General features: G+C 38.3%; 9 protein-coding genes across 22 annotated transcripts; 3 read left to right on the top strand and 6 right to left on the bottom strand.

The window, feature by feature from the left end:
* Positions 1 to 56,412: 56,412 nt before the first annotated feature.
* MARVELD2 (MARVEL domain containing 2) lies at positions 56,413 to 79,554 on the bottom strand. The gene is made up of 7 exons (XM_003408083.4): positions 79,482 to 79,554; positions 73,698 to 74,861; positions 71,213 to 71,248; positions 62,191 to 62,339; positions 61,735 to 61,906; positions 59,824 to 59,874; positions 56,413 to 59,278 (listed from the first exon to the last, which is right to left on the bottom strand). The coding sequence occupies exons 2-7, from the start codon at positions 74,844 to 74,846 to the stop codon at positions 59,156 to 59,158; spliced, it is 1,680 nt and encodes a 559-aa protein (XP_003408131.2). The 5' UTR covers positions 74,847 to 74,861; positions 79,482 to 79,554; the 3' UTR covers positions 56,413 to 59,155.
* A 1,211-nt stretch (positions 79,555 to 80,765) lies between these two features.
* Positions 80,766 to 128,327, bottom strand: RAD17 (RAD17 checkpoint clamp loader component). 5 transcript variants are annotated; one of them, XM_064272866.1, is made up of 18 exons: positions 128,022 to 128,327; positions 127,123 to 127,219; positions 126,749 to 126,852; positions 125,148 to 125,408; positions 124,496 to 124,579; positions 115,464 to 115,620; positions 113,439 to 113,575; positions 111,351 to 111,403; positions 111,141 to 111,266; positions 110,977 to 111,046; positions 106,414 to 106,525; positions 104,324 to 104,509; positions 103,027 to 103,112; positions 102,759 to 102,905; positions 101,368 to 101,517; positions 100,069 to 100,189; positions 90,652 to 90,709; positions 80,767 to 81,558 (listed from the first exon to the last, which is right to left on the bottom strand). In XM_064272866.1, the coding sequence occupies exons 2-18, from the start codon at positions 127,130 to 127,132 to the stop codon at positions 81,294 to 81,296; spliced, it is 2,127 nt and encodes a 708-aa protein (XP_064128936.1). In that variant the 5' UTR covers positions 127,133 to 127,219; positions 128,022 to 128,327; the 3' UTR covers positions 80,767 to 81,293. The 5 variants fall into 5 exon arrangements, with proteins under 5 accessions (XP_064128942.1, XP_064128936.1, XP_023401294.1 ...); XM_023545526.2 differs by lacking the exon at positions 128,022 to 128,327 and having other exon boundaries at positions 127,123 to 128,014; XM_003407942.4 differs by lacking the exon at positions 127,123 to 127,219 and having other exon boundaries at positions 80,768 to 81,558; positions 128,022 to 128,326.
* A 58-nt stretch (positions 128,328 to 128,385) lies between these two features.
* AK6 (adenylate kinase 6) lies at positions 128,386 to 143,465 on the top strand. 2 transcript variants are annotated; one of them, XM_003408081.4, is made up of 5 exons: positions 128,386 to 128,508; positions 130,325 to 130,417; positions 137,884 to 137,942; positions 138,389 to 138,534; positions 143,163 to 143,465. In XM_003408081.4, exons 1-5 carry the CDS (start codon positions 128,481 to 128,483, stop codon positions 143,353 to 143,355), a joined length of 519 nt encoding a protein of 172 aa, XP_003408129.1. In that variant the 5' UTR covers positions 128,386 to 128,480; the 3' UTR covers positions 143,356 to 143,465. The 2 variants fall into 2 exon arrangements, with proteins under 2 accessions (XP_003408129.1, XP_010586499.1); XM_010588197.3 differs by lacking the exon at positions 128,386 to 128,508 and adding an exon at positions 128,894 to 129,051.
* Positions 130,325 to 132,243, top strand: TAF9 (TATA-box binding protein associated factor 9). The gene is made up of 2 exons (XM_010588196.3): positions 130,325 to 130,417; positions 131,201 to 132,243. Exon 2 carries the CDS (start codon positions 131,218 to 131,220, stop codon positions 132,013 to 132,015), a length of 798 nt encoding a protein of 265 aa, XP_010586498.1. The 5' UTR covers positions 130,325 to 130,417; positions 131,201 to 131,217; the 3' UTR covers positions 132,016 to 132,243.
* A 1,604-nt stretch (positions 143,466 to 145,069) lies between the features above and the next one.
* On the top strand, positions 145,070 to 186,844 carry CCDC125 (coiled-coil domain containing 125). 4 transcript variants are annotated; one of them, XM_010588193.3, is made up of 12 exons: positions 145,070 to 145,127; positions 156,852 to 157,201; positions 160,933 to 160,991; positions 161,765 to 161,851; positions 169,311 to 169,388; positions 170,086 to 170,171; positions 171,779 to 171,861; positions 173,180 to 173,298; positions 175,781 to 175,888; positions 177,113 to 177,287; positions 181,118 to 181,248; positions 182,247 to 186,844. In XM_010588193.3, exons 2-12 carry the CDS (start codon positions 156,892 to 156,894, stop codon positions 182,553 to 182,555), a joined length of 1,545 nt encoding a protein of 514 aa, XP_010586495.1. In that variant the 5' UTR covers positions 145,070 to 145,127; positions 156,852 to 156,891; the 3' UTR covers positions 182,556 to 186,844. The 4 variants fall into 4 exon arrangements, with proteins under 4 accessions (XP_010586495.1, XP_010586494.1, XP_064128869.1 ...); XM_010588192.3 differs by lacking the exon at positions 145,070 to 145,127 and adding an exon at positions 145,146 to 145,242; XM_064272799.1 differs by lacking the exons at positions 145,070 to 145,127; positions 175,781 to 175,888 and adding an exon at positions 145,146 to 145,242.
* On the bottom strand, positions 145,475 to 213,864 carry CDK7 (cyclin dependent kinase 7). Of its 3 annotated transcripts, none has more exons than XM_064272819.1 (12): positions 213,706 to 213,814; positions 213,327 to 213,386; positions 207,663 to 207,696; positions 203,769 to 203,836; positions 202,749 to 202,817; positions 201,911 to 202,021; positions 200,654 to 200,772; positions 197,764 to 197,863; positions 196,026 to 196,112; positions 189,839 to 189,988; positions 187,372 to 187,519; positions 145,477 to 145,906 (listed from the first exon to the last, which is right to left on the bottom strand). In XM_064272819.1, the coding sequence occupies exons 1-12, from the start codon at positions 213,769 to 213,771 to the stop codon at positions 145,737 to 145,739; spliced, it is 1,182 nt and encodes a 393-aa protein (XP_064128889.1). In that variant the 5' UTR covers positions 213,772 to 213,814; the 3' UTR covers positions 145,477 to 145,736. The 3 variants fall into 3 exon arrangements, with proteins under 3 accessions (XP_064128892.1, XP_064128889.1, XP_003408126.1); XM_003408078.4 differs by lacking the exon at positions 145,477 to 145,906 and adding an exon at positions 157,461 to 186,795; XM_064272822.1 differs by lacking the exon at positions 203,769 to 203,836 and having other exon boundaries at positions 145,475 to 145,906; positions 213,706 to 213,864.
* A 5,116-nt stretch (positions 213,865 to 218,980) lies between these two features.
* Positions 218,981 to 231,334, bottom strand: KGD4 (alpha-ketoglutarate dehydrogenase subunit 4). Its single transcript, XM_003408077.4, has 4 exons — positions 231,206 to 231,334; positions 224,606 to 224,669; positions 222,943 to 223,130; positions 218,981 to 219,074 (listed from the first exon to the last, which is right to left on the bottom strand). The coding sequence occupies exons 1-4, from the start codon at positions 231,242 to 231,244 to the stop codon at positions 219,057 to 219,059; spliced, it is 309 nt and encodes a 102-aa protein (XP_003408125.1). The 5' UTR covers positions 231,245 to 231,334; the 3' UTR covers positions 218,981 to 219,056.
* Positions 231,335 to 236,544: 5,210 nt separating this feature from the next.
* On the bottom strand, positions 236,545 to 260,532 carry CENPH (centromere protein H). 3 transcript variants are annotated; one of them, XM_023545521.2, is made up of 9 exons: positions 259,973 to 260,530; positions 257,355 to 257,410; positions 253,741 to 253,789; positions 253,299 to 253,373; positions 250,460 to 250,516; positions 242,867 to 242,930; positions 242,569 to 242,620; positions 240,163 to 240,326; positions 236,545 to 236,744 (listed from the first exon to the last, which is right to left on the bottom strand). In XM_023545521.2, the coding sequence occupies exons 1-9, from the start codon at positions 260,095 to 260,097 to the stop codon at positions 236,739 to 236,741; spliced, it is 648 nt and encodes a 215-aa protein (XP_023401289.1). In that variant the 5' UTR covers positions 260,098 to 260,530; the 3' UTR covers positions 236,545 to 236,738. The 3 variants fall into 3 exon arrangements, with proteins under 3 accessions (XP_023401289.1, XP_003408124.1, XP_023401288.1); XM_003408076.4 differs by lacking the exon at positions 236,545 to 236,744 and adding an exon at positions 236,751 to 236,995 and having other exon boundaries at positions 259,973 to 260,529; XM_023545520.2 differs by lacking the exons at positions 236,545 to 236,744; positions 253,299 to 253,373 and adding an exon at positions 236,751 to 236,995 and having other exon boundaries at positions 259,973 to 260,532.
* A 2,177-nt stretch (positions 260,533 to 262,709) lies between these two features.
* On the bottom strand, positions 262,710 to 272,458 carry CCNB1 (cyclin B1). Of its 2 annotated transcripts, XM_003408075.4 has the most exons (9): positions 272,297 to 272,455; positions 271,494 to 271,664; positions 271,257 to 271,403; positions 268,157 to 268,339; positions 264,851 to 265,009; positions 264,209 to 264,445; positions 263,701 to 263,841; positions 263,064 to 263,174; positions 262,710 to 262,881 (listed from the first exon to the last, which is right to left on the bottom strand). In XM_003408075.4, exons 1-9 carry the CDS (start codon positions 272,315 to 272,317, stop codon positions 262,774 to 262,776), a joined length of 1,278 nt encoding a protein of 425 aa, XP_003408123.2. In that variant the 5' UTR covers positions 272,318 to 272,455; the 3' UTR covers positions 262,710 to 262,773. The 2 variants fall into 2 exon arrangements, with proteins under 2 accessions (XP_003408123.2, XP_064128884.1); XM_064272814.1 differs by lacking the exon at positions 263,701 to 263,841 and having other exon boundaries at positions 272,297 to 272,458.
* Between the last annotated feature and the right edge of the window lie 7,245 nt (positions 272,459 to 279,703).

Here is a 279,703-nt window from a genome sequence, read left to right as displayed (position 1 = left end):
TGGTTTTTTGGTATTTAAAAGTAATTTGCAAATACATTTATACTTCAGCCCTAAATACATTCTCATACATAACAACCAAACCAAAAAAACTCATTGCCGTCAAGTTGATTCTGACTCATAGTGACCCTATAAGACACAGTAGAACTCCCCATAAGGTTTCCAAGGAGTACCTGATGGATTTGAACTGCCGACCCTTTAGTTACCAGCCCAACTCTTAATCACTACCCCACCAGGATTTCCGCATAAGCACCATACCATTACTATACCCAAGACAATTAATGTTAATCCAATAATCTTATTATGCAGGACATATTCACACTTCCTCTTTTATAGGTTTTTTTTTTTTAACAAAAGCTAATCAAGTATTATCCGTTCAAATTGGTTATCAAGTCTTTTTAGTCTTGAACAGTCATCCATTACATTTTTGTCTTTCATGATATAGCTATTTTTTTTTAAGTGAAAGTTTACAAATAAAATCAGTCTCTCACACAAAAACATATACACCTTGCTACATACTCCCAGTTGCTCTCCCCCTAATGAGAAAGCCCACTCCCTCCCTCCACTCTTTCTTTACACATCCATTTCACCAGCTTCTAACCCCCCACTCTTTCATCTCCTCTCCAGGCAGGAGATGCCAACATAGTCTCAAGTGTCCACCTGATCTATGAAGTTCACTCCTCACCAGCATCTCTCTCCAACCCATTGTCCAGTCCAATCCCTGTCCGAAGAGTTGGTTTTGGGAATGGTTCCTGTCCTGGGCCAACAGAAGGTGTGGGGGCCATGACCACCAGGGTCCTTCTAGTCTCAGTCAGACCACTACGTCTGGTCTTTTTATGAGAATTTGAGGTACTTTCCTGCTCCTTCAGGGGTTCTCTGTTGTGTTCCCTGTCAGGGCAGTCAACGGTTGTAGCTGGGCACCATCTAGTTCTTCTGGTCTCAGGCTGATGTAGTCTCTGGTTTATGTGGCCCTTTCTATCTCCTGGGTTCGTAATTACCTTGTGTCCTTGGTGTTCTTCATTCTCCATTCATCCAAGTGGATTGAGACCAATTGATGCACCTTAGATGGCCGCTTGCTAGCATTTAAGACCCCAGACGCCCCTCTCCAAAGTGGGATGCAGAATGTTTTCTTAATAGATTTTATTATGTCAAATGACTTAGATGTCCCCTGAAACCATGGTCCCCAAACCCCTGCCTGTGCTATGCTGGCCTTCGAAGCATTCACTTTATTCAGGAAACTTCTTTGCTTTTCGTTTAGTCCAGTTGTGGTGACCTCACCTGTATTGTGTGTTGTCTTTCCCATCACCTAAAGTAGTTCTTGTCTACTATCTAATTAGTAAATACCCTTTTCCCACCCTTCCTCTCTCCCCCACCATGACCATCAAAAAATATTTTCTTCTCTGTTTAAACTATTTGTCTAGGTCTTATAATAGTGGTCTCAAATAATATTTGTCCTTTTGCAACTGACTAATTTCACTCAGCATAATGCCTTCCAGATTCCTGCATGTTATGAAATATTTCACGGATTCATCACTGTTCTTTATCAATGCACAGTATTCCATTGTGTGAATGTACCATAATTCGTTTATCCATTCATCCGTTGATGGGCACCTTGGTTGCTTCCATCTTTTTGCTACTGTAAACAGTGCTGCAATAAACATGGGTGTGCATATATCTGTTCGTGTAAAGGCTCGTATTTCTCTAGGATATATTTCAAGGAGTGGGATTGCTGGATCGTATGGTAGTTCTATTTCTAGCTTTTTAAGGAAGTGCCAAATCGATTTCCAAAGTGGTTGTACCATTTGACGTTCCCACCAGCAGTGTATAAATGTTCCAATCTCTCCACAGCCTCTCCAACATTTATTATTTTGTGTTTTTTTAATTAATGCCAGCCTTGTTGGAGTGAGATGAAATCTCATTGTAGTTTTGATTTGAATTCTCTAATGGCTAATGATCATGAGCATTTTCTCATGTATCTGTTAGCTAACAAGCTACCTGAATGTCTTCTTTAGTAAAGTGTCTATTCATATATCTTTTGTCCATTTTTTAATTGGGTTATTTGTCTTTTTGTAGTTGAGTTTTTGCAGTATCATGTAGATTTTAGCGATCAGGTGCTCATCAGAAATATCACAGCTAAAAACTTTTTCCCAGTCTGTAGGTAATCTTTTTACTCTTTTGGTGAAGTCTTTCCATGAGCATAGGTGTTTGATTTTTAGGAGCTCCCAGTTATCTAGTTTCTCTTCTGCATTGTTAGTAATGTTTTTTATACCGTTTATGCCATGTATTAGAGCTCCTAACGTTGTCCCTATTTTTTCTTCCATGATCTTTATTGTTTTAGATTTTATATTAAGGCCTTTAACCCATTTTGAGCTCATTTTTGTGCATGAAGTGAGGTATGGGTCTTGTTTCATTTTTTTGCAGATAGATATCGAGTTATGCCAGCACCATTTGATAAAAAGACTGTCTTTTCCCCATTTAACTGTTTTGGGGCCTTTGTCAAATATTAACTCTTCGTATGTGGATAGATTTATGCCTGGATTCTCAATTCTGTTCCATTGGTCTAAGTATCTGTTGTTGTACCAGTACCAGGCTATTTTGACTACTGTGGTGCTATAATTGTTTCTAAAATCAGGTAGAGTAAGGCCTCCCACTTTGTTCTTCTTTTCAGTAATGCTTTACTTATCTGGGAAACCCTGGTGGTGTAGTGGTTAAGTGCTACGGCTGCTAACCAAAGGGTTGGCAGTTCGAATCTGCCAGGCGCTCCTTGGAAACTCTATGGGGCAGTTCTACTCTGTCCTATAGGGTCGCTGTGAGTTGGAATCCACTCGATGGCACTGGGTTTGGTTTTTCTGGGTTACTTATCTGGGGCCTCTTTCCCTTCCATATGAAGTTGGTGATTTGTTTCTCCATCTCATTAAAAAATGTTGTTGGAATTTGGATCGGAATTGCATTAAATCTATGAATCGCTTTTGGTAGAATAGACGTTTTTATAATGTTAAGTCTTCCTATCCATGAGCAAGGTATGTTTTTCCACTGATGTAGGTCTCTTTTGGTTTCTTGCAGAAGTGTACTGTAGTTTTCTTTGTATAAATCTTTTACATCTCTGGAGAGATTTGTTCCTAAGTATTTTGTCCTCTTCGATGTTCTTTTTATTGGTGTAGAGGAATCAAACCGATTTTTGTATGTTATCTTGTATCCCGATACTCTGCTGAACTCTTCTATTAGTTTCAGTAGTTTTCTGGAGGATTCTTTAGGGTTTTCTGTGTATAAGATCATGTCATCTGCAAGTAGAGATACTTTTACTGCTTCCTTGCCAATCTGGATGCCCTTTATTTCTTTATCTAGCCTAATTGCTCTGGCTAGGACCTTCAGCACAATGTTGAATAAGAGTGGTGATAAAGGGCATCCTTATCTGTTTCCCGATTTCAAGGGAAATGCTTTCAGGCTCTCTCCATTTAGGATGATGTTGGCTCTTTGCTTTGTATAAATGCCCTGTATTATGTGGAGGAATTTTCCTTCCATTCCTATTTTGCTGGGAGTTTTTTAGCATGAATGGGTGTCGAACTTTGTCAAATGCCTTTTCTGCATCAGCTGATAAAATCATGTGATTCTTGTCTTTTATTTATGTGGTGGATTACATTAATTGATTTTCTAATATTGAACCATCCCTGCATAGGGTAGAAAAACACCCTGCATACCTGGTATTAATCCCGTTTGGTCATGGTGAATTATTTTTATGATATGTTGTTGAATTCTATTGGCTAGAATTTTTGTTGCGGATTTTCGCATCTACATTCATGAGGGATATAGGTCTATAATTTTCTTTTCTTGTGGTGTCTTTACCTGGTTTTGGTATCAGGGATGTGGTGGCTTCACAGAATGAGTTTGGGAGTATTCCATCCTTTTCTATGCTCTGAAATACCTTTAGTAGTAGTGGTGTTAACTCTTCTCTGAAAGTTTGGTAGAACTGTGCAGTGAAGCCGTCCGGGCCAAGGCCTTGTTTTGTTGGGAGTTTTTTGATTACCTTTTCAATCTCTTCTTTTGTTATGGGTCTACTTAGTTGTTCTACCTCTGTTTGTGTTGGGTAGGTAGGTAGTGTGTTTCTAGGAATTCATCCGTTTCTTCTAGGTGTTCAAAGTTGTTAGAGTACAATTTTTCATAGTAATCTGATGTGATTCTTTTAATTTCAATTGGGTCTGTTGCAGTATCACCCATCTCATTTCTTATTTGGGTTATTTGCTTCCTCTCCTGTTTTTCTTTTGTCAGTTTGGCTAATGGTTTATCAATTTTGTTGATTTTTTCATAGAACCAGCTTTTGGTCTTGTAATTCTTTCAATTGTTTTTCTGTTTCCTATTTCATTTACTTCTGCCCTAATGTTTATTATTTGTTTTCTTCTGGTGGCTGAGGGTTTCTTTTATTGTTCTGTTTCTATTTGTTCAAGTTGTTGTAGGGATAATTCTTTGATTTGGGCCATTTCTTCTTTTTGTATGTGTGCATTTATTGATACAAATTGGCCTCTGAGCACTGCTTTTGCTGTGTCCCACAGGTTCTGATAGGAAGTGTTTTCATTCTCATTGGAGTCTATGAATTTCTTTATTCCATCCTTAATATCTTCTATAATCCAGTCTTTTTTGAGCAGGGTATTCTTCAGTTTCCAAGTGTTTGACTTCTTTTCCCTGCTTTTTCTGTTATTGGTTTCCACTTTTATGGCCTTATAGTCAGAGAAGATGCTTTGTAATATTTCAATGTTTTGGATTCTGCTAAGGCTTGCTTTATTACCTAATATGTGGTCTATTCTAGAGAATGTTCCATGTGCACTAGAAAAGAAAGTATACTTGGTTGCTTTTGGGTGGGATGTTCTGTGTATGTTTATGAGGTCAAGTTGGTTTATTGTGGCATTTAGATTGTCCGTGACTTTATTGAGCTTCTTTCTGGATGTCCTGTCCTTCACCAAAAGTGGTGCATTCAAGTCTCCTACTATTATTGTGGAGCTATCTATCTCACTTTTCAGCGCTGATAGAGTTGCAGCCCTGTCATTGGGTGCATAAATATTTAATATGGCTATATATTCCTGGTATATTGTCCCTTTAATCATTATATAGTGTCCTTCCTTATCCTTTATGATGGATTTAACTTTAAAGTCTATTTTGTCAGAAATTAATATTGCCACTCCTGCTCTTTTTTGATTGTTGTTTGCTTGATATATTTTTTTCCATCCTTTGAGTTTTAGTTTGTGTCTCTAAGTCTAAGGTGTGTCTCTTGTAGGCAGCAGGTAGACAGATCGTGTTTTTTAATCCATTCTGCCACTCTCTGTCTCTTTATTGGTGCATTTAGTTCATTTACATTCAGTGTAATTATGGATAGGTATGAATTTAGTGCTATCATTTTGGTGTCTTTTTTTGTGGGTTGTTGACAGTTTTGGGGTTTTTGGGGTTGACAGTTTCTTTTTCCAACTTAATTTTATGTGCTGAGTAGATTGTATATTGTCCTTTCCTCATATTCATTGTTGTCACTTTTGTTTCTGCTAAGTGTCTATTTTTTTCTTGTATTTTATTTGGAAGTGTAGAATAGTTTGTCTCCTTTGTGGTTACCTTATTATTTATACCTATTTTTCTAAATTTAAACCTAACTTTTATTTCTTTGTATCGCCTTATCTTCCTCTCCATATGGAAGAGCTATGACTACATTTCTTAGTCCCTCTTTATTGTTTTAATATTGTCTCCTTTTACATAATGACATTGCTGTGACCCTGTTTTGACCTTTTTTTTATCTTATTTTTTTGATTTCCCTGTCTGGGTTGACTTCTGGTTGCTCTGCCCAGTGTTCTAGTCTTGGGTTGATAACCTGATATTATTGATTTTCTAACCAAAGAACTCCTTTTAGTATTTCCTGTAGTTTTCGTTTGGTTTTTACGAATTCCCTAAACTTCTGTTTATCTGGAAATGTCCTAATTTCACCTTCATATTTGAGAGACAGTTTTGCTGGATATATGATTCTTGGCTGGCAATTTTTTCCTTCAGTTTTTTATATAAGTCATCCTATTGCCTTGCCTTCTTGCCTGCATGGTTTCTCCTGAGTAGTACAAGCTTATTCTTATTGGCTCTCCTTTGTAGGTGCCTTTTCATTTATCCCTAGCTGCTCTTAAAATTCTCTCTTTATCTTTGGTTTTGGCAAGTTTGATTATAATATGTCTTGGTGACTTTCTTTTAACGTCTACCTTATGTGGAGTTCAGTGAGCATCTTGGATAGATATCTTCTCATCTTTCACGATATCAGGAAAGTTTTCTGCCAACAAATCTTCAAAAATTCTCTCTGTATTTTCTGTTATCCCTTCCTGTTCTGGTACTCCAATCACTCGTAGGTTATTTCTTTTGATAGAGTCCCACATGATTCTTAAAGTTTCTTCATTTTTTTAAATTGATTTGTCTGATTTTTCTTCAAATGTATTAGTGCCAAGTGCTTTATCTTCAAGTTGAGAAATTCTGCCTTCCACTTGCTCAAAGCTGCTTCTCTGACTTTCTGTTGTCTACTTCTGTAATTTTGTTGTTAATCTTCTGAATTTCTGATTGCTGTCTGTGGATTTTTCCAGCTTATTAAATTTTTCATTATGTTCATGAATAATCTTTTTAATTTCTTCAGTTGCTATATCTGTGTGTTCCTTGGCTTGTTCTGCATATTGCTTCATTTCCTTCCTGATGTCTTTTGAAGGGTTCTTTACATTAATCTTTTGTATTCTGCCTCTGGTAATTCCAGGAAGGCACTTTCATCTAGAAGATCCCTGGATTCTTTATTTTAAGAGCTTGTTGAGGCGATCATGGTCTGTTTCTTTATGTGACTTGATATTGACTGTTGTCTCTGAGCCTTCTATAAGTTATTATTATTAGTTTATTTTATGTTTGCTCACTGTGTCGTAGCTTCTTGCTTTGTTTTGTTTTGATATGCCCAAATGGGTTGCTTGAGTGAGCTAGCTTGATTATTTTTGTCTTAGGAGCTCTGATGTCCTATCCCCAGATGGCTAGAGCTGTTATCAGGTTTATCAGTCTAGGAGTCCATTCACTTTTCTTGTATGAATTCAGGTCAGGTGTCCAGGTAGCTGATCATCAAGTGTGTAGTACAGGCTCTGTCCTATAGTCTTAGAGGGGCAGGGGTGATTGGTGTAGGTACCAGTATCTGGTTGCAGCAGGGTGTCACACTCCGAATAATGAAGGGGGCTGAGAATCATCCACCACATATCTCTGAGGAAAGTGTGTCCCTGTTCCCTAGAGCGTACAGGTGGGTGGGTTCTGCAGACAGACTGTGGGCACCCAGTGTTTTGGGTTGTAAGGACTGGGAGGTACCAGTTATCCTTGGACCCCTATCGTGGGTGGCTGGGTGACCTGAGTGGAGCCACCAATCCTTGGGCCCCTGATGTGGGTAGGTGAGTACCGTGTTTAATAGGCAAAGCACTGTCAAACATCAAACACCCACCTCTCCGCCACACAGATGAAAAGGTTTGAGTCTGCCAACAAGGGCTTCTTCTCCTGAAATAAGCTCACACAGGTCCGTGCAGAGGGGAGAGGTACTCAAAGTCCATGGACCATTTATCCCTGGACAGGAGCGGCTTCTGTCTTGAGTTCCCACGGTTAATGGAGCTGGCAAATTATCTTTTCCCCCAATCGCAAATTTATTTGTTCTCCAAGGCTGGGAGAATGGCTGTAGGTGCTCAACAGGGCCTATCTCAGGCCCAGGGAAGTCAGCCACTGAAGCCAGCTTTGGGGGTGGGTATGCGGTAAAATATATGCAAGTACTTAGCTTTTGCCGAGATCATTGTTCTTCTCTGGTTCTGGAGGTGTGAGTAGGCTGTGTGGCTGGCTGCTTCTCCCTATGGAAACTACAGCTGAACAGTAGTACCAGCCCGCTGCCGCTGCTCCTGGAATGGTGCCTGAGGGCTCCCCATGATTCAGGTCCTGTAACTCCTCTCCATTTCTGAACCGTCTCTTCCTCACCCTGCCCCTCAGTTTGTTTTCTAAGCTTGCCTTTGATGTTCAGGGCTCCTAGCTTGTCATAAATACACTCGTTTCACTTGTTTTTTGGTGTGTTTGTTTTAAAGAGGGCTCTCCAGAATCGTCTATCTATTCTGACATCTTGGCTCCACCTCCAATCTTGCCATTCTTTAAGAATATGGTCCAAACTAATCACCAATTTTATATGGAAAGGGAAGAGGCCCTGGATAAGTAAAGCATTACTGAAGAAGAAGAACAAAGTGGGAGGCCTCACACTACCTGATCTCAGAACCTACTATACAGCCACAGTAGTCAAAACAGCCTAGTACTGTTATAAGAACAGACACATAGATCAATGGAACAGAAGTGTGAACCCAGAAGCAAATCCAACCACCTATGGGCAGATGTTATTTGACAAACAAAGTCCATTAAATGGGGAAAAGACAGTCTGTTTAACAAATGGGGCTGGCATAGCTGGATGTCCATCTGTAAAAAAATGAAATAGGATCCATACCTGACACCATACACAAAAGCTAACTCAAAATGGACCAAAGGAATAAAATATAAAACCTAAAATGATAAAGATTATGGAAGAAGAAATAGGGACAAGGCTAGGGTAGGGATCCATTGGCAGCTAATGGAATAAATAGAATACAGATCATAACTAACAATGCACAAACACCCGAAGATAACCTTGATAACTGGGAGCTCCTAAAAATTCAATACTTATGTTCTAAAAAAAAAAAAAAAAATTTTTTTTTTTTTTTAATGTTCATCAAAAGACTATACCAAAAGACTAAAAAGAATATATACAGACTGGGAAAAATTTTTTGGCTACGACATATCAACACCTCAACAACAAAAAGACACATAATCCACTTAAAAAATGGGCAAAGGATATGAACAGATACTTCACCAAAAAGACATTCAGGCGGCTAACAGATACATGAAGAAATGCTGGCAACCATTAGCCATTAGAGAAATGCAAATCAAAACTACAATGAGATACCATTTTACCCCAACAACACTGGCACTAATAAATAATAATAATAAATATTGGCAAGGCTGTGGGGAGATTGGAACTCTAATGCATTGCTGGTGAGAATGTAAAATGTTACAACCACTATGGAAAATGATGTGGTGCCTCCTTAAAAAGCTAGAAATAGAAATACCACATGATCCTAGGAATATGTCCCCAAAAAATAAGAGCCATCACACAAGTAGACATATGCACAGTCATGTTCATTGCAGCATTATGCACAATAGCAAAAGGATGGAAACATCCTAAGTGCCTATTAATGGAAGAATGGATAAATAAATTATGGTACATACACACAATGGAACGCTATGAAACCATAAAGAACAGTGATGAATCTGGGAAACATCTCACAACATGGATGAATCTGGAGGGCATTATGCTGAGTGAAATAAGGAAATAAGTAAATCACAGAAGGACAAATATTGTATGAGACCACTATTATAAAAACTGAAGAAAAGGTTTACACACAGGAAAAAAATAATCTTTGATGGTTACAAGGGAGGGTAGGGGAAATCACTAATTAGCTAGTAGACAAGTACCATTTTTGGTGAAGGGAAAGACAACACAATATAGGGGAAGTCAGCACAACTGGATCAAAACAAAGGCATAGAAGTTTCCTAAACACATCCAAAGACTTTGAAGGACCAAGTTGCTGGGGACTATGGTCTCGGGAGACATCCAAGTCCACTGGCATAACATAGTTCATAAAGAAAATGGTGAGTGCCGTCTGGAGTCTTCAAAGTCTGTGAGTGGTCATCTAAGATACATCTATTGGTCCCATCCTATCCAGAGTAAAGGAAACTGAAGAAAACCAAATACTAAAGAAAAATATTAGCTTAAAGGACTAAAGGACCACATGAACCACTGCCTCCACCAGCCTGAGCCCAGAAGAACTAAATAGTGCTTGGCTACCACCAGTACCACCCCCCCACCCCCCCCGACCATTCTGAGAGGAATCGCAATAGAGGGTCCGAGACAGAGTGGGAGAAAAATTTAGAACAAAATCAAATTCACAAAAAAAGACCAGACTTACTGGTATGACAGAGACTGGAGGAACCTCCAAGACTATGTTCCTCCCAGACAACCTGCTAACTCTGAACTGAAACCACTCCCAAAGCCCACTTCAGCCAAAGATTAGACAGGCCTATAAAACAAACAGTGACACACATGAGGAATGTGCCTTTTAGTTTAATCAAGTATAAGAGACCAAATGGGCAACACTTGCCCAAAAGCAAAGACGAGAAGGCAGGAAGGGACAGGCAAACTGGACGAATGGACATGGCGGAACCCGGGGGAACCCCGGGTGGAAAGGGGAAGAGTCCCAACAACATTGCGAGGATTGCAACCAATGTCACAAAACAATTTGTGTATAAATTTTTGAATGAGTTACTAATGTGTGCTGTAAACTTTCACCTAAGGCACATTCAAAAAAAAAAAAAAAGAACATGGTCCAGTTTGGTTGAATGCCTCACCGTCTAGATTTGTCTGTTCTTCTTCCCTGCCCTCCTCCCCCCTTATTAGATTTAGAGGAAACATTTTGGCAAGAATACTGCATAGATGATGTTTTGGACTTCGTAATGTATTGTGTCTCAGGAGGCACGCGTTATCAAGTTATACTAAGATGAGAGATGCTGGGTTTGATTGCTTGGTTAAGGTGGTCTCCCCGACGATCTCTCTTTTCCTTTTGTAATTAATAAATATTCTGAGAGGTGATACTTTGATTCTGTGTGACTATCTTATTCCCTAACAGCCTTTCATCCAGTGAAAGCTCCATTGCTTATCCTTGCCTGATTCAATTATTAGTTGATTGTTGCATAATAGTTATTTTCTAGAACTATCAAATATTAGTATTAACCCAGAAAAAACCCAGTGCCGTCAAGTCGATTCCGACTCATAGCGACTCTATAGGACAGAGTAGAACTGCCCGGTAGAGTTTCCAAGGAGCAATATTAGTATTAGTACTATGTAATATCAAGAAAAAAAATGCAAATCAAAAAAAGAAGGTGGAAAATATTCTAAATCGTCAAAATATTGACTTTTAACGAGCAAAATTTCCTTCTAGTGAGACATTTTCTTTGTTTTGCCTTTAATGAGTCAACCAATTCCCTCATCTGCCATTGTGCCTTTTATTAATTAAGCACAATATAAATAGCTTGTTTATTTACCAAGTAGGATGGGTGATGTGGGAAGGAATCAAACCATACTTTTATATAACACTCTTCCCTCACATAGTCTAGGAAATGAGGCATAAACTCATAAAAATTAAAAAAAAAAACTAAAAAGGACAGACAAGAGCTGAATGAGTGGTAGAGGTAAAGGCGGAGCTGCTCCCCTGGCTGCCCCTGTGCTCCTCCCCCTCCTGTCTCTGTAACTTGCCCTTTGCCTACACTAAGTCCTGTACCTGGAATGCTCTTCTTCCACCTGTGTCTGCCGTCCATATCCTAAAATACTGCCAGTCTTTCAAGAGTGAGCTGAGATACCACCTCCAGTATTTAAAAACAAGAAAACAACTTTAATTTCTCTTCCCTAAGAAGTGCCTTCTGCCAATTCTGCATATACTCCAAAAACAATTTATCTCAATCTATTAAATGTCCGCTGTCAAAGGGTTTGTTTTTTTGTTTGTTCATTTGTTTTCTTGTCAAATCACTTTGTACTTTGATTAGGTAAGTGTATGTCGTTCCTCTTCTAGACTACACTCTCTGAGGGCTCCTTGTCCATCTCTGTTCCCCGTGGGCCCCTCCTTAGGGTACTCTGCCCTTCTATTACTTTGAGTAAGTGAGCAACGTTCGACGCCTCAATAAACTGTCCTTAAGCATGTTGGAGTTGAATTATGCTGGTAATAATCTTGATCAGAAATTCTGCCTTGGCCCTCTACGTTTATCTTTTCAAAACATGTTTCCTACAGTAGTGGGTTAACAAGGAAGTTTTCTTTACTCCCTCTCCGAGACAGAGGAAAAAAAAATAACAGGAAAACAACCCACAGAAAACAATGAAGATGAATATCAAATATTTGTTCCTTTCCATACAAAATGAGTTATGCACAATATTAGATCATCAAAATAGTACTTGAAAGAATTAAAGTTGCTTTGAGCTTTAAGAATTTCCAGTGTAGCAATTGGCTGTTTTAAATTTAAACCTGTTGTACATAGGGTCACTGTGAGTCAGCACCAACTCAACGGCACATAACAACAACGACGTTTTAAATGGAGTGAAATTAGAACACAGCCTTTTAATAGAAGCAAGTAGGTATTACTCCATATATTCACAGCTATCTTCTGGAAGCTGTGCTTATCATACTTGTGAGCCAGGAACCTGGCCAGATGCTGCACGCAAGTAAGTTGCTTCCTTAATTTGCCCCTGTAGACTTTGTAGGAAAAGAAATAGAAGATACTATTTATTGAGTGCCTTCTGTGTGCCACACACAGATGTTTTAGACAGTTATTTAACATTTTCAGTTAAATAGTATCTCCATTTCATAGATAAGGAAACTGAGTCTCATAGCTAAAGAAATTGAGTTTTACAGAAAGGAATAATGCTGGGATTGAAAAATTCATGTCTTTCTGACTCCAAAACTGATATCATCATAGGACTGTTTGTTTAGGTGCCTCCTATACCAATTTGACTCATACTCAGCGACCCTATAGGACAGAGTAGAACTGCCCCACAGAGTTTCCAAGGAGCGCCTGGTGGATTCGAACGGCGACCCTTTGGTTAGCAGCCATTGCACTTAACCATTACGCCACCACGGTTTCCGCTATGAGTTGGAATTGACTCAAGGGCACTGGGTTTGGTTTGGTTTATACCAATTTGTGCCTTCCTATATCCACACCACCTCCCACAATGCCTGGCACATGAATACCGCATTGAATACAACTGAACACCTCCCAGCATCCTCTGCCCTTTTCTTCTTACCTCGCCAAATCCAAATCTTATTCTTATATTTACCTTCCTTTTGTAGCTAGGTGCTTTAAGAGAGGCTGACCTCACCCTCAACTCCAGGGATGGGGCTGATTGGCTAAAGATAGTCCAAGCCCCTTTCTAGTGATTGGTTCGGGAACCCACACCTAAATCAATCAGCACATAGCATACCCCGGTGACTATTAGTTGTCCAGAGGAAGGCGAGAGAGGTAAGGCCAGTGAGGCTAACTGGTTGGGGGCAGGTTTTCATTTTCTAGCTGGACATGTTGTCCCAGTACTGCTGGCGGCCACCTTAAAACCACTTGGGAAACCAACGTAAGGATGGAGTCTACGCCTAGAGGAGGGAGGGCAGAGCCAAGAGGACTGAAGGAAACGAGCCTGAAGCTCACCCGACTTTGCCTTTATTATTTAAACACTTTCAGCTTGGTTTTCTGTTCCACTGAGTTGAATTCGTCTTAATTATACAGATGGTATAGGCATCTAGTAAGTGTTCACTGAATAATATTTATTTTGTGCCAGTTGTCAAAAGAAACTGAGTCAATGATAAATTTATCTATTTAAAAAAAATTTTTTTTTTAAATATACGTGAGGCTAAATGGGCAGAAGATTCGAGAATTGAGTACCACTAAACAGAGAGTGAAGAGTGGAAAGGTACTCTGAGTAGTATCAGCAGTGAAGCGACTGGCTTTTTATTGACAAAACTCAGGAGCGATAGAAGCTTACGTACAATTTGCTATTGAAGTGCTGTCAGGATTTCATTAGTCAAGGAAGGTGGAAGCACTATCAGAATCTCATTGGTCAAGGAAGGCGGCCTGATTTACAGGAAAGCTAGGCTTTAGTTTCGTGAAAGACAAGTATTATAGGGAGTTGTCCACTTGACCACAGATGCCAATTTTGATAACCACATAACTCCCTTTTAATTTCATTTAGCACAGGAATAAGGCTAGTCACTTTACATACACCTTAAAAACCAGTTGCCCCGGAGTTGATTCTGACTCATGGTGACTAGATGTGTTTCAGAGTGGAACTGTGCTCCATGGGGTTTTCAATGGCTGTGACCTGCCAGCCTTTTCTTTCTTTCGAGGTGTCTCTAGGTGGATATAAACTAACAACCTTTCAGTTAGTAGCTGAATAATTTACCCATTGTGCCACCCAGGGATTCCTTGCAAGGTGGGTGTTACCACCACTCCCATTTTATAGATAAGGAAACTAAACCTCATAAGGTTAAGTGGTTTTCTTAAGGTCACACAGCTAGTAAATATTGAATTTGGGAGTCAAAGATCTTTTAAATATGAGGCTTCCTTACCCACTATACTAATGAAGGGATAAAGATCTGTGACATTTTTGCTTAAGGGACAACTCACAAGAAAAAGTTATAAAGCAAGATTAATTTTCTCTGCCTTTTTCACTAAACAAATTTCCATAAATCTCATTGACATAGACCAGAACATCCGTGTGCAAGATAATCAAGCCACCCATGGTGATTCAATGAGGATACTATGCTGAGGTAACAAAAACACCACAGAGTTTTGTCATCTTAAAGCAGCAAGGGTTTATTTCTTGTTCCTGTTGTGTATCTAAAGAGATAGCTGAGGGTTCTGTTTCATAATTTTCTTACTCTGGTACTCTAGTATCAGAGCAGCCACCATTTCAGATGTTGCCAGACACTAAAGCAAAGGCATACAAAGTTCTGAAGGGTTTGCACCGGCAAAAGCTTTGACTTAGAAATGATATACTTCACTTCCATTCACAACATATTGCCAGAACTAGACATATGGCCCCACCCAGCCATAGAATTCCATGTGCCTGGAAGGGGAAGAAAACCAGAATCTCATCTGTGAGCAGCATTACTGAACTCACAATTGAGCATACAGATAGTAGAGTATGCCTGTATCCATGTTCATCCTTAAAATAAGTCATAATGATGTTAAATTTATAGTGTAATATATATAATGTAAAACTTAGAGCCGACAGATTTCATGGAGCCTCTTATTTTTTATTTTATTTATTGTGCTTTAAGTGATAGTTTACAAATCAGGTCAGTCTCATACAAAAACTTATACACGCCTTGCTGTGTAACCCTAGCTGCTCTCTCCTGAATGTAATAGCACTCTCCTCCTCTCCACCGTGTATTCCCCTTCAACCAGCTACTGTCCCCCTCTGCTTTCTCATCTCACCTCCAGGAAGGAGCTGCCCACATAGTCTCATGTGTGTACTTGAGCCAAGAAGCTCACTCCTCACCAGTATCATTTTCTGTCTTATAGTCCAGTCCCTGTCTGAAGAGTTGGCTTCGGGAATGGTTCCAGTCTTGGGCTAACAGAGGGTCCAGGGGCCATGACCTCTGGGGTCCCTCCAGTCTCAGTTAGACCATTAAGTCTGGTCTTTTTACGAGAATTCGAGGTCAGCATCCCACCGTTCTCCCGTTCCATCAGGGATTCTCTGTTGTGTTCCCTGTCAGGGCAGTCATCGGTGGTACCATGAAGCCCTTTAAAACACTTTACAAAGGTATTTTTACAAGCAGTATCTCAGTTTATCCTCACCACAACTCTGTGAAGTAGGTATAGTAGGTAGATGTTAATATTATCCTATTTTATGGAAGGCGACTGAGGCTCCTGGAGATTACCTGACTTGCCCAAGGTCACAAGTAATGGAGCTGAGACAGTTTGACTCTGTATCTCACTTTACTTCCAGTGCACTGACCAGCTGCCATCTAGTCAACCCCGACTCATGGCAACCCTAGGTCTGTCAGAGTAGAACTGTGTTCCACAGGGCTTTCAATGGCTGGTTTTTTTGGAAGAAGATCACCAGGCCTTTCTTCAGAGGCACCTCTGGGTGGACGAAAATTTCCAAAATTTTGGTTAGCAGTCAAGAATCTTAACTGTTTCCACAACCCAGGATCTCCTCCAGTGCACTACATTGCCTTTAAGGAACTACTTTCATGACAGAGTCTTAGCATATCAAAGTATTGTCAAACACACAGGCGAATATTAGCCTTAGAAACAAAACAGTATATGAGGTTTCCTTTGGCAGATTGCACAATTCAACAAGTCAATAGCCTAAATAGGGCTGACACCCAACCATTACATGTTGTTGTTGCTATTAGTTGACATGGAGTTGATTCCGACTCCTGGTGATCTGTTGTATAGATCTATATAATTAGGCTGAAAGCTAGAGGCAACCTACTAGTCACCCACTGTTATTTGACTGATTGGCTGACTTTCTAGGAACAAAACCATATCAAAGCTTCTAATAAGTAGTAAAAATCATGACCTAAGTGCCTCTTCCCTCTTTGCTTCCCCTTTGACATCAGTCCTGGCACCAGGAAAGAAGAAAAGAGGAAGACATTTAAGGGAACTGGACCAGAAGTTAGGAGACCCAGTTATGGACTCAGCTTTATCAAAACCAGCCATGTAACTATAAAATTTGGGTAGTAGTAATAGTAGTGTCAGAACCTGTCTAACATCAGGGGGAAGATGATTAGGATCAGCTCCAAGCTGATTCCCATGAGGTGGACGTCAGACGTACCTCCACTCTCCAAACTTTTTACCAGTTCTGGCACCAGCTGTCCCTTCCATGGCACTCTCTACTTCTCTTCTGGGTTTGATAATCCATTGCAATGGCCACAAAGAACTCACAGACCATACTTACAGTTAAGTGGTTTATTAAGGAAGCAACAGGGTACAATTCAGGGTCAGGTTCAGGAAGCATGCTGGCAAAGTCTGGAAGGCTCCCCCAAAGTGAAGAGTACATCCCACCTGCTTCAGTTCAAGACAGCTCTCTTAGCTCCTCTCAGCTGTGCAAGCAAGCAGGTCCTTCTCTCTGCGATGCATAACCCCTCTTGGCCATGTGGGTCTCCTCTCAGCTTCCTCAGGACAGGCTCCTCTTGCCCCTGCCATCTGTCACCACTTACTCTGTCACCTTCTGGGCTTGTCACTGTCTTAACTATTATAGCTCTTGACCTGTGTTACAGCTCTTTTAGGGGGTTTCTTGCCTCTGTTCTCTTTGCTTCTTCTCTCTTGCTTCTCCTTTCTGCTTCTTCCTGTTTCCTGTTTCAAAAACCTCTGTGGGGTTGGCTGCATATATACATAAACTCCTCATCAATTTCGAAGCATGGCCTTCCTACCAGGGCCACAAACTGACCAATCCCCTCTCAGAAGGCCACAGACACATCATTTGCACAGTAGGCTATAGTAATTTTATTTGCATAGTCTATAGTCACTTCATTTACATAGTATATTGATCAATCCCTGTGCAGTGCATACAATCATAGGGCTGCCTGCAGCCCAGGGCCTGACAAAAAGTATCAAACCAAGTTGCTTACAGTTTACCCAGGAAACATAACAAACCCTCTGGGGTAGAAAACTAGGGCAAAGGTTAACTCCTCAGGGCTTAGGGGATATACCTTTCAAGCTGTTTTTCCAAAGAACCAAGGCAAAAGGCCACATAAAGGAACTCACTTCACCACAGTAACTTTAAAGAAGTCATTTGATCTGTCTCTACCCGTGACAATTAAAATGATGTCTGCGAAAATGTTTTGGCCATATTAGTAGAACTCAAACATACCAACAATCAGGAAGATGGTGAAGGACCAGGCAATATTTCACCTGTTATACATAAGATTGCCATGAGTCAGAGCCAACTCAGTAGCAACTAACAACAGCCAAATCAAACTCATTGCCATCAAGTCAATTCCAACTCATAGTGACCCTATAGAACAGAGCAGACCTGCCCCATAGGGTTTCCAAGGCTGTAATCTTTACAGGAGCAGATGGCCATATCTTTCTCCAGTGGAGTGACTGGTGGGTTTGAACCACAGATCTTTCAGTTAGCAGCTGAGTGCTTAACCACTGCACCACCACGGCTTCTCTTAACAACAATAGAAACAGTAGTTAATGCATCCAATATTTAATACTAAGTTGTTTCCATGTACTTGGTCTTAGTGAGAAATACAAGAATAATTAAGGCATGGTCCATGCTGTGGAAATCTGTTGTTTTTTCATGTCTAGTTTCTATTAAGGGCATTCAGATTCTCCTTTAAGAACTTGTCTCTCCTTCATTGTGTGACGTCCTGATGGGATTGTCAGTCACAATGCTCTGCTCCCACCATAGTGGGTATGAGATCCAGGCTGGCTAATCAGACATGGTGATTGCTTCAAAAATGTACACATGACCCTACACTAATCCTGCCTCATTAACATAACGAAGACAACCCATTCCCAAGTGGGATTATATCCACAGGCATAGAGGTTAGGATTTACAGCACATATTTTGGGGGGACACAATTCAATCCATACAGTCAACAAATTCCCTTTTATGCATAAATTGGTTTGAGTTGAATTTCTGTCACTTGAAACCAAAGGAGTCCTGACTAAATATAGTCTCAAACCTCAAATAAAATTCATATCCTACAAACTGTATAACATTTACTTAATAATTAAAGAATAGGGGCCATTTAGGAGTTTCTAGGAAATGCAAACAGTCAAGCACTCGATTACTAGCTGAAAAGTTGACGGTTCTAACCCATCCAAAGGTAGCCCAGAAGACAGCCGTGGCAATTTGCTTCCAAAAGCTTATAGCTGTGAAAACCCTAGGGAGCAATTCTACTCTGCACACATGGGGTGACATGGGCTTGTCATGAGTCAGAGCAAACCCAATGGCAAGCAACAACAACAAAGGCCATTTAAGAAACATATCGGCAAATTTAAAAACATGCCAGCTAAGTTAAGTGATGCCCTCAGCACCCTGGAAGCTCCTAGCTGGAAGGCCACTCTCCTGTGAGCCTTCCTACTTCTGCCCCCAATAGTTGAGCTGGGTGGTTATCAACAGTTGTACTATACCCAAAACTGTTATTGCCACTTGTTATTGTATATTTATTATTTGATTAATTATTATATAAACTAAAAAAAATGTGATGGATCCCTGAAAGATGTTTTTTATAAAAAGTAATTTACTTGTTTTAGAAAGACTCAAAAATGTTGCTTTAAAAAGTGTGCCATTAAGTTAGATGTGGTAGTTGTTGTGTGCAGTCAATTCTGACTCATAGTGACCCTGTATGACAGAGTAGAACTGCTCGAGATAGGGTTTCCTAAACTGTATTCTTTACAGGAGCAAATTCCCAGGTTTTTTCTCCTGAAGAGCTGTTGTTGGGCTGGAACTGCAACCTTCTGATTAGCAGCTGAGCACTTAAAGACAACTCTAAAAGATTGGATGAAAAAAGTACAAAAATGCAGAAGGCTTCTTAGTTTCCTAGTACGTCTAAGTGCTTAACCATTGCACCACCAGGGCTCTGTTTCTGTGTCTATGCAGCTCCCTGTAACGCGGAAAAAACCAAACTCACTCCCTTTGAGTCGATTCCAACTCATAGCGACCCTATGGGACAGGGTAGAGCTGCCCCATAGGGTTTCCAAGGAGCAGCTGTGGATTTGACTGACAACCTTTTGGTTAGCAGCTGAATGCCTAACCACAGTACCACCAGGGCTTCCTTATAACGCAGAAGTGATTAGATTTAGGACACGCTCTTCACTGCAAGGCACACAACACCAAAAACAACCGCACTGATACAGCTTCATTAACATAGCAAAGAAAACCCTATTCTCAATTGGGATTGGGAGTGGGATTTCAACACATATTTTGATGGACACCGTTCAATTCATAACAGCTTCTGTACTCAGATTGCTTCCCAAGGACCTTTAATTTCTCACCTCACTTTAAAGAAACTGGAAATCACAGATGGTCATTATGAGTATAGCTTATGCAAAAAAATAAAAATAAATAAATGATGAGAAACTCTATACTCAAAGAAAAGCCCTTGCTCCTTCAAACTATTGGCAAATGCATGCATATTATATATTTTAAATTAAAACAGACTTTTTAAGGTACCTCTGCGTAACTTTTTGATCTTTAGCTTTAACCAGATTTTTTCAGTTGGCATTCAAATTCCTGATCTCCACTGTGTCAAGTAAGAGAACAAAGCTCTGTTGATTTCACACAGTCGTCTTATTGAGCAACAGCAGGTATGAACTTACCTAGGGATTGGAATATTCATTTTAGTTATTATGACTCCATGTAACCTACCTCAGAGATATTGTGGGTTTGGTTCCAGACCACCAAAATAAAGCGAATATTGCAATAAAGTGAGTCATACAAATTTTTTGATTTCCTAGTGCACATAAAAGTTATGCTTACACTATACTGTAGTCTATTAAGTGTGCAATAGCATTATATCTAAAAAAATGTACATACCTTAATTAAAAAATACTTCATTGCTAAAAAATGCTAACAATCATCTGAGCCTTCAGAAAGTTGTAGTCTTTTTGTTGGTGGAGGGTCTTGTCTCAAAGTTGATGGCTGCTGACTGATCAGGGTGGTGATTGCTGAAGGCTGGCACCATTTTTAAAACAGCATGTGCTCACAAACCTTCAATTTGTAAAAAATGCAATATCTGTGAAGCACAATAAAGCTAAACGCAATAAAACAAGGTATGCCTGTACTGAAAAAATTTAAATCATTTTCAAGGCAACAAAACCTCAAGATATGACTCACTAATAAATTAGGCAACAGAGTACACTTAATATGAAATATTTACCTTCATTTTTAATACCATTTTGACTCTAAGTTATATTGTTTTGAAGTTTATACATTTTTGTATTTCCATGGTTTAGCATAACACCTGGCACGAAAGAGGGGAATGTTTTAGAACATTTAAAGGAAATTAGGTGGGGCAGAGGAAAACCTGGTGGCCTACTGGTTAAGTGCTATGGCTGCTGACCAAAAGGTCAGTAGTTTGAATCCACCAGGCGCTTCTTGGAAACTCTATGGGGCAATTCTACTCTGTCCTATAGGATCACTATAAGTCAGAATCGACTCGATGGCAACGGGTATGGTATGGTGTATGGTATGGTGTGGGGTATGGTGTGGTATGGTGTGGTATGGTATGGTATGGTATAGATGGGGTAGAAGGGGCATTCTAGAAACAGGGTAGAGCTCGTATAAAAGTATGAGGCCTGACAATTACCTCACAAGAATGCCGTTGGGGATGGCTCCCTTGCTCCCGTTTCTGTAACTTAAATGGAGCACAGCAGCCTACCTAGAGTGCTTACAACTGGAGCTGATCGTTTTTTTAACAACATCTCCTGTACATGACAAAAATTTTTTTCTGTAATAATCAGTAGGGATCAGTATTTTCTTGATTCATTTTTACTTGTAAAATGACCAATTTAAAAGGAAAATATTTCAATTTTAAAGATATTATTCAAGTTCTGTAATATATTTGATATATTAAGTAACATTTGTATTTATCAAACAAAATGGAGATATTAGATCTCACACTTTGCGTTGCATTTATTGGCAAACAAAAACCTTCAAACAGCCACATAAATAACAGAATTAAAGTATCTTGTGTTGTTGTCTTTATAATTACTGTACTACCCTTGTTTATTTGGAATCTTTGTTGTTGTTGAGAATACACATAGCAAAACATACACTAATTCAATAATTTCTACATGTACAATTTAGTGACTTTGACTACATTCCTTGAGTTGTGCAACCAATCTCATCTTCCTTTTCTGATTGTTCCTACCTCGTTAACATAATCTACTGCCTCCTAAGATTGTCTTAGTCATCTAGTGCTGCTGTAACAGAAATACGACAAGTAGATGACTTCAACAAAGAGAAATTTATTTTCTCAGTCTAGTAGGCTAAAAGTTCAAATTCAGGGCTTCACCTCCAGGGGAAGACTTTCTTATTCTGCAGGCTCTGGAGGAAGGTCTTTCTCATCAATCTTCCCCTGGACTAGGACATTTTCAGTGGAGGAACCCCGAGTCTAAAGGACGCACTCTGCTCCCGGTGCTTCCTTCTTAATGGTATGAGGTCCCTACTCTCTGCTTACTTCCCTTTCCTTTTGTCTCTTGTAAGATAGAATGTGATGCAGGCCACATCCCAGGGAAACTCCCTTTACATTGGATCAAGGATGTGACCTGAGCAAAGGTGTTTTGTCCCACCCTAATTTTCTTTAACCACAGGCAGAGATTAAGATTTATAACACATAAGAAAATCACAATGGAGGACAACCACACAATACTGGAATCATGGCTTAAGTTGACACATAATTTGGGGGGACACAATTCAATCCATGACAGGTTCCTATCTAATCTTTCAAGTTGCTGTTGTCAATTTGATACCATATTGAAAAACAGAAACAAAAACCTGTTGCTGTCAAGTTGATTCTGACTCACAGTGACCCTACAGGACAGAGCAGAACTGCCCCCACAGGGTTTCCAAGGAGGGGATGGTGAATTCAAACTGCTGACCTTTTGGTTAGCAGCCAAACAGTTAACACTGGCGCCACTAGTATAAGTAGTTCTTAAAAGAGCATAACTTTAAAGCAGAGCTTTTTTAATCATTATGCTAAACGATTATTTAGCTTTAACAAGACTTCAGGAGCTATTTTTGGTTTAAGGTTTAAAGATTATCTCAGGGCAATAATTCAGGGGTTCATCCAACCTTCGTGGCTCCAGGAAGCCTGGAGTTCATGAGACTGTTAAATTCTGTTCTACATTTTCCCCTTTTTGATCAGGATTCTTCTATGGACTCTTTGATCAAAACGTTCGGTAATGGTCACCGGGCATGGGTTTCTGGTGGCACAGTGGTTAAAGAGCTTGGCTGCTAACCAAAAGGTTGGCAGTTCAAATCCACTAGTTGCTCCTTGGGAACCCTATGGCGCGGTTCTACTCTGTCCTACAGGGTCACTATGAATCGGAATCAACTTGACAGCAATGAGTTTTTTGGGGTAGTCAGGTACCATTCAGTTCTTCAGGTCTCATGGTAAAGGAGACAATTGTTTATGGAGGCAATTAGCCGCACATTCCATATCCTCCTTCTATTCTTGACTCTCCTTCTTTCTCTGTTGTTGCACCAGGTAAATAGAGACCAATTTTTGTGCCTTGGATGGCCACTTGGGAGCTTTGTAGATCCCAGACGCTACAAAATAAACTAGGAGGTAGAATAGAAGCACTAAACACATTATTAGGCCAGTCAGCTGGGATGTTCTGTGAAACCACAACCCTAAACCTCCAAACCAAGGAATGAAATACCATGAGTTGTCTGGTTGTACATAAGCAGCTTCAGCAGTTACTCTTTTTTTTTTGTCATTCTATTAAATATATCTATCACACAACATTTGCCAATTCAACTTTTTACAGGTGTACAACTTATTGATAGCAGTTACAACAATCGGCTGTGCAACTCTACCCTTAATCAGTGCGATTTTTCCATCACCATTAACCCCCCGCTTCCCCCTCCCTCCCACTGCTGGTAACCACTAATAAACTTTGGTCTCTATATATTGTCCTTTTCTCGTCTTTTTATATTAGTGAGGTCAACAATATTTGTCCTTTTGTGATTGGCTTAGTTAACTCAGCATAATACCTTCAAGCTCCATCCGTGCTGTAGCATGTATCGATACTTCATTTCTCCTACTGGCTGAGTGGTATTCCATTATACGTACTACATTTTGTTTATCCATTTGTGTGTTGATGGGCTTTTAGTTTGTTTCCACCTTTTGGCTATTGTGAATAATGCTGCCGTAAACATTGGTATACAAGTCTCTTTTTGGTTCTCTGCTTTCAAGTCTTTCATGTATATACCTATGAGTGGAATTTCTGGGTCATTTGGGTATGGTAGTTGTATCTTTAGTTTTTTGAGGAACCACCACACTGTTTTCCACAATGGTTGTACCATTTTGTATTCCCACCAGCAATGAATAAGGGTTCCAATAATTTACGCACCCCCTCCAATATTTGTTCTTTTTTTTTTTGTCCTAGCCATCTTAGTGGGAGTGAAATGGTATCTCATTTTGGTTTTGATTTGCACCTTTCTGATGGGTAATGACACTGAGCATATTTTTGTGTGTTTGGTGGCCATTTGAATATCCTCTTTGGTAAAATATCTATTCAAGTCCTTTGCCCCTTTTGTGAATGGGTTGTCTTTTTGTTGTTAAGTTGTTGAAGTTTTTTATACACTTCGATTATTAGATTCTTGTCAGCTATATAGTTTCTGAAGATGTTCTCCTAGTTGGTAGCTTGTCTTTTCACTTTTTTGGTTAAGTCTTTTGATGAACAAATGTTTTTAATTTTTATGAGGTCTCATTTATTTATTTTGTCTTTTGCTGTTTGTGCTTTTATTATATTGGAGAATACATTGTTGAAAGCTAGGCCTGACAGTGTTACCCCTGCTTGTCCTAAGAATTTCATGGTTTTAGTTTGCACATTTAGGTCCTTAATCCATTTTGAATTTGTTTTTGTGTTTGGTGTGAGATATGGATCCTGTTTCACTCTTTCGCATGAGGAAATCCAATTTTCCCAGCACCATTTATTGAAGAGACTCTTTTTTCCCCATTGAATGGACTTAGCACCCTTGTGAAAAATCAGTTGACTACGATGTGTGGGTTTATTTCTGAACTCTCAATTTATTCCACTGGTTTCTTGTTATACCAGTAGCAGTCTGTTTTGATTGATATAGCTGTATAAAAACCAAACCCAGTGCTGTCAAGTCGATTCTGACTCATAGCGACCCTATAGGACAGAGTAGAACTGCCCCATAGAGTTTCCAAGGAGCAGTTGGCAGCTTAGAACTGCCAACCCTTTGGTTAGCAGCTGTAGCGCTTAACCAAATGCCACCAGGGTTTCCGTATAGCTGTATAAAAAAAAATAGTATGTCTTAAAATCAGGAAGTGTGAGTCCTACTTTGTTCTTCTCTTTCAACATTGTTTTAACTATTTGGGGCCTCTTGCAATTCCATATAAAGTTCAGAATTTGTTTTACTATTTCTGTAAAGAAGGCTGTTGGAGTTTTGATTGTGATTGTGTTGAATCTATAGATTGCTTTGGGTAGTATTGACATTTTAACAATATTAAGTCTTCCAAACCATGAACATAAAACATCTTTCCATTCATTTAAGTCCTCTTTCATCTCTTCCAGCAGTGTTTTATAGTTTTCATTGTATAAGTCCTTCATGTCCCTGGTTAGATTTATTCCTAGGTATTTTATTCTGTTACATGCTATTGTAAATGGAATTGTTTCCCTAATTTCCCTTTCAGATTTTTCATAGCTGGTGTATAGAAACCTGTGATGGTTAAGATTGTGTGTCACCTTAGCTGGGCCATGATTCTCAGTGTTTTGGCAGTCATATAATGTTGTGATCACTTCCCTTCTGAAATATGATACGTGATCACCCGCACAATGGGATCTGCTGTGAGTGGTACCAGAGTGGGTGGAACTTATGGCAGCTCACTGCCCTCTCAGCCTTCATCTCTTCACCCTCCACCTCCTAGTCCTTTCTGCTCTCCTTGCCCAGGCTTTTGCTTTTTCTGGATCCTGCAGCTGACTCCTGTTCATCTGACATCTGGTTCTTGGGACTTGAGCTAGCAGCTTACCTGCAGCCTTGCCTGCTGATCTTGAGATTCATCAGTCTTCACAGCCTGTAAGCAACAGCCCTTCTCTCCGGCCTGCCAATCTTGGGTTCACCAGCCTCTGTGGCTACACGAATCAGGAGAAGCCTCCTTCCCGCCCCGTGGACTTGGGATGTTACAGCCTCTAAAAACTGTGTGAGCCGTTTTCTTGATATAAATTTCACTCTCTCTCTCTTTATATATATATGTATACACACAGACACACACACACAAACCCTGGTGGCATAGTGGTTAAGTGCTATGGCTGCTAACCAAAGGTTGGCAGTTCAAATCTGCCAGGCACTCCTTGGAAACTCTATGGGGCAGAGTTGGAATCGATTTGACGGCAGCAGGTATATATTTATGTTTTACTTCTCTAGAGAACCCAGCCTAAGAAAAAACCCAACTGACTTTTGTTTGGTGACCTTGTACCCTGCAACTTTGCTATATTCCTCTATTAGCTCTAGAAGTTTTTTTGTGGACTCTTTGGGATTTTCTACATATAGGATCATATTATCATCCACGAATAGAGATAATTTTACTTCTTTTTGAATCTGGATACCTTTTATTTCTTTTTTTTGTCTTATCGCTCTGGTTAGGGCTTCTAATACAATATTGAATAGAAATGGTGAGAGCAGGCACCCTTGTTTTATTCCCAATTTCAAGGGGAAATCTCTCAGTCTTTCTCCATTAAGTATATATTGGCTGTTGGCTTTTCATATATGCCCTGAATCATATTGAGCAATTTCCCTTCTATTTCAATTTTCTTGAGGGTTTTCATCAAGAAAGGGTGTTGGATTTTATCAAATGCTCTTTCTGCATCTATAGAGATGATCATGTGGTTCTTTTGTTTTATTGCTGTGGTATATTACATTGATTGATTTTCTAATGTTGCAGTCCCGAAATAAATCCCACTTGGTCATGGTGTATGACTCTTTTAATATGCTGTTGGCATTCTGTTTGCTAGTAGTTTGAGGATTTTTGCATCTATATTCATAAGAGATATTGGCCTATAGTTTTCTTCTTGTGGTATCTTTGTCTGGTTTGGGTACCAGAGTTATGTTTGCTTCATAGAATGTATTAGGGAGTATTCTTTCCTTCTCTATCTTTCACAAAAGCTTAAGTAGAATTGGTGTCAATTCTTCTTAAATATTTGGTAAAATTCTGTAATGAAGCCATCTGGTCCAGGATTTTTTTGTTGTTGTTGGAAGGTTTTTTTTTTTTTTTTTTTTTGTATCACTGATACAATCTCTTCGCTTGTTCTGGATCTGTTAAGACTTTCTATTTTCTCTTGGGTCAGTTTCTGTAGGTTGTGTGCTTCAAAGAATTTGTCCATTTCATCTAGGTTATCCAGTTTGTTGCCATACAGTTGTTCATAATATTCTGTCTTAATTCTCTTTATTCCCATTGGATCAGTTGTAACGTCCCCTTTCTTGTTTTATTTTTGTTATTTGCATCTTCTCTCTTCTTTTCTTGATCAGTCTAAACCCGTTGCTATTGAGTCAATGCCAACTTGTACTGACCCTATAGGACAGAGAAGAATTGCCTCATAGAGTTTCCAAGGTTGTCATCTTTTTGGAAACAGACTGCCACATCTTTCTCCTGCGGAGCAGCTGGTGGGTTTGAACCCCCAACCTTTTGGTTAGCAGCCAAGCACTTAACCTCTGCACCACCAAGGGTACTCTTTGTCAGTCTAGCTAAAGGCTTGTCAATTTTATTGATCTTTTCAAAGAGCCAGCTTCTGGTTTTATTGATTATTGCTTTTGATTTTATTTATTTCTGCTCTGATCTTTGTTATTTCCTTTCTTCTGGTGGGTTTAGGCTTGGTTTTCTGTTCTCTTCCTGGTTCCTGGAGTTGTTGAGTTAGGCTGTTAACTGGTGATCTTTTTTATGTAAGCATTTATTGCTGTAAGTTTCCCTCTGAGTACTCGCCTCTGCCGCATCCCGTAATTTTTGGTATGTTGTACTTTCATTTTCATTTGACTTTAAAAATTAGTGATTTCTCCTTTGACCTATTGGTAGTTTAATAGTATGTTTTTTAATTTCCATATGTTTTTGTATTTTCCAGGCTTTTTTTCTGTTGTTGATTTCTGGCTATACTCCCTTGTGGTCAGGGAAGATATTTTGTATGATTTCAATCTTTTTGCATTTAGCAAGACTTGCTTCCTGAACTAAGATGAGGTCTATCCTAGAGAATGATCCATGTGCCCTGGAGTAGAATGTATAATGTGATGTTTTGGGGTGGAGTGCTCTATATATGTCAATTAAATCTAGTTGGTTTATAGTGTCATTCAGGTCCTCTGTTTCCTTGCTGATCTTCTTTCATATTCTGTCCAATATTGATAGTAGTGTATTGAAGTTTCCAACTATTATTGTAGTTCTATCTTCCACTTCAGTTCTGTTAGTGCTTGTTGTATATATTTAGGTGCCCTGATGTTGGGTGCATATATATTTATGATGGTTAAATCTTCTTGGTTAATTGACGCTTTATTACTATAGAATGTCCATCTTTACTTTTTCTGACAGATTTTGTCTTAAAGTCTACTTTGTTTGATATTAAGATTGCCACCGCAGCTCTCTTTTGGTTATTATTTACATGGAATATTTTTCTCCGTCCTTTCACTTTAAACCTATTTGTGTCCTTGGCTTTAAGGTGTGTCTCTTATAAACAGAATATAGTTGGATCATGTTTTCTTTTATCCATTCTGTCCCTCTCTGCCTTTTGATTGGAGCATTTATTCCATTTACCTTTACTGTAATTTCTGATAAGAAGTGACTTACTTCTGCCATTTTTTAATTTGTTTTTTGTGTGTCTTAAACCTTCTTTGTCTTTATCCTTTAGTACTGCTTGCTTTTGTATTTTGTTAGTTTATTGTAGTGAGTCTTTTTTGTTCCCTTCTCCATTCCTTTTGTGTATGTTTTTATATAATTTCTTAGTGGTTACCATGGATATTATATTTAAGAGCTCGTAATTATAACATTCTAGGGTAAGTTAGTACCAACTTAACTTTAGTAACATACAAGAAATTCTATATCTATACCATTCCTTCCCCCCCTTTTGTTATCATTATGTCTTTATATTTCATATGCCCTGTAACAATTTTATCCTTGCCTTTTATATATTTGTTATTAAAAATCATAAAGGTTAAGACATTTAGAATTACTGAGCATGAATACCTTACTGCTAGCCTTTGTACTCGTCCGTGCATTTCCCTTTATTAAAAAAAAAAAAAAACCCATTGGTGTAGAGTGGATTCTGACACATAGCGACCCTATAGGATAGAGAACTGCCCCACAGGGTTTACCAAGGAGCACCTGGTGGATTCAAACTGCCAACCTTTTGGTTAGCAGCCATAGCTCTTAACCACTATGCCACCAGGGTTCTCTTCCCTTTGTTAGGAATCTTTCTTTTTATGTATAGCTTTGAATTAATTTCTAATGTCTTTTTTTTTGGGAATCTTCTATTTAAATGCAGACATATGTACATCACGGGGGTTGCAGAGGCTAACTTGCTCTCCCTCCCACAAGAAGTTCAGCTTCCTTTACAAACTTTTTCTTCAAAAGAACGCAAGTAGCTAAGTCCTGTCAGGTGGGGGTCAACTCTATAATTGAGAGCTCTTTGAATTAACTTCCGCATAAAATACTTTTTAAGGATTAATAAAAAATCAAACCTGTTGCCATCGAGTTGATTCTGACTCATAGCAAGCCTATAGAACAAAGTAGAACTGCCCCTTAGGATTTCCAAGGAGTGGCTGGTGGATTCAAACTGCCAACCGTTTGGTTAGCAGCCAAGCTCTTAACTACTGTGCCACTAGGGCTCCTTTTTAAGGATAAGTAATAAAAATGTGTTAATTTGAAGTTTACATATATATTATTAAAACTGCACAGTAACCACAGCCATTGTATAGAACAAACAGTTTATCCAGAGAGGAACATTTTATCACCGACCTTGTTTGGAGCTGCCAGTGTGTGGTGGTAATAAAATGCAGGCAGGCTTGATTCAGTTTATTTATGTCTTTAAATTCTCTACAGATCGTGCATGCCCTTATTATCTATCTGCAAAGTAAACAGCCTCTCACACCACTGAGATGAGCTGCAAGGTGGATCACATACTGGGATTTTAGATTTCATAGTGTGGGCAGGGAGAGGGAGCTTTTGAAGAAAGTTGCACAAACAAAACTTAGGAAAAAAGACCCCTTGAGACTATGGGCAGAATGGATTGGAAGAAATGGAGGCCTGTGATGATACACTGTTGCAATTGCTATTTTGTGCATCCTTCCAAAACCTTTCCTGACTGCCTAAATCCCTCAAGGGTTCTGAGTTCTGAGAAACCTCAAGTTTAGCTTGCCACCCCTGTTCAATCTGCACCTATGCAGTTTAGGGACTCACCTCCAAGCCAATCAAACTCACCTACTCCGAGCTCATTAACACTTCATTTTATAAAACCCAGCTTAGGGCTCAACTCCGATTTTAACTTTTCACCCAAAAATTTTCTGGCCATTTCAGCCCATTGTAGCCTCTTCAGAAATATCCCTCCCCAGAATTCTTAGCATTATTTGGGTGTGTCAATCCAGACATAAGATATGTAAGTGTGTTTAAGAAATGATAAAAATGATAAGGACTACATAAATTAGCAGTAACATGGTTCAAACTTCAAAAGGTAAAAAAAAGTAAATACCATCTCTTGAATTGTTGAACATAAATATTCCATTCCCAACTCAGTGGAAAATTCCTGAAGGGCCAGAAATGCTTTTCAGACGTCTCTGAATTCTAAAGAGCACTATACGTAGTAATACCAGTGCACATTTTAACTCTCGAACCCTGCCCTGGTCCTCACATTCTTTTAAGTTTGGCTGAAGACAGCTCTGCTTTTACTAAGAAAACCTAGGCCATGCTCATCTACCTCAAAGGCTCTCTGGAGCATCCACCCTCCTCTTACTCCTTCGCTCCCTCCCCTCTCCTGACACCAAAGCCCCTGGTCTCAAAATGTCAGAGGAAGGGCCTCCCTCCTCCCTCTCAGGGTTAGCTTTCCATTCTCCTTCAGTGATTCTCAGTGTGAAATTCCTGGTTCAAGCGCACCTCCCGCACCTCCGAGGGGCTGCCTACCAATCCAAAATTCTAAGTTCTTCCCTCCGATCCTATGGACAAACGCAGGAGTTCTTTCTTTTGTTATTTTCCAAGGAGTACCGTATTTTTATGCAAATAACATGCACTTTATGCAAAAAAAAAAAAAAAAATTTTTATGCCAGAATTGTTTTACTTAATTTCATCATTTCTGCGTGTTATGTATGTGGGCAGGTTATTTGTGAAAAAAAATACAATCAATTTTTATATACCACTAAAGGAGCCCTGGAAACCCCGGTGGCATAGTGGTTAGGTGCTGCTGCTGCTAACCAAAAAGTTGGCAGCTCGAATCCACCAAGCATTCCTTGGAAACTCTATGGGGCAGTTCTACTCTGCCCTAGAGGGTCTCCATGAGTCAGAATGACTAGACTGCAAAGGGTTTAAAGGAGCCCTGGTGCCACAGTGGTTAAGCAATCAGCTGCTAACTGAAAGGTCGGTGGTTCGAAACCAGCCATTCCACGGGAGAATGGTGTGGCAGTCTGCTTCCATAAAGCTTAACCCATTGCCACAGAGTCGATTCCAAATCGTAGCAACCCTGTGGGACAGAGTAGCACTGCCCCATAGGGTTTCCAAGGAGCAGCTGGCGGATTCGATCTGCCAACCGTTTGGTTAGCAGCTGTAGCTCTAAACCACTGTGCCACCAGGGCTCCTTCGTAAAGATTTAAAAAAAAAAGGACCAAACCTGTTGCCTTCCAGTCAATTCCCTATAGAGATTACCCATAAAGATATCAGCCTTGGAAATCCTATGGGGCACTTCTACCCTGTCCTTTAGGGTCACTATGAGTTGGAATTGACCCCACAGGAATGGGTTTGGTTTGGTTTTTGGTGAAGGACTAGTAGGAAGGATAGTGATAGTTCAGTGGTAGAATTCTTGCCTTCCATATGGGAGATTTGAGTTTGATTTCTGTCCAGTGCACCTCAAGTACAGCCACCACCTGTCTATTAGTGGAGGCTTGCATCTTGCTGTGATGTAGAACAGGTTTTAACAGAGCTTCCAGACTAAGATGGACTAGGAAGAAAGGACTGGCAATCTACTTCCGAAAATCGGCCAATGAAAATCCTATGGATCACAACATCAGCATTTTGTTCCATTGTGCATGGGTTCCCCATGAGTCGGGGACCTACTCGACAACAGCTAACAATAACAACAAAGAGAACAAATAACCTACGAGAATTATTAAGGGTAACCAACCTTTGCTGAAGCCCCAGTGGTGCAGTGGTTAAGAGCTTGGCTGCTAACCAAAAGGTAGGAGTTTAAATCCACCAGCCGCTCTTCTGGAAACCCTATGGGGCAGTTCTGCTTTGTCCTATAGGGTTGCTGACTGCAACGGGGTATACAGGTAACCTTTGCTACTCATAAACTAGAATATTAACATTTAACTCAAGTTTACACAGCATTGTATTGAGAAATCGAGTTGCCAACAACTTTGCAAAGCTCCCGCTAGGCACATATCTAAATAGTTAGAATTCCTTGATTTTTGGATAGAAGGCTTTATTATTGGTGCATTATTAATGTTGACTGAGGTTGGTCTTTACGATGGCTTAGTCTTTCCTTTTAAATGTCAATTATTGTTAGTTTAGCTTCATTATTATCCATTTTGTGTGGGCTGTTTAGCTAGCCATATAATTTTCGTCTTGCTTACTTTAGATACGTTATCAGAAGGGACAAATCCTGGAGAAGCACATCACGCTTGGTAAAGGGTCAGTGAAAAAGAGGAAGGCCCTCATTGAGATGAACTGACACGGTGGCTGCAACAGGGAGCTCAAACATAGCAACTATTGTGGTGCAGTGCAGGGCAGTGTTTCCTTGTGTTATAGATGGGGTCGCTACGAGTCGGAACCGACGTCAGGGCACCTAACCACAACAACAACGTAGTTTTCCTTATGTTTATTTGTATCAATAGGATTCTTAGACCATAATTTTCAGAAAACTAGACTTTTTTTGTATACTTTGATATGCTAATAGAACTATACTGTATCGCTGAAGTAAACGTTTTATAATTCCCCTAAATATGTGCTTTTTTTCACTAAGACACTTCCTTGGTTCTGTGCTTCTCCTGAATTTGTGCTATTTATTTTTTTTATATAACTTAGAACATAGAACCCAGGTCGGTATAATGAAATGACTATTGTAAAATGTGTAAGGCATCGTTCTACAATATAAAATGTAGGGATGCTTATATTCTTCTTTTATCAAGTAAATACCAAGTGATTATATATAATGTATCCAGCAACAACTCTACCTCAATTTGTTTATGTTAAGCATATTAACAATATCCCTGGTCCATATTGTGATATTATAATAACATATTGACAGCACAGGTATTGTTTTATTAAACACATATTGCTTAGAACTTTTACTTACTTTAAAAGTATTAATTAGAAAATATTTTAAATATACATAAAAGTGAAAAACATAATAGAGCAAAAAATTTACGTACCTACCTCTGAACAGATAGTAACATTTACCACATGTACTTCAGAACTCTTTGGAAACATTTACATGGTTAAAAATTCAAGAAGTTAAAAAAAGTAAATGCAACGTCTTCTTTCTCCTGTCCCTCTCCGGCGGCATCCAAGGTTACTAGTTACTTGAGCATTCTTCAGAGGCATTTTAAGCATATACAAGCTTATGTGTATAGTTTTTTTAACAAACAATAGCGTTCATACATACTGTTCTACCCCTTGCTTTGTTTTACTTACGTACACTGGAGATCATTCCAAATCAGTCTAAGTATTAAAAAGAACTGTTTTATTCCTTTCAATAGCTGCACGGTATGCCATTTTGAGGGGTTTATTGGGTTATTGATGAACATTTAGATTGATTGCAACATTTTGCTATAAAGAACAGTGCTGCAGTGAATAATTTTGTACCTAGTAACCTGTATATTTCACGTATCGGTAGGATAAATTTCTAGAAGGGAGAGTACTCATTCAAGGAGCATGCTATTTTATTTTTTTGTAAACTTTGTAATTTTGTATGTAATTTTCACAGTTACTGCCAAATTGTCCTCCGTAGAGGTAATGTATAGAAGTGACGGTTTTTCAAACTCATCAACAGCGCATTTTCCCATCTTTGCTGCTCAGGCAGGTGACAAAATGGTATTTTGGTATCATTTTAGTTTGCATTTTACTTGATATGAGTGAAGTTGAGCATCTTTTCATATGTTTAAGAGCCATTTGTATTCCTTTTCAGGGAACTGTCCCAATGCTTTGCCATTTTTCTATTGGGTTATGTATCTTTACTTGGTTGATTTATAGGGACTTTTTACATATTAATGAAATTGGCCCAGTGCACTGTGAGTACCAGCTTTTTTTCCCAGTTTATTATTTGTCTTTTTGTTTGTTTTGTGTGGGGGCAGGAAGCCATAGGGGGTTGTTTTGAAGACATTTTTATTTTAATATACTCAAATTTATTTCTGGATGTTAAGTCATCCTTAGAAATGGCTTCCCCATCCTGAGACTATAAAAATTTCTTCCATGGTTTCTTCTCTATGCTTATGGTTTCATTTTTATGTGTAAATTTTTGACCCATCTGAAATTTATTTTAGTGTAAGATGTGTGATAGGGACCCAAACAGTTTTTCGTTTTTCACCAGATTGCTAACCATTTTGTTAAATAACTTTTCCCCTTTAATTCTAAATTGATACACACCAAATTCTCATAAATACTGGGGTCTGTTTCTAGAATTTTATTGTTTCCATTGATCTGCCTCTTTACTTACCACATTTAAAAAATTATTAGTTTTGTAATGTTTTAATTTCTAGTTGATCTATACGTGGGTTTACACCTTTTTCTGTAATTTTCTGACTATTCTTGCTTGTTTAATTTTCCAAATAAACTTTAGAACCAAGTTTGTTTGTTTGTTTGTTCCAAAAAAGACTATGTTAGTATTTTTGTAGGGATTGGGTTAAATTTGAACCTAGAAAGAGTTTAGAGCTTTTCAATGGACTGTCCCCTGATCTTAGCACATTTGTTTTCTACTTGATGATGTAGACGGCTGGGTAAGCGGGTTGTAGGGACCTTCGTAACCTAGTCTGGGGAATTACACTGGAGACCTTTTCCAAGACTAAGTCCTGAGCTGGCCGGTAAGCCCACACTGGGTTCTATTCTTAGTAGCAAGGCCCTGGGCCTCACCTGCCTTTCCTTCATTTGTTAGACACTCTCACCCACTCAGAGCTGGAGAGCTCTCTGTCTCCATTCCCAAAGCTCTTTGCATCATGGGGACAGTCTATGCCCCAGCTTCTTCTCTTCCTTGTCCAGAAAACTAGTTCTGGCCCTCTAAAAGGTTTTGCTGTTACCATGCTTGAGGAAATGGCCAGAGAGATAAAACAAGATAAATTTATAGAGGTTACAGAGTCTTTAAAAATGACCTTTCCTGACCACCCAGTGTTAAGTAATGAGTCATCCAGTAGTCAGTCTCTTTGACATCATAAATATTGTCTGATATTTTCTTATGATTTATCTCCTTCTCTAGAATATAAGCTGCATAACCTCAGGGACCTTTTATGTTCACCGCTGTATCCTACAGATATGTCTGACTCATGGTAAAAATACTTTTCAGATGACGAATGAATAAAATTCTTACAGAATTCTACCCCATTTCCAACTCTGTGACCTTGGGCACGTTACATAGTGGTTCTGGGTCTCGGGTCTTCTCCTATAAAAGTGGGAAGAGGTGTGTGTGCTGAGAGAAGTGAAAAGTGGAGTGGTATGGGAGTGCCCTGGGTTGTTGTTAACTGCTGCGAGGTTGGCCCTGACTCATGGTTACCTCATGCACAACAGAATGAAACACCACCCAGTCCAGATGGGCGCTGGCTGCACGTGAGGTGCATTGGCTGGGAATCAAAGCCAGGTCTTCTGCATGGAAGGCACACATTCTAACACTAGATTACCGATGTTCTCTTGCACTATGGGGAACCGGCCTGGTTTGTTTGGTTAGTTTGTTTACGGGAAGGGTCAACCAGTCTGGAAGCCCTACTGGGTCCTCCACTACGGTTTGGTGATTTGCTTTATTCCCAGTACCCAGAGAAGTGCCTGACACACTAGATAGTAAGTTTGTTAAGTAAATGAATGGAAGGCCCCCTGAAGGCAAGTGTTTTGAGTGATATTTAGTAAGTTGTTGCTAGGTGCCCTGCCGTCAAATCAATTGTGACAGGAAACCTAGTGATTAATTGGAGGTGGAGGAGAGTCAGGGGTATGTACAGGTTTCTGACTGAGAGGAAACAGAAGGCTGTTTTTCTGTGTAAATGTTTTATTCATGTGGATGAGACTCCCCCGACCTGATCTGCCCTTTATAATCTGAAATCTTTTGACTCTTCCAAAGTCTAGAAACAAGCTTCTACAATAAATCTGATCCTCATCCCTTTTTTTTTTTTTTTAATAAATAGGGAGCAAGTTGCTTCTCTGAGACCTGCCCACCTTCCTCTTTCAGTATTCAGGTAGGATTAAAACAGAGTCATTTCCTGGCAAGGGGCATCTCAGAGTGGGCAGGGAAGAGAGAAGGTGAAGTCAGCTGTTATAAAGTTGCTGAAAATAAAGATTTAGTGAGAGAAGATAGAGAACGGTAGGTGAGTTGGTGGGTGTTATGATTGAATTGTATCCCCCCCCCAAAATATATGTGTTGTAAATCCTAACCTCTATGCCTGTGGTGGAGCCCTGGTGGTGCACTGGTTAAGTGTTTGCCTGCTAACCAAAAGGTTGGCAGTTTGAATCCACCAGCTGCTCCTTGGAAACTCTATGGGGCAGTTCTACTCTGTTCTATAGGGTCGCTGTGGGTTGGAATCTACTCCAGGGCAACAGGTTTTGTCGTTTGGTTTATGCCATGGTTAAATCCAATTCGGGAATGGGTTGTCTTTGCTATGTTAATGAGACAGGATTAGTGTAGGGTGTGCCTTGAGTCAATCTATCTTGAGATATAAAAGAGGTTAAACAAGCATGGTAGAAGCAGAGATGGGGGAAGAGAGATGCCAAACCACATGAAGATTGCCCAGGAGCAGAAGCTCAAAGAGACAAGGACCTTCCTCCAGAGCCAACAGAGAGAGAAATCCTTCTCCTAGAGGCTGCCACCCTGAATTTGAATTTCTAGCCTCCTCAACTGTGAGAAAATAAATTTATGTTTGTTATAGCCACCCATTAGTGGTATTTCTGTTATAGCAGTGCTAGATAACTAAAAGAGTAGGTCAGACCCTTAGAGATTGAGTCACAAAGCAGAGACACAGATTGTAGTCACCCTCCCCTGCTCCTGGATTAATAATAATAAACAAAATCCAGGACTATCCGGTTTTTCTGGTCTTGACCCCACGATTACTACGAGTAGTCACACCATATCCTCCCTGTTCCTTTGGGGACTGATCTCAGCCATCCACAGTTTTTAAAACTTGTGAAGAAAAGGAAGTAACACCCCTCTGGGTCTTTTAAACTGTAGGTCATACCCTCCAACCTCAGAAAAGTTGGTAAAATAACCAAATTTGATTTTTAAATGGAAACAAAAACAAACATTTTACAAACCTTTTTCCACATCTCAGTCTCCTAATATAGATAAATATAGATAATATTTATCCTCTGTCCTCTACCATTTTTGGATAAGGAAAAAACCACACCAATTTTCTCCCAATTAAATTGAACTAGGTAAAAATCATAAACTTTTTTTTTTTTTTTTTAGCATATGGTATAGTATCCTTTTTTAAAAGCTATTTTATAGATTGGAAACCCTGGTGGCATAGTAGTTAAGTGCTACAGCTGCTAACCAAAAGGTCGACAGTTCAAACCTACGAGGCGCTCCTTGGAAGCTCCATGGGGCAGTTCTACTCTGACCTATAGGGTCAGTATGAGTTGGAATCGACTCAACGGCAATGGGTGTGGTTTATTTTATAGATTATTAAAACCCAGAAATTTCAAAGGTATTTACTTATTCATATTATTTAATTAACTGCTCTTGGTAGAATTTTGGAAACCCTGGTGCCGTAGTGGTTAAAGCTGCGGCTGCTAACCAAAAGGTCGGCAGTTCGAATCCACCAGGCACTCCTTGGAAACCCAATAGGACGGTTCTACCCTGTACAATAGGGTTGCTATGAGTCGGAATCCACTCCACAGCAATGGGTTTTTTTTGGTTTGGGTAGAATTTTAAATAGGCTTTCCCTCCTCTTGGTTGGAATATATGTTGAATATAATGAAATGCTTTAATTAGATAAAAATAGTTTCCTATAAATTAGATATAAGCAATCTTTGTGTGGCTGTTTTGAAAGGGTCAATTTTTGTTAACATGGTGCTTCAGTTATCTGTAATATTCGTGGAACTATCACAAACCCGAAGTGCTTCTATCTTGTCATCAGTCTAAAGGCTTTAGACTCCACTGCAAACAAGGCAAAGGTTACAGTGTTGTAAATATTTAGATTGCCCCTTAAACGAACTTTGCTGGCTGCAATATTCCCATAAAACAGTGTCACTGAAGCCAGCTCTGGAGGCGAACTTAAGAAGCAGAATTGGGTAGTTTGTTTTAATTTTTAATACCCTGGCCCTAAGCAATTACCTCCAATACCTGCTTTCATACTCTCTTACTCAGTATTTATGTCTAAATTCCCATTCTCTCATGCTTGTACTCCTAATTTCATTCCCATGCCTAACAATATCTTCATCAAGTACAGACTTCATATTCTTCGGAATCTTCTGTCCTGGAGGATCCTGGAATGATCACTGGAGCATTCCCAACCCCACTACAAGCTAAAAACAACAGTGACACTTGTCCTTTCGATTTCCCACCCAGTTTATGGGAACCCGGACTCAGAGTAGACAGGCCCAGCAGCAGGCTTTGGTACTAGGTTTGCAGAATACACAGCTGCAGATGTGAAAGGAGTCTTGGTTTTTGTTGCTGAGATTTTTTTGTGTCTTATTGTCCTTCATAAATTTGGCAAGTCCAGCCAACAGTAGTATCTGTTGACCTAAGAAAACTTCACCATCATTAAGCTCCATGTCATGTTATTTTTGCTTCTGAAAATAATCTGTCTGAGATTATTTTCTGGAGTCTATTTTCTCAAGTTTTTTGATGACCAAAAAGATGGATGTAACCAAGTTCAAAACCAAATCAAAAGAAAAGAACTGGACAAGAACTATTAATCTTCTCTCAGGTGCCTTAATACATTTCAGATGTGATAGAGCCATTCCCAAATGCGGTTCCTGACACCAGGGCATGGCTGCATGAAGCCAGCTCAGTGTCAGGCCATTTAGTCTACCGAAGAGAGAAAGTGACATTACTTGGCCAATCAGAAAGACAGGAGAAAATTTGAAGCCCAGCTCACAACCTCGTTTTCTCAAGTGATATGAAAGCTCTAAGACCAGGGAACCACCAAGGAAAGGAGCAGGGAAGAGACACAGATATCTAGGTTATAACTGCCAGTTCTTTATACGTCTTGTTAAAACTAAAGATAATTTTTTTAAGTAACTTTTTTTCTCATTATAAGATAAATGCATATTTAATATAGAAAAATGGAAATTATGGGAAAACATAAAGAAGAAAATAAAAATAATACATAGTGTTACCAACCCAGAGTAACCAATCACTAACATTTTTGTGTATTTCCTTAAATTATTTTTTCTGCATTATGCACATAGAAAAGTATTTGTATTTCACCGGAAACACGATAAAATATTAAAAAATGTGTACATGTATACAAATGCAACATATAATTTTACATAGGTCATACTATATATTACTATGTTTCCTTCTTATTTCATCAAATATTATTTTCTGAGCATTTTACCAACTGACAACTTTCTTTAAAAGAACTTGATTTTTAATCACTGTATAATATTCCATCTTATAGATATACTATAAGTTATTTAAACTTTCCTCTTTTGTTGTCAGACCTTTTCGTTGTTTCTAGTGTATGTGTATTTGTATGTGTGCTATCACAAACAACACTATGATGAACATCCTTGTCTGTAAATCTTTGCCTATGAATTTATCCTTGAGATGAAACAGAAGGGAGATAGCCAGGTCAGAAGGTATCATCTTTTTATTTATTTATTATTTTTATTGTGCTTTAGGTGGAAGTTTACAGCTCAAGTTAATTTCTCATACAAAAATTTATATATATATTGTTATGTGACACTAATTGTAGTCCATATAATGTGACAGCACACTCCCCCTTTCCACCCCGGGTTTCCTGTGCCCATCCAACCAGCTTTTGTCCCTTCCTGCTTTCTCATTGTGCCTCCGGACATGAGCCGCTCGTTTGGTCTCGTGTATCTGCTTGAACTAAGAAGTATACTGTTCATGAGTATTATTTTATGCTTTGTAGTCCAGTTTAAATCTTTGTCTAAGATTAGACTTCGGGAATGGTTTTAGTTCTGGGTTAACAGAGCATCTGGGGGCCATGGCTACAGGGGTTCCTCCAGTCTTAGTCCGACCATTAAGTCTGGTCTTTTTATGTGAAGTTGAGTTCTGCTTCACAATTTTCTGCTGCTCCGTCAGGGGCTTTCTGTTGTGTTCCCTGTCAGAACGGTCATTGGTGGTAGCTGGGCACCATCTAGTTCTTCTGGTGGTATCACCTTTTTAAAGGATCACATTACGTTTTCACGTTTTGACAATGAACATTTGGGTAGTGTCTAGTTTCCTACTGGTGCTGTAACACGAATACATGTGGGTGGCTTTAAAGAACAGAAATTTATTTTCTCATAGTTCTGGATGTTAAAAATCCAAATCGGGGTCTCTTTTTGAAACTAAGAAGTGATTAGGTTTAGGCTACACCCTAAACTGGTTATGATTTCATTAACATAACAAAGAAAACCCGATTTACAAACAGGATTTCATCCACAGGTATAGGGATTAGGATTCCAACAGGTATTTTGGGTGGGGGAGGGACACAATTCCATCCATAACAGACAGTTTACCAACTTCTACTCCCAACATCTGTGAATTCACCCTCAAGCCAGGTGATTTCAACACTGAAGTAGCTTTGTTATTCAAGAGGATAATCTGTGGAATTAATCTGTTATTCAAATAATAACAATTAGCCAACCAATCAACACGAATTTTTTGAATATCAACAATATGTTCCACTCTGCTAAGGAGTGTGTAGGAGATAAATGATGTAAAAGACTTGATTCCTGCCCTCCTGAAGCTTACAGCTTAGCTGCTTATGCAAGCACCAGGCCAAGTTGTTCTTCCTGCAAGACCTTCGCTGGCCTCTGGGGGCACACTTCATCACTTCCCCTCCAGACCCCTGTGGTACTTGTACCATCTTCAGTGTGGAATCCCTCTCACTGTGTGGCAAATATACCTTTGCCTGCCTTCCCCCATGGGGTTGTGAGCTCCTCGCAGGTAAGGAACTGCTTTTACTTCTGGGTACGGTCGCCCTGCTAACCTTTCAGTTAGTAGCCTGGCACTTAACTGTTTGCATCACCCACGTGACCACCCCCCTGGTAAAAACCTTGAGCACTGAATCTTTAATGAGTTTCCCTGGTAGACAACATTTCACATGTATTGTCATAACTCGTAGCTGGGGGAATAAAGCGTGTCTTGTGTGACTGCACTGGCAGAGGGCTCTGGAAGCTTGTGCCAGATTTCCTCTGGACTTCGTCCCATGCACCTTTTCCCTTTGCTGATTGTACCTTTTTTTTTAGAATATTTTATTGTGTCTTCAGTTAAAGTTTACACAGCAAATTAAGTTCCTATTTAACAATTTCTACATAATTTGTTCAGTGACATTGGTTACATTTTTCATTGTGTCAACTTTTCCATTATTTCTGTTCTGGTTGTTCCATTTCCAGTAATTTATTTTCCTTGCCCCCCTTGCCCTCTCATCTTTGCTTCTGAGTAAATATTGACTGTTTGATATCATATAGATGATTTTTTAAATGAGCACAGTACTCATGGATGATATTGTTTATTTTATGAACCAATCTGTTATTTAGCTAAAAGGTGACTTCATGAAATAGTTTTATTCAAGGTTTAAAGAGTATCTGAAGGCACTAGTTTCAGGGAGTCTTCTGGTCTCAACTGGTCCAGTAAGTCTGGACTTTAATAATTTGAGTTCTGTTCCACATTTTTCTCGCATTCTATTGGGACCCATCTATTGCATTCCTGATCAGAATGGTCAGTTGTGGTAGCTGGGCACCATATAGTTCTTCTGGTCTCAGTGTAGATGAGATTGTGTTTCATGGAGACTGTTAGTCCTATGGACTAGTTTATTCTCTGAGTCTTTGGTTTCCTTCTTTCTCTTTTACTCTGGGCACTTAGAGACCAACAGTTGTTGTATCTTTGCTGATTGTGCTTTACATCCTTTTGCTGTGATAAATCATAACCATGAGTGCTATGAGTCCTTCTAGCAAATCACTGAACCTGGAACTTCAGCTTGGGGACCTGTGTGCATGTGCACATGCATAGTACTGTCCCAGGGGAGGGGGAGACTTACCCTTACCCACTGCCATCAAGCAATTCCAACTTATAGAGACCATATAGCGTAGAGTAGAACTGCACCGTAGGGTTCCAAGGCTGTAAATCTTTACGGAAGCATACTGACACATCCTTTTCCCACAGAGTGGTTGATAGGTTCAAACTGCTGGCCTGTTGATTAGCAGCCAAGCACATAACCACTGTGCCACCAGGGCTAGGGCAAAAAAACGCTGGAGGCAGGGTCCCCACCCTCTGGGAGTTTCGAATTAAGGGTGGTGGGCTTAAGGGAAAAGGAGAAAAAAATAATTGCTAATAATTCGTGAATGTTTGCTTCGTGTTAAAGTATGTTCCAAGTGATTTACATGTTTTAGCTCATTTAATCATCATAAAAACCTTAGAGGTAGGTGATATTATTCCCATTATACAGTAAGGAACTTGGAACACAGAGAGCTAAAGTAACTTGCCCGAGGTTACACAGCTGGTAAGTGACATTGCCAGAATTTGAACCCAGGCAGCCTAGTCCGAGAGGCAACACCCTTAACCACTCTACTCCACAGCTTCCAACAAAGTTAATGGGCATATGGTCCACCAATGATTTCTGTGAGAGTGAAAACATGGTTAAGTCTCAAGACTGTTGTATAGGCAAGGCATTCTGCTTTGTACACAGAAGTACTCAATTCGTGTTGAACTGACAGCACAAAATGGTGATAGGAAAACCAGGCAGGTGGCTATTCCAGCCTAGATGTCAGCTGGTGAGGACCTGAATGTTACAAAGAGGAGGAGGAATTTCTATAGTAGAACAATTCGGTACCAATTACTCCCTATGAAAACAGGGAAAACTCAAGGGACGACCTGTAGGGAAAGTACTACTAGGAAAGTGATGCGTGAAGATTACTTGCTGATACGTGGCATATTGACATCATACTCCTACAACGAATTACACTTTTGAAGTATATATGCAATCGCTCCATATTCTCTAATTTCACATCTTTAACCCAAGGATTTCAAAGAAAATCCTGGCTATCCCTACTAACTATATGAACACCAACGGTCTGTTTCCACCACACTGCTGCATCAGGTGTTGAGTCACATGGTAGGCACCTTCCAAATATTTGAGACACTAATTCTAAATAGCTTTGCTCCTCTGTTTAACTTGGGCTTGCCCTCCGGCAATAACAAACCCCAAAGTACTCATGAATATTTACAACACCTGCAGATTTACTAGTCACAAACAAGATTTAAAAAGGGAAGAGCTGGTGTTTTTCACAGTACTAACAACATTTTTCTCACCTGCCACACAACCTCCAGCCTCCTACCTATGCATGAGCAAAGAGAATTCAAAGGTAGGAACGTGACAATGTTAGAATACAAGCATTAAAAAAAAAAAAAAAAAAAAAACAGGTATAAATCATCTTCAGGTTCATTCGTTTGCGGACTTTGTTTTAGGTCCAGTCATAGGGGAAGAGAAAGGGGTGGTTCAAAGTCATATGCATATTCACACACACACCAGGCTTGGGTTTCAAATATGACTCGTGAAACCAACATTGTAAGATTGTTGTGTTGCCCCAGCTCTAATTTTGTAAATGTTCTCCAAAGATCACTGGAACACTCCAGGCAGTTCCCTATTTATGAAAACGTTTATATTGATTGTTTTAAATGGGAACATACTTGTATTTATTTTTATTGTGTTTAAGGTGAAAGTTTACAGCTCAGGTTAGTTTCTCATACAAAAATTTATATACACATTGTTATGTGACTCTACTTGTTATTCCTATCAGGTGACTGCACATTCCTCCGTTCTACCCCGGATTGGAACATACTTTTCTTAAAGTATATATATTTTTACATTGAGGTATAGCATATGTACAGCAAAGGGCACTGATTTTTGATGTTCAGCTCAATGAATTTTTACATATGTATCTACTGAGGTAACCAACACCCAGATCAAGGTATGGCCCCCAGAAGGCTCTCTCATGTCCCTTCCCAGTTAGTAACCATCTCCCAGAGATAACCCCTGTTTTGACTTCTATCACTGTAGATTAGATTTTTGGTTTTTTATAATTTTTTGTTGATATATAACGGACATATGATAAGGGTACAATATGTGCTAATCTCAAGGGCAGAGCTCCAAAAATGTTTGAATAGATATACAACCATGTAACCACCCTACAGAGAACTATGGTCCAAACCAAAGCCAAATCTGTTGCCATCAAGTTGATTCTGACTCATAGTGACCCTATAGGACAGAGTAGAACTGTCCCATGGAGTTTCTAAGGAGCGCCTGATGGATTTGAACTGCCGACCTTTTGGTTAGCAGCTGTAGCATTTAACCACTATGCCACCAGGATTTCTAGAACATGCTCGGTACCCCATAAGGCTCTTTATGCCCCTTCCCAGTTAATACTTGCCCTCCTGGTATAAATAATAAACCTTATTCTGACATATCACCATCATTCAGTATTGCATTTTCTGGACTTTATGTAAATAGAATGGTGTAGTATACACTCTTGTCTGCCTTCTTTTTTCAATATTATGTCATAATTTTGTGTGCAGCAATGGTTCATTCTTTTTTATTGTTCTGAGTATTCCATTATATGATTATACCACAATTTATTTCTCAATTCGACTACTCTGTTGATGGACATCTGGGCTATTTTCAGTTTAGAGCTATTATGAGTAAAGCTGCAATAAACAAATTTTTGTGCATGTCTTTTGGTGAACATTTGTGCTCACTTCTGTGAGGCATATATTTAGAGTAAAATTTCTGGATTAGAGTAGGCTAAGTTTAGCTTTAACAAGTGCTACTCAACTATTTTCTAAAGTAGTTGTGTGATTTTACATTCCCATCAGCAATACATGAGAGTTCCAGTTGCTCCAGATCCTTGGTAACACTTAGTATTGTCAGGGTATTTAATTTATCCATTCCGGTGTGTCATAGTATCTTATTGTGACTTTAATTTGCATTTTCCTGATAACTAATGACATTGAGCACCTTTTCATATGCTTATTGGAAATTTGGAAATCCTCTTTTATGATGTTCCTGTTCAAGTTTATTATTCCATTTTTAATTGTGTTCTCTGTCTTTTTCTTATTGATTCATATGATTTCTTATATGTTCTGAATAAAACCAAAAACCTAACCCATTGCCGCTGAGTCGATTCCGACTCATAGTGACCCTATAGGACAGAGTAGAACTGCCCCATAGAGTTTCCAAGGAATGCCTGGTGGATTTGAACTGCCGACCTTTTGGTTAGCAGCTGTAGCACTTAACCACTATGCTACCAGGTTTCCATGTTTTGAATACATGTCATTTATTTGATATATATATTACAAATATCATCCCTTAACTTAGTCTCTGACTTGCCTTTTCATTCTCTTAATGATGGCTTTTGAAGTTCTCTATTTAATGAAGTTCCAAGTAACCAATCTTTTTCTTTATGATTAGTGCTTTATATGTCATGTTCAATGATATCTTTGCCTACCCCAAGGTCATGAAAATATTTTTCTATATTTTCTTCTACAAGCTTTATTGTTTTACCTTTCACGTTTAGGTGTATAATCTATCTTGAATTAATTTCTGTATGTGGTGTGAGAGTTCATTTTTCTTCTAAATGGAGAGTCAATTGATCCAATATCATTATTGAAAAGACCATTCTTTTCCAGTAAAATGCACTGGTGCCTTTTCTGTACATTACCTGAGTGAATGTCCCCCACAGAGACTTTTGAATGATTGGCTAGGCTCAAAATCTGTAACTGACCATCCATCCATCCACCCATGCAGTGTGGATGCCTGGTATACGCCACACATTGTGCTAACCTCTGGGAACATTGATGAGCAAAGGGTGACCCCACCCCTCCCTCACCCAGAGAACAACAAGTTGGAGAGAGACAAAGTAATTGAATAACCAACAGTAAACATAAAATAAATATAAAATTCTAAGGGTCAGTAAAGAAAAAGCACATGGTGTTCTGAAAGCATGTTATAGGAGGATTTGAGTTGTTCTGGAGAAGCCAGAAAATTATTTTATTGCAATGCTTTTTGTAGAACCAAATCACCATTTCTGTATGACACTGTTTTCTGAATCTCAAACCCAGTGGTCAAGAACACATCTCCTATGTCTATGACATTAGTGAGGACCCCTCATCTCCTTTTTCTCAGCCCTGGAAGCTTAAAGGTTAAGTATATTCTGGAAATGGCTGTCATTTGTAGAGCTGGTCTATTCATAAGTAATCCCTGACTACACACACACACACATATTAGGACAACTATTATTCTCTAGGGGATATACACCATTTTTTGGTTGTCAGCATCCAAATCCCTTACTTTTGGGATATTCCTCAGCTGATGGGGAGTCTTTGTGGGAGGCCAACCTATCTATTGAAGCTAAAAAACCAGTTGCCGTTTAGTCGACTCCAACTCATGGCAGCCACGTGTGTCAGAGTAGAACTAGTCCATATGGTTTTCAGTGGCTGATTTTTTGGAAACTGATAGCCAGGCCTTGTTTCCGAGGTGCCTCTGGGTGGATTCAATCCTCCAACCTTTTGGTTTAGCAGCCTAGTTTGTTAATGGTTTGCACTACCCAGTGACTCAGTTTGAAGCTAAAAAGGCCCTTCCTATCTCAGCTCCATTGCAACCAGAGCATGGGCAAATGACCTAGGCCATCAACTCATTTCTAACTCTGAATCAGTAGGCGAGGATACAAAAAGCAGGGACAGTTCTGGTGGTGGGTGTCAAGCAAGATGAGATGGTGTTCTTTCTTGTTGCCCAAAAGTCATGGCAGCCTCCAGCACCCAGGGATGGTGGTGTGGGTGGTACTTTTGGGATACAGAGACACCAGGAGCAGGGCAGCTGTTCTCAGTGATCCATTTTTAGGTGTGATTTTGGACATCGTTCCTACTGCGTGACTCAAACTCAGTTCTGCCACCCTCCCAGCACTTAAGTAAGCTGTACAATGGATGTTAATAAATTCCTCTTTTCCTTAAATCATCCGGCTTTGGCTTCCAGAGCTTATAACTAAGAACCTTGACTGCTAAATCTTCCTACTAAAATTCTGCATAATGGATCATTGCAGATATTTTTTTAACTTGTGGCATAAAAAGGTGTTCTGCATAAAAAGAGCAACCCTTGCATGTCACTTACATTTCAAACTGTCTTAGTAAATGCCTGTTATGGGTCTAGCACCTTGCAATAACTTTAGTTCCTCTGGGGCATTTAATTGTTAGGGTTATTCATTAAACAAATTGCTTCATAGGGCAAACAGAATTAAATCTTTAAATACATACCAGGAGGAGGAGTCAATGATAAGCTCCTTATAACCAAAACCAAAGCCTTGCCCTCCAGTGGATTCAGACTTACAGGGACCCTTTAGAACAGAGTAGAAATGCCCCATAGGGTTTCCTAGGCTGTAACCTTTACAGGAGCAGACTGCCACAGCCTTCTCAGGTGAAGCAGCTGGTGGGTTCAAACAGCTGACCTATCGGTTAGCAGCTGACCATTTAACCACTTCACCACCAGTGCTCCTTAAGCTCCTTATAAGGGGGCTTCTCCCTATCTTCTTATAAAGAAGAAAGTAAGGTGCCAAATCTTTATCCAGATAAACTGGAAGTTGCCTGTCTTAGTAATTGCCTGTTATGGGTCTAACACCTTGTAATAACTTTATCTAGATAAATTGGAAATTGCCTTGTTCCCCGGCCTTCTCTCTTTATTCTCCTTCCACGTCGGCATATGAAGTTGTGGCTTCAGTCAAGTCAATCAGTTGATATGAAAAATATTATTTGAATGTGTCAAGTCCACTATGGAGCTAGTAGGCTGTACCAGTATATAAACCAATTGCTGTCAAGTTGATTCTGACTCATGGTGACCCTGTGTGTGTCAGAGTAGAACTTTGCTCCATGGGGTTTTCAATAGCTGATTTTTTTGGAAGTAGATTGCCAAGCCTTTCTTTTCAAGTGCCTCTGGGTGGACTTGAACCTCCAAACTTTCAGTTAGCAGCCAACCATATTAACCATTTGCATCACCCAGGGACTCTGTACCAGTATAAACAGACCACCAAAGAAATCTTAATTATGTAATATATTTATGCCATTCATTATTAATAATAAATTATATTTCTACTAATGAAAATTTCTTATTGGTAACATTACCAGAACAACAACAACAAAAAAAAACTAAACATAAGGACATAGATACCATGTTCATAGACCTCTACAGTTTACAATGTGATTTCAGGTAGTTTGATCTCATCTAATCCCATTGCTTAGAGAAGTTAAGTGACTTTTTTGAGGTCATGCGGCTTGAACCTAGACCTTGCTCCCACACCTTGCTCTTTTTACTACAATATGAAAATCCATCACTTTAAAACAATGATGAAATAACTGGATTTCATGAAAACAAAATAAACAGAATTGTAAAAACTCCAAATTCAATAAAATTATGTAATCTAGTTTTACCCAAGGAGAATACAAATTCAGCTTTGTTAATTTTTAATGAAAACTCAAAATAATGTACTATATTTCACTTTGTAAGTACCAAAATTTTTTTTATTTATATAATATGCTATATAAATGTATACATGAATAAGATGAGAATGGAAGGATGTGCCCCACAGTGCTATTGATGCTCTCTCGGGGGTGGGATTATGGGCAGTTTTCGTTGTGTGTGTTTGGGAGAGAATGAGCTTATGTTCATTTTCTACAAAAAATGTACATTACCTATATACTTGATTTTAAAAAGCTCTTTATTATTGTTATCAAAAAGAAATGTCACTTTGATATTTTACCATAATGTCTAACACAATGAAAAGAATGTTTTGACTATCCAGCAACCACTTATTGAGCAAGTGCCTTCCTGGTATTTTATGTGCATTCTTTCATTTTCCCAACAATTTCGTTAGGTAGGTATTGTTATCTCCCTTTCACAGATAAGGAGGCTGATGCTTGGAGGGGTTAATTTTCCAAGGTCACACAGTAAGCAACAGTCTTGGTTGTGATCTCAAAATCCACCATCTCAAATGGACCAAAGACTTAAAATTTAAGCGCTAAAATTATACTTAGAAGAAAACATAGGGGTAAATCTTCATGACCTTCAATTAGACAAATACTTTTTAGATATGATACAAAAAGCATGAATGACAAAATAAAAAACAGATAAATTAGACTTCTTCAAAACTAAAAACTTCTGTGCTTCAAAAGGAGCCCTGGTGGCACAGTGGTTAAGAGCTCAGCTGTGAACCAAAAGGCTAGCAGTTCAAATCCACCAGCAGCTCCTTGGAAACCCTGTGGGGGCAGTTCTACTCTGTCTTATAGGGTTGCTATGAGTTGAAATTAATTTAGTGGCAATGGGTTTGGTTTTTTGGTGCTTCAAAAGACCCAATCAATAGAATGAAAAGATAACCCAAAGAATGGCACAAAATATTTGCAAATCATATATCCGATAAGAGACTTAAGCATAGAATATATAGAGGATTCTTCAATTCAATAATAAAAAGGCAAATAGTACAATTAAAAAATGGGCAAAGGATCTGAATAGACATTTCCAAGGAAGATATACAGATGCCCAGTAAGCACGTGAAAAAAATGTTCAATATTATTAGTAAACAGGGAATTGCAAATCAAAACTCACAATGAGACACCACTACACACCCACTAGGATGGCTGGAATCAAAAAGTTAAATAAAAGGAGGTGGGGTCAAGATGGCGGAGTAGTCAGACTCTTCCTGCGGTCACTGTTATAACAAAGACGTGAAAAAAGAAGTGAACCATTATATATATACCAAGCTAGAAGCCCTGAACATCAAAAGCAAAGTTGAGGAATTGGACTGAGTGACAAAGGTAGCGTGGAATGGTTCAGAAGCAGCGAGGAGTTGCTAGGCCTTACCTGGAGGGAACCGGGAGCCCGCAGGGCAATTCCACCACTGCCATTAGTGTGGTGAGGCAAGCAGAGGTGTTCAGGAGGCGTTTTCCACATGGGGGGGCCAAATGGCGGATAGTCTGCTCAACCCTCCAGAACAAGTGAGAAGTGGTGAAAACAATAAGTACCTGCGTTTAACCTACCACAATCCAAAAATACCCCTTTGGGAAAAACCTCTCACTTACCTGCTCCGTTCCCGCTCTGCACTGGGTCCCAGCCAGCTTCATCTCCTTGGACAGTAGAAGGATGCTGTACTCGCCCTGAGCCATTCTCCCAGCCTTGGAAAGGGAACAAATTAACAAACAGGGAAAAAATACTCTGCCAGCTCCCCTAAGCCAGAAACTCAGGGCAGAAACAGCTCCTTTGCCTAGGCACAGGCATAAGGGGACCACAGACTTTGAATGTCTTTCACCCCTGCATAGACCTGTGTGGGCCCATTTCAACTGCACAGGCCCTCATTAGCACAGTACAACAGGGTATATACCTGAAGTCTAACTTCAACTGTTTCAGCTACACAGTGGAGATTCAAGTTCGTGTCATTTGACACTGCTCTGCCCATTAAGCGGGGTCCTTACCTACCTACATCAGGGGCCTGAGGACTGGTGGCCCCACCCATGACACCTAGCCACCCGTGACAGGGTCCAAGAATAAGTGGTGCCTCCCAGTGTTTACAGCCAAAAGCATTGGGTGCACATAGTCCAGATGCAAAACCTACTCACCTACACGCTCTAGGGAACAGGGACACGCTTTCCTCACAGACACTCAGGGGCGGTTGTCAGCCCCCTACCTTGCTCAGTGTGTGACCCCCTACCGTACCCAGATACTGGTGTCTATACCAATGAGCCCTGCTCGATTAGGACTGTAGGTGAGTGCCTGCACCTCACACTTGGTGACTGACTATCTGAACACCTGAGATGAATCCATACAAGAAAAGTGAAAGGACTCCTGGGGTCACATACCTAGTATCAGCTCTAACCACCTGGTGACAGGCCATTAGAGCTTCAAAGGGGCCAATAACCAAACTAGCTCATTTGAGCAGCCTATTTAGGCATATCAGAACAAACAAGATGCTAGGACACAGTAAGCAAACATAAATAAATACAATAACTTATTGATGGCTTGGAGATCACAGTTGATATCAAATCACATAAAGAGGTAGACCACGATGGCTTCAGCAAGCTCCCAAAACAAAGAATCAAGAATTCCTCCTGATGAAGATAACTTCCTGGAATTACCAGAAGTAGAATACAAAAGATTAATATACAGAACTCTTCAAGAGATCAGGAAGGAGATCAGGCAAAATTTAGAACAAGCTAGGGAACAGACAGACAAAGCATTAGAGGAACTTAAGCAGATTAGACAAGAGCATAATGACAAATTTAATAGGCTGCAAGAATCCATAGAGAGAGAGCAATCCAACAATCTATTGTTGTCAAAAGATTAACAATAAAATTTCAGAATTGGACAATTCAATAGAAAGTCATAAGAGCAGAATTGAGGCAATGGAAGTCAGAATTAGTGAGATTGAAGATAAAGCACTTGGTACTAACATATTTGAGGAAAAATCAGATAAAAGAATTTTTTAAAAATGAAGAAACCCTAAGAATCATGTGGGACTCTATCAAGAGGAATAACCTACCAGTGACTGGAGTACCAGAACAGGAAGGGATAACAGAAGAATACAGAGAGAATTGTTGAAGGTTTGTTGGCAAAAAACATCCCTGATATCGTGAAAGATGAGAAGATATCTATCCAAGATGCTCATTGAACCCCACACAAGGTAGATCCCAAAAGAAAGTCACCAAAGCATATTATAATCTAACTTGCCAAAACCAAAGACAGAGAATTTTAAGAGTGGCTAGGGATAAATGAAAAGTCACCTATAAAGAAAAGTCAATATGACCAAGGTTGGACTACTCAGCAGAAACCATGCATGAAAGAAGGCAATGGGATGACATATATAAAGTCTTGAAGGAAAAAAATTGCCAGCCAAGAATTACATAGCCAGCAAAACTGTCTCTCAAATATGATGGTAAAATTAGGACATTTCCAGACAAACAGAAGCTTAGGGAATTTGCAGAAACCAAACCTAAATTACAAAAAGTAGTAAGGGAGTCCTCCAGTTAGAAAGTCTATGAGATAAAACCCAAAACTAGAACACAGACAGAGCAACCAGATATCAACCCAGATAGGGAAGTCATAAAAATAAATAAAAACTAAAATACTGAAAACAGGGAAACAGAGATGTCATTATGTAAAATATGACAACATTAAAACAAAAAAGAGGCACTAAAAAATGTAGTCATAGATCTTTCATATGGAGAGGAAGTCATGGAGATATAAAGAAACAAAAGATTGGCTTAAACTTAGAAAAATAGGGGTAAATATTAAGGTAACCACAAAGGAAACTAACAATCCTACACATCAGAATAAAAAACAAGAATAACATAAAGACTCAGCAAATACAAAATCAACAATGAAAAAGAGGAAAAGAAAATACATAAAGAAAAATGATGCAGCACATAAAATTAAGTGGAATAAAGAAACTGTCAACACACAAAAAAGGACATCAAAATGACAGAACTAAACTCATAAAATCTGTAATTATGCTGAATGTAAATGGACTAAATGCACCAATAAAGAGACAAAGAGTGGCAGGATGGATAAAAAAACATGATCCATCTATATGCTGCCTACAAGAGACATACCTTAAAAACACAAATGAAAACTCAGAAGATGGAAAAAATATATCAAGCAAACAACAATCAAAAAAGAGCAGAAGTGGCAATATTAATTCCAGAGAAAACAGGCTTTAAAGTAAAATCCACACAATGGATGAGGAAGGACACTATATAGTGATTAAAGGGTCAACGTACCAGGAGGACATAACCATAATAAACATTTACGCACCCAACGACAGGACACCAAAATACATAAAACTCCAACAGCAGTGAAAACAGAGATAGACAGCTCCACAATAATAGTAGGCAACTTCAACACACCACTTTTGGTTAAGGACAGATCATCCAGAAAGAAACTCAACAAAGACACCCCAAAAAACCAAACCCACTGCTGTCGAGTTGATTCCAACTCATAGCAACCCTATAGGACAGAGGAGAACTGCCCCATAGAGTTTCCAAGGAGCACCTGGCGGATTCAAACTGCCGACCTTTTGGTTAGCAGCCGTAGCACTTAACCATTACGCCACCAGGGTTTCCAGTAAAGACACAGCAGATCTAAATGCCACAATCAACCAACTTGACCTCAGAGACATATACAGAGCACTCCACCCAACAGCAGCCAATTATACTTTCTTTTCCAACGCACATGGAACATTCTCCAGAGTAGACCACATATTAGGGCATAAAGCAAGCCTTAGCAGAATCCAAAACACTGAAATATTACAAAGCATCTTTTCTGACCATAAAGCCATAAAAGTAGAAATCAATAACAGAAAAAGCAAAGAAAAAAAAATCAAACACATGGAAACTGAAAAACACCTTGCTCAAAAACTATTGGGTTATAGTAGAAATTAAGGATGGAATAAAGAAATTCACAGACTCAAATGAGAATAAAAACACATCCTACCAGAACCTTTGGGACACAGCAAAAGCACTGCTCAGAGGTCAATTTATAGCAATAAATACGTACATCCAAAAAGAAAAGGCCAAAATCAAAGAATTAACCCAAGAACTCGAACAAATAGAGAACAGCAAAGGAACCCCTTGGGCACCAGAAGAAAGCATAATAAAAATTACAGCAGAATTAAATGAAATAGAGAATAGAAGAAATTGCAAAAGTTAACAAGACCAAAACCTGTTTCTTTGAAAAGATCAATAAAATCAATAATCCACTGGCCAAACTGACAAAAGAAAAACAGGAGAGGAAGGAAATAACCCGAATAAGAAATGAGATGGGTGATATCACAACAGACCCAACTGAAATTAAAAGGATTATAACAGAATATTATGAAAAATTATATTGTAACAAATTGGAAAATCTAGAGGAAATGGACAAATTTGTAGAAACACACTACCTATCTAAACTAACACAAACAGATGTAGAACAACTAAATAAAACCTATAACAAAAGAAAAGATTGAAAATGTAATTAAAAAACCAACCAAAAAAAAAAGCCCTGGCCCTGATGGCTTTTATGGAGAATTCTGTCAAACTTTCAGAGAAGAGTTAATGCCACTACTACTAAAGGTATTTCAGAGCATAGAAAAGGACGGAATGAATACTCCTAAATTCATTCTATGAAGCCAGCATAACCCTGATACCAAAACCAAGTAAAGATACCACAAAAAAAGAAAATTACAGACCATCATCCCTCATGCACGTAGACACAAAAATCCTCAACAAAACTCTAGCCTATAAAATTCAACAACATATCAAAAAAATATTCCACCATGACCAAGTGGGATTCATACCAGGTATGCAAGGATGGTTCAACGTTAGAAAAACAAGGTAATCCACCACATAAATAAAAAACAAGAACCACATGAGTAGCAGGGGCAGAGGTCTGGGGACCATGGTTTCAGGGGACATCTAGGTCAATTGGCATAACAAAGTGTATTAAGAAAATGTTCTGCATCCCACATTGGTGAGTGGCACCCGGGGTCTTAAAAGCTAGCAAGCGGCCATCTAAGATGCATCCATTGGTCTCAACACACCTGGAGCAAAGGAGAATGAACACCAAAGACACAAGGAAAATATAAGCCCAGGAGACAGAAAGGGCCACATAAACCAGAGGCTCCTTCAGCCTGAGACCAGAAGAACTAGATGGTGCCCAGCTACCACCAATGACTGCACTGACAGGGAACTCAACAGAGAATCCCTGATGGAGTAGGAGAAAAGTGGGATGCAGACCTCAAATTCTAGTAAAAAGACCAGACTTAATGGTGTGAGACTGGAGGCACCCCAGAGGTCATGGCCCCAGGACTCCCTGTTAGCCCCAAACTAAAACTATTCTGGATGCCAACTCTTCAGACATAGAGTAAACTATAGGAAATAAAATGATACTGGTAAGGAGCGTGCTTCTTATTGCAAGTAGACACATGAGACTACGTGGGCAGCTCCTGTATGTAGGCAAGATGAGAAGGCAGAGCGGGACAGGAGCTGGTTGAATAGACATGGGACGTACAGGATGGAGAGGACGAGTGTGCTGTCCAATTATAGGCAGAGCAACTAGGGTCACATAACAATGTGTGTATAAGTTTTTGTATGAGAAACTGACTTGAACTGTAAAATTTCACTTAAAGCACAATAAAAAAAAAGTCAGATAACAAGTATTGGTGAGGATGTGGAGAAATTGGAACCCTCATACACTGTTGTTGGATATGTAAAATAGTGCAACTGCTTCAGAAACAGTCTGGTAGTTCCTCAAGCGATACAGTTACCATATGACCCAGTGATTCTATTCTTAGGTATATACCATGAGAAATGAAAACATATGTCTGTACAAAACTTCCACACGAATGTTCATAGCAGCATTATTCATACTGGCCAAAAGATGGCAACAATCCAAATGATGAATGGCTAAACACAATGTGGTGCATACATACAATGGAATATTATTTGTCCATAAAATGGATGAAGTACTGACACATGCTACAGCTTGGATGAACCTTGAAAACCGAAGTGAAAAAGCCAGACACAAAAGTTTACATATTATGTGATTCCAGTAATATGAAAGTCCAGAATAGGAAAATCTGTAGAAACACAAACTAGATGAGTAGTTACTTAGGACGAGGGGTATAGATGGGGGAATAGGAGGGTAATAACTAAATGGGTACAAGGTTTTTTTTATGAGGTGATGAAAATGTTCTAAAATTGGTGATGGTTGCACATATCTGTGAATATACTAAAAACCTGGAATTGTATGCCTGAAATAAGTGAACTGTATAGTATCTGAATTATATCACAATACAGCTATCTTCTTCTGTTGCTCTGACCCTCTGACTGTCCCCAGACAGGTTCTCTGTTATAGGGTACTTGTGTAATCACACGATGGTGCAGTCTTTTTTTTTTTTAAACAGATTTAAAGCATTAAAGTAGACAATGTAAAGATGATTATATGTATCATATAAAAGTCTGGAAGGATACATTTCAAACAGTACACATTGCTGGGGAATGGAGTTGATAACGGTGGGACTTACATCTTCTATTTTCTAAGCTTTTATAGTACTTAATTTTTTTTTTTTTTAAATTAAGTCAGCAGGTATTACTTTTATAATAGTAAAAAATTAAAAAGATTTATATGTGAGTTAGAGAAAAAGACACATAGATTTTTTTCCTATGTTGTGTATCTTTTGAATTTTGGTGTATCTCAACATCAGGTTCACTATACAAACCATTTCTAGGATGCACATAACAAGGACGTGTACATTCATATCCCCCGTATATCCCCAGGGTCTGTAGCTGTTTCACTGACTACTGTATCTTCAGTGCTAGAAGGCTGGGCACAACAAAAGCATTTGACACACAACTGGCAAATGAATGAGTAAAAATATACATTTTCCTCTTTTCAAGTATAAGATACACTGACGTATCTTTATATTAATTACACTTCAAAACAGAAAACATGTTAAAGTTAGGTAGTAGAAAGATCATGTGCAGGGAATCTCACAACTTGCCAAAGGTGGCCTTGACTTTGAATTCTTGCAAATAATGGGAGGGGGAGATAGTGAGTCACTTGAACATTGTGACCTACAAGTTTTCAATGACTTTCCAGTTTATCTTCTGATAAGCAAAAAATATTTTCAAGCAGCAGCATGCCCCGTGAACACAGGAATGCTAGAAAAACAAACAATAAAGGGCATACACAAAAAAACAGGTAACTGAAATTTTAATACACTTAGGTATTGATATAAAAATTTTTAAAAAATCAGCATTCAACATTGGTTTTCAGATTAATGTTTATAATTGTTGTACAATAAAGTTTTGCAAAGTTAAAATTCCTTAAAACTTCATTTCACTATTAATCTAACTCTTTAAAATCTACAAAACTGGTAGTATTTCAACCTTTTTTTTTTTTTTAAAGCAGTGGCACTTTTCCTACGTGAAATGTTAGCACGGGGCCCCCAATACATAAACTAGAAAAGTGAAACTTTCATAGGTCTTCCCTCTTACTGAAACTCTTCTGGCCCTAAGCACATTCTGAGAATGTGGAACTAAAATATTAACAATCAACACTAGGTAAGATTTCACTGACAAAGAAAAACTGGGAAATTCACTCAGTAGCCAACACTTTCTAAGCCTCTGCTTTTCCACACGCTGTGTTGTCTTAGGGTTTATCACTTTAGAAAAGTCTTTGAACATTGTTGCTGTTAGGTACTGTTCAGTCGGTTCTGACTTACAGCGACCCAGTGTACAACAGAAGGAAATGCTGCCTGGTCCTGTGCCATCCTCACAATCGTTGTTATGCTTGAGCCCATCACTGCAGTCACTGTATCAGTCCGTCTTGTTAAGGGTCTTCCACTTTTTCGCTGACCCTCTACCAAGCATGATGTCTTCCTCCAGGGGCTGGGCCCTCCTGATAACATGTCCAAAGTACCTGAGACGAAGTCTCGCTGTCCTCACCTCTAATGAGCATTCTGGCTGTACTTCCTCCAAGACAGATTTGTTTGTTCCTCTGGCAGTCCATAGTATACTCAATATTCTTTGCCAACATCATAATTCAAATGCATCAATTCTCCTTTGGTGTTCCTTATTCACTGACTAGCTTTCACATGCATGTGAGGTGACTGAAAATACCATGGCTTGGGTCAAAGTGCTCCACTGTTTGAATGGCAGCTATATCAGGCAGAAACTGAAATTCTATACTTGGGAAATTATCTACAAATATATGCTACTGAATAAAAACCAAACCCAAACCCACTGCCGTCGAGTTGATTCCAACTCACAGCCACCCTCTAGGACAGAGTAGAATTGCCCCCCGTGTTTCCGAGGAGTGACTTGTGGATTTGAACTACCAACCTTTTTTGGTTAGCAGCTGAGCTCTTGACCACTGTACCACCAGGGCTTCTATGTTATACTGGTTCTTAACATTTTGTTAGGTAATCTGTTGTTCATATTAATAAAAGTATGACGTTTCTCATGAAAAAAGCCCCAAAACCAAGACAATTCTTGGGAAGATGAAGGATCTCAATAAATCAAAGTGAGATCCCATGTAAATGTACCATCAGGGGCTTTAGGGCAGATGTCCGAAAGAGATAGAAAAGAACAACGGTATTCACACATCCTTCTACAGATGTGCACAGGTTAAGCTGGGCTGTGGGGCTGTGTGCATGGTGATACTGACTGAAGACAGGGAGGCTGTACTGGACCCCAAAGGCGCAGAACCACAGGGAAGCATCTGCCTAAGGCTACATGTGGTAAGAGCTAACAGCATAGAAAAGGAAGTCAGGAGACACAGGGGCTTTTTGTGGTTAGCTGACTGAGTTTGCTCATTAAGGACCTTTTCTTCAGACTCATTAAATTGATCCATCTCAGAAAAACTTCTACAGATTTCACAAACACCAAGGAGACCTGGTGGCACAATGGCTCTGCACCAGCTCGGCTGCTAACTGAAAGATCAATAGTTTGAAGCCACCAGCAGCTATGCAGGAAGAAAAATCCCAGGCAATCTGCTCCTGTGAAGATTACAGCCTAGGAAACCCTATGGGGCAGTCCTACTCTGCCCTGTAGGGCTGCCATAAGTCAGAATCGACTCGTTGGCACACAACAATAAAATGCTTAGAATGTGCCAGACTCTGTTCTAAGTGCTTTGCAAGTATGAACTCATTTCACCTCCTAACCACCCTACGAGGTGGGTACTATTATCAGTCCCATGTTAGAGACATGGACACAGGCACAGAGAGACTGAGCAACTTGCTCAACATCACAGTTTGTAAATAGTGATCTTGGATTCAATCACCTTTCAAGGGAAAAAAAAAATGACACTTTTGGCTAGGAAGAGAAATTTGTCCTAGAAAAATCCTAGGAACCTGCCTGAGTTAAAAAGCAAAAAGCAGCACCAGAATTGACAGTGTATTTACTCATCACATCACAAGGATATGCTCTCCAAATCATTATAAATGATGACACATTCTAACGAGATAGATAAATATGAAATTGTATGGAAATGAACATAGGCATTTTTCTATTGTTAGTAAAGGCCTCCGTAAATTTGAATTTGTTTTGAAATGTCTGAGTGAAACCATACTGTTTTACATCGCAGGCATGTTAAAACAACTGGAAGCCTACTCAGCAAGTAATTGCTTCTGTATCACAGAGACTAGCATACAAAAAGGCAGTAAATAAATATTAAATTTGCCATAAAAAAGGTGGTTTCAAATGAGGTTTAAGAATAGCCTTGCACATCCCAATTCATTACTTTATCATATTCGTGAATTCTTTGCTTTATGTGAGAAAGTTTATTCTTTAGGTAATCACAGCGTTCTTTTTTTTCCAGAAATGTAGGATCCTGTAAAAGAAAAAGTCATTATTTCAGCCGCTGATTTTCTCAGGGAAGAATACAGAAACAGACATTATCACCCAGAAAATGACCCTTCCTAGCAGGTTTATTTGCAGCAGATTTAAAAAGCTGCCTGATAACAGTTAAACTCTCTGCATTCGAGGCACCTTTAATAGTTTGAAACACGTAAGAAAGTAAATAAGTATAGAAAAGATTAGTGAAGAGTTTTCCCCAGCCTATTCTGATTTGTGAGATCAAGTTAAGGATGGAGTTAGAAAGATGAAGGATAACGTTTTCGAAGGAAGTGTGTCTGAGGAGTTATACATCAGTGCTCATTTACCCAGGTTGCTGAATCAGGACATATCAGAAAGTGATCAAGACAGAGACGAGAAGGAAACGCATCCAGCATTCATTCACTCATTTCCTACAACAAGTAGCATCTTAAGAAATACAGAAAAAAAAAAGAAATACTACTATAGCTAAAAGATTCTATCACTCATCACCAGTGCCCCTAAATCAGAATACACTTTGAAGAAGAAAATTGTTTTACTTACATTCTTTTTTTTCTTAAACTCTTCATGGATTCTTGAAATTCTCTCATGTTCCTAAAAATAATATATCATATAATTCAATTAAAACACTTGCATTTACTAAAATCATGTCTCAAAAATGTCTGAAAGCACACTGGGAATTAGTACAGAAAATCATTTTACACAGTGGCATAATGAAAATATTCATACACAAAACTTCAGTGGACAAATATTTGAGGGCTTACTATCTGCCAGACACTGGGATCCAGGGGTGAACAAGAGAAAAAGGTCCCTGCTGGCATGAAAGCACACCCAAGTCCCAGCATGACTGCTTGCCAGCTGTGTGAACCTGGACAAGCTATTTATCCTCCCTAAGCCTCAGTTTCCACACCAGCAGAATGGAAATAATAACCAGGGATGGGTCACCTAATAACCAAAATACACATGGGCTTAACTGTGTTTACTTACTAGTCTGTAGTGTACAATTTCAACCGGGTTTCACCAGTAAAACATAAAGAAAATAAAAATCCTCACAACTGGACCAATGAGCAACATCACGATAAATGAAGAAAAGGTTATAAAGTCAAGGATTTCATTTTACTTGGATCCACAATCACTGCCCACGGAAGCAGCAGTCAAGAAATCAAATGATGCATTGCATTGGGCAAATCTGCTGCAAAACACCTCTTCAAAGTGTAAAGAAGCAAAGATGCCACTTGAGGACTAAGGTGAACCTGACCCAAGCCATGGTATTTTCATGTGAAAAGCATGTGAAAGCTGGACGATGAATAAGGAAGACCAAAGAAGAATTAATGCCTTTGAATTATGATGCTGGCAAAGAATATTCAATATACCATGGGCTGCTGGAAGAATGAATAAATCCATCTTGGAAGAAGTACAGCCAGAATGCTACTTAGAAGTGAGGATGGCGAGACTTTATCATCTCATGTACTTTGGACATGTTATCAGGAGGGACTAGTCCCTGGAGAAGGACATCATGCTTGGTAAAGTAGAGGGTCAGTGAAAACGGGGAAAGACTGTCAAGGGGATGGATTGAAACAGTGGTTGCAACAAAGGACTCAAATATAGCAATGACTGGGAGGATGGTACAGGACCAGGAAGTGTTTCGTTCTGTTGTTCGTAGGGTTACTATGAGTTGGAACTGACTCGATAGCACATAAAAACAACATATATGTGCGTGTATGTATGTGTGTATGTATGTGTATATATACAAACACATATAAATCCATTTGACGTTTATAAAAAATGCATCATGGGTTTTAAGAATTTAACTATGTAAGTAATACATCAGATTAATACATCCTTTTCAGAAAAAAAAAAAAAAATTACAGAAAAAACTTAAGTCACCCATGTCTGCATCTCTACTTTGGCCTTCCTTTCTGCCATACTTGTGGTCACTGGTCTTGTGTGTGCCCAGTGATTCCTGTTTGCAGCTTTGGATCCACTTCCACCCTTAGCCACGGTGCTCTCTGCCCTTTGGGCTGGGGTGGTAACTGCTTCCTTGTTACTTTCCCCCAGAGGTGGCACTGCCCCCTAGTGGCTCCCCTACACCCACCCACCCCTTTGTGAGATGCCTCCTCCAATCATCTAGCTTCAGTGTCCACCTGTCTCCTGCTGGGAGTCTGAATAACTCAGCACATATCTCAGGCAAATTTATGTTTATTTAAATAAGAAAATTAAAATACTGCTTAATAATTGAAAGCAAAAGACATTATATACTTTAACTTGTAATCCTGACTAGTTAACTTGAATCCTGACTAGTTAACTTGAATCCTGACTAGTTAATTTGAAGATGTCAAGTGGCTTTCCTAGACACAGCAGATGGAGACGTTGTGGATTCTCTACATTTAAAAAAGCCAGAGTTGGGCCTTCTCCTAGGCACGTGTGCTTCTCCACCCAGCTGCAGGCACTGACCTGTCGATTTTCCGAACGATGTGGCAACCTGCTCATTACCGCATCCAGCTCGTCGAGCTTCCTCAGGACGGCCTGGACTTCTGCAGAGAGCTCTTTGTACTCTGAAAACTGGTCTTGGAACACAGCTTTATAGCGTTCTCGTTCATCATCTGTCTGAATCACAGGGTATTTTCTGAGAAAAAGAAAAAAAATTTTTAAGTGAAAAGTTACCATTTTCTCACTAAAACAAGCTGAATGGAAAAGCAGTTTAGCAAAAATAAATAAAGGAGAAAATAAAAACAGCTTGGCTTATTCTCACTGACCGTGCTTACCTTAAACTCAGCATACTATCAGATAACAAACAACAGTTCGAATATGAACTATTTAAAGCAGAGAGTGCTTAGAGACAAAATGAAAAATGAAAGGCCCCAAATGGAAAGTTCTCAACCTCTACACTTTGAAGAACTAGGTACTCACGCCACATAGTCAGGCATCACGATGGGCTTAGGGATGTGGCCTGAGGGGATGTGACCACTCAGTAGTTCAGGCTTCACATGTGTTGCTCTCAATTCTTTGAAATTAACTTCTGGGTCTTTTTGTCTGTCGCAGCTGGTAGCCATTTCACGCTACAGTTAAGGAGAAAAAAAAAGACTGATTTATAAGCAAAGGCAGAAAAAAGCCTTGGATTTATTCTTAGAAGAAAAGCGGAAACAGCAATTAACATTTTATTCCAGAATTACATGTTTTCGAGTCACAGAGTTCTGCGCCTTTTTTTAATAGCTAAAGAGATTCATGTTTGAAATATGGGAATCGTGTAGATGTCAAAGGTGGATGATGAAATGCTAAATGTGGGAGGTCTTAAGTACTTTACTTATTTAGGATTTACAGCCCAAAAAGTCCCTGTGTGCAAATGGTTAATGCCCTCAGCTGCTAACTGAAAGGTTCAAGGTTCGAGTCTACCTAGAGGTGCCTCGGAAGAAAGGACTGGTGACCTACTTCCCCAAAATCTGCCAATGAAAACCCTATGGTGTTCACTTCTACTCTGACACACGTGGAGTCATCATGAGTCAGAGTTGACTCGACGGCAACTTGCCTGGACTTTCGAGGGGGGCACTGGTGGTTCTCACACAGAATTCTCACATTCCATAAGGGAGACCTGGTTTGGTTCCAGGCCAGTGTGCTCCAAGCAGTCACCACCTGTCTGTCAGTGGAGGCTTGCATATTGCTATGATGCTGAAAAGGTTTCACGGGAGCTTTTTTTAGACTAAGGCAGACTAGGAAGAAAGGCCTGGTGATCTACTTCTGAAAATCAGTTCATGAAAACCCTGTGGATCACGACAGTGTGATCCTGTTGTGCATGGGTCACCATGAGTTGGCCAATAATCACAACTGAGAACAATCACAACTGTTAAAGAATAAAAACGTAGTTCAACATAAGAAATTCAGGGATAAGAATGGTATCAAAAGCCAAAAACCTATTGCCGTTGAGTTGATTCTGACTCATAGTGACCCTATTAAGACACAGTAGAACTGCTCCACGAGGTTTCCAAGGAGTGGCTGGTAGACCCAAATGCCGACCTTTTGGCTAGCAGCCACTGCACCACCAGGGCTCCAAAAATGGTACAAGACTACTTAAATGAAAAGAGAAAAAACTGATACTATGAATCTGATATGACTGAATTACAAGGAGCTACTGAGTAGGTCAGAAGGGAAATGAGTTACACTGTTTTCATTAGCTGACAAGGAAAGCAGGCAAATTCACTATCAGAAAGAAACCCTTCCCGATCCTCAGTATGTTTAAATCTAAGGAGGCCGGTACTGAGAACACAGAAGAAAGGCAGTGGCTGTCTTTAAAAGTTGCCAAAGTGTTCTTAACTTGTGATTCCCTGAAAAGGGCTGTTAGAATCCTGGATGCCGGGCGCAGTGGTTTATGTCATCCTGGCTCCCAAAAACAAAGAGCTTCTACAAGCCTTTTTAATCATAACAATAATAAAAACGGTTGTATCCAAAAGAGGGAAGGAAAAAGAACACAAGATGAAATGGTCTAAAGGAGAATTATCAAGGACAGGCCTTAAGAGCTAAAATAGCTGATAGATGGAAAATAGGATGGGAAGACCCAGGTGGATCCACTCTAGAATGGTCAGGCAAAGACAGATACGCAGCCTTGGTCCTGGGAAGACTGTCCGATGGGCAGTGCCTGGAATACCAACCAAGCTGAGGAGGCTAGTGGATGCTAAGAGAGGGGTTTCCATTTTATACATGAAGAAGTGAGGTTCAGAGAGGTTAAGCAAATTCTTCAAGGTAACACAGCAATGAAGTAGAAAAGCCACGATTAAATTCCAGATCTATTTGACTCACTGATAACTTTAAGTAACACGTGGAAACCTGTTTATTTAAACTGTTCACATCCTAAAGTTCCATGAAGTTTTTGTAGCACACCAGAAATGAGTCTGTGATCAACACGGCGGGCAATGGCATACTGCTAGAGGAGAGTAAAGTCCTGCCTTGCTGTGAACACTGATTCCTCTTGGGAGCAGTAACCTCTCTCTACTGATTCCTTGACTCTCCAAAAAATGCTGGTTAAATAAAATTTGCTGAACTAAATTGAGAATGGCTTGGGGAGAGGGCCCTCTACTTCACTGAAAACAAAATACAAAACAGGATTTTATCTTGCCAGGCAGCTTTTGAAATCCTTTGTTTCCTGACTTCCCTATCCCTGAGACTCACTTTGAGGTTTGGTTTAACATTAGCTCATTCTGAAAAACCACCAGCTCTTAACAAACAGCACACCCCGCTGATAAGACATGGAGTCTGTGAGCCAGCCCTAGGGGAAGGTTATGAACAGGAGACGTTCCACACCTATCTGAGGCCCTAGATGGAGGGAAACCGAATCACTTAGATGCAGAAAGCATGTCTAGCCACTGGGCCCCTAAACAGCAAAAGTGCCAGTGGGAGCAGAACACAGGAGAGGTAACAAAACATGCTTCCTAACAATCTTTTCAGACAGCTAGTTATCAGCTAGTCAGAATGCCACTTCTTCATCCTAATGAATTCTTATATATTTTAACATGCAGTTGTGTGCTGTAGAGTCGATTCTGATTCTGACTCCTAGTGACCTTATGTCACTTACAGAACTGCCCCGCAGGGTTTCCTAGGCTGTGATCTTTACAGAAGCAGACTGCCAGCTGGTGGGTTCAAACTGCAGACCTTTCTGTTGGCAGCCAAGCGCTTAACCACTGGACCACCAGGGCTCCTTGTGTTAAACATTAGGGGGAAACTTTTTGGTTTGACTAAACGGGTTTCTATTTCCTGGCATCTCTCTTTAGCTTCTAAATATTTAACCATCCAGTTCTCATGTGGGCTGGCTGTGAAAGCTGCAGCTAGTATGTTGATCCTTGGGTGTTAGAAGCAGCCCTAGGCATCTATCTCAGATTTCCGAGTCAAAGTAAGGAATTTTTTGCCCAGGTAGTCATATTGACCAGGAGGGTCCATAATTAATTTTTTTTTTTTCTAGGCAGATTTTTTTTTTTTCTATTCAAGCAGAAACTATTCATTTTCCTTACTTGCCCATCTCTCATTTTAAGATTTACCTTTTAGGTTTAAACACAGAAGAAAACATTCTTTGATGGTTACGAGGGTAGGGAGGGTGGGAGAGGCGTATTCACTAGACAAGAATTATTTTAGGTGAAGGGAAGGACAACACACAATACAGGGGAAGTCAGCACAACTGGACTAAACCAAAAGCTAAGACGTTTCCTGAATACAACCAAACACTTTGAGGGACAGAGAAGTAGGAGCAGGGGTCTGGGAACCATGGTTTCAGCGAACATCTAGGTCAACTGGCATAACAAAGTTTATTAAGAAAATGTTCTGCATTCTACTTCGGTGAGCAGCATCTGGGGTCTTCAAAGCTAGCAAACAGCTATCTAAGATGCATCAATTGGTCTCAACCCACCTGGAGCAAAGGAGAATGAAGAATACCAAAGACACAAGGAAAATATGAGCCCAGGAGACAGAAAGGGCCACATAAACCAGAGACTCCATAAGCCTGAGACTGGAAGAACTACACGGTGCCCAGCTACCACCAATGACTGCCCTGACAGGGAACGCAACAGAGAATTCCTGATGGAGCAGGAGAAAAGTGGGATGCAGAACTCAGAGTCTAGTAAAAAGACCAGACTTAATGGTCTAACTGAGACCTTCTTAGCTCAAGTAGACACATGAGACTATGTGGGCAGCCTTTGTCCAGAGGCGAGATGAGAAGGTAGAGCGGGACAGTAGCTGGTTGAATGAACATGGGAAATACAGGGTGGAGAGAGGAAGTGTGCTGTTTGCATTGTAGGGAGAACAACTAGGGTCACATAACAATGTGTGTATAAGTTTTTGTATGAGAAACTAACCTGAATTGTAAACTTTCACTTAAAGCACAATAAAAAAAGAAAAAAAAAGATTTACCTTTTAATATAAAAAGGGGGTTTTAAGAAATCAGACCACCACTCGCCTGTCAGTTTGTCATCGTGTGGTGGCTTGGCTGTTGCTATGATGTGGGAAGCTCTGCCACCAGTATTTCAAACACCAGCAGGGTCCCCATGGTAGACAGGTTTCAGTGGAGCTTCCAGACTAAGACATACTAGGAAGAAAGGCCTGGCAATCTACTTCTGAAAATGAGCCAATGAAAATTCAATGGATGATAACAGAATATTGTCTGATATAGTAGTAAAAGATAAGCCCCTAGACTGGAAGGCACTCAGAATACACCGTGGCTTCAACAGTGGACTTGAGCATATGAACAATCGCGAGCATGGCACAGGCAGGCAATGTTTCATTATGTTGTACCTGGGGTCACCGTGAGTTGAGCTGACTTGACAGCAAGTAACAACAAGAAGTCAGAATATTCCCATACGGATTATTTCATCTATAATTTTTTTTTTTTTTTTAATTTATGCTCAACATTTTCTTCTCATTTTGGGTGATCCTCACTGATCATCAGTTTGGAAAACCCTGTTGGGAAAAACTCTGTGGCTAGATAGGAGACAGAGAATTAAAACCTCTTTAGGCTTTCATGGGAAGGATGTGTTCGACTCTAGACCTGGGACAGACCGCTGAAACCTCAAACAGGGCTTCTGATCACAACCACATCAAAGGGACAGCAGGGAAAGGACCCAAAGGCCCAAATTTAATGTGATCTTTTCTTTGGTTCTAGCAAAAACTTGTGTTGTTAGCAAACATCAGAAATGTTCTATAAAGAGGCAAGAAAAAGCAACTAAAATTAAGCTACAGGATAACTCTTATGTTATCAATGTAATTATTAAACTTTTCAAATAAAAAATGAGTTGAATTAATACCCTGTCAAGTTAGAAACAAGGAGAGGAGCTGTTTCTGTGTGCAGGTGTCCAATTTCAGACTCTCCCTCCTTTCAGGTGTATAATGGAATCATGCACGGGCCTCTGGTCTCAGGCCTATACCACTGCCTTTGATGCCAAGGTTAGATATTGCCTTTTCTACCTTGGAAAAGAAAGCTGCTCAGCCCTTAGGGATTTATTAGAATTTGCTACAATCTCTACTTGATTTTACTTTATGTCTGTATATTATTTCTTTTAAAAATGGTCTTATTTGCTTTTTAAAAATTATATTCTTTAAAATACAAAATAAGAAGCGACAGCCCAATGGATAGTCCCAAACAATGAGAAGGTAATGGAAGTTCAGAGAGGGTAGGTAATTTTCCCAAGATCACAGAGCTAGTAAGCAGCTGCTCTAGCACCCAAATCCAGATGTGTCTGATGCTAAAGTCCATTTTCTCTTCACTGCACTGCACTGCCTGTCCTGTGCTGGTCTCTCAACCTATGATAGCTAAGACGGAGTCAGGGTGAAAATCACACCCAGTGAAAAGCTGGAGGTTGCAACCTTTTCTGTAAGATTTCTCAATTAAACCATGAGATTCTCTTCTCCTTTGTTCTATTATAGCACCTAACAACAACAACATATCATTCAAAAGGGTGCATAATGAAAAGTCTCCCTCTTCTCCTGTCCCCCTAGTCAGTCAGCTGCCCTCCTAAACGGCAATCACCACTATCAGTTAGCCCTGTTAGCGCGGTGGTTAACTGCCCGGCTGCTAACCGAAAGGGCAGTGGTTTGAACCCACCTGCTGCTCCATGGGAGAAAGATGTGGCAGTCTGCTTCCGTAAAAGTTCCCAAAAGCCGCCCTGAAAACCCTGTGAGGCAGTTCTACTCTGTCAGATGGGGTCACCATAGTCAAAAATTGACTTGACAGCACCTAACTACAACACTATCGGTTTTAGATGTATTGATATATATATTTTAGACAGCTTAAAAAGTGTCTTCATTTAACTTACTCTGCTTGTTAGTACCACTGTCATTGAGTTAGAACAAGTATAACTGAAATGTGCATCCTAAAAGCAATAAATGTTGAATATTTAATGACCATAAAACAAATCAAAATGCAAGGATATGGGAATCAGGAAGTGAAATCAAAGCATGACTTAAAAAAAAAAAATGAAGATGCATACAAAGTAGAACCCTTCTAATTCTATGGACAATGTTTAAAGTGTAGAGAATTTGTAGCACGAGTCCCACCCTGCCTTCAGAAACGAGCTCTTCCATATTCTGTAGACCAGCTGACACCAGCCTCACCTGCCCCATGCCTGGTCAAGTATCTCTTCATTTCTATAGATTTATGGATATCCGAAAAAATCTCTGCTAAGTCACTGAGTCATCTCAACTGTAGTTCAGATGATTCCGCTGAGAAATCAAAACTCATTTAATGTAAGTGATCTTTAAAAAATGTGGTCAATGACAGATCCCAAAGGGATATTTTGGCCAATAAACATGCAGAATTTGAGACACTGTTATTCACAAATTCCTTTTCCCAGGAGATGTCAGAGAAATACAAATCTCTAAGCAAGTTATTTAGTTTAATTTTATAGTCTTTAACGATCCCTTTCTCTCATATAAACACACACATATTCATACATACACATGCCTACAGACATTGCACTTGGCTAATCTGTCTATGAGTTTTTCTTTTCCACTAGATTTGAAAGCCCCTGGAAAATGGAGATGATGCTCTTTATAGTATTTGGATCAGCAGCCCATAGCCTAGTTGGTTCATGTTTGTTGAATGAATGAATGAATGAATGACTCTGATGTATTAATCATGATCCCTTGGAAAAACTCTTCAACCACTTCATAAATTCCTTATTTCAGCACAAATAAAACATTTTCAAATAATATGGGTGTTTTGTAACATACAAGACAAAATTAAAAAGTAAACTTAAATAAAAGATATTTTCAAAATGTTCACATTTAACAAAGAACTCGTTCAAATGAACAAAGAACTCGTTCAAATGAACAAAGAACCCAATAGAAAAATTAGAACATGAATACACAGCTACTGAGGAAGGAAATACAAACATATGAAAAGATGCTCAACCTCACTCCTGAAAAGAGAAATGCAAATTAAAACTACATGAGAGTCATGAATTGAACTGTGTCCCCCAAAAATATATGCCTCAATTTGGCTAGGCGTTGATTCCCAGTATTCTGTGACTGTTCACCATTTTGTCATTTGATGTGATTTTTCTATGTGTTGTAAATCCTATCTCTATGATGTTGATGAGATGGGATTAGCGGCAGTCATGTTAATGAGGTAGGACTCAGTCTGTAAGATTGGATTGTGTCTTAAGCCATCTCTTTTGAGATGTAAAAGAGAGAAGGCAGCACAGAGATAGGGGGACCTCATACCACCAAGGAACAAGAGCCAGGAAAATACTGCGTCCTTTGGACCTGGGGTCCCTGCTCTGAGAAGCCCCTCAACCAGGGGGAGATTGATGACAAAGACCTTCCTCCAGAGCTGACAGAAAAAGCGTTCCCCTGGAGCTGACACCCTGAATTTGGACTTGTAGCCTACCAGACTGTGAGAGAATAAATTTCTCTTTGCTAAAGCCATCCACTTGTGGTCTTCCTGTTACAGCAGTACAAGACAACTAAGACAATAAGATACCATTTTTCACCTGTTAGACTGACAAATGTCAAAAAATGTCATCACCCTTAAACCAAAAATATCCCCTGAAGTCATCTTAAACAAATGAACAATAGTTCAGCTTAACTAGTAAAAAAGGTCCGCCTTTGAGCATTATGCTCTTTTAAGAACTATCTGTCTATATGGGATCAAACGGACATCAACTCAACAGATTAGATAGGAACCTTAGGGTGCAGTGAGCTGATGTTAATGGGGGAGGAACAAGTCAGAAAAGGAGGGTGAGAATGGTTGCACAACTCGAAGATTGTAATCACTGTCACTGAATTGGATACGTAGAAACTGTTGAATTGGTTTATATTTTGCTGTGTATATTCTCAACAACAAATAAAATTTAGAAAGAAAAATTTCATCACACACTGAGGAAGCTGGATGCCCTCATACAGTGCTGTTGGGGAATCTGACAATCAAAGAACAAACAATAAAAACACATTCCTTTTGGTCCAGAACTTAATTTCTCAGAATTTGTCATTTAGGAATGACGTATGTTCAAATATATACTTGGATGTATAAGGTTATTCACTGTAGCATTGTTTCTAATGGGGAAGGATTGGAAATAACCTAAATACTCATTGATGGTACATCCATACAATGCAATAATACTACAGAGTTGTAAAAAAGATGCAAAGGTTCTTTATGATATGTAAACATCTTAGAAATGTCTTGTTAAGTGAAAAAATCAAGGGCCATAACATATGTGTACAAGCTGGAGGAGAGAGAATTTATACAACAGGTATTTGGAAGGAAATACAACACACTGATAACACTGGGAAGGTGAGGTATAGGACTGAAAGGAAGTCTTTGTAGTATAGAGCCTTTTGAATTCTGACCTAAGCGAATACTCCTCTTTCAAAAACACAAACTCAAAGGGTTGCAGTTTCAACTACTTGCTAAGAAATACAATGCCTGTTGAAACAATTTTCATTGAGGTTAAAATTATGATTATTAATAATATATTAATATAGATAACTAATTACAATAACAACATCTCAGCAGACTAGTGAGACAGAAATTATTATTATCCCAATTTTACAGGTGAAGAGGCATGAAGAGGTTAAATATCATGGAAGAGGAATTTCCTGACAGGACAAAATTTGGATCTGAAAGAAAGGTGAGAAAGAAGAGAATGGCAAAGAACTTCAAAGAGAATTAAAGAAAGTTTGGGAGAATAATTTTTATTTTTAAAATATCAAATTTTAAACAAATTAAGAGGACCAACTACATTTACTTGCATAAGCTTGCATCTATCAAAATTAAAAGGAGCTATGATTTTGTTTGATTTGGTCCTTTTAGCATTAGAAAAAAGCTGAAAGTCCAGCTCTGAACTCAGTGGAACAGGTGCACTTTCATAGAGAAAGGATTCTGCTACATAAAGCGACAAGAGAGAAAAGCAGTTAACAAATCTAGACATGAAGTATATTATGAAGGGAACTTTATTCTTACCATTTTCCTTTTCAATGGTAATGATGGCTCATTTACCTGGAAAAAAAAAAAAGTTAAAATGATTTTTCAAAGTTGCATTGCAAATATTTTCATTAATTTGCATTCATGGCCCAATCTCAATTCTATAGAGGTTGATTCTCTACTTGAAGGACAAGATAAGAGCTCAGTGTTCCTCCTACTTCCTTGCTACATTGTGATTGGCCAGTGGAGAACCAGAGGAGGAGGGATAACTACCTCCCTGCCAAGCGGGACCACGGGACAGAGCCAGAAATACGGGGATGGTGCAGACTATTCTGTGAGTTGCTCTGAATTACCTAGAGGTTTTATTTATTCTTGGTTCCCATTATGTTGCATAATTAAAGAGTTTGGGGAGGTTAAGCTATAGAATTAATAGAAGAATGCTACAAACCATCGTATCTTCTAACTTTAGGACGCTACAGCAACACATAAATGGGCACAACCTCCAACATCAGAGGTAACTCACTCTAGCCAATCATTATGAAAAAACTTAGAGAAATGAGTTTTTGTTGAAAAAGAATATGTTGATATTTATAGTTACATTCACGTGGAATTTTGAAAGTTGACATTAAGAACTTTGTTGTTATTAAACTTGCATAAAATTATGAGGAAGGGTATGAGTTTCACTATCTGGACTTCGTATTGATTAGAATTTAAAGTTCTTTACTTTGTATGGACCCCTGGTGGCGCAGTAGTTAACAGTTACGGCTGCTAACCAGAAGGTCAGCAGTTTGAGTCCACCAGCTCCAACCTGAAAACCCTATGGGGCAGTTCTACTCTGTCCTATAGGGTCGCTATGAGTCGGAACTGACCCTACAGCAATGGGTTTGGTTTTCGGTTTTTACTTTGTATACAGAGATGCAATGTAAGAAATATGCTTGAATTGAGTTTCTGTTTATGGGGATGGAAAATTTGGCAATGGATACTGCTGATGGTTGCACAACATGGCTGATGTAAATTGGCGTCACATGAAAAAATGTTTACTCGGTAAATGTGTTATCTATATTTTAACAATAAAAAAAGGAATTATAAGTGCTAAGATAAATTTTTTTCTTTAAGATAAATTTTTAGAAATAAATTGAATCCACATACAGTTCTGGTAAGATAAATATATTTTGTGACAATACTGTGTGCATCACAATGAAACATTTTGAGTTTTTTTTTGTTATAAAACTATTGAAGTTTATGGTTGTGCATCAGATTCATGCAAAAGATTAAAAAACAAAATATATATGCTAGTGTGTGCTACTGAGTAAGTAAGGACAAGGTTTATATAACTTTTATGTGTAATTTTGCCCAATACACACCATGGAGCCCTGGTGGCACAGTGGTTAAGAGCTTGGCTGCTAACCAAAAGGTCAGCAGTTGGAATCCATCAGCTGTTCCTTGGAAACCCTACAGGGCAGTTCTACTCTGGCCTATAGTGTTGCTAAGAGTCGGAATCCACTTGACAGCATTGGGTTTGGTTTTGGTAATACACACCATGAGCAATGTATAGTACCTGTGAAGTCCTGGGAAAAAAAGGAGAGGAAAAATTCAAGAGACACTTGACTTAAAATGAGAAGTTTTAAGGTAAATGCTGAAGTTTTCAGTGGTATAGGAAATTCCACTACATAAAAAACTACATACAACTTCTTAAAAGAAGAAAGGAAAACATCAACTTATTTCAGGGTGTACTGAAGCTAGAAGAACATAACCCAACATTTTTGCTATTGTTCAAATAAAATAATTTTAAACAGGGCTCTTGCATAATCTTATCTTCCAGATATTGTTGTTATTATTCTCCTCTTTTTCCTCATAATAACAGTAATAATTGTCACATCTAATTAGCTAAATTCTAAAAGTAAAAACTGCAAGACTCCCATTCTAAACTTGAAACACAGAAACTCCTCAAAATAAGGATGAAAACAACCAAGTTCCTGGCACGTTTTCACAGAGCATGTGTGTTACAACTCCACCTGCCAATGCTTAAAACACCAAATGTGGTTCACCATATTCTTATTTAGTTTTATTTAACTCACTGGAAGAAAGTGGGACTCATCATACTAGATTTAAATGAGTACTTTTCTCCTGTAACTGCAAAATTCTGGTTTTTTAATTAAGTCAGCATACTGAAGAATCAAGATTCTCCTCAAACTTACTTGAAAAATGAGACAGTTATTTTAATGAGTATGTTATTCTTTTTTGCAGAAATTCAGTAGTGTGTTTTCACCTTATGTATCAGACACACTAACGCAGCCAATAATCTGTATGTTACACATCTGCAATGTTACGTAAAACGCCACAGCACGTTATCCCAGTCAAAGCGTGTCTGCGATAATGGAGTAAATTTTTGAATTTCAGATCATTAAAAAAAAAAAAAGGCAGACTTCTATAAAAAGCTTTCTGTTTTGAGAACTATATGAATATTTAACAAGAGAGTAAATAACAGAAAGAAGCAAAAACAAAAGATTATGAAATCCCTTACCTCCTGCTGTTCCACATATTCCCTATGTCTCCGAGCTGCCTCATGCCTCCATAATTTCAGACAGACCAAAGCACTAACGAGATATACAATCATGGTGACAAACAGGAAGATCATTGCTGCAATCTGTCCTCCTTCTACCCGACAGAATGCTGCGTTTATTGGCGTGTTAAATAATGGATAGTAGCAGAGTCCACCTCGGTTGGTATCATTCACGTAGACTATGGCTGCAGCCATATACAAGATAAACAAGGCAACATTAATTCCAAATTCAGTCAGGGGCCACCAATTAGAGTCCAAAAGAATGGTGCGGTAATACATGGACATGCCAAGAACCAGAATAATAATGGTGGCAATCCAAGCTAAACCAGCAACCACGAGTACAAAAGGGGTCTTAGGGCCACTGTAGTAATAGCCCCCATACATACTGCCCAGGCTACCAACACCTCCGACACCAAAGGATGGTGAATATCCAAACAAGTTATACCACTCATTGTCCTTGTGAATGTAAGCTGTGACACAAGCGAAGACACCGGCACCCAGAAGCAGCTCCACAACACCCAGAATTCTCAGCAGGCCTGCCCACGACTTCATGTAGGAATACCTTAGGTTATACTCTTCCACCTTCTCACTGTACGTTCGAGCTGTTTGTGTGTGTCGGCCTAGAGATCCATAGGGATCGTGGGGAAGCATTGCATCAGCCTCTTCCCGGGAATTGAAGGTTCCTTCTGACCCTCCGTGAGGATCTTTGCAGGAGTTGGGGGGTGAATGGTGGTTTGGTCTTGTTGGAGAGGCTGGAGGTGAACACTCCACTCCATCGGAGATGTATCTGATGTCAGACGCTGGCTTATCCCATTCTGGGTCTTTTTTCTTCCCTTTGAAGAAGTTTTTCCAGGAGTCAGGGACAAACCGCCTTATAGGCTTGAGATCTGGTGCTATGGCTGGTTCCTCTGTGTCACTTGAGTAGAAGTCTGGACCGAATGGTGGCTGTAATGGGAGAGGGGGTGGAGGCAAAGGATCAGCGCTCACGGCCAGCTCACTGTTGTGAAGACTCTGGAGGGTTCTTATGGTGCCATCTGGATAGGACAAGTCTACTGGGACCTCATCGTAGGACCTGTCCCGACTCTTGAATCTTCTGCCATCTGACGACATTTGTGGTTTTCACACCTGTGGCAGAGATTAACATTATCACTTATGCTTCATTATTTATCCATTCAGTGATGCCCAGAAGCTGTTTTTAATCATTTAGTGGCAAATCATTGCATTCAGGAGACCAACATGATCATTTTAGTTATTATGGTCTATAAAAATGACAGTATAACTATGTATATTTTTAAACACATATAACAATTTATGTTAGCCAGGGATATAATCATCACTCTATGCCATTTTAAGGGCAACCAAAAATTTAAATTTTAGTTCTAAATTTTACCAAGTTGAAATATTAATACGTTTAGTATATCTGTGAGACCTATAAAAACAAAATACAAAAAAGAAAAACAACAAACTTGTAAGAGTATAGGACACTAACATACTCCCAAGTAGAGTCCTTTCCTCAAACGTCTAAATCAAAATATTTGTGTCTGAACATACCAAAATTTGATGGCCCAGCAAATACTCTTCATTTCCCTGGGGTGGGAAAGGGGAGTGTGTTATCACATTGTGGGGACTGCAACTAATGTCACAAAACAGTACGTCCATAAATTTTTGTATGAGAAATCAACTTGAGCTGTAAACTTTCACCTAAACCACAATAAAAAAAAGAATTCACTTTTTGTATTTTATACTTGGTATATGTTTGATGGAAACCCTGATGGCGTAGTGGTTAAGTGCTATGGCTGTGAACCAAAGGGTTGGCAGTTTGAATCCACCAGGCGCTCCTTGGAAACTCTATGGGGCAGTTCTGCTCTGTCCTATAGGGTCACTATGAGTCGGAATCGACTCGACGGCACTGAGTTTGTTTTTTTTTTTTAATGTTCGATACATGAAAAATAATATTCATCATAGGGAAAAATAATTATTTTGAAGTGTACCTCTTCAATGAATTATAACTGTTATTCTTTCTTGGTTAGCTTATTTTACAGTATATGCAGATTTGTAGAAATAAGCAAATAATATACTAAAATTCCAGTGTCATCTTTATGTCAGTAATTGCCTGTTTTAAGAAGTTTACACATTCTGCTAATGAACTACAGATATTCGGGCTGGCTGTTAGTACTTGAACTTATCACCCACTAAAGGCTACCTAAGTCTTGGTTGTCAGCAGGAGGAAAGAGATATGTACTTGTAGTAGTCACTGTGTTTAGTCTTTAACAAAACATCCAAATACAGTATCTTTCTCTGCAAAATTCCAGATTTTGGAAAAGAAAAAATTTCTAGAGCTTTCAAAAATGAAACCAATAATTTAATAGGTTAATTCCCTCATGCTGGGAATTAGACATAATGTTAGTTCTTTAACACAGAGATTTTACTGTCTTGGGAAAATGTAGCTATTATGGAATACTGGGTAAAGGAAGCTGAAAGTAGAGAGGAACTCTAATGGTGAAAATTGCTTGGTGATTCAGTAACATCTTTTCTAAAGGGAAAATTGCATTCTGTTTCGTATAAACTGGAAAGACTTGTAGATTATTCTGTTCCACACAAGTCTTCCAAGGTGATAAAAGACAGTATTTTGAAGGAATTAAAAGATCTTTATAGAAAAATACTGAATCAAAAACGCTTCACTTCTAAATCATAGTATTAATACAATCTTGCCAAGAAATTTTGAAATGCTGGTCCATTAAAAAATCTATTTTTTACCTGCAATTTATTGTTTGACAGTCAATTTTTTTTTAACACTTACTCCTCTCCCCTCAAACTCCTTAATTTGTATAAGCTTTCTTAAAAATAAAAAAATAAAGAACTCTTCATTTTCATTAACTCAAATCTGCTTTGGGATGGCCAAAGGAGAACAGTCTGTTAAAACAGATGGACTGAAAAGACCCTTCTCTCCCTAAATCAGATAAGTTAATTTAGAAGAGTTGCTTCCTCAACTCTAGAATATTAACACTTGATACTAGATTTTAAAAACCGAATTCTTGGGAGATAAAAACCACTAAAGGTGAAGTTTTCTTGAAGGTGCAACCCAGAACAGCAGCACCCGATCACGTGTATCGTTCCTTACAGGGTAAACAGCTAAAGTTATTTGTTGTCTGAGAGGGAGGGACAGAGAGTGTGTTTAAAGGACTTTCAATACACCTCAAAAAATAAAACCACAGAAAAAGCACTTTTACTAAACCTGTTGATTTCCTTCATGAAATCAAGGACCTAGACGCACAAAAGGGAAGAAACATTTGTTAATGTAACTACTCGGTTTATTATTGAAGGTTGCAACATAAAAAGAGGAGAGAATATAACATTCATTTCTCAGTATCTACGATATTATATGTATGCATTTTACAGGACACCTCATTGCTTAATTTAATTTACTGGTAAAAGTCATTCCTTGCATACCCATCAATCAGCTTCAATAATTATCAACTCATGGCCAATTTTGTTAGATCTATAACCCCCACCCTGTTCCCTCTGCCAATAAATTACTTTGAAACAAATCCCAGACATCAGATCATTTCATCTGCAAAAGACTTCATTTCTCTACCCCTCCAGCCTAGTCCTGGGGAGAGGCAGGCTGGAGGCAGTTCGAGGTACCTGTTAGGAGTTCAAGTGGAGATGTCAAGCGGGCAGTTACACCAACTGCCGTTGACTCTGACTCATGGTAACCTCATGTGTGGCAAAGGAGAAATGTGCTCCATATGGTTTTTAACAGATTTTTTTGGGAGTAGATCACCAGGCCTTTTTTTCCAAGGTGCCTCTGGGTGGACTTGAACCTCTAACCTTTAGGTTGGCAGAACGCGTTAACCTTTTACATTACCCAGGGACTCCTAAAAATCGTGGTGGTGTAGTGGTTAAGTGCTACGACTGTTACCAAAAGGTCAGCACTTCAAACCCACCAGGCGCTCCTTGGAAACTCTATGGGGCAGCTCTACTCTGTCCTATAGGGTCACTATAAGTCAGAATTTACTCGACACAATGGGTTTGGTTTTAGGGACTCCTAGTCTAAAAAAAAAATTTTTTTTTAGTCTATACACAGGATAAGTAATGCCAAGAGAGTGGGTGTAGATAGAGAAGTCCAAGATGGAATGTCAGGGGCCTCCAATGGGGCGCTCAAATACTACTGGATTAACTATGATAGCCCTAGCATGGTGCCCACAATGGAGCTCTATAAATGATTGCCAAAAAAACCCGAGTGCCGTACAGATAGCAATTATTTTTTTCTTTAGAGTCTGCTGTCCAAAAAAGTTTAAATTCTAGAAGTGAAGACTGAGAATAGTATCACCATAGTTTTTAAAACACATATTTCTAAGAAATACAGAGGCGAAAGCACAACAAATAACTTTAGCAAGTTTTACATAAAACCAAAACCAAACCCACTGCCCTCTAGTCAATTCCAACTCACAGTGACCCTATAGGACAGAGCAGAACTACCTCGTAGGGTTTCCAAGGTTGTAAATCTTTAGGGAAACAGACTGGCACATCTTTCTCCCTCAGAAAGGCTGGTGAGTTTGAACTAGTGACCTTTCAGTTAGCAGAGGGCTTAACCACTGGACGACCACGGCTCCTTTCAAGGTTTCTCAATATCTATGATACTATATGTATTTTACAGGCTACCTCATGGCTTAACTTACTGGTAAAAGGGATTTATTGTAATGAATTCAACTTATCTTCACTTGTGAAAAGTCGCTTATCATTTAAAGACCACCTTACCAATGTTTAAATAAAAAACAAACAAAAATTATAATTTGAAGAATTGTGGAATAGCAGAATATGTCATTTTCAAGACATATTTTCATTTTCATGTTCACTTAGGTTCAACACGCTGAGGCAGAGTGGGTCTTTGTTTTGTTCAAGCTCCCGGAACCTGACTCCATTCTGTTGGGACACCTATCTTAGAAAGCCACAAGGGTGGCAGGAGAAATGGCTCCCCAAAGCAAAAGGTCACATGAATCGTGCCTGGTCACCTTAAAAGGAATCACTGCTTTAATTTTAAAGTTTTGCTGGGACCAAGAAAAGGGCTGATTCCAGGTATTTCTGGGTTTCCGGGGGGTAGGACGAAAGCCTCTTCGCAGGTTTCAACTTAAAACGGCGACGACCAGATACCGAGCATCTTCGCAGGGGTCTCTGCCGACTCTCGGGGCACATTCCCACAAATCTCCTTCGGTTCTCTGCTCTGACACCCCAGGTGAGTGTTCCGTTTTCAGGTTTCTCATCGAAAATCCACTCTACTAGTTTTTCGAGATTCCACACCAAAGCAGCCGGAACTAAGCCGGCCAGACCCCTGAGGGTCAGGCTAACGAGGGCCCAGGCTCTGGAGAGCCGGGATGCCACCAAGCGCGCGGGCCCCGCCCCGTCCGGAGCGCACGGAAGGGCAGCGGTTGGCGGCCGCGCCGCGCCGCGCGCACCTGCGCTCGGTGAATGAAACCAGGTTCGGCAAGGGGCCCCTAATGGCCTCCAGGACCCCCTCTCCCCGGAGCCCGTCACTTCTTACCGCGCCGGCGTGCGACCAGGCTGCCTCGGCCGCTGGTTATCGCGGGGCTTAGCGGCGAGCGCGGATCGGTCCGAGAATCTCCGAGGGGACCGGCAGAGCAGTGAGGGGCCGCGTCCCGCCCCTTCCCCTCACCGGCACACCTGGGCCCCAGGCCCCTCCCCGCCCCCTGGTCACGTGCGCCACACACCCTCGGCCCCACTCACCTGTGCGGCCGCAGGAAGCGCGCCCACGTCGCCCGGGGGACTGAAACCTGGCTCTGGCTCCTGAGGCGGGGCCGGGGCAGGTCAAGCCCAGCTTTGCCCCGCCCGGCCTTGTCAGGCCCCGGACTCCCGCTTCGGGCCCCACCTACGTGCGTGCGTGCGTGCGTGCGTGGCGTACTGGCTAAGTGCTATGTCTGCTAACCAAAAGGTCGGCAGTTCAAATCCATCTGGTGCTCCTTGGAAACTATGGGGCAATTCTACCCTATAGTCGGAATGTACTCGACGGCAACGGGTTTGTTTTCGTTTGGTTAGCGTGTAACTCACAGCAACGTTACAAACCAGCTCAAAAATCACGCCAGATAGGTAAGCATAGGAGCCAGCCCTTCAGAGTTCCCACAAGGTTGCCATCCTCTTTCTTTCCTGTAGTATGAGAAGTTTGACGCTGGATGAAGGAGACTTGTGCACTACATATGCCTAACTACAGATGTCAGGTAAAAACCGACTGCTGTAGACTCGACTTAGACTCATAGCGACACCATAGGGTTTCCAAGGCTGTATGTAAATCCCTAGGGAAGCAGACTGCCACACATCTTTCTCCCACAGTCCATCGCTTTAACCACTGCACCACCTGAACTCCTTCACAGATGGCAGATAGTGCATGTTAAACTAAAACCCACTGCCATCTAGTTGATTATGACTCACTGTAACTCTATATGAGAGTAGAACTGCCCCATAGGGTTTTCCAAGTCTATAACCTTCACAGAGTGGTGCCCTGGTGGCACAGTGGTTAATGTGCTTGGCTGCTAACCCAAAGATCTGCTGTCGGAACCCACCAGCTATTCAGGAGAAAGATGTGGCCGTCTGCTTCCATAAAGATTTACAGCCTTGAAAACCCTATGGGGCAGTTCTACTCTAGTCTATAGGATTACTATGAGTCAGAATCCACTCAAAGGCAGGCTGCAGAAGCAGACTGCCACATCTTTGTCCCACAGAGTGGACAGCTGATTCAAACCACTGCCCTTTTGGTTAGCAGCCCAGCACTTATCCAGTTTGCCACCAGGGCTCTTTTAGTGCATGCTAAACCAACAGAAGAAACCAAACCAGTTACTGTGGACTGGATTCTGACTACTCATAGCGACCCAACAGGACAGAGCAGAACTGCCCCATAGGGTTTCCAAGGAACAGCTGGTGGATTTAAACTACTGACCTTTTGGTTAACAGCTGAGTTCTTAACCACTTCTCCACCACGGCTCTGCTAGTGCATGTAGGTAAATGTTAAAAGATAGGAGAAACAAAATGAAATTCAGCATTTTAATTTTGATATAAATTATGTAAATATTTTCCAAAATGTATCTGAAATATTCCACCGTACAATGTAAAAAATGATATCTTAGAACCTAGAGACCATAGAGTAACTGTAAATAAGGCACAAAGTTTATTTACACTCATAATTGCAGCCCGAACTGTTTTATAATTCATATTTACAACCTCCTATAAAGTCTTCACATTCTGAATTATTCTTTCACATTTTCTGATTTGGCGTAACATTCAAACACACTCCATATGCACTGACCTCTTCTCTGTACACAAGACTAAATAAATACTAGAGAAAAATTAAGAGATTACATGAAGGCTTGATCTTCTATTTACTTCAAGATGACAGAGGGGTTAGTTCCTTGTGATGAAATACTACAAGAGGGAAGAATTAACAGTGTGTGTATAATTCACCTGAAACGTGTATTAACTCTGTTGACAGTTCAATGAATACAACTGAAACAAATCTGTCAAGCAGCAATCTGACTGGCAGGCTGGTTTCTATGTCTCATCACTCTCATAGTCTTCTATGACCATGTCTTCTTCTTCCATGTCTCCTAGGGCTGAAAAGGGCTGGGGCTGGCTGGCAGGGAGTTCACTCCCGCTGTTCTGACTCAAAGGGAGAGACCAGGCTTCAGGTTCTGTGGTCTGAGGGGATGCGCCCTGCGCTTCCTCTGCAGGCTGCCCTCCATTAAGCTGGACTTCATCTCCGCCGTCAAGATCTATCATTCCATGCTCTCTGTCAGTCAGGGCTTCCATTTTCAATCTGTCAGATTCATAATGCAGGCATTAATAATAACAACCAAAAGAGGAGATTCTGTTAAATTAAACCATGAGTGTGATGATTATAAATTCATCTCCTCTGGTCTTCCATCTACCTTCACTATGCTCACTGCCTAAGCAGGCCCTTTAGTTTAACAATATAAATAAAACTACAAGGTAAATACAAGCTATGAATACCTCCTTACAACTTCAAATACAAAGGGTTAATTAGTGACAATAAAAAGCTCTTATAAATTAAAAAGAAAAAATTAAATGTAATTAAAAAATAGGCACAGAAACATGACTACAGAACTTACAAAAGAAATATAAATCATTGCTAAATAAATTATTCAACCTAATATGTTATTTAAAAAATGCAAATTAAAATAATGAGCTACTTTTTTCATCTTCTAAACTGGCAAAGATCCTTTTACAACTATAAAACCCAGTCTTGGATTTAGGAGCACAGAGCATACTCATACGATGTCAGTAAGCATGAAGTTTGTAATATATTTTTGGAAACCATCTAGTAATACAGAACAAAGGCCTCAAAATGTGTGAACTCACTTGTCATGGATTGAACTGTGTTTCCTAAAAATATGTGTCAATTTTGTTAGGCCATGATTCCCAGTATTGTGTGGCTGGCCTCCATTTTGTGATTAATATAATTTTTCTATGTGTTACAAATCCTAATCTCTACCTGTGGTTAATGAGGCAAGATTAGATTATGTTAAGGAGGATTAGGGTGGGATTGTAACACCCTTAATAAGGTCACATCCCTGATCCAATGTAAAGGGAGCTTCCCTGGGATGTGGCCTGCACCCCCCCCCCCCTTTTTTTTTAAGTGTCCACCTGATTTAATTAGCTCACTCTTTATCAGCATCTCTCTCCTGCTGGCTGACCAGTGCCTTTCAAGTCTGATGAGTTGTCTTCGGGGATGGTTCCTGTCCTGTGCCAACAGAAGGTCTGGGGACCATTGCCGCCGAGATTCCTCTAGTCTCAGTCAGACCGTTAAGTATGGTCTTTTTATGAGAATTTGGGGTCTACATCCCACTGATCTCCTGCTCCCTCAGGAGTTCTCTGTTGTGCTCCCTGTCAGGGCAGTCATTGATTGTGGCCGGGCACCAACTAGTTCTTCTGGTCTCAGGATGATGTAGGTCTCTGGTTCATGTGGCCCTTTCTGTCTCTTGGGCTCTTAGTTGTCGTGTGACCTTGGTGTTCTTCATTTTCCTTTGCTCCAGGTGGGTTGAGACCAATTGATGCATCTTAGATGGCCGCTTGTTAGCATTTAAGACTCCAGACGCCACATTTCAAAGTGGGATGCAGAATGTTTTCATAATAGAATTATTTTGCCAATTGACTTAGAAGTCCCCTCAAACCATGTTCCCCAGACCCCCGGCCCTGCTCCGCTGACCTTTGAAGCATTCATTTTATCCCGGAAACTTCTTTGCTTTTGGTCCAGTCCAATTGAGCTGACCTTCCATGTATTGAGTGTTGTCTTTCCCTTCACCCAAAGCAGTTCTTATCTACTGATTAATCAATAAAAAACCCTCTCCCTCCCTCCCTCCCTCCCCCCTTCGTAACCACAAAAGTATGTGTTCTTCTCAGTTTTTACTATTTCTCAAGATCTTATAATAGTGGTCTTATACAATATTTGTCCTTTTGCCTCTGACTCATTTCGCTCAGCATAATGCCTTCCAGGTTCCTCCATGTTATGAAATGTTTCACAGATTCATCACTGTTCTTTATGGATGCGTAGTATTCCATTGTGTGAATATACCACAATTTATTTACCCATTCATCCGCTGACGGACACCTTGGTTGCTTCCAGCTTTTTGCTATTGTAAACAGAGCTGCAATAAACATGGGTGTGCATATATATGTTTGTGTGAAGGCTCTTGTATCTCTAGGGTATATTCCGAGGAGTGGGATTTCTGGGTTGTATGGTAGTTCTATTTCTGTTTAAGATAACGCCAGATAGATTTCCAAAGTGGTTGTACCATTTTACATTCCCACCAGCAGTGTATAAGAGTTCCAATCTCTCCGCAGCCTCTCCAACATTTATTATTTTGTGTTTTTTGGATTAATGCCAGCCTTGTTGGTGTGAGATGGAATCTCATCGTAGTTTTAATTTGCATTTCTCTAATGGCTAATGATCGAGAGCATTTTCTCATGTATCTGTTGGCTGCCTGAATATCTTCTTTAGTGAAATGTGTGTTCATATCCTTTGCCCACTTCTTGATTGGGTTGTTTGTCTTTTTGTGGTTGACTTTTGACAGAATCCTGTAGATTTTAGAGATCAGGCGCTGGTCTGAGATGTCATAGCTGAAAATTCTTTCCCAGTCTGTAGGTGGTCTTTTTACTCTTTTGGTGAAGTCTTTAGATGAGCATAGGTGTTTGATTTTTAGGAGCTCCCAGTTATCTGGTTTCTCTTCGTCATTTTTGGTAATGTTTTGTATTCTGTTTATGCCTTGTATTAGGGCTCCTAAGGTTGTCCCTATTTTTTCTTCCATGATCTTTATAGTTTTATTCTTTATGTTTAGGTCTTTGATCCACTTGGAGTTAGTTTTTGTGCATGGTGTGAGGTATGGGTCCTGTTTCATTCTTTTGCAAATGGATATCCAGTTATGCCAGCACCATTTGTTAAAAAGACTATCTTTTCCCCAATTAACTGACACTGGTCCTTTGTCAAATATCAGCTGCTCATACGTGGATGGATTTATATCTGGTTTCTCAATTCTCTTCCATTGGTCTGTGTGTCTGTTGTTGTACCAGTACCAGGCTGTTTTGACTACTGTGGCTGTATAATAGGTTCTGAAATCAGGTAGAGTGAGGCCTCCCACTTTCTTCTTCTTTTTCAGTAATGCTTTGCTTATCCGGGGCTTCTTTCCCTTCCATATGAAATTGGTGATTTGTTTCTCTATCCCCTTAAAATATGACATTGGAATTTGGATCGGAAGTGCGTTATATGTATAGATGGCTTTTGGTAGAATAGACATTTTTACTATGTTAAGTCTTCCTATCCATGAGCAAGGTATATTTTTCCACTTAAGTATGTCCTTTTGAATTTCTTGTAGTAGAGCTTTGTAGTTTTCTTTGTATAGGTCTTTTACATCCTTGGTAAGATTTATTCCTAAGTATGTTATCTTCTTGGGGGCTACTTTGAATGGTATTGATTTGGTTATTTCCTCTTCGGTGTTCTTTTTGTTGATGTAGAGGAATCCAAGTGATTTTTGTATGTTTATTTTATAACCTGAGACTCTGCCAAACTCTTCTATTAGTTTCAGTAGTTTTCTGGAGGATTCCTTAGGGTTTTCTGTGTATAAGATCATGTCATCTGCAAATAGTGATAACTTTACTTCCTCCTTGCCAATGCAGATACCCTTTATTTCTTTGTCTAGCCTAATTGCCCTGGCTAGGACTTCAAGTACGATGTTGAATAAGAGCGGTGATAAAGGGCATCCTTGTCTGGTTCCCGTTCTCAAGGGAAATGCTTTCAGGTTCTCTCCATTTAGAGTGTTATTGGCTGTTGGCTTTGTATAGATGCCCTTTATTATGTTGAGGAATTTTCCTTCAATTCCTATTTTGGTAAGAGTTTTTATCATAAATGGGTGTTGGACTTTGTCAAAGCCTTTTCTGCATCAATTGACAAGATCATGTGGTTTTTATCTTTTGTTTTATTTATGTGATGGATTACATTAATGGTTTTTCTGATATTAAACCAGCCTCGCATACCTGGTATAAATCCCACTTGATCATGGTAAATTATTTTTTTGATGTGTTGTTGGATTCTATTGGCTAGAATTTTGTTGAGGATTTTTGCATCTATGTTCATGAGGGATATAGGTCTATAATTTTCTTTTTTTGTAATGTCTTTACCTGGTTTTGGTATCAGGGAGATGGTGGCTTCATAGAATGAGTTGGGTAGTATTCCGTCATTTTCTATGCTTTGAAATACCTTCAGTAGTAGTGGTGTTAACTCTTCTCTGAAAGTTTGGTAGAAGTCTGCAGTGAAGCCGTCCGGGCCAGGGCCTTTTTTTGTTGGAAGTTTTTTGATTACCGTTTCAATCTCTTTTTTTGTTATGGGTCTATTTAGTTGTTCTACTTCTGAATGTGTTAGTTTAGGTAGGTAGTGTTTTTCCAAGAATTCATCCATTTCTTCTAGGTTTTCAAATTTGTTAGAGTACAATTTTTCATAGTAATCTGAAATGATTCTTTTAATTTCATTTGGTTCTGTTGTGATGAGGTCCTTCTCGTTTCTTATTCGGGTTATTTGTTTCCTTTCCTGTATTTCTTTAGTCAGTCTAGCCAATGGTTTATCAATTTTGTTAATTTTTTCAAAGAACCAGCTTTTGGCTTTGTTAATTCTTTCAATTGTTTTTCTGTTCTCTAATTCATTTAGTTCAGCTCTAATTTTCATTATTTGTTTTCTTCTGGTGCCTGATGGGTTATTTTGTTGCTCACTTTCTATTTGTTCAAGTTGTCGGGGCAGTTCTCTGATTTTGGCTCTTTCTTCTTTTTGTATGTGTGCATTTATCGATATAAATTGGCCTCTGAGCAATGCTTTTGCTGTGTCCCAGAGGTTTTGATAGGAAGTATTTTCATTCTCGTTGCATTCTATGAATTTCCTTATTCCCTCCTTGATGTCTTCTATAACCCAGTGTTTTTTCAGGAGGGTATTGTTCATTTTCCAAGTATTTGATTTCTTTTCCCTAGTTTTTCTGTTATTGATTTCTAGTTTTATTGCCTTGTGGTCTGAGAAGATGCTTTGTAATATTTCGATGTTTTGGACTCTGCAAAGGTTTGTTTTATGACCTAATATGTGGTCTATTCTAGAGAATGTTCCATGTGCGCTAGAAAAAAAAGTATACTTTGCAGCAGTTGGGTGGAGAGTTCTGTATAAGTCAATGAGGTCAAGTTGGTTGATTGTTGTAAGTAGGTCTTCCGTGTCTCTACTGAGCTTCTTACTGGATGTCCTGTCCTTCTCCGAAAGTGGTGTGTTGAAGTCTCCTACTATAATTGTGGAGGTGTCTATCTCACTTTTCAATTCTGTTAAGATTTGATTTATGTATCTTGCAGCCCTGTCATTGGGTGCATAAATATTTAATATGGTTATGTCTTCCTGATCAATTGTCCCTTTTATCATTATATAGCGTCCTTCTTTATCCTTTGTGGTGGATTTAAGTCTAAAGTCTATTTTGTCAGAAATTAATATTGCTACTCCTCTTCTTTTTTCCTTATTGTTTGCTTGATATATTTTTTTCCATCCTTTGAGTTTTAGTTTGTTTGTGCCTCTAAGTCTAAGCTGTGTCTCTTGTAGGCAGCATATAGATGGATCGTGTTTCTTTATCCAGTCCGTGACTCTCTGTCTCTTTATTGGTGCATTTAGTCCATTTACATTCAGCGTAATTATAGACAAGTTAAGTTTTTAGCTGTCATTTTGATGCCTTTTCATGTGTGTTGTTGGCCATTTCATTTTTCCACATACTTTTTTGCGCTGAGATGTTTTTCTTAGTAAATTGTAAGATCCTCATTTTCGTAGTGTTTGACTTTATGTTAGTTGAGTCGTTACGTTTTTCTTGGCTTTTATCTTGAGTTATGGAGTTGTCATACCTTTTTGTGGTTACCTTATTATTTACCCCTATTTTTCTAAGTAATAACCTAACTTGTATTGTTCTATATCGCCTTGTATCACTCTCCAGTTCAATGCCTCCTGTATTTAGTCCCTCTTTTTGATTATTGTGATCTTTTACCTATTGACTTCCATGATTCCCTGTTATGTATATAATTTTATTTATTTATTTATTTTTTCTTTAATTAATCTTAATTTGTTTGTGTTTGTGATTTCCCTATTTGAGTTGATATCAGGACGTTCTGTTTTGTGACCTTGTATTGTGCTGGTACCTGATATTATTGGTTTTCTGACCAAACGATATCCTTTAGTATTTCTTGTAGCTTTGGTTTGGTTTTTGGAAATTCTCTAAACTTGTGTTTATGTGTAAATATCTTAATTTCGCCTTCATACTTCAGAGAGAGTTTTGCTGGATATATGATCCTTGGCTGGCAGTTTTTCTCCTTCAGTGCCCTGTATATGTTGTCCCATTCCCTTCTTGCCTGCATGGTTTCTGCTGAGTAGTCTGAACTTATTCTTATTGATTCTGCCTTGAAGGAAACCTTTCTTTTCTCCCTGGCTGCTTTTAAAATTTTCTCTTTACCTTTGGTTTTGGCAAGTTTGATGATAATATGTCTTGGCGTTTTTCTTTTTGGATCAATCTTAAATGGGGTTCGATGAGCATCTTGGATAGATATCCTTTCGCCTTTCATGATGTCAGGGAAGTTTTCTGTCAGGAGTTCTTCAACTATTTTCTCTGTGTTTTCTGTCCCCCCTCCCTGTTCTGGGACTCCAATCACCCGCAAGTTATCCTTCTTGATAGAGTCCCACATGATTCTTAGGGTTTCTTCATTTTTTTAAATTCTTTTATCTGATTTTTTTTCAGCTATGTTGGTGTTGATTCCCTGGTCCTCCAGATGTCCCAGTCTGCATTCTAATTGCTCGAGTCTGCTCCTCTGACTTCCTATTGCGTTGTCTAATTCTGTAATTTTATTGTTAATCTTTTGGATTTCTACATGCTGTCTCTCTATGGAGTCTTGCAACTTATTAATTTTTCCACTATGTTCTTGAATAATCTTTTTGAGTTCTTCAACAGTTTTATCAGTGTGTTCCTTGGCTTTTTCTGCAGTTTGCCTTATTTCATTTGTGATGTCTTGAAGCATTCTGTAAATTAGTTTTTTATATTCTGTATCTGATAATTCCAGGACTGTATCTTCATTTGGGAAAGATTTTGATTCTTTTGTTTGGGGGGTTGGAGAAGCTGTCATGGTCTGCTTCTTTATGTGGTTTGATATGGACTGCTGTCTCCGAGCCATCACTGGGTAACTAGTTTTTCCAGAAAATCTGCTGACTGGTACGCTGGCTCCAGGCTCTGAAAACAATCGCTGCCTCCCCGTATTTGTTCGTTCTCCGTCTCTAAATCTGTGTTTGTTGTTCAGAGTTTGTAGATTGTTATGTATGTGATTGATTCACTTGTTTTTCCGAGTTTTTTTTGCAAGAGGGATCCGCGGTAGTGTCCACCTAGTCCGCCATCTTGGCCCCGCCTCTCACCCCCTTCTATCTTATAAAAGAAGGAAAGGGAAGTGAGCAGAGTTGGGGACCTCATACCACCAAGAAAGCATCACCAGAAGCAGAATGTATCCTATGGACCTGGGGTTCCTCCACGGAGAAGCTCCTAGTCCAGGGGAAGACTGATGACAAGGACCTTCCTCCAGAGCCGACAGAGAGAGAAAGCTCTCCCCTGGAGGTGACGCCCTGAATTTGGACTGCTAGCCTACTAGACTGTGAGAGAATAAACTTCTGTTTGTTAAAGCCATCCACTTGTGGTATTTCTGTTACAGAAGTACTAGATGACTAAGACACCACTGTTCAAGCAATTTAATTTCTAGGAATTCATTCTAAGTAAATAGTATTTGATGTGTATAATGATTTAGCTATAACGCTGTGATAATAAAAGTTAGAAACAAGCTAACTGTACAAAAATAAGGTGTAGGCTAAATAAGAGAAAACTATGCAGCTATTAAATATTATCAGTATAAATCAAAGATGTTAAACATGATTGACATAAATGAAAGATGACAGTACTAGTCATTGTGATATGCAGTACTGACAAATCTCGCCTCAAGTCAGATCAAGTAGTTGAACCAATAATAAAATAGTGAAGACTCATTGTTTTAATTGCACATTAGCAGCAAATAAGATAACAAAAGATAGGTCTTCTTTGATTTTGATGTCACAATCTTGAGGGGTGGGGGAGGAGGAAGGGGCCAGCCTTGACCACACCCCTGTGGGATGGTATTTTAAGACCCATTTCTATTGCTCATTGTCTTCCTGAAGTAGGAAAGATGGGCTCTACATAGATAAGCCATAATCCAGAAAGGACCATCAACACTAGAAAGGCCTTAAATTGAATCTATGAGGGTAAAGGAAGGAACAACAACAAAAAAAGCCCAGGAACAAAAAGTCTTCCATTTGGAGCCAGGAATAGGAGAACAGATAGAAAGGTTAATAGTGGCGACATTTCTATCATTTGCTTTGGTCCTTCTAAACAGTAAGCAAGCAAGGCCTTTTTAAAACCTTTAAAAACTCCTGATCGCTTAATTCCACTTTTAAAATGAGCTAAGTAGAACAGAAAATAAACAGTGGCATTAGCCCAGAAGCCATTTTGCAATAAAGTGAATAGTATATTTGTGTGTATATTTTCCCCCTTTACCTGGAGAGAAAAAAATCTGTTTTGAACATTTCATTGTGGTTTGGGTGAAAGTTTACAGAGCAAAGTAGTTTCCCGTTCAACAATGTACACACGTGACATTAAACCCAATTCCCTCAATGTGGCAGCCTTCTACCCCCTTCCTCTCTGGGTTCCCGACTTCCATTTGCCCATCTTTCCTGCCTTCTGAACTTTGTTTCTGAACAAATGCTGCCCTTTTAATCTGTTGTGGTTGACTGTTCTGAGGAGCACCTTCCTCATGGATGCTATTGTTCACTTTGTAGGCCTGTCTATTGTTTGGCTGAAAGGTGATCTCTGGGAGTGGGTTCAGTTACAGGTTGGAGGGGGTCTAAGGGCCGGAGTCGCGGAGGTTTATCTGAAGTTTTTGAATTTACTATAACAATGAAATAAAAAGGACAGTGCGAACATTCCTGGCCAACTCAAGTCTTGAAGCACTGGCTAAGAACCCCTCTTGGCAGAAAAGCTAAAAAGGGGTTTCTAGATTTGCAAGATTTGTTGAACTAGAGGATTTTAAAGATTCCTTTGCCCTTGTAATTCCATCATTCTGTTTGGTCTGATATATTCCACTGTGAGTGGGAGAAAATACGCTGTTAGAGTTAATAATAAGATGAAAAGTCTCTAATTACCTTCTTTAATAACTGACCATATAATATGTATTTCTTAGATTTTACAGATAACATTTACTGATTTACACTGAATAAACAAACATAATCAGTGGACATTTCAGTAACAAATCTTTCAGATAATTAGCTTACCTTCCAAAGTGCTGCTTCAGAGGAATCCTTCCAATATCTTGGATAAAAGAAATCTGTGCTGAAAACAAAGATTAAAAAAAAGTGTTTAAAATTAAGCCAAAATATATGGGACTGTCTTAGTTATCTAGTACTGCTATAACAGAAATACCGCAAGTGGATGGCTTTAACAAAGAGAAATTTATTTCTTCACAGGAAAGTAGGCTAAAGGTTCAAATTCAGGATGTCAGCTCCAGGGGAGGGCTTTCTCTCTCTGTCCACTTTCTCATGAATCTTCCCCCAGACTAAGAGCTTCTCCATGCAGGTACCCCAGGGTCCAAAGGATGCACTCTGCACCTCACACTACTTTCTTGCTGGTCTGAGGTCCCCCCTTTCTGCTCCCTTCCCTTTTCATCTCTTGAGAGATAAAAGGTGGTGCAGGTCACACCCCAAGGAAACTCCCATTACACTGGATCAGGGATATGACCTGGGTAAGGGTGTTACAAACCCACCATAATCCTCTTTAACATAAAATTACAATCACAAAATGGAAGACAAACAGAATACCGGGAATCATGGCTTAACCAAGTTGACACATATTTTGGGGGGACACAATTCAATCCATGACAGGGACAAAACATTCTTTTTTAACAATTTAGCTTGCTGTATTATTTTCTCTTGAATCATACAAAGTAGGCTGAATACCTAGTTCTTAAAAGTGCTCTCAGTGTGGGTTGCTTCAGTGTTGCATTTATGTAAATAAGCTAAACTGGATAAATGTGGCAATGCTCAAAGAATTAGTCTTCTGATTACCTAATTTATAAATAGCCACATTTTGTTATTTTTGAATAGTCTGAAGGTCTTTTTTATAATTTATTTTTTGTTGTTATTGTTGGAATATACACAGCAAAACATATACCAATTCAACAATTTCTACACGTGCAATTCAGTGGTATTGATTGCATTCTTCAAGTTGTGCAACTATTTTTACCCTCCTTTTCCGAGTTGTTCCTCCCTCATTAACATACTCTCACTGCCTTCCAAATTTCCTACCTAGTCTTTCCAGTTTGATCCCATACAGATAGTTCTTAAAAGAGCACAATGCTCAAAGCAGACATCCTTTACTAGTTAAGCTAAATTACTGTTTGGTTTTAAGAAGACTTCAGAGAATATTTTTGGTTTAAGGTTTAAAAATTGTCTCAGAGCAATGGTTTTGGGGTTCATCCAGCCTCAGTGGCTCCAGAAAGTCCAGAAAGTCTGGATTCCATGAGAACTGAAATTCTGTTCTAAGGACAAAGATTCTTAATCTTAGTTATGATCCCACAATTATGGAAGAAATGTTAATGATTCATAGCAATATGAGTTGAACATTAGTATACTTTTAAAAATATTTTTTTAGAGCAGTTTTAGGTTTATGGAAAAACTGTGCAGAAAACACAGAGTTACTGTGTAACTCCTCCTCGCTGTATATCATTTCTTCTACTAACATCTTGTATTCCTGTGGTACATTTGTTACACTTGAACCAATATTGATACGTTATTACTAAGTGAAAACCAAACCCATTGCCGTCAAGTCGATTCTAACTCATAGAGACCCTATAGGACAGAGTAGAACTGCCCCACAGTTTCCAAGGAGCGCCTAGTAGATCTTAACTGCCAACCTTTTGGTTAGCAGACATAGCTCTTAACCACTATGCCACCAGGGTTTATTACTAACTGAAGTCCACACTTACATTAGGGTTCACTTATTGTGTTGTACAGTTCTATGTGTTCTGACAAACGTCAATGCCCACCATTACAGTATCATACAGAATAGTTTTACTGCACTCAAAAAATGTCCTGTCCTCCACCTATTCATAGCTCTCCCCTCCCCGACCCCCAGCATCAACTGATCTTTTCAGTGTCTCCGTAGTTTTGGTTTTTCTAGAATGTTATATAGTTGGAATCATAAAGTATGTAGCTTTTTTGAAACAGCTTCCTTTACTTTAGCAATATACATTTAAGGCTCCTCCATGTCTTTTTGTGGCTTGATAGCTCATTTCTTTTTATCCTTGAATAATATTTTTGTATGTATGTACTGTAAGTCCCTGCATTATGAGTGTCTTACTTATGGACAACTTGGACTTGCCCTTTAATGTTATGTAAATATGCTCTCACTATGAAATGACTGAACCAACTGCTACTCACAACAAATTCTTCATTACAATCATCTTCACTTGCTGCACGCACAACTCTTACATCATTGTAAAGGCTTCAGCCTTTTCTTGCACTAAAGTAAGGCTAAATAAGGACTATGTGCACCTGTTCCGACTTACCTACAAATTCTTAAAGACACACTTAGGAATGGATCTTGTTCATAACCAGGTACTGCCCCTACCACAGTTTGTTTATCCATTCACTTACTGAAGGACATCTTGGTTGCTTCCAATTTTTGGCAATTATAAATTAAGCTGCTATCAACATTCATGTGCAAGTTTTTATGTAGAAATATATTTTCATATTATTTGGGTAAATACCTACGTGTGCAAAAGAACTCGCTTTTGCCCAAGTTACAGACAGAATTGAAATTTTTGCTTAATCATTCCCGCGGCAGCAGCAAGGGCAGTTTAAGGGGAATGGAATCAACTGATGGTTTGAGTAGCTGCACTGTGTTTTTACCACTGAGTTTGTACTATGGCATAATTCCAGTGTGAGGAAGCTGGGGATACCAGGGCAGTTCCTTCTTGAGAGGCATGAGACTCCTCTGACAGGTGCCTCTGTTTCTTGCTCAACCCTATTAATTTTTTCAGAAGGGCAGTGCAGCTTATGGCCTACCTTGCCATCTAACTTTCCTTCCTTCCCTCTCTCGTTCACTGGATCACAGTCTGCTGGCGTTCCCAGACTCCTCAGGCTTCTTTCCCATTTTCCCTCATCACTGTTTCTTTTTTGAACATTTTATTGTGGTTTGAATGAAAGTTTACAGAGCAAATTAGTTTCCATTCAACATTTATACACATTTTATTTCATGACATTAGTTGTAATCCCCTCAGTGTGACAGCACTCTACCTCCTCCCCCCGAGTTCTCTGTTTCCATTTGCCCATCTTTCCTGCCTATCCCACTTCTTGCCTTCTGAACCTTGTTTTTGGGCAGATGCTGCCCTTTTGGTCTGGTGTGGTTGATTGTTCTGAGCAGCATGTTCCTCACAGGTATTATTGCTTACTTTATAGACCTGTCTATTGTTTGGCTGAAAGGTGATCTTTGGGAGTGGGTTCGGTTCCAGGTTTGAAGGGTTTGAAGCCTCATCACTATTTCTGCCAGACAATCTCTTACACACCTAATCTGAATTATCTTGGAGTCTGCTTCTTGGAGGACCCAGAGTAAGAAACTTCTTAAAGAAGATCAAACAAATGAAATTTCAAATGAAATGAAATTTCAAGTTGGCTAGACAACTTAAGTTTATTTCTCTTTAAGTCTGTGATTAAGACTGTATCTTACAAAACGGTAAAACATCTGGTAGGGATTTTTCCCCCTAGCGACAGGTCACTTAAACCAAACTATCCTCTGAAGTCTTATTAAAACTAAACAGTAGTTTGACTTAACTAGTAAAGAATGTTTGCCTTGAACGTTGTGCTCCTTCTAGATGTATCTATATGGGATCAAACTGGCAACAGCAACTGGAAAGATTAGATAGGAAATGTGGAAACTCAGAGGGCAGTGAGTTTATGTTAATGGGTGAGGAACAACTCTGAAAAGGAGGGTGAGAAAGGCTGCACAACTCAAAGAATATAATCAGTGTCATTGAACTGTACATGTAGAAACTGCTGAATTGGTATATGTTTTGCTCTGTATATTCACAACAAGATAAATTAAAAAAAAAAAAAGATTCCAGAGAACTTCAGTTAAAAATGGAGGTATCACATGCCTTGACTTACAGTAAAACATGGTGGACTGAATAAGCCATTTATCAATTCCCTTCTGATCCAACACATCAAAGAATGTATACTGAACAGTAAGGTCCCCAAGCCCCTTCTCTAATCCTATTCCCAGAACACCAGAGAACTGGTGTATTATTCTCTAGGTAGGAGTTTGAAGGATTCTTTTCTAGAGAACCTAAACAAGGGACCCAAAAAAAAATCTATAGATGCTGACATTTCAGGATCCTCCCTAAAATGAAACCCAGCTGTTGACAACTCAGGTCATGTATGGAGATTCCAAGTAGTTCTTCAGTGCCTCACTTTAAAATATGGATGAAGAAAACTTAAGAAAAAAAATCATATTCTCAGGGGAATAAGTAAAAAGATATTGCATTCATAAAACAAAACAATATGCTATTAAAAAAACCTCAATCATGAGCATAAAATTATTGTGGAAATGCAAATATGATTACTGAAATAATCAATAGATGGCTTGAAAAACCCAATCTGGACAATCCTCCAAAATGTAGAATACAAAGATAAAGAGATCAACAATATGAAAGAAAATATAAGTAGAAGATGAATTCAGTAGATCAAATATCTGACTAGTATCATAGGAGGTCCAGAACTGAGAACTGAAAAAAGACAAGGGAGGTGGTTATCAAGGAAATAATACAGGAAAATCTTCCAGAACTAAAAGACAATCTGAGTACTTATTGATAAAAGACCCATTGTATGTTTAGCATAGTAAATGAAAAGATCTCAAAGTTCACTGTAGCTAAATTTTAGAACTGGTGGTCAAAAGACAGCCTTAACACTTCATAGCCACTAGGATGGTTAAATTATTTAAAAAAAAAAAAAAAAAAGGGGACATTGTAAGTGTTGGTAAGGGTTGGTAAGGATGTGGAGAAATTGGAGCCCTCATCCACTGCTGGTGGGAAAGTAAAATGGTGCAGCTGCTATGGAAGACAGTTTAAGGGTTCCTCAAAAAGCTGAATATATTACCATGTGACCCAGCAATTCCACTCCTAGGTAGATCTCAAAAGATGGGAAAGGAGGGACTCGAACAGATACTTGTACAGCAATGCTCACTGCAGCATGATTTACAATAGCTAAAAGGTGGAAACCAACCAAATGGCCATCCACAGATGAATGGATAAACAAAATGTGGTGTATATTTTGTCTGAATACTATTCAGCCATAAAGAGAAATGAAGTTCTGATACATGCTACCACATGAATGAATCTTGAAAACATCCTAAATGAAAGAAGCCAGACAAAAAAGGATAAATACTGTATGATCCCACTTATACGAAGTATCTAGATTTGGCAAATGCACAAAGGCAAAAATAAATTTAGTGGTTACCATGGGCTGAGGCAGAGAAGAAATGGGGAGTCACTACTTAATGGGTAGAGTTTTGTTTGGGGTGATGAAAAAGTTTTGAAAATAGTCAATGGTTGTACAACATTGTGAATGTAATCAATGTCACTGAATTGTACACTTAAAAATGGTTAAAATGACAAATTTTATGTTATGTATACATCATCACAATAAAAATTAAAAACACAAAGAACCAAGTAGAAATTCTGGAATTGAAAAGTACAATAACCAAAATGAAAAATTCACTAGGGGGGATCAACAGTAGATTTGAACTGTTAGAATAAAGTATCAGCAAACTTGAACACAGATCAATAAAGACTATGTAATCAAAGAACAGAGAAAATTAAATGAACAAAAATGAGTAGTCTCTGAGGAACGTGAGACACCGTAAGTGCATCAGTATACACGTGATGGAGTACCAGAAGCAGAGGAGAGGAGCAGAAAAATATTTAAAGAGAGAATGGCTGAAAATGACATAGTAAATAAAGTGGAAGAAATGAGATAAAAAATTGGTAATGAAAAAGAACAGCCCAAAACGATCTTCTTTTGATTAAATTTATAAACCTTTTAAGGCTTACAAATCTAAAACTATGAATATTCTTGGATACACTTACCTTTTTAAAAAATCCATTACATAGTGTAATCAAGATTAAAAAACAAAAGAAAACAGATTTTTAATTCAGAAAGCTTAGAGCTGGGATCCTAGAATCTGAATTTATACTTGTGGCCAGAATGACTCCCCAGATGATTCCAGCATAAGTAATCTAAACCAGGGAAACCATGGTGGCGTAGTGGTTAAGTGCTACAGCTGCTAACCGAAAGGTTGGCGGTTCAAATCCAACAGGTGCTCCTTGGAAACTCTATGGGGCAGTTCTGCTCTGTCCTATAGGGTCACTATGAGTTGGAATCGACTCAATGGCAAGGGGTCTGGTTTTGGTTTAATTAAAACTAGTACTTCTCAAACTTTATCATGCATAAAAAGCACCTGGAGAATCTTATTTAAATACAGATTTATTCAGTAGGCCTTGGGTGGGAATGAGATTTTCCATTTCAGGTTGTTATCAGCCTGAGTTGGTGGCATCAGGACTGAAGGAAGGACAGCATGGTCAGGATATGGGTTATATACAGGGGAATTAAGCAAATAAGTAAATATATTGAGGGAAATGGGAGATAAGTTTTTAATTGTTCAAGAAAAGAGGTACACAAATATTGGGGGACATCTAGGTCAACTGGCATAACATAGCTCATAAAGAAAATGTTCTACATTCAACTTTCGTAAGTAGCGTGTGGGGTCTTGAAAGCTTGTGAGAGGCCATCTAACGTACACCTACTGGTCTCATCTCATCTGGAGCAAAGAACGAAGAAAACCAGAGAGATAAGTAAACAATTAGTCCAAACGACTAGTGGACCACATAAACCACAGCCTGCACGAGCCTGAGCCCAAAAGAACTAGATGGTGCCCAGCTAACACCACTGACTGCTCTGACTGAGATCACAATAAAGAGTCCCAGGCAGAGCAGGAGAAAAATGAAGAACAAAATGCAAATTCACAAAAAAAGACCAGACTTACTGGTCTGACAGAGACTGGAGGAACTCTTGAGACCATGGCCCCCAGATACCCTTCTAACTCAGAACTGAAGCCACTCTAGAAGCTCACCTTTCAGCCAAAAATTAGACACGCCTATAAACAATAATACTGGTGAGGAACGTGCTCCTTAGATCAATCAAGTATATAAGACTAAACGGGCAATACCTGCCCAAAAGCAAAGATGAAAAGGCAGGAAGGGGCTGCAAAGCCGGATGCGTGGGAGCCCAGGGTAGAAAGGCGGAGAGTGCTGAAACACTGCAGGGATTGCAACCAATGTTGCAAAACAATTTGGGTATAAATTTTTGAGTGAGAAACTAATTTACTCTGTGAACTCTCACCTAAAGCACAAGAAAATGTTACCAAAAAAAAAAGTATAAGTAAGGAAGGGAGAAGGTCAGAATAAACTCTGGTGTTAGACTGAAACTGGACACATTGGTGTGCACTCATGTTTTTGTTTTTTAAATTGGGTAAAATATATATAACATAAAATTGGTCAGACTATAGGGTAGCTATGAGTCGGAATTGACTCCACGGCACTGGGTGGGTTCTGGGTATTACTGAAGTATTTAAGAATAGTGGGGCATCATGTCTGCAAACACTTGGAAAGACAATGTAAATATACTATTAATGGACTTTGTATGTAATATTGGAAGCAACTGAAATATACTTTATGTATTTATATAAAATTACCGTAAATTTTGGAAAAAAATGAGCTAGATTTGAATATACTTCAACATTTCTGCTTTAGCATTAATTTATAAAATATGGAGGGCTATCCACGGTAAGTAATGGCAAATTAAAGCTTTTATCCCATTCAATCAAATAATAGTTTAGTTTAACTAGTAAACAACGTCTGCCTTCAACATTATGCTATTTTAAGAGCTAACTATATGGGATCGAATTGACAACAGAAACTTGAAGAGAAAACAGGGGCCTTATGGGGCAGTGAGTTTATTCACGGCATAGGAACAGCTCAAAAAAGGAGGAGGGTAAGAATGGTCGAACAACTTGAAGAATGCAATCACTGTCACTGAATTGTACATGCAGAAATTGTTGACTTGGTATATGTTTTGCTGTGTATATTCTTAACAACAACAAAAAAGAATAGCAAGGGACAAAATAGAAAACTAAAAAGTTGGAAAGCCCACGTTATCACTGAGTAGAAATACACATATTGCAAAGGTGGCAATTTTCCCTACATAAATGTGATCTCAATAAAAAATACTAACATGATCTCAACTACACAAGCTAACAACAAATTCAAATAAAACTAAACATTTGATCATCTCTAGAAAAATTATGAAAACTCATGAGCTATTAGAGAGGGTCAGTCCTACCACGTTTTAACTATTATAAAGCTCTAGTTTGATTTTGGAGTCCCTGGGTGGTGTGAGCAGTTAACATGCTTAGCTAACTAAAAGGCTGGAAGTTGGAAGTCCACCCACAGATATGCTAGAAGAGAGGTCTGGTGATCTACTTCTGAAAAACCAGCCACTGAAAATCCTATGGAGCAAGCATAGTTCTACTGTGACGTACGTGGAGTTGTCATGAGTTCAAATCGAATCAATGACAAATCAATGTTTTTTTAGTTCGGTTTCAGTGTGCAAATAGTAAAAGAGATGAATGACACCACACAGTAAGGAAAGAAACAGACCAAACGCATATGGGAATTTGGTATATGATAAAAACTGCATTTTAAATCAGTGGATAAAAAAGTAGATTATTCAAAAATGGCACTCGGGCAGCAATCTGAAAAATTATTAATAGAGATCCTTATCTCATTCCATTTAACTAAAAAATTCTAGATGGATAAAAGCTTTAAACACATACAAAAGATTAAACTGCAAAAATACTACAAGAAAACTTGGGACACATTAAAAAAAATACATATATATTTTATATATATATACACATACACTCTAAAGAGTATTTCTGGAAAATCTTTTTACAGAAGACACAAAATCTCAATATAATAAATAAGAGTTATGAACCTGACCATGTAAAAATTAATAATTTGGGAAAAATTATCATAAAGAGACTCCAAAAATAAATGACATCAGGGACTGGGGGAGGGAGAACAGGGAGTTACTGCTTACGGTGTACGAGTTTTGTTTGGGGTGATGAAAATCTTTTGGAAATAGATAGTGGTGATGGTTGCACAACTTGGTGAATGTAATTAATGTCATACTATTGTATACCTAAAAATAATTAAAATGGCAATTGTTTGTCATGTTGTATATGTTTTACCACAATAAAACTTTAAAATGAAAAATAAAAGCTTATATTCTATTGTTAAAAAAAAAATGACATATTTGTATATGCAGAAAAGAAAGTCTGGAAGAATTTACACCAATCTGTCAAAAGCAGCTACCTGATTTTAGGGAAGGAACTTTCAATTTTTACTTTGAATACTTCTGTATTGTTTGATTTTTTTATTAAAAAAAAAAAGACATATTGAGGATCAAAAAGTAGAGGGAATAAATTAGTCTCATTATTATATAGCAATGAGCTGACCCACAAAAAAATATTGATATAAAACACTACTTCTTGAATATAATAATAAAAGCCCAGGTTACTACCTTGATTTCTCATTGGAATAGTCAGCAGAGCAAGGTATGGCAACAGCTGAGTTTGGAGGCATAAAGACGGTAAGCAGAAGTCAGAAAAAAGTGCTTTTGCTGCCAGGCAATTCTCTCGATACTGTAGAGGGAAAAAAATTTAAAAATGGAAGATGAAAGAAATATAAAACTAAAAATAGTTGTTTTCCTAAACAAAATTTATTATATTACAAAGTGTGTGGTTTTCCCAGATCCTCATTTCTGAGTATCATTTGCACTAACAGGAATTACAAACATATTTATGAATCCAAAAATATTACAAATGTGCTTTAAGAGTTTATCTAACTAGGTCTTTGTAGCTGTTCCAGCACTATTTAATAACATATTTACCTACATATCTATATCACATCTGATGTAACGCAATAACAATTTTGTTTTAAAGACGACTTTATGCATAAGAACAGCAAACTTAAAAATCAAAGGAATTCTGTTCATGATCATACAGACATCATAAAGTATGTGTGGATGTTTTTCCGTGAAATAAATTCTTTTAAAAAGGCTCCACCTAGTACTCTAATTCCAAGTTATGTAACTTACTAAAGTTGAGTGTGGCTACTCTGCAATTGGCCTTAAACACATTTTCCTAAATCCTCTGAAATACTCATTCTTATCTGTTAAATATTTTCTTTAGCTAACACAAAGCACAGTATTAGGCTGATGGGAAGAGAAGCACAATCCCTGTCTTTAAGTAGCTTATAGTCTGCAGCTGGGTACCTACCACCCATGTCTGAAAGAGAGATGCTGCTTGGCCCCAGCTGATTGCTGCCATGTAGAAATATGGGCTCAGTGTTGCCTCACTTTCCATTTGTTTTCAGGAGATTCCAGAAATTAAGAAGCCAGAAATTCATATCTGTATTTTAATTATTCTACTAATTTTTAAAGACTGGGAATTAGTTTTAAAAAATCTGTTGCCTGTGTTATATTCAACTTGTGGGCCACCAGTTTTGGTCTCTAGGATAATCCAATCCTCTACATTTACAGCTGAGAAAACTAAGAGAGCCCATTAGCTTAAATAACTTGTCTAGATGGTTAGAGGCAGAGCCAGGATATTAAATTAAAACAAAAAATTGTAGCTATATGTTGATTTCAATAAAAGTCAATTAATGAATAAAATGAGTATGTGCTTTCAAATCTGAGTAGATTTTCTTTTCCTTAATTTGAGATTACCCCTTTATGTTTTATCATAATCCTAAGAAAAATGTGTGCCTTAGGAACTAATTCTTACTAAGAAGTAAACGTCACTTATCCTTGTTTTTTCACCTTTTTATTTATTAGAAACCACTGGGGTTTGTGCAAGGGTCGAAAACTTGATCCTCCTCCTTGGCAGTGAGCAAATCCTCGGGCTTTGTTGGAATGTATCACACCTCTCGTAGATACAGATGTACTATACTCCCTGAGTAAAGAACGTGTCTAACAAAGGAGACAAGATGTGAAATAAAAAAATAAAAAATTTATAAAATAGTACTACGGGTACTACTGATACCAAAAAGACTTACCATATTTACTTATTATTTGTTCACGTTTTCCAACATCACCACAGCTCAAAAATTAACAGTGCTATAAAAATTTTAAAACAATAAAGCAAATTCAATTGAGACATAACAACCAAATGCAATGTGTCACCCTTCCTGGATCTTGGATGACAGCAGGGAAACAACTTTACATTTTTGAAGCAAATGGGGAAATCTGAATAGGGACAGAATACTGCTGAATTAATGTTACTTTTTCTTAGGTATTATAATGCTATCGTGGTTATAAAAGAACAACATCCTGATGTATGCTTAAATATTAAGTGTACGTCTGCAATTATTTTCCAATTGTTCAGGCAAAAGCAAGTGTGTAAGAGATTAAGCAAATGGGAAAAACTCATGAGCAAAAAGTTAAGATAATCACTGTACTATTTTTCTTTCAACTTTTTTGTAGGTTGGAAATTTTCAAAATAAGAAGATAGCATTAAAAATAGTATAAAAAAATAAGCAAAAGCAAATCGAATAAATCAAAGTTTAAATATAACACAGAAACTACATCATGAAACTTTTTTTAAGCCTTTCCTAACATCAGTTATTAATGCTACTTCAATACTTACAATAGAAAAATATTAACATTAAAACAATGCTGTCTAACAGAACTTTCTGTGATGATGGAAATGTTCTGTATCTAGGCTGTTCAATACAGTAGCTACTAGTCACATGTCGCTACAGAGTACTAGAAATGTGGCTAGTGTGTCTAAGAAACAGAATTTTAAATTTCAATTAATTTAAATTTAAATACCCCATGTGGCTAGTGTCTACTATATCTGATGGGGCAGCGTCAAAACGTTAAGGAAAAATACAAACTCTATACAGAATAATTCCAAACATGAAAAAAAAAAAAGCATTAAAAAAAGATTAGCAGGAAGTACACCAAAATGCAGTTTTTTCCCATCTCTCTACTTTTCAAAGTTGTCAAGTTTTCTGTAAGATTATATTAACTTTATAATCAAGAAAATAACTTTAAAAAAATCAATGCTATATCATCACTAATGAATTAATTTAATCACAGGTATTAAGAGTTACATAAAATACTGTCAAATAATTGAGGATAAAAAGTAAACTTTCTTTTCTTAAATCTGAGGAAATACTAACAAAAACATTTAAGTGAAATGGTCTTACATTCCAGTCACCACTGAGGATATCTGCAAAACTTAGAAATTCACTGGCTCTCACAAGATCATCCATTTCCACAAAGAAATCTACGTAGTTTTGGTGAAGATATAAATTAAATAACTCTCCTGGCATGTGCGACATTTCTACTACTTCCTATAAAAAGAAGTATATATATAATTTTTGTAAAAAACGTAGTGGTCAAATATATACATACATATACCATACAAACAACATATATTTTGTAATTGGCGCTAAGTGCCATTGAAGAGTTTACCTCAGGTTGAATAAGTAATGTATCCCGTTCATGCTCTGATAAATGAGAAGGCAACCGAGGTGAGCCTAACTCTGTTAAAGATGCTCCTGTAAAAAAATTCCTGTGGTTATTAAAGATAACACATCTTTATAATTATATTATTACCTCTCACTTGGAGATTTCCAACACTACAGGGTTGCTAGGAGTCGGAATCGACTCGATGGCAGTGGGTTTTGGGTTTAGTTGGGCACATAATGTCAAAAATAAGAAATCTGTTAAAAGTAAAAAACAAACAACAAAATAACTGGAAACCTGTGGCAGCCGACTATTCTATCATAATTAGCAAGAACTAAATTTGGGATTCTGATGCTTTGATTACGGCTTCTCTGAACTTTAAAATATTCCATGTTTCACAGCACTTCCCATTTCACATTCCAGCTCTGGGTTACTTTCTTCCTTTGAGTCTCATCTGAGTATATTCACTGTTTTATTTACTAAGTAGAAAGACAGTGTTCTCTGAATCAGAGAATGGAACCCCACTCCCTAATGCAAGAAGTTATAAATGAATGTTGGGGAAGAAAAGGGTGGCAGAAAAAGAATCAGGTGGGCATGGTCACTGAGGGAAGAGGATCTACGGATAGAGGAGTGCCTCCATTGTCACCTAAATGATGCCATTCCACTTTCCTCAGGTAACAAGAAGATGTCCATTTAGAAATCCCAGTTTTCCTGCTCTAGGGTCATAAGACTGAAAACTGGTATCTGCTACATAAAGAAACTGAGACTGGACTTGTATCGAAAGGAGGGGCAATTCAGGAGCTTAGAAATGGGCAGGGGGTGTGGAGCGGCTGAAGGTGAGCAGGTATCAAAGAAGACCAAAGAGGGCAATGAACACCTCCGACTGGAAAGAAAGCAAGCTAATGAAGAGTACAGACGAAGAGGATCTAGGAAAACCATAAGCTACTTGGCAATCTGTCTGGAGCCCTAGTGGCTGGAGCCAAGTGGGCTTTAGGCTAACCCACACTTGCCACTAAAAGTCTAGATGGACTGATGTCTTACCTACAACAAACTATAATTTTAAAGATTTACAGACATGGATATGACCTACAGCAGTTTCTTTTTACATTTAATCCCTCTCATAGTCAAAAAAATAACTCTATCTAAATTCATTTTCCTGCTATGTTTTAGACCTTGCCAACAGAATCTAACTTAGCTTTCTTGGAACAGAACCAAATATACAACATTTTAAAAAATGTGGTATTTTATTTCAGTTAAAGACTAATATCCAAAAGATTAAAAAAAAAAGTATAAAGTTTCCTACTTTTACAATATAGTATCTTCCCCAAAGCTCTGAAGAGAAAGAGAGAAACATCTTTGCCACCAATAGCTTGGATTTCTTGATTTTCAAAAACCCTTTCGGGTTTTTTTCTTTGTTTTGATTTTGACAGCACGACATCTGATTTTAACGAAGGCACTCCTTTTTTCCTTGGCCATAAATTGTTCTCTCCTAAAAAATATACACACAAGTAACAATAATTTAAAATATGAAAATTAAAACTAAGACCATTTCACATATATTTAAACGAAATATTCTAATAAAAATATATTCTCCAAATAAACAATAATTATAAAACATGTGAGCTGAGTACAGTCCTCTTTGGGTTACTAAACACTATTAAAACAATCAAGTACTATCTCATGACACAGATGTCAAATTTTCACATACACAATGATACACTTTCTAAGACAGTCTTAACACCTCATTCCTTACAGTGTTATCTGCAAAGTATTGTTCTTGGCATTATATGTATTAACTAATTTAATCCTCACAACAACCCTATGGAGGGGGAACTATTATCATACAGATGAAAGAAATTAGATAAAAAGAGGTTAAGTAACTGGCTCAAGGTCATCAGCTAAGTGGTTTGAGTCCATGCTTAACTACTATGCTATATTACCTCTCTACTGATTTGAGCAGTCTCAAATTTATGAATATGCCTGTGTTCAAATTTCATTTTTAAGTCTACTGGTTAAAATTTAAAATGTGTAACCAAAGGTAATCAGCCTACTATAGCAGAAAGAATTATAGGCTCTGGATTTGAATCCTAGCATTATCTCATTAGGCTGGTCTAAGAATTAAATAAAAAAATATACAATTGTCAATACAATTTTGGCTGACTCAGTAATTTTTATTTTCTTCCCTTTAAGATCGCTGTGCCCAGAGAAATAATGTTATAAATGGTAGTTAGGATCCCAAACTGGCCCACTTCAGCATTCCAAACTCATAATTCCAGTACCAGCCCTATACACTGTTTACATTTGTTTCCACAGGAATTAGCAAAGTTCTGGTTTTAGTTGTGTTAGCCTGGCTACTCCTCTACAATTATGTTGAAAAAATCAAGATGCAAATTAATTGAACAGATTCCTTTGTGAGTAGACACATTAGGATTTCAGGGGGACTGTGAGAACTCCAAAACCCACACCTGTTGCCTTTGAGTTCATTCTGATTCATAGTGACCCTAGAGAACAGAGTAGAACTGTCCCAAACGGTTTCCAAGGAGGACCTGGTAGATGTGAACTGCCGACCTTTTGGTTAGCAGCTGAGCTCTTAACCACTACATTACCAGGGTTTCTGTGAGATCTCCAAAGATGGTTTTTAATTCTTTAAGGTCAATTCCTCAGTGGTAAGTTAAGTATCAAGTAGGTAGCCTACTAATGCTTTCTGATGAGGACTGTGTGCAGTTAACTATGATTATTAGAGTAAAAATGTAACTCATTGTCATTACTGGGCTATTTTTTACTATCTCGTGGCTATTACCTCTTTTTACATTTTAATAAGAAATTTATAATTTGTTAAACAAAGTATCATGAAATAAGCTAAAAATTAAACTTGGCTCAGCATAATACTATCAAGCCCACTAACAGTTTGTCATTTATGTACCACTTAAGAAGCGTAAAGCATTGTAATGAGCATTTTACAAGTATTACCTCACTTAATCATCACATGTCCCATAAGATAGGTTCTCATATAAAAGGTGAGAAAATTGAGGCATAGAAAGAGTAAGTCACTCAAATAGGGCTATACAACTGGGAAGTGAGAGAGCTAGGATTTGCACTCAGGAACTCTCACTCAAGATTAACTTTGAAAGGTAAAGTAGTAAAACATGTTAACAGATCAGGTTTTGTTTCAAAGAGATATAAAAATATATACGATGAAATATTCATGGGGGGTGTCTTATCTACTATGTGTACATATAATCTTAAACAACTGTCTCAATTAAAAAAAAATCTGGAGACAGTTATATATCAGTTATAAGTTAAAACATTTTTAACCTGACTTCACTTCATGAGTAGTTAATAGAGTCACCTACGTACTGCCTACTGCTGTATGACTGTATCTGCCATAGTTACCTTTCGTAAAAGAAAACTGGAGGCTGTTTATTGCACTTCTGATATCACCAGAACATCCTTGACACAGCAACTCTAGGAAAGCTTTATCAGGAACAATAATTTTTCCTCCAAACTAAAATGAGAAAATTAAAATGAAAGAAAACCATCTTAAAAAACATAATAGAACTAAATTAGAATCTTTGAAACTGGAAGGTTAAAAAGCCTCCATGCTAAACACCAGCCCGACTATAAAGGATACAAGTGCCAATGCCTTATAGTTTAAGGTAAAATTTCAGCTTATATTTTAAAGTTCTCTATTCCTTACTCTTAATTCTATATACACACATATATACAAACATACCCACACATATACAAAGACCTCAAAACAAAAAATGCAATAAAATTAAATACCCAAACTAATCTGTCAGATTTAAAGACATATAACAATGTGACAAATCTTTGAAATTTTTACATGGTAGTCCCCAGGTCGGGAATGTCAACACAGTATTATAGCTCGCCGAGTATTAAAAAGCCACAAATGCATCAATTTCATATTTAAAGTCTAAACTTCATAGATGTTTAAGATATAATTCATAGGACTGTTTACACCCATCCCATTCCAGATCTTGTAAAATCTAATAGAGAAATAGTGCTGTAATCCTTCAATATTCATTTTATTAATTAAAGATGCTTCAAAATTTCTTTATGAAAGTACTGTCCTTTGTAGTCTCCTCAAATTCCACACTTCGTCAGAGCGGTAACTATTAACATTTTAGTGAGTACTTTTCCAGGCCTCTTTCTGTACATGTATAAGTATACATAGTATCTATAAATATATAATGACAGAGTTAGTTTTCTAAAAATAAGTGGGACCACAACACATATACACTTTCGCCTCACTTACCATCTTGCTATCCAACATTTCATGTTTACAGCAATAGTAAAAAATCTACTGTCTATTTTGTGCATTAACAACATACATCTGGCAGTAATGAACGCTGAGGTGTGAGGCAAGAATAACACTCGCTAGCTGTGATGATGTTTAAGGTTATGCATCAACTTGGCTGGGCTATGATTCTCAATGATTTGGCAGTTACATAATAATGAAATTTGGAAACCATATAAATGATCTTAATTTGGCAGTTAGGTAATGATGTAGTCATCTTCCATTTTGTGATCTGATGTGGTCATCCTCCGTATTTGCATAACACTGATTTCACATAATGACCTGGTCTTTGGAACGTAACCCTGTCAGTAAGTGAGAAGAGGGTGTATTATTGAATGACTTGATTTTTTTAAAAATCCCATTCTTAGTGATCTTTCTTCTAGTATCTTTAGATCTATTTCATTAAAAATGTACACACACCATCATTTAATGAATATGCACCCCAAATAAGAACATTTAGTTTCCAATTTTTCCCCATTACAGACTAACATAAACCTACATATATGCCTATATAAAATAATGTTTCATATCTATATTTATCTTTGCCAGCATATCTGAGTATTTCTGTAGAAGCAGAGTGCCTCCCCAAGTGTCCACAACAATTACTAAATTTTTTCTACTGACAGTATATGAAGAAACCAAAACCCACTGCCATCGAGTCAATTCCAACTCACAGCAGGCATGACCATTTTCCATACCTTTAGAAATCCAGGATATATTTAAAACTTTTTTCAATCTGATAGGTGAAAAATGGCATCTGGTTTAAATATACATTTCTCTGATTAGCAGGGTTCAGCACCGTTCACATTTACTAACAACTTGGATCTGATCTCTAGGGGGGCAGTTCTACTGTATCCTATAGGGTCGCACTGAGTCGGAACCGACTCGACGGCAGTGGTTTTGGCTTTTTTGGTTTTTTGGATCTCCCTTTGTGTGTTGGCTTTTGATTTTTGCCTTTTCTTTCGTTAATGCTACATCTGTTATGTAACATGCAAATACTTTCTCCCATTCTCATACTTGTGTTTTAAAACTTTGTTTACAGTGCCTTCTGTCATCCCTAAGTTTTTCAATTTTGAAGTAAATCAATCAACTGTTCTCTTATGGCATCAGGTTTTGTTTCTGGCTTAAGAAGATTTTCCCCACCCCCAAGTCAGTATTTTTTTTTTAATACTCTTCTAATTTTGATTTTACATTTAACCCTTTAATCCACCTGCAAATTACTTTTGTACACAGTATGAAATAAAGATGTATTTTATGTTTTTATATTATATTTTTCTATATGGATATCTAATTGTTCTAATACCACTTAACTACAACAGTCTACTCTTCTTCCAGTGATATAAAATGCCGCTGCCATCACACTGAAAATTCCCGTTTACACATATCAAAATATTTCTGTGCTTTCTACTCATTTAATTCTACTTGTCTATTACTGTGATAACAGCACACTGTTAAAATTTATCTGGTTTATAATATGTTGATATCTAGATAACAAGTCCGCCTTCATTATCATTCTTTTACAAAATTTTCTTCCTAGTTCCTGGGTGTTGCTCTTCCAGATTTACTACATTTTCATTGTAAATAGATTTAATTTAAAAATGATTTTAAGAGGAGTGCTTATTTTACACTCTGTTTTCAAAATGTTTTAAAATATGGATTATCTGCAAAAGAAGGAAATGTAATTTGAAATCATGGTCCTTGCTAACTGAAGAAAATGCCATGGATGTTAATTACTATAAATAAGCAAACACGGCTGAAATGTGTGATTAGCAGTTCCTTCCACACTTTGCATACTTAGTAATATCAAAAAAGGCTATAGATTTTTCTTTTCTATAAAAAGAGAAGCATCTAAACTTCAAAAAAAAAAAAAAGAAATCACTTAAGATATGCAACACTTATTATAACTTATAACCAATTCATTTAAGATGTCAACATCCTTTCTTAATATAATTAACAGGATACCAGAGATTAAGGTATTCTTTTGATCTTCTTACACTATCATTATCACACTTGGAGACCCTAGGCAGTATGACAATATCTGATCTTACAAAGACTTGAAAATCTTGCTTAATGTTGCTCCGGTAATATATCAATAATGACATTAAAAGTATACTAGTCTTAAGACTCTTTCAGATCAACTGTTCATGGTACAGCACATTAACTACATAACAAAGAAGTTGTGGTATCTGTTTTTACTAGTATATCCTAAAACAACTTTTCAAAGTAAATGCCGTTTGTAATTTAATGAATTACTCTTAAAATAAGAAGTTTTAAGTTATTGTGATAATGTAGTATTTTTTCACTGCTGATTATTCTTGATTGTTTCTTAAACATTTGCTCAAGAAATAAATACTTTAAAACCATAATTTGAAGTTATAATATTAATGTATTAATTCAAAGTATTTTATCTCATTAGGGATAAAAGACACACTCTGAATGTTTAGATGACTGGTGAAGTAATCATAGTAGAGAATACGGAAAATGTAGAAAGATTTTTTTAAAAAGACAATAAAAATTCAAAAGTAAACCTACCATCCAGAACTAATCACACTTAGCATTTTTATGTACTTTCTTCTAGCACGAATAGGTTTCTGTGTATGTGTGTATTTTACTGCTATCGATAATTGTTTTGTTTTACCACAGTGGACTGGAGTCAGAACCAAAATTTAATCCCGTCTGATACTTACTAGTTGTAGGATATTATACAAGTTATCTCCCCCACATAGCTCAGTTTCGTTACCTCTAAAATGGGGATAATGTAACAATCTTGTAGTGAGGATTTAACAAGATCATGTACGTAAAGATACCCTGCACACTGCCTGATACATATTAAGGGCTCGATACACCACTTCTATCATCAGCATTATTATGTAACTTTGTACCTTATTTTAACTTGATATTAAATTGTAAGCATTCTCCCATGTCATCGAATACTCTTCAAAACACTATTATTAATGGCATAATAGTTCTTCATAGTAACCATTCCCTCAATACTGAAATCAACATGTTTCTAATTTTTCACCATTAAACAAATGTTACTTATTAAGATAAAACTCTATATACATTATCTTGTTTAATCTTCCAAATAATTTCTTCCTTAAAGAATTTCTCCACTTCCTGTGACCTCAGTAGTGCAATAAAAATTGTGTTTCATGCAAAGTCTAGCTGATTTGCAGCAGTAGGGTCCCCTAGAACTATACTGCTACAAGGAGACATTCTGTAAATTTATTTTAACATCATCTTTATTTGAAAGATAGAAAAACAAGGTATTAAAAGTGACAACAGGACAATACTACTGTTGAACTATTAATGGCTAATGTACCTGAATTTGAGGAAGGTTTAATGATAGGCACAATTTGGGAAAGCAAGTGAAGCAAAAGGAAAATCTACCTCAGTTTGAAAGAGAAAGCTAAGTTTAATAGTACAGAAAGGTTAAAGATTTTTTAATGAGTATTTTCAACATTTTCTAAAATGACATGTTGCATGCATGTAATAAATTTAATTCTAAAAACCAAAACAACACAACGTTATCTCCAATTATTCAAGTTTACATAATACCACTTAAGCTAGACTTTCTACAGCTGCAATGCAAGATTCGAATTAATTACTTCTTAAGAGACTTTTTTTTTTTTACTTACCTTATTAGCTTCTGTTGTCATTATTCGGTTAAGAAATTTCATCATAATGGTTGGTGCCACAGGATTGAAACTGTCGAAGTTTATAAATAAAGATGGTATTTAAATTATTAATTTTAAAACATAATGTGTATGTGAACATTATGAAGCAGAAATTGCTTCCTTACTTGATATTTGATATAGAACACTCTTCTTGAATTTCTTTGGGAAATAGTAATCTTTGATTGGTATCTCCACTGAGACTGTCAGAAATTATAAATATAAGAGGACACCGACCAATCTGGACATATTTCCTAAAATAACAAAACATAATAATGTTGAAATTTAAGCCACTTGGTATTTAATTTGGAGTTTTAGAAAACTTCACTGAAACTCACCTTAGAATTTCATGTAAAATCTGAGCATCTCGATAAAACTGGTTAGGGAAATCCTATTGAAAACACAGGATAAATACTAGTTCAGTTCTATTCCCACTCAAATTTATACCCAGACTTATATTTACCAAGGATGAGCAAATTTTTTACCTATCCAATGTATTTTTATGTAGAACTTTCATGCAAATTAAGGAAAATATGAAATAGCTGATATCCTAATCAACAATATACACACATGGAAACCTCAATTTTCAGATCAATTTTTCTTAAAGACACTTTACTAGGTGTATTATTTTTACTGAAAACTTATTTTCCAAATAATTATTTCATTTTTCCATACTTAAACCTGTTTCTTCTCATTTTGAATTGTGCTACATCAGCAAATGAAGGTTCTGAAAGCTTGACTCCATCTATATCATTAAGGTCAACTCTACTTTGAGAAGGCAGCTCCTCCCCAGTTGTATTGTAAGTACCTTCCAACCTGAGGGGCTCTTCCTCTGGCACTGTATCAGACAATGTTCCGCTGCTATTCATAAGGTTTTCACTGCTGTTGTTAGGTGCCATTGAGTCAGTTCCAACTCAGAGCGACCCAATGCACAACAGAATGAAACGCTGCCTGGTCCCGTGCCATCCTCACCATCGTCGTTATGCTTGAGTCCATTGTTGTAGCCACTGTGTCAATCCATCTAGTGATGACGTTCCTCTTTTTCGCTGACCTTCTACTTTTCCAAGCCTGATGTCCTTACTGGCCACTTTTTTCAGAAGTAAATCACCAGGTCCTTCTACTCAGTCTGTCTTAGTCTGGAAGTTCCGCTGAAACCTGCCCACCATGGGTGGCCCTGCTGGCATTTCAAATACCAGTGGCACAGCTTCCAGCAACACACAACCCGCCATAGTACAATAAACTGACAGACGAATGGTGTACATAGACCAAGAGACAGTTGTTCAAACAGAACAAGGGGATACTGTGTGGCTTAAAATCAGGAAAGGTATGCATCAGGGTTGTATTCTTTCACTGTATTTATTCAATCTGTATGCTAAGCAAATAAACCAAGAAGCTGGCCTATATGAAGAAGAACGTGGCATTGGGATTAGAGGAAGATTCATTAACCTTTGTTATGCAGATGACTCAATCTTACTTGTTCAAAGTGAAAAGGACCTGAAGCACTTACTGATGAAGATCAAAGACTACAGCCTTCAGTATGGTTTACACTTCCACATAAAGAAAACAAAAATTCTCACAATTGCACCAATAAGCCACATCATGATAAACAGAGAAAATGTTGAAGTTGTCAAAGATTTCATCTCCTTGGATCAACAATCAACACCCATGGAAAAAGCAGTCGAGAAATCAAATGACATACCACATTGGGAAAATCTGCTGCAAAAGACCTCTTTAAAGCACTAAAAAAGCAAAGGTATCAGTTTGAGAACTAAGATGGCACCTGACTCAAGCCATGGTATTTTCAATTACCTTGTATGCATGAGAAACCTGGACAACAAATAAGGAAGACCAAAGAATTGATGCCTTTGAATTGTGGTGTTGGCAAAGAATACTGAATATACCATGGACTGCTGGAAGAATGAACTAATCTGTCTTGGAAGAAGTACAGTCACAATGCTCCTTAGAAGTGAGGATTCCACTTGCTTTATGTACACGGACATATTATCAGGAGGGACCAGTCCCTGCAGAAGGACATCATGCTTGGTAAAAGTAGAAGGACAGCAAAAAAGAGGAAGCTCCTAGGTGAGACGGATTGACACAGTGGCTGCAACAATGGGCTTAAAGACAGCAATAATTGGGAGGATGGTACAGGATGGGGCAGTGTTTCATTCTATTGTACTTAAGTGTTGCTGAGTTGGAATTGATGCAACAGCACCTCACAACACAACATACTTAAAGCATTAAATTTTTTAAAGTTTGCTGAACACCTTCAGCTTCTCTATTCTGGTTTACTGAAAAAGACTTTAACTTTCCGCTATCACAAAGCCTTTATATTTTACCACTACTAATACCATGAAAAGAGTTATAAGATGTATCTCTCAATTGTTCACTCAATAGCTGCAGCAGGATTTTGAAGTTGTCCTTACTTCAACGAGAATTATCTTCTTATTAGTTCTCAAATCATCTCCAACCATTTGTAGTTTGTTATACTTAGTTGCTCTTAATAGAAATTCTTTAAAAACTGCCATCTGAGACTGATAAGGAAATAACTGGAGGCTTGATTCTGAAAAGAAACACATTTAACACAAATTATTTTCAACAAATTACATATGTATCAATATTATACATACATATGTATATATACACATACACCGTTGTTAGGTGCTGTCCAGTAGATTTTGAATTATGGTGATACCATGCAACGGAGGAGAAATGCCCCCATATGGTTTTCTAGGCTGTAATCTTTATGGGTACAGAGTGCCAGGTCTTTCTGTCATGGAGCTGCTGGATGGGTTTGAGCCACAAATCTTTTGGTTGGCAGCCGAGCGCTTAAATGTTGCACCACCAGGGCTCCTTTTCATATACAAATATACATATACATGATTATATGTATAAAATGAAGCTCATAATAATGTAGTTTTACTTAGGAAAAATTGTTCAAATTTAGAATAAAATATTCATTTCAAAAGACAGAAGTCACCATGATTAATAGAAAATTTTCTATACCAGTGAATTAAATGACTTCAGAATACAGCTGTCAGTATACTGGCTTAAGTATAGAAAAAGCATACAAAATATTTAGAAAATGACTCCTCAGTGAAAATGAGAAATCTGGTAAAAAATATTTATGACTTTGGCCTACATAATGAAGATTCTCCAAATTAGTACACAACTACAAATAAATCATCTTCAAAAACAAAGGTTTAACAACAAAAACAGAATGAATGATTAGAGAATTTGGGAATAAAGTAAGTTCTCTGAAGACATGTTTTATACAGAGGGCTGCTTAGGTGATGTCTTAGTCATCTAGTGCTGCTATAACAGAAATACCACAAGCTGATAGCTTTAACAAAGAAAATTTTATTTTCTCACAGTCTAGTAGGCTAAAAGCCCAAATTCAGGGCGTCAGCTCCATGGGAAGACTTTGTCCCTCTGTCAGCTCTGGAGGAAGGTCCTTGTCATCAATCTTCCCCTGGATTAGGAGCTTATCCGTGCAGGAATGCTGGGTCCAAAGGATGAGCTGTGCTCCCAGTACCGCTTTCTCGGTTGCATGAGGTCCCCCCTCTCTGCTTGTTTCCCTTTCCTTTTATCTCTTATAAGATAAAAGGTGGTGCAGGCCATACTTCAGGGAAACTCACTTTATACTGGATCAGGAATGTGATCTTAGTACGGGTGTCACAATTCCATGCTAATCCTCCTTAACATAAAATTACAATTACAGAATGGAGAACATCCACACAGTACTGGGAATCATGCATGGGCTAACCAAGTTGACAGATATTTTTTGGGGACACAGTTCAATCCATGACAGATGAATACTTATCAGACTGTCAAAAGTAACGTTCCTATCTAGAAAACAGTAAAAATTCCAGGAGCAAAGTATATTAGCAGCATTTAAGGTTGTGCATACGAAGATGGAGTAGAGCCTAGAGAAAGGATTTTGAGGAATGCTCCACGTTATTAAAAAAAAAGAAAAAAAACTAACAAAGTTAAAAATGTTAGTGCTGGTGTATATAAGCATATATACAACATTACAATGTAATAAATCTTTAAATTGGTACTATTATTTTTGGATGTTTGTCACAAGACCCTACTTCCAAATTCTATAGACAGTCTTCTTGTGGTTTAACAAAAAACACAAAACCTGTTGCAGTTAAGTTGATTCCCACTCATAGTGACCCTACAGAACAGAGCAGAACTGCCCCAACGGGTTTCCAAAGAGCAGCTGGTAGAGTCAAACTGCTGACCTTTTGGTGGGCAGCCAAGCTCTTAACCAGTGTCCCACCAAGGCTCCTCTTATTGTATAGGAATGGCATTATATACCTTCCTCTCAAACACATATACCTAATAAGACCTTAGGAATCTTAATTACACAGATGGTGGTTCATTTCAAAGCTCCATTACATACAGTCTTTCCCCATTATGTCCACTACTATCACAGTAAACCTTACCAGTATTAAATATCTCCTTGAAATCATCTTTTGGGAAGTCTGGTGAAACTGGATTAATCCACTCTTGTACTTGAATACCATGCTCCTTTGATAGTATTTTTAGAGTTGTTGTCTTTCCACACCCAGGAGGACCTGTTATTAATAAAATAGATCCACCCTAAAACCAAATACAAACATTAATTACAAATCAAAATCACTGCAACACTAGAATAGTATTTTTGAATTTCCATTCTCAATTCAACCTTAACACAGACCTCTCATAGGAAAATAAATCTTAAAATTATACAACTATAACATGGGTCACTTCTACTCTGTCCTATAGGGTCACTATGAGTTGGAATCGACTCGACGGCACTGGTTTTTTTGTGTGTGTGTGTGTGTGTGTGTGTTATAAGTTAGAATCGACCTGATGGCAACGGTTTTGTTGTTTTTTATACTCTTATGAGAATACCTCAATTTGAATTCACATTCTTTAAGAAATGTATATTTAGTAACATATTTACCGGAGACTAGAAAGGCCCTAGAGGTTGTGAGTTCCCAATAACTTTCCCTCATATATTTGATCTGATGTAAGACTTAAATAAAATATATGGCAAAGATTTCCTACGTTCAGCGCTGGGCTCTAATCCTTGCCCATTTGTTTACATTTATTAACTAGTGTAGATAAGGACCTATGTACTTGAACTCAGAAGACAGTTCCACTTTTTATGTGCTTATCAAAAATACCATTTAAACATTTGAGTTAATATTTCTGAATAATGAAAATGTTTTAAAATTGACTGTGGTGATGGCTGTACAACTCTCTGAATACACTAAAAGCCAATGAACTGTACACTTCAAATGGAATGGTATGGTATGGTATGCGAATTAGAGCTCATAAAGCTATTAAAAATTATATATATATGTATACACACACATATGCTTGCCAATAACAAGTGTTAGCCAGGATGTGGAGAAATTAGAACCGTCGTGTACTGCTGGTAGGAATATAAAAATGCTGCACGCACTTTGGAAAACAGTTTGCTAGTTCCTCAAAAAGTCAAACATGGAGTTACCATAGAATCCAGCATTCCCCTACTCAGTATATACCCAAGAGAAATGAAACATATCTCCACACAAAAACTTCTACATGAAAGTTCATAGCATTATTCATACTAGTGGAAGAGTGGAGACACCAAATGTCCACCAACTGATGAATGCATAAATAAAATGTGGTATACCCATACAATGGAATATTATTCTGCCATAAAAAAGAATGAAGTAATGATACATGCTACGACATGGATGAACTTTGAAAACATTAATCTAAATGGAAGACAGACAAAAGGGACCCCATATTGTATGATTCCATTTATATGAAATGTCCAGACTAGGCAAATCTATAGCAACCAAAAGTAAACAGTGGTTGGTGGGGTCAGGGGCATGAGTGACTGCTAATGCATGGTTGTTGCTGTGTGTCACCAAGTTGATTCTGACTCATTGTGACCCTACAGAACAAAGTAGGACTGCCCCATCCAGTTTCCTAGGCTGTAACCTTTACAGGAGCAGATCACTAGGGCTTTTCTCCCGTGGAGCCACTGGGTGGGTTTGAACTACTGACCTTTTGGTTAACAGCCAAGCACTTAACCATGTACCACCAGGGCTCCTTGTTAATGGGTATGGGGTTTCCTTTTGGGGTGACAGAAATACTCTAAAATTAGATTGGTGATGGTTATATAACTCTGTGAATATACTAAAAATGACTGGATTATACACTTTCAACGTGTGACTTTCATGATACGTGGCGTATGTCTTAATAAAGTTACTAAATGCATGTGTATGTCTCTCTCATATATATATGCCAGTTTTATTTTGGTATATTTCAAGTCCGGGCATTTATTTTAGATGATCAATAACAAGCAGGGCTGGTAAGCTTTAAAGGCATGGCTATTTTACATTGCAGAGAAATGTGTTAAACTCAAAGTTGTATGCCCAGTGCCTAACATGGTGCTGGGCCAGGGTTAAGTGCTTACTAAATGCTCCCTGCTTGAACAAACAAATGAATAAATGGAGTAAGGTATATAAATTAGAAACAGACCACTTATTATCAGTGGATTATAAAACTACAAGAATCGGGGTTGTGGAAATCTTGTCAGGCCTGGTAAAAGTTTTCAGTGAGATAGAGAACAGTATACTTCTGTTTTTTATCATCCTTTGGTTGACCACTATAAATGCCTTCCTGCTACTGAGATCAGAAAGCAAATCACAAAAAAATGAAACAACCTAAATGTTCAACAACAGATGAACGGATAAACAAATTATGGTACATACACACAATGGAATATAATACAATGATAAAGAATAATGATGAATCCGTGAGACAGCTCACAACACGGATGAACCTGGAGGGCATTATTCTGAATGACATAAGTCAATCACCAAAAGACAAATACCGTATGAGACCACTATTATAAAAACTCAAGAAAAGGTTTACACACAGAAAGAAATAATCTTTGATAGTTATGAGGGAGGAGAGGTTTGGGGAGGGAGAATCACTAACTAGATGGTAGATCAGTGTTAATATTGGTGAACGAAAAGACAGTACACAATATAGGGGAAGGTAGCACAACCTAACCCAGGCAAAGTCATCGCTGTTTCATAGACATTATCTAAACACCCTAAGAGACCAAGTTACTGGGGTTGCGGACTGGGGACCGTGGTCTCAGGGGACATCTAGGTCAACTGGCATAATACAGTTCGTAAGGAAAATGTTCTACATCCCACTTTGGTGAGTACTGTCTGGGGTCTTAAAAGCTTGCAAGCAGCTATCTAAGATATATGTACTGGTCCCATCCTGTCCAGATCAAAGGAGAATGAAGAAAACCAAAGACAAGGAAAAATATTAGTACAAAGGACTAATGGACCACAAGTACCACAGCCTCCACTAACCTCGGCCCAAAACAACTACATGATACCTAGCTACTATCACCAACTGCTCTGATGGGGATGACAATACAGGGTCCTGGACGAAGCAGGAGAAAAATGTAGAACAAAATTCAAATTCACACAAAAAAAGACCAGACTTACCGGTCTGACAGAGACTGGAGGAACCCGACATCACATCCCCTGGACACTCTTTTAACTCAGAACTAAAGTCACTCCCAAAGTTCACCCTTCAGCCAAAGATTAGACAGCTGTATAAAACTAACACACACGAGGAATGCGCTTCTTAGTTCAATCATGTATACGAGACCAAATAGGCAACACCTGCCCAAATCAAAGATGAGACAGCAGGAAGAGATAGGAAAAATGGACGAATGGATATGGGGAACCCAGAGTGGAGAAGAGGAGGGTACTGACACACATCGCCGGGACTGCAACCAATGTTACAGAACAGTTTGTGTTTAAATTTTTGAATGAGAAACTAATTTGCGCTGTAAGCTTTCACCTAAAGCACAATTAAAAAAAAAACAAAAAGAATAAACTATGGAAATACATGGTTTAAAAAAAAAAAAAAAAAGAAAGCAAAGCATTCTGCTATATGCAGATATACTGTAACAATCTAAGAGTGGCCCCAAACTGCTAGAAAGAAAGGCTTCAAAACAATACTGTAAAACCAAAGACATCAACATTGGTGGTTGCATCACAATGGATATCTGACTTATATCTTACCATCTTACCCCAAAAGTCATCTTCAGTTGTCTGGGGGGAAACTTTGTGATTGAGTTATCTTACTACATTTACCAGGATGTTACACTGCTTAATCTTTCATTAAACCATTACTAAGAATTTTTTTAATGGTCAAGGTATGCAACTGGTGGTAATGGCTTTTAACACTTTCCAGGTCAAAAATCACTTTGGCCACTGTCATGGTGCCCTGATTGATCACTTATTCATTGTTTGGAACTGATTCAATTACTAAAGGACATCTTGACCCTGTCCACTTAAAGGCTGGTGATCTTTCAGACACTTGTCCTCAACAGTCTCAACTTTTATAAAATGATGTTATTCTTACCTCAGGCCCTTTAGCTAACTATTAAAGCATATGAATTTACATTTAATTCCCAACATATTGCTGCTTTCTGAACTTTTTGGAATCACAGCACACATAGAAAGTGATCATATTCGCCTGGCCACTCTGAGGGCTAAGTGCACCAACATCTTAGGGCACACAGGCTGGAAAGTTTGACACAGACTATCTGTACTTCAGGTTCTTATAAGAGATACTATCTGTACTTCATGTACTTGTATCAATCACAAGGCCACACAACCGCTGTCAAAGGCTCAGCTGAGAAAAGCATTATATAAGACATGCCAAAAGATATTGTCAAGAACGATATTCACATTTTAGTGGCAGCAAAAGAGAAATTTCTCTTAAGTTTTAGGAACAGTTATGCTTCTACTATTTTTTTTTTATAGTCACCAAGACTCATGAAACCAACTAATTCTTTTTGTGTCAGCCACTAGAAAGTTGAGAATTAAAAGTTTAATGTTCTGCGAGTAGCCATCTATGATGCATCAATTGGTCCCGATGTAAAACTTAAATATATGGCAAAGATTTCCTATGTTCAACGGTGGGCTCTCATGAGCTCAAGAGACAAAAGGGCCACATAAACCGTGGATTCCATCAGCCTGAGACCAGAAAGAACTAGATGGTGCCTAGCTATCATCAAGGACCACCCTGACAGGGAACACAACAGATAGTCCTTGACGGAGCGGGAGGAAGGTGTGGAGCAGAACTCAAATTCATGTAAAAAAGACCAGACTTAATGGTCTGACTAAGACTGGAAGAACCCTCGAAGCCATGGCCCCAGGACGCTCTGTCAACCCAGACTAAAACCATTTTTAAAGCCTACTCTTCAGACAAAGATTAGACTGGACTATAGAACATAAAATAATATTCATAAAGTATATGCTTCTTAGTTTATGCAGATACACAAGACCAAATGGATGGCTCCTGTCTGGAGTCAGGATGAGAAGGCAGGAAGGGTTAGGAACTGGTTGGACACAAGAAAAACCGGAGTGGAAAGGGGGAGTGTGCTGTCACATTATAGAGACTGCAACTAATATCACATAACAGTATATGCATAAATTTTTGTATAAGAAATTAACTGGAGCTGTAAATATTCACCTAAAGTACCAAAAAAAAGTTTAATGTTCTTTAGCAAGTGTATGAGATTTCCCAGCATGCACAATACCAAAATCACCATGCTTTATTGTATTATTGCATTTTTCCTACCCTTTTTTCTTTTTGCTCTGGGTTTCCTGATTTTAAAAAATATATACATACTGCATGTGCTTTTATAAGGCACATTTAAATCCTTTTGGGAATAAAGAAGGTAGAGAGAAAGCACAACTGCACACGCAAGTAAGCAGAAAAATCTATGGTCTTATTCTTTCTACTGATAGAGCTATCAATAAAATTGTTCCCTCCATTTAAAGCCAATGTAACTGTTGGTGCTACTGCTACAGGGAACAGAAAAGTAAACATCAGCATTCTGTGTCTTCTTCGGCTGTTGTAGGTGCTGGAACTGCTTCTGGCTTCCAGTGTTGTATAGTACTTTCAGATAGATCAGTTTTATAAAAGACGAAGCTCTAGTACAGGCAGCCATGTATTTTCCTCACGTTATTGAGTTAAATGTGTGTGTTTTTGACACAGGGGATCTTGTAATTACTCACATTGTTGAAAAGTTCATAAAATAAAGAATATATGACTGATTAAAGTCCATCTCTTTAGGGGGAAGATGCTTTTAACATTGTTGAAAAAATGCTTTCCCCAGTATCTATGTACACATATACCTAAGTATATCCAACTGGTAAAATAACAACAGTAGCATATATAGAGATTTAAGACATGATACTGTTTATAATAAGAGAGTACTGCTAAGGGGGAGAACACAACAGACACTGGAAATTATAAATTATTAGTCGAGCTGACCAAAAACAAATCAATCAGAAATGGCTTGGATGTAAGAGGTGCCATCAAGAAAACTACCCAAGAATCTATACTCAAAGAGAGACAGCCTTTGGTCATGATTCCTGGGAGCTGGACCACACGTGCGGCCAATAAGTTGGAGGTGACCAGACCAAGAGGGACCACCTGGGGGCCTGATGTTGACTAAGCCTCAGGAGGCACGAGGCAGTGAGGTCAATAAAGGCTTTGGAAGATGAAGGCTCAGTGGAGCCCTTCCCTGGAGTTTGTGAGTTGTTCCAACAGATCATCAAACCTAAGAAACAAAAAAGGTGCCAGTAGCCGCTGACCTAGCCCTGGGTGAAAACGGATGAGAGAGAAAGGGCTGTGCTCGCAGCTGGGATGTGGAGCAACCAGGGTAAGGAAACTTGGGATTTCTACAGAACTTGGTTGCCATGTGAAGTGAGCTTTATTATTCACCACGCATTGGTGTCAGAAGTGATTGATCTCAGCCTCCCTGGACTGGCTTGATACAACTGGTGACGAGGATGGGATCTGCTTGTGTGGTTTTGACATTGCAAACACAAATGCTAATGCTATTGGAAGTCTATCTTGAATACATTACCTTAACCCTAAAACAAAGGGTTGAACTCATAGGCCAGGCAAAAAGGACTTGGATTCCAGGAAGAAAGATCTGCTACCATTAGAGACAACTAAAATACCAACTCTTTCATCTTAGAGTTGAAAATTAAAGGGAGAGGCTTAAAAATTATCCTGCCTTTCTAGTTGGAAATTTTTCTTCAAAGAAAAATGCCAGTTATTAACTGTAGAAATAAGAGAATTAGAAAACCATCATTTCACAACCCTAATGAAATAAATGCTTCCAGCAAGGATCAAAAACGGACGCTAAACCAAAGATTAAACAGGCCCATAAAACAAAATGAGACTAAAGGGGCATACCAGCCCAGGGGCAAGAACTACAAGGCACGAGGGGACAGAAAAGCTGGTAACAGGGAACCCAAGGTTAAGAAAGAAGCAATGACATGTCATGGGGTTGGTAACCAATGTCACAAAACAGCACGTGTACTACCTGTTTAATGAGAACCTAGTTTGTTCTGTAAGCCTTCATCTAAAGTACGATTAAAAAAAAAAAAAATTGAATGATTAAAAAAAAAAAGACACAAAAGCTCGTAGATGAAAGGTTGCTGGGGCACTGGACGCCACCATGATGCCAAAGTATCTCTTACAGGTTATGTGCCAGTTGCAAGGTAAAGTTGCTTTACAATCAAGATTTTTGACTATCACCTCCTTAACCTAGTAACAAACTTAACATCAAAGATAGCAGGAGAATCAGACATACTTTCTGATATGATGCAATCTAAAATATAAAGGATGATCTGTGAAATATTCTGGCAAAATGTCCAAACTGAATCTTGAAATGCAGGGTAGAACAAGTTAATCATCATCAGGAGGAAATAACCAGACGAATGCAGAATGTAAAACTTCCAACTGGTCTGGTCTCTTCAATGTCTTGGGGACACTGAGGAGGAGGAAGGGGGCTGTTCTAGATTGAAAAAAACCTAAGAGACATAACAATCAAATGCAATGTATGGTCCTTGAACAAACCAGCTCTAAAAGACATTTTGTAGACAACTGGAGAAATATGAATTGACTATGTAACATCAGGAAATTAGTTAACTTTGTTAGACTATAGTATGTATATTTAATTAGGAAAATGCCCTTAAAAAAAAATTTATCCAAAAACCTGACTGACAAAATCATGTCTATTGTTGTTAGTTGCAGTTGAGTTGGCTTCAGCTCATGCAATCGCATATGTAATAGAAGGAAATGTTACCCTGTCCCGTGCTACCTTTTATAATTTACTTAAAATACTTAGAGGGGAAAATGATGGATATATGAATATTCACTTGCTATTCTAATTTTTTTTTTTAAATTGTGCTTTAGGTGAAAGTTTATGGAGCAAATTAGTTTCCCATTAAACAATTAATACACATACCATTTGTGACACTGGTTGCTAACCCCGTGATGTAGCAATACTCTCCCGTTCTTGACCCTGGGTTCCTGATTTCCATTCATCCAGCTTTCCTGCCCCCTCCTGCCTTCTCATCCTTGCCGCTGTGCTGGTGTGCCCATTTAGTCTCATATGCATGGTTAAACTATGTGTGTCATTTTATATATAAAAAAAAAAAAAGGCCTGCTTAATCTTTGGCTGAAGGATGAATCTCATGAATGACTTCAGTACTGAGGTAAAAGGATGTCCGAGGGCCATACTCTCGGGGTTTCTCGAGTGTCTGTCAGTCAGACCAGTAAGTCTGGTCTTTTATTGTGAATTAGAATTTTGTTCTACATTTTTCTCCAGCTCTGTCCAGGACCTTGTACTGTGATCCCTGACTGAGCAGTCAGTGGTAGTAGCCAGGCACCATCTAGTTGTGGGTGGAGGCTATGCTATGTATTCTCTTGTGTGTGTGTGTGTGTGTATATATATATATATATATTTTTTTTTCCCACACATTAACCCCCAGTACTCAGTGCCGTCGAGTCAATTCCGACTCATAGCGACCCTATAGGACAGAGCAGAATTGCCCCACAGAGTTTCCAAGGAGCGCCTGGAGGATTCGAACTGCTGACCCTTTGGTTAGCAGCCGTAGCACTTAACCATGATTTTACACATTAGTACCACCAATTTTATTTGTCTAAGAAATGACTGGTCCATTGGACCTACCTATATAACTCAGTAGTAATTACTGCTATTTCTTGATATACTTCAATGTATGTCTGAAAAGTTTCAAAGCAAAAAATTAAAGAGAGAAATGGCGGGGCGGGGGGGCGGGGAAGCAAAGGTCACTGTGGAATTAGGAAGTGAAACAAAAAACATCAGCCTAAAATGAATAATGACTGTTTTAGGCTATCTTTAGTATAAAAACTAACATATAATTTGCCTGCTTGCTTCTGTGATAAATATACTAGAACCGTAAATAGCTTACTGTGCGTTATGCTGACAACAGAAGGTAAGACGGAAAAAGAGGTAGAAGCAAAAGGGAAAACTCAAAGTCTGTAAGTCTTTACATGAAAAGAAGCAGTTGATGTCAAACACTTTTAAACACATTTCTTCTTTAATTACCTGTTTTGGCTGCCTTTCTAAGACTTGGGCTTTTAACCAGGTTTCAACTTCTTCTATTTTCTTTTTATGCACAGCAAGTTCATGCTAAGATAAAAATTTTTAGTTTAAAGACAAAACATTTTAATTCAAGGATTTTTGATGCATTAGCACAGATTAATCTAAACCAATATTTCTAGTGAAAAAAATAGCAAACAAGTAACATGACATATTCTAATTAAAAAAAGGTCCTTTTTCATTACAATCTTTTATATTATCATAGAGGAACTCTGTTCTTTACACTGACACCATTATATGGCAACTCTGGACAAATTAGCAATTTACAAATTTTTTTTAAATTCCAGAAATACATTTTAGAAGGGAACTGGAAAGTATTGCATTTACCAAAAATAAACAAACAAACAGATAAAATCTAGGTTGGAGTTAAATTAAATCTAAGAAAAATAACCAGTAGTACCACTTCAGAGTAAGTGTTGAGAAAACCTGAACCTTGGAACATGAAAAAAAATTCTAGAAATTATTGTTTTATTCTAATTTACACAGAATGAAAAATTTTAAAAGTAATAATCTAAAAATATATATCTCTCTCCTTTCCATCTACCCTGATTGGCCTAGAAATTAAGTTCCATAGACATGTTTGCATGCTATGTAGTACCTGAGTTTCTGGCTTGTATTTATCCACCCATGGTTCATTTTCAGGGAGATATTTCTTTGAATTTTCTAGACCACAAATCTGTTCTAAGGAAGATAGCTTTCCTCTTTTTCTAGCTGGAAATCTGCTATTTTCTAATGTGGAAGGCACATTTTTTCTTCTGTGACTTGAGTTATTCACACATAATGATGAGGCAGTAAGAGTAGTAGAGATGCTTCTATTTTCTGGAAACTCATCAAATGATGGGTCTACCCAGTCTACTACCTGAAAAACAAGAAGCCATGTAAATACCATCACATTTTCCCCATCTATCCCTCAAGTAACTGAACTTTAGAAACAAAATATTCATGTTTGTAACATTTAAAATAAAAATTGTACAAATTAGTTCTTTAATTAAAACTGGCTCTACATATATTAGTTTTGTACTTCACAGTAAGTACAAATGTACAACTGTATACTGGTCCACAGTAAGGTGGATCCCACACAAAGAGTAAAGAATACAAACTTAATTCTTATTATTAATTGTAATCCTCTCAGATAATAATAGGCTGATTTTTAAAAAAAAACTTATAAGACTGAAATACAAATATTAAAATTGTCAACAAAAAAATGAAGCAAAATAATAACAGTAATAATATGGAAACGAAATAGTGTCTTAACCTGGGCCTGATTAATACATTCACAAACTAAGGACCCTTTCATATATTCAAATAATCCATATCAACTTTAAGACTGTGAAAATACAGGCTACGCATCCTAATGCTATGGATAAGTCTATAATTATGTCTTGATTATATTTTCCTCCAATGTATGAAGAAACTAATATTTTATAAAAGTGAGCCAGACATTTCAGGGAGGATGAGATTTGTTCTTCAGAAACACCTTAGAAAAAAAGTACTGGGAAAACGGAGCAGGAAAATCAGTGCGTTCTATTCATGTTCTTCTGGCCTATACAATCTGTTGACCTCTTTACATTTACCTCCATTATTTCCTTTTCTTTAAAATCCTTTGTTAAGTGTACACAGAAAAACGCTGAATTAAGCAATTTTAACCTAAAAATTTTTAGGAATATTAAAAAGGTTTTTCTAATAATTTCTGCATATTACTTATACATTTTATATTTTTATCCTTTACAAAAATGTGGACTCCCACTTACAGAAAAAAAAAAAAACCAGCAAAGTTAAATAATTTACTTAAGATCAGAGAAAATTAGAACCATCGCTAGGGAAATGGACACCTTTCATGAGCATGACACCACCTGATGCCCATCCCATCCCACTGACCCTACTGCCTGACTTGATGTAAACTGTACCACATGATTTCTAAGAGAAAGGGCCTGTGGTTAAGCTGTAGCACCAAGTATAACTCATAGGTTTTATTCGACAGTTTACAGCCTTTTCTTTGCGACTGAGATTGTAAAACTTTTTTAAAATTAAGGTTGTGCTTTTACTGTACAGTTGTTTCACAACTTATAACTAGGTTTTTTTTAACACCACAAATACTGGGAACTATAATTTTGATAGCAGTGATAAGTCATTAAGAGCATACTCAAAAAATTCTAATTCTTTTGGGGCAATTATTACATGGTTATTTTAGTGCCTTACCTTTGTGGAAGATAGCTTTGCTCTAAGAAAAGTTTTTGACATTATAAACTTTGATAGCTCCCATCCATAGCATATAATTTGTAGTATGTTAAAAAACAATTCAACTGGGGGGAAGAAAAAAATAATCCTCATATTAGTTATAGTAATTGCTAAATACCAATATAATCGACAACGCAATAAAGTTAAGGCTCAAGAATTAGTGAAAGAATAAACACAGGTGAAGGAAGAAATCAAAACACTAAAATATAAGTTTTATGTTTAGTAACTATAACTGTGACAATTAACCCATTTTTGGTATTATAAATGGAAAGTTTTTTATACAAACTCAAAAATCTATTAGAGAAAACAGAAAAAACACATATTTGTGTACCTACCTTTTGTCATTAAGAAAAATCAGACATTCATCTTGGGCAGTTTTTATACTAACAATTAAATTTTTTCTCATCTCGAATTTAATTAGTTTTTTATTTCCTAAATTGCAAAAAAATCATCAAAAAATGAATTCAGATTTATCACTTGCTTTGGATGAAGAATTTAAGCCTTATTGCAAAACTGTTTAACTGCTTTCCTTACTTGAACATGTTACTAACAAATTTTTTGGCAACACTTAATTTTCAATATTCAGGATTCAATGTCTAGGCAAACTAGTGAATTCACCAATTTTAAGTTAGCTAGTAAAAAAGTGGTTTAAGGTTAACAAACCTATAAATTGGAACCTGTATTGGACTTTTTTTTTTTTATAGTTCGGAGGCAAACGTAGCTTATGTGTAAATTCTCCAACACACTAGAAAACAAAAATTGTTCACAGAGAGGTTTTTAGTCCTGTAGCTTCAAAACGGTAGAGAAGCAGAAAAAACACCCATGTTAGTAAATGTCGTTGGCATGTCTGCTTAAAAGGTACAGACTTGTTGCAGTCAAGACCCAAGACGCTCTTTGAAAAGAAGGCAGTTACCACCTTCGAAAGGCACGTAACTGCCCCCGATGATGACAGATTCCTGTAATGAGATGTCAAAGGTGGAAAAGACCTTCAACAACATTCCTATCAGACCCTAAGCTCAAACACTCGTCCAACGTAGCGCTGTTAATGAGCGGCAAGCCAGGATAAGCTCCAGTTTCCCGGTTCCAGGCCACGACTCTGCACCCCCCACCCCTCTGATTCCCAGACGAGATGGGCAGGTCAGAAGGGGTGACGGGAGCCGGGAAGGCGTGAAGGCAGAGACGGCCTGGGGTCTCTAGGACATATACATCAGAGCCGCAGCCGCGGTGGCCTTACTTTCTGGGAGCTGCATCCCCTCGTGGGCAGAGAGGAGCGGAAGAGCCCAGGCTCTGCTCCAGGTGGAAGGGTAGCCACCCAGCTCGACCCCGGCTCAGCACCGAGCCTCTTGGAGGTCCCGCCTCCCGGGGACCTTCCAGACCGGCCGGCGCTTCCGCGACGCGACCCGAAAGGCGGGGGCCGCCAAAAGAGCGGGTGACTTAGACTTCCAGCGCACTGCCTGACCCGAAGTGCGAACCCGAATTGTGCTCCCGTCTCGGACCCCGCAATGGAAGCATGTCACAGAAGGCCAAGTAACCAGTGGTCGGCGGACGGGCCGCAGCGGTGGGTCGGAAGTGCCGCGCGGGGCTCGAGGACCCCAGGGCCGCTGGCGCTTGCCGCCGCCCGCCCCTTCCGGCTCCTCCCGGTTGTGCGTGGGGCGCGTGAGTCGGGACGCTGGGAACCATCGCGGTGAGGACCATGTTGCAGCCGAACATCTTGCTCACCGGTCAGGGCGCGCGGCGGGGCGGGAATGAACGGCGGGGCAGGCAAGGGACGCAGAGTGCTCTGGGCCTCGGGCTTCGAAGGGGGGCCTCTCAGTGTTCTGTTTCGGGGCAAGTCGAGGGCCGCGTGGCGTCGCGGCTGTCAGAGCCTGCGGATTGGCCCTCGCGAGCGTTGCAGGTGGGGGCGGGGGCGGGGGCGGGGGCGGAAGGGGACGCAGAACGTTAATTCCGTTGGTCAGAGGCAGCGCGGAGAGGTGGGAGAGAGGTAGACAAATCCAGGGCCCGTTTCTGGCCAGCTTCCTAAATCTTCCGGAGTTTTGTTTGTAAGAAGAGCTGTTGATTGTTGGTTTGGCAGGATCGTCGTGGGGGTTTTAGCGAGACAGTGTAAGGCAGCCTCTGGCGCTCAGTAGATGGGTTTTCAGTGGATCTTCAGTCCTTAGGACTTCCTGGGCAGTCTTTTATTTTTCCTTTGCATCTCAGAAACGCCTGTCAAATCAGATTTCGGTAGTGGGTTCGGATGTTGTGGCGTGAGTTGACCAGTTTACTATGTAAGTTTGTTGCGTTAGCATCAGAGGCTTTTATTTCCTTTCTTCCCCTTTAAGAAGAAAAGGCATCTCTGGTCGTTTCTCTTGTAGAGATGCTGCAGTTTCCGGGCTGGCCAAGGGGGTCTTGTGGGTCTTTTGAGCCATACTGAAGACGCCTGTTGTATGAGAGGGAAACTAAAATGCTCCATAAAGACTTTAAATATTATTGCTAGTTATTTTGTTTGGAAAGTGTTAACAAAATTGAAGCAAATAAGGGCAACATAGGACATTCATGCGAAAATCTAACGGGTGTGGATGATACTGCAACGGATAGCGAACTTGGGACGCCCTTTGTGGAAACGAAGCAGTAAAGAGTTTTATCAACAAAACATGATTGTTGGCAGCGCATAGATCCTGTCTGTTTCTAAGTGCTGCAGATTAATCACTGAACAAATGAATGTTTAGTCTTTAAGTTTCCTTAAGTGGAAGATTTTACAACATCCGATTTGTTTGAGTCAAAGTGTGTAGGGTTTTTAATATCATACCACATTGTCAGATATGTAAATATGAGCATTTTATTGAAAATATGGTGATTTCGTGGTTCAAACTTGGTACGTTATAGTGGACTTGAGGTAAATCTTCTTACATATGACTTGATCTGTGTTATCTTTAATAAAGCTCAAATTTCATAATTTCACCAGTGTTAAACCTGAACAACTGAATATTAAATATTTGATTATTTTGAAAAAGGGAAGGTGAAAAAAACTTCATAATGTATTACCTTTTACGTTAAAGAAAATATGTGGTAACATGCCATATATAAACGTGTACATATATATAATCACACACATAGCACTTCTTTGAAAAATAAACAAGAAATTGATTTACAGTGGTCGTTTCTAGGGGAAGGTCAGTAATGGTAATGAGACTTGTCTTTCATACTTGATAAAATTTTTCCATGAAGAATTTCTTACGTCTTTTTCGTATTAACTTAATTGATGGTGATTAATTTGAGATGGTTAATTTAATCTGGGTACTTCCATGTTGGTTGCATGCATTCTTTGACTTGGCATTGGAATCACCCGAGCTCCCATTCTAGCGAATCGGATACTGTGGGTTGGATGATGATTCTGACATCCTGATGGCTTTGGGAAAATTTGATGAGGTCATATCGTACGTTTACGTATAATTGCTAGTTAGAAGAATTTTCATGTTAGTTGTTAACCTTAGAGATGGATAGATGGTTGACATCTAATAATATTTCACAAACAGTACTTTTCTGTGACTTTCCTTACAGGTACACCAGGGGTTGGAAAAACCACACTAGGTAAAGAACTTGCGTCAAGATCAGGACTGAAATACGTTAACGTGGGTGATTTAGCCAAAGAAGGTAAGGGATACTTTTGGTGTTACATTTGCTTTAAAAAAAAAAAAAGCCAGATGTTGAGGGCCTCTTTTGTGACCTGCTAAGAATAGTGGAGTTGATGTTGTGATGAGAGGGTACAAAAGGCAAAGAGAGGGTGCCCTTAAGGAGTTTATGCTCTGTTGGGAACCCCTAGAAATAGAAAATATTAAGTGTCCAGTGCTGTGTCTTGACAATTTTGTTGTCTTACCCCCAGTTGGCTAGCAATTCTTGTAAACAATAATTGAGAAGGCTTCAAAGCCTTTAATTAGGATAAATAGGATTTGAGTATGAGGAAAAGGGGGAGAATGTTTTGAGTTGGGTAAATGCCCAACTTCAGGTGCTGCTAAGCATAAAAAAAAAAAAAAAAGCATATAGATGGGGACAATGAGGACATTGATCTCATTGGAAGGACAGATTATTTTGAACTCAGGAGGCAGCTGGATGTGACTGTCCGGTGGTATTTTCTAGGATTAGTGTGTTAGTTGCATCCAGGATGCATATCCTGTAAATGATATATGTTTATACTTAATTTTACCATTTTCCCTTAACCTTTTATCACTCTCTTATTTGTGTCTTCATTTTTTATATTTTACAATGATTTTTACAGGGTAGGAACTCAATAAATAAGAGGGATTTTAGGCATGCCTCATTAAAATTAAAGAGGTTTAACATACATTAAAATTTTTTTTTTTAATTCCTGACAGTTGCTACTAAAGTAACTATTTCAGGTTTGATCTAATGTACATATTTCTTTCAAATGATCTAAAGTCTGATCACCGGATATCATGGAGTCTGGCAAGATGACCTCTCCCAAGAGCATGCCGAAAGATGCACAGATGATGGCACAAATCCTGAAGGATATGGGGATTACAGAATATGAGCCAAGAGTTATAAATCAGATGTTGGAGTTTGCCTTCCGTTACGTGACTACAATTCTAGATGATGCAAAAATTTATTCAAGCCACGCTAAGAAAGCAACTGTTGATGCGGATGATGTGCGATTGGCAATCCAGTGTCGTGCTGACCAATCTTTTACCTCTCCTCCCCCGAGAGATTTTTTATTAGATATCGCAAGGCAAAGAAATCAAACTCCTTTGCCATTGATCAAGCCATATTCAGGTCCTAGATTGCCACCTGATAGGTACTGCTTAACTGCACCAAACTATAGACTTAAGTCTTTACAGAAAAAAACATCTGCTTCTGCAGGAAGAATAACAGTTCCACGGTTAAGTGTTGGTTCAGTTACTAGCAGACCTAGTACTCCCACACTAGGCACACCAACCCCACAAACCATGTCTGTTTCAACTAAAGTAGGGACTCCAATGTCCCTTACAGGGCAAAGGTTTACAGTGCAGATGCCCACTTCACAGTCCCCAGCTGTAAAAGCATCAATTCCAGCAACATCATCAGTTCAGAATGTTCTGATTAATCCATCGTTAATTGGGTCCAAAAATATTCTTATTACCACTAACATGGTGTCGTCACAAAATACTGCCAGTGAACCATCAAATGCATTGAAAAGAAAACGTGAAGATGATGATGATGATGATGATGCTGATGATGACAACTATGATAATTTGTGATCTAGCCGTGATGCACGTAACGTGTATTTGGTCTTGAATCCGTTGTACTGAAATTAAACATGCATGCTGGATATTTTCAAGTTGTGTCTTAGAAAACTTAATTAGCATTTAATGAAAAAAAAATGTAATTATACTTTTCAATTGAGTTGTTGGATTTTTTTTTTAATAGAGTTAGTTATGGTTTTTTATCAGACTAAGTGTAAAAAAAATAAAGTTGTCATTCATCAATTTGTTTGTATTTTGGAAATTCTATTTTTAGAAGCAGTTTCCCCTCTCATTAACACCAGCAGTTGCAACAAGTTGACATCGTGGCAGTCTTATTGCCTGTTGAATGTCACCTCTGTTGTCTAAACCAGATGTTTAGATCACAGTAGAATCTGGTGTACAAGTCGTTCTTGTGATCAGTTGACTGAAATTTCTGAAGTATAACCAGACTTAATCATCTGACCGAGACTAGAAGGACCCCAGAGGTCATGATCCCTGGACCTTTTGTTAGCCTAAGACTGGAACCATTCCCAAAGCCAACTCTTCGGACAGGGATTGGACTGAACTATAAGATAGTAAATGATATTGTTGAGGAGTAAGCTTCTTGGCTCAGGTAGACAACATGAGACTGGGCAGCTCCAATCTGGAGGGGAGATGAGAAGGGAGAGGAGGACAGAAGCTGGCTGAATGGATACGGGAATACAAGGTGGAGAGAAGGAGTGTGCTGTCTCATTAGGGGGAGGGCAACTAGGAATACACCGTAAGGTGTATATTAATTTTTGTATGAGAGACTGACTTGATTTGTAAAGTCTCAAAGCACAATAAAAATAAAAAAAAAAATTTTTTTTCTGAAGTGTAACCACATCTTTTGGGAAAGATCACTTGGTCATGATTTTATTCATAGGGAATCCTTATCTACTTGGATTTATTTTCCTAAATTGCCCAACTTCTCCCTTTGTCCCATTTTTCTGTACCTTTGATTATATTTAAAGACTCTTGGTGTTTCCCAGTATCTTTTTTTTTTTCCATTTTTGTTTGCCCCAGTATCCCTTTTTGCAGGTCAATTTCTGAGCATCTTTCTTTGCCGTATTCTTGATACTCCAAATCAGTACCCTGCTCATGTTCTTAATCCAGGTCTGCCATTTAGTTTATAGTTTTGAAATAGATATTTTGTACAATGCAGGTCATTGTCCCTGGTGGCCCTGGTTAAGAGTTCAGTTGCTAACTGCAAAGGTCAGCAGTTCGAATCCACCATCCACTCCTTGGAAACTATGGGGCAGTTCCACTGTGTTCTGTAGGGTTGCTGTGAATAGGAATTGATTCTATACAATGGGTTTGTTTTTTTGTGGCTGGGGGGGCGGTGGGTTTAGGCATTCTCCACTTAAGATCCATATGAAAACTGGTTTTCTCCCTCACCTGCTGAACATCACCATTTTTGACAAATGATTTCAGAGTCACATGCATAGTCAGTTTTCCAGTTTTAATCCCTCCCACTCAGTTTAACTTTTCTAAATTTAATGCTTTGTCATGAGCAGCATTGAGAGGAACGGTAACACCAGACCAAGGACGGTCCACTTTGAGATGCTTGTCTTCCTCTTCCCTTGGTTTTCTCTTACATGTACTCACCATTTTAATCTAGTGATAGCATAGCCCTGACCATCCTTTTTATAGTTCATTGATAACGTTTCATGAAATCTAAGCCTTAGAAGTGTTGATTTTTTTCTTCCTATGATGCCAGGTAAAGGATTTCTAGTTTGACTTGACATGATATTAGATGGGTACTTTACAAGGTTTCTCATAATGTACCAGGTACTCTCTGGATATATCTGAAAATCATACTGGAAAATATTCTGAGACACCCAGATCTCAATTTTTCAAATGATATATTTTAAGAGAAACCATAGTTACCTACTCATAAAACTGGTTCTCAGCCAGGGGTGATCTTGCCCTTCAGAAACATTTGGTAACGTCTAGAGACATTTTTGGTTATCCCAAGTAGGATGGCAGGGGAGGTATTGCTACTGGCATCTAATGGGTAGAGGCTAGAGATTTTACTAAACATCATACAATACTACTGACATTTTGAGCCTGTGAGCTAAAGACTGTCTGCAAAGCCTAAAATATTTACAGTCTGCCCCTTTACAGAAAGCTTGCTGATTCCAGCTCTAATCTCTTCTATGTCCTGTTTTTCCCTCCCGTAATTGCTCCCACTGGAAGCTTTTGAAACTAATTTCTCCATTGACCTCTCTAGCACTGTTCTATCCCAATCTTTGTGTCTGATCCTCTCCTCTGTCTCCCACCGTATTTCTCCCATGATTCCACTGCAGCCATCTCCTAATCCTGTCTCTCCCTCTGTTAATATCATGCACTCGGGACGAGTCACTCCGTCGTGCTGATGACTCTTGACATTTATGATTAAAACTCTAGTCCAGTTTCTAGACCCTCTACTGGGTGTAACCATCTGGATAGTTCCCAGACATTTCCAAATTAAAATGTCTAAAGCACATGCTCTGAAATCATCCTTGACCCTACTTGCCCATTCTTGATCCCTATTCCTCCACCCCGCAAACATACAAACACTTTCGCATTATCTACATATATCCACTTGGCCACTAAGTTTTGATAGTTTCTCTCTGAAACCCCAATGGTACTCCTATTCCATCCATAAGACCACTGCTACCGTGCCCTGAACTCCAGACTCTCCTACTTGATTTCTTCAGTATCTCTTCCTTCTCTCTTCTACAGTATCATTTTCTTAAAAAATAATGACATTATTTGAACAGTTCACTTACAATGTCCGTCCTCTTCATGAAACAGGAGACTATAAACTGGCCACAGTTTACGTTCAGCCTTACTTGCAGCCTTACCTTTAACCTCCCTATATACCTTTCAGTCTATCCACAATAGGCTTCCTCAAACACTGGGGATTTCCCATCTTCATCTCTTTGTGCATACTGTTCCTTTTTTTTTTTTTTTTTTCCTGTAAATGCCCTTACTTGCCTTACAGACTCAAAAGTCCAATTCAAATGTCACATCTTTGGTTCTCTCTGACTTTCCTGGACAGAATTAATTGCTTTTCTATGTAAAAAGCCAAGTGTTGTCAAAGCACTCAACTCTGCTAAACCAATAATCTTGCACTGTTGTATGACAATTACAAGGTTCTTGTTGAACTGAGGTGAATGTGGTAAATATGTTTACAAAAAAAAAAACTGAGAATGTTCTAAATATTGGTAGCATCATCAAAATAGGTGTCTAGCACCCCAATATGATTAAACAACATTCATGAGTGTATAAATTTTAGGGTGGCCATTAAACATCATGATTTTATAGCTTGACTGACAATACCTGGGAAGGTCTTTTGAGGTAAGAACTTAGCTGTGTAGCCTTTTAATTCTGCCCCACAATCAATTTCTTCTGCAAGTAATATGTCTATCTGAAGTTTCTTTAATTAAACCATAAAACCTTTTTTAGGAAATTGATTTTCTAAGCTTTCAGACATTATTTAATCAAATCAAGTTTTTTTTATTATTTAAGATGCTATGTATAAAAAAATAAATTTGGCTTCCAATTGGAACTTCTAAAATTTTCTTTTTAGAAATTTGAAATTAAGTTTATAGTCCATTCTATTTCTCTCCATCCCCACAGTCACTAATCATACGGGCCACAATTGTCATTCACCCTAAATTTCTGTAGTAACCTACCGTAGAGATTGTATCCCTGCCTCTTCTGTATTTGCCTTCTTCCAACTCTGTCTGCACAGAAACCAAAATGAATTTTTAAAAAATCGAAACTGATTATATTGTTTCATGCTGAAAATGGTTTAATGATTTGCATTTGCCTTAGGATAAAGTCCAGACTCCTTATTGCAGCCTTCAAGGCCATTTTTGATCTATCCCCAACTTAACCTGTTCAGCCTTCTAGTTCTTTACTACCCCCACACCACCTATTTTCTGACTCTTCTAAAAGACTTTTCCTCTGTAAGGGCTGCCCTCCCTGGTCTATGCCTTTGGACATCTGTTTTTCTCTGTTTAGAACAGTCTTCCCTACCTTTTTTTTCCCCTAGCTAAATTCTTTAAGTATCTGCTTAGAAATCACTTACTCCAGGAAGCCTTCCCTGACATCCCCAGTTTGTTAGATGCCCATCTATTCAGTCCACAGGCTCTCCAGGCAAGGCAGAGTTACATCTGCCTCTGTGTTTTCCACTAACCCTCAGACCACTCTTTTTTGTCACTTCAGAATTAATACTCATTTTAACCTGTACCAAGATATTAAGTGCAAAGAGGTGGAAGCCGATCATATCACATGCTCTTACCATATCCTACCAGTTACTCCTGAGTCGATTCAGACTTGTGTATCAGAAAACAACTGTACTTTTTAGGGTTTTATTTATTTTATTGTGCTTTAGATGGTTTATGGAGCAAACTAGTTTTTCATTAAACAATACACATATTGTTTTGGCAGTTTTCAATGACTGATATTTTGGAAGTTGATCACCAGGCCTTCCTTCTGAGGCATCTCTGGGTATACCTGAACCTCCAGCTTTCCGGTTAGCAGCTGAGCACATTGGTTGATCTAAACCTCCCTGAAATCATGTATATCCTAAGAGTTCTGGTGGGGGTGAGATTGCTATGCCCTACCTCCTGAAATAAGACTTGTTGTAATGCTTTGAAAAGTTCTTATGTTAAATCTAAATCTGCCTTCTTTATAATTTTGCCCGTTATTCTTGTTTTGCCGTATGAAACAAGACTAAGCCTTGTGAGGAATGGCTTTTCAGAATGCTAGAAATCTAGAAATAAAGGTGTACTGTTCAGGGGCACCTGAGTATTGACTGTACCGCCATGAAGATGTAACCTCATCTTTGACCTCATTAGTTTCTGGAACCATGACAACTGTTGTTGCTTTTGATAAATTTCATATCCTTGGCCTAATAAATTTGCAACTTAATCTACTCATAATGCCTGTGAGTGTGTTCATGTGTATCTGTCCATGTGTCCCCTCTTCTCAACAAAACCAGTGTAGTCCTCTTCTCCTGATAGCCCCACTGATTCTAAAGTTGGTTATTACTCATTCTTTTAGTTGGTTTCAACTTTAATATCTAAAATGGTTCAGATATATTGCTATCTTTTCCCTTAAGACAAAGGTTTTTTTTAGTTTTCTTTTTTTAATTGAACTTTAGATGAAGGTTTACAGAACAAACTAGTTTCTCATCAAACAGTTAGTACACACATTGTATGACATTGGTTAACATTCCCATGACATGGGTTCCCTTGTTAACCCTGGGTTCCCTATTGCCAGCTTTCCTCTTCCCTCCTACCTTCCAGTCCCTGGAAGGTATACCCCTTTAGTCTTCTTTTGTTCCATGGGCCTATTCAATCTTTGGCTGAGGGGTAAACCTCAGGAGTGACCTCATTACGGAGCTGAAAGGATGTTTGGGGATAATACTCTCAGGGTTTCTCTAGTCACTCTGAGGCAAGCAAGTCTAGTCTTCCTTTTTGAGTTAGAGTTTTGTTCTACATTTTTCTCCAGCTCTGTCCAGGACCCTCTATTGTGATCCCTGTCAGAGCAGTCAGTGGTGGTGGCCAGGCACCATCTAGTTCTAGTTATACTGGACTCAGTCTGGTGGAGGCTGTGGTAGATGTGGTCCACTAGTCCTTTGGACTGATCTTTCCCTTGTGTCTTTAGTTTTCTTCAGTCTTCTTTGCTCCTGAAGGGGTTTAAGACAAAGTTTTAATTTGCAGTATTACTGTTTATATTTGGTGTCCATGTGACATTGCATTACTGTCCTTCTTTTAAAAGAGTAATTGATGATGATTTGCTTTGAAAAAAGTCTAGAATTAATTTAAAATTACTTAGTTTTAATGAGCCAATGTAAATCTCTTCTAGGGCAGTTATATGATGGCTATGATGAAGAGTATGATTGTCCCATTTTAGATGAAGATCGAGTAAGTACCATGTTTTAATATTTGATAAAGTATGCATTTGTCGAGTTTGTTGTTGTTAGCTGCCATCAGGTCAGCCCCCGACTCATGGCAATCCCATGTACAATGAAATGAAATGCTCCCTGGTCCTGCACCATCACCATGATCAGTTACAGATTGGACTCTTCTGATCTATAGTAGATCACCAGGCCTTTCTTCCTAGTCTGTCGTAATCTGGCCGCTCCACTTAAACCTGTTCAGCATCACAGCGACACAAAGGTACCACTAATAGACAGGTGGTGGCTGCACATTAAGTGCATTTGCTGAGAATCGATCCTGGGTCTCCTGTGTGGAAGGCAAGAATTCTACTACAGAGACACCAGTGCCTCAGTTTGGTGAGTTTAGTGGGAAAGTTAACCTGCTTTCTTAAAGAGCATTCATCTTTTTTTCTTTTTTAACTTTTCTTACAGGTGGTTGATGAGTTAGAAAACCAAATGAAAGAAGGTGGAGTAATTGTTGATTACCATGGTTGTGATTTCTTCCCTGAACGCTGGTTTCATATAGTTTTTGTGCTGAGAACAGATAACAGTGAATTGTACAAAAGACTTGAAACAAGGTAAGAAGGAAACACATTGAATTCTTAAAGCATAATACAAATTTTTATTAAGATTCCAGAAGTTTGGTCAGTTGTACAAAGGTAAAGAGTTCTGTTTGAAAATATGATTACTTCTGTGATTTCTTGTTATAAACCAAATCTATATGATACCAGCATTTTGAATCTGAGAGAAATAGGGTCATTTGTAAAAACATAGGTAGTACTGTCTAATTGATTTAATGGCCATCTCAACTGACAATTTGATTCAGTAAAACGTACTATGTAGAAAACTTATTTAGCTATGTATTTTCCTTGATCTAAAAAGCCCTGCTAGGAAAAGACAAAGGAACCTTGGGTGATGCAGTGCTTAAGTGCAGAGCTGCTAACCAAAAGGCAGTTCTAACCCAGCAGCTACTCTTCCAGAGAAAAGACCTGGCAATCTGCTGTCATAAAGATTACAGCCTAGGAATCCCAATGGGGCAGTTCTACTCTGTCATGTAGGGTATTTGTGAGTCGGAATCGAGTAGATGGCACACAACAGCAACAACAGGAAAAGACAGCCAAGCCAATGGTATTCTTTGTTTACTGAATAAACATTATCCACTCAAATTTTCCTCACATTAAGAACTGGGAAAGCTTATGAAAAATTAACAAGATAAATTAGCATTTCATGACCTTTAAAATATATTTTAGCTAACCCAACCAATAGAGCATCAAATTCAATCCAGAATAACCAGAAAAGAGAAAATTTTATGGAAAACTTTTCCAGCATCTTTTGATCCAAGCTGTGGGAAGATGGGGATTCTAGAAGTGTATAAATGGCAGTCTCAAGAAGGAAAGCTCAATTTTGCTGAAGGTCAGGTTCAGAATTTGTGGTTCTCACCAAAGGTAGTCAGCTCTGACTAATCATTATTACGTGGGATACTTGCAAAAATCCTTACACAAGGGAGTGTAGTAGCAACTATATATGGGAAAAGTTTGGTTGGGACGAGACCTAAAATTTCATCGTCTTTCTTAAGGCAGGGAAAAGCTATTAAAAGTTTTTGAGCAAAGAAGTAATAAGAACTGTCTGATTGATCATTTCTAAAGAGACCATATGGTACATATGCCTTTTCTCAAACAACACTATTTAAAGGTTTGGTAAAAAATTGTTGTTTTATGTAAATAGCCAAAGACTGACTAAGGTATGAAAAAACTAAGAGGGCTAGTCTTTTTTGTTGTTGTTGTAAAAATATGTAACATACATTTGCCAATTCAGTGTTTTTCACTATACAATTTATTAATGAAACCAACTACATTACTAATCACATACAACCATCATTAATATCCATTGCCAAATTTTCTATCACCATAAACTCTTAATTTTTGACTATTAAAAAAGTTATAAAGTCAGTCAGCCTTTATTAAAATAACTCTCTTAGAAAAAGTAATATACCAAAAAAAAAAAACAAACCCCAGTTGCTCTTGAATCGATACTGACTCATGGTGACCCCATGAGTGTCAAAGTAGAACTGTGCTCCCATAGCGTTTTCAGTGGCTGATTTTTCGGAAGTAGATTGTTAGGCCTTTCTTCCAAGTGCCTCTTGGTGGACTCGAGTCTCTAATCTTTTGGTTAGCAGCCGAGTACATTAACCATTTGTACTACCCAGAACTCCAGAAATAATATATTGAGATATAATTCACATATCATACAATTTACACATTTAAAGTGTACAATTCAGTGGTTTTTAGTATATTCAGCTTTGTGCATCATCACATAATCAATTGTAGAACGTCTTTATCACATCAAAAAGAACCCCTGCACCCATTAGCAGTCACTTCCCGTTTGACTGGCTTCTTTGAATTAGCATAATGTTTCCATGGTTCATCCAGGTTGTAGCGTGTATCAGTACTTCATTCCTTTTTATTGCCAAATAATATTCCATTGGGTGGATAGATCGTGTTTTATTTATCCAGTCATCAGGGATGGACATTTGGGTGTTTCCACTTTATGGCTCTTATGAATAATGCTGCTATAAACATTCATGAAGAAGTTTTTGGGTGGATGTATTTTTGTTTCTTTTGAACATATACCTAGAAATGGATTTGTTGGGTCATATGGTTAACATTCTGAGGAACAGTCAGTTTCCCGCAGTGATTACACTATTTTACATTTCCACCAACAGTATATGAATTTTCCGATTTCTCCACATCTTCACAAACACTTGTTATTCTGTGTTTTTGATTATAGCCATCCTTAATAAGTATGAAGTGATATCTCATTGTGGATTTTTTTTTCTAAATTGTACTTTAGATGAAGGTTTACAGAGCAAATTAGTTTCTCATGAAACAATTAGTACACATATTATTTTGCGACATTGGTTGCCAACCCCACGACATGTCAACACTCTCCCCTTCTGGAGCTTCGGTTCCCCATTACCAGCTTTCCTGTTCCCTCCTGCCTTCTCATCCTTGCCTCTGAGCTGGTGTGCCCATTTAATCTCGTTTTGTTCTATGGACCTGTCCAATCTTTTGCTGAAGGGTGAACCTCAGGAGTGACTTCAGTACTGAGTTAAAAGGGTATGCTGGGGTCCATACTCTCAGATTTTCTCCAGTCTCATTGTGGTTTTGATTTGCATTTCCTAATGCCTGATGAGGAAACGCTGGTGGTATAGAGGTTAAGAGCTACAGCTGCTAACCAAATGATAGGCAGTTTGAATCCACCAGGTGCTCCTTAGAAACCCTATAAGGCATTTCTACTCTCTCCTATAGCATCGCTATGAGTTGGAATCAAGTCGACAGCAGTGGGTTTTTTGGAATGCCTGATGACTTCGAGCTTCTTTTCATGTGCTTATTGGCTACTTATATATCCTCTTTGGAGTAATATACCATATCTTTATGCAAATAACACACACCTTCTGCATTTGTTTGCTGGCCACGCTCTCCCTGCCAGGTAATTTTGTAAGTGTGCTATGCTAATTTTTTTACAGCAACATGTGGAAGAAGATTGGCATGGCGGCACTTGTGAGGGTGCCAGGAGGAAGAAGCGTATGGCCAGAAAACAAACACAGAGGGCACATGTTATTTGTGTAAAATTTCCCTTTTTTTAAGTGGATTTTTGTTTTTATTATTAAATTGTAAGTGTGCTTTATGTATTTTAGATTCAAGTTCTTTATAAGATATATGATTTTGCAAAAACTATCTTTTCATAAAGTTAATCACTTTTGAATTCAGTTTAAATTTGATTATTGCAAGGCTTATCTAACTTGCATTTGAATATTCTTTTAGTTTTCAACTAGCTAATCAGTTTGGTAATTTACTTATCTGCCTAAAGATAACATAAGTTAATTATTTTCAATACATTTGGAATTGGTAAACTACAGGTATGAAGTATGGTGTGATCAAGTACCCAATTAGTATATTGTATTCCATATCATATGTATTGCATTTTATTTTATGCCATTGTGAGGAGATGAGCTACCTGCTCAAAAGCAATTTGGCCTGTGGTCTTAGCTGTTGAGATCTGGACTGCACTTGAGTCTAATAAGTGGTGGCTGATGTTGACTAACATTAATATAGTTTATCATGGCCACATGGGGAGGTCGATAAGTGCCCTGAACCCTAAGGCTCAGATGAGCTTCCTCATTGGTGACTACGCACGGGAGAGGATAGCATATCCCTCTTTGGTACACGTAAGCTCCATGCTGGGACCCCTCCCATACCTCTCCTTATGTGTCTCTTTGTGTCCTTTTTGGTTGTAATCTGTAGTTGTAAGTATGGTATACTCTGCATGAAATTCTGTGAGTCATTCCAGCAAATTGACAAACCCAAATGGGCAGTGAGAGCCAGTAGGGGCTGGCGTCTGCCTATTTGGGGTGCTAGGGCCAGAGAAATGCTACATGGGCACCTGCTTTGAAGGCAGGTCTAATGTGTGACCTCTGACCTAGCTCAAGGTGCTGCTGTGGTCAGAGAAATGCTGCAGGGGCAGCTAGTCTGAAAAAAGGTATCCTTCTAACTTTTGAGTTCTGACCCAGCTTGGAGTGGCTCAGGTCAGAGAAAGAGTGCCACATGAGCAGCTTGCAGTGAGGATGGAGAAGCCAGACAGTGAGGGCTGGACCCATCGCCACACTTTGGGGATTGCATTCATGCTGATCCTTACCACGCAGTTAGCGATGAAGGTGGTATTTGCCCACTTTGCCCCATACTTAGTACAGCCATCTGTTTGTTTCATTTCTGCATATCTTAACTCCTCACTGTATTGATAGCTTAGACCATCACCATCCCAGTGCCGTTGAGTCGATTCCGACTCACAGTGACCATCACCATAGATTTCGTATTAACCTTGTTGTTCAGAGTCTGGCTTGAAGTAGGTAGGTACTCATGTTTGCTAATTGATTGGTAATGAATTGAGTGGCTGGCAGGTTGTTGTGGGGGGAGGGAATTCAGGTAAACCTAAACACTGTTATCATGGTCCTTAGTTTAGCCCTCTTGTCAAGGCAGTCTCTCATATTTATAGGCACCAGTGTGTCTTCTCTAGGTAGAGACTATAGGAAGTATTTTTCCTTGATCTTTTTTATAGTCAAAGAATCCAGTTTCTGGTATGTTCCTAAAATCCCAGTTAATGCCATTCAGTTTGCTTTTTGTTTCTTATTGTTCTCTTTGCCTTTTAGGGGTTATAATGAGAAGAAACTACAAGACAATATTCAATGTGAAATTTTTCAAGTTCTTTATGAGGAAGCCATGGCATCCTACAAGGAAGAAATAGTGCATCAGCTGGCTAGCAATAAACCAGAAGATCTAGAGAATAATATAAATCAGATATTGAAATGGATTGAACAATGGATCAAAGATCATAGCTCTTGACTTACAAGATTGGCACACAACAGTGACTCTCATATCTCTCTGCCCACATCATAGAAATTGTCCCAGTATCAGTAAAACTGTTGTATTAAAATTGTGTTGCAGGACTGGCATGTGGATAGTATAGAAGGTTTATGCCTGGGCTCTTTTTTCTCCGTGAGAAAGCGAAACAATCTCAAATATAATGAATATAACATTATTAAGAGTTGAGAGTAAAGATTGTTAATCATTTAATGCTTCAACTCTTAAAGGATAAATAAATCTGATTAAGTGGGTGGCTATCTGTTAAATTTATTACAGAAGAAGATGAAGGTGATCTCTTAAAATAAAACTTAAGGCTTAAGATAAAGCATCAGTATTCCTTTTTTATTCTTAATTTAAAAAAAAAGGGAAGTGGTAATAATTGCACTTTGTACAAAATTCAAACCAGGACACCCATGTCTACCAGCATGGGTTGCAGTCCCCTAGTGTGTCAGCAGAAACCCTGGTGGTGTAGTGGTTAAGTGCTATGGCTGCTAACCATAAGGTCGGCAGTTCAAATCCACCAGGTGCTCCTTGGGAAACTTTATGGGGCAGTTCTATTCTGTCCTATAGGGTCGCTATGAGTCAGAATCAACTCCTCCGCAATGGTTCCGTCCAAGTAGTGTGTCAGCACTCTCGCCTTTCTCTTTCCACCCTGGGTTCTCCATGTCTATTCATCCAGTTTTCCTGACCCTTCCTGCCTTCTAGTCTTTGCTTTTGGGCAGGGGTTGTCCATTTGGTCTGTACACTTGATTGATTTAAGAGGCACGTTCCTTACATGTGTTATTGTTTGTTTTACAGGCTTGTCTGATTTTAAAGTTATAAAGATATTAAGCTTATATGATAATCATAAATGCCTGATCGTCTAATGTGTACGTAACATTCATCTTATTCTACCATCAGGAGAAATTTTAGATCCTCAATTCAAAGTCTCATTCTAGCTAGGTATGTTTACTTTCGTAAAGTGGGTGGTTAAGGAAAACGTGGACTGGATGTAGAGAAGAATAAAAGAGGTTTGTTTCTGTGAGGAAAGGAGTTAGTTCTTGTATTTAAACCACAGTAGTTTTTAGACCCAGCTACGTTTTTTGATCACTGCCGAGTCCCTTCAGTTATTCCAAGGGTGTTGGGTGTTAGGCAACATTACCAAAATCTTTTAAACGGAGTAATTAAGCTAATAACCCAGAATATTTTGATGGGGCTAGAATGATAGGGCCTGACTTAGGAAATGTGGCCTAATGAATCATTCCCCAGTGGCGGCTTCCCAGGAGCATCGGGCCATTCCCCCTAATCTCCTTTCACGACCACGCCTTTGCTCCAGCGGTGCCTTTGGCCTAAAATACGCTCCTTACTTTTTAGTACTGAAATCCTGCTTTTCAAGGTATGCCTCTACCTCTGCACTCCGGCACAGATCCACCTCCTTTTTACAGGACTCCTGCAGAACCATTTAACGTTTACTTCCGCAGCATACAGAGTCTTGTTCTGTTTTGCCCAAGCTCGTGCTCTAATCTGTATTTCGGTTACCCCTTGTAAAATATGTGCTTTGGAGCTGGACGGCCGCTAACATCCCCGCTCTGCTGCCTGAGCTGGGGGCCCTTGAGCAGCAGAGCAGAAGCCCCGGGAAGGAAGCGGCGGCCGCTGTGGCCCAGGGCAGCCTCTCCCGCCTTTCCGGTCGCGGCTCTGCCGCACGGTCACGTGGCCTGGGGGACGCAGTGGCAGCGGTGGCGCGCGCGCGCGACGTGGAGGCTCCGCGCTCGGTGAGCGCGCTAAAGGGGGCGCCCGGAAGGCAAGAGGGCGGTGGGAGGGGGCTGGGACCTGTGGTTCCAAACCTCTTCGCACTGGATGCTGGGGAGGGTGCCCGGGACCAAACCTGTAAGTGGGAACCGTAAGTGAGGTGGCCCCGGGGTGGGGGCGGGGGGAGGCGCGGAGATTCGTGGGAACTCAGAAGGTAGTGAGCAAGGCGGTACATTGGTTTATTTTCCCCTAATTCTAGTTAATAGCCTCCTCTGGCACTGAGAAAAATAGAATTGAAAGACTCTGTTTCTGTCTTTCTCTCCTCATTTATTTTTTTCTATTTTGAGCCTTCAAATAGCATACGTACTATTTTGGATTGGATCCTACAACAGAGAAAGGGCATCAGTGGAGAAACTGGGAAATCCTCATAAAGCCTGTGGTTTAAATAATAGCATGTTCATCTCTCAGTTGTGATACATGTACCCTAATTTTAACATTATACATTCTGTATACCAGAGCTCATTGTACTATCTTTGCAACCTGTCTGTAAATCTAAAGTTATTCTAAAACAAAAAGTTAAAAACCAAAAAATTCCAGTACAGCAGGTCATTGTGCATCCCTGAGATCTTGAGTTAGTTCCTCTTTGTGAAGCCTGACAGGAATTGGGTGTTTGGCGAATTTGCTTGCTGAGGTGGAGTTGCCAAAGGAAGGGTCAGACTAGTGGGTGTGGATGCTTCTAGCCTGAGTTTTCTGGGCAGGAATCTGCTTTCTTTTTCAATTCTGTCCATCAAATAGGGAACACCTGTTATGGACACACAAATGAGACACATACTCCTTAGTGGATGCGTAATAAAAATGTAAGTTGGGTAGGAAGTAAAACTTAAAATGAACTAGGAGGGCTCAGGGACAGAAGTCACATCTGGCACAGGGTAATCAGGAAGGCTTCTGGAGGAAGTGGCTGTCATGAAATGAGGGGGCTTGGGAGGAGAAAGCATTCCTGGGGTCAAGAATGGCACCAACAGGCCTAAAGAGGTGACCAAGCTGAGAGGACCTGGGAGCAGGTGCTAACCCTCTCATGGAAGCACAGAGCACACTTGGAGAGTCCTGACACGAAACTGGAAGTGAAAACGTGCCTTTTAGAAAATGAGGTGACATTCATTTTAATTATATATGCCATGGGAGCCATGGAATGTTTCAGGGAATAGAGGAGTATCATTGGATCTGTGCTTGGAGATTATTGTCTTGGCAGTAGCATGTAGGACAGCTGGGAATAGACCAGATAAGGAACTAATTGGTTACCTCCGAAGAGGTAAAGAGCCAAGGGCAGCGAGGTTAGTGTGCAGAGAAGGACATGGTTTCAGGAGATTTTTGTGGAAGGTCATCATGAATTGAAGCTGACTTGACAACTAACAGTAACAAGAGGACCTGGCAACTGAAAGGATATGAAGACCAAAGAGAAGAACGTAAAAAACAACTCCAAAGTTTTGGGTCTGGCTGTTTCCAAACATAGCTGATACATACGCAGAAATAGAGGACTCAGGAGGAAAAGTGAGTTGAGTGGCAGGGTGCTAAGGAATTTGTTTGTGAACATACTGTGTTTCAATTGCTGTCAGGATGTCCAGCTGGAGATGTGAATATAGGAGTTTTAAGAGTGAAAGCCAAGCAGACAGAAGGGACAGGAAGAGGAAAGAAGGCAGAGCAGGCAGGTATGAGGCAGGAAGGAAGGAGGAGAATCTGATTATCGTGGGTTTGAGGAGCCAAAATGGATCAGAGGACCTAGGAGAGGCAAGTCAGTAGTGTCACAGGCAGTTGCAGAGGGTGAGGAGGGAGAGGAAAGAGACTAGATCTTGGACGTAGCAGTTAGGAAATACTGGTCGCTTTTTTTTTTTTTTTTTTAACTTTTTGTTGAAAGTAAACAGCAAAACCTGTTCCTATTCAACAATTTCTACACATATTATTCAGTGGCATTGGTTATGTTCTTCAGATTGTGCCAACATTCTCATTATTTCCATTCTAGTTTATTGGTCACTTTTTAAGAAAGTTGTTTTAGTAGAAAAGTAGGAAGCCTGTTTGCACACAGTCTGCAATTTATTCATCCTGTGGTCTTTCTGGAAACGCTGGTGGCATAGTGGTTAAGTGCTACGGCTGCTAACCAAAGGGTCGGCAGTTCGAATCCACCAGGTGCTCCTTGGAAACTCTATGGAGCAGTTCTACTCTGTCCTATAGGGTCGCTATGCGTCGGAATCAACTCGATGGCACTGGGTTTGGTTTTTGGGTTTTATGGCCTTTCCCAAGTGGCCAGGGCACTGGGCAAGAAGTCAGAGATGTGGTTTCTGGTTCTGGCTCTGCCATTAACTAATTATGTAATTTTGGTTAAATCAGGTATTCTTTGATTGGAAAGGAGAACATCCCTTAAAAAAAGCCAAAAGAACCCTTTTATTGATAGCAATGCCTATAGCCCGTAGAACTTGTGTTCCATGGGGCACACTTTGGAAAATGCTGATGTAGAAACAGAATTTTAGAGCTCTAAAAACCAAAAAAATCTTATCCAAGCATCTCATTTGACAAATGAAGAAACTGACATTCAAATGAGCATTGATTTGGCTACTATGTTGTTGTTCTGTGCCATTGAGCCGATTCCGACTCAGAGTCAGTCACCCTGTGTGACAGAGTAGGACTCCTGCATAGGGTTTCCTAGGCTGTAATCTTTATGGGAGCAAATAGACAGGTCTTTAAGGAACAGCTAGTGCCTTCAAATCAATGACCTTTTGATTAGCAGCTGAGCGCTTAACCATTGCACCACCAGGGCTCCTTTGGCTACTATAAAACCAATACCAAATCCATTGCCATTGAGTCAATTCCAATTCATAACAACCCTATAGAACAGAGTAGAACTGCCCCATAGGGTTTCCAAGGAGCAGCTGATGGATTCAAACTGCTGACCTTTTGGTTAGCAGCCTAGCTCTTAACCACTGTGCCACCAGGGTTCCTTGGCCACTCATCCAAAAAAAAAACTCATTGCCGTTAAGTCGATTCCAACTCATAGTGATCCTATAGGACAGAGTAGAACTGCCCTGTAGGGTTTCCAAGGAACGCCTGGTGGATTTGAACTGCCCACCTTTTGGTTAGCAGCCAAACTCTTAACCACTACACCACCAGGGTTTCCTGGCTGCTTATAGGTGCTTTCAAATATATTGTACTAATGGTCCCCAAAATGACCCTATGAAGTAGTTATGTTTAAGCCCATTTTAGAGATAAGAAAACAGGCTTGGAGAAGTTAAATGACTTGCCCAGGACTACAGACCAGGAGGTGGTGGAGCTGAGATTTGAATCCAGGCCTCTTGAGTGAAGGTCTTCTGTTACACATCTTGCTGCCTCCCTGATCAATTACATTAAATACATTTAAACTGGATGAATGGAAGGTTAGTATTTTAAATATTTTCACTTTCTTAGGAAAAAAAATATGTTACAAAGGTAAAGTTCAATTTGTACTATGGTTGTTGGGGGCCATTCAGTCATTTTGTAGCGACCCCATGTGACAGAGTAGAACTGCCCCATAGGGTTTTCTAGGCTGTAATCTTTATGGTAGCCGACTGCCGCATCTGTCTTCTGAGGAGCAGCTGGGTGAGTTCCAACCACCAACCTTTTGGTTAGCAGTCAAGTGCTTACCTGTTAAGCTACCAGAGCTCCTAATTTGTTTAATGTTAATATTAGACATATGAAAGGTGGGAGAGTAGACTGTATACAGTCCCCAAAGTACCATTTGAAAAAGCAGCATGAGGCAAAAGAAAGCTCATTATGCTCAACTCTGAACAGGAGGAAGAGGAACCCGTGGCACATGGGTATTCGTAGAGCATTAAAAAAAAAAAAGTTCTTAGCTAATTCTGTGATTGCTTACTCTTTCCTCTTCCTGCCTTTTTTCCCAATTAGAGTTGACAAATTCCATTTTCTTCACTGCTAGCTGCCTAATTCCAACCACATCCTCCTTAACACAGGCATGAGGTTGCACTCAGGCAGCAGAAGTCTGTTCTAGCAGTGAAAAGGCCTCCCAAGTGATTATTCTTTGATTCAGTTAATAGTTTCCTACCTACTTTAACAAATAAAAGTCAATACAATTACTTTTTAAGGACATAACCTTATAAAAAGAACCAAGATGACTTCGTGGAAAGTTTTGGGGAAAATGTATTCAACAGGTTGTGTTGAGTGTTACTCAAACTAGCTGTTTTATACTTTTACATTCTCCTCTATTTGATGTCATAAATAATAGAAACTTGGTGTACTATTAATCTCATTGAAATTCTCCAAATAATATAAAGAGTAGCTATCTGACATCAGGAGTCTGGGTTCAAATTCTGGCTCCACCCCTGATAGCTGTGTTACTCAACCTCTCTGTGCTTCATTTTAATTATACTTAACAATAGTATTGTCTCATAGAGTGTTTGTGAAGATTAAGTAGAATAAACTTAGAACAGTGCCTAGCACACGGAAAGCAAGCAACAAGTGCTAGCTATTATTATATCATTATTTAAAAAAAAATTGTTGATGATTTAAGGAGTCCATTGTAATCATTTTCTTATCTAGGTGGGCATAACTGATAAATGCACATCTCATCTTCTCCCTTAATGCAGCTAAATGGCTCTTATTTTTTGTTTTTGTTTTTTTAATTTTTAAATAAAATTATTGAGGTATAATTTATATATTATAAAATGTACCCATTTTAAGTGTACGGTTTGATGAGTTTTAGCAAACCACCACCCTAGTCAAGTGTTATGGATTGAATTGTGTCCCTCAAAAATGTGTATCAACTTAGGTAGGCCATGATTCCCAGTATTGTGTGATGGTCCACCATTTTGTCATCTGATGTGATTTTCTTGTGTGTTGTAAATCCTATCTCTGTGATGTCAATGCCACCCACATGTCAGTTTGTCATAGTGTTGTGGCTTTCGTGCTGCTGTGATACTGGAAGCTTTGCCACTGGTATTTCAAGTACCAGCAGGGTCACCCTTGGCGGACAGGTTTCAATTGAGCTTCCAGACTAAGACTAAGAAGAAGGATTTGGCAGTCTACTTCTGAAGAAATTGGCTAGTGAAAACCTTATGAATAGCAGCGGAACATTGTCTGACATAGTGCCAGAAGATAAGCCCCTCATGTTAGAAGGCACTCCAAAGACAACTAGGGAAGTGCTGCCTCCTCAAAGTAGAGTCAACCTTAATGATGTGGATGGAAGCAAGCTTTCTGGACCTTCATTTGCTGATGGGGCATGACTCAAAATGAGAAGAAACAGCTGCAAACATCCATTAATAATCAGAATGTAGAATGCACAATGTATGAATCTAAAAAAATTGGAAATTGTCAAAATTGAAATGGAACACATAGACATCGAAATCCTAGGCATTATGAGCTGAAATGGACTGGTATTGGCCATTTTGAATTGGACAATCATATGGTCTTCTATGCTGGGCCTGAAAAATTGAAGAGGAATGATGTTGCATTCATCATCAAAAAGAACATTTTAAGATCTATCCTGAAGTACAGTACTGTCAGTGATAGGATAATATCCTTACACCTACAAGGCAGACTATTACTGAAATTTACACACCAATCACTAAGGCCAAAGATGAAGAAATTGAAGATTTTTACCAACTTCTGAAGTCTGAAATTGATTGAACATACAATCAGGATGCATTGATAATTACTGGTGATTGGAACGCGAAAGTTGGAAACAAATAAGAAGAATTGGTAGTTGGAAAATATGGCCTTGGTGATATAAACTATGCTGGAGATCTCATGATAGAATTTATGCAAGACCAACGACTTCTTCACTGCAAATACCTTTTTTCAACAACATAAACAATGACTGTACATGTGGACCTTGCCAGACTGGTGTACACAAGAACCACATTGACTACGTCTGCGGAAAGAGATGATGGAAAAGCTCAATATCATCAGTCAGAACAAAGCCAGGGGCTGACTTTGGAACAGACCATCTATTGCTCTTATGCAAGTTAAAGTTGAAGAAAATTAGAACAAATCCACTAGAGCCAAAGTATGACCTTGAGTATATCCCACTTGAGTTGAGAGACCATCTCAAAAATAGATTTGATGCATTAAACACTAATGACCAGAAACCAAATGAGTTGTAGAATGACATCAAGGACATCATACGTGAAGAAAGCAAGAGGTCATTAAAAAGACGGGAAAGAAAAAAAAGACCAAAATGGATGTCAGAAGACTCTGTGAAATTGGCTCTTGAACGTCAGATAACTAAAGTGAAAGAAAAATGATGATGTAAAAGAGCTGAACAAAAAATTTCAAAGGGCAGCTCTAGAAGACAAAGTAAATTATATAATGAAATGTGCAAAGACCTGGAGATAGAAAACCAGTAGGGAAGAACACACTTGGCATTTCTCAAGCTGGAAGAACTGAAGAAAAAACTCAAGCCTCAAGTTGCAATATTGAAGGATTCTATGGGACAAAACATTAAAAGATGCAGGAAACATCAAAAAATATGTATGGAAGGAAGTCACTGTACCAAAAAGAATTGGTCGACATTCAACCATTTCAGGAAGTAGCATATGAACAAGAACCAGTGGTGCTGAAGGAAGAGGTCCAAGCTGCATGGAAGGCATTGGGGAAAAACAAGCCTCCAGGGATTGATGGAATACCCATTGAGATGTTTCAACAAACAGATGCAGTGCTGGAAGTGCTCACTCGTGTATGCCAAATTTGGAAGACAGCTACCTGGGCGACCGCCTGAAAGAGATCCATATTTGTACCTATTCCAAAGAAAGGTGATCCAACAGAATGCAGAAATTATCGAACAATATCATTAATATCACACACAAGTAAAATTTTGCCAAAGATCTTTCAAAAGCAGTTATGGCAGTACATTGACAGGGAACTGCCAGAAATTCAAGCCAGATTCAGAAGAGGACATGGAAGGAGGGATATCATTGCTGATGTCAGATGGATCCTGGCTGAAAGCAGAGGATACCAAAGAGATGTTTACCTGTGTTTTATTGACTCTGCAAAAGCATTCGACTATGTGAATCATAACAAAATATGGATAACGTTGCAAAGAATGGGAATTCCAGAACACTTAATTGTGCTCATAAGGAACTTCTACTTAGACCAAGAGGTAGTAGTTCGAATAGAACAAATGTATACTGCTGGGTGTAGAGTCAGGAAAGGTGTGCATCAGGGTTGTATCCTTTCACCATACTTATTCAGTCTGTATGCTGAGCAAATAACCCGAGAAGCTGGACTACATGAAGAAGAATGGGGCATCAGGATTGGAGGAAGACTCATCAAGAACCTGCTATATGCAGATGACACAACCTTGCTTGCTGAAAGTGGAGAGGACTTGTAGCACTTATTGATCAAGATCAAAGATCACAGCCTTCAATATGGATTACACCTCAACATAAAACAAAAATCCTTACAAGTGGACCTATAAGCAAAATCGTGACAAATGGAGAAAATATTGAGGTTGTCAAGGATTTCATTTTACTTGGATCCACAATCAATGCCCATGGAAGCAGCAGTCAAGAAATCAAATGACAGATTGCGTTGGGTAAATCTGCTGCAAAAGATCTCTTTGAAGTGTTAAAAGCAAAGATGTCACTTTAAGGACTAAAGTGTGCCTGAACCAAGACATGGTGTTTTCAGTCGCCTCATATGCATGTGAAAGCTGGACAATGAATAAGGAAGACCAAAGAAGAATTGATGCCTTTGAATTATGGTGTCGGTGGACAATACTGAATACACCATGGACTGCCAAAAGAACAAACAAATCTGTCTTGGAAGAAGTGCAACCAGAATGCTTATTAGAAGTAAGGAGGATGAGACTTCATCTCACATACTTTGGACATGTTATTAGGAGGAACCAGTCCCTGGAGAAGGATATCATGCTTAGTAAAGTAGAGGGTTAGCAAAAAAGAGGAAGACCCTCAGTGAGATGGATTGACACAGCTGCGACGATGGGCTCAAACATAGCAAGGATTGTGAGGATGGTGCACGACTGGGCAGTGTTTCGTTCTGTTGTATGTAGGGTCGCTATAAGTCAGAATTGACTCTATGGCACCTAATAACAACAACATGATGTTAATGAGGCAGAATTAGAGGTAGTTATGTTAATGAGGCAGGCCTTAATCTCCAAGATTAGGTTGTATCTTGAGTCAATCTCTTTTCAGATATAAAAGAGGGAAGGGAGCAGAGAGACAAGGGGATCTCACACCACTAAGAAAGTAGTCTTAGGAGCAGAGTGCATCCTTTGGACCAGGGATCCCTGTGCTGAGAAGCTCCTAGACCAGGGAAAAATTGATGACAAGGACCTTCCTCCAAAGCTGACAAGAGAGACAAAGCCTTCCCCTGGAGCTGGCATCCTGAATTTGGACTTCTAGCCTCCTAGACTGTGAGAGAAAAAATTTCTCTTTGTTAAAGCCATCCACTGTGGTATGACATCAAGGTACAGAACTTTTTCATCACCCCAGAAAGTTCTCTCATGCCCTTTGAAGTCAGCCCTCCCTCTGCAGACAACCATTCATCTGTTTTCTGTCGCTGTAGATTAGTTTTGCCTACTCCAGGATTTCATACAGTACATATTTTTTCATTAGCATAATATTTGTGAAATCCATCCACATTACATCTATCAGAAATTCATTGCTCTTTATTGCCGAATGTATTCTATTTTGTGAATGTACCACAATTTAACGGACATTTGGGTTGTGTCCAGTTTTTAGCTAATACAAACCATGCTATGGATATTCATGCACATGTCTTTGTACGGATGTATGTTTTCATTTCTCGAGTAAATACCAAAGAATGCGCTGGGTCACATATTTATAAGAAACTGCCAAACTATTTTCAAAGTGGTTGTACCATTTTATACTCCTCCCTGAAAGTGTGAGAGTTTCAGTCACTCCACATCCTCAGAACACTTGGAATTGTCACTGGTTTGTTGTGGAATCTCACTGTGATTTAAATTTGCATTTCCCTGATGACTAATGATGTTGAGCATCTTTCCATTCATGTATCTTTAAAAAAATTTTTTTAATTAATTTTGTTGTTGAGAATATACACAGGAAAATATACACCAGTTCTACAGTATCTACATGTACAATTCAGTGACAATTGGTTACATTCTTTGAGTTGTGGAACCATTCTCACTCTCCTTTTCTCAGTTGTCCCTCCCCCATTAACATAAACTCCATTGCCATCAAATCTATTCCAACTCACAGTGACTGTATAGGACAGAGTAGAACTGCCCCATAGAGTTTCCACGGAGTGCCTGGTGGATTTGAACCGCCAACCTTTTGGCTAACAGTCGTAGCACTTAACTACTATACCACCAGGGTTTCCTAATGTAAACTCACTGCCCCCTAAATTCCTATCTAATCTCTCAATTTGGTATTGTCAATTTGATCCCATTTGAATAAAGAGCACAATGCAGGCATTCTTTACTAATTAAGCTAAACTATTGTTTGGTTTTAAGAAGACTTCAGGGGATGTTTTTGGTTTAAGGTTTAAAGATTATCTCAGGTTAAGAGTTTCAGGGGCTCATCCAGTGTCCATGGCTCCAGAAAGTCTGCATGTATCTTCTTTTATGAACTATTTAAATCTTTTAAGGACCCTTGTTCTTAAACATTGACTGTGAAACAACAGAAACTCCTTCATACACAATCAGATTTATTTGACAGCTACGTGTGGTGTTAAAGTGAAAGAATAAGAGGGATATTTCAGTAAAATATTCAAGACAGATTTAATTTATTTGTAAGTCCTGGTAAGCAACTACTTAAACAGCAGGATATTTAGGAAAAGATATAAGGGGTGTTTATTTTCACTTTTTAAAAATTAGTCTTGAGAAAAAGATGACATGTTTCCAAACAGCTCCGGCACAGGTGCTGTTTTGAAATGTCTGGTGGTGAAAGCCCCTCTTCGCGGTTCTAGACTGGGGGGAGGAAAGCCGAGCGTTTACCCTTGTGCTTCCGGCTGCCTCAGTGTCACCAGGCAGGTGACTGCAGTGGGACGTGCTGTTCTCAACTGGGGGGAGGAAAGCCGAGCGTTTACCCTTGTGCTTCCGGCTGCCTCCATGTCACCAGGCAGGTGACTACAGTGGGACATGCTCAGTGAGGGTGGTTTCTCTGTAGGGCATTTTATCAGGATACGTTTTCTTCTGGAGAGAAGGGCAGGCAACGGCCCTGTAGTATCCAGTGTGGAGTCTTGCTGAGGTGACTGTTTTGTTTTTCTGTCTTAGAGGGAAGTTTATTTATTCCTTTATACATTTATTCAACAAGTATTGAGAACTCGTTATGTCTCAGGGTCCCTGGGTGGTACAAACGGTTTGTACTTGACTACTAAGCTAAACGTTGGCAGTTTGGCTCCACCCAGCAGCACCCTGGAAAAAAGACCTGACAGTCTGCTTCTGTAAAGATTACAGCCAAGAAAACCTTATGGAGCAGTTCTAATCTGTAACACATGGGATCGCCATGAGTTGGAATCAACCTGAGGGCAACGGGCTTGGTTTTTTATTATGTCTCAGACACTGTTTTAGGCGTTGGGAATACAGTGGCGAACTAAATAGACAAAATTTACCCTTAAGGAGCTTACATTCTACTTAGGGCCATCTTAGAGCAGGTTTAGGCGCTGGTGGAGGAAAATTTTCGGGTCACCTTACCTATTGCGATGTATCATTCGTAGGCCCGAGCCACCTTCTGGTTCACTTGACTCCCATTTTTATACTAGCTTCACTCTGATTTTAGTGGAGCAATTCAAACAACAAGTAAAATATGTTGTATGTTAGAAGGTCACAAGTGCTAAGGAGAACAATAAAGCAGAGAACTGGAATAGGGAGGAGTCTGCAGTTTCAGATGGGACGTGAGGAGAGGCCCCACTAAGAAGGCAACACTTAAGACCCAAAGGAGGTGAGGAGCCAACCGTGCAGATCTCTAGGGGACGACCGTTCCAGGCAGAGGCAAGAGCAAGTGCAGAGCTCTGAGATGCCTGGGTGGCCAGAGCCCAGCCGACGAGGACATGAGGTCAGAGATGAGCTGTAAGGCCTCTGGCCACTGAATGGACTTTGTCTTTTATTCTGACGGAGTTACGGAAACTGGGGGTTTTGAACACAGGATGGCATGATTTGAGAAAGAAAGAGTGGGAGGGAGAGAGGGGCACTTTCTCCCTCTCACTTATTTACTGTCCCAGATACAAAACCTGTGCACACTGTATTTGTGGAGAAATAGAAAATGACACAGCAGAGCTGTAGGAGAGATTGTAAGGGCCCTAACACCTGAAGTAGATAAAGGTGAAGGGACAGAGGGCAGAGAGCTGGGACTTCCTCTAACAGGATGGGTGGTCTTAGTCATTTGAAGTCTCTTTTTCAGAGAATTTTCTGGGTTTATGTACACTCTTAAAAAAAAAAACTAAAACACCCATTTTCTTTATAAGCTTATATATCAAAAGAATGTTCGTTTCCTTGGCAAAGGCTGGTCGCTTTATCCTACTCAGATTATTGGATTTGGTGAAAGCCTTTCCTGTTTCCCTACACCTCACTGCAACCTTTGAAATAAGATCTTACCTAAAAAGACCTGGGATGTTGAACACTTTGAATGGGATTACAGGGAGTGTCTGTGTGTGAGTGCAGCGCTGGGAGACTCATGTCTGCGTAATTCTGAGAGGAATTTTTCTTCCCTGGAAAACCCAACCTTACTATCTGATGGTTTTTAACTACTGCTTTTTCTTAATTACAGGTAACTGGTTTTTCCTTATGCTAAAGCTGGCATTTGGCTAATGAGCAAGGTGGTCAGGTCATCAAGTGAATCAGAGGTGCAGACCTGGGAAACAGAAGATGATGACATGACAGAAGGAGACTTAGGATATGGCCTCGGACGACGACCTGGTGGTATTTGTGCAGTAGAAGTTTCGAATTTATTTACATCTAGAAAAAGATCAGATGGAAAGAACTTGAGCCCTCCTCCATCTCCAAGAAAGGGGGAAGAAAGTAGTGGTGCCATTTTTCAGTATTCCAAGCAAAAGAGCTTGCAAGATGCATATCCTCAAGGGCCCAGAATTTCCAGTTACAGACGACAGTGTAGCACTGGTAAGAATAGCTAATTTCCTTCTTCCCTGTGGATTTTATCAATGCCGTAACCTTCCAACTCATGAAAGTGGGTAACCGTGGTAGGTTTTAGAAATTCATCATTTTTCACCTGCCTCTTGGGCTTGGTGATAGTATAAAGGCAATTGATGTTTATATTTCCAAGTACGTGAAGAATATTAATATATGTTAGTGATATCAGTTAAGTGATTCCCTACCTTGCTTTTGGTGTGTGTGTGTGTGATGTAGGGGTATGTCTCACTTATTCCTTTTTTTTTTTTTTCATATTCAACAAATATTTTTTAGGCAGTAGGAATAATATCAGTGAACGAAACAGCCAAAGGCCCTAATGTCATGGAGTTTACATTCTAGTAGAGGAGACAGAAAATAAACCTACAAATAACCTACACAATGCTTCCAGTTATTTTAGAGATGTCATAAAATCCTAAAAAATTTTCAAAACAAAACCACAACTTAATTTACCATACCAAAAAGAAATTCATGCCTCATTTTTTTTTTTTTTTTTTTGTGCTTTAAGTAGAAGTTTACAAATCAAGTCAGGCTCTTATACAAAAATTTATATACACCTTCCTTTATACTCGTGGTTGCTCTCCCCCTGAGACAGCACACTCCTTCTTTCCACTTTCCATTTTCATGTCCATTTGGCCAGCTTCTGACCCCCTCTACCCTCTCATTTCCCATCCAGACAGGAGCTGCCCACATAGTCTCATGTGTCTACTTGATCTAAGAAGCTCACTCCTCAGTAGTATCATTTTCTATTTCATAGTCCAGTCCAATCCCTGTCTGAAGAGTTGGCTTTGGGAATGGTTCCTGTCTTAGGCTAACAGAAGGTCTGGGGACTATGACTTCCGGGGTCCTTCTAGTCTCAGTCAGACCATTAAGTCTGCTCTTTTTACAGAACTTGAGGTCTGCTCCCTCAGGGGTTCTCTGTTGTGTTCCCTGTCAAGGAAGTCATCCCAGTTGTAGCTGGGCACCATCTAATTCTTCTGGCCTCAGGATGATGTCGTCTCTGATGTATGTGGCCCTTTCTGTCTCTTGGGCTCATAATTACCTTGTATCTTTGGTGTTCTTCATTCTCCTTTGCTCCAGGTAGGTTAAGACCAATTGATGCATCTTAGATGGCCACGTGCTAGCGTTTAAGACCCCAGATGCCACTCTCCAAAGTGGGATGCAGAATGTTTTCTTGATAGATTTTGTTATGCTAATTGACCTAGATGTCCCCTGAAACCATGGTCCCCAAAACCCTGCCCCTGCTACGCTGGCCTTCGAAAGTTCAGCTTATTCAGGAAACTTCTTTGCTTTTGGTTTAGTCAGGTTGTGTTGACCTCTCCTGTACTGTGTGTTGTCTTTCCCTTCACCTAAAATAGTTCTTGTCTACTATCTAATTAGTAAATACCTCTCTCCCTCCCTCCCTCTCCACTCTTGTAACCATCAAAGAATATTTTCTTCTCTATTTAATCTATTTCTCGAGTTCTTATAATAGTGGTCTCATACAATATTTGCCTTTCTGCAACTTGACTAATTTCACTCAGCGTAATGCCTTCGAGATTCCTCCATGTATTGAAACGTTTCACAGATTCGTCATTGTTCTTTATCGATGCGTAGTATTCCATTGTGTGAATATACCATAATTTATTTATCCATTCATCTGTTGATGGGCACCTTGGTTGCTTCCATCTTTTTGCTATTATAAACAGTGCTGCAATGAACATGGGTGTGCATATATCTGTTTGTGTAAAGGCTCTTATTTTTCTAGGATATATTCCAAGGAGTGAGATTGCTGGATCGTATGGTAGTTCTATTTCTAGCTTTTTAAGGAAGCGGCAAATGGATTTCCAAAGTGGTTGTATCATTTTACATTCCCACCAGCAGTGTGTAAGTGTTCCAGTCTTTCCACAACCTCTCCAACATTTATTGTGTTTTTTAAATTAATGCCAGCCTTGCTGGAGTGAGATGGAATCTCACTGTAGTTTTGATTTGCATTTCTCTGATGCATGCCTCACACTAAGGAAGGAATAAAATTCAGAATCATACTGTGATAGAATGTTGTAACTTCAAAGTAGTGGGGAATCGGATGAGTGCCTGCCTGCACTGTGGCGCCAGCTCTTGTCTGCTGAATCTTTTGTAATCCCTGTTGTAAAACTTCTCCTGAGACTTCCCCACCAAAAGTCAACAAACATAAATTCGAACAAAACACAAATAATTTAAGAAACGTGATTTCAGATCCAGAAAAACACATTGCAACCTGCGATCTATCCACATTGTTGAAAACCCTTCTTGAAATTAGGATGGTATTATATAATTCTTTCAATTCCTTATCTTTTCCATAACAGAATGGTACTGTTGCAAGCAAGATGTTGAAAACTGAACATGTTGCTAAGACGCCTTCAAAAAAGTATGCTAAAACAGCTGGAATATAAACAGGACTTGATAATAGTATGAGCCTGTTTTGTTGGGTTATGGACTTTTGTCTTTTTATCAAAGCTGGTGTGACCCTAGGCAAGAGTATTGTATTAGTTTCCTATTGCTGCTGTAACAAATTACCACAAACTTAATGACTTAAAACAACACAAATTTATTATCTTACAGTTCTGAAGGTCAGAAGTGCTGAGTTTCACTGGGCTAAAGTCAAGGTGTTGGCAAGGGTGGCTTCCTTCTGGAGCCTGGGAGAGAGCCTGTTTCCTTGCCTTTTCTAGCTTCTAGAGGCTGCCTGCATTCCTTGGCTGATTGCATAGTGTCTCAAATCTCTCTCTGACCTCTGGTTCCGTCATCACATCTCCTCTGATTCTCCTGCCTCCCTCTTGTAAGGACCATTGTGGTTAGATTGGGCCCGCCCAGATAATCCAGGATAACCGCCCCATTCCAAGATCCTTATTTTAACCACATATGCAGAGTCCCTTGGCCACACAAGGTAACATTCACAGGTTCCAGGGATTAAGATGTGGGTATTTGTGAGGAGCCATTATTCTCCTTACCATAGGTATTAATAGAACAGAATTTGTTATTGCCAACTCAGTGTCACATCTGTCCATCCTTGATGAAATCCTGTATCGTCAGAGTAAAAACATAGTTTAGGTTTTGCCTTGGTACTGTCATGTTGATGAAAGTTCAGAGTATCAAAGAAAAATAATATTTTGAGAAAATGTTAATGTCCCTTAAAGTATTCTTCCTTTCTCTTCTTCTTACCCTCTTGCTTGCAACTTACCACTTTAAAGTTTTTCTATTGCCAGTGAGACCACAATGCAAATGAAGCTGCTTGGAAGCTCAGTTTAAACTCTCAATTGATCACATTAAGGAGAGAATAATTAAAGTTATGCAAGACTTCTGGTCATTCTCCTTGGAAGGAAATTAAATTCAGGTTATTTCTTAGTTACTCATATCACTGTATCTATCAGGCTTAAACCAAATCCCCAGAAGATTTGTTTTACCCACCAGGATTCATGCTTTTCTATATTGTGTTAGGAAGTAGTAATTTAACAAATCATTAACCTTGGTTTTAATTTAGAGTCGTTTTTATTCATTACTTTTATTCAGAGTATATATTTTCATTTGTGAAATGTTGTAAGCTAAATATTGTCATCATTACTTGTATTATGACAATTCTTTTTTCTTTGCAATTTAGGGGAAACCTGTATTTGATATTTTGTAAACAAATATCTTGTATTTAACTAGTTAAGAAAAATTTTAAGTTCTTTTTTTTTTTTTTTAAATAGATTCCAATTCAGAATTGTCAAACGTAGAATTAAGGCAACGTCTTCATGAAACTTTAGAGGTAGGTAGTTTGGCTAATACGAAAATCTTCATCTGAATAAAGTGTGCTGATAGGTATCTTGTTTAAATAATACTAAAATATGGAAGGCAAATATTGGCTTTCTAGATATTCTCAATAAGCCACAGTCTAAAGCTTATATCTTTCAACTGGTCTGTTTCCTATCCTCCTTGTCTCTCAGAGAGTCTGCTTATGTAAATGTGTCCACTATTCTCCCTGCCAGCCTTACTTCTCTAGTCTACTCTTGGAGAAAATAGTTGTCACTTCCTTTTTTTTATCTGCCTTCCTTGTACATGTGGCTTGAAACAACCTGACTTAATTTAACCTCCTTGAAGTCAGAAGAACAAGTATCCCTGTGGCTTGAGGAGTCCATCCAGACTGGTGGAAGTAGGAGTTTCTATGAAGGGTGCCTGTGGTCTGGGAAGGAGGAAGCCCATATTAGTGTAGATTTGTGACTCTTATGGTGAAAATGAATATAGTGTGTGGATGGCCATGTGCTTATTTTATGAGGCCTAAAGATATTTTTTCCTCAAACTATTAGCTGTGTGTCCTAGATGGGTAAAAGCAAAAGATTTGGGCTTTTGGGCACAACTGGCACCTGATAGTGAGGCTCTCAATTTCAGCCTCTCTAGACACTTACAAAGCCTAGAAGAATTTCCAATTTCATTTGTAAAGTCAAAGTGCTTTGAGCCAAGATTAAATGTGCATTAGCCAAATTGATAATGTTTCGATTGTGTATCTGTAGATGGGAAGACTAATTTTATTTCTGCCCTCAGGAAGTAGAAGTTTTAAAAACTGAGCTTGAGGCATGTCAAAGACAACTTGAAGGTAAAGAGGAAGCATTGAAAATTCTTCAAAGCATGGTAAGAAGTTACTTTTAAAATTTAGTCACTTAAACATTCCAATAATAAGTGGTATCTTTCATGGTACATCCCAGTTAACTGACCTAATAACGTGTTTTGTGTTTCTGCCATACCTCCTAATCCATTGCATAGTGCCTGTGGTCTTAAAAGCTTGCAAATGGCCATTCAAGATACCCATAAAACCAAACCCATTGCTGTCCAGTCAATTCCAACTCATAGTGACCCTATAGGATGGAGTAGAACTGCCCCATAGGGTTTCCAAGGAACACCTGGTAGATTCGAACTGCCAACCTTTTGGTGAGCAACCATATCTCTTAATCACTACATCACCAGCATTTCCATTCAAGGCACAATTGGTCTGTACTTGCCTGGAGCAACAGAGGAAGAAGGAGTCAGGAGTAGGAGGAAGAAATGTGTGGGTAATTGCTTACATGAACAACTGCCTGCTTTGCCAAGAGACAAGAAGAATTGAACAATGCCTGGCTACCATTATTGAACATTTTGAGCTGGTATTTTATAAAAGAATGCAGAACAGAATTTCAAATTCTCATGGATTCCAGACTTTCTGGAGCCATGGAGACTGGATGAACTCCTGAAACTACTGCCTTGAGATAAGTGTTAAACCTTAAACCAAAAATATTCCCTGAAGTCTTCTTAAAACCAAACAATAGTTTAGCTTTACTGGTAAAGAATGTCTGCCTTAAGCATTGTGCTTTTTTAAGAACTATCTATATGGGATCGAATTGACAACAGGAACTCAGAAGTTTAGATAGAAACCTCAGGGGGCAGTGAGTTTATGTTAACGGGGGAGGAACAAGTCAGAAAAGGGGGGTGAGAATGGTTGCACAACTCAAAGAGTATATCAGCGTCACTGAATTGTACATGTAGAAACTGTTGAATTGGTGTATGTTCTGCTGTGTATAATCTCAACAACAAAAATAAGATAAATTATAAAAAAAATAGTATGGTTTCAGCCTTTAAAATAAAAGCAACAATGCTTAATATAGATTTTTTTTTTTGAGGTATAGAGTTTTTTAACAGCTTTGAGATATAATTTACGTACCATAAACATCACTAATTCTAAGTGTACAGTTCAGTTCCTTTTTACTAAGTTTACAGAGTTATGCAACCAACACCACAATTTAATTTTAGAACATTTCTATCACCCTAAAAAGAGAACCTGTTACCATTAGTAGTCAGTCACACCTGTGTCTCCAACCACTAATCTACTTTTGTCTTGTAGATTTCCCTTTCATATTTCATATAAATAGAATCATGTAATATATATGATGTCATCCATCTAGTTTCTTTTGATCAGAATGTTTTTGAGGCTTATGCGTATTTTAGCATGTATCTATATTCTGTTCCTTTTTATTGCAAATGATATTCTATTATGTACCATATTTTGTTTATCCATTCACCAGTTGATGGACATTTGGGTTGTTTCCACTTTTTGGCTATATGAATAATACTGTTAGGAATATTTGTGCACAGGTCCTTGTGTGGACATATGTTTTCATTACTTGTGAGTACATGCATACCCAGAGGTAGAATCGCTGGGTCATATACTCTTGCTGTCAAGTCGATTCCAACTCATAGCGACCCTATAGGACAGAGCAGAACTGCCCCATAGGGTTTCCAAGGAGTGGATGGTGGATTCAAACTGCTCACCTTTTGGTTGGCCGCCAAGCTTTTAACCACTGCACTACCAGGGCTCTGCTGGGTCACATAGCCAATTTTTATTAACGTTTTTAAGAAACTGCCGTACTGTTCTCCAAAATGGCAACACCATTTTCTGTAACTCCCAGCGATGTATGAGGGTTCCAGTTTCCCTACATTTTTTCCAGTACTTGCTATTTTCTTTTTTTTTCACCCTTTCCTACTGGGTGTCCTTTTGTGGTTTTGATTTGCATACACAATTTTTTTTTTTTTTTTTTTATTGACTAATGGTGCTGAGCATCTTTTCATATACTTCTTGGTCATTAATATAGTTTTTATTTTTATTTTGTTTTGGATTTTATTTCTTGGCCCATTCTTCACTATCTTTGTCCTCTTTTTACATTCTTGATTTTTACCCTTGCATTTGTTTTCCTTTTAGATGACAAAACAAGGTGCAGCTTATGTGAGGTAATCAGTGGTGTGCTGCAATTAGCCTGTATCAGCTTATGAAACCCAATGCTTATATTTCCAGAAATTGTTCTAGCTGTTTGTTGAGCATAGCCATTATTATAAGTTACATAAACTTAAAGCCAAATATATTAAAAATAAAGGTGACAGTACTAAAAACTCATCATGTCTTAGTAATTTTACATTTTACTATTATCTGATTCAGTAAAGAGGTTGTTCTTATGGCATTGACAAATGAGTGAAGTTCCAACATATGTCTTCTTTTATCTTACTCCTTAAAGTAAACCAAATATCAACCAACATTCAGGTCTGAACTATACTTATTCATCAACTGTGATCATAGACTGACTACAGATATAAATTTACAAAAGCATTCTGTGAGATCAATTGTTATTATTTATACATTATATGTCTCACATTCATTGTATCAGTACAATTTATATATACACATAATGCATACACATATCGTGTATATATGTATACATATACACACACACACACACAAATATACATTGTTGTTGTTGTTAGGTGCCATCAAGTCAGTTCTGACTCACAGCAACCCTGTGTACAACAGAAAGAAATGCTGCCTGGCTCTGTGCCATCCTCACAATTGTTACGCTTAAGCCCATTGTTGCAGCCACTGTGTCAATCCACCTCATCGAGGATCTTCTCTCTTTCACTGACCCTCTACTTTACCAAGGATGATGTCCTTCGCCAGGGACTGGTACTTCTTGATAACAGGTCCAAAGTATATGAGATGTAGTCTCGCCATCCTTGCTTCTAAGGAGCATTCTGGCTGTACTTCTTCTAAGACAGATTTGTTCGTTCTTTTAGCAGTTCATGCTATATTGAAGATTGTTCACCAACACCATAATTCAAAGGTGTCAATTCTTCTTTGGTCTTCCTTATTCATTGTTCATCTTTTGTGTGTATATGAGGTGATTAAAAACACCATGGCTTGGGTCAGGTGCACCTTAGTCCTTAAATTGGTATCTTTGCTTTTTAAAGAGGTCTTTTGCAGCAATACGTCATTGGATTTCTTGAGTGCTGCTTCCATGGGTGTTGACGTGTGGATCCAAGTAAAATGAAATCCTTGACAACTGCAATTTTTTCTCCATTTATCATGATGTGGCTTATTGGTCCAGTTGTGAGGATTTTTGTTTTCTTTATGTTGAGGTGTAATCCATACTGGAGGCTGTGGTCTTTGATCTTCATGAGTGTTTCAAGTCCTCTTCACTTTAAGCAAGCAAGGTTTTATCATCTGCATAATGCAGGTTGTTAATGAGTCTTCCTCCAATCCTGATACCCTGTTCTTGTTCATATAGTCCAGCTTCTCAGATTATCTGCTCAGCATATAGCTTGAATAAGTATGATGAAAGGATACAACCCTGATGCATACCTTTCTTGACTTTAAACCATGCAGTATCCTCTTGTTCTGTCTGAACAACTGCCTTGTGGTCTATGTACAGGTTCCTCATGAGCACAATTAAATGTTCTGGAATTCCCGTTCTTTACAGTGTTATCCATAATTTGTTATGATTCACACAGTCAAATGCCTTTGCATAGTCAATAAAACACAGGTAAACATCCTTCTGGTATTCTCTGCTTTCAGCCAGGATCCATCTGACATCAGCAATGATATCCCTCCTTCTATGTCCTCTTCTGAATCCGGCTTGAATTTCTGGCAGTTCCCTGTTAATGTACTGCTGCAACTGCTCTTGTATGACCTTCAGCAAAATTTTGCTCGTGTTTGATATTAATGGTATTGTTTGATAATTTCCACATTCTGTTGGATCACCTTTCTTTGGAATAGGTATAAATATGGATCTCTTCCAGTTGGTCAGTCAAGTAGCTGTCTTCCAAATTTCTTGGCATAGACGAGCATCTCCAGTGCTGCATCCATTTGTTGAAACATCTCAATCGGTATTCTGTCAATTCTGGAGCCTTGTTTTTCGCCAATGCCTTCAGTGCAGCTTGGACTTCTTCCTTCAGTACCACCATCAGTTCTTGTTCACGTGCTACCTTCTGAAATGATTGAATGTTGACCAGTTCCTTTTGGTGCAGTGACTGTGTTCTTTCCATTTTCTTTTGATGCTTCCTGCATCGTTTAATATTTTCTCCATAGAATCCTTCAATACTGCAACTTGAGGCTTGAATTTTTTCTTCAGTTCTTTCAGCTCGAGAAATGCTGAGCGTGTTCTTCCGTTCTGGTTTTCTAATTCCAGGTCTTTGTACATGACATTATAATAGTTTACTTTGTCTTCTCTAGCTGCCCTTTGAAATCTTCTGTTCAGATCTTTTACTTCATCATTTCTTCCATTTGCTTTAGCTACTTGATATTCAAGAGCAAGTTTCAGTTTCTCTTCTGACATCCATTTTGGTCTTATCTTTCTTTCCTTTTTTTTAAAATAATTTTTATTGTGCTTTAAGTTTACAAATCAAGTCAGTCTCTCACATAAAAACGTATACACACCTTGCTACATACTCCCAATTACTCTCCCCCTAACGAGACAGCCTGATCTCTCCCTCCACTCTCTCTTTTCCTGTTCTTTTCACCAGCTTCTAACCGCCTCCACCCTCTCACCTCCCCTGCAGGCAGGAGATGCCAACATAGTCTGAAGTGTCCACCTGATCCAAGAAGCTCACTCCTCACCAGCATCCCTCTCCAACCCACTGTTCAGTCCAATCCATGTCTGAAGAGTTGGCTTTGGGAATGGTTCCCATATTGGGCCAACAGAAGGTCTGGGGGCCATGACCACCGGGGTCCTTCCAGTCTCAGTCAGACCATTAAGTCTGGTCTTTTTATGAGAATTTGGGGTCTGCATCCCACTGCTCTCCTGCTCCCTCAGGGGTTCTCTGTTGTGTTCCCTGTCAGGGCAGTCATCGGTTGTAGCCTTGCACCATCTAGTTCTTCTGGTCTCAGGATGATGTAGTTGCTGGTTCATGTGGCCCTTTCTGTCTCTTGGGCTCGTAATCGCCTTGTGTCCTTGGTGTTCTTCATTCTCCTTTGATCCAGGTAGGTTAGACCAATTGATGCATCTTAGATGGCTGTTTGCTAGCCTTTAAGACCCCAGATGCCACTCTTCAAAGTGGGATGCAGAATGTTTTCTCAATAGATTTTATTATGCCAATTGACTTAGATGTCCCCTGAAATCATGGTCCCCAAACCCCTGCCCCTGCTATACTGGCCTTCGAAGCATTCAGTTTATTCAGGAAACTTCTTGCTTTTGGTGTAGTCCAATTGTGCTGACGTCCCCTGTATTGTGTGCTGTCTTTGCCTTCACCTAAAGTAGTTCTTATCTACCAACTAATTAGTGAATACCCCTCTCCCAACCTCCCTCCTCTCGTGTCCACAAAAGAATGTTTTCTTCTCAGTTTAAACTATTTCTCAAGTTCTTATAATAGTGGTCTTATACAATATTTGTCCTTTTGCAACTAATTTCACTCAGCATAATGCCTTCTAGGTTCCTCCATGTTATGAAATGTTTCACAGATTCCTCACTGTTCTTTATTGATGCGTAGTATTCCATTGTGTGAATATACCATAATTTATTTATCCATTCATCCGTTGATGGGCACCTTGGTTGCTTCCATGTTTTTGCTATTGTAAACAGTGCTGCAGTGAACATGGGTGTGCATATATCTGTTCGTGTAAAGGCTCTTATTTCTCTAGGATCTTTCCTGACTTTTTAATGGCCTCTTGCTTTCTTCGTGTATTATGTCCTTGATGTCATCCCACAACTCACCTGGTCTTCAGTCATTAGCGTTCAGTGCATCAAATCTATTCTTGAGATGATCTCTAAATTCAGGTGGGATATACTCAAGGATAATCTTTGGCTCTCGTGGACTTGTTCTAATTTTCTTCAGCTTCAGCTTGAACTTGCAGATGAGCAATTGATGGTCTCTTCTACAGTCAGCTTCTCACCTTGTTCTAACTTTTCCATTGTCTCTTTCCACAGATGTAGTCATTTGATTCCTGTGTGTTCCATCAGGTGAGGTCCACATGTATAGTCACCATTTATGTTGGTGAAAAAAGGTATTTGCAATGAATAAGTCATTGGTCTTGCAAAATTCTATCACGAGATCTCTGGCATTGTTTCTGTCACCACAGCCATATTTTCCAACTACTAGTTCTTTATTTTCAACTTTCATATTCCAATCACCAGTAATTATCAATGCGTCTTGATTGCACCTTTGATCAACTTCAGACTGCAGAAGTTGGAAAAAAATCTTCAATTTCTTCATTTTTGGCCTTAGTGGTTGGTGTGAAAATTGTAATAATAGTCGTATTAACTGGTCTTCCTTGTAAAAAAAAATTTAATGGATATTAGCTTATTAATGACAGCTTTGTACTTGGGGACAGATCTTGAAATATTCTTTTTTATAGTGAATGCAATGCCATTCTTCTTCAATTTGTCACTCCTGGCATAGTAGACCATATGATTGTACGATTCAAAATGGCCAATACCAGTCCATTTCAGCTCACTACTGTCGAGGATATCGATGTTCATGCATTCCATTTCATTTTTGATGATTTCCGATTTTCCTAGATTTATACTTCATACATTTCATGTTTCTATTATTAATGGATGTTTGCAGCTGCTTCTTCTCATTTTGAGTCATGCCACATCAGCAAATGAAGGTCCTGAAAGCTTGACTCCATCCATGTCATTAAAGTCAACTCTACTTGGAAGAGGCTGGTCTTCCCCCGTCGTCTTTTGAGTGCCCTCCAACCTGATGGGCTCATTTCCCAGCACTGTATCAGACAGTGTTTCACTGCTATTCATAAGGTTTTCATTGGCTATTTTTTTTTTTTTTTTCAGAAGCACACTGCCAGGTCTTTCTAGCCTGTCTTAGTCTGGACATTCAGCTGAAACTTGTCCACCATGGGTGACCCTGCTGGTATTTGAATACTGGGGGCATAGCTTCCAGCATCACAGCAACATGCAGGCACCCACAGTATGACAAACTAACAGACACATCGGGGCAAATATACATACACAGACATTTTTGAGGGGAGAGCTGATTATTAAACATTTGCTACCATATATGGGAGATATCAATTATTTAAATAAGTAGCAGCATGAATAACGTCCTTAATAATCTTTAATCCCTTTCACTTCCTTCTAAGAATCACATAATTTCTATACGGCAGAACCTGGGAAAGAGCCAAAGATCTGATACCTTAACTATCAAATTGTCCACAAAAGGTGGTCACCGTGGAATTCTCATTTCAAGTTAATTCTCTATTATCTTAAAAATGTGAACTCGCTGTTTATATAGGATTCATTAGAAATTCAGTTTACACTAATATTATTTTGATTTTTCTTAGGCAGTGTTTGGTAAAGCAACAAGTCATACCCAGGCAGTGCTTCAAAAAACTGTGGAACAAAAAAGATCCTTGGAGAAGGTATGTGTGTGACTTTTAGAAGATTCGTGCAATCCAATAAATTTTAAATAGAATTTTCTTCAAATCACCATTGTAATGGATATGTCATTTGTACATACCCTCTGCTAGGTATGCTTCAATTTCATATGCTCATTTCCCTTTTGGAGCCTACAGTTCAAAACAGACTGTCACATGGTCAGAGAGAATTAAGGTTGCATTTATTTCCTAATCTAAGGTAGTAGGAGGCCTGACAAATCGACATTTCCTAGTTTATTTTTTTGGTTTTTAATTCCTCTTCTTGCCTGGTGGAGCCTGCTTCTTCTTCACCATCTCATCATCACTAAAAAGGTAGTTAGGAATTATCTTAGTCATGTTTCTGTGCCTAGTATACCTCCTCTTGATGGGAGGACCTTGGGCTAGTCCAAGAGGGTGGTGGGGGATGGGGGCAGTCGTGGTGCTCAGAAGTCCAGGTTCAGTCCAGCAAATTTTGAAACTAGACAATTTGAAATTTTTTTCTATATTAAGTACTTTTTGAGTGCTAAAGAGGTGTGTTATATAAGCTTACAATTGTGATAGACTCTTTTCAGCGAGAATTAAATGTTTTCTCTTTAAAGCATTTCTGTGAAATGATTCAGCAATTCATTTCAGCTATTTACTATGTCCTCAAATGATGTATTGACAGTAATTTTCCATGAAAGCACTATTTTTCTTTCTACAGGAAATAAATGCCTTGCAGTGGGAAATAGAATTTGATCAGAATAGATTTAAAAATTTAGAGGAATCTTGGACCCAAAAGTATGACAGGTTTGTATATTATTACCGCATAGTTTTTCTTTGGAAATCCTTAAAATGTGTGTAATTTAACCGTAGGTTAGACTTTCTTTTTCTTTATGCTAACTGTAAATATTATAAAATTCTTTCTTTTTGCTTATCCATGTTTTTCTGTTAGTGGTAATTTTCACGTTTTTTTTTTTTTTTCAAATTCAATATGTAACTAAATTTTTAAATACAGTAAAAGAGCCAAATCCTAATTATTTTAGCATTGGAACTGTTTATTTTTTCAAACAGAAATCTTTTGAGCTGTTCTTTTATTAGTGTGAGTTTATTTAGTAACTTTAAAATTATAACATATACTTATAAAGTCAAACATTGAGAAGTTGATTTGATATTTGGGATTATAGATGGCCTAAGTTTTTATTATTTTTTAACTTTTTATTTTGAAATAATTAAAGACTTAGAGAAAAGTTGCTAGATCAGTACAAAGAATTCCTATAAATCTTTACCTAGAATCCTCAAATTTTAACTTTTTGCCATATTTGCTTTATCATTATTTCTCTCATTATCTCTAGGTAAGTATATATATATATTTTTATGAACCATCTAAAAGTTGCACGTATAAGGCTCTCTTACAATGAGTTGGAATTGACTCGACGGCACTGGGTTGGGTTCTGGGTACCCTAAATGGACCCTGGTGGACAGTGGTTAAGAGTTTAGCTGCTAATCAAAAGGTCTGCAGTTCAAATCCACCAGCTGCTCCTTGGAAACCCTACGGGGCAATTCTAATCTGTTCTGTAGGGTTGCTCTGAGTCAGAATCAACTTGACAGCAACGGGTTTTTGTTTTTTTACAATAAATACTTGTTTATATTTAAAAAAAAAAAAGGACATTCTCTTTCATAACCATAGTCTAATTATCAGAGTCAAGATATTAACACTGACATAATACTATCATTTAATCTACAAACCTTACTCAGATTTGGCCAGTTGATCTAACAATGCCCTTATAGCAAAAGAGAAAAAATATTTCCTGCTTCGGAATCCACATTGGGTTTGGTCGTTACGTCTAAACTTTAACTTCCTTTAATCTGAAATAATTCCTCCGTCGTTCTTTGTCTTTCATGACCTTGACCTTTTTGTGTAGTACAGGCCAATTATAGAGTGTCCCACACCTGGGTATGCCTGGCATTTCTGGATTAAATTCAAGTTATGCATTTCTGGCAGGAGTATCACTGAAGCAATGTGGTCTTCCCAGTGCATCATATCAGAAGGCTTCTGGTGTTGATTTGTCCCGTTACCAGGATGTTAACCTTGACCCCTGCGTATCTTTTTTGTGCATGTTTTTGAAAGTGGCCTAAGCATGTAGTTGGTGTTCAAATGGTTGTTAAGTTGAATTAAAACATGATAAAAAGAATGAGTATGCAAAATGATGTCTTAGAGATATTTCTGATTCTGACTGTTTCTCAACTAAGTATAAAGAAGAGCATAAGAGTTGTTTTACCTCTGCAACAGGTAAATTCTACACTGTTTTGAAGTAGGAAAAATTATATTATGGTTTTTGTTTTCTGACTATGGAAATAAGAATATTCAAGTAGGAAGTGTTATTATTTATTTGGAGGGATTTTTTTTTCCCCAGACTGAACTGTGAAAATGTAGTCCTCAAAGAAACTCTAAAACTGAAAACAGAAGAAATTAAAATGCTACGGTCTGAAAATGCAAGTAAGTAGTGTTATTTTCATGATTCCTTTTAACATTGTTAAAAAATTAGTTTTATATAGTGCCCTATATTAAGAACACAGATCTCAGTACAGACAAAATGCTAGTATTTGGAAGTAGTATATCTTAAGGCTAATAGAGGGAAGAAATGCATCATTTAGTTTTTATACTCAGTGTAAAGTAAAATCGTACAGCACCAGATATTTGAGGAATCTGAGTAGGTATATCTGTCACTGGGACACAAGTAGGTAAAGTATATAATTATGTAGCTATTCAAGATCATTTTCTCATTATAGAACAGTGTCTTCTGTGACTTTATCAGTAATACAAATATTCGTAATTTTTCAAGACATTTGAAAGAATTTTAATTTTTGTATGAGAAACTAACTTGAGCTGTAAACTTACACCTAAAGCACAATTTAAAAAAAAAAGGGATTTTAATTTTTAAACACACACACACACCCCTTATCAAATGCGCTGCTTTCTGATAAAAGTTGATGAAAGGATATTAAGAGGTGTTCGGTACCAACTTTTAATAAAATTTTAAGATGCTGACACTCCTTTCTTAGCAGAAGCTATTTTAAAGATATGTTTAAAACAGGAGGGGATAAAAGATGTAAGTGAGGTCGTGGGGCAGAGAGAGACGCTTGCTGTAGTGTCGTAACTAACTATGTCAGTGCCTCCAGGGGAGCTCTACCCGCACAGCTGATGCTCCTCAGGACCAGTGATGAGAGCAGATGGCGACTCCTCCCTCCTGTGTTAGATTAGGTCCCTCGCCTTTGTTCACGACAGACTCTGCTCATAACCACAGCTCCCTCTCCCCTTCCCTACCGCTTCACCCTGCAGTAAGAGGGGAAAAGTTACTGTTCCTACTACCCAGTGGATAGCAGGACACCTCTGGTTCTGAATGTTTGGTTTGAGGGACTCTTGTGAAAACTCTTAACTAAGAGAAAAATTTGATAGAGTTTGGATAGCTGTTATGTTTGACATTTATACTAAATATATCACCTAGTTAATGTGTGTCTGCAGTCTCTGAATAATTTGCCTTTGCATGTTCCCTTTTTGAAAATCCTACAAATTTTCGAAGAGCAACTGAGAATCAAATGTAATTCTGTTTATTACCAGTATGTAATTACATATGTATTATCTCACTTGACACCTACTAGTCCTGTGTTTAATTTTCTGGACAGGGCTAGCTCCTGTGGGTCATGTCTGTTTTATATATACTGCCTATGAGAAATGAATATATGCTGTTGGTATAACTAGACTAGATAAAACTGTCATTAGACCTCATCACTTGTTTTTACATGCTTCTTCCTAGTTTTGAATCAGCAGTACTTGGAGGCCCTTGCAATGCTTGATATCAAACAGCAGAAGATGGCTCAGGAAAATATGTGCCATAGCAAAAGCAGCTGCTTTACAGAGATTTCAGCTCTTGAGGTAAGTAAGCATGTATGAAAGCTGAACAGCAGGGACATTTTCTCCTTTCCTTTTCTTTACCCTCATTGCCCTTTTGGTACATGCGCTAAGGTAGCAACATCCTTAGTCATTTGAGACTGAGAGTGAGGGAGGTCCTGGGTCATGCCAAGGTCAGTTCTCAGCTTTGCTGGTATCATGCCCCTCGTGCATGACGTTCTTGGGCACCAAGGAATGTGCTGGCCACTTACTGCCCCTTGGATTTCTTATTTTTACAGTTGTAACAACTTCCCTGGATCTCTGCCTCTCTTTTCCCAGGCCTAAACCACTATGGAGCCCTGGTGGGACAGTGGTTAAGAGCTCAGCTGCTGACCAAAATAAAAAGTTGGCAGTTCGAGTCTACCAGCCACTCCTCAGAAACCCTGTGGAGCAGTTCTACTCTGTCTTATAGTGTTATGAGTCGGAACTGACTCGACTGCAACAGGTTTTTGGTTTTAACAGAGGCTGTGTTAGTAGTTAGCGTCTCCTATCTGCGAAGAGGCCTACAGTTGGAGTACTTTCACACAGTATTTTTGTAGTCGTTTTGTGAGGGCTGCACAGCAGGTATCACTATCCCCAGTTTAGAAAGACAGGAATTTAGGCTCAGGGTTAGGTGAGATTACTTCTCCATTGTGAGATGGTCAATCTCTGGTTGAGCCATGTTCAGAACCCAGAGTTGCTGGTGTGCTGCTAACTGCCTGCTGGGGTGTTAAAAGTCTTTCAGTGTAGGAGTTTGGCTAATAAGGCAAAAAGGGTCCTAGGACTCATAAGAAGTAGGAAGCTAACAGTGGAGTGAGAGGGGCTAGCACTCATTAATGAGAACTTTTTAAAAAGCAATTATTAATAATAGCAAACACACGCATACTAACCAAAAACTCATTACTGTTGAATCGATTCTGACAGCAGAACTGCCTCAAAGGGTTTCCAAGGAGTGGCTGGTGGACTTGAACTGCTGACCTTTTGGCTAGCAGCCAAGCACTTAACCACTATTGCACCAGGGCTCCTTAATAAGTTTCAGATATTGTTTTAAGTGCTATACATTTAATTCTCACAACTACACCATGAGGTGGTACTATTATAATCCCTCTTTACAAATGAGGTAACAAGGCACAGAGAGGTTAAGTAACTTGTCTAATGTCACACAGCTTGTAAGTGGTGGCACTGGGATTTGTACCCAGGTAGTCTGGGTTTAAAGTCTGTGCTTTCAAGAACACTCTGCTCTATTGATTGCCATGGGTGGAAAACTAGTGTCATAGCAAGAAGGATAAACAAAAAAAGCTCAACTGAGAGAACACTCAGGAAAAGGGTGCTTTAGGCCAAAGAGGACCCTGACCCAGTTGATGAAGAGCCAAGACAAAGAAGTAGAATTAGGATTCAAAAGTCCTTGCCAAAGCCTCACATTTTTATATTGGCCCTTCCCAGGTCTTAGCTGCTCTTGGCAACTTTGGCAAGTGGCAACTGTGAGTAGTGGGAAAGTAAAAAGGGATATTACCAATTTGCCACATGTTCACCATTTGTCCAGTCAACTGAGAGTTAACTCTGCTTCACAGTTATCTTTGGTATGAGGAAGAGTTTTCTGAAATGGTCTTTATGCTAAGGGAGGCAATGGAAGCTTCCTCTCTAAAGGTCTCTAAAACAGGATCATATTTTAAATCAGCCTGTCCATGTGAACTTTACAGCAAGGGGAAGCTTAGACAATGTAATAAGTTCCACAAGAAACTTTAAAAGATACGGCACAATATGTTGCAAGACTGCCCCCTTCATATTGGTAGGAATTGGAATATGCTGTGAAATTAACTTGTGGTTAGTTGCCAAAATGGGTCAAAGAAGTAAACCACTTACTTTTATCCCAGCTACGGTGGTCAACCAGGAAGGACCCATGTATGGACTGTTTTCTTCATTGTGATGCATAGATTTTGAGGGATCAGGGCCACAAGGAACTCCAAACAGTGGAGTGGCTAACACATACGTAAGAACATACTACAGGATTATACAGTATTTTCTTAGGGGTGGGGAAGATTGTGTTTTTTTCATTAACATTAAAACTCACCCCTTATTTCTGAGCACACAGCTCTCCCTGGAGGGAAGTGGCAGTGTGAATGCTGGCATCAGGGAATAGCCCAGTCTCAGGAGACCCACACTGTGGATGTGAGTGTTAAGGACTCATAACTAGGAGACTGATGTCAAGGCTAAAGATTTTAAGAGTGAAAAGAAGGAAGAAAGAATTCCTTTATGTTTTTTGTCCAAGTAATAAGTCTTTCCTCATTTGTGATTAATGTCACCTGGATCCTTAAACCCTGGTCTTAGCTTGCCTTCTCCTATTTTTTTTTTTCCCTTTTCCAGTTTCTTTGGATCAGATGTTTGAGTAGTAATGTGCCTGGGATTGTGTGTGGGTGCCCTTGTGTTTAGTGTACTAAAGCAGTGGGACAGTCAGTTAGCAATGGGAGTAATGCTTTTGGATTTAAAGCTTGCAGTCCTTGGAGCCTGCCTTTGCCATGGTCCTGGAGGGAGCCCCTGTTCCTGCGCCAAAATGGCAGCATCTACTCGCAAACTGCTTCTTCAGTTGAAACAAGAGGTACTGCATTATCAGAACAGCCAAAGCTTTGGATTTGTTTCTCTATTAATAGTAGAATAAATGGAAGTATCTGCAGTAACTAACTTCATTTTAGTAATCATTGTCTATGGAATTCTTAGTTTTATAAGATAGAATTAGCTTATAAACCAGGTTTTGTTTACATGGTTTCAGAGTACACATAGTGTTTGGCATAACATCTGTGAAGCCAGGTCCAGTTGCTTACCTAAGTTTGTCGTCAATATTTCCTAAATTCATATTTCTGTTATCTATACATGGCCCTTAAATTACTGTGTAATAGAAGAAAAAGGTGCATTTATGTTTCTTAAAACCACTAGAAGAAATGACATTGATTAACAGAAAGATAAACAGGTATCAGAAAGGCAGCAGGGTATAGGGGAAATAACTTTTGTGCCAGACAGACCTAGGTTTGAATCATAGCTCCATCATTTCCTAGCTGTGTGACTTTGGAGAAGTTAAGTCTTAGTTTTCTCATATGATAAGTGGAGGGCAGTGACTACCTTAGAATGTTGTTATGGGTAATGGAATAAATAGACATATAGTGTTCAGCACAGTGCCATATACATGTCAGACATTTAATCAAGTGGTAGCTGCCATCATAATTAGGCTTGAATTACAAATACAGTACATGAACTGTAATTCTAAAACATTTTACCTTTACTAAAGGTAGGGAATTTGAATTAAAGGCTTCAGAGAATAGAGAAAGCTAGCAGCTAAACATTAGCAATTCACCGAGAATAAAAGAAAGTATGGTTATGAGCATAAGATGACATAGATGAGAGTCAGGGTCAGCTATGGGAGGTATTCAAAGGTGGCATTCACAATTATTTTTGGTGTTACTGTCTGGAATGACACGAGGCAGAATTCTAACGTAGCCTTTGCCATCCTCTATTCTTTCTCATGGGGCCCTTCCTCCTGGAATTTGGGCAGGACGCACACAGGGCCAGTCTAGAGTAGTGAGGTCCAAGAGTTAGAGTAGCAGGGAGGCACCGCAAGGGAAACTGCTGGTGATCTAGTTCAGAGTGGGCAGCTACTGCAGAAGAGAATCAGCAAGTACTAATTAGTCTAAGTAGATGAAAGGCAATAGACCTGTGCTAGGCACTGAGTGTGACCGGAAACAGGGAGACTGCTAGTCAAACTCAGCATTCAGGCAAGAATTGTTCTGGTTTTGCCTCTGATACCTCCCAAACTTTTTTTCAAAAACAGTTGGAACTTTTACAGAAGAGTAAAGAAGAAGCTTACATAATGGCAGACGCATTCAGAATTGCATTTGAGCAACAATTAATGAGGAAAAATGACCAGGCACTAAGATTGACACAAATGGATAAAATGTGTAAAAAAGCAGCAAAACAGATAAATTGGAAGCACCTTAAAGAAGATGGTAACTATGAATTACAATGGCAACAATCAGATGTACTTTAGTTGTTTTTGGTTATTTTTATAATCAACACTAATTATATGATTTAATTGGGCATAGTTAAACCCACATGGGATAATATAGCTACAATTATTCACTTATAGTTGTGACTTATTTAAAATTTAACAACTGTGGAGAAAACGGGGACATTGAATGTTAAGATGCAGATGAGCTACTGGGATCAACAAAATAAAATAACAGGAGAATCTCTTTTTTAGTATTCTTCTATTTAATTTAAACAAGACCAGGTTTGTTGTTAGTGCCACTGAGTTGATTGCGACTCCTGGCAACCCCATGTATGCAGAGTAGATCTGCTCCACAGGGCATTCAAGGCTGTCACCTTTCAGAAGCAGATCACCAGGTCTGTCTTCCAAGGCACCTCTAAGTGGGTTCGAACTGCCAACCTTTTGGTTTAGTAGTTGAGTGCTTAACCATTTGTGCCATCCAAGGACTCCATTAAGACCAGGTTTGGTGTTTGAAAAAATACAGAGAATCACAAAGAAAAAAAAAAAGACTTAGGTTTAGCAGACAAAATTTATAAGAGTGCTAAATGATTAAAGAGGAATGGCCAAGAAGGAAATAATATTGAAAATGACAGTAAAACTCAACATTAATAAACTTTAATTAGATTAAAAAAATTTTTTTTTAATCTAATTAAACTTTATTGAAATGTGTGATTCTGGAAGAGATATTTAGGGGTAGAGAAAAAAATCTTGTGTTAGGAATATAAATTTTTTTTAAAAAATGAAATAGAAGTTTAAATGTAGGTTTTGGTTCACAAACCTATCAAAAATTCATGATCTTTTTTAGTATTATTGTATTACTGTAAACAAAACATATAAAAATAGCACAACAAATAATATTATTGTTGAAATAGATTCCATATAAACAAAGTAGCTCTTAGGCTGTAGAAATTTTAGTTTGTCTCAATATCAATTTTCATTTATCAGTATTTTTCCATTTCAATTAAAAATGCCAATTAAGAAATGTCAAATAAATTACAATTTGAAATCATTTATGAGTAAAGAAAAATTAAATTGAAGTTTATAATAAGTATAAATGTTTTAGCATCTAAGTTCTGACATGACTATTTCTAGATTTTTTTTTATATTTCAAATTCGTAATCCTTATTCCAGTATCTTTTACAGTCAGGTGAACTTCAGGACTCATAAGCATCTTTTAATATTAAAAATATTTAATAGTAGATACTTATTTTGTTTGAAATATTTATTCTTAAGCAGTATTTTTTTTTTAGTATGTTTTAGTAATAATATATGGGTCACCTCTCATAGATTTTAGCATCATTAACTAAACTTTACCCCATCTCTTTCCTGACAAAGTAAGAAGTGGCTTATAGGGATAATGAAAAATGGAAGTAGTAAATCACAGCTCTGAAAGTAGGTAAAAGCTATCTATTTACAGTGTTCATCAGATAGAAGTCAGAGCAAAAGAGAAAATATGTTTACAATTCTCATTCTCAAAAAGGCAGTCTACATTTGTCGTGACATTAAATTCTAAAAGTAATTTCTGACATTATACTTACAGAGGCCATTGAGCAAATATAATGACCAAGTCCTCAGCAACAATTTATAATAAATACAAAATCAATTTTTATATGGCTTTTTATAATAATTTCTTGACAAAAGCTGAAGGTATAAAGTCCAACTCAGAGTAGGTGATTTTACCAGGGAAAAAAGCTAAAGTGGTCCATGTATTTTGCTTTTTAGGAATTGTTGGAAAACACTAAGACTACCATGGACGACATATATGTGGGTGATTTTCCCCAAGCACTTCTCTCAGCTAGGCCCTTGCTAGGACCTGTATTGCAAAATTTTCAATGGTATATACTCTTTGAGGGCAGCTTTGGCATTGTGTTATTTGATGTCATTAGTCGATTCTGACTCGTGGTGACCCCATGCGTGCAGAGTAGAACTGCTCCTGGGGTTTTCAGGGCTGTGACCTTTCAGAAGCAGATTGCCAGGCTTGCCTTCTGAGGTGCCTCTGGGTGGTTTCAAACTGCCAACCTTTTCGGCTAGTAGTCCAGCATGACTTAACTGTTAGCACTATCCAGGGCAGCCATGGCATTGTGCTGTTAATTGAAAGCAGATCCCTTTGGAAATCAGGTTTTTTGTTTAGATGGGGAGGAAAAGTGATGGGAGAGAGAGGAAAAGGAGGGAAAAATAATCTTATTTGCCTGTGACATTCTGTCACCTGTATGGGAAACCCCCAACTTTGCATGGAAGTATGCCATATAGTACTATACAGGCATTGGAGCCCTCATGGCTCACTGGCTTAAGATCTTGGCTGCTAACCAAAAAGGTTGGCAGTTTGAGTCTACCAGCCACACCTCAGAAACCCTATGGGGCAGTTCTGCTCTGTCCTATAGGTCGTTATGAGTTGGAATTGACTCAAATGGCAATGGGCATGTAGACAAAGCCAAGGTTTTTCTTAAGGGGTAGATTCACATTCATTTCAGCACCTGAGTAAGGGCTGAAATATTCCAGAATCCCTGTCTTTCTCAGCAGTTGACAAACCTCGGCAATTTTTCCATAGAAAACACAGCTCTGGGAACTACAGCCCCAATCCTTTACGTCTCAGTGAGGCACCAAGACAGGAAGCAGCCTTTCGAATAACCAGTTCATCTCAGAAAAGCTTTGACAAGTCCATACCAGTTTCAGCAGCTCTTTCTAAGTTTCTTAGTGATAACCTTTTATTAGCGTATTTCAGTAATCTGAAGAGGTACAGTTATGATTGTTACAGGTGATTTTATGTTTGGTTAACACAGTATCAACTTTTCTTCTTGCTATAACAGATTATTAGACAAGTTCTGAGAGAGAGGTTATAAATGCATTTCTTTTTTAAAAGACATTCTTGAAATTTTCTTTGCTTCAAAACCAAAACTCAAACCTGTTGCCACCCACTTGATTTTGACTTATATAGGACAAAGTAGAACACCCTCATAGGGTTTCCAAGGAGCGACTGGATTTTAACTGCTGACGTTTTGGTTAGCTAGCCAAGCTCTTAACCACTGTGCCACCAAGGCTTCTTAGTTTAAATCTACAAATTTTGTACCTTCTGCTACAAATTCATCCTTACTATGGAAAGACATCAGTGTACATGTTTCAGGAGACGTGCAGTATTAAACATTATGCCAATACCTGGGCCAGGTGTTTCCACACCTGTGTTATATTTAATGTCACGGTAATGCCAAGTAGGTAATATTCCCACTGTAGAAGTGGGGAAAATGAAATTCAGAGGATTTAACTCATCCAAGATCATACAGCTAGTAAGTGGCTAAATGAGGATTTAAACTTAGATCTTCCTGGCTCTAAAGCAGTCTGCAAGGCTCAGATACCTTGGGTGGCCTGCGGACATGTTTTGCATAGTGTTTTCAAATAATGTGGATTAGTGGCTAACCTTTAAAATAGAGTTCACATAAAAACCTGGATTTCTAGCTCTTGTGAAGATTGTGATGATGTGGTAATACGGATTGCATTCTCACTAGGCAGCTCTCAGTGGGAGTCGAGTAGTAGCTGTGCCAATAAGGCAAGGCAGAGCTCTTGGTTTTTCTCACACCGTGGCCCTCCCACCTGCGTTTGATGTCCTGGCCCCAAATCTGTGCTATTTGCACTACACTCTGCTGCCTGACTCAACTGTCGTAAAGGTCTCCTGAAGAAGACAACTCCTGACTGATTCAGGAATTAATTAACCTGGGTTCATAGTTACCTATTTTTCTGGAAGTATATCAGTTTTGTATTTTTATGTTTCAGCTGAATTTTCATGTTCAATTTTAGGCTTTCTATCACAAAGGAGTAAGAAAACCTTGGGGCAGAAACTGCTGGGTATGCTCCCTTCAGAAAACAGTTGGAAGAGGACTGAAGACCAGGATAATCCTCAAGAAGTCTTTAAGATGCTAATAGATTTGGTTTGTATTTGTATTTTTGCTTTCTGTTAGAGGTGGTGGTTAAGCTAATCTGTTTCCTATTAATATTCAACTCTTTGCTGCTCTATACTTGACTTTCTTGCCCTTTTCCCAGCTGGAGTACCGTCCTCCAAATTCATGATCTTAAAGAGTTTCCTTAAACTCTTTGAATGTTGTTCTCACTTTTCCGATCCATATTTTCTCTGTGCAGGGTTAAAGCTCTCCCTCTGAAAAGAGGGGTCTCCCATAACTCCAGTTAGCCTTTTCCTCTGCATTTGTATATACAGTTCATGACAAGACCTATTCATTCAGGCATTTTAGAAGTTTTTAATGCCATTCCCCCACATATTATATCCTTTGATCATTACCGGAACCCCCAAATCAGTTCTATTATCCCCCTTTCATAGATTATTAAACTAAGACACCGCGAGACTCACATTATATCAACGTATTTGCCTCTAGAAGGAGGGTTAAAATTATGTTTATATATAAAATATAAACAGTTTTATATATTAAAAAGTAAAATGTTCTCTTAAGAGATTAAGTACATGTTGATATTTTAGTTAATGGAAAGGCTGGCAGTTGCGGCTTGGCGGGAGGAAAGACCTGGTGATATGCTCCCATGAAGATTACAGCCAAGAAAACCCTATGGGGGCAGTTCCACTCTGTCACATGGAGTCCCTATAAGTTGAAAATCAACTTGACGGCACCAGGCAACAACAGAAAATATATATCTTTTTTTCTCTCCCCAGATGACTTATGAGATTTGCAATAAAAGGAACACTGTCTTCTTTCTTTAAAAAAAAAAAAAAAAAAAAAAACCCTCGATAACATTTAGCATCATGCTTGGGAACTGGTGGAACCTAATTAATTCACATTGAGTCACTTGACAAATTTGAGGATTGAACATTTTTATAAAATACTATTTCTTTTGCTGAATGTAGCTATATATTCTGTGACTTATTGACTAACTGGTATATTTTTAATCTGTGTTCATGCAGTTGAATGATAAAGAAGAAGCTCTGGCCCATCAAAGAAAAGTTAGTTATATGCTTGCTCGGGCACTGGAAGACAAAGACACTGCCTCAAAACAAACTAAAGAAAAAACTCCTATGAAAGAGATGCTTCCATTCAAAGACCCCTGGCATAAAACTTCAGAATTGTCTGTTGTGCATGATCCTATATATTCAAACGTCCAAATGTTTAATTCTCTGGGCTGCATTTGTTCAGCCCAGCACCCTCAAACAGATCAAAACTACACGAGAACTCTTAAAAAGTCCCGTTCTTTGCCATCAGGTATCATGTTTTGAATATTGCCACATCTTGAGAAATTGTATGTTTTCCAGGTATTTCTGAATTTTAGGAGGCAGCTTAAATAATCAAATGTTATGGGAACATATTTTACAAGAAATTTATTGGTATACTGTGTTGTTTTTTTATTTGTTATATTAATATATTTTATTAGTTTTTCAGTTTTCTAAAATCTTTAAAAAAAAAAAAAATTTGTAAGAAAAAATTATTTAGATTGGCCATATAGGGTTGCTCTGAGTCGGAACTGACTTGATGGCAACAGGTTTTTGTTTTTGTATAGCGATATTATGGAGCACTGGTGGCACAGTGGTTTAAGAGCTCGGCTGCTAACCAAAAGGTCAGTAGCTCAAATCCACTAGCTGCTCCTTGGAAACCCTATGGGCCAGTTCTACTCTGTCTTACATGGTCATGAGTTGGAATCAACTCAATGGCAGGGGGTTTGCTTTATAGAGATATTATAGGATATTAAATTGGCTAAAGCAACAACATACCAATGTAAATTACTCATCTTAAGAAGTAATAATGCCTAGGATTGACTGATGTTAATTTTTTAAAAATATTTATCTTGTTTTATTTGCCTTTTTCAGGATTTTTCTATTTTCCATGTAAAGTAATAAAAATTTCCTTAAGTTAATGTAAATAAAAAAATTATGATGGTGGGACTTTGGCAGAAGTATATACAGAGTCATTGCTGGTTACCTACGTAGACTTTTTTTTTTGTCAGAATGGTGACATTTTGTAACTAGGTCTGCACAGAATTCCAGCAATCAGACCATTTTGAATTAACTTTTTGGTGTTGATGCTGAATTTTAGGCCATTTAGTTTTGTCTACAAATGTTACATAGTGTCATGGATTGAACTATATCCCCCAAAAATGTGTCTCAACTTGGCTAGGCCACTATTCCCAATATTGCGTGGTTGTCTACCATATTGTCATCTGATTTTCCTAGGTATTGTAAATCCTATCATCTCTATGATGTTAATGAGGCAGAATTAGAGGCAGTTATGTTAACCAGCCAGGATTCAATCAACAAGATTAGGTTGTATCTTGAGTCAATCTGTTTTGAGATACAAAAGAGAGAAAGCAGAGAGATGGGGAACTCATACCACTGAGAGTGAAGAACAGGGCGGGGAGCGGGGAAGCATGCCCTTTGGACCTGGGGTCCCTGTGCTGAGAAGCTCCTTGTGCAGGGCAAGATTGATGACAAGGACCTTCCCCCAGAGCACACAGGGAGAAAGCCTTTCCCTGGAGATGGTGCCCTGAATTTGGACTTCTAGCCTCCTAGACTGAGAGAGAATAAATTTCTCTTTGTTAAAGCCATCCACTTGTGGTATTTCTGTTACAGCAGCACTAGATAACTGAGACACGTGGTAATAATCTTTAATAACTTTTAAGAATATTACTATGTTAACAGCATTACAATATGTCAAAGGAGATGTCAGCAGTTATAAAACTAATGATCTATAGTGAAAAAAGTTGGCTATGTGAATACTACTTAAATAGATAACATTAGGTTTATAAGATAGCAATACAAGTCATTTATAGTTGTGTTAAAGGATATTTTAGCTGGCATTAATAAAAGCAGAAAGCTTAACAAATACATTTTGAAAAAAGGATGAATGATGGGAAACTACTGCTATCAGATGTTAAAATGTATTGTCCTGATAGTAATATAAAGCTACATTAATCAAAGCAGAATAGTACCACCAGCTCAATGAAATAGAATATAAACTATACATAGACCTTGTTTATGTAATTATTTAACATAAAAGGTAAGGAAAGGGGTGATTTGAGATTATTTAACAATACCAAAAAGGGCTGTGTAGATGTTACCACTTTTGAGAAGTTGTATTGAAGTATGGAGCTGATCGTTGCATAGACCATGGACAGTTAACAGTATGTATTTAAAGTTGTACTACTGCATAATGGTGTATTATCCAGACTCTATTTGTACTGCTGGTATAGCAACATTTTTTCTCTGTTTCTTGCTTTTTAAACTTTGTTTCACCACTAACTTGCCTAAAATGCAGTCTTAGCTGCATGTTTATTTTTCAATAAAAATTAAAATTTAGCCCTCCCCCCGCAAAAGCAGTAATTAGGGAATATATCCAGTACTGAATGGAAATCAATTTGTGGAATCAAGTATAATCATAAACAAAACTCATTCTAGCTATGTGTGGTGCACTGTATTGCCTTTATATTGCCTTTCCAGCTATGGTCTTACAACTCTCACCAAAAGATTGGGTAAAAACAAAACCCACTGCCATCGAGTCGATTCTGACTCACAGCTACCCTATAAGACAGAGTAGAACTGCCCCATACAGTTTCCAAGGAGCGCCTGGCGTATTTGTAAAGATTGGGTGGGACTATGCAAATGAGACATATGGCACCCTAATGTAGCCCACCAAGGGAATTGGATAGCTTGTTAATAATGTAAATAAGGTACATGGCACGCTTGTGGGGGTGGGACCATGCAAATGAGGTATATGGAACCCTAATGAAAGGATTGGTCAGTTTTGTCATCCTGCTAGCCTTAAAATGAGCCATCCCAGAGGCAGAAAGGGGGGAACCTTACTACCACCAAAAAAGAAGAGCTAGGAGTGGAGCCTGTCCTTTGGACCCAGGATCCCTGAGATGAGAACCTTCTAGACCCAAGAGACAGTGAAAGCTGTAACACTGGAGATGGCAAGGGCTGGTGAGAAGCACTGGCAGGGAAATGGTGGCACAGAGGTACCAAAACCAGGAGACCAGCAGGAGACAGCGCAGTGAGCTTCCCAGCCCACAGCACGAGAAAGCTTAGTACCTTTGGAGAGAGGAGGCTTGCTGGCGGAGTGGAGTGCCTCCAGGCACTTGTCGGCAGAGCTAGGCTTGCTGACCCATGAAGCTAAAGAGCTGAATGCCTTTGGGCCAAGGCTTACTGGTGAAGTGGGGTGCCTCTGGGCACCTACCAGTAGAGCTAAGGAGCTTTGTAACACTTGCCCCAGCAGGGCAGAGCCTGGACTGAGGGGCTGAGGGCTAGAGAGAGGCCTGCTTGTGGGCACGGCTGAGAAGAGGCTGTCCTGATCTAAGAAGTGTATTCTGAGTTGGCCCCGATCCTGAGTTGTAACCTGTTGTTCTCCTAATAAACATTAAAAAATGTGTGAGTGGAGGTACATACAGCTTCTACAGGCACAAAATATCTTTAGAAGGAAACAAAAGAAACTTAATAGTAGCTGCTTCTGTAGAGGGGAGCTTGCAAAGGTCAGGAGTGGAAAGACAATTCCACTTTTTCTTTTTAAACTGTATACATATAACTTGGGTTATTTTTCCTAATTAAAATGCTCCCAGGTGACCCTGATGTTAGGTCAAGTTTTGGAGTCAAGGATCTAACCCCTCCCATGCCAAGACCCTCTAACTAAGGATTACTCTGTCCTCTAATAGGCTTTCTTGGGCTTAGCATTGAGGTCTGTAATATTCTATAGTTGTTTTATGGGACAGCATGAAGACATGAAATCTACAGATATCCCCAAAATTACATCTTAACTATTTGTTTCAACTGCCACCCCATTGTCTTAGTAATGCCAAAAACTCCTTTGTGAACACTCATTTCTGAGTGGTACAACTGGAGAAGTCCACATTCACAAAGTGAGTGCCTGATGCTTCTGTAGAAGTTTGGCCTTATTCTTTTCAACTCAATGGACTTTTACATAAGGGGATAAATATAAAATTTAAATAGAAACTACAAAACAATCTGTATTATGGATTTATACTTGTTATAACAAATTTTGCCAGTAAAATTTAAACACAGAAGGTAGCTTTTTTGTTGTGTAAACTGATACAACTGCTGGAGAAATACGGCAATATTGACACATTAATAGAAAGTGCATATGCCTTACGGTGTCACAATTACAAGTCTAGGTACATACCTTAGAGAGATCCTTACATATGCATACAAACATTGCATTTTTTGATAATTGAGAGAAACCGAAAAGAGACTAAACTATATCTCAAAGAACTGAACTTATTTCACTTATCACTCTAATCAGAAAACCAGAATTAAATTTATTTTAAAATACATTTAATAAAAACCCAAAGTTTCATATATTTTACATGTATAGAATATTTACAAATTCAGTTCTACAGCATTTGCTTAATATTTACTATTTTTCCATCATTTGCCTTTCTCACTATCTCCTTCAGCAGTGAAATACTGTCCAGTGTTCCCTGTAATTAAAAAATTAGTTTCTTGGGTAATCCTCCTAGGAAGTAAAAAAAAAAAAAAAAAAGTTGTTCACTTTTAATCTTATAGCAATTTTAACCCAGTCACCGCATTCCAATCACATTTATTGTACCTGTTACTTTTCCAGCAGCACTTGTTAAAGATTAAGCATATAGTGTACCAGTAGAAATTTATGAAGGGAACAGGGTACACATTGATAGTTCTCATGACCCTTAACCAAACCCGTTGCCACCGAATCGATTCCAACTCATAGTGACCCTATAGGACAGAGCAGAACTGCCCCATAGGGTGTCCAAGGAGCACCTGGTGGATTCGAACTGCCGACCTTTTGGTTAGCAGTCATAGCTCTTAACTACGACGCCACCAGGGATTCCTCATTGAAAGTGCCTATGTTCTTTTAAAAAGCGTGATATATATTCTTGTTGGAAGCAAATACAGTTAAAACAGTATGTTCTATCTACTTTATACAATTTAAATTTAAAAAGAATGAATAACTCACTATCTAATTTTCTTAGCTGCCCTTGAGTTATAAGTTGTATGTTAGCTATCTGGAGTTTCTGAATTCATTTCATTTCTTACAACATAGGAGTTTTACCTTGTTCCAAAGCCTCGGTTCTTTTCCGTTTTGTTGCCACAGATGGGTTTGGTTGCTCTTTTAAAGTTTCCACTGGACAGTTTGGTCTTGGCAGCTGACACCCAGGTGTAGGGGCTGGCCGATTACTAAAATACTTAGTTTTTAATGCCTTTTAAAAGAAAAGAAAACAAGTAAGGTAAAGTTTTCAGTGAGTACCTGACTTGTGGATAGGAAAATCTGACCTCCAACACTCCTGGTAGCATTAAAAGCACTATACAAATATTCCAACCTCAAAACAAAATTAATTTCAAGTATTTGGGTATGCAGATTAGTATAAATAAACATCTAGGCTGATAAGCCATTACTACAAGAAAAAGAGATGTCCTTCTAAGTTTTCCGTAACTAAACAGCACATACTAATTATGAACTATCCTTAGTAAAATATTATGTATTTCAGCTCTACATATCAAGAGCTATATAGTTCAAAACTCAGGGAGAGAAACTTGCTTAAAAGTAACTTACTAGTTTGTCACAACATCTGTATATTCAAATTCCAAATCATGTAAACATGAATTCTTAAATAAAAGGCTTTTAAAAAGATGCAGCAGGTTGGAACCAATGGATTACAATTCAACAATCCACTGTAAAATGACAGAAATTTTACTTGGAAGTCCTTGCCCATTTCTATTAACTATCTTTTCAATGTTATATAACCTATATTTTCTTTACTTAGGCCCAGAATTCCAATAAGAGTATTTTTAACCTAAACGACAAGTTTGTCAAATTCATACTTGTCTATTTACATCACCAGCATGATACTGTCCAATAGCCACAATAATTTTTTTTTTAGGAAAATCCCTTTAGGAAGAAAAAGAAGTCCATAACTTTTCAAGCAACCCCCTACCCCAACATGATATTCTTTGCAGTAATGATGCAGAGGTTCCTTACTTCAAAAGAACTGCATTTCTAATGTCTTACTTGCATATCATAGTAGTTCCATAGGTAAGTTAAGCTAATTCTGGGCTACACAAACATCTGAAAAAGGAAGAGCATCTCATTCCAACTTTAAGACTGACATCCATGAGCTAAACTCATTAAAAAAAATTCGATCTACCAAAACAACCCGATCTATTAAAATACAGCCCAAGTGGGTTACTGTTATACAGTAGCTAGCACTTTCTGTGTTTTGAGCTGTATTATTAATAGGAACAACTGTCTAGATAATATGACAGGTCTTAAGTTTTCAATGATGGAAATAATATGTATAAAAGTATGGGTGAAAAGGCAACAGTAAGTTATTTGTTAGAATCTGGAAGAAAAATTCTAATGGTACAAATATCCAGTGTGTAAGTACTTACATAGTATGTGCTGCTAAAAAAAGGCTTATCTACACAAATGGGTAAATGCATTAAATAATGATTTGGTAGTCTGTAACAAACCTAAGGGGGGAAAATCCACTTTGTGCCATTGATATATTGTGCATAAATACATTTTGTTAGATACGGAGATTCATGACATTTCATTTTAATTAGTATCTGCCTTCATGAGGTCAAATCATTGTACTGTTAAATTTTTCTACTGATCTGCCCCAATTCTAAAGGTTCGTTGAGTCAGCCCTTTTTTGTTTGTGTGTTTGTTTTTAAGACAAAGAAAATGCTTTTTCAAATCTATAGGTCTTCTATTTTTGTATTGGATAACACTGTTCCCTCTTTTATTTAAGAGCAGGTATTCTTGGTCTTCCAAATTTTTCTTAAGTTTGATTCTTATTTCCCTAAACAATTGTCAGGTTCAGGGTTTTTTTCTATTTAGAGTATTTTTAATTAAGGAAGATGAAACTATCTGGAAATGGATAGTGGTAATGGTTGTACATGATGAAAGTAATTAATGTCACTGAACTGTAAATGTAAAACACGTTGAAACAGCTAAAGTTTTGTGTATATAGTCTGTATATATTTTTATCACAATTAAAAAAGCATCTTTCATTCTCTTGTAAGCACACAACTGTATCTGACTATACCATTTCCTCCCCATTACCACTTTGTGACTGGGACAATGACCAGTACGCATTATCTAGATTTCATTTTAGGAGAGAAAAAAACTTTGATTAAACTTGCCACAAGATTTAAATTAATACATAAGGGCTCAACTGAAACATACTAGTTTCTTAAGGAATACAAAAGCCTTGGTTTTTTTCCCCCTGAGGTACTATTTAAAAGTCCATGAATTATGAAACAGATACATACTTATACATTCCTAAGTAAGTGTAAACTCTCCTGTAGCTATGTGAACATGATGTAATTGAATTCCAGTCTGAATAGTAGCTTGTAACTTGGGGAAAAGACAAAGTTTGTTATTTCTCAAAACAACAAAACGCATCTTTCATGTATTTATCAGAATGCTAGAAAACTCTATGAAATTTGTATTTTACCAACGCTCTAATTAAGATTATCCTCATATCTTCTAATATAAGGAAGATATACTAGAATACCTGTGTGGCTGTAATTCGAGTACACGGATTAAACAGGAATAAGCCTTGTATGAGGTCTAGCAAGTCGTCACCTGCCGCAATGAAGATGTGCTGTAATGGGATTCCAGGGAAGCTCTTAAATGTCACATAATCTGGAAGACTACACATGTCCTGTGAAAATATTTTTATAATTCAAACGTAAATAAAGGATTAAAAATGCCATTTCCATAATACTACAGACATCAGTGATAAAAAGGAAGGAAAAAAAGCTATGCATAAAAAACCTTTAAGGAGAACACATTTGTATATAATTCTTCATCGGGAGATATATGTTAATTATCTGTTTTTAATTTTATTTATTATAATTTATTATTCTCAAAACCAAAACAAAACTGTTGCTGTCGAGTCGGTTCTGACTCACAGTGACCCTACAGAACAGAGTAGAATTGCCCTGTAGGTTTTCTAATGAGCGGCTGGTAGATTGAACCCGCCGACCTTTTTGGTTAGCAGGTGAGCTCCTAACCACTGTGCCACCAGGGCTCCATTATTTTCTGTTGGTAATACTAATACATGATAGTAATGCAAAATTAAAAATTACAAATATGAGCATACAGTGAAGCTCTTCTCCCTTCTGTCCCCCAGGTAGCTCAGATTCCCCTCTAGAGGTGATGTTTCCTGTTTTTTATGTATTATTTAAGAGAGATTCTTTGCGTATACAATTATATGCATATATTTTTAATGTAAATGATAGCATACTGTACACACATACTGTTCACTTAACATTCTCAAGATTAGCCCACAGTAGTACATAAAGAGCTTATTCATTCTTTTTTACAGTTGCATGGCATTCCATCAAGGGTGCAAGGATGATTAAATATTCAAACATCAATGTAATCTACCACATTAATAGGCTAAATAAGAAAAATACATCATCATATCAATCAACACAGAAAAAAGCATTTGAGAAAATTAAACATCCATCCATTCATTATAGAAAGTCCCAGGGAATTTCTTAAAATTGTAAAAAGCATGTACAAAAACTCAACAGCTAACATTATATTTAAAGGTGAAAGACTGAATGCATTTCTCCTAAAATGAGGAATAAGGCATGGATGCCTGCTCTCACCACCCTTACTCAACACAGTGCTCGAAGTTCTAGCCAATACAGTGAGGCAAGAAAAGGAAATAAAAGGCATACAGATTACAAATAAAGGAACAAAACTCTCCCTATCTACAGATGACATCATTATCTATATAGAAAATTCCAAAAAACCTATTTAAAAACTCCTGGAACTAGTAAATACAGTAAGGTTGCAGGAATTAAGCATACAAAAACAAATTTTATTTCGATATACTAGCAATGAACAGATGGACATCAAACTTAAAAATACAATACTACTTACAAACACTCAAAAACAAAAAATGAAATAGGTGAAAATCTAACAAAGCATGTGCAGGACTCATACTGAAAGCTACACAATGATGATGAAAGAAACCAAAGATCGAAATAAATGGCGAGACATGCCACGTTCATGAATTAGAGTTTTAACATAGTAAATATGTCAATTCTCTTTGAATTAATACACAGGTTTAAGGCGATTCAATCAAAATCCTGGCAAGATTTTTTTTTTAAGATACAGATTATTTTCAAATTTATATGGAAAAGCAAAGTCACTAGAACAGCCAAAGTGATCTTGAAAAAGAACCGTAAAGTTTGAGGAATCATTCTACCTGATTTCAAGACTTAATAAAGATCTACTTTAAATAAGACAGTGTGGTATTGGCAGAGGAATAGATACACTAATGAAACAGGACACAGAACCCAGAAGTAGATCCACATAAATACACCAACTCATTTTTGACAAAGGTGCAAGAGCAATTTAGTGAAGAGAGAGCCTTTTCAACAAATGATGCTGGAGCAATTAGACACACAGGCAAAAAAAAAAAGAACTATGGCCTATCTCACACCTTATACAAAAATTAACTCAAAATGAATCACAGACTTAAGTGTGAAACATAAAATGATAAAACTTTAGAAAAGAACAGGAGAAAGTCAGGAAAATCTGTGGGCTGGGCACAGAGTTCTTTGATTTGACAACAAAAGCACAATTAATAAAAAAGAACTGATAGAATAAAGCTAATTAAAATAAACTTTCGCTCTGGAAAGACCATGTTTTAAGAGAATGAAGACAAGCTACAGTGTGAGGGAAAATATTTGCAAACCACATATATGACAAAGGACTAGTACCTAGAATATATTAAGAACTCTCAATACTCTACAGTGGAAAGAAAAATCCAGCCAGAAAATGGCAAAAGACATGAGACATTTTAAAGAGGATATACAGATGGCAAAAAAAAAAAAAAAAAAAGCACATAGAAAAGATACTCAAAACCATAAGCCATTAGGGAAATTAAAAGCACAATGAGACATCGCTGCACAACCATTAGAATGGCTGAAATAAATAATGAAAACACTAGACTAGGATGTGAGACGCTGAAGCCCTCATATTGCTGGTGGAAGTATAAAATGGCACAGCTATTCTGGGGAACAGCTTGACATTTTCTTAAAAAACTGAACATGTAACTACCATATGCCCAAGAAACAGCACCCCTGGGCATTTATCCTGGAGAAATGAAGACTTATGTGCACACAAAAACTGTACGTGAATGTTCACCGCGGCTTTATTTGTAATAGCCAAAATTTGGAAACAACCCAGATGTCCTTCGATGGGTAAACAAAGTGTGGTATGCCCACACTCTGCAATAAAAAGAAATGGATTATAAAGACATACAAAAACCTGGATGAACCTTCAGAAAATTATGCTGAGTGAAAAAAGTTAATCCCAACAGGTTACATATTGTATGATTCCATTTATTTAACATTCTGGAAAATGACAACACAGAAATGGAGAACACATTAGTGGCTGCCAGGGGTGAAGGGGGGAGGGGCTTAAGGGTTGGAGAAAAGTAGGTATGGCTATAAAAGGGCAACATAAGGGTTCTTGTGGTAATGGAAATGTTCTGCATCTTGACTATGTTAATGTTAATAACCTGACAGTGATATTGTGCTAGTTTTGCAAGATGTTACCATTAGGGGAAGCTGGGTAAAAGGTACATAGAATGTTGTTGCTGTTAGGTTAGGTTAGGTTAGGTTCCAACTCATAGCAAGCCTATGTACAACAGGACAAAACACTGCCTGGTCCTGTGCCATCCTCACAACTGTTGCTGTGTTTGAGCTCACTGTTGCAGTCACTATGTCCGGCCATCTTGTTAAAAGTCTTCCTCTTTTTTGCCGACCCTCTACTTTACCAAGCATGATGTCCTCCTCCAGGGACTGGTCCCTTCTGATGACATGTCTAAAGTATGTAAGAAGTCTCCTCATCTTCCTCTCTGAAGAGCATTCTGGCTGCACTTCTTCCAAGATTAGTTCGTTCTTCTGACAGTCCATAGTACATTCAATATTCTTCACCTACACCGTAATTTAAAGGTGCCAATTCTTCTTCAGTCTTCCTTATTCATTGTCCAGCTTTCGCACACATGAGGCGACTGAAAATATCATGGCTTGGGGTCAGGTGCGCCTTAGCCCTCAAAGTGACATCTTCACTTTTTAACACTTTAAAGAGGTCTTTTGCAGTAGATTTGCCCAATGCAATACGTCGTTTGATTTCTTGACTACTACTTCCATGGGTGTTGATCATGGATCCAAGTAAAATGAAATACTTGACAACTTCAATATGTTTTCTCTGTTTATCATGATGTTACTTACTGGTCCAGCTGTGAAGATTTTTGTTTTTCTTATGTTGAGGTGTAATCCATACTGAAGGCTGTGGTCTTTGATCTTCATAAGTGCTTCAAGTCCTCTTCACATTCAGCAAGCAAGGTTGTGTCATCTGCCTATCACAGGTTGTTGATGAATCTTCCTCCAGTCCTGATGCCATGTTCTTCTCCACATAGTCCAGCTTCTTGGACTATTTGCTCAGCAAGCAGACTGAATAGGTATGGTGAAAGGATACACCTTCGATGCACACCTTTCCTGATTTTAAAACACGCAGCATCCCTGTTCTGTTCAAAGGACTGCCTCTCGGTCTCTGTACAGGTTCACATAAGCACAATTAAGTGTTCTGGAATTTCCATTCTTCATAATGGTATTCATAATTTGTTATGATCTACACAGTCAAATGCCTTTGCAGTCATTAAAACACAGGTAAACATCTTTCCAGTATTCTCTGCTTTCAGCCAAGATTCATCTGACATCAGCAATGATATCTCTCGTTCCATGTTCTCTTCTGAATCTGGCTTGAATTTGCAGCAGTTCCCTGTGGATGTACTGCTGCAATCATTTTTGAATTATCTTCAGCAAAACTTTACTTATATGTGATATTAGTGATATTATTTGATAATTTCTGCATTCTGTTGCACCATCTTTCTTTGGAATGGGGACAAACATGGATCTCTTCCAGCTGGTTGGCCAGGTAGCTGTCTTCCAAGTTTCTTGGCATAGAAAAGTGAGCGCGCTTTTGCATTGCATTCACTTGTTGGAATATATTAACTGGTATTCCATCAATTCCTGGAGCCTTGTTTTTCACTAATGCCTTTAGCACACCTTCAATATAATCAGTTCTTGATCATACACCACCTCCTGAAACAGCTGAATGTCAACCAATTCCTTTTGGTCCAGCGACTCTGTATTCATTCCATCGTCTTTTGATGCTTCCTGCGTTGTTCAGTATTTGGCCCATAAGATCCTTCAGTATTGCAACTTGAGAGACTTGAGTTTTTCCTTCAGTTCTCTCAGCTTGAGAAATGCCGAATATAAGAAATAATCTCTCTGTATTATTTCTTACGAGTGCATGTGCATTTATAATTATCTCAAAATAAAAAGTTTAATTTAAAAATTGAAAGAATTCATTGGTAAACAACCGTTACTTAGAAAATCATGTCAAAGGGACGATACAGAATAAAGATTATGAACATGGGTCCGGAGTCAGGGATACTCAGGTTCCGGTCCTACTTCTGACACTTACTGTGTGGCCTTGAGTAAGCTACTAAAACTTTCCAAAGCCTCAGTTGTCTCATCTGTAAAATGGGGATAATAACAGTACCTACTTAATAGGGTTGTTGGGAGGATTAAATAAAAGAATACATATGAAAAGCCTACCACGAACAGCATATAGAAAGTGCTCAATAAATAACAGCTATTATCCAGAAGGTAAACAGCCTGATTAAAATTTCTCTTTTTTGGTATGTACGTATATATGCAGAGCCCTGGTGGCTCGGTGGTTAAGAGCTCAGCTGCTAACCAAAAGGTCGGCAGTTCAAACCCACCAGTCAACTGCTCCTTGGAAACGCTATGGGGCAGTTCTATTCTGTACTGTAGGGTCGCTATGAGTTGGAATCAACTCACCGACAATGGGTTTAGGCTTTTCTTGATATGTATATTTGCATGTATGGATGCATGTATGCATTCATTCACTCCCCAGGAGAAGAGGTCTAACAGGAAGGAAAATAAAAAGATACACAATTTTAAGAATGAACAGGTGAGAAAATTCTACTGAATTATAATACATAAACTTTAGCAACCTCACATGCTGCCAATTTTATCACGTTTCATATTTCTTTTCTGAATACAATGTAATGAATTAAAATAATCATAACACTGAAAACATCTTAATTGTGTTAGTGAACACCGTAAATATTGTAAATATACCTAAATCCACCCAGAAGAGACTGACTAAATAAAATACACATAAAATGGAGTATTATGCAACTATTAAGGAGAAGTTCAATGGTACATGACAGTTACATATTAAGTAATAAAAAAAGAGGGAAATATGGTGTAATTCCCTTTTTGTAGAAGAACGTAACAAAGAAAATGCAACCCTATATGTCTATGTGTTTGTGTGAGTACATTCACAGGTAAATTAGCACGGCTTTACACCAAACTGTGAATATGGTCACCCCGGGATGGTTATTACTGGGCTACATGTATGCACATGAGGTTGGATGGCATGTAATAAATTTAACTTTTTACCTTGTGTCCTTTTGTAGCATTTGAAAATTTGCAGTAAGTGTGTACTACTGGTAAATTAAGACAACTGACAAAGAAATTTTCTTAAGTAATACTCAACTGACAGCACTAATAAAGCATATGATAAATAACTTCACAGGGTCCTAACTAAAATCTCAAAGGAACTGCATGAAGACTTACAGGCCACTGTTGCTCTGTTGGTGTGCCCAAAGTTTCAAATATTCTCGTTAGCTGATCAAGGTCTGAATCTCCTGGCAAAAAAGGAACCTGAAAGAAAGCAATAGGCACACATTTCAAGGCGGTCTGTGATAATTTTTATACAAATAATACTATAAACCTAGTAAGAAAAACCAAAAATCTGCAGCAAATATTAAAAATTTAGTCTGAGGAGTAACAGATGTGGCATAAGCTCCTCCCATTGCTAACCAAGTAAACAGCACTTAACTCCACATTTTACTCACTCCACAAAGTTTTTTATTGTGGTCAAAATATATACAACAAAACAGCTGCCAATTCAACAATTTCTACACGTGTAATTCAGTGACAATCATAACACTCTTCAAGTTGTGCAACCACTATCACTACCTTCTCCAAATTATTCCACCACCATTAACATAAACTCAATGTCCCTAAGCAAAAACTCTCTCCCATCCCTGGTGCTAGTGTAAATGTAGTATTTCCTTAATTTCCTTTTCTACTTGCTCATTGTTGTTGTACAGAAGCTTGACTGATCTTTGTGTGTTGGCCTTACATCCTGCCATCATGCTAAATTCATTTATTAGTTCTAATAGTTTTCTTGTGGATTCTTTGGGGTTTTCTACGTATAGGATCATGTCACCTGCAAAAAGGGATAGTTTTACTTCTTCCTTCCTGATTTCGATTTTTTTTTTTTAAGGACTAATTGCTCTCGCTAGGATTTCCACAACAATGTTGACTAGCAGTTATGAAAGTGGGCATCCCTGTGTTGTTCCTGACCTTAATGAGAAAGCTCTCAGTCCCTCTGCACTGGGTATGATGTTAGCTGCGGGATTTTCCATAAATGCCCTTTACTATACTGAGGAATTCCCTTCTATTCCTATCTTGTTGAGTGTTGTTATCATGAAATGGTGTTGATTTGTCAAATATTTTCTGCACTGACTGAAATGATCATGTGATTTTCTTACTTTGTTCCAGTTCGTTCTTTTTTTTATTATCCATTGTATGAATATGCCACAACTTGCTTCTATATACTACTGTTCACAGATATTTGGGTTGTTTCCACTTTGGGTTTATTATGAACAACAACAAAAAAGATGCAATTATCTGCTTTATTTGAAAATATGTCTTCACTGCATTGCGGATCAATGCTTATTGACTAAGGAGCCCCCTGTCGTTTCTGATCAGGAACCAGGTCCGGTGTGTAACTCAAGAGAGAGTATTTTCACCCCTAAGGCTGAATAATTATTTCTAATTTTCATTCAGTAATTTGAATGGTGAAGTTGAACAATATGTATAGTTATCTATAAGCTCAAATGGCAGCTCTTTTACAACCCCATTCTTAGCTAATAGGCTTACTAAACTCCATTTCAGTCAAATATGGAATATGGGCTAGTGGACCATTCAGATTTAGTTAATATAAGGGTACACTACTCAAGTAACATCCACAACACATTGCTGCAAACACAGATGTTATAAGAGGAACAGCTTGTGCTTATTTTTTCCCCCTTTGTTCTATAACCTCTTAGAAGTGTAAAGGAGAACAGAATTTCACCAATACATAATTGTGACTAAACATATGATTGAAAACTTATTATTTTTAGGAAAAAGAATCCAATTAATCCTAAAGAGAACAAAGGTAGTGGGAAAAGAGTTCTTACACAAATTTTAAGAACAAATACTTATAACAATACTGAAGTGTGTCCATTAGTTCAGGACTTACCCTTAGAAGCAACTCTGCTAATATACAGCCGACAGCCCACATGTCCACACCCACACCATACATCCTAGCTCCAAAGAGTAACTCAGGGGCCCGATACCACCTGAAAAACACCACCAACGACACTGTCACTTCAGAACAGAATTATTTAAGAATTTCTTAAACTCCTTAATAAAATATCATTGCTCTGATGAAATCTACTTTTATGGATAAAAAAAACTTTTATGGATATATACTTTAAAAAGTTAATATTAATCTTGAGTTTTCTCAAGAAAAGTGGGCTATTAAACCAAGTAGGTCCTTACTGCCACCAGGAAAACACATTACACAGTTTTAGTTCATTCACTCTCCCACTCTCCTAAATAATTAATACATTCTTCTCTCCCCTGATACCCTCAACACTTCTTCACTCACCCTTCCTCTCAGCTGACCATCTTTTTTTTTTTTGTGCTTTAAGTGAAAGTTTAAAATTCAAGTCAGTTTCTCACACAAAAACTTATACACACATTGTTATGTGACCCTAGCTGCTCTCCCTACAATGTGACAACACCCTCCTTCTCTCCACCCTTTATTTCCCGTGTCCACTCAACCAGCTCCTATCCCCCTCTGCCTTCTCATCTCACCTCTAGACAGGCGCTGCCCACATAGTCTCATGTGTCTACTTGAGCTAAGAAGCACAATTTCACCAGTATCATTTTATGCCATACAGTCCAGTCTAATCTTTGAACAGTTGGCTTTGGGAATAGTTTTAGTTTCGTGCTAACAGAGAGTCCAGGTGCCATGAACTCTAGGGTCCCTCCAGTCTTAGTCAGACCATTAAGTCTGGTCTTTCTACTAGAATTTGAGGTCTGCATCCTGCTTTTCTCCTGCTCCATCAGGGATTCTCTGTTGTGTTCCCTGTCAGGGTAGTTAATGGTGGTAGCTGGGCACCATCTAGTTCTTCTGGTCTCAGGCTGATGGAGTCTCTGGTTTATGTAGCCCTTTCTGTCTCTGGGGCTCATATTTTCCTTATGTCTTTGGTGTTCTTCATTCTTTGCTCCAGTTGGGTTGAGACCAGTTGATGCATCTTAGATGGCTGCTTGCTAGCTTTTAAGACCCCAGATGCCACTTACCAAAGTGGGATGTAGAGCATATTCTTAATACATTTTGTTATGCCAACTGACCTAGCTGTCCCCTGAAACCATGGTCCCCAGGCCCCCACTGCTGCTGCTCTGTCCCTTGAAACGTTTGGTTGTATTGAGGAAACTTCTTAGCTTTTGGATTAGCCCAGTTGTGCTGAATTTCCCTGTATTGTGTCTTGTCTTTCCCTTCACCTAAAATAATTCTTGTCTACCATTTAATTAGCCATCAAAGACTGTTTTCTTCTGTGTTTAAACCATTTCTTGAGTTCTTGTAATAGTGTCAGCTGACCATCTTTTAAGTTGTCTGCTTCCTACTTTACTGAGAAAATGCAAGTAATGAGGAAAGAATTTCTACAGATGCCTACCCATGACATGTACTCACCTACAGTCATTTGCACTCACACAATATGTTTTCCAATCTGTAACTATGTATGTACTAGCTGCACTTTTATTTAAAGCCAAACCCTCACAACTTGGGCACTAGATATCACGGCCTCTTGCCTATTTTCAAGGATAATCCTCCTGCAATTCTCTCCTCTTTTTCCTACATGATCAACTCTTCGTTCTCTCGTTCTCCACTAGACTTTTCCCATCCACATACAAACATATCATTATTTCTCCAGCTTTAAAAATCAACAAACATAAAAACTTCTCTGGATCCTACATCCCCTAACAGCTACCTCCTCATTCTCTGGTTAGTCCCCTATGTAGTTAAATGCTTCAAAATAGTCATCTGTTCTTACTAACTCCAATTCCTCTTCTCCTGTCCTTTCTTAAGCCCTTTTCAATCAAATTTTCATTCCCATCACCAAAACAGCTCTTCTTGTCAAGATTTTCAATGTCTATCTTTCTAAATCCAATTTTTCAATTCTCAGTCCTCAACTTGACCTATTAGAAGCATTTAACTTGCAGGAAGAGAAAATATAAGACATTGACAGATGAGAAAGCATTAGTATACAATGTTCTTGTATGTATGTAGGTCCCTGTTCCTAAGAATTCCTGAATGATGACCTTAATCTTCCCAATCTTTACATGAGCTACTCCTCACATCCCCAACTTCTCACACAGGGCTGAAGTGTGCCACCCAATGAAATCTATTTGGAAGAAGGTGACAAACTAAAAGAATAGAAAATCTATAGATCTTCTCAGGCCCTTAAAAGAGTCTTAGACATCAACACACTGCATCCTTAGAAGAATTATAAAATCTATTGTCCCTAGGTATCTGATTTTGAGTTTTCATACATCAAAAATACAAGAAGTTATAATTGCTATTAATATGAAAAATTCAAAAATCAATGCATTGTTTTCTTCAACTTATTAAAATGTATAGATATAAAAATGGCAGTAAAATAAAAATGACATAAAATGGACCTGGAGGGCAAACAAGTTGCTGTGGTATCAAACAATCTTACCTTACCACATCTTACCATGCCAAAGTTTATAAAGAATTTCCATTCACATTGAAGAATATAAGATTAGAAATGACCAATATAATAAACACAGGCCCAACAAATCAGGTGATTAGGCAGAACAGTCACCGAAGTTCCAGCCCACCTAACTAAAATGTAGAACTACAAATTACTTCCAAAGTTCCTAGGTAAATGTCTGAGGACTGAGTTAATTCAACTCTGTTTGAAAGGGATGTAATTTATAGAGCTCTTTTTTTTATTTTTATATTTATTCCTGAGATATTTCAGAGAAGCCAAATGATGCTCATTTGTGATTAATATCCTTTATAATTATAAGCTCTCAATTATTTAAGGGATTCTTACCTGGTTACAACCTGATGTGTATAAGCTCTGTTGGGGCTCCCAAATGATTTGGCCAGGCCAAAATCTGCCAGTTTTAGAACTCCATTTTCATCTAGCAATAAGTTGTTTGGTTTTAGATCCTGTATCATGAAGTTTTAAATAAATGAGTAAGTAAGTAGGGTGGGAGAGAATCCCATAGTAACACATTTTAAATGCAACAACAAAAAAAGGGTAATACCCAAAATTTAAAAATAATCAATATACATTTTCTATTGATAAATAATTTCATCAAAACTAACTAAGATTGGTATTACTACATACCAAGACCTTGGGTCAAGGTAGTCATGTTGGTGAGCTTCGGTTTACCTATCTCACATGAGTTGTTATGGGGATTAAATTTGACATTTTCTGTAAAAAGACTATAATGACTGGCTCAGTAAGTGCTGAATAAATGGTAGCGACTATTACTTTAATAACAATGATAAATATTAACTTTAGCAAATAAAAATGTTTGCATTTAGAAAGGATGAGAAACATGTTCTGCAAAATCTATGTTGAAAACATACTAGCAATAACCTAAAAGATACCCCAAGTTTAAGGTCTGAGAATTGCTAACTATACAGATTGTTCTCAGGTATTTAAAAAGGGTCCCTAAGAACACCTACCTAACTAAATTATCAGCCTTGTTCTAACAGCCGAGTGTTCCTAAAAATGATTCAATCATTTCAAAAATTTTACTTCCTAACATCATAGAATTTTAGAGCTACCATAAATATTTTTCTAAAGGTGTTTTAGCACTGTTAATTTAGTCCAGGCACTCATGTATTTTTTCCCATAACAAACGTATTGCAAAAAGAGCTCTGGACTTAAACGCAAAAGACCTAGGTTCTACCACTTGTTAGTTATCAGCTGTCTGGCCTTGGAAAAAAAAAAAACCTTAATCAGGTCACTTAGCAACTTAGTTCTTCATCTATGAGAAAAAAAACAAGGATTGGACAACCAATCCTTCTAGGTCTAAACTTTACATAATATTTAGAGTCCTCACAGCACCATCCAGTGAAACAACTGATGGAAACACACAGAAGAAGGTGGGATAAAACGGCATAGGGTCACTATGAGTTGGAATCAACTCAATGGCAACAGGTTTGGGTTTGGTTTTTTAATACCTTTATTATGTTTAACAATTTACATATTCAGGCCATTATGTACTAAACTGGCTACATATAACTTGACTACAACATAACAAAGTAATCATACTTGGCATATTTAAAACCTTACCCTATGTAGAATCCAATGCTGATGTAAATATTCTAATCCTTGAAGAGTCATCAGCATGTACGCTTTGATGTGTGATGGTGTCAGCACAAGACTATTATCCTTTATTATAACCTGTAAAACGGGCATACGATGAGTAACTTTATTATTCCAAATAAACTCCATCTGCCTTCTGTGATGGTATTTTTGTTCAAATCTTTTCCTTATTTTTAAAAATTGGGTTGTTATTGTACTATTGAATTTTGAGGGTTCTTTATATATTCTGGCTATAATTTCTTCACCAGATGTGTTTTGGAAATGTTTTCTCCCAGTCTGAGGCTTTTCATTTTCTGAAAAATTCCTTCCAAAGAGTCCCTTTTTCCACCCTTTTTATAAAGCCGATTTGTGTTTTCAGTCATGTACTACTGAGAGAATCTTGAATTCTCTCAGAAGAATGTACAAGGTGCTTAATTATTTTAAAATTCAATTTTAATGGATTTTATATTCCTCAAAAAGCAACTTTGCTTTCAAAAGGATAACATTATTCTGTGATAATATGGGAGACGAATGCTCTAAACTCTCAAAGGACTAACACTCACTTCTCTAAAAATAATAACAATAAGGAAATTCAGAAAACAGAAATGCTAAGGAAATCTAAATCCTTGTACTTAATACTGGGAATATGGCTAAATAATTAAAAATGAAGCATTCAAAAGGGCCTCTTGACCTTTGGAGTACATCCAGATTTCAACAAAATTAAGTATTCCTTTGACTACTTGTATTTTCATAAACAGAAAATGAACATTTAGGTTCTCTTTCGATAAACTGGAAGAAACAATTCTTCCAGGAATCTTAATCTTACCTCTAGATCAGTTTCCATAAAATCAAATACAAGGCTAATGTTAGATTTATGTCCAAAAGCATCAAGGAGCTGCAGAGCAAAATTAAAAAAAAAATTAAAATATACTTCTCTGTTACATACTTGCCAATATTATACTGAGATAACTTTTAAAAATCTAAACACACACTTAGAATGTTGATAATTCCTTGTAAAGCTTGTCACTTTATTAAATTTGCTATTTGTCCCTTTTTTCTAGGAATTAATACTTTAAGACACAAAAATATTAAACTTCTTTCAAAAATCGTTAATTCCAACAATCTTTGGAGTTACAGCTAAGAAATGAATGAATGAAAACCTTACTTCAATCTCTAGTTCAGAAAAATTTCCAAGCACGGTGCTTAAGAAAATCTTCTAATCAGCAGCAGCTATCAATGAACAAATACATTCACTATGCAAAGCACTATTCTAGGTACTTGACATGTATTAAATCAGCTATTTTCACAACAACTCTATGAGGCAGGTACTATGGCACAGATGAAAGAACTTGCTCAAGGTCTCACACAGAGGGTTTTGAATGGAGGCTCACACTCTTAACCACTATGCTAGAGCTCCCTAAGCGTCAGAATGATTATTTGACACAATTAGCCCTGTATGTCAATATTCGATGACACAGTTCATCAAATGTATAGTTTTAAAGACACTGCCTACAGGACAATTGGAAACCCTGGTGGCATAGTGGTTAAGTGCTACGGCTGCTAACCAAAGGGTCGGCAGTTTGAATCCGCCAGGCACTCCTTGGAAACTCTATCGGGCAGTTCTACCCTGTCTATAGGGTTGCTATGAATCGGAATCGACTCGATGGCACTGGGTTTTGGACAGGATGATTGGGACAGAAAATACATTTTCAGGCTGATACATTTCTAAGCTTTTTCTGCAAGGCTACCTAGAACACCTCATCTTGCTGAGCCTTCAATCAAAATCCACCACATTCAAAAAAAGGAAAGGATCACAAATCTCAAAAATAATTTAGATTATACTCACACCAATTATATTTGGATGACTTAGCTCCTGTAATAATTTAATCTCTCTTAAGGCTGTTCTATTTATACCTACATAAAGACAAAGCCAAGGGAAAGGTTAGTCATCCGATGATAGAGCAATGAATAGTCTACAGAAAAATAAGGTTATTTTGACAATTTTTTGCTTTGACAAAAACAAGTCTGTTTTTCTTTGATGTTGCTTTAATCTTAAAATAGATTAATATAAAAAAAGATTAATATAAGGACGATGATAAATGGTGAAAAAAGTATTTCCTTTATCTGTAGCATATGAGATCTGAAGACTGCTGGAATAAGAACACATATAAAAGTATAACATATAGGTGATACGTTATTAGCTTCCGTTCTCTTGCTCTACAAATATTAGGGGCAGATTCTCTCTGCTAAAAGCAAACTAGTAGATGGTATCTTTTTCAGTCAAAGGATTGTTGTTATTCGCTGTCATTGAGTCGGCTCTGACTCATGGTGATCCCATACACAATAGACCCAAATGCTGCCCAGACAATATTCTGCTGTGAACCAACTGACTAATTTTTGGAAGTAGATTTCCAGGCTTTTCTTCCTAGTCTGTCTTGGTCTGGAAGCTCCGCTGAAGCCTGTCCACTATGAGTGAACCTGGTGGCATCTGAAATACTGGTGGCATAGTTTCCAGCATTGTAACATTTTAACTGACAGATGGGTAGAATACAAAGGATAGAACAGAAAATTAACATACGATCTGGTACTAGCAGTTACATGGATGATGGGTCTTCTTTATAGGTACTATTTTTCTTTTTTATTGTGGTGAAATATATGTAACAAAATATTTCAACGATTTTTACATTCAAACATGTTTATAATTCAGGGACACCAATTACATTCACCAGGTTGTACAACAACCACAGCTGTCAGTTCCCAAATTTTTCATCACCCCTAACAAAAACTCTGTACCCCTCAAAACAATATAAGCCCACCTCCACCATTTTATCCTTCCCACTACCCTGGTAACCACTAATAAACTCTGGTTTATACATTTGCCTATTCTGGACATTCATATTAATGGGATCAAACAGTTTTTGTTCTTCTGTGTCTGACGTATTTCACTGAAAAATATTTCATTGTTTAGCACATTTTATTTATCCATTCATCTGTTGATGGACACTTGGGTTGCTCCCACCTTTTGGCTATTGCAAATAATGCTGCTACAAACACTGGTGTACAGGTATCTGTTCAAGTTCCTGCTTTCAATTCTTTCGGGTATATACCTAGGGATGGAATTGCTGGGTTTGAGAAACCACCGAACTGTTTTCCACATTGGCTTCATCATTTTACATTCCCATTAGCAACGTATGAGGGTTCCAATTTCTCCACATCATCGCCAACACTTGCTATTTTCTGTTTTTCTGATAACAGCCATGCTAGTGTGGGTGAAGTGGCATTTCATTGTGGTTTTGATTTGCATTTCCCTTGTAGCCCTGGTGGTGCAGTGGTTAAGCACTTGGCTACTAACTGAAAGGTGAGCAGTTTGAACTCACCAGCTGTTTCTCGGGAGAAAGGTGTAGCAGTCTGCTCCCATAAAGATTTACAACCTTGGAAACCCTGTGGGGCAGTTCTACTCTCAGTCAGAATCCACTCGACAGCAGTGGGTTTGGTTTTTGGAATCCCTGGTGGTGCAGTGGTTAAGTGCTATGGCTGCTAACCAAGAGGTCAGCAGTTCAAATCCGTCAGGTGCTCCTTGGAAACTCTATGGGGCAGTTCTACTCTGTCCTATAGGGTTGCTATGAGTTGGAATCAACTTGACGACTGTGGGTTTGGGTTTTTTTTAAGGACTACAGGCATTTGGACATCTTTTCACGTGCTTATTGGCCGTATGTGTACCTTCTTTGATGAAATATCTATTCAAGTCCTTTGTCCATTCTAAAATTGAGTTCTTTTTATTCTTGAGTTGCAACTATTTTTTTAAATTATTTTATTTTGTTGTTGTTGAGAATATACACAGCAAAACATACACCAATTCAACAGTTTCTGTGTGTACCATTTAGCGACACTGATTACATTCTTTGAGTTGTCTTAACAATTCTCACCCTCCTTTTCTGAGTTGTTCCTCCCTCATGAACATAAATTCACTGCCCCCTAAGTTTTCTATCTAATCTTTTGAGTTGCTATTGTTAATATGATCTCATACAGATAGTTCTTTAAAGAACATCATGCTCAAAGCATTTACTAGTTAAGTTAAATTATTGTTTGGTTTTAAGATGACTTCAGGGGATATTTTGGTTTAAGGTTTAAAGATTATCTCAGGGCAATAGTTTCAGAGGTTCATCCAAACTTCATGGCTCCAAGAAGTCTGAAGTCCACGAGAATTTGAAATTCTGTTCTGTATTTTCTCCCTTTTCATCAGGATTCTTTTATAGAATCTTTGATTGGAATGTTCAATAATGGTAGCCGGGCACTATCTAGTTCTTCTGGTCTCATGACAAAGAAGGCAGCTGTTCACAGAGCCAATTAGCCACACATTCCATATTCTCCTTTTCCTGACTCCTTCCTCTGTTGTTCCAGCTGAATAGGGACCAACTGTTGTGCTTTGGATGGCCCCTTGCAAGCTTTTAAGACCCCAGGCACTGTGCATCAAACTAGGAGGTAGAACAGAAGCACTAAACAAACTATTAGGCCAATTAACTGCAATGTCCCACAAAACCAAGGCCCTAAATTTCCAAACCAAGAAACCAAACCCCATGAGGTTTTTGTTGTAAATAATCAGCCTCAGCAGCCAATTTTTTTCTGTCATTGCTGTAAATATATCACAAAACTTTTGCCAATTCAACTTTTTACAGGTCCACAACTTATTGACAGCAATTACACTAATCAGCTGTGCAACCCTATCCTTAACAAGATATTTCCATCACCGTTAAACACCCTCCTCTTTTCCCTCCCTCTCAACGCTGGTAACCACTAATAAACTTTTGTTCTCTATATATGTTTTTTTACATAAGTGAAGTCATACAGTATTTGTCCTTACTTCACTCAGCGTAATGTCTTCCAGCTCCATATTGTAGAATGTATCAAGACTTCATTTCTCCTACCAGCTGAGCAGTATTTCATGGTGTGTATGTGCCACATTTTGTTTATCCATTCACCTATTGATGGGCATTTAGGTTGTTTCCACCTTTCGGCTATTGTGAATAGTACTACAATGAACACTGGTATACAAGTCTCTTTTTAGTCTCTGCCTTCAAGTCTTTTGGGGTAGAACCATTTCTTGATGATTAAATAGGACTTGGCTGCTAACCGAACGGTCAGTGGTTCAAACCCATTGGGCAGTCCCTGGGAGAAAGATGTGACAGTCTGCTTCGGTAAAGATTACAGCCTTGGAAACCCTATGAGGCAGTTCGACTCTGTCCTGAAGGGCTGCTATGAGTTGGAATTGACCCGATGGCAATGAGCTTGGTTTTGGTCAAAGAGAACTTAGCATCCAAGCAAACAAGGTTTTGGAAGAAGGGATATCAAGAAATCTTTTTCCTCATGCTCTTATCTATTTCATAGTGGGCTTTATGTATTTCCATGAAAGTGTATTCTGCATTATCCATGTAACTGGAAGCTAAGAAATAAAAGAAACAATAGCCTGTAATGCCTAAAACAGTAATGAAGACAGAAAGCAAGACAAGTCACTAAGAATCTTGCTGGGTTCCTTTTACTTAGGTGATCTGAATGTTCCTCTGAACATCTAAACTGTAGAAATCACCAAATATCCTTTCTCTATCTTGAGTCTACCCTTATTCTTCTGAGACCCTATAGTAACTTTATCTAGAACCCTTGCTAATTCTAATTAATACTTTGTTCATTTTCTCAGTGAGAATGGAAATATTTTCTGTTCTGCCAGATTACATGAAATACTTACCATCTTTAGCTTCTGATCTATGTCCAAGTTTGATCTGGTAGGGAGGAAAAGCAAACACATTAAAAGTGTGTTAAATTACTTAGACTAAATGCATAATATGTAAATATTTAAAAAACTCAGCCACAGCCAAAACATGTAGAACTCATGTGCAGCTAGTATTAACAGGCAAGAAGGGAGTGAGAATTATGAATCAGAAAGGCAAAAATAATAAGAGAGGATCAAGTACCTACCATTCCTTGCTGCTTATTTGAATTATACATTCAAATAATGGAATTAAGAAATAAATGTCTCCTTTATCTTTACAAAGTTAACAGTAAACAAAATACCCAAGAGTATACTGGTTAAAATTAAAAAAAAAATTTTTTTCCTTTCAAGTAAGCCTACTCCGGAGGAAAGGTGTAACATATAAACAAAAGAGATGTTGTATTGTTAGTAATGTGACCAATATTCTCATAGGAATAATTTCTAAAAAGAAAAATTACACATTGCAATGGATATAGAAAATGGTTAAACTGTTGTTACTGTGAATAAGCATAACAAATCATACTAATAAGGTTAACTCACACACAAAATAGACCACCAGCTAAACAACATTCTTATTCACAACTCATGGACTGTCACTAATCAGTAATAAAAAAAAAAGTTACTTCTGGAAGAAGACAGCTATTCTATCTTAAAAAAAAAAAAAAAAACCTCCCACCTATACACTACAAACAGGACATTTTGTTAAAAAGTAGGCCACTTATTACAGTATAAAAAAAAATAAGGCAATTAGAAATAAATCTAATAAGAGATATACAAACCTCTCCAACAAGAAAACTATAAAATTCTATTAAAACATGTTTTTTAAAAGCAAGTGACCAAAATAGCCTGTTTACTGACAGGAAGGCTCAGTATCGTAAATATGTCAAACATTATAATTTTCTTTAAATTCAATGCAACTAAATCTAAAGCTCAACAGCATTTTCATGTACAGTGACAAACTGATCCTAAAATTTATATGGAAAAGTAAGGGGCTGTACAATTTTTAAAATTATTACATTTTCCAAACATAATAAAAAAATAGATTAGTTTCATGAAGCCCCATACTTCATCACACAGATTTAACAATTACCAATATTTTGCAACACTTACTTTATTCATTCATCTTCCCCCCTTTTTTGGCTAAAATATTTTAAAGCAAATCCCAGACTTCATGTCTTTTCACTCCTACATACTTAAGTGACCATCTATAAAACATACATAGCCATAATGTCGTTTTCACACAACGAAGTTAACAATAATGCCATGGTACCATCTAATATCTAGTTCATATTCAATCTTTCCCAATTGTTTCAAATTACCCACTTGGCCATAGGGTATCCAAAACAGTCTGGAAGGAGAACAAGGCACGTGAGGCTTGCCAGATTTCAAGTTATCATAGAGGAATGTAATTAAAGACACTGTTGTTATTGGAACAAAAATGGGAAAAAAAAAAACGAACTGATGGAACAAGACAGTGTGCTCAGAAATAGATCAAAGTATATACTGGAATTTGAGTTATGACAAAATGGCAACTCACCAGGAAAAAAAAAAAAGAGTATCAATAAATAGTGTTGGAGTAACTGGTTGCCTATATGGAAAAAAAAAAACAAACAAACAGTGAATTCTCCATAACCCACAACACAGAAAAATTAATTCCTGATAGAATTAAAACCTAAAGGTAAAAAGTAAAATTAAAAATTTTTAGAATATAAGAATTCTTTATAAACTAGAGGTAGGGAAGCATACAAAAAGCAAACCCACAAAGGCAAAAAAACTGATAAATTCAACTATATTAAAATTTAAAATTTTTGTGCCTTAAAAGATACCATAAAGACTGAGAGAAAATACCTGCAATGCATACTTCTGAAAAATGATCAACATGCAGAACATATAAAGAATTCCAATACCATACTTCACGTAAATAACTTGCATGTTATATGGTTTTTGCCAACTGCCCAACCCCCACAAACATACGGTAAATCAACTGCAAGAAAAAAATCTATGCATTCTAACAGAAAAACAGGTAGGAGTAAGTCCAAAAAGCCAATAAACCTAAGAAAAGATGGCCAACCTCACTGGTAGTTAGGGAAATGCTAATTAAAACAATAAGCACATAGTATTTTTGATTCATCTAATTGACAAATATTTTAAAGTTCTAACAATACAAATGATAGGGAAATGTGGAAAATGAACTGTACAGCAATTTGAGACTATCTGGTAAAGCTGACGTTATGCATATAAGGCGTAGTGGTTCGCACATGTATGTAAGATGGTTCACAGAAGACTGTCCATAACAGGGCTGTATTAGGCAACAACATTAAAAAACAGCCTAAATGTCAAAAAGAAAAATGGTCACGAAAAGAGAGACTGGAAGCAGGGCGCGGGCTGTCTCACTGAGGGGAGAGTAATTGGAACTATGTAGTAAGGTGTATATAAGTTTTTATGTGAGAGACTGACTTGATTTGTAAACTTTCACTTAAAGCACAATAAAAATTATTTAAAAAAAAAAAGCCTAAATGTCAAAAAGAGATTACATAGAAAAGTTTTACTGTAATCATACAATGAAATCTAATAATCAGGGAGCATGAACTAACCAGAGCTACATGTATTAATACGGAGAACTTCAGAAAAACAAGTTGCAAAGGAATATACGTTAGGTATATAAAGTTTTTTTATATAAAGTTTAAAAGCATACAATAGTACCTACTGTTCTGAGATACACTGCAATATATTTGAGACAAACACTGAAAAACAAGAAACGATCTAACAGACGATAAACAGGGAATTGGTTAAATAAATATGGAAATAAATTCGATGGGATCTTTTAAAAGAATGAGATCAATATAATACTTAAAAGGATAAGATACAATATGTGAATGATTTCAGAAGAGCTTATTTAATGATTTCCTTTTTTTGTAAAATAAATACACATGTGGGACATAATGTGGGATGGGGAAAAAAAGGTATACCTCAAATTGATGAACCTTAAGTTTCAGAGTTCGCTAAACCAAAAAAAAAAAACTAAACCCACTGCCTGTGAATCGATTCCAACTCATAGCAACCCTAAAGGACAGACGAGAACTGCCCCATAGCGTTTCCAAGGAGCACCTGGTGGATTCAAACTGCTGACCTTTTGGTTTGCAGCCATAGTTCCTAACCACTACACCACCAGGGTTTCCTCAAAGTTGCATAGGAGAGAATTGACTTCTAAATTACACATTTTTGTATTGTTAGCCAAAAATTGCTATAAACTATATTTGTATATGGGTGAAACTGAAATATATGGGTGTTGAGAGGTGTAAGGATAAATTGGTGTTCACATCCCAACTGCAATTGTCCTGTGGAAATCTCAGAAAACCACTATTCTGTTACTAACTATGAAGATATAACAAATTCCCACTTTCCTTGTTCAGTTCTGATTCCAGCCACCCATATGGCACTTCTTTCTCTAACCCCAGCCACCTGGAGCTAGATAGATTTCACAACTTAAAAGGACACTGTCCTTTAGGCTGCCAAATAAGCACACACCAGATGAAAGCCTGGGGGTCTGCACCACACCCTTACTTCTGACTTGCTGGGCACAAAGTAGGGGTTTCCCCACTACCCCTTCAGGGAGCCAGCCGCAAGCTCAGGGGCCTCTCCTGGTCTCCCTCACTTTCACCTGCTGGCTCCCATTACTCCTTTGGGTTTGAAAATCTGCTGGAACAACTCACAGAAGTTACTATCCTCACAATTAGATTTGTTATCAAAAATAGACAGAAATCAGGATCAGCATAAAGAAGAGATGCCCAGGGCAAGGCTAGGGTGGGTTACCAACATGAAGCTTCCATGTTCCAAAACACATGCCACCCTCCCACATGTATCAATGTCTTTCATCAACCAGGAAGCTCTTGGAACTTTTATGTCCACGGCCTTTACTGGCTTCATTGCATAGTCATGATTGGGGTCTCACTGAATATGCGTAACTGATTAAATCATACCACCCTCCCTCCCTCCCTGAGGTTAGCTGACCAGGTGGTCCTTGTGGCCTGGCCAGCCCCTTGACTCATTTGTACAAATCCTCAACTGTTGTCTGGAGGTTTTAGATAATAAAATCATCTTGATTACTCAGGAGATTCCAAGGGTTATCTCTCAGGAACCAAAGACAAAGGCCAAACTGAGTTCTTTGCCTCACAGGAGGGGAAGGTCCACAAGCACTAGATCCTCAATGTTCATAGTGGGAAGCATAGATAATGTCTAAAATTGAAAGGGGAAAAAAAAAGTTCAAGAAATAATAATACATAAACATATTACTTAAAGATACGGTGGTAACACCAGAAGAAACAGGTGAGTCTAAAGTGTGTGCTCTGAGGAATGAAAACCTGGGTAAAGAGGAGTCAGGCAGGTTAAAATCCTGTTCTATTAACTGACTTTTAAAACTATAGGCATATATTATTTGAAATAAAGGTTAAACATAAAAGAAGATTCTACAAGTCACCTTCAAAGGAGAAAAGTCTATTACTGAAAAACAGATTCTAAGTCCTAATTTATGTTAAAAGCAAGCAAACAAAAAACGCCAAGCTACTAGGACTTTCAGACAACTATATAGCTCAATATGCCAACAATATGAATACATCATACTAGCTAGTCAGAGCCCTGGTGGTGCAGTGGTTAAGAGCTCAGCTGCTAACCAAAAGGTCGGCAGTTCAAATCCACCAGCCACTCCCTGGAAACCCTGGAGGGCGGTTCTGCTGTGTCCTACAGGGTCACTATTAGAACTGACTCGATTCTCGATTGCACCTATCAAGAACAACTAGTCAGTCTGGTCAATGTATTTTGTTTTGTTTTTTACAAATGTGCCAGTCACAGCTCTACGCATAATGTAAGGGGAAGAAAACACAATAAACTCACAAATAAGAGAATTTTAGAATTTGATAAATGGTATGAAGATGACACAAGGAAATATGCCAAAGAATGACTGTGAAGGAGAGGGACACACCGGTTTTAGCTATAGTGGACAGGGAAGGCCTCTATGTGGAGGAGACATTTGAGTGAGACTCCAAAATAAGAAGGAATCAGTCATGCTACGTTCTGGGAGGGGAATGAATTTAATGTGTTAAAGGGACAGAAAGGTCAGTGTGGTGGAATATAGTGAACCGGGGGTAGAATCGAAAAGATGAAGTTTGAAAAGATCAGGAGAGTTTAGATGTTTTACAAAGGAGTGGCTATACTGTTGAGTCACAGAATGTATGCTGAATATGGCTTAAGTTTCTTAAATCAATGTGAGTTAAGCAAAAAAGCTATATAAAAAATTTAAATATAATGCAACACACATTATTGCTAATGCTAGTGAAAGCCTTTCATGGTAACTCTGTCAGCAGAAAATAGACGGAACAGATGGGCAGTACTTGTCCTTTATATAACAACAAAGTTTATGTAGCAAAAATAATGTACAGTTTCTTCTTCACTTCAGTTTCATTTAATGGAACAACAAACTGGTTCAATCCCAGAGTTCTATCTTAGAAAACAATATCCTAATTCTATCGTCTCTGAAAATGACATAACTTATTAGCAGAGATCAAGAGTACTAAAACGGTCATCTATCAGCTCATAATACATTTTCAAAGAGACTTGAAAGAAATGACCCAAAGTGTAACTCACTTTTTTAATGGCGACAATTTGATTGGTGTTCTTGTCTCTGGCCTTGTAAACTGTGGCGAACTAGACAGAAAACAGAAATAACATATGAGTTTATGGAGTTTTCTTGTAATTGCCTTTTTACTTTTTTACATTTTGGGAAGCACAGGGCCGCTAGAAATGTGGTGGGATACTCCACGTCTGTTCTTCGGAAGGGAGGGGGCTGCTCAGGGGTCACCTCTAGGGTGTAAAGAGAAGGGTAGCACGCGCGGCTGGGCCGCCTCCACCAAGGAGAACAAGCAGCCAGGCCAGTCCGCTGGTCCCACGCGAAAATCCGCGAGGGTCTGAGGCGGCACTGTGCTCTCCGCTCCGGGCCCTCCCAATCCCAGCACGAGAGCCTCACCTGTCCCTCTCCGAGAAAGTCCAGTTTCTCATAACGCTTTGCTCGCGACTTCACGTCCAAAGCCATTCGGCGCGTGAAGCCTGACTCCGAAAACGTAAGGCTCCAAAAACCAAGCGAATTTAAAGCTACCTCAGAGGCTCCGACAGCCTCTTCCGTTCACTGGACTCCCACACTGTAGTAGCCCCGCCCCACTTCCGGGATGGGCGGGGTACTGCTAAGTGGATACCAGCGGGGTCCGCCCTCCGGAAGCTGCATGAGACCCGGCTGATTGGCTGGGCTGTACCGCCCCCGCCTTGCGACGTAGTCTACTCCGGGTTCCGCGAAAGGAGTGTATCTGATGGTGGCTGTTTGCGTCACCCTTTTACAGTTCTTAATTTGGGTCTTTTCTTAGCTACTGGAGACAGGTCGGCGTTCGGATTTGGTGTTCTCAGTTCGGAATTTGGTAGGTGTGTGTGAGTGTGGGAGGCTTGTCCTTTTCCTTGATCTCGCTTTGTAGCTAGTTCATGATCGTGTATGGCCTCGCCACGGTTGCTATGGACGCCAAGCTCCGCGATCACAGGTTACTTAACCAAGTGTCACTTTCTTAGGGACTGGTCTAGAGGCATTCTTAGTCCAGTTCATTTATAAAGCAGGTCTAAAAATTCAACTCAGTTGAAACGTGCTGTGATCCTCAATTCTCTACCCTTTAAACTGGAAATCATAATAGACTACATCATAGGATGGTGAGGATTAGATGAAACACTTAGAAAGTTTAGACACGTAAGTGCTCTGTGTGTTATCTGTGATAAATACCCAACTTCTAGATCCCTATCAATTTTCATACAAATCAACAAAATAAAGTTAACATATTAACTCATTGAAATAATATGTAATTGAGTGCTTACTATGTGCCAGGCACTGGTGTAGACTTTGAGAAATCAGCAAGGAACAAAACAAAAATCAGCATTCCAGTGGGAGAAACAGGTAATAAGCAAAATATGTTAAGATACTTAGTGATAAGTGCTATGGAGATAATAAGGGAGTGTTATTTTAAATAGGGTGGTTGAGGAAAAACATCATGAAAAGCCATTGGAGGATTTTGAGTAGATAAAAGATATGATCCAACTTCTTTTAAAAGGTTTACTTTGGTTGTTGTGAGAGACTAGATTTAGAGGAGCAAGGTCTGTTAGAGAATTTCAGATTCTCATGGAATCCAGACTTCTGGGCCACTGAGCCTGGGTGAAGCCTTGAAACTATTGTCCTAAGATAACCTTTAAACCTAAATTATAATCCCCTGAAGTCTTCTTCAAACCAAACAACAGGTTAGCTTACTCAGAAAGAATGTCTGCCTTCAGCATTGTGCTCTTTTAAAAAAACTATATGGGATCAAATTGACAACAGCAACTCCAGAGGTTAAATAGGAAGTTTAGGGAGCAGTGACTTCATGTCAATGGGGGAGGAACAATTCAGAAAAGGAGAGTGAGAATGGTTGCACAACTTGAAGAATGTAATCATTGCCACTGAATTGTAGATGTAGGAATTGTTGAATTGGTGTATTGCTGTGTATACTTTCAAGAATAAAAAAATAAAGTAGTAATTTAAAAAAGGTCTCTTAAAGAGTTATTACAGTAATCCAGATGGCTGGTTTGGTTTTTAGCAGATAAGATTTATAGATACACTGGATATTGGGGCGGGGGGAAGATTTTAAGGTTTTGAGCTTGAGCTGCTATAAAGATGGAAAGGTTTACCCCCTTGTCTTTGCATTTGATGTTTCTAGGAGTTAAGAATGCTATCTTCAGAGATGTGTTGAAGAAGGCAGCAGAATTACCAAGGGTAATTTTGTAGTCGAGGTAGTATAGTGTAGAGGCTGAGTTCTTACTTTGAAACCAGACTGTTTGCAATTTAATACTGTCCTCACCAGTATTCAATCACTAGATGTTTGACTTGGGGAAATTACTAAACTTTTCTGTGCCTAGTTTCTTCTCTGTAATAGGACTGGCTTATAGTGTGTTCATACTTATAAAAGCCCTTAGTGTCTGACAGCTGAGTGCTCAGTTTATATTGACCATTCCTGTCATTGGTCACCTTTAAGCCCTTTGTCACTACTTGGGTTTTTATTGAGCTGATGCACTCAGGCATAATTTCTTATATTACAGAAGACATACCAACTTTAACACTGTTAACTCTTTTACTTGTGGCAAGTAATACCTCGTGATGCATGGTGTCACATGACTAGGTCAAAGTTCCTTCTGACAGACATCACTGTAACAGTAATCTACCTAAACTTGAAGCAGAAATAAGCTAAATAATGAGCTAAATTTGATGGTGCACCTGTGAGGCTCCCAAGCGTACTGTGGTATAGGAGTTCATAACCGCAGCATTATAACTATGCTACTAAGTAAATTCCTATTTGGGGACATTTTAGATGATATTCTGGGGTAATGTGGTCATATGTATAAAATACTGTTCAGCATTTGTATATCATTTTGCATTTTACAAAGTGCTTTCACGTATCTGTAGTAGCCAGCTTCCAAGATGGCCTCCGGTGATCTTTGCCTTCTGGTATTAATGCACTTGTGTAGTCTTCTCCCGCAGCAAAACAGACTGTGTGACCAGTGAAGTATGGCAGAAGTGACTTTGTGTGACTTCTGAGGATGGGTCATAAAAGGCATTGCTACTTCTACCTTGCATGCTGTGGAGGAAGTCAGCCACCATATGAATTCACTCAGTCCTGTGGAGAGGCCTACATGGAAAGAACTGAAGCTTCCTGCTAATGACCAGCACCAACTTGCTAGCCATATGACTGAGCCACCTTGGGCATTTATCATCTAGCCCCAGCCAAGCCTTCATATGACTGCAGCCCCAGGTGGCATCTGACTGCAGCCTCACAAGACACTAAGAACTGTCCAGCCAAACTGCTCCTGTGTTTCTCTGGGTCAGAAGTGTGCTAGGGATTGAATTGTGTCCCCCTCCCCCCACCAAATATGTGTTGAAATCCTAACCACTGTACCTGTAGATAAGACCCTGTTTGAAAATAGGGGGTTTTCTTTTGTTATGTTAATGTCATGCCAATATAGGCTGAATCCTATACCTAATCACTTTGAGTTATAAAAAGACCAGAATAGATAAGACACACACACACACTCAGAAGACAGACACCAAGGAACACCAAGGAATGCCAAGGATTGCTGGTACACACCAGAAACTGAAGGGCTCAGAGAAGGAACTGACACAGCTGAGATCCTGATTTGGACTTTTAGTCTCCAAAACTGTGAGAAAATAAAATTCTGTTCTTTAAAACCACCTATCTGTGGTATTTGTGTCACAGCAGCACTAGGTAACCAAGTCAAAGTGATTATTGTTGTTTTAAGTTCACTCCATCAGTTTCTGTCTACAGGATCAATAATAGATTCCAAAAACAACAACAAAAAAAAATGGTCCTGGGCTTCCTTTCACTGAAATAAAAAAACTAAGGGGTATAAAATAAAATTGTAAGTTTTGCTTTATGAAAACAGAGGTCTCTTGTCCATGACACTAAAGGTTATCTTACTAAATGTTAGAAACCTATGTGTTGTGTAATTATATATATTTATATATATCTTAAAGCTTATAGTTATGCCTTGAACTGTAACTAACTTTTAGAAGCAGCTTGTTGAGTTTCACATAATTGTATTTAGGTGATCAGGCTCACTGAACCACTTGAAATTTGATTCTTTCAGAAAACAATTAAAGATTAATGGACAAGTCCTGTTTCCAAGACTCCAGAGGTCTTAAAGCCATGGCTCACTGATCTGTGATTGTCTTAGTACGGTTTCTATCTAAGCTTTGACAATGTTTGAGCACATACTGCTCTCTTATAAGATCTACGTATTCTGATATAATCTCAGCTGGTAACAATTTTTTGTTCAAAATTCCTGATGAAATTATATATAAGTACCCTGAAAATCTTTTACTTAACTGGAGCACTGATGTACTCAGTAATGACATGTTGCCCAACTTTAAAGTTGTCTATTAAACCTGCACAGCAATCTGTTAATGGCGGTCTGAGTTATTTATTTTGACAGGGGAAAAAAGAATAATGCTAGTTAGAAAAAAAAAATGCTTTTCCAAAAACATTTTTTAAATAATAAAAAGGAATTACGAACCATATTATTTTTCATGAGTTACCATTACAACTTACGTTATCAACATACTGCAAGCATCAAACCCTTATCTGATATTTGAGTTGGGCAACACTTACAGTGGGCCACAATACAGAATTTACACCAGCAGCAGTTCAACACTGGCAGGATACAGGAAAGTATAGATTAACTCACAGAATATAGAAATGTATTCAACAACAATTCTACTTTGTCTATTGCTCATGAGCTACCCTTACTATTGACTTCTTTAAGGCATATTCTAAAAATCACCAAAGGTATGTAAGAGAATTCATTTGGCTTTGTGAGGCTTTACTTTCACAATACATACCCTTGGGACAGGAAAACCTTATTAAATTTTCACAAATTACCTTAAATAAGATAAGTATTAAGTTGATTTTCTGAGGCTTTCAGAAACGTTTGAGAAAGTTACTGGTTATCAGGATTTGCACACGTGATCACGTGAAAACAATAAAATAAACCAAAGAACAAGACTTTTTAACAGCCCTCAAAACTTAATAAATTACAATTTCTAGTCAAACATTTATTCCTATGCTGTGGTCATTTTGGCCTCGATTTATTTTCCATTTTGTACTCTTTGACATTTTTTCTGAGTATAGGTTACAAACAATCTTTTGTGTTATCTCCAATCTCAGTACCAAAAAGTCACCTGTTTTACCTTGGCTATGTTCTTACCCTTTACAGTAGGATACACTTACTAAGCTAGCTATATTCCAGTAACTCTGTGAATGAAAAATGTTACAGGATCAAAAACAAATAATGGAGTAGTATTTCACTGATCCTCATCCAATCTCAGGAAAATCACTTCCCTAAAGCAGCAATTTTGCCTGATAAATTCTCTCTAAATAGAAACCAGAAAAAATGTGTAATTATAGGAAACCTCTGAAAGTTTACTAGACATTGTGTGCTTTTAATAGTTCAACACTGGTAATACTTAATAATGAAGAGTAAACTAATAGGCTAACATTTAAAAATGTATACTTTCATAAGTATAAAGTATATAAACAATTAGGTAAGCTTGTGGAGAAGCTGACCCCAATACATAGATACATAAATTAGGAGATATAAGTGTCCATCTAAATTTTCTATCTTTGATATTTTTACAGAATATTTCATTAAAGTTGTTTAATGTACAATTTCTCATTTTGGAAGTCCTTTATTGTAAAGATAATTTTTTTGTCTGATGACAAACAGCAGCCACATTGTCAGTGATTATTCTGGACCTCCACGCTGAAAAGGAAAAAAATAAAGCAATAAGATAAGGTGTTAAATTTATACAGGAAATGTTTTCATGGCCACTAAAGAAATGTGTACAGTTTTAAGCAAATGATCTTCAGATTTTTAAAAAACAATTTTAGGTTTTTCATAGTTTTGGGGTACTTGTGTCTCTTATTATAAACATAACTTCAGATCTGGAAGGAATTTAAGGTTGATCTAGATCAATGATTCTCCAATTTCTTGGTCTCAGAACCCCTTTACACTCTGAAAAATTATTGAGGACCCCAAAAAGCTTTTTTTTTTTAAATGTGGTAATATCTGTTGATATGTACCATATTGTTGTTGTTAGGTGCCAAGTCGATTTCAAGTCATAGCGACCCCATGTGATAGAGCAGAACTGCCCTATAGGGTTTTCTTGGTTGCAATCTTTAAAGCAGATTGCCAGGTCTTTTCTTGTAGAGCTGCTGAGTGGGTTCAAACTGCCAACCTTTTGGTTAGCAGCCAAATATGTAACCATTTGCACCACCAGGGCTCCTTATGTACCATATTAGAAATTAAGAAATTTAAAAATATTAATCCATTTACAAATAACAATAATAAATCTATTATTTAAAATAATATTTTTTGCAAAAGATAATTGTATTTTCCAAAACAAAAAAATATGAGTAACTTTTATATATTTTTTAAATCTCTTGAATATCTGCCTTAATAGAAGACAGCAGGATTTTCATATATGATTTTACATGCAAACTGTTGTAATACATTGTCTTCGTTAAAGTACATGAAGAACATCTGGCCTCAGACAGACATGTAGTTTTAGTAGCCTTTCCAAATAATTATGGGCATTCGTTGATAACTCCATCATACATGAACAGTTGTGGGTTATTAAATATTAGTTGCACTGTAGAAATCAAACCATTTTAATGAACTCTCCTCTGATCCATAGATCTGTGTTGCACCAATGGATTTTAAAGTACGAAAATTGTAATTTTTGCTAGACAGCTGAAAATTTATCATTGGCACTTTTCACTGTCATTTGGTTTCCTTGAAGTGACAGGTTTAATTTGTTCATAATTTTAAGGAAGCATCTGCCAATACCCAAGTCTGAAGAGGTACAGTTTGTCAGTCTTTATTTCAAGTAAAGATGATGTTCCATGAAAAAAGTAGCTAATTCACCTGGCAACTCCAGCAAGTGCTTTACCTTGGGACTACTTTCATACTTTAATACGTGGCAGAAATGTTATATACATACTTCCCATTTCATTATACAGAACATTAAAAAGACATGTAGTATTCAATGATCGAAATTTAGCAAAATCAATAATTTGCAGTGCTTTTTTTTCCTGTGTGTCAAACCAAACCCTTTGCCTTCAAGTCAGTTCCGACTCACAGTGACCCTATAGGACACAGTAGAACTGCCCCATAGGGTTTCCAAGGAGTGGCTGGTGGATTCGAACTGCCGACCTTTAAGTTAGCAGCCGAGCTCTTAACGAGGGCTCTGGTTGATGGATAGGTCTGTCTAAATGAGTGGGAAAACCTGGATTTTGGAATGTTTTGGGGAAAAAATGTACAATTTCATACAAAACTAAAGTGCCACCAAGTAGGGGTCTGCAGTTTAATGTATTGATAAGATGGATCTATAATTAGTGTCCAATTATTTACAAGTAAATGGCTGTACCTAAAATTTTTTAAAAATAATTTATCTTCTTACAAAAGGTGAACAAGCCCTGGGCCCTAGTTTTATTTATATTACTCATTTCTTACGAAAGCTTTTTTTTTTTCCTTCTAAAAAAGGAGCAAATGATAAATGATAGTTTTTGTTTGCCTACCTCCTTCTTCCACAATAATGGAGTTTGTAGAGTTTGAAATATACATTTAGGAGTTTTCAGCCAAACTCAATTCTACCACTTAAAAAACATTTTCTTGTTGAGATGTATTTTTTAAAATTTTCTTCCCCCATTACAAAAGTGATAGGTGTTCACCGTTTTTTTTTTTTTAATCCAGCATTAAAGGATAATATACATTCTATCCAAGTAGAATTTAAGTCAAATCTGTTTTATTAACACAAATTCTATTAACATCTATAGGTATTTCCTTTAAACTCAGAGTACTTACTGTCAATATCACTCTTTGACAATTACATATATCTCTTCTGTTGCCTTCTATTATTATTATTATTATTATTTAAGTACTTCTGGTCTATCTTTTTGTTCCCATCTTAATTCTAAACTCTTTGAGGTGAGGCACCACATCTTATTCTCTTTTGTATCCTCTATAGTACCTAGCTCACTACTTATAAATTAGTAGAAATCTATAGGGTCACTATGAGTTGGAATCAACTCAATGCCATAGGGTTTTTTTTTTTTTAGTATACTGATAGAATTCAGTTAGAGGTTTACTGCCTTAGAGGTTTATGTTCCCAATCAGTTACCATCCATCATCTGCAACCCCTTCCTGAGCCATCATGTATTTATTGTACATACGTCAATCCAGACCCTCATTACTAATCATTATCTCCTCTTATACACACAAAGAACCCAGGTGGCACAATGGTTAAGTGATCAGCTGCTAACTGAAAGATCAGCAGTTTGAGCCTGCCGGAGGCGCTCCTTGGGAGAAAAGACCTGGCAACCTGCAGCCTAGGAAACCCTATGGGAGCAGTTCTACTGTGACATACAGGGTCGCTGTGAGTTGGAATCGACTCAAAGCACCTAATACAACTTATACACACATGTTTTCAGCCTGACATATACCTGTAATTTTACACCCAGGCTTATTTAACCCTTTCTGAATTCCCTGTGCATATATGTGCTTTAAAATTGCACAGTACGCACACTCGCACAAATTGATGCAATCTTAGCTTTCACTCTTGGGTCTCCCAAAGAGTAATGCAGCATATTTACAGCTACAGTTCTCTCACCCTTTGACACTGCCTTCACATTTGCAGCTCCAGGTTCACAATCAGAGATGCTTTGTCACCAGTTTTGCCCTCAGTGGAATATAAGAGGCCTACTGGGTTTTTAACTACTGGAGAGGAAGAATCTTGGATTGCTTGTTACCTTCGGAATTCCTGATAGTGCCTAGCACATAGTATGCAGTCAATAAATGTCTGTTAACTAAACGAATGAGGATGAATAGGAGTATGCCTAGTTCAAAATACATCTTTAATGCTGTTGCCTGTACTTCTCCTTGGAGATTCTATAGCTTTTATTTTTTAAGACACTGAATTTATTTCAACCTTATTCTCTTGTATATTTGACAATGAAAATAACTCTGTAGGCAAGAAGTAAGAAATTCACATGCCTAAAGGGGCTAGGAAGGTAACAGATAAGCAAAGGTAGTTTGGGGAAGAGGCAGTAAATGGGAGTATATGGCTGTCTCTAAAAGGGGCACCCACCACTCAGCTTCAGGTGATTGCTGCCAGGAAGAATCATTGGCCCAGTGCTGTCAGATCTTCTGATTTTTTCCAGAAGTTAGAGTTAGTTATTTTTATGTCAGTTTTCCCCATTTTTAAATGCTGACCAATTACTCAGGTTTTTTTAAGCACTTGAGACTGAATCTAGACAGCCAGTTGGGAACTTCTGCTCTATAGCTTATGAATGTCAATCTAATAACTACTAGTATTTCTCGGCCTCCAGTTTTGAAATTGATAAATTTATATCCCTTGCCTGGTTACACTTGAACACATTTATACCTTCATACATGTTTACAAGGGCTCTGACTGTGTCTGTTTCACAGTCCTGGCCTGACTGTCACTGTCTTACTATGGCCACACTTTGACAAGACAGTGGAAAAAGCATGTTAATCAGCAGGTGAAACTCCAAAAGTCAAAAACATTAAGGTGTTTTGCACAGTCCTATGATAAAGATCAACAACATACTTGGATAAATTCGATTTCTTCTTGAGACACAAGTTTCCTTCTGTATTTCTGAGGTAATGTTTTTATTATTTCTGCAGTGTCTGGTGGACCTTGATGCGTCAGCAAATCTGGTGATTTACTTCCCTTAGAATGCTGTGACATTGCAGGAGAGTGTGAAGGTATTCCTGCTGATCTCAAAGCTTCTGATACTGAAATGAAATAAATAAATAAATAACAACATACTCAGAGAAATTGTATGAGTGCCTTAAAATACTATGTTGTTTATCTGCTACTAAATAGTCAAGTCATTCCTGAATTATAAGTCAGTACTAGAGGTACATATTTTAGAGTAACTCAGTTGGGTGGCTGAGTTACATAAAAATATGTAGGATATATAATTTCATAAAAAGTTCATTTTAAAACAAAGAGGTAGTTTTAAGTAAGTGAATTACTAAATTTCACAAGTTTGTATAATAAACTTTCTATTTAGTGGGGTACCCATTATGGGTAACCCGCATTACTGTAAGTTTCTGCCATATAAGGTACTGGGTAAGCCCTCATAGCCCAACAGATATAGGAGTTTGCAGGTAATATAATGGGGAATAAGAAAGTTGGTAAATGTAGATGAGAACAGTTTTCTCAATTCCTTAATACTTGTTCATCACCCATATCTTAATTCTTCGATAGTAGTTACGATAAGTTAAAAGTATCCCTATAAAATTTGTCACTCTCCTCAAATTAAAGATCAAGTATCTTATAATAAAGACAGTGACAGAGGATCTGATTAAAAGGATGGGTCAGATAAAAACAGAACCCTTCCAGAATCTTCTCCCATTAATTTATAGTTCAATTACTTTATAATCAATAATTGCTAAGGACTAAGGCAATCCAAAAATATTTATGTTTGATCGGAAAGATCAATTAGTGAATGAAAGAAAAGAAGGTTGGCTGGTAGAGAAACACAGGAATGGTTATTATTCCTCATGACCTCTGCACACGTAAGCACAGGAGACTCTTAGAAGAAAGGTAGGATAAAAGTTCCTGTTACAGATTGAACTGTGTCCCCTCCCCCCAAAATATGTGTTGTAAATCCTAGCCCCCAGACCTACAGATGGATGAGATGCCATTTGGGGATAGAGTTTGCTGTTAAGGAGGCCATATCAGCGTAGGGTCTGTTTTAAACCAATCACTTTTGAGAAATGAAAGAGCCGATTAGGCACAGAAGAAAGCGAACAAGAACAGGGGAAAGACAGACCACATGGAGATCTCCAAGGAACATCAAGAAGATAGATAAGCTGAGCCAAGGATTTTCCCCCAGGGAGAACAGAGAGCCTTTCTTAGAGCTGGTACCCTGAGTTGGGACTTCTAGCCTCCTAAGCTGTGAGAGAATAAATTTCTGTTTCTTAAAGCCACCCCCTTGTATTTTTGTTATGGTAGCACTGGCAAACTAAGACAGCTCCCCTATATAAACTCAGTATTATTAAAAATTCAGACATCTGTTGAGTCACTACCTTTTTAAAATGGAGGTAGTAAGTTCATTTCTACTTGCATGCTACCTAAGATACCATTTTGATTTAAGCTACAATACCTGATTACATAATGAGAGATGCTTCCTATAGTAAAATATGTGTAAATATGCACATAGACATTTAAACAAAAAAAACCTAAATAAAGTATAACTTACCACTGGGTTTAGGATTGTCAGTTCTATCAGGGAACCTTATTAATGGAGTATGTGGCTTGACTACCTAAAGGAAAAATAAAATGCATGAAAAAAGATGAAGCACTAAAATAACCCCCTAATACTATCTGTAAAAGAAATGATTTACTGAACCTCATAAATAAGATACCTTTGCTAAAACGAAATACTTAATATTGGACAAGAACTATAAATTGTATTGATCCCAACCTGGAAAGCTGGTTTATGAATTATTAACTTATTTTTCTGCTGTTCGTAACAACTCTGTACACAAGGTATTTTACTATACTATCAAATGACCTCAAAACAACCCTATCAAGATGACACAGATTTCACATTGCATGGATTATATCAGGTGTTTTTTCCCTGCTGTGTTAATCAATACCTAATTTTAGAACAAGATAAAAAGTAAATAATCATATTGAAATTTAGGTAATTAAAAAAATATTTTTTTCTGACTATAAAAGTAACACATTCTGTGTTAAAAAAAATGCAGAAAAGCACAAAGAAGAAAATAAACACTATAATTCCAACACCCATATAAACCAGACTGTTAAAACATTTGATAGCCCTTTATTTTAGTCTTTTTCCTATACCCATACAAACAGGTTATTTTTAGAATGTAGAATGTTTTTATAACAGATATTTGGAAAGTATTAACACTTTTATTCTTAAAATTCCAGATAATGCTACGTTGTTGGTTACTGCTGAGTCAACTTTGGCTCGTGGTGACCCCATGTACAACAGAACGAAACGTTACCCAGTCCTGTGCCACCTTCGTGCTTGAGCCCACTGTTGCAGACACTGGATTTTAAGTGCCTTCCAACCTCACGCTCCAGCACTGTATCAGGTAATCTTTGCTTGTGATCCATGGGATTTTCACTGGCTAATTTTCAGAAATAGAGCACCAGGCCTTTTGTCCTAGTCTATTTTAGTCTGGAAGCTCTGCTGAAATCTGTCCACCAGGGGTGACTTTGCTGGTATTTGAAATACCAGTGGCATAACTTCCAGCATCATAGCAACATGTAAGCCATCACAGCAGAATGACAAATTGACAGATGAGTGACGGAGATAATGCTATCAAAACCAAAACCAAACCCATTGCTGTCAAGTTGATTCTGACTCATGTCAACCCCATGCTCCATAGGGCTTTCCTGACTGTAATATTAGCAGCAGCAGATAATCAGGCCTTTCTTCTGGGGTGCCTCTGGGTGGGTTTGAACTACCAACCTTTAGGTTAGTAGTCAAGTGCAAACCTTTTGAGCTACCCAGGGACCTTTAATAATGCTATAATCCCCGCTGCCGCTCAGTTGATTTTGATTCATAACAACCCTATAGAACTGCCCCCACAGGTTTCTAAAGCTGTAATCTTTATGGAAACAGACTGCCACATCTTTCTGCCCAGGAATGGCTGGTTTGAACTGCCGACTTTTCAGTTAGCAGCCAAACGCTTAACCACAGTGCCACCAGTTAAGCTCCAATAATGCTAACAAACCAAAAACCTAAACTCTTTGCCATACAGTCAATTCCAACTCAGTGACCCTATAGCAGAGTAGAGCTGCCCCACAGGGTTTCCAAGGAACAGCTGGTGGATTCAAACTGCCAACCTTTTGGTTAGTAGCCATAATCTTAACTACTGCACCACCAGGGCTCCACAATAACGCTAAAGAGAACCTTAAACGGACCCATCAGTGTGAAATCCCCTGAATATACAATGCTAAGAATCTAATAAACCAAGTACTATTTCTAACAAAAGTAATCTATAAATTGCTGTGTAACTGAAGAAATTGAGGTGTGTGTGTTTATCTGCCATATATTTGTACATATACACATATATATTTTATATGGGCACAGAGTAAACAGGCTTGTTGGGGCTGGCCTGAAAATGCACCACCATAATTCCGTTGTTGTGAGAAAATGATGGAACATACGTACGGTAGTCGTCTCCCTCAGCATAAAAGTGTGCTAAAGTCTTCCATGTTCAAGACAAAACAACTCTCTTCCTCTAGTTAACCATTGCTTCTCTTCCATAGCCAGGCTTCTTGAAATAATGTTCTATCCTAGCTGTCACTCCCTATTAGAAAATTTTCAACAGCTTTCAGGATAAAGTTCAAAGTCTTACTTGGCACTCACAAGACCGGTCGTGATCTGACCTCTTTCTACGTCTCCAGCCTCATTTCCCACCACCTCTTATTTACCATTTACTCCAAGTATTTTGAAATATTTTTCATTTCCCAAATGTACCATGCCATTCTCATCCCTGTTACATCTACAACTCATATCCTCTGTCAAGAAATCTCCCCTCCAACTCCCACTACTCTCATGTCTACCCCCTCACCTGAATACTTATCCTTTAAAACACAGCTCAAATGTCATTTCTCTCTAAGACATTTTCTCTGATTACAAAATCTAGTAGGAAGGGATCCTAGAAACAACATTCAGAGTTAGTGAGGGTTCAGAGGAGTTTGTGGCCTTTATGTTGAAGGTCAGTATGGCTAGATAGATATAAAATCCTTGTTTCAGATTTTCTTTCCTTAAATACCTTAAATATTATCCATGTGTTTCTTTTACGTAGTATTGTTGAAAACTCTGAAGACTTTCCCTTTTGAGTCTCGTTACTGTTATTCTTTTTAATCTAATGCTTTTACTAGAATATACCCACTGGTCAACCATACTGGCATGAATTTTCCCAGTACAAGGTGTAGGTTATTCTATTATATCAAAAAAGGTTCATTAAATTACAAGTTTTGGAATTTGTCCTATTTGTTTTTTCTTTTTCAGAGACTAATTATACAAAGGAGCCCTGGTAACACAGTGGTTAAGAGCACAGCTGCTAGATGAAAGGTCAATAGTTCAAAGCGAAAGATGTGGTAGTCTGCATCTGTAAAGGTTACAGCCTTGGAAACCCTATGGGGCAGTTCTACTCTGTGTTACAGGGTTGCTATGAGTTGGAATCAACTGGATGGCAAATGGATACTTAGACACAAGTTGAATCTTCTTATCTGTCATCTACTTCTATTACTTTCTCTGAATCCTTTAAGTCTTTCTTCATTACTCTGTGATTCTGTTTTCATTTTTCTGTTTTTTTTAATCCACTATTTTCTTTATCGAAGCACTGGTGGCACAGTGGTTAAGGGCTCAAGCTGGTAACCAAAAGGTTGGCAGTTTGAATCCACCAGCCACTCCTTGGAAACTCTATGGGGTAGCTCTACTCCATCCTATAGAAGTCGGAATTGACTCAACGGCAATGGGTTTGGTTTTGGTTGGTTTATTTTCTTAATCATAATTTCTGAGGTGAATAGCTATTGCCCATATCAGCCACAAGAGAGAAGATGGGTGATTGGCTTAATTCAGAGTTTGGGATTTACCGGTGAGGTGAAAATAAGGGTGCTGGTAAGAGAAGGGTTGAATGGACCCTGGGTCCCAGACTGGATAAGAAAAGAAGGCAGGATGGAACCAATTGACTGGAAGAAAAGGGAACAATCAAGGAAATGAAGGGCTTGATGAAACTAACTGTAGGAAGTAATTGAGGGAAGATGAGGTTATAGCTGGGGTTAGAGTTTTGAACTCAGTGAAAATTATGAGAAGAACCTTTCAGAAGTGAACAGTACACTAGAAGGAACACAGGGTGATAAATATGCACCTCAGAAATTATAATAAAAAAAATAAAACAGCATGCAAAAGCTGGACAATGAATAAGGAAGACTGATGAAGAATTGATGCCTTTGAATTATGATGTTGTCCAGCTTTTAAATGCATATGAGGCTATGGAAAATACCATGGCTTGCGTGAGGCGCACCTTGGCCATCAAAGTGATATCTTTGATTTTTAACACTTTAAAGAGGTCTTTTGTGGCAGATTTGCCCAGTGCAATACATCGTTTGATTTCTTGGCTGCTGCTTCCATGGGCGTTGATTGTGGATCCAAGGAAAATTGTGGATCCAAGTAAAATGAAGTCCTTGACAACTTCGTAGCTTATATAGCCAAATCACTTCCTAAATGATAAACAGTCACCTTTCTGCTCTCACACCGGCCCAAACATATCAAGTGTATACTGCTTGGCATTCAGCAGGCCTTTAATTAAAACCTTTAACTTATCCTTCTAAAATTACTTTTGTGTAATACTCCGTAGTCCTGGCAAATTTCTCTTCTGAATGTTCTGAGATCATGCTTTGGATTTCCCATGAGTTTGTGCCACTCTGTTGAAATACTTGGTTCTTCAAGGTATGATCAGCATCTAGGTTCTAAGCTCTATGGAGACAGCATGTCTGTCTTATTGCTACTGCAGTCCTGGCACTGAGTATAGGCCTGACCCAGAAGTACTCCATAAATTTTGTAATATTATATGTAATTATTACATAATGTTACCAAACACTGCTTTGTATTACGAATATTTGAGTACAGGTCTTTGCTCCTGTTAGAAGGGCACAGACCATTCCTATCTGCATATCTTACAGTTTTTTTTTTTGATACATCAATAATTCTTTCTTTATTATTGCTGTGACTCTACCATAATTTGTTTATCCTGCTAATGAACATTTGGATTGTTTCTGGTTTGGAGGCTATTGTGAATAAAGATACTATGAACATTCTTACACAAGCCTTTTTGTGGGCAGATGCACTCATTTCTCTTGGGTTTAAATCTCAGAGTAGAATTACTGGGTCATCAGGACCACAATAGTAGGTCATGGCCAGAGTGAGAGAGAAATGTAGAACAAAATTCAAACTCATCAATAAGACCAGCTTACTAGTCTGACAGAGACTGGTGGAATCCCCGAGACAATGGCCCTTAGTCATCCTCAAACTTGGAAATGAAATTACTCCTGGAGATTACATTATAGCCATATAAAAGCAGACCAGTGAGGAATGTACACCTCAAAAAAATCAACCATAGGAGATCTAGAGGGCAGCATTTGCCCAAAAGCAAAGTTCAGAAGAATGGTAGGGGCAAGAAAGCTGGGTGAATGGACACAGTTAACTCAAGGAGGAAAGAGGAAGAGTGCTGGCACATTTAGGGGTTTGTAACTAATGTCATGAAACAAGCTGTGTATAAATTGTTGAACGGGAAACTTTATTAGAGACTGACAGTTTTCCAAAGTGGCTATACCATTTAAGACTCCCACCAGCAATGTATGGTGCTTCATATGGTTTCAAGTACTTCATATTCTCATCACCACTTGGTATTGTCAGTCTTTTAAATCTTAATCGTTTTGGTGAGTGTGTGGTAGTAGCTCCTGGTCTAAATTTGCATTTTCCTGATGAGTAATTATGTTGGCACTTTTTCACAGGCTTGTTGCCATTTGGTATCTTCTTTTGTGCATTACCCATTCAAATCTTTTACTTATTTTTAAATTGAGTTATGTATTATGGATAACCAAAAACCCGTTGCCGTGGAGTTGATTCCAACTCATAACAATTCTACAGGATAAAGTAGAACTGCCTCTAGTGTTTCTAAGGTACAGCGGGTGTATTCGAACTGCCAAGCTCTTAATCACTGAGCCACTAGGGCTCCGTATTATGGATACTAGTCCTTTTTCAGATGTACATATTAGAGATACGTTCTCAATGTCCTCACAGAATCTTTAATTAGTAAACGTTCAGTAACTACCCACTGAAATGAATAAATGAGAATCATTTGTTGCAATGGGATCAAAGACTGGGATCTAGGATTATCATTTAGACAGACAACTTCAGGAAAAGGATTTTAAGACATATAGTTGTGCAAAAGTGCACCTGTCACTTCAAACTAAAAGTTAACCATGAACCAATACGTTTTGAGGATAAAAAAAAGATCGTGTACTTCAACCACAAAAGTGGAGGGTGTGTCCATCTACATACCAATTTTACCTCTCATTTAAGCTAAGGACCACTGCTGGAGAAGCAAAAACTCTCAGGAGTTAGTAGCTCATATGCACACTAACAAAGATCCTCCACTTGCCTATCTACAACTGAGAAAACAAAGGCTTGGAAAACCGACACTAAAACATAGACTACAGATAAACTTTAATAATATCCTTTTTTTCTCTTTTCCCGATCTGGCCGGTAGCCAGACACCTGGAGAGCTTGTGGAGAATAGTCCCCGGGTGAGGACGCAGCCCGCGGGGCCAATTCTCCGTCCACGCCCAAGTCCTTGAAGGGACACTGGGTTACAGACAGGGTCCGCTTCCTTTCTCTCGCCGCTATCTCCTTCCTTCCGATTGGCTGCACCCAGACATCACAGACAATACTACACGGCGATTGGCTAAGCTATTGCAGGGCAGCCTAGCCTGTCTTCAGACTCCGAAGCGGCTAATGAGGTCCCGGTGGAGGAGAGTCCAAGAACCCCAGAGCAACTCTGTGCCTACCTGCCGAGATGCCGCATTCCGCGGCGGGGCTCGAGCCCTCAGCTCCGGACCCTGGCTCACTGCCCAGCCCAACGGGCTCAAAGGTCCAATTGTCACACACACCCTCGGGCGCCGCCGCCGGCCCTGCTCAAGGCTGCGATCACCACGCAGCCTCCTCCATAGCCTTTCCTCCCCAGCGCCGTTGCTATAGTCAGCACCATCCCTACAGCCCACGGTGCGGAAAGTCGCCCAATCTCTTTACCTGAACGACCCTGCTGGCGGACGCCATTTTGCTGCCCATCACGACCCCTGGAGTAGGGGTAGCTTCCGGGCGCTTGTGAGCCACAGATTACCAGTTGCCGACAGCCGGGGGCGGGACCTGCCTATGACGTCACGGGGAGGAGCGAGCGGGCGCAAGATCCTCTGCCGCTGTGGAGCGAGGCCCCACCCCTCTTCCCAGGCCCACGTGTTTCACTGTTGTTTCCCTTTGCTGGTGAAGGTGTCAGGTGTGCTTATTTTGCCCTTTTTTATTCATTGGCTACTCTATGGGGCAGTTCTACTCTGTCCTATAGGGTCGCTATGAGTCGGAATCGACTCGATGGCAGTGGTTTTGGGTGGGTTATTCATCGGCTTGTGAGTGATCTAGGACCATTTCCTATACAGACAGCCGGTTTACAATTTTGGTATAGTCCAAAATTCAATCTGAAACCAAGTAAGTAGTACAAGCTGTTGTTAAAGTGTGGGAGTTAATGGCTAGCTCAGAAAAAGTAAATTCTGGGTCAGTCAGTATAGGGCCACCTCATATTCTCTAGGAGCCCTGGTGGTGCAGTGGCTAAGAGCTTGGCTGCTAGCCAAAAGGTCAGTGGTTTGCACCCACCTTCAACTCTGAGGGAGAAAGATGTGGCAGCCTGCTTTCATAAAGATTGACAGCCTCAGAAACCCTATGGGGCAGTTCTGTTCTGTCCTATAGAATCACAGTCAGTTGGATTTGAGTCAATGGCAATGGGTATTTTTAGTTTTCACATTCCCTTACTTATTGGTATTACAGTAAAACCTGCAAAAGCCAGAACCTGTGTTAGGTGGAATTTTGTCAGAGAAGGAAAACTCAAAACTAAAACAAGGTAGGATTCTTACAAAACAAGGTAGTTCATTCAAGTTCTGGCTCTCACAGGTTTCACTGTACTTGATTTCGACTTCTGTTTGTATTCCCTACCATTACTCCTGATATTTGAACTGCTGCCTCTACTTATAAGTTTGAGAGAACTCAAAAGTTCAAACTTTTTAAAAAGTTGGATTTTGAAACATAAGCTACCCATATCATTTCCCAAAAGTTATATATTAAGTCCTATGGTAAAGATGAGAAACCCAGGTGTTGCAATGGTTAAGTGCTTGGCTGCTAATCAAAAGGTCGAAGATTCAAACCACTCCAAGTGGAGAAGAACATCAAGATTTTACAGCCTAGGAAACCCTACGAAGCAGAAGCACGTCTACTCTGTCCTAATCTGTCACCACAGGGTCGCTATTAAGCCACACAATAACAACATGGCAAATATTAATGTTTATATTGTTACAATTTTTAACACATATTGTGACCATTTTAACATAACTTTGTAGGGTACACTGTTATTGCCATCAAGGCTGACTGAACCATGCCTGTCTTCTCAGGCGCCCCGGGTGGGTTCTAACTGCCAATCTTTCTGTTAGTAGTCTATCACTTAATAGTTTGCACCACCCAGGGACTCCACTGGTAATGTAGCCTTAAAAAAAAAAACAAACCCATTGAGTCAATTCCAACTCATAGAAACCCTATAGGACAGGGTAGAACTGTCCCATAGGGTTTCCAAGTCTGTAGATCTTTATGAAAGCCAACTGCCACAACTTTCTCCCACAGAGCAGCTGTTGGGTTCAAACTGCGGACCTTTTGGTTAACAGCTTATTCACTGTGCCACCAGGGCTCCTCAGTGTAGCCTTAGGCTATTGTAAATATTTAGAGTGACCAATCTGTTTTGATGCTATAAATCTGGAGAGCCTTATAGAAATACAAATTAGTGATGGGTCATTCTGCTTCCTTATGTCTTTGAAAATGTTTTCAAAGCTTGTTTTAGCAGCACATATTCTAAAGGTAGACAGATAAAGTGGGCAAAGGACGTGAACAGGCAGTCTACAGAAAAAGAAATACAAATGGCCCTTAAAAATATTAAGACATTCACCATTACTCATAATTAAAAAAAAAAAAAACTATACTGAAGTATTATTTTCATCCATCAAATTGGCCAAAATACATAACTTGGACAACATGCTCTGTAGGGAGGCTACAGTGAAAGAGGCGCTCACATACACTGTTGGGTGAGAGCGAAGATGGTATAACCTCTATGGAGGGCAACTGGTAATTTCTAAATGCATACTTTACTAATGATTTGTCCTCTTACCTGGCAGTCATATTTCTGGAAATTTATCCTACAGATACTCCCACACGTGTTTGAAATGACATAGGTACAAAATTACCTATTGCACCATTGTATTACCAAAAAATCAGAAACTTCAAGTTTTCATAAAGAAGAGATTGACTACAAAGAGAGAGAATGGCTAAATAAATATTATAGCCACACAACATAATGCTGTGTAACTATTAAAAAAAAAAAAAAAAAGGAATGCAGAAGCTCTCTCTGTATGATATGGAAAATCCTAGACAGAGGTTAAATGAAAAAAGCAAGGTGTGGAAGAATGTATATAGTGTATATTAGCTTCTTACTGCTGCTATAACAAATACTACAAAGTGGGTGGTTTTAAAGAAGAGAAATTGATTTTCTTACAGTTCAGGAGGCTAGAAGTCCTAATTCAGGGCACCAGCTCTAGGGGAAGCCTCACTGTCAGCTCTTAGGGAAGATACTTTTCTCAACTTCTGCAACCTCAGCCTTCCTCAGTTCCTTGGTGATCTTCACATGGCATTTGTTTTCCCTATTTGTGCTCTTTTCACTCTGTGTGTAGGTGCTCCTTATGTCACTCAGGAGGGATTAGGTTTAGGACACACCCTACACTGACATGGCCTCATTAACATAACAAATAAAACCCTCTTCCCAAAAGGGATCACATCCACAGGTATAAGACCAAACCAAACTCATTTTCCTCTAGTTAATTCCGACTCATAGCGACCCTATAGGACAGAGTAGAACTGCACCATAGGATTCCAAGAAGCAGCTGGTGGATTCAAACTGCCAACCTTTTGGTTAGCAGCCGAGATCTTTAGGATTCCAACACATTATTTTGGGGGGACACAATTAAGTCCATAACAATTTGCTACATTTTAAGAAAAGGGTAAAAATAAGACAATAAATTTGTGTTTGATTATATCTGTATAAATAAAGATGCTTAAGGGCGGAGGAGACTGTTAGTGCTTGCTTACCGAATATTCCCAACCTCAAGTGAAGTTAGGCTGTAGGATCACGTGACTAGTTCTGGCCAATGGATCCCGAACAAAAGTTACACTTTCAGGCTGAGGTAGTTAAAAGCCATGACCTTCTCTCTCTCTTCCCCTGTTGCAGTGACACTGGAAGCAGTGGGATCCAAATGGTATATAGCTCCAAGATGGAATGGAGTTGCTCAAGCTGGATGGGATTTTGCATAAATGAAAAATAAACCTTTATTGTGTTAAACTGAGGTTTCTGGGGTTGTTTGTTGCAGCAGGTGGGGTTAACTATCCTAATAATCAGTATTGCCAACTGGGATACTGCCGTAACAAAAACCTAGAATATATGGCATTGGCTTGGGAGTGAGGCAATTAGCAGAAAGATACCAAATCACAGAACTGTTTGCCCAACCAAATATTTTTCCTAAGATTTTCACCTGTGTTATTCCTAAAAGCTTTATCTTCTAAGTCCACGATCCATTTTGAGTTAATTTTTGTATAAGGTGTGAGACCTAGCTGGAGGTTCATTTTTTTGCCTAAGGGTACCCACTTGCTCCAGCACCATTTGTTGAAAAGGCTATGCTTACTCTATTGAACTGCTTTTGCAAACTTGTTCAAAAATCAGTTGGTTTTCTACTTCAAAAGATACCATCAAGAAAGTGAAATGACAAACCAAAGGATGAGAAAAATATTTACAAATCATATATCTGAAAAAGGTCTAATATATGGACTATTTGAATTCTTATGACTTGTTATGATTGAATTATGTCCCCCCAAAATGTGTGTCAACTTGGCTAGGCCAAGATTCCCAGTATTGTGTAGCTGTCTTCCATTTTGTGATCTGATGTAATTATTTAGGTGTTATAAATCCTAATCTCTATGATGTTAATGAGGCAGGATTAGAGGCAGTTATGTTAATGAGGTTGGACACAATCTACAAGATTAGGTTGTATCTTCAATCTCTTTTGAGATAATAAAAGAGAGAAGGGAGCAGAGCAGAGAGGGACCTCATTACCACCAAACAAGATGAGCCAGGAGCGGAGCATGTCCTTTGGACCTGAGGTCCCTATGCTGAGAACTCCTAGATCAGGGGAAGATTGATGACAAGGACCTTCCCTCAGAGCTGACAGAGTGAGAAAGCCTTCCCCTGGATGTGGTACCCTGAAATCAGACTTCTAGCCTCCTAGACTATGAGAGAATAAATCTGTCTTTGTGAAAGCCATCCACTTGTAGTATTTTTGTTACAGCAGTACTAAATAACTAAGACATGACCAATTAAAAAAGGACAAATAATCTAATGAAGATGAGTACAGAATCTGAACAGACATTTCTCCAAGGTCAATACACATGAAAAGACACTCAACACTCAATCATCATTAATCAGGGAAATGCAAATCAAAAGTAACGCATGCTATAACGAAGTCTATTAAGAAAACATTCTACATCCCACTTTGGTGAGTGGTGTCTGGGGTCTTAAAAGCTAGCAAGTGGCCACCTAAGATCCAAACCTACCTGGAGCAAAGGAGAATGAACAACACCAAAGACACAAGAAAAATATGAGCCCAAGAGAAAGAAAAGGCCACATAAGCCAGAAACTTCATCAGCCTGAGACCGGAAGAACTAGGTGGTGCCCGGCTACCACCAATGACTGCCCTGACAGGGAACACAACAGAGAATCCCTGATGGAGCAGGAGAAAAGTGGGATGCAGACCTCAAACTCTAGTAAAAAGACCAGCTTAATGGTCTGACTGAGACTTGGGGGGACTCCAGAGGTCATGGCCCACAGACTCTCTGTTAGTCCAAATCTAAAACCATTCCTGAAGCTAACTCTTCAGAGATTAGACTGGACTATAAGACATAAAATGATACTGGTGAGGAGTGTGCTTCTTAGCTCAAGTAGACACATGAAACTATGTGGGCAGCTCCTGTGTGGAGGAGAGATGAGAAGGCACAGGGGACAGAAGCGGGTTGAATGGACATGGGAAATACAGGGTGGAGTGAAGGAGTGTGCTGTCACATTGTAGGGAGAGCAACTAGGGTTATATAACAATGGGCGTATGGATTTTTGTATGAGAAACTGACTTGAATTGTAAACATTCACTTAAAGCACATACACACACAAAAAGTAATACATGCTAAATATAAAAATTCTAAACAGTCATTCATAACCCCATACAAATAACCACAAATGTTAACACTTTGGATATGCTTTTCTAATATTTTTGCTTGACAAACGAATGCACAGAAGTGTTCCAAAAAAGAGTTGGGACTGCCAGAAATGCTGTAGAAAAAATTTCCACATTCATTGGAAGGATGGATCAGACATCTTTCAGGACTCTTCCAAGGCAAAGATTCTCAGAGTCTTTTTAGAGGACATCATTCACTTTAATTATTCCTAAAACAAGAGATTCCATATTATAGTGATAATTCAAGATTAAAAAAAAAGATGCAGTATTGAACAGTTCCAAAAATACTGAAAATACATTTCACTTGAAATTTGCTATTTAAATGACATATCAAAGACTAAAAAAAAAAGCTAAAATAGAAGTTTTATTAGATCATGGCAAGATTCTTCTCAAACTGCAGAACAGTTTTCTTTAAGGCAGGATTCTCTGCCCAGTTGGCTTTACTCCCCAAAATGAGGTTCTGTAATTAAAAAAAAAAAAAAAGGAAGTTATAAGTACTTTAAAAAATTAAAAAAAAAAAAAAAATCTCTGTCACAGAATTTCAGTTTATGGTGATGGAAAATTGCATTGATTAAAGGTAGGCTTGCACAGCTGATTAATGTAATTATTGTCAATAAGTTGTACACCTGTAAAAAGTTGGATTGGCAAAAGTTGTGTTAAGAGGTATATTTACAACAATGACAAGAAAAAAAAAAAGGCTGCTGAGGCTACTTATGTACAAACACCTCATGGGATTTGGTTTCCTAGCTTGGAGGTTCAAGGTCATGGTTTCATGGGATATTCCAGTTACTTAGCCTAATAATGAATGTGTTTAGTGCTGCTGTTCTACCTCCTAGTTTGTTGTGTAGTGCCTGGGGTCTTAAAAGCTTGCAAGCGGCCAATCAGATACAACAGTTGTTCCCTAGCTGCTCCTGTGAGGAAGGAGAGCCAGGAATAGGAGGAGGAAATGGAATGTGTGGCTAATTGCCTCCATGAACAACTGCTTCCTTTGCCATCGGACCAGAAGAAGTGGATGGTGTCTGGTTACCATTACTGAACATTCTGATCAAAAATTCTGTAGAAGAACCCTAATTAAAAGGGGGGAAATAGAGAACAGAATTTAAAATTCTTATGGACTTCAGAATTTCTGGATCCATGGAGGCTGATGAACCCCTGAAACTACTGCCCTAAGATAATCTTCTTAAACCAAAAATATCTCCTAAAGTCATCTTAAAATCAGTAGGTTAGCTTGACTACTAAAAACTGTCTGCCTTGAGCACTGAGCCCTTTTTTTAAAAACTTGTATTTTAGATGAGGGTTTACAGAATAAATTAGTTTCTTATTAAACAGTACACATATTGTTTTGTGACATTGGTTGCCACCCTCACAAAATGTCAACACTCTCCCCTTCTCAACCTTGGGTGCCCCGTTACCAGCTTTCCTGTCCCCTCCTGCCTTCTCAACCTTGACCCTGTGCTGGTACACCCATTTCATCTTGTTTGTTTTATAGGCCTGTCTAAACTTTGGCTGAAGGATGTAGCATTGAACTCTTTTAAGATCTGTCTATATGGGATCAAACTGAAAACAGCAACTTGAAAGATTAGGAAACTTAGGGGGCAGTGAATTTATGTTAATGTAGAGAAACTCAGAGAAGGAAGGTAAGAATGGTTGCACAACTAGAATACAATCAATTTAACTGAATTGTAATGTAGAAACTGTTAAACTGGTGTATGTTTTGCTGTGTATATTCTCAACAAAAAAAGATAATTATAAAAAAATATTTAACAAGATTTAGAAAACCTCTTTCACTGATCTCATCAGGTATTTATTGAACATTTACTAGATATGTGGCTCTGTGATCATGAAAACAGTAATGAATTCTTGTGTCTTCGTTTCCATCATTAGTAAGGCTTCAGCCTGGACCCTCATAATGCTAGGGAATATTTAAATATTTATAATAATTTTTATGCTTCATCAGGTTCTATGGATAGTTATGAGTCGGAATTGACTCTATGGCAATGGGTTTTGTTTTGTTTAATTCTACATTAGAAGAAAAGACGAGACTATAGCTATAGTTCAGTGTTCATTTTACATTTCTATATAGGGTTACTATGAGTCAGAATCGACTTGACGGCAGTGGGTTTTATTGTGGAAAACAGTAATTTTAGCTTTTAAGTAATACCCCATTTTAAAAAGAGGTAAAAGAGGATCTTAGTCCTCAGGACTTGCAAAGATTCAAGATTCCGAAAAAAAAAAAAGGTAAAGAATATTTTTGTGGCAGACAATGGAAGAATGATTAAGATGATATTTAATGAAAATTCTGGTCGTTATTCTTTGAAAATTATGACCTAATGATACTGAGTTACTAAGTGAAATACTGTTAAAATAGCTTTTAGAATGTAAGGATCAAGTTGTTACAAAAATACGAAAAACTTTGGCAGGTATAAAGCACACTCTTGCTATCTATAAGTGATTGAAAGGGTTAATTCATATCAACCCAGTCCAATTTTCAAAGACAGATGGAAGTTAAGTATTTGAATATGACTGAACTCCTTAGGGCTGATATTAGGAACAAAGTTCCTAAAGCTGGCCAAAGTCATGTTCTGTTTAACAAAGCAATGAGTTCATTATATCAATATTAACACTAATTTATGGGATATGAATAAAAATGCAGAATAATAGAAGTCTCGAAGCAGCATGAAGGAACTTGTGTCAAAGAAAAGTAAAATATTAAGATCCAGGCAAGAACATCTTCTGGTGAGATATAAAACTTCGTATTTTATAAGTCAGCATTTGCTTTAAACACAGTAATAAAACCAGTGCCGTCGAGTTGAATCCGACTCATAGCGACCCTACAGGACAGAGCAGAACTGCCCCCATAGAGTTTCCAAGGAGTGCCTGGCGGATTTGAACTGCTAACCCGTTTGTTAGCAGCCGCAGCACTTAACCACTACACCACCGGGGTTTCCTTAAACATAGTAGGCAGTGTTTAACTGTATATCTTACATAATTGAAAACTGGCAAAAAGTATTTAATCTCAACAGCTCCAGACACATTTTTAACAACTCAAAAAGTAATGGAAAACCTCCATAATAAAGAAATACATAAACTGGAAAACTGACATGATAATAACTGCCAACATTTACTGAGAATTAATTTACTTAGACCAAACACTGTGCTAAACAGATTAACATGGATTATCTTTTTTAGTTCTCACAACCACTCTTTCTAAACAAGAAACTGATGCTTAGAAAAGGTAAATAATTTGCTCAAGGTTAACAACTTGTAAATAGCTGTCAGGATCTTAATCCTAGATTCCTACCACCCCAGACCCCACTCCCTTCCCCAAACACAACTTGGGAGTCTCAAGGTCCGCACTATTATACCATACTATCTCCACTAGAGCTGCTAAAATCATTCCATTTATAAATATCTAATATCTAACCATAATGAAAGATCAAGGCCTTAAACATTCAATATACATGTATTCTAAAGATATGTAGACAGATCAATATTCAGCACTGAATTATTTATTAAGATCAAAGAATAAGGATATTCATAACTAAAAGTAAATCAACACTATAGTAGTATTGATCATTTAAAAAAAGTTCTTTACCTTTGTTCCCAATTTTTATAATTGAACGTTACCTGGAACACATTTTGAATAACTGTAGTAATTTGTATCTCCCGCTCTAGGTTTTTTCGTATGGCCTTTATCTTGTCCGAATTTCCCATATTGTCCAAATCATCTTTCTGTTTGTTCTGTTCAGTCTGTATTTCGAAAAGCTTACTTTCTGAAGCTTGTTTTAATTCTGTTAGGTTAAAAATAAAACAATATACTACATGTAACAACTCTACAAACAAAGAATCTTGAACAACAAATCAGAGTATTTGCTGGTTATTTCAGTCAAGAAAGATTTTTTAATAAGTAGCATTTTAAGTTGCAATCCTATATTGATCTGAAAATGACTACATTGGCAGAATATACCAGTGTTTTCATTTTATACTTAAAAACACTCTCTGTGAAATGTTTAAGGTGTTTATATAAGACAATTATATTGACATGCTCAAGATATTTATGTATGACAATGAGACTGATGACATGATGACAATGATGGCATCAACTGACACAGGGCTTATTCTGTGTGTTGTCAAAAGAATAGGCAGGAAATATTTATTAAAATATAAGGAAATAGTTTTCCCCTTCAATTACAAAAATGACACATATATAAGGTAAAGTAAGATTCCCTTCTCGAGGACTAAACATCAACTGTTTTTTTATATTTCCCAGAATAGTCTAAGAATTCTACAATTCCAAAATGTAAATGGGTATGTCTCAGAAGCAATGTATCAAAAGTAGTTTGGAAGGCAATGGGAAAAAAAATTTAAACATCAAAAGGGTGTTTAATTTTATCAGATAAGAAAAGATGACTAGATCAGGTGACTGAGATTGCTTGCTAACAGGCAAATCAGTAATACTTAAATTCTGCCTATACTGTTAAAACAAAAACAGTTTACAATACAGTATAAAATACTAATTTTATTTTATAAGAAATAAGCACAAAGGCTAATTATCTCTTGATGATAAAATAAAAAATTTAACTTTTACTATGTATACTTGTTTCCAAATTTCCTAAACAGCACGTATTACGTTTGAAATAAATATTTAAAAAATTTCAATGCAAAAAGTCATCTCATGTTCATGATAAATTAAATGAAAAATCTGTATAACCATATGTATTTATTGTGAGTGTGTGTGTAGATACATATTTATATTTACATGGCCATGGAAAAGGTTGAAAGGATATATACCAATCTGTGGTCACATAAGGAGGCATGACTTTCATATTATACTTTTGGTATTATTTGATTTTTACCCTCATTGAACCTGTAATAATTTTATAATATAAAGTTTTAAAACAACAAAGTAAAATGCATTTCATCTTTTACTTTTTAAATTGGCACGTCCAAAATTCTAAGAAAAAAAAATTTTTTTAATTTTTATTGTGCTTTAAGTGAAAGTTTACAAATCAAGTAAGTCTCTCATATAAAAATTTATATACACCTTGCTGTTTTTTTTTTGTATACTCCTAATTGCTCTCCCCCTAATGAGACAGCCCGCTCCTTCCCTCCACTCTCTTTTTGTGTCCATTTCGCCAGCTTCTGACCCCCTCTGCCCTCTCATCTCCCTTCCAGATAGGAGATGCCAACATAGTCTCAAGTGTCTACTTGATCCAAGAAGCTCGTTCTTCATCAGCATCTTTTTCTATCCCATTGTCCAGTCCGATCCCTGTCTGAATTTTTTGGGAATGGTTCCTGTCTTGGGCTAATAGAAGGTCTGGGGGCCATGACCACCAGGGTCCTTCTAGTCTCAGTCAGACTATTAAGTCTGGTCTTTTTATGAGAATTTGGGGTCTATATCCCACTGCTCTCCTGCTCCCTCAAGGATTCTCTGTTGTGTTCCCCATCAGGGCAGTCATTGGTTGTAGCTGGGCACCATCTAGTTTTTCTGGTCTCAGGCTGATGAAGCCTCTGGTTTATGTGGCCCTTCCTGTCTCTTGGGCTCATAATTACCTTGTATCCTTGGTGTTGTTCTTCATTCTCCTTTGTTCCAGGTGGTTTGAGACCAACTGATGCAATTTAGATGGCCGCTTGCTAGCGTTTAAGACCCCAGATGCCACTCCCCACCTGGGATGCAGAATGTTTTCTTAACAGATTTTATTATGCCAATTGACTTAGATGTCCCCTGAAACCATGGTCCCCAAACCCCCACCACCCCTGCTACGCTGGCCTTTGAAGCATTCAGTTTATTCAGGAAACTTCTTTGCTTTTGGTTTAGCCCAGCTGTGCTGACCTGTCCTGTATTGTGTTGTCTTTCCTTCACCTAAAGTAGTTCTTACCTGTTATCTAATTAGTGAATACCCCTCTCCCTTTCTCCCTCCCCCCAATTCTAAGAAATTTTGAAAATTAAGAAATTTCTTGTTGGCTGAGAGATCTGCCCTTATTAATTTCCATAGTAAGTGTTCTATAAAAAAAATAAAGTGTTCTACATACGCAATCTCTTCTTTCTAATATCGAGCAGTTTTTCCTCTAAGTCCCAAGATTCCTATCATTAAAAATTAAAAAAATAAAGCATATTACATAAGGAAGGGGACAGTAGCTTAAACTACAAGTTGGTAATTTGCAATAGTTGTCAGAAATAAAGGAGTCATGAAAAAGACAAACTTAAGCACAATAAATTCAAACCATACCAGTCCCTTTAAGCAGTCCTGTTTAATCATACACAATAGTTATCAGCAAGTTGTTGTTACTGAAATCATGAGAGCAAAAGCAGCCTAATGTGCAAATGTACCTGCTGTGATGTCATTATTAACTTATTTAGCTCTAATACATGTTTCATGTTATCCATGAGCAAACTGAAAAAGAAACAAAAATATGATTAATTAGTTTTAGTTAAAAATAATTTTACTTTTGCCTTAATTGATACATATTTACTTCCATTAAGTGCACTGTATAGTCTTCATTTAACAAAATAAATCTAGAAATGTTTGATGTAACCTAAATTTCTGCTCTTGCAGTACAATGAGTTTCTCTTATTGACATTTCTGGCCTTGGGTTTACACTTCTGGCAAAAATGATTGGTTGGGCCACAGCCTGCCCTGCGATGGGTCTATTTCACATACTTTGCAGGAATTGGTCAGTTTACTATGCAAATATTGCTGCTGTTACGTGCTGTTCAGTTGGTTCTGACCCATAGCCACCCTATGTACAATAGAATGAAACACTGCCCGATCCTCCATCATCCTTGGAATCATTGTTATGCTTGAGCCCACTGTTGCAGTCACTGTGTCAATCAATCTTGTTGAGGGTCTTCCTCTTTTTCACTGACAATGTATTTTTACCAAGCATGATGTCCTTCTCCACGGACTGATCCTTCCTGATAACACGTCCAAAGTACGTAAGGTGTAGTCACGCCATTCTTGCTTCTAAGGGGCATTCTAGTTGTACTTCTTCCAAGACAGATTTGTTCATTCTTTTGGCAGTCCATGTTACATTCGATATCCTTCGCCAACACCACAATTCAAAGGCGCCAATTCTTCTTCGGTCTTTCTTATTCATTGTCCAGCTTTTGCGTGCATATGAGGCAACTGAAAACACCATGGCTTGGGTCAGGTGCACCTTAGTCTTCAAGGTGACATCTTTGCTTTTTAATTCTTTAAAGAGGTCTTTTGCAGCAGATTTCCTCAATGCAATGCATGGTTTGATTTCTTGACTGCTCCTTCCATGGGTTTTAAGTGTGGATCCAAGTAAATGAAATCCTTGACAACTTCAATCTTTTCTCCATTTATCATGATGTTGCTTATGGATTTTTGTATTATGTTGAGGCGTAATCCATACTGAAGGCTGTGGTCTTTGATCTTCATCAGAAAGTCCTTCAAGTCCTCTTCACTTTCAGCAAGCAAGGTTGCATAATCTCCATAAGGTAGGTTGTTAATGAGTTTTCCTCCGATCCTAATGCCCCGTTCTTTTTCATATAGTCCAGTTTCTTGGATTATTTGCTCAGCATACAGATTGAATAGGTATGGTGAAAGAATACAACCCTGATGCACACCTTTCCTGACCTTAAACCATGCAGTATCCCCTTGTCCTGTTGGAATGACTGTCTCTTGATCCACGTACAGATTCCTCATGAGCATAATTAAGTGTTCTGGAATTTCCATTCTCCACAATGTAATCCATAATTTGTTATGGTCCGTACAGTCGAATGCCTTTGTATAGTCAATAAAACACAGGTAAACATCTTTCTGGTATTCTATGCTTTCAGCCATTATCCATCTGACATCAGCAATGATATGCCTGGTTCCACGTCCTCTTCTAAATCCGGCTTGAATTTCTGGCAGTATTTGTCGATATACTGTTGCAGCTGCTTTTGAATGATCTTCAGCAAAATGTTGCTTGCATGTGATATTAATCATATTGTTCGATAATTTACATATTTGGGAGTAGGCATAAAAATGGATCTCTTTCAGTCGGTTGGCCACATAACTGCCTTCCAAATTTCTTGACATAGATGAGTGAGCGCTTCCAGTGCTACATGCTTTCCTGTCTTTTCAAGCCACCCTTTGAAATCTTCTGTTCAGCTCTTTCAGCTCATCATTTTTTTTCCTTTTGCTTTAGCTACTCGATGTTCAAGAGCAAGTTTCAGAGTCTCTTCTGACATCCACTTTTCTTTCTCTCCTGTCTTTGTAATGACCTCTTGCTTTCTTCACGTATGATGTCCTTGACATCATTCCAGAACTCGTCTGGTCTTCTGAATGGTCATTAGTGTTCAACGCGTCAAATCTATTCTTGAGGTGGTCTCTAAATTCAGGTTGGATATACCTGCATTTGTTGTTTTCTGCCTTTTCGTTCAGTATCATTTTTGCAGGGATCAGATGATATCTCACTGTAGTTTTGATTTGTATCTCTCTGATGGCTAATAATCGTAAGCATCTTTTCATGTGTTTGTTGGCCACTTGAATGTCCTCTTTGGTGAAGTGTCTATTCAAGTCTTTTGCCCACTTTTAAATTGGAACGTTTGTGTTTTTGTTGCTAAGTTGCAGTTTTCTATATATTTTAGAGATTAGACCCTTATCAGACATGTCAGTCCCAAAGATTTTTTTCCCCAGTTTGTAGGTAGGTTCTCTTTTCAATCTTTCAATAGTCTTTTGATAAGCATAAATATTTAATTTTTAGGCAGTCCAGTTATTGAACTTGTCCTCTATTTGTACATCTGTAGTTATGTTTGATAATCTATTTCTGAAAAAAATTAGGTCTTCCTATGTTGTCTTCCAGGAACTTTATAGTTTCGCTTTAACATTTAGGTCTTTGATCCATTTTTGGTTAATTTTTGTGTATGGTGTGAGGTATGGATCCTGATTCATTTTTCTGCAAATGGATATCCAGTTTGGTCAGCATCATTTGTTAAAGAGACTGTTTCTTTCTCACTGAGTGGACTTTTACCCCTTGGTGAAAATTAGCTATGCATAGATGGATGGACTTCTGTATTCTCAGTTCTATTCCACTGGTCTATGTGTCTGCCATTGAACCAGTTCCAGGCTGTTCTGATTACTGTGTCTGTATAGTATGTTTTGAGATGAGGAAATGTGAGGCCTCCTACTTTGTTTTTCAATAATGCTTTGGATATTCAAGGCCTCTTCCCTTTCCGTATAAAGTTGTTAACTAGTTTTTCTATTTCAGTAAGGATATTTTTGGAATTTGGATTGGGATTGCATTATATCTATAGATGGCTTTCATAATGTTAAGTCTTTCAATCCATAAGCATGAAATGATCTTCCATTTACGTAAGTCTCTTTTAGTTTCCTGAAGCTGCATTTTACAGTTTTCATTGTATAGGTCTTTTACACCCATGGTTAAATTAATTCCTAGGTATTTTATAGTTCTGGTGGCCTTTCTAAATGGTATTGTTGTCTTGGCTTCTTTTTCAGAGTTCTTCTTGTTAGTGTAAAGGAACCCAACTGATTTTTTGGTGTTGATCTTGTACCCTGCCACTCTACTGAATCCTTCTCTTAGATCTAGTAGCTTTCTTGTGGGATCTCTGGGATTTTCTATGTACAGGATTATATCATCTGCAGAGATAGTTTTACTTCTTCTTTTCCAATTTGGATGCATTTTATTTCCTTTTCTTGCTGTATTTCTTTGGCTAGGACTTCCAGTACAATATTGAATAGGAGTGGTGATAATTGGCATCCTTGTCTCTTTCCTGTTCTCAGAAGGTAAGCTCTCAGCCTTTCTCCATTTTGAATAATATTGGCTGTTGGTTTTGCAAATATGCACTTAATTATGTTGAGGGATTTCCCTTCTATTTCTATTTTCCAGAAGGTTTTTATCAGGAAGAATGTTGGATTTTATCAAATATCTTTTCTGCATCAATTAATATGATTATATGGTTCTTCTTTGTTTTATTTACATGGTAAGTTGCACTGATTGATTTTCTAATGTTGAATCACCCTTGCATTCCTGGTATGAATTCTACCTGATCATGATGTATAATTTGATTAATATGTTGTTGAATTCAGTTTGCTAGAATTTTGTTGAGAATTTTTGCATCTGTAACATTATAAAGCAATTATAAAAGTTATAAAACTAACAAATATAAAAAATATTTACACTTGCTATGAGGGATAATGGTCTGTAATTTTCTTTTCTGTGGTGTCTTTACCTGGCTTTGATATCAGAGTGATGCTGGCTTCATAGAACGAGGTAGTATTATTTCCTTTTCTGTTTCAGAAGAGTTTGAATAGAACTGGTGTCAACTTTTCTCTGAATGCTTAGTAAATTCCCCTGCAAATCCATCTGTTTTTTTTTCCCCCTTGGGAGTTTCTTAACGTCTTTAATCTTTTCTGTTGTTAGGAGTCTGTTTAGATTTTCTACCTCTATTTGTGTTAGTTTAAGTAGGTAGCATGTTTCTACAAATTTGTCCATTTCTTCTAGGTTTCAAATTTGTTAGAGTACAATTTTACATGGTATTGTGTTATGATCCTCTTTATCTCAGTTGGATGGTGTTGTAATGTCTCCAATTTCATCTCTTATTTTGGTTATTTGTATTTTCTCATTTTTTTCCTTTATCAATTTGGCCAGTGGCTTGTCACTTCTATTGATTCTAGCAAAGAACCAATTTCTACTCTTGTTGACTCTTCCTATTTTTTTTTTTTGTTTTCTAATTCTGCTCTGATCTTTACCAATTCCTTTCTGCTGGTAGGTTTGGTCTTCTTTTACTCATTCTTTTCTTGTTGTACAAGTGGTAACGTTAAGTTAGTGATTTTGGACCTTTCTTCCTTTTCTAATGTATGCATTTATTGCTACAAATTTCCTCCTGAGCATTACTTTTGCTGCATCCCAAAGGTTTTAGTACGTTGTTTTCATTCTCATTTGATTCTAACTATTTTTTAATTCCACTTTTTATTTCCTCTGTGAACCAGTAGTTTTTTCTGTTGTTGTTAGGTGCCTTCAAGTCGGTTCTGACTCATAGCAATCCTATGTACAACACAATGAAACACTGTGCAGTCCTGCATCATTCTCACAACCATTGCTATGTTTTAGCCAATTGTTGCACACACTGTGTCAATCCAACTCATCACAGGTCTTCCTCTTTTTCACTGACCCTCTAACTTACCAAGCACAGTGTCCTTCGCCAAGGACTGGTCCTTTGTGATAACATGTCCAAAGTACGTGAGATGAAGTCTCGCCATCCTCACGTCTAAGGAGCATTCTGGCTGTATTTCTACCAAGACAGATTTGTTTGTTTTTCTGGCAGTAAGGTGTTATTTAGTTTCCATATATTTCTTTTCCTTGTTCTTCCTGTTACTGATTTCTAGTATCATACCACTATGGTCAGAGAAGATTCTTCGTATAATTGCAATCTTTTTAAATTTATTGATGCATGCTTTGAGGCCTAAATTATGGTCTATTATGGAGAACGTTCCATGTGCACTGGAGAAGAATGTATTGTGCTGCTATTGGGTGGTATACTCTATGTATGTGTGTAAGGTCCAGTTGGTTAATGTTTTTTAGATCTTCTGAATCTTTATTGATTTTCTTTCTAGTTGTCCATTGCAGAAAGTGGTGTGTTAAAATCTCATACTGTTATTGTAGATCTATTTCTCTCTTCAACTCCATTAGAGTTGGTTTTATAAATCTGGAGCGCTGACATTGGGTGCATAAATATTTATACGTGTTATGTCTTCTTGGTGAATTGATCCTTTATTCATTATAATGTCCTCCTTTATCTCTTCTAATGGATTTTGACTCAAAGTTTATTTTGTCACATATTAATATTGCCACTCCAGTTCTCTTTAGGTTACTGTTTGCTTGGTATATATGTTTTTCCATTCTTTGATTTTTAACCTATTTATATCTTTGTATCCAAGGTATGTTTCTTGTAGACAACATATTGATGGGTCTCGCTTTTTTTTTTAATCCATTCTACTACCCTCTGCCTCTTGACTGTTGCATTCAATCCACGTACATTCATTGTGATTATTGATATGTAAGAATTCACTTTTGCCATTTTGTTATACTTTTTTGTGTGTGATGTAACAGTTTCTTTGTTCTTCTTTACTTTCTGTGCTGAGTTCTTTTTGTATATGGATTTTCTTTTCCATTTGTATAACTCTATATGGCAGTCCTGCTGTTCTATAGGTTTGCTATCAGTTGGGATTGACTCAATGGCAATGGGTTTGGTTTTTCGTTTTCCATTTATTACTGTTTCTGTGTCTCTTGAGTTTTTTGTTATTTTCTTCATCTTTATTTTGGTCAAAGATTTATTGATTTTCTTTATGGTTAGCCCAAAGTTTACATTTATCATCTTATATTTAAAACAGTCTGTTATATCTTGAAATCACCTTGACTTTATCTTCATATGGGAAGTTCTGTAACTACACCATTCATTCTCCCTTTGGTTTGAAGTTGTTATCATTTACAACTTAATATCTCTGGTTTCCTGTAAGCAATTTTGTACCTTTATTTTGCTTTTGTGAATTCTTTACCTGGCTTGGTATCTTGGTAATGCTGTTGTGTGTCTTTATCTCAGGTTGTTGTCTGATGCCATTGATCTTCTACCCTAAAGACTCCCTTTAATATTTCTTGCAGGGCTGCTCTAAAAAATAAAAAACCTTGTTGCCATTGAGTTGATTCTGACTCACAGGGCTGGTCTGATGGTTAAAATACCCTGAATTTCTGTCTATCTGGGCAAACTAATTTCTGTCGATGAAAAATGAGGCGTATAATTCCTACTTCACTGGGTAGCTGTTGGGTTAAATGAGATGACGCTGTTTCTGGTTTATGATAAATACTGAATAAAAGTTAACATCTCTTTTAAATTACCTGGATAAAACCTCCATTGTTTCTTAGGGTTGTGATCCATACAGAAAAGTTGCTGTAATGATGGGGAGAGCTTTCATAAAAGTTTCCTCACTTTTCTCATTCCTCAGATGAAGGTGGTTGGAAGTGACAGTTAATTAAAAATAATTCATGTAAAACACTAAAATGACAATAGATAAGTGGTAACTTTGGTGAAGGGTAAGACAGTACACAGCACTGGGGAAGCCAGCACAACCTCTAAGAGGCAGGGTCATGGAAGCTCCATAGACACATCCAAACTCCCTGAGGGACCGAACTGCTGGACTGAGGGCTGTGGGGACCATGCTCTCGGGGAATATCTAGCTCAACTGGCATAATATATCTTATAAAGAAAATGTTCTACATTCTACTTTGGCAAGTAGTGTCTGGAGTCTTAAAAGCCTGTGAGCTGCCATCTAGGATTCTCCACTGGTCTCACCCCTTTGGGAGCAAGGAATAATGAAGAAAACTAAAGATAAAAGGGAAAGGTTAGTCCAAAGGACTACTGGACCACATCTACCATGACCTCCACCAAACTGAGTCCAGTACAACTAGATGCTGTCCGGCTACCATCACTGACTGCTCTGACAGGGATCACAATAGAGGGTCCCAGATAGAGCTGGAGAAAAATGTAGAACAAAATTCTAACTCAAAAAGAAAGACCAGACTTGCTGGCCTGACAGATACCGTCTCAGTATTGAAGTCATTCCTAAGGTTCACCCTTCAGGCAGAGATTGGACATGCCCACAAAACAAAACAAGACTGAAGGGGCCCACCAGCCCAGGGGCAAGGACTAAAACGCAGGAGGGAACAGGAAAGCTGGTAATAGAGAACCCAAGGTTGAGAAGGGAGAGTGCTGACATGTCATGGGTTGTTAACCAATGTCAAAAAACAATATGTGTACTGTTTAATGAGAAGCTAGTTTGTTCTGTAAACCCTCATCTAAAGTACAATAAAAAAAACTCACAAAACTAAAGGCATTATGCAGATCTCTGTTCTTACTCCTGTCCTTACTAAATCCAGAAGAAAAAAAGAAACCAGTTACCTAGTCTTGAAGTCAGTTTTCTCCAGGGTATTTTTAAGTGCAGCTGAAAGTTGCATCCTATAAGAGGAAAAAAGCTTGAATTACAAGACATGGATAACATTTATGCTACGTCAAAAATTTGAAAAATACAACACGTGAAAGATTCATTTCCCTTTAAATATAACATAAAACATAAGGAGGTTTCTAAACTGTATTACATAGATGATACTTTGATAAATCTGCATCCTTATCAAAATCTTAGAAATAACACTGAAATGGATGGACATTGTGCACTGCCAGGCTGAGGGGCTGAGTAGAGCCTGAAACCCAGCTGAGCTTTGCTCTCCAAGTTATCTGCCTTGGCTCAGGGCTGGGAGGAAGCGTTAGGCACTACAGAGATTAGTGCCAGCGTGAAAATGTAAAGAGGTAGGGAATACGAAGCCATACTTGACTACAAGCTTTAAAACATGCATACATACAAGCTCCATAAATTACTTTTAAATTAAAATAGCTAATAAGTAATAATAAAAAGGCAATCAATTCAGCAATAGTAATTTCTTCTTTTCTGCCACAGAAAGTTTCATTAAAAGGAGATATTTTAAGAGCTATGAAGTCACTTTACTGTAAAAATATGATCAATTTGGTGAGCCAGTAATATAAAATGAGGGTAAAAAGTTCACGGCTATAAACACTTAAAATTGCTATAACTACTTTTCAATTAGATGTATGAGGAAATTCACCTGGGAAAGCCAGAGTTATTAATTTATATTATTAATTCAAATCACAAGTTTATGAGAGACCATGTTTGTGTTGTTAGCAGCTATATATCAGGACCTAGCACAAGGCTTGGGACAATGTAGAAATTCAAGTCCTTCTTGAATGAATTTTAAAATACAGATTATAAAACCTACAATAAAAATATATGAGTTTTTGATGACAGTGCTCTAACTGGATTAACAGCTACTAGAATAAATGAATCCATGTAATACTTTGAAACACCAAATGAGAAGTAACACCACATCTCTTTGGTCTTTTTTAACTTTCCTTATTAATCTTATGTGTTGTTGTTGTTGTTAGGTGCCATTGAGTTGGCTCCTACTCATACCAACCCTATGCACAACAGAACGAAACACTGCCTGGTCCTGCGCCATCCTTACAATTGTTGTTATGCTTGAGCCCATTGTTACAGCCACTGTGTCAATCCACCTCATTGAGGGTCTTCCTCTTTTCCACAGACCCTGTACTTTGCCAAGCATGATGTCCTTCTCCAGGGACTGATCCCTCCTGACAACATGTCCAAAGTATGTAAGACACAGTCTCACCATCCTTGCTTCTAAGGAGCATTCTGGTTGTACTTCTTCCAAGGCAGATTTGTTCATTCTTCTGGCAGTCCGTGGTATATTCAATATTCTTCACCAACACCAAATTCAAAGGGGTCAATTCTTCTTCGGTCTTCCTTATTCATTGTCCAGCTTTCACATGCATATGAAGCAATTGAAAATGCCATGGCTTGGGTCAGGCGCACCTTAGTCTTCAAGGTGACATCTTTGCTCTTCAACACTTTGAAGAGGTCCTTTGCGGCAGATTTACCCAATGTAATGCGTCTTTTGATTTCTTGACTGCTGCTTCCATGGGTGTTGATTGTGGATCCAAGTAAAATGAAATCCTTGACAACTTCAACCTTTTCTCCATTTATCATGATGTTGCTCATTGGTCCAGTTGTGAGAATTTTTGTTTTCTTTATGTTGAGGTGCAATCCATACTGAAGGCTGTGGTCTTTGATCTTCATTAGTAAGTGCTTCAAGTCTTCTTCACTTTCAGCAACGAAGGTTGTGTCATCTGCATAATGTAGGTTGTTAGTGAGTCTTCCTCCAATCCTGATGCCCCGTTCTTCATATAGTTCAGCTTCTCGATTATTTGCTCAGCATACAGATTGAACAGGTATGGTGAAAGAATACAGCCCTGATGCACACCTTTCCTGACTTTAACACAATCAGTATCTCCTTGTTCTGTCCGAACAACTGCCTCTTGATCTATGTAAAGGTTCCTCATGAGCACAATTAAGTGTTCTGGAATTCCCATTCTTTGCAATGTTATCCATAATTTGTTACGATCCACACAGTCGAATGCCTTTGCATAGTCAATAAAACACAGGTAAAGATTTTTCTGATGTTCCCTGCTTAATTAATTTTAATCTTATGTAACTTCTTCAAATAAAGACATCGATAAATGATATAGCTGTTCTCTCAGGGGTCAGCTTTTGTATGACAAGTATCTAATCATCATTTTGCTCCCACACGTTCTGCATTCAGTTTACAACAGTTAAGCACTAAGCTGGTAAGTTACCAGTAGTAGCCAGAAGATGGCAGAGTCCACCCAGAGTTGCCCCAGAAGAAAGGCCTAGGGATTTACTTCCTGAAGATCACTGCCACTGTAAAACCCTATGGGGCGCAGTTTTACTATGAAACACATGGGATTACCATGAGTCAAAATCAACTTGAGGGCAATTACTTTGGTATTTTTACTGTTTTCACAAAGCTTATACTTAACATGAAGCCCTGGTGGTGCTGTGGTTAAAAGCTCGGTCTTTAACCAAAAGGTCAGCCATTTGAATTCACCAGCTGCTCATCGGAAACCCTACGGGGCAGTTCTACTCTGTCCTATAGAGTCACTATGAGTCAGAATCGACTCGATGGCAACAGGTTTTTCAACAGGTGTTTCTCTTCTGGCCAACCTTCTTTTCCTTCACTCACTAGTTCATCTTTTCAATCAAACAATTCATATTTTTGCATTGCTTCAGTCCTTAGCAATTACTGATTACAAAATAATTGAACTATGAGTATGCTTAACATATAATTACCTGTCTAATGCAAGATTTTTTATTTCAAAAGCAATTTTCGCCTCTTCAACTTCATTTTCCAGGCCTTCAATTTTACTAATAAAGAAGCATGAACAAAAAAATTTCAGCAATATCAGAAAAAATCCTTAAAATTTTTAAAACTAAACCTTTGAAAACAGTAAAATGACTCTATCCAAATAAAAGTATTTTACAGTCTCACTGTACTTGCACAGATTTGGTAACCTGATCGGCCCTCAGATACTTTGCTTAAGTAAGAGGTTCCCAGAAAGTGCTTATGTAATCAATCACTCATGTGCATGTAAGTCTGTATCCCAAATAACTTCCCAATGCATGTGTGACAAATTTGGAAAAATAGAGGAAAAAGAAAGACAGTACATTCTAAGATGTACAGTATGATTAAACCTTAATAAGAACCACAAAGAAAACAAAAAATATGACATACGCTTCGATTTGCTTTTCTTGCATGAGTTGTTCTGGAGTTTTTTCTTCATCTACAAATATAGTTTTTTGAAGTTAGTAACATTTTAGAACAGTGCTGTCCAAGAGAAACAGAACGTAAATAAAAAGTGCAAACCACATATGTAATTCAAAATTTCTAGTTTCCACAATATAAAAGACAAACAAGTGAAATTAATTTTAATATATTTTATTTAACCCAATATAATCCAAAGTGTTATCATTCTAACATGTAATCAATATAAAAACTATTAATGAAATATTTCATATTCTTTTGTGCATACTTTATACTTATAATACATCTCAATTAGGACTAACCACGTTTCAAGCGTTAAATAGCTAGTGGTTACTGTATTAGATAGGATGCTTTTAGAATGATAGGGAATAAAAAAATCAGTATGTTTGTTAGTAACAAACAACGGGAAATTAAAGTTAAAAAAAAAATACTCAGTATAATAGCATCCAAAAACATGACTTACTTAAGGATAAATTTAACAAGATATGTTTATGATCTCTACACTGAACACTACTAAACACTGCTGAGATAAATTACAGTCCTAAGTAAATGGAGAGATATACCATGTACATGTAATGGAAGGCTCAGTATTGTTAGTATAACAATTTTCCCATATTGACCTATAGGTTCCAATAAAAAATCCATCAAGCTTTTTTTCTGTAGAGATTGATAAACTGATTTTAAAATTCATATAGAAATGGAAAGGACCTAGAATAGCCAAACAATTCTGACAAAGGATAACAAAGCTGGGGAACTTACAGTAGCTTATATCAAGACTTACTCTAATGCTACAATAATCAAGAGGGAGCGGTACTGGCATAAGATAGAAAGATACCTCAATGGAACAGAGTAGAGAGAGAGCCCAGAAATAGACCCACACATACACGTTCACTTGATTTTCAACAAAAATGCCAAGGTAATTCAATGTAGAAAGGATAGTCTTTTCAACAAATGGTGCTGGAACTACTAGATTTTCATATGGGAGAAAAAAAAAAAAAAAAAAAAAAAACCTTGACCCTTACCTAACACCATACCCAAAAATTAACTCATAAAATATTAAAACCAAAAAACCAAACCTACTGCCCAGTCAAATCCACTCTGACTCATATCGACTCTACAGGATAGAGTAGAACTGCCACATGGGGTTTCCAAGGCTATAAATCTTTATGGAAACTGACTGCCACATCTTTCTTGCTTATAAGCAGCTGGTAGATTTGAACCACCGATCTTTTGGTTAGCAACCAAATGCTCAACCATTGCACCACCAGGGCTCCAGACCTAATATTAAACCTAAAACTAGAAAACTAGAAAAAAGCATAGGAGAAAATCTTTGTGATCTTGAGGTAGTTACAGGTTTCTTAAATAGGACTCAAAAATCACTAACCATCAAAACTTTAAAAAATTGATAAACTGCTCAAAATTAAAACCTTCTGCTTCTCAAAAGATACTATAAGAAAATAAAAAAGCAAGCAACTAGAGAAAATATTTTATATCTATCCATCTAAAAAAGGATTTGCATTCATTAATTAAAAAAAAAAGAAAGAACTCTTAAACTCAGCAAGACCAACAATCCCATTATTAGATGTGCAAAAATGTGAATATGTACTCCATAAATGATACACATATGGCCAATAATAAGCACATGACAAAATGCTCAACATCATTAGTTATCAGGAGATATAAATTAAAACTACAGGAGATACCACTAAATATCCATTACGACGGCTAGAAGTTAAAAAAAACGACAATACCAAGTGTTGATGAGACTATCAAGTAGCTGGAAATCTTATATACTGCTGGGAGGGATGCACCATAATGGTACAGTCATTTTAAGCTGTTCAGTACTTTTTTAAAAAGTTAGGCACACACTTGCCACACAGCCTGACCACTGTACTTTTAGATATTCACACAAGAGAAATGAGAACAAATATCCACAAATGTCCATAGCAGCCTTATTCATAACGAGCAAAACACTGGAAACAACTCATCAACAGGTAATACATAAATTATGGTATACTCATAACTGCATACTTTAAAATAGTGAGTTTTATATTATGTGAAATTATATCTCAATTAAAAGAAGCTGGTCAGACACAAAAAAAGTACGTACCATATAATTCCATTTACATTAAATTCTAGAACCAAACCTGTAGCTGTTGAGTCGATTCCAACTCATAGCGACCCTCCCTAGAGGACAGGGTAGAACTGTTTCCAAGGAGCGGCTGGTGGATTCAAACTGCCGACCTTTTGGTCAGTACCAACTGAATGCTTAACTACTGTACCACCAAGTCTCCAAATTTTAAAACAGTGTTGTTCAATAGAGCTTTCTACAATGATGAAAACATTTCGTATCTGTGCTGTTCGATATGGTAGCCACTAGTCACTATGGCTATTGAGCATTTGATACATGGCTAGTCCAAATGAAGAACTAAATTATTTTATTTGACTTTAAAAAGCCACATGTGCTACAACAAAAAGACAACCCATTAAAAAATGGGCAAAAGACTTGTTATTTGATACACACACACACACACACACACACACACACAGATATAAAGAACATGGCATCAGGGTTGGAGGAAGACTCATTAACAACCTGCCTTATGCAGATGACAGACCCTTGCTTGCTGAAAGCGAAGAGGATCTGAAGCACTTACTGACGAAGATCAGAGACTACTGCCTTCAGTATGGGTTACGCCTCAACATAAAGAAAACAAAAATTCTCACAACTGGACCAATAAACAACATCATGATAAACAGAGAAAAAAATTGAAGTTGTCAAGGATTTCATTTTACTTGGATCCACAATCAACACCACGGAAGTAGCAGTCAGGAAATCAAACGACGTATTGCATTGGGCAAATCTGTGGCAAAAGACATCTTTAAGATGTTATAAAGCAAAGACGTCACTTTGAGGACTAAGGTGCACCTGACCCAAGCCATGGTATTTTCAGTCACCTCATATGCATGCAAAAGCTGGACAAAAAATAAGGAAGGAAGACCAAAGAACTGATGCCACTGAATTATAGTGTTGGTGAAGAGTTTTGAATACACCATGGGCTACCAGAAGAATGAACCAATCTGTCTTGGAAGAAGTACAGCCAGAATGCTCCTTAGAAGCTAGGATGGTGAGACTTCGTCTCATGGACTTTGGACATGTTATCATGAGGGAGTGGTCCCCAGAGAAGGACATCATGCTTGGGAAAGGAGAGGGTCAGCAAAAAAAGAGGAAGACCCTCAATGAGATGGATTGACACAGTGACTGCAACAATAGGCTCAAACATAGCAACATTTGTGAGGGTGGAGCAGTATCAGGCAGTGTTTCGTTCTGTTGTACACAGGGTTGCTATGAGTTGGAACCGACTTGAAGGCACCAACAACAATATATATATCTTTTACTAGGTCCTAAGGGCCAGGGCAAGTCTTATATTGATTTTTGCCTCCTTACAAGGCATAGTACTGTATTATGCTGTACCCCTAACATTACCCAAATAAACAATTTTCTGTAAAACTGATTCTCTTTTCATTAGGGTACTATTCATCATTAAACTCACGAAACCTTATTTGAAAATGAAAATACTTACTTGCATCAACCACTGATTTATATTCCAAGAGTTGTTGTTTTGTCTGTGCTCTCAACCTGAAAAAAAAAAAAAGTCATAGTTATTGACTGAGATTCTACTCATTATCATTAAATTGGAGTCCCTAGGCGGTGAAAATGGTTAAGCACTCGAATGGTAACCAAAATGTTGGCGGTTTGAGTCCACCCAGAGGCAACTCAGAAGGAAGGCCTGCAGATCTAATTCTGAAAAATCAGTCACTGAAAACACTTCAGAGCACAGTTCTACTGACACACATGGTGCCACCATGAAACAGAATTGACTCAACAGCAACAGATACTGGTAGTACATGGTAGATCAACTCATCTTTTTGAGAAGCTGATGAAACAAAATGAGTCCTCATTAAAGTTTCAGTATGAAGTCTCAGTATATGCTCTCGTTTTACTTAAAATGTGCATAAAGAAATTTAAGGGCTCAGGGAAAGACACAAAATGGATTACAGTGGGAAAACATCATATGGGAAAAGTAAAAAACTCGATTTTTAAGTTTATCCTTAGTAGACCAAACTGAATGAGATGGATTGACACAGCGCCTGCAAACATAGGAACAATAGTGAGGACAGCGCAGGACTGGGCAGTGTTTCATTCTGTTGTACACAGGGTTGCTATGAGTCAGAATGGACTCGATGGCACCTAACAAGGCCAGACTGAAATGGGCTTAATGAGAACTGCTAACAAAGAAGACCAAAATGGTAAAACCAGCACACTGTAATGAGCAACCAACACAGGTTGTAACTTTCCCTGGAGATACAGAAAAATAATGAAGATGCTAATCCTTGGATAAGTAATTCATATAGTGTCTTCGTTGTCCTGTGATTCTACTTGATTCAAAATCATACATAAAGTAGAAAAGCTATGAGTAAAATAGTAATTAGTTATTAAATTTTATTTACAAAATGTTTCACATCTGCATAGTAGTTTCCTAATTCTGAAATTATTTGCCTTTCAACATGAGGACTTATTTAAGTAGCTAAGAAACATTACACAAATTTCTCAAGTTTTAATGCACATTCCTTATTGTTTCAAAATTCCAAAGGAAAACAGCAATTTCTTAGAGATTAAGCAGGATAGTATTCTACAATACACACTGGAGGAATAGTTTCCTGTTTAGCTGAAACGGAAAAAAAATCTTATATTTTTAATATTTTATACTGTAGGTAGGAATGGATTTTAAAAACGAGGCTGTAAAGGGTTTATTAGTTAAGGCCTTTCAAATCAGTGGCAAAGCTAAAATATAGTCACAATGCTTATCAAAAAAAAAAACCTTGTAATCCTTGTAATGATTTAGAAGTCAGCAAATTTCTTCTGTAAAGGGTCAGATAAATATTTTAGGCATTTTGAGACATATGGTCTCTTGCAACTACTCAACTCTGCCATTGTAGCATGGAAGTTGTGTACCAATTAAACTTTGTGGCCGCTGAAATTTTAATTTCATGTAACTTTCATGTGTTATGAAATATTTTTGTGATTTTCTCCTCAACCATTTAAACACACAAAAACCATTTTTAAGCTGGAGTGGCCATACAAAAATGGGAAGTAGGGTGGATTTGGTACAGGGTAGTAGTTTGCCCACTCCTGCTTTAGCAGACTGATTGTTCCTTCTCACCAAATCTCCACTTCCAACTGCTTAGTGGAAAAGCATAAATATAGTCCTCTTAGTAGAAAAAATAAGCAAGATCTACAGAACTACACCTTATCTACTCTAAGACCAGAAGAATTAGATGGTGCCTGGTTACCACTATTCAGTGTTCTGATTAGGACGACAATAGATGGATCCTGATGGAATGGGGAAAAAACACGGAACAAACTCAAATTCTTAAATAGTCCAGACTTACTGGACCAGTTGAGACTACGGGGCTCCCTGAGACTATTGTCCTGCGATACTCTTTAAACCTTAAACCGAAACTATTCCCTGAGGTCACCTTATAGCTAAATAACAGATTAGCTCACAATACTGTGTTCCTTAAAAAAAAAAAAAAATCATCTAGTATGAGGCCAAATGGTGAACAATTACTTTAAAGCAAAGACGAGACAGTAAGGGAACAGGGAAACTAGAATATTGGGAACAGAACAACCAGTAGGAAATGAGAATAATATAACCAAAGTCACTGAACCATCTGTGTAAAGACTGTCGCATGTGAACCTAATTAGCTGTGTAAACTTTCACCGAAAACACAGTAAAATATTATTTAAGAAAATATAAGCAAGTTTCTTGATCAAAATTTACAGTTTTAAAAGAAAGGGCTGTAGCATCCTCCTACCAGTTGGTCAGGGCTGGGGCCCGGCACAACATCCGGCCTGAAAACGGGAGACCCAGCGTATGAGGGGGGAAGAAAAAAGGAAGGAGTTAAGGCTCTGGAGGTCTTCCTAAAGGCCCCAAGGAATATGCTGAAACCTTTCCTGAGAGTATCTCATTTAACCCCCATAGCAATTCTACAATGAGGGTATCATTTTTTTCTCTCCTTTTCGCAGATACAGGGGCTTAAAGGGGTCTGATTTTGAACCCCGGACTTTCTGACCAAAGGCCAGAGCTCTTAGCCACGACGCCCACTTGGCTCCCGCCCACCGCCCAGACGGGAAAACCTGAGCAGCAGGGTCATATGGTCCTCTTTGTGCGCCTCCTGGGCGCCGGCGGCCTGCGGCTGCCCGCCTTCTCCTCCGGAGTCCGCGAGCTCGCCGGTGGCTTTCTCCTCGGGCTGCTTCTCCATTGCTGGCTGGCACAAACAGCACCCACGCAGGACAGGGAAAGGGGCAGCAAGGCAGAACGGCTTTGCCAACGGTGCCTCAGAACGGGTCGCTTTTCCCGCCACTAAATCGACGCAAAAGGCCGTAAAGCAAACGCGCCTCGGTCCCGCCCCTTCCCTTCCTCCTCAACACCGCCCCCTTTGTCCGGTTGCCATGGTTACTTCGGCTTTCCTTTTTTTTCTATCTCGGGCTCTAAGTTGTCGAAATCATTATATGCCCCCTCATAAAATGTTCGAACTTTAAGCGCCGGCTATATTGAGTGCTACAGCCGTTTGGAATACTGCCGGCTTCCGGGAATGGCAGCCGGGAGGGAGAAAACCACGACATAAATGGTCATTCAGCCTTGGCTCTTGGGACACGGGAGATCAGGGACAGCTGTTTGTTTATCCACCTGGGCACTCCCTTCTCTTCCGCGGCTTCGGAAAGCGGGTGTGCGCGACGGCTGGTTTGTATGTAAGACTTTTGATGAGCCCATGAGATCCAAGCCCCTAAATGAGCGGAGAAACGAGTGGCTCAACTTCAGAGCTACCCACGATCCCTGTGTACGAGGCAGTACAGACACCTGAACTCCAATCTTCCAACTGGCCACATCCGTACACGTCGAATTCCCTGCATACGTTACTCGGAACTTGGACTCCCACTACCGGTAACTGTTGGGTGGGATTCGGTGCCCCCGTGTCTGCTTGTTAATTTAGCAGGTTATAGTTGAGCTTTCTCCGCAGCAAGTGAACGGAAAATGGAGAAAATACAGAACATGTAGAGGCCAGATTTGTAGTTTTTCAATAGGTCCGTTGTGTGAGGGGCACTGACTTCGAGGCAAAAAACTAGTTTGGACCTTTTCAGCAAGATAGCTGAGCATTCCATTTTATACCTAGTTTCCCCAGAGTTACACTAGATCACACAATGCTGTTTTCTTCCTGTCCATACAAACATAGCATGAACAGCATGTTTGTGTATGGGAAGGCAGTGTAACAGTCAAAAGGTAAATGACAAACTTGGAAAGTCTTACATATTTTTAAGATTAATAACCCAATAGGAAAGACAGAATTGGCAAAGGGCAGCTTGAAAAGACAATTCACAGAAATAGAAAACAAATAGACAAAACCCAAAATTTATTAACCTAGACACCAGAGCCCTGGTGGCACAGTGATTAAGAGCTTGGTGGCTAACCAAAAGGTTGGCAGTTCAAACCCACCAGCCGCTCCTTGTAAACCCTATGGAACCAGTTCCAGTTTGTCCTATAGGGTCACTATGAGTTGCAGTTGATTCAATGGCAACCATTTTGTTTTAGACATCAGAAGTATAAACTGAAACAGCAAACAAAGAGAGAATTTTTTACCAGATTCACAGATATTGGAGAGATTATTTCCAGCACTGGTAAGGATGCAAGAAAAAAAAGCACTATTATACATTGCTATCACTGGAGAAGGACATGATGCTTGGTAAAGTGGAAAAAAAAATTTTGGGGGGATTAGTGAAAAAGAGGAAGACCCTCAACGAGATGGATTTACATGGTGGCTAAACAATGGGCTCAAGCACAGCAAAGATTGTGAGGATGGCACAGGATAGGGCAGTGTCTCATTCTGTTGTACACAAGTGTCACTGAGTCAGAACCAACTCGACAGAACCTAACAACATGTTGCTAACAATGTTAAGAACTTCCATCTCCAGTACCTGTCTGAACTTCAATGCACATACTCTTTGAGGAATCCAGTGTACATTAAAAAGAAAAAAAGTACAGTATGTGATGATTAACAGCCTTGTCTATAGGGACAAAAAATAAAAGCAATCTGAATGCCTATGCAGCAGGGGAATGGTTGAATTCATTACCTATACTATGAAATATAATACCCCAATACAGGTAAAACTATATAATATGTGGAAAGGAATTGCTATGTACTTAGAACCATCCCATTTTTTTTTTAGGTACCCAAAATAATTTATATGCATGCCTATGTTTATATGTCATAGAAGAATATCCCAAACTGTTGATATCCTTCAGGTGGATAGGCAAATTAACTTTTTCTTTAGATACCTTTGTATTTGTTTTGAGCATGTTTTGTTTTTTTTTAACCAATAAACAAATGAGAACGGGGTTTAGAACATAAACTAAAATTCTTATTTTTCAAATGTGAGTTGATACTAGCTAAACTTAGTAATTTAAGAGATAGTGGTAAAAGTAGATTATTTAGAATTATAGAAACAACCCCCAGAGGAAACAGAAAACAAGGGAACTAGGGGTGAGGTGGTAGACTTTTACTTTGAAGCAGGCAGCAGGCCCTTTTATGAGCTGGCTTACATGCAGTTTGCCCTGTGGAAGTGAAGGTTTTAAGTGCCTTCACCACCTCAGGAATTCACATAAAGAACTACCAAGTATATAAAACACATAGGCAATAATTATGTACCTTAGTTGGGTTCCTAGGTAAACTGAAAGCAGTTTAATCTTTTTTTTATATTCCCCACCATACCTTTAAGACAATTTTTAGGAAGCAGTCACATCCAAATGAGTTAAGATATAAAAAGTAAAAAGGGCCACAAACTTTATTAAAAGTAAGTAAATGTAACATATAATATATACAGACAGAGCACACAGTGCCAATTTTATTTGCAGATATAGTATTCCAACTCAAGTTCACAAGTTACACCTTTGCCACAGCCTTGGCTAGATCTTGAACTACTGCAGAATTCAGCTGTGCTAGTGTGCTGATCTTGGCATGTTTAGACGTGGCATACTTGTTCTTGATAGTCTGGAAGGGAAAAGCAATGGTAATTAATGAAGAAAAACATACAAACATCCCAAGATGCAAAGTTACTGATATTCATTTAAAACATCAATTCCTTAAAAATAAGCTATGTACTTTCAGGCATGAAGTATTCGTTTTCTCTCTTTTTTCCTCCTACATCTTAACAGTACTGCTCATCGACTTACCATGTGTTTTGTAAGCCCTTGATTCACCATGACTATATTCTTAGCCAGGTGCTGCATAACAGGAAAAAGGCATTCTTCAGTGTATGACAGGTAATGCTGTAGAGTTGGTGTCTAAGACAAGAAATGTTACTGTTAAAAGTGCTCATCAACAATGGTTTTTATAAAATACTGTTCATCAAGAGAGGGGGAATGGATATTCTAGACTGATTGCAATTAAAATTTAAGGCCCCTCCTTTCCTAGATATCCTTTCTTTCATTACACTATAGTAATTGCTTTGTCTACCCCAAAGCTCAAGTTCCTTGAGGCATACTTTCTCATTTATAGTTCTATTCCTAGTGCCTATCACATAGGAGAAACATTTTGTTAATCAGTGAAGATGAATAAACTTTCAGTAGGTCCTTTGATCTGTTTGAGTTTCTCCATCTGTTCTCAAAGGGGTATACAAAGATGAAATTAGGTAATGAATTAGAAGTATTCTGTAAAGACTTTCCAAACAACATTATTTTAAATCATTTCTTCAGTACATTCTTTGTTTAGGAACCATATGAATTGTCCTTTAATGACAAAAGTTTCATATTCAAGCAAATTAAAAATTTGGGGTAATCTAGGCTTCACACCTGTGGGATTAGAGCTTACCCATTCACCATTATCGAGAATTTTCAGTGCTAAGCAAAAAGCTCCTGCTGCTATCTGAGAAGGAGGAAAGTGCACCATATCATAGTCCAACATAGTTAGTTCCATCAAGTATTTGGCCAAAGTATGTTGCTCAACATCAACCTGTAATAAAATCCACAGGTCACTGTGCTGTTTTCAGAGTTTTGTTTCAGTGGCACTGACTTGTAACTACATTTGTATACCCACATTCATAAATACAAAAGATATTTTTGTCTACAAACTCTTAACTGCATTGCCCATGGAAGGCCTTAATAATATCATTAACATGCAGCCCGACTGGAAATAAAGAACATCTTTATCCCTTCCCCATGTTGTTGTTGTTAGTTGCCCTGAAGTTGATTCCGACTCATGGTAACCTCATGTGTGCAGAGCGTAGTCGGGTATATAATACAGGTCAGTTGAATTAGACCAGGTCAGCAGCAGTACTCCTTAATGTCCATACCAAGGGCTTCTCAAGGGATCTGTTTACCTCTCCAATCTTGGATGCTCTCCGAAGGAAGTGCAGGGGCAGAGGGCGACCCAGACCAAAGTTTAAAGCTTTTAGAATCTTCATTTCCATCTGTCTGATCTGGTGCTTAGTGTAAGTATGGTCAGTCACAAAGGCAAAGTCACCAATTTCTGGAGGGTACATTTCTTCGTATTTGCTTGCAATAAACATGGCAGTGACACCAACCAGCTGCAACATCTTCTTAGGCACACAATTATTCTGCAACAGGAAATTTCAACTGGATGAACAAGTAAGATGTATTTGAAAAAGAAGTCCCAGAAATAGTCCCATAGCAAAATCTCATTAATGACACCCTAACTCCCAAGACATATTTTACTCTTTTCCTGCTAACAACCAGCCATAAAAGATTTGCTATGACATCAAAGAATATGAATAGGGCAGAAAAACAAATTTTTTATCGAGCCAAGATGAAGCAAAGGTGTTTAAATTGCTTTCAGCTACAGCATTCACATGTGAAACCTCTAGAAATGGCATTCTAGTTAGTACTAACCATTGTACTAGTAGCTGAAAAAGTACTAGTAGCTGAAAAAGTACTAGTAGCTGAAAAAGTCAGCTTCTTATGAATAAGCTAGGACTCTAGCTGAAATACTGAATTATGCTTACCTGCATGAACCGGTCAATGATGGAAACAGTCATATACATCGTTTCCTGCAGCAACCTGAATTTCATTTGAACCTGCACTAGCCAGTCAATTAGGATGGCTCTCATGTTTCCAGTGACTTCCCGACCCACTAGATATTTTGGTCTGACGGCTTGCTCTTCCTACAAAAGAAATGCTGGTTATCCTTAGAAGCCAGACTCCATGGGAAATGTCTGTCCGGTAATACAATTTACCAGAGGATAGCTCTGGAGCATTTAGAATCTCTAAGATAGTTTTTAAGTCAATTGTCTGAATAGTCACTAGAAACAACTCTATCATTGAGGAAGAAAGCAAAAACTTGACAGGACAGTGTGTGAAGTTTTTCATATAGTCAGATCTCCCCACACCCTGTTCCTGCTTCCTCCCAAATAAAGACATCATGCCATCATCTCAGATCTCTTAAGACTCTAAACCCAGAGCCTGAGCTTTATGAAGTAGAGGAAATTTCAGCCTAAGAACAGCTGGAATCCATGTGCTACCATGCTCCTGCTCCAGGGTATAAACTCCAGCACCACTATTGGCTAAGTAGAAGATTGAACCATGAAGGACCAGCATATGCATATATATTTACACCAAATCTGCTCCTCTAAAGTTGGAGCACAAACTTTAAAGAAGGGAAAAAAGAAAACCAAAGCAGGAAGACTATGGTCCAGCCAAGGAAGTCTTCTTGCGGATTAATCCTGTAGAAAACAGATGCCCAAAGGCACCAGGCAGTGATGTCAAGAGAAGACAATGTACTATAATAAAAAATTAAGAAAAAGTTTATACCCAGAAAACAAAAACATTCTTTGATGGTTACCAGGATGGAAAGGCAAGGGAGGGAAAATTACTAGCTAGATAGAAGACATGTGTTAATATTGGTGAAGGGAAAGGCAATACACAATATGGAGGAAGTCTGCACAACATTACCAAGACACTGAGAGAAATGCGAGAATAAAAGGCAACTACAGTAAATACTATAACATAGATAATCCTGCAACAATAGTATTAAAAAACAATCTACAAATGGATACATAGGTAGATAGGTATGCTAGAGAGGTGTGGAAGGGTGTAAGGGAGCACACTCACCTGCAGATAGAGATTTGGTTGTGGATATTGTATGTATTGTATACATAATTGTAGGTGCTGCATGTATATTAATATAGATAACAGAGCACACAAGGGGCACAGTCATTGAAACTTCTTAGACATAACCAAACACCTCACAGTACAAAGCCCTAGGTTCAAAAATAAAGGACCATAGACTCAGGGGATATCTGTGTCAATCAGTACAACACAGTTCATAAAGACAACGTTCTGCATCCTACTTTGGTGAGTAGCCTCTGGGGTCTTAAAAGCTTGCGAGCAGCCATTTAAGATGCAGCTATCGGTCTCTTCCCGTCTGGAGCAAAGAGGAGTGAAGAAAACCAAAGACTTAGGGAGCAGTAAGTCCAAAGAACTAACGGACCATGCGAACCACAGACTACACGACTCAAAGACAGAACTAGATGGTGCCTAGCTACCATTACGGACTGCTGATTGGATCACAACAGAGAGTCCTAAACAAAGCAGGAGAAAAATGTAGAACAAAAAATCAAATTCACAAAAAAACATAAGACTTACTGGACTGAGAGACTGGAGGCACCCTGAGAATATGGTCCTAAAACACCCTTCTGACCTGGAACTGAAGCGGTTCCCGGAGACCATCTTTTAGCCAAACAATAGAAACAGGCCCGTAAAATAAACACTAACACCTCAGAGGAATGTGTTCCTTAGAACAATCAAATATATGAGATCAAAAGGACAACATTTGCCCAAAAGCAAAGAGAGGACAGAAAGGGCTAGAAAATCTGTAAGAAAGGAAATAAGAAACCCAGGACAGAAATTGGGAGAGTGTTGACACATTGAGGGGAATGCAAACAATGTCATGAAACATTTTATATAAAACTATTCAACGGGAAACTAATTTGCTCTGTAAATTTTCACCTAAAGCACAACTGAAAAAAAAAAAAAGAGAGGGAGAAAACAATGCTTAAAAAACAAACAACTGGTAAAGAAGAAACTAGCCTACAGGACTAACTACATGAACCAGGGCTTCATCTACCCTGAAACCAGCAGAACTAGATAGTGTCCGGCTACCAGTCCGGCTACCACTACCCAGCATTCTGATCAGGGCCACAGTAGATGAATCCTGATAGAATGGGAGAAAAATGTGAAACAGAACGTCAAATTCTTAAAAAAAAAAAAAATCCAGAATTACAGGACTGGTGGAGACCAGAAGACTGCCCAAGACTATTGCCCTGAGATAGTCTTTAAATCTTGAACTGAAACTATCCCAAGGTCACCTTTTAGCTAAACAATAGACTGGCTCACAAAATAAAAGATACCACCCGTGAGTACTATGCTCCTTTAAAAAAATTATCTGAGACCAAATGGTCAATAATTACTTTAAAGCAAAGATGAGAAGGTAAGGGGACAGGGAAACTAGATTACTTGAAATAGAACAACCAGAATGGAAACCGGAAGAATGTTCATGCATCGTTAAGACTGAAAAATTTGTGTAGAAATTATTGAATGGTAACCTAATTAGTTTTGTATACTTTCACCAAAAACACAATAAAATATTATTAAAAAAAAAACAAAAACCAATTGAATAAATCCAGTAACTATATTTTATGTTGTTAGCATACAGAATGTTATTTTATTTTTGGGAAAGGGTAAAATGTACTAACACAAAGTTTCAGAAGTGGGATGAAATGGAAGAAAACCAGAAAATTTACTCCTAGTTTTTGAATGTACTCCTCTTGGACATAAAGAACAATTTCTTGACAATCACATGAACGTCAGCCACACTGGCACAAAATACCTTGCGTTGGGGGTGGCTATAGTTTTTCACCACCTTCTTACTCCTGTCCACCTTCTGCTGCTGTTATCCTCCTTAGACTCAGAATTTGGGACCTGCCATCTCCCAACTGTGATAGATACAGATATGCCATTCAATCTGTACTTTCCCGTGACAGGGCATCATTAGAAAGAGCCACAGTAGTGTCCACCTTTCCTTTAAACTTTTCCTGTCCAATGGAGCAACTAAAGACTTCACTGGTTTGGCTAGTGAGCTTTTATCTTTGGAATTCCATGGAATTTTGAAGTAGAATTTGAAAGCTGTAAATCTATTGTTTAGAAATGTTGCCCATGTCCTCTTTGAATTACTGTAAACCATTCATGGAAAATACCTTTAATAAAGCTAGATGCAGTTTAGAAAAAACAAAGACTCTAACGACAGTACTGACCTCAAGTTGTCTCAGATAAGCATAGATATCTTTCACATATTCACTACAAAGGTTTGGATCAGCTCCATCTTCTGCATCCACATCACTCACTGCAAGGATTACATCAGAGAAAGCCTGACACAGATATTCTTCTGCAGGGGCACATCCAGATGTTTCCATCGGGCTTGCAGAGGGAGTATCCACCTTGTAACAGAGAGACCTCATGAAATAATAGCAGAACACACACTGTAGTTGGGGAATGAAAGTCAGATTTGTATCTGCATTCAAGAAACCATCAGCTGAGTAGACATACACATCTTCTCCTCACTTATTGCCTATATCATTATCCAACATTTTGCATTTACAATAGTAAAAAAATCTACTACCCAACTATTTTGCACACTAACAAAGTACACCTGGCAGTAACACAATGCTAAGTTTAACACTGGCTTTGATGGTTAAGGCTATGTGTCACCTTGTCTGAGCCGTGATTCTCAGTGGTTTGGCAGTTATGTAGTGATGTCACTTGGCAGTTATATATGATGTAGCCACCTCCCATTTTTGTATAACACCTGGTCTTTGGAACCTAACCATGTGGATAAGGTGAGCAGAGGGTGTAATTCATTTCCTTAAAAGAAAAAAAATACAACAACAAAAAACTATCTTCTTTTCAATTTATTCCATTTCTCTTTAAGGTGTGACTAATTTATCAAAAGTAAAATGGCAACTTAGACTGAGCCAGTTTGGAACTGGCAGAACTTAAGTGCCAATGGGTAAAACATAATAGGAGCAAATAGATTCATATTCTAGACTTCCCTACAAAGGAAACTGTTAAGTAATGAATCTGTTTATCAGCACCATCATGTGAAGTTAATCCACATGAATGACAAGTCTTCAGAATGTACACACCTTTCTTTCAAAACATGGGCTGCTTCTCACTACTCAGAACACAAGTTCTGTCCCAAATACTAAAGATTAACTGACCTATAACTAGGCATTTCCTTCAAACTCCCTTTCCGCTAATGTTCAAACGTTATTGAGTACTTTTTTCAAGTCAAGCTTTGTGCTAGGAACCAGATTTATAGAGTCCTCAGGAGGTTAAAATTTAGAAACGATAAGTAAATAATGAGATTATAGGAACAAGGGTAGGATGGTGGAAGTTTAGGAAAGCTTCGGGAATTGATGCTTGATCTGTTTTGAAGGATGAGAGGTTATTAGCTAGATGAAAGAGAGGGTGGGAAAGATATTCTTAAAAAGTGGGAAGGCAAAGACAAGAGCCAGTATGAGACTCTTAAGGAAATCTCAGGTACTCTGGCATGCTGAAAAGACTACGCATGCTACACGTTTCATGTTATGTCCCTAAGGTAAATACTAAAGCAATAGCCTCAAGTCTCTTACCCTTAGACATAAGAAGCTAAGGTGAATGACTTTTACAGATCAGTTTCCCAACTAGCTCTAGCTAAATTGAAAAAATTAGAGCCTCAGAATGCAGTTCATTAAACTTTCAGCAAAGCTTATTTAGATAGCCTTCCTTCCTTCACAGGGATAGATATATTTACATACCTGAAAAAAAGTTCTTGGTTTTTGAGGCTAAGTGTTTAATTATCTTCTTAGCTACTTTCTTTGAAGTGCTACATTTTATTTCTGCTTCACATCTGTATATATTCCAATGCTACAGGTTTATTTAGTGGCCACATTAGAGAGGTACCTAAAATTGGAGCAGGGTATATGCCTCCTCAAGTACATCACCAAGGCTGTCATTTTCTTCAGCAAAATGATACCATTCATCCAAGATATGATTTTTCTTTCGTAACAACATTTTGAATTTTAGGACATAAGAGTTGTTGAAAAAAGTCAAACCCTAAAAAGTTTCCTAAAGAACTTTCCAGAGGCACACCAGAACAGGAGTTACGATTCTATTTAACTCTAGTATTAGTAATGTAGTGCTCTAATTAATGTCACACTAACATGGTATACCTACAGAAACTAGGTGACCAAAAAAAAAAAAATTTTTTTTTTTTTTCAAGAGAACATTCTGTTTCAGACAATAAATTCTAGACAGAGAAGGCTTTAACTCGTAAGCAAAATCTTTGGCCCAACCAGCTACTACTTAATCCCATTAACAAAGGAGGGCAGTATAAAAGAGCAATTAAAAACATAGGCTCCTAAGAAATATCTAGAATAGACAAAGGCATAGAGACCAAAGTTTATTAATGGCTACTAGGGGTAGGAGGGAGAGGGAAGGGGAGTCAGGGGGAACTGAATTTCTCTTCAGGATGATGGAAAAGTTTGTATATGGATAGTGGCAATGGTTGCACAACATGAAGAAAGTAACTAATGTCATTAAATTGTACATGTAAAAAATGTTGAAACAGCAAAGATTTTTTTTATTGTGCTTTAAGTGAAAGTTCACAAATCAAGTCAGTTTCTCATACAAAAATTTATATACACTTTCCTATATACTCCTAATTGCTCTCCCCCTAATGAGACAGCACACTCCTTCCCTCCACTCTCTTTTAGCGTCCACTTGGCCAGCTTCTGACCCCCTCCTGCCCTCTCATCTCCCCTCCAGACAGAAAATGCCAACATAGTCTCATCTGTCTACTTGATCCAAGAAGCTCATTCTTCACCAGTATCATTTTCTATCCAATTGTTCAATCCAATCCCTGTCTGAAGAGTTGGCTTTGGGAATGGTTCCTGTCTTGGGCTTACAGAAGGTCTGGGGACCATGACCACCAGGGTGCTTCTAGTCTCAGTCAGACCATTAAGTCTGGTCTTTTTAATGGCAAAGATTTTTTATATATACTTTTACTACACACATACAAAAAAAGTATAGGTTTCTAAAGCTAGACAGCCTGGGTTTGAATCCCATTTGTGCCACTTATTAGTAGTGTGATTTTGGAAAAGATACTTATAACCTCTGTAAGCCATTGTCTAAAAAAGTTGATGGAAGAGTAACTTCAGAGTGTATGTCAAGATTACATGAATTAATGCATGTTAACCTACCTCATGCTAAAAAAAGCATGCTAAGCACTAAATAAATGTTACTATTACTACTATGTATTCAAATGAGGGGAGAGAAACAACCAAGAGACTCTAAAACAGGTAAGAATGAGTTTACCAAAACAGGCTCAGGCGAAAGCTTTTCTTCCTTAACAGGCTCACGTTCTAGCTCAGGCTCTGGCTCAGGCTCATGCAAAGGTGCCTTGTCCAGTGGTTTGGGCAGTTTTTTGGCAATAACTTTTCCAGCAGCTGAAGTTTTTGCTTCCTGTAGATGGAAGGGAGAGAATGGAATGTTTCTCTGTCAAGAGCCACAGGTGAACTCTTAAAAGAGAAGTTGGATCAGGAAGATAGTTACCTTTTTCAGGGGCATTTTGGCTTGTGGCTGTTCACTGACTTTGTTACCAATGTCTCCAAGAGCTATTCTTGGCCTCAGCCCGGGCTTGGGGGCTGCAGCAGTGGCCATAGGCACTCGCTTGGCGCCTGCCATACTGGTTTTCGGCTTAAGTTCAGCATTAATTTTCGTGTTCTGCAAGAAGGAAGACCATTTTAGAGTTTAGCCAGGCTGGAGTAAGTCAAAAGTTAATTAAGGTGGGGCACAAGAGAGGCTCTCGGGAGGAAAGCCGGCTGGAAATGGGCTCGGAGGGGAAACCTGGGCACCAGGGTCTACTCGATGTCTGTGGCAAGCCATTTCCCTTCCTGAATCTCTTCATTTACTTGAATTGAATTTCGGTGAAGGCCCAGCTAGCTCTAAAATGCTGTCAATTTACATTCAAAAGAAACGAAAGCCTCCAATTGCTGGCACCTTCCTTCTAGGACGGAGATTACACGGTTGGTGGGGGCTCACCCTGGGGCTCTACCTCGTCTTAAAAAAAAAAAAGGTTTCCTATCGACCCTCCCCCCTCTCTAAACACTTATCCAAGGCCCTTTCAGTTCTTTTTGTCACTTTTCCGTCCGTCTGCCTTTCCTTCCCCAACCCCCCGCCCCGACCCACTATGTAAGGAGTTCACCTCGGCACACACCGGGCGACACCTCCCCCCCCATCCTCTTCCCCAAATCGCCACCCGGGTCATCTCCGGTCGGGAGGTTCTGCAGACGAAAAAGGGCGACAGGGCACGCAGCAAGGAAGGTCGCGTTTGTTCTCGGTTCGCAGCAACTCACCCTGGTGACTCGAAGTGCCATGGCTTCCTCTTCACCAGGCAGCAATTCACAGGGAGGAAAGAGAACTCGGGAGCCCCAGACAAGCCAGGGCCAACAGCTACCACCAAGCAACAGCCGTTCCTGCGCAGCAAGCCGGGAGGAGCCGGGTCGGCTTCGGGTTTAAACCCCGCATCGCTCCCTCCTTATTGGCTTGTTCGTGGCACTCACTCCCCTCTCATTGGCGGGTGCAGGTTCCTCCGGTAATGCGTTTCCAAGGGCGATCCCGCGACGACGTTCGAAAAGGAGGCGGGGCCACAGCGAGGCTGCGGCCCAAGGGCGCGGGGCCGAGGCCTCACGTGGTGTAGCGCCGCGGCATCTGCCACCTGGAAGGGCGAGCGGTGTGCTCCACTGAGCCAGGCAAGGAGAAGGCCTGGTGGTCTCCGAAAAGTGACGGTGGAGTGGGCCGCAGTTTTGGAAGCGTGAAAGGCAGCTGCGGCTCTATTCCTACTTATTGTTACACACTTTCCACTTCTACGTTGGTATGTAGCAGCAATGTCTTACAGTTCATGAAGGGCTTTAATATTTAATATGCATTCTTTCATTTGATCATTCCAGTTAGCCCTCCAGAGTGGAGGAACTGAAGCTCAGAGAGGCTTAGGTGACTTTCCGAGTAACACAAATTAGCCATGCGGGGACTGAACTCACGTTTTTTGGATTCGTGATTTTTGCACAGCATTGTCCCTTAAGAATAATGGCAGTTTCTTAACCTGCCAAAAAGCCAAATTATTTCCCAAAGCCAATTCTTTTTAGATTTTACTTGGAAATAATTTCGAACTTAGAAGAGTTGCAGACATAAAAAATTACAGCTAACACTCGTATATCTTTTACCCAGATTCAACTATCGTTAACATTTTACCCCATTAGCTTTGATTTTTCTCAGTCTTTTTTTCTCTGTAAATATATATTTTATAAACATATATACTTAATTATATAAACCAAAAAACCAAACCCAGTGCCGTCGAGTCGATTCCAACTCATAGTGACCCTTATAGGACAGAGTAGAACTGCCCCATAAAGTTCCAAGGAGCGCCTGGTGGATTCGAACTGCCAACCCTTTGGTTAGCAGACGTAACACTTAACCACTACACCACCGGGGTTTCCATTTAATTATATATGTATTTATATATACAGTAGATACATACGTATGTGCGTATATTATATGTATAGGCCCTGGTGTCTGCGTTAAACGTTTGGCTGCTAACCAAAAAGTTGGCAGTTTGAATTCACCAACCACTCCTTGGAAACCCTGTAGGGCAGTTCTGCTCTGTCCTGTAGGGTAACTATGAGTTGAAATCCACTGGATGGCAACAGATTTTTTTTTTTAGTATATGTGTGTGTGTGTGTATATATATATTCGCGGAGGCAGAAATAAACATGTATATAATTTGAGGGCAATGGGTTTAGTTTCTTTTTTTAGTGCAACTTAATATATGTTTTATTTCCCCCCTCCCCCCATCTGAAACATTTGAGGGTGGGTTATATACATCATGATCCTTTACCCCTAAATTCTTCAGTGAGTATTTTCTAAGAAATTTGCATTATTTTAATATTTAATTCACTCTAGTTTGTATTCCAGTTGACCTAATAATGTTCGTAAAGCATTTCCCTGATGCAGTACAGGATCTCGTCTAGGATCAGATGTTGGATTTAGTTATCCCATCTCTTTGGCCCCCTTTCATCTGGAGTAGTTCCCAGTGCTTTGATCTTTTATGACATGAACATTTTTTAAATATGCAGTACCCCTCACTTTTTCTTTTTATTAAATAGCACCTTCTCATTTTTGTGTTTGATGGTTCCTTGTGATTTAAATTGGGATTGGTCATAGAATGCATAGGTGATTTTTTTTTTTTTTAGATGATGTTAATTTTGATCACTTGGTCAAAATTGGTGGTCTCTCCACTATATTATTACTGTAGATTTTTTTCTCCTTTGGAACTAATTAAGTGTTTGTGGGGAGACACTTTAAGATCATGCAAAATACTCTTTCACTTTCTGCCTAGATTTCACAACCATTGGTATATCTTGCCTGATCCCATCTTTATCACGATGACTGCAAAATGACTATTTTCCAACTCCAGCAGTCTCGCCAAATTTACCATTTAGCCCTCAGCATTCAACTGTAAGAAGCCTCCCTTCTCCCTTATTTATTTATTTGTATAGTAATTAGTTATTCTGGATTCATGAATTGATTTTTTCAATGGCTTATAATTTATTATTGTACTCAGGGGCAGATGACCCAGTAAGCAGGGTAAGCACAAGCTTACTTGTGCTCACTTACTAATCTGTAGTGAACAATTTCACATGGGTTCACATGTAGTGAAATTGTTCACTACAACGTGCTTACCTTGCTTACTGGGTTATCTGCCCCTAGCCAGGGATTGTACATTAGACAAGAAGCTTTGATTCTGTAGGAAGGGACTGTGGGCTTGGGAGAGAGACAGATGCTGGCTATACCTAGAAGCAGAATCTTTGATGTGATGAAAAAATATAAATTGTTCACTACAGATGATCTGGTAAGCAAAGTAAGCACCATGCTTACCTTGCCTATTGGATAATCTGCCCTTACCCTGAAATGTCCTTTGAAATTAATGTACCCTGGAACAGACAGCACAGCACAGTGATAGTGACAAGAACTTACAACTTGTGTCAGAGAAGCACAAGTCCTCAGAAATGGGAACTTCAACAGATGACTTCTAGAAAGACATTTATTTGGTCTTGGGGGCCTTGGGCTTACCTAGATGTGTCTTTAGGTTGTAGGGGGAATCCTTTCTGTGGCTGTTTTACATTAAAGGTGGAGATTGATTGCCAGGTTTGAAGTAGGTAATAATACTCCAGCCCTTCTTGAGGGAAGCTCTTTCAGTTCTACAGAGAGCAACCTTTTCAGTTGGTCACAAAATCTCTTTTAATTTTCAAAAGTGTTTTTTTTTCTTTTATGCTGCCTTGTACCATGCTTCTGGGTCATTTTAAGAAAAGCAAAAATGGATCCTTCACTACAGGAAGGACTAATATTCGTAACAATTATGTTGTGTGTTTATTTCTGACAAGTCTTTTTGATATTGCTTTCCCCAAATTCAGTCCCCATATTTGGAATTATGAAATGGTTAAGATGTCTTTTACACTAAAATGTCTTTGGGATTTCCAGGGTTTCCTTTGTATTTCCAGGTAAATACAAATAATAACTCCTTTATCTTATAAAAGAAGTAATAAAAATAAATAGATTTGTTTGGCATTCTTTAGATTTTGATTACCTCAAAACTTGTTTGAGAGCTCTTCTATTCATCAGACCCAGGATATAAAAACAATGGACAAATCAAAAGATTACATATTTTTATATCTATATATCTACATGGCTACATATCTATATATGTATTTCTAGGAGCCAGTGGTTAAGCACTTGGCTCTAACTTAAAGGTTTGAACCCACCAGCCGCTCTTTGGGAGAAGAGACCTGGTGATGTGCTTCCATAAAGATTTCAGCCTAGGAAACCCTATGGGGCAATTCTGCTCTGTCCTATAGGGTCGCTGTGAGTTGGTATCAACTGAACACATTTTGTTACTAATATGTTTCAGTGAATATATACTTTGAGGTTGAGAAGAAGCATACTCATACTGATTTATAAAAATTGATATATTATCAATTGATTTGTTTTAAGGAAAATTTTTGTTTCCAAGATTAAATAATTTTGTCAATTGACGATAATCATAATATACTTTGTGGTGCAAATTAAAGGAACTAAAGATTTGTCAATGCTGTCATTGTTGGTCCACGATATGTTTTTATTCCACGGTGACTATTGACAAAGTTGTTATAAATCATTATGTATTATACTTGAACAGAGGAGCCTACCTTCGTCCATTCTAGTATTGTTGTAATAAATTAACCAGAGCCCATTACAGTTCATTTTCCTTTTTTTTTCCACTTTTTTATTATGGTGAAAGTATATATAACAAAACATTTGCCAATTCAACAATTTTTATATGTACAATTCAGTGACATTAATTACGTTCATCATGTAGTGCAACCATAACCACTGTCCTTCTCCAGATTATTCCAGTACCATTAGCGGAAACTCAGTGCCCTCTGTCTTAGTCACCTAGTGCTGCTATAACAGAAATACCACAAGTGGATGGCTTTAACAAAGAGAAATTTATTTTCTCCCAGCCTAGTAGGCTAGAAGTTCAAATTCAGGGCGTCAGCTCCAGGGGAAGGGTTTCTCTGTCAGCTCTGGAAGAAGGTCCTTGTCGTCAATCTTTCCCTGGACTAGGAGCTTCTCCATGCAGAAACCCTGGGTCCAAAAGATGTACTCTGCTCCTGGCACTGCTTTCTTGGTGGTATGAGATCCCCAACCCTGTGGTTGCTTTCTTTTCCTTTTATCTCTTGTAAGACAAAAGGTTGTGCAATTGAGAAAGAAGAGCTGGGAGTGGAGCACATCCTTTGGACCCAAGGTCCTTGCACTGAGAAGCTCCTAGACCAGGGCAAGATGACAAAGACCTTTCCCCATAGCTGACACCGACAGAAAGCCTTCCCCTGGAACTGGTGCCCTGAATTCGGACTTCTAGCCTCCTAAACTGTGAGAGAATAAATTTCTGTTTGTTAAAGCCAAAAAAAAAAAAAAAAAAAAAGGTGGGGCAGGCCATACCCCAGAAAACTCCCCTTACATTGGATTAGGGATGTGACCTAAGCAAGGGTGTTACATCCCACCCTTAACTGCAGGCAGAGATTATAATTTATAACACGTAGGAAAATCACAAAATGGAAGACAACCACACAATACTGGGAATCATGGCCTAACCAAGTTGATACATATTTTGGGGGGGGGACACAATTCAATCCATGACATCCTCTAAGCAATGACTCCCCCGTTTCCCCTTCCTCGCACCCCTGGTAACCACTAATAAGCTTTATTCTCTATACATTTGCCTATTTCATATAAGTGGGATCATACAATATTTGTCCTTTGTGACTGACTTATTTCACTTAGCACAATGTTTTCAAGGTTCATCCGTGTTGTGGCATATATCAGGACTTCATTTCTCCTTATGGCTAATATTCCATTGTATGTGTATACTACATTTTGTTTACCCATTGATTTGTTGATGGACATTTCCTAATGACTGATGATGTTGAAGGAGCCCCGGTGGCACACTGGTTAAAGCCATCGACTGCTAACCAAAAGGTCGGTGTTTCAAAACCACCAGTGGCTCCATGAGAGAAAGATCTGGCAGTCTGCTTCTTTAGAGATTTACATCCCCTAAAAGTCTATAAGGTTGCTATGAGTCAGAATCGACTCGATGGCAGTGGGTTTGGGAATGTTGAGCATCTTTTCACGGGCTTGTTGGCCATTTGTATATCATTTTTGGTGAAATGTCTATTTGAGTCCTTTGCCCCCCCCCTTTTTAAATTGGGTTGCCTTTTTTGCTGTTAAGTTGTAAGAGTTCTTTATATATTCTGTATATTAAATCCTTATTAGATATATGGTTCCCAAGTTTTTTTTCACCAACATGTAGGTTGTGTCTTCACTTTGTTGATAAAGACCTTTGATGAACAAAAGTTTTTAATTTTTATGAGATCCCATTTATCTACTTTGTCTTTTGCTGCTAGTGCAGAAGAATTCATTGTTAAAAACTTGGTCCCCAAAACTCCAACAACTCAACAAAAAGACAAACAACCCAATTAAAAAATGAGCAAAGGATATGAACACTTCACCAAAGAAGACATCCAGGCAACCTAGAAATACATGAAGAAATGCTTGTGATCCTTAGCCATTAGAGAGATGAAAATCAAAACTATAATGAGATACTGTCTCACACCAGTGATAATGCCGCTGACCAAAAAAAAAGAAAACAAATGACGGAGAGGCGGTGGGGAGACTGGAACTCTCATACACTGCTGGTGGAATTATTAAATGGTACAACCACTGTGGAAAATGATATGGCGCTTCCTCAAAAAGCTAGAAAAAGAAATACCATATGATTCGGCAATTCCACTCCTAGGTATATATCCTAAAGAAATAAGAGCTGTGACACTAATGGACATATGCACAACCATGTTCATATGTCTATGATATGACACATGTCAATGTTCAGGATTATTTACAATAGCAAAAGCATGGAAACAGCGTAAGTGCCCATCAGTGGATGGATGCATAAACAAACTGTGGTACATATATACATGGAATACTATTAAAGAATAAGGACGAATCTGCAAAACATCTCACAACATGGATGAACCTGGAGGACATTATGCTGAGTGGAATAAGTCACAAAAGAACAAATATTACATGAGACCACCATCATAAAAAGTCAGCAAAATGTTTTCACACAGAAACATTCTTTGATGATTACCAGGGATGGAGGGTGTGGAGCAAGGTCAAAATGACCAGTAAGCACTGGCTTGCATTGAGCAACATACAGCACAGGTTTAATTGTATTTACTGGCTAATCTGTGGTGAGCATTTTCACATGGGTCTCACCACATCTTTGACGTGGTGGGGGACAGGTGAAATTGTGCACTGCAGATTGATGGGAAGGCACAATTGGTCCTGTGAGTACTTAATCTGGCCCTGGCGGGGGAGGGGAGGGGAGGCAAAACCACTAACTAGATAGTAGACACATACTAACTTTGGTGAAGGGAGGACAATACACAGTATGGGAGAAGTTAGCACAACATAATCAAGGTAAAGGAACACACTGAAAGATAGGGAAGAATAATAAAGGCAACAATAATAAATGTTAATACATACACAATCCTGCAACAGCAGTAATAAAGATAAGTTATGAGTGGATACATAGATAGATATGTAAGCTGAACAGGGGTGGGAGGACATATGGAAGTACACCAATATACATGTATATGTGTACATGCTACGAGTACACCCATGTATGCAGTAGTGCGCACAGGGGACACAGACATGCAAACTTCTTAGCCACAACCATTAACTTGCTGGGACTGAGATATTGGACTTGAGGTCTAGGGACCATAGTCTCAGGGGACATCTAGGTCAATTGGCATATAATCCATGTAGACAATGTTCTACATCATACCTTGGCGAGTAGCAACTGGGGTCTTAAAAGCTTGGAAGTGGCCATCTAAGATACAACAATTGGTCTCTTCCTGTGTGGAGCAAAGAGTGAAGAAAACCAAAGACTCGAGGAAACAACCAGTCCGAAGGACTAGCAGACCACATGAACCATGGTCTCCACTAGCCTGAGACCTGAAGAACGAGATGGTGCCCGGCTACGATTACTGACCGCTCTGACCAGGGCCATGATAACGGGTAGGGGAAAGAAAACTGGGCAAATGGACACAGGGAATGCAGGAAGGAAGCAGGGAGAGTGCTGACATATTCAGGGGTTTGTAACCAATGTC

The sequence above is a fragment of the Loxodonta africana genome, chromosome 2 (genome assembly GCF_030014295.1).
Source record: "Loxodonta africana isolate mLoxAfr1 chromosome 2, mLoxAfr1.hap2, whole genome shotgun sequence".
In the NCBI taxonomy this organism is placed as follows: domain Eukaryota; kingdom Metazoa; phylum Chordata; class Mammalia; order Proboscidea; family Elephantidae; genus Loxodonta; species Loxodonta africana.
This window is presented reverse-complemented; position numbering and strand designations above follow the sequence as displayed.

What these genes read in the sequence shown, in the direction of transcription:
- CCDC125 (XM_010588193.3), top strand. Translation starts at nt 156,892, where the DNA reads ATGAGCAAGGTGGTCAGGTCATCAAGTGAATCAGAGGTGCAGACCTGG. An exon ending in GTCTTCATGAAACTTTAGAG is followed by an intron (nt 160,992 to 161,764) that starts GTAGGTAGTTTG and finishes TTCTGCCCTCAG; the next exon opens with GAAGTAGAAGTTTTAAAAAC. An exon ending in TGGACCCAAAAGTATGACAG is followed by an intron (nt 170,172 to 171,778) that starts GTTTGTATATTA and finishes TTTTTTCCCCAG; the next exon opens with ACTGAACTGTGAAAATGTAG.
- TAF9 (XM_010588196.3), top strand. Translation starts at nt 131,218, where the DNA reads ATGGAGTCTGGCAAGATGACCTCTCCCAAGAGCATGCCGAAAGATGCA.
- CCNB1 (XM_003408075.4), bottom strand. Translation starts at nt 272,317, where the DNA reads ATGGCACTTCGAGTCACCAGG. An exon ending in TCATTGACCGGTTCATGCAG is followed by an intron (nt 264,446 to 264,850) that starts GTAAGCATAATT and finishes TTCCTGTTGCAG; the next exon opens with AATAATTGTGTGCCTAAGAA. An exon ending in GAGCATCCAAGATTGGAGAG is followed by an intron (nt 263,842 to 264,208) that starts GTAAACAGATCC and finishes ATTTTATTACAG; the next exon opens with GTTGATGTTGAGCAACATAC.
- MARVELD2 (XM_003408083.4), bottom strand. Translation starts at nt 74,846, where the DNA reads ATGTCGTCAGATGGCAGAAGATTCAAGAGTCGGGACAGGTCCTACGAT. An exon ending in GTGATGCCTGACTATGTGGC is followed by an intron (nt 61,907 to 62,190) that starts GTGAGTACCTAG and finishes TCTTTTTCTCAG; the next exon opens with AAAATACCCTGTGATTCAGA. An exon ending in ATCGTTCGGAAAATCGACAG is followed by an intron (nt 59,875 to 61,734) that starts GTCAGTGCCTGC and finishes TATTATTTTTAG; the next exon opens with GAACATGAGAGAATTTCAAG.
- AK6 (XM_010588197.3), top strand. Translation starts at nt 129,021, where the DNA reads ATGTTGTGGCGTGAGTTGACCAGTTTACTAT. An exon ending in GGGTGATTTAGCCAAAGAAG is followed by an intron (nt 130,418 to 137,883) that starts GTAAGGGATACT and finishes AATCTCTTCTAG; the next exon opens with GGCAGTTATATGATGGCTAT. An exon ending in CCATTTTAGATGAAGATCGA is followed by an intron (nt 137,943 to 138,388) that starts GTAAGTACCATG and finishes CTTTTCTTACAG; the next exon opens with GTGGTTGATGAGTTAGAAAA.
- RAD17 (XM_023545525.2), bottom strand. Translation starts at nt 126,880, where the DNA reads ATGAGGATTATTTTTTTCTTCCCCCCAGTTGAATTGTTTTTTAACATA. An exon ending in CCAGTTTTCTTTTACGAAAG is followed by an intron (nt 104,510 to 106,413) that starts GTAACTATGGCA and finishes TATATTTTTTAG; the next exon opens with GAGAGAACAATTTATGGCCA. An exon ending in CATTACTTATTCAACCTGAG is followed by an intron (nt 102,906 to 103,026) that starts GTAAACTCTTCA and finishes TTCTTTTTATAG; the next exon opens with GAAGTAGTAGAAATGTCGCA.
- KGD4 (XM_003408077.4), bottom strand. Translation starts at nt 231,244, where the DNA reads ATGGGCAGCAAAATGGCGTCCGCCAGCAGGGTCGTTCAG. An exon ending in CCGCCAGCAGGGTCGTTCAG is followed by an intron (nt 224,670 to 231,205) that starts GTAAAGAGATTG and finishes TTTTTCCTTTAG; the next exon opens with GTAGTCAAGCCACATACTCC. An exon ending in TGACAATCCTAAACCCAGTG is followed by an intron (nt 223,131 to 224,605) that starts GTAAGTTATACT and finishes ATTTCATTTCAG; the next exon opens with TATCAGAAGCTTTGAGATCA.
- CENPH (XM_003408076.4), bottom strand. Translation starts at nt 260,097, where the DNA reads ATGGAGAAGCAGCCCGAGGAGAAAGCCACCGGCGAGCTCGCGGACTCC. An exon ending in CAAGAAAAGCAAATCGAAGC is followed by an intron (nt 253,374 to 253,740) that starts GTATGTCATATT and finishes CTTCTTTATTAG; the next exon opens with TAAAATTGAAGGCCTGGAAA. An exon ending in TAATAATGACATCACAGCAG is followed by an intron (nt 242,621 to 242,866) that starts GTACATTTGCAC and finishes TTTTAATGATAG; the next exon opens with GAATCTTGGGACTTAGAGGA.
- CDK7 (XM_064272819.1), bottom strand. Translation starts at nt 213,771, where the DNA reads ATGGCTTTGGACGTGAAGTCGCGAGCAAAGCGTTATGAGAAACTGGAC. An exon ending in TAGATCAGAAGCTAAAGATG is followed by an intron (nt 203,837 to 207,662) that starts GTAAGTATTTCA and finishes GTCTTTATGTAG; the next exon opens with GTATAAATAGAACAGCCTTA. An exon ending in CAACAGAGCAACAGTGGCCT is followed by an intron (nt 189,989 to 196,025) that starts GTAAGTCTTCAT and finishes ATATTTTCACAG; the next exon opens with GACATGTGTAGTCTTCCAGA.